Source organism: Neolamprologus brichardi, chromosome 3, assembly GCF_056152115.1.
Source record: "Neolamprologus brichardi isolate AB-2024 chromosome 3, ASM5615211v1, whole genome shotgun sequence".
In the NCBI taxonomy this organism is placed as follows: domain Eukaryota; kingdom Metazoa; phylum Chordata; class Actinopteri; order Cichliformes; family Cichlidae; genus Neolamprologus; species Neolamprologus brichardi.
The window spans coordinates 49891042-50179399 of NC_142106.1; the positions used below are offsets into that span (position 1 = coordinate 49891042).

The following is a 288358-nucleotide window of genomic DNA, read 5'->3' on the forward strand; positions in this document are numbered from 1 at the left end:
CTAAAAACAGTACATATGTTCAACACCAAAGTAGAAGAACGGAGAACAATACTAGACCATCTCACCAAATTCTCAGACTGGAGAAGAGCGGTTAAAGCTATTGCTTGTCTACAGAAATTTGTGAAGGATTTTAAAGGACTCACCCAAACAAAAGGTGAAAACACAAGTGTTGAGGACAGACAAAAGGCAGAACTGTTCATAATAAAACTTGCACAAGAAAACACATTCAGCAAAGAAATCAAGGACTTAACTAGAGGAAAGGACATTCAACTGAAGGATAAGACACACAAGCTGTACAGCCTAAGTCCATTTGTTGATGAGCAGGGAGTGCTCAGGGTGGGAGGACGTTTAACAAGAGCAACTCTGCACCCATATATCAAACATCCTGCCATTATTCCCAAGTCAAGTCATGTGTCGTCTTTACTTATTAAACACTACCACGAAAAGGTGCAGCATCAAGGAAGAGGAATAACTGTCAACGAGCTGCGCTCCAATGGACTATGGATCACAGGATGCAGCAATGCAGTTGCTTCTCACATCTACAAGTGCACAACCTGCAGAAAGTACAGGAGACATACTCAAGATCAACGGATGTCCGATCTACCAGAGGATAGAATGGAAGCAACACCCCCATTCTCCTACTGTGGCATTGACTGTTTTGGACCTTTTTATGTAAAAGAGGGTCGAAAAGAACTTAAAAGGTATGGTCTTCTTTTTACATGTATGTGTTCTAGGGCAATACATATTGAAATGTTGGATGACCTTACCACTGATGCCTTTATGAATGCATTACGTTGTTTTATTTCTATTCGTGGAGAGTAAGACAAATTAGGTGTGACCAAGGTACTAATTTTGTCAGTGCTAAGGGAGAGTTTTTGAATGCACTAAAGGATTTGGACAAAGAACAGTTGAAACAATATGGATGTGAGTTTGTTCTGAACACCCTGTCTTCAAGTCACATGGGAGGTGTTTGGGAGAGGCAAATTAGAACTATTAGAAGTGTTTTAACTTCTATTTTGGATCACACTTCTAAGAGACTTGACAGTTCCTCACTCAGAACATTTCTTTATGAAGTCATGGCTATTGTGAATAGCAGGCCATTAACAGTAGAGAACCTAAATGATCCAAATTTAGAGCCTCTTACACCGAATCATATTCTCATGATGAAGTCCAGTGTTATTCTACCTCCTCCTGGTGAATTTGTGAGCCAGGACCTGTACCTAGGAAGGAGATGGCGCCAAGTTCAGTTTTTGGCCAATGAATTCTGGACAAGGTGGAAAACGGAATACCTTCTCAATCTTCAACAGAGACAAATCTGGCAAAGAGATAAAAGGAATGCAAAGGTGAATGACATTGTTATTCTCCAAGAGGACAATTCTCCAAGGAACAAGTGGAAATTGGCAAGAATTAGAATTAGAAGAATTAGAAAGGTTAAGCTTTTGCTCAGTGATTCAACCTTGGATAAGGATGGGAAAAGGACTGTCAAACCAGTGTACCTTGATAGGCCAGTACACAAAACTGTGTTATTGCTAGAAGCAGAATAAATGCTAAAATGTAAACATGTTCCTATTATAATGTGTTTAAGTAGAAATCACAATAGTTTTGTGATTTGGTGGGCATTTTACTGCCTTACTTTCAGTTAATGTATTTTGTTTTGCACTATGCATATTTCATATGCCATTAGGTCATTTATTGTGAAAATTCTCATGTGGGAACTATTGTACTGCATGTTGGTTCAAGTGGTGCACCTGAGGGAGATGCACGCCCATGGCAAGTTGAAGCAAGAGAAGCCAATTTAATTCAGAGAAAGTTGTTTCTTAAAAGTATCTGTAAAGTGCTCATTTCTGCCTCAAAGCATGGGTCAGCCAGCGAGGTATGTTTGTATGTTATATACAACCCCAAAACCTTACAGCTAACATTAAAGCCAACTTCATGCCATCAGTAAAATAACTCTTTATCGACTTTAAGAAGAGGTAGAAGTGATAGTTATTGTTATTAGGGAAAACATTTGAGAGTAACATGCCAAATGTTCAGCACTTTGGCTTTAGCTTAAGAAATCCTCATTTTTATGTCATCAGTTATAGTTGCATGTATTCATTATCATAATTTAACCTTTAATATTGATGTCTTAAATTGATTTTACGTAAACTATCAATAATTTTATGGTTGTATTAAATAAATACATCACTAATGAATTAATTATTTCAGTAATTAATTTAAAAATATACATAATCAATTAAATAAATATAATAATAATGAATTATCCATTAATTTAATTTAAAATGTGTCATTATTTGTTTCTATACAATTCAAATGAGTTAATTACATATTTAATCAATTATTGGTTTGTTTTCTATTTTAATTATTTTACTGACACATTTAATGAATTACTTAATGATGTATTTATTTAATTCACGTTGCTACTCCTGGCCCTACATCGCTGTTCATAAATACATTTTATTTGTCAGCTTCACCCATCAAAGTCAAGGGGCGGGGTTAATGCTGATCAAGTCAAAACCATTGCTTTGTCTGGTGGGCGTTCTTTTAGTGGGCTTTTCTGTCACGGCCTGCGTGGCAGACTATGATGAGGGGAAGGAGGACCCAAATGCTGGACTCTTTGATGAGGTCAGTGCATTTATTTACAGTGATGCAAAATAATCCAAACAACAATAAATCCCCACTGCGTTCCCGACTCTGACATGTCCTCTTGCCAGTGTTAGTGTTCTTTGTCTCCGCTCCTCAGTGTCTGAGCACCCCGTGCTCGCTGCCCTCTCGTCTCCACACTCCTCCTGGGGAATAACAAAGAGGCAGCCATCAGCAACGCCACAATGTGGCAGACTAACCTTAACCAAGAGACTAACGTGAAGTTACGCAATGATCCAGCATCGGAGAGAGCTCCACCACACTCCTGAGTAGGTCCTCTGACGAGGCTTGATCAGCTGCAGGTGTGGCCAGGCTCCTGGCTGACACACACACACACCTAGATACACAAACATGGAAACAGGAGACAGCAGCACCAAAAACACACACGTCCATAGCTTCTTACAGGCCCTGGGTCACCCAGACCCCGGTCCCATGACAATTTCTCAAAATTAAGTAGGCCCACACACCAGGGTTTGGACATGTGTGGACCCAAACTATACTTAAACTTTACCCTTTTTTGTGTGTCACCAAATTCAATTCAATTCAATTCAATTTTATTTATATAGTGCCAAATCACAACAAATGTCGCCTCAAGGCGCTTCATAGATACAGAGAAAAGCCCAACAATCATATGACCCCCTATGAGCAAGCACTTTGGCGACAGTGGGAAGGAAAAACTCCCTTTTAACAGGAAGAAACCTCCGGCAGAACCAGGCTCAGGGAGGGGCGGCCATCTGCTGCGACCGGTTGGGGTGAGAGAAGGAAGACAGGATAAAGACATGCTGTGGAAGAGAGACAGAGATTAATAACAGATACGATTCAATACAGAGAGGTCTGTTAATACATAGTGAGTGAGAAAGGTGACTGGAAAGGAAAAACTCAATGCATCATGGGAATCCCCCGGCAGCCTACATCTATTGCAGCATAACTAAGGGAGGATTCAGGGTCACCTGGTCCAGCCCTAACTATATGCTTTAGCAAAAAGGAAAGTTTTAAGCCTAATCTTAAAAGTAGAGATAGTGTCTGTCTCCCGAATCCAAAATAAACTAAACTTTAATATCTTCTAGACAAGAATGTAGTGGCATAATCTTTAACCTCCTAAGACCCGAACTCCTCCGTGGCATTCATTTTTAATTTCTCTTTGATATTTGGGCTGATTGGGACCTGATGAATGTAAAAACAAAGAATTACCAGATTTAAAAAAATTTTTTTACCAAATTTTTGTTTCTGAGAAAAATGAGAGCCACATATGAGGATATTGGTCTAAAATTTTGATAGCACAGTGGCAGTATAACATCCTCGTAAGTGGATATCAGGCCCTTGTAGAGCAAAATGTAGTATTTTGGTCTAAACAACCCAAAATGTGATGTCCACATATGAGGACGCCAGGTCCTAGGAGGTTAAATATGTGCTCACTTTGTCAAAATGAACCTAATCATCTCTGATGAATTCAGTGATGTCAGCCAGCTCACCTTGCAAGTGGTCGAGCTTATACCGCCGACAACGCGGCACACAACTTGTAAACCCCCTGCTGACTATCACCTCTTGAGTTATTTATTTATGTTTGTTTCAACTATTCCTGCAAAAAGTAAGCACGTGTTACTGATAAAAAGTCTAATAGAAGTAAAGTCTAAACTTTGAAAACAAAAAACAAAAACCTGTCTGATTCAGATCTGATCTTTGGGGGGTTTCAATAAGCAGTGTGACCCGTGTATATGCATCAGGGGTGGGTTTTGATTATCGATTTATCGATTAAAATCGCTTCTGGCTTGGATAACGTGATATCGATTCATTCAAATCCTGAATCGATTTTTTAATATAAATTTATTTTGGCCAAAACGCCAGAATCTCAGGTTAAACCTCCCAAAATTTCAACAACCACCAAACAGCTAAAACAGTCAATGAGAGCAGGAACACGGATTCTGCACAAAGACGTAAACACAAAGCGCGGAGCCGCTGACGCATCAGAATCAGTGAGATGTGACTTTCTCACCTGACTGCACGGACACGAGCTGAAAGCCGACAGCTCGCTGATTCTGATGTTTCGGCGCTTTGTGTTTTACGGCCTTTTTGCGCTGATTCTGAAGCTGCAGGTTTTTATCTCTCTCCAAACAATATTGAGTAAACCAGCAGCAAAAGAAGATCCAAACTACGCTTCACATAAACCTCGTCATGAATTCCCTCTGATTGTTTTGCTGCCACCACGATAAAATCACACTTCATGCACAGCTCTCTCTCTCTCTCTCTCTCTCTCTCTCTGTACTTCAAGAACAGATTCCCGTCTAAAAATCTGTTTTCTGCATTATTCGCTTGCTTGTTATGCACAAGTCTACCGTTCTTACAGCCTGTCGGACGCTGTTTTTCTTTTCTTTTACTTACTTCCGAAAACAAAGCCTAATTTCTGCCGTTCAATACTGAACAAATTTAAACTTTTTAAAATGATGCAAAATTGCAAAATGCTCAGCTGTGTCTGTAATAAAACCTCTGTAACTTTGCTCTGTTTCACGTAAGCAGCATCAGGTAATCTTCATATGTTCATTAATGGTTTTCTTTCGTTTTTGATCTACTGCAGAATATTTGTGTAAAATCCCAGGCCAGGAAAACCTTCATGTTTTTTCTGTGTTTTATCCTCAGCTACTTTGACACAAAGGCATCTGCTGTGATGCTCACACCTTTGACAAAGTATGGCAAGTGTCAGATTTCTTTTTATAGATATAAAAATATAGAAATGTACTGATGCATGACCTGAATTATAATATTTCTGACTGTCTGAGGCAAAATTTCCCCGATTCAAATTGAATCAAATTGAATGGAATCGAATCGATTCTAGAAATGAGTGACGATACCAGCCCTAATATGCATGTTTTAATAAAAGAGATAATGTTCGTGTTTCAGTCATGTAGTAACTGTTAGCTTTAACTGTACAAGGCTTGTTAGATATAATGAAACACATCGTGCAGATTTCTGGATGTTAGACTATAATTTTTATTATGATTATTAATCTTGAGTCTAAAAAGTCAGTCAAGTATATCCAGGATATCTTTCTGTTAACTGGATTCACTGATCCTAACACTGGGACCAGGATAAGCGGTTGCATGAAGCTGGTTATCAGCTGACAATCTTATTATTTAATTAATTTAATTAAGTTATTTAATTTTTCTAATTTTTCCTCTACATTTTCCCTGAAATGAAGGGATTGTGTTAAACATGTTTTGGTTCCTCACATTTTTCTGCAATCTCTTTGTTCAACCCCCTGAATTAAAGCTGAAAGTCTGCACTTCAAACACATCTGAGTTGTTTCATTTAAAATTGATTTTAGTGTATGTACAGAACCAAAATTAGAAATTAAGTTCTCTCTGTCCAGATATTTATGGTATATAATCTATACAGCACGTAAAAAATGCTGTAAATAAAGAAGTCTGTGAAAATGTGGCGCTTCCAGGTCAATTTAAACTGAAGTGATATAATCTTCTCCCCACAGTTTGAGTTTGTATTGTCTCAGCTGCAGACAGACTATCATATAAATCTGGAGGTGCCAACCACTATTAATATTATTAGTTATAAAGGACACCTTCCTGCCTTTAGTCTTATTCATGATGATTATTAGTTGTCTTCTAATGTCCACAAGTCTGTATGATGTGTTTCATAGTTTCTAACAAGCCTTTTAAACTTAAGTTACTGCATTGCTGAAACACCAACATCTGCTTATTGAACAAAACAAAAACAACCAAAAGACCACACATCTGATTTTAGTTTTATTTTAATAGACTTCCAAAAATTATACCAGATAACTGTCACTCAGAATATAATTGAATAAACATTTTAAAAAATGATAACCTAATCCTGTCTTGACAGGCTGAGCTCTTCAGTATCCACCAACAACATCGTCATGCTGAGTCAGACGTTTCTGCTCCTGGTGGAAATACTCTTCCTCTTTCCACATTGTACCAAATGTTTTTAAATGTTAGTTTCAATTTAAAATTAACGATTAAAAAAGTGTAACACATGATGCAAATGTAAACAAAAGCCCCTCTGCAGTATCAAGTCTGCATGGCAAAGTGACACACTTTAGGCGATCTTCATCCTCGGGAAAAGTGCTCTCAGCTATTTCCCAGTCACCTGGCGTCTGTGCTGTTCACAGAATCACAATTCCATTGCTAAACTTCCTCTCTGCACCGTCGATTAGAGGTTGGCGCGCTCCCTTCATCCTTCTGCTTCTGTTCCAACGCCGCTGAAGAATTAGGGCAGAGCACATCGTACACCCTAGTTGTCATCCTCAACGTCAACGTTGAATCTCTTTCACTCCTTCTGGTTGTTTGCTGTTCAAAGTCTCCTCTCGACAATCTTCTGGAAGCTCAGTAGCACAGCTCACTGTGGGATGTTTGCTGTGCTGAAGGTGATCTCTGCTCCTCTATGATCCTCCTGAAGCCTCTCTCCAGGCCTCAGCTTCCATCTTGTGGACGATCTCCTTCAGTCACTCCTTCTCAGGGCACGTCACGACACCTGCAAGTTAAAAATTGACACTCCTCTTTTGCCACACGGCTCTCGCCATGTGTCAACTCCACACAATGAGACATACACAAGAATGTTGCACATTCTCTCTGAAAAATTCTCCAGGGTTTCTCTTGGAGCAGCTTTACTCCAAACCTGTAACCCTGTGTCAAAGAAACATTTGTCAGTGGTTAAATGTTAAGTTTGTTCAACTCCCAGCTCCACCCGGAGCCTGTATCCTTGCCTGTAGACAAAACACTGTAAGTTAAAACAAACTTCACATTAGCAAACAACTGTAGCTCATAAGAGTAATAAAGTATTCAGCATCACAGAGACAAGTATCATTGCAGGTTTATCTGCTTTTTTGCCATAATTTGCTCCAAATCATCGATCATCTCAACTTCATCCCACATTGTAATCAGTGACTTTTCTTAAGTTTGTCACTCACTTATTTCATCACTATGAACTCAATAGTGGTCAGATAATGAGCCCCATTTTATCTATTCTATAACCCTGCACATCTGCTCAGTTGTCACTTTTCTGTCTGTGCTGAATTCTTTACAAGCACTCTTGGAGAAACATTAGAATCAGAATCAGAATTTATTTGTCACATACAGGTTGCCCCGCAGTAAAATGAGACCCCCCCCCCCCCCCCCCCCCCCCGACCTTACACACATAACACAGACATTACATGGGGGTTACAAGTCGGAGATCGGCAGTTACGGAAAAAAACACTGAAATGTACACACAATGGGAAGGTACAAGAGGAAAAAAAGAGACCTCTACTCATGCTGTGCTTCCATGGTAGGACAGCATGAGAACAGGAAACAAAAAAAAACTCCTCTGCACAAAAAAACACATGAATGTTCACAGCACAACATTATGAAGACATAACAAGCCACAGGGTTGGGTAGGGGATGAGGAGTAATCCCAGGCAACACAGCAGACATCCTGCCACTGCGCCAACTCGCCAGCGCGGGCCCAGACCCGCCTCGTGTTCCCAGGAGGTAACAAGCATCGAAGGCGTTGGAAAAGGAAGGGGAGATGAGTGAGTGCTTATCAGTGTAAGTGTGTGTGTGTGCGTGTCCATAGTTCAGCTGAGACCGTGTCCTTCGCCCTATCAGGCTAGGTAAACAGTCCTCCAGCCAATCCAGGTGGCCTTGCATGGGATGGGGAGAATAGTCATCACACAGTCGTTATCAGGGAGTGTTTGTCCGGCTTCAGCCTTGGGCCTGTGCATCTGGCGCCGTGGTGGTGTCTGCATTTTGATCCCGAATTTGTTGATTTTGTTGATTTTCTTTCCATACGAGCAGCTCACGAGAATTTTCAAAGCTGATCTTTAACACTCTGATGCTGGTCTCTCGATCTCCCGTTGGAGAGCCGCGAGCCTCCCCATGATGGTATCAAACTTCTGATCCGTGGTGTTATCATTCTTTTGATTCTGAGACCTCACAACTGCAGTGATCCGTTCTGTGATGTGATCCAACTTTCGCTCAAGGTTGTCATTTTGAGCAGGGCCCTCTCTGATGTATCCCACCATATGCTCAATGGTGTTGTTTTGAGCCTTCACAGCAGTTGTAAGTGTCTCCAAGGTGTTAACCATGCTGCGTTCGTTGTGAGAGGTCGCGACTCGTCCCGTCGCTTCGATTCCAGCGGGCAGCCTTGGGGGGGTTTGAACAGCCGGTTCCGCTCTCTCAATTCTCCGATAAGTCAGGGCCATGCCAGCTCCGATCAGCAAGAACCCTGTTATCATGGTTCCGAATAGGTAGATATCTTCAGCGTCCTCGATCGACAGTCCCGCCAGGCACATGACTCTCCAGTTCTGCCACCCGTCCATCGTGTATCCGGCAGGGAAAGTCCCTCCAGGGCACTCGGGCTCTCCCAAGCCCAGACTTCTCGTTGAGAATAGGGTGTCAATAGCATTCAGAGACCAGTTGATCAAATCCATAATTCTCTTTTAGGTTTTAGAGAACGACAGTGAGAGACTGTTCCAGGGAAAAAGTAATGCACTTGAGACAGAGAAGGACACAGAGGCTAAGCAGGGAAGATAAGGGTAAGGAGGAGAGGAGAAAAGTGCGACCGCCTTCGCTGAGAGCCAAACGAGAAAGGATTAGCATCCTAGGTCAGGCCTGGGTCACCAGATTCCAGAGGTGCTGTAAAAGGTCATAAAGTTAACACTCTGCTGTAAAAGACGTTACACTGGTTTCAACACAGTATGTCTCTCACACTGTATTCACATTTCCACTGTAATATTCACATTTCTCACAGTGTAATTTCATCACCAACATACAGCCTGTAAACGTAGTTTCCTTCACACAAAAACTCAGTAATCCTGTGGTAGAAAAACATTATTAAGTTGTGTCCTGCTATAAATCACATGATCAAATCACATGATTAACCCTCTGCTGTAGAAAAGTAATGTAAATGTTAGCGCTGCGCAGATGTATACACACTTTCTCACAGTGACGTCTGCATTGTGAGTAATACAGGATCATGAATAACACACTGCTGGTAAATTCACCCAGAAAATTTACAGCTAAAAGCTTAAATTTGCAGAGTTCACACAGTCATGTGACCCAAAGTTTCCTCCTCTGATCTCCTCCTGCTCCTGCAACAAAAGACACACACAGAGATACATCCACCCCTTTGTCACATCTGGGTCGGGGTTAACCTTTGCATAGTGGTGTTAAGTCAGTCAAGTCAGTCAACTCTTGTCAGCTTTCAGCAGTCCAGTCAGTTCCCCATTTTTTTCACTCATTGTTTATTAATTTATTCATTCAGTGCTGATAGTGGAATCTATCGTCGCATTTCGTTTCCACCCTCAGCAATATGACGCCATTTCAAATAAAGAAAAAGAATTTAGACTGGATTACCGCTGAATCCGTTTAGACAGGGACTCGCTTCCTAATTGTCCCAATAAGTGGCTTTCTCCTGAACCCATTTTAATTTTGGAGAAACTCACTTTGCAACCATTCCCGACAACATGTTGTGTAGTTCTTCCTGTTCAAATGTTCAGATGTGCTTTAAATGAAAGAGATTTAGCAACAAACTTCCAGTGCACTATGAAAGTAACAAAATAAAAAGGAAAAAAGAAAGAAAGGCCTTGTTAAGTCACGACATGTGTTCTTCATCCCAGGAGGGGAAATCATACCAAACCCAACTGGCAGGTTCAACTTTGTAACAAAAGACAAATCATCAGCCAGATTAATCTCAAACATTCATCCACTCAGCCACACACCTCACACCACACAACATAACCGTGTTGTCTCATCACATAATGAATTTCTTCTCATGTAACCAAATGTGTGCCATGTTAAAACTTCTTCACACACCAGAAACTCAACAATCAGCTCACTCATTCAAGACCCCTCATCAGCATTCTGTTTACTCCTCTATGATGCAACCATCTTTCTTCCAAAATCATCATTGTCACTGATGAGGCCAATCACCGTGGTGTCATCTGCAAACTTAATGATGGTGTTGGAACCATCAGCAGGTCTGCAGTCGTGGGTGAAGAGGGAGTAGAGGAAAGGGCTCATCACACAGCCTTGTGGTACACCGGTGTTCATTGTGATTGTAGATGAGCAGTGGTTATCCAGCCGAACATGTTGAGGGGCAGTTGGTCAGGAAGTCCAGTAACCATTTGCAGATGAGGGAACTGATGCCCAGGTCTGTCAGTTTCCTGATGAGTTGTGAGGGTCGGATTGTATTGAATGCTGAACTGAAGTCTATAAACAGTATTCTGGCGTAGGTGTTGTTGTTGTCCAGGTGTGAGAGGACAGAGTGCAGTGTTCTGGTGGTATGCGAATTGGTGGGGGTCCAGGGTGGGGGGCAGAGGGGGTGAGGGCTACTGGGCGGTAGTCTTTGAGGCTAGATGGGTTGGAGTTTTTGGGTATCGGGACGATGGAGGTGAATTTGAAGCAGGCTGGCCTTCTGTACTCACTGTTCGTGTTGTTTCGTTCACGGGAAAAGTCTCTGGATCCCGTCAATCACTATCCAACCCGAGGGGAGTTCAGACGCAAACTCGCCAGCCTGGTGACAAAGTTAAGCACCAGGTCTTTCATCAGGCATCGCAGACGTCTCGCTGCTAGCAGACTTCGGCGACGTCATCTCCCTCTCCCTTGGTGGACGCAATGTGTTGGGTTCCGGCTCGGAAGGACCAAATAAATGTTGAGTCTGTGCTTCCACAGGCTCTGCTAGTTTAGAAACCTATTCTCGTGAAGGACAAAAACAAGACAGAACATCTTCAAACGGTCTTTTACTCGCTAGAGAGGGAAGGCTGCTCGTGGAGCTTAACGCTCCTCACCTGTCTCCAGCCCAGCTCCTTCAAAGAGCAGCCCTCCTCGTAGCCTTTTATTGACAAACTGTTACAATACACAACACAAGCACCTCCCACTGTAAAACCCCCCTTGGTTACAAAGACAAGGCACTATGTGTGTGTATGTGAAAACACCTGTATGCTTGTGTATGCATGTGCAAGAGTGTGTGTGTGTGTGTGTGTGTGTGTGTGTGTGTGTGTGTGTGTGTGTTGTGTGTGTGTATGTTTGGGGGTGCGTTTGTGTGATCTCCTGCTCACCAACAGGGTCATAAAAGCAGGAAGCTTACCACACAAGAAACAGATCTTTCAGAGAGGATGTGCTTACAATAAAACCTCCCCCAGCACCAGAGTAGCTGTGAGGTGGTCAGAGACAAAGGGATGTCTTTGATCACACAGTTTGAAACAATGTAGAGACGGTAAGCATAAAAATGACAACATTAAACAATTCACTTTAACAATGTGTGTCAAATATAAACAAGGACATACCAGAAAAAGCTGCGAGTTTCTTCTATTTAGAGTCAAGTTAGTGTTTTGTGTCTTTGTTTTAGGCCTAATGTCAAGCAGAGGTGTGTGTAACTGGACTGGTCTGTTATATGTGTGAAATGTGTGCTTCTCTTCAGTATCATCTTTGTCACTGCTGATTCCTTTGTTTCGTCATGTGTTGAGAAGAAAGAACAGTTATAACGGAGGAGCAAAAGGAAGCCCTGAAATCTGCATCCAACAAGGAATGACAAGTGTTGGCTCACCAGTGATCCCAGCAGAGGCCACTGGTTTGGCTTCAGTTGTTATAGATCTAAGATTCAATGATGTTGTTCCTACAACATACATGTTAGCATCTTTATTGTAGTAAAGTATTGTAATGTGAAGATAGAAACAAGGCAGAAAACAGCTCCATGATCTGATCTTAATGATGTTGTTTTGGTTTATTTCTGTCTTTCAGAACTGGATTGGAAACTATCAAAGGTCTAAAAACAGCCTCAACCCTCCCAAAGAGCAAACTTTACACACGTCATCTTTCAGCTACAATCTTTGTTGCAGGGATCTTCTGCCAAACAAGGCTGAGAGAAGATTTCTTATAGCTGTCATGTTGATGCTGTTTCAATCTTTGGGCAAACACACTCATATATTAGGGTTGATATCAGGGCTGCACAAGTTCTTTGTGTTTGTGATCATGAATAATATAAGTGAGCCTGTTGAAGATCATGTTTGCTACATGATTATATGTCATGTTATTGTTCTTTATTATATTCAGCTTTCACCATCCTTTCCCAGCCCCCTGTTACACCATCCATACAAAGCCAACCTAAATGTGGCCCAATGTGTTTGATAGTTTGTGTTGGATGAATAGATTTGACAGACTTGGTTCTCTCACGCTCTGTTTTGCGAAACTATTTTTAAATCCCTGTAGAACTGGAACCACGTAAGCTAGCACAATAATTTTTTTGCACATGAAACCGGAGGAGTTGTACTTACATTTTATGCCATCAGCTTGTCCTAACTCATGGTTTCTTTCCACATATAGCTTTGCAAAAACAGCATAAAAAGCACTTGCATAAACAAAAACACAATATTCCAGAAACAGGCTTTGCTGATCCGATCAGCTGTTTGTAACACTTCCTACGTTGGAATAGACATCAGCACGAACTATCGCGTGTCCACTATTACCTGGCCAAAATCGGAAGTGACTTTTTTTTCTTTTTACCTTCGGGGCCTTATAAGCCTGTACTGGTGTTTTTAAAAGTCATGTTTGACTTCATACTTTTCTGAATAGTTTCTGGGATGCTTAGAACTCATATTGCACTGCTGAAAATAGTTGATTTTGATGCACATGCTGATTTTGTTTTGCAAATTTGCATTATAATATTTATTTTCATTTTTCCAGCAGTATATAAAAATTGGTGCATCTCAAAAATAAAACTATAAAGACACTCAAAATAAATTTCCTGTTGTTAGAAACTATTTTGTGCAACTTTTTTGTATTTACAGTTTTGAGGAACAAACTTCTTAAATTTCTCTAACTAGAAATATATGTTAAAAAAAAAAACGATTTTCAATTTTTTGTAGTTTATTGCACTTTTTTGTAATTTATGTAGTTATTATAGACTTAATGTCATAAATAGGAGGAACTGTTAATATCATAGAATGAAGGATGCTTGTCAGCTGGATGAAGAAGGTTATTTAATGGCAAACGTTCACATTGAAGTCAAATTGTTGTCGTGTTGAACAGATTCATGTACTGATTGTCTCCAGAATGTTAGAAGAGCTTCAATGAATCATTAGAAACAACTTACAGCTGCACAGTTGTGTCAAACCAATCTTTGTGTCATTGTGGGATTTTTTTGTTTCTACATGTGACACACGTCTAAAACGTGCACACAATTTGAACACAAACAGGGACTCATTTGTTACCACAGCCAGATGCTGAGATCCATTTACTTGTAGTCCTGTGTCTATATATATGTACCATTAGATGTTATTGGAATGAAATGATTGTCAGCTTTGATAGTTTCATGTATGTTTAGCTGGATGGCTGTTTGATCCTCGACATGTTTAAAGGTGTCCAGTCCTGAGACACTGGGGGTGGAAGCAGCTGTGATGTCATTGGACTGTCACAAAGACAGAAGTGCATGAAGTGAGCAGCCAAGGAGCCGCTGATGTTTTGGATTCAACAGTTTAGCATTTGAAAGGTTGACACGGACACATTTGCACATAGAAAGCTGAATTTGTCATATGCCACAGTTAACTCACTGTTCAGTGTTTTCAGGAAGCTTCTTAACTGCCTCTGCTGCCAAACAAGCAGCTGATGTCCTTGAGAAGAAGCTGAAGAAGTCTTCAACAACAAATACAGGAAGTGGACTTTCAAATACTAGATTCCCTTTAGACTCACACAAGAAATTACTAAACTAGCTGTGTTTGATTGACTCCTTTGACTATATGAAAGGTCAGTGTGTGTCTGTACACAGACTGTTGTGTTGTACTGTTATTCAGTTGTCTGCTGTGTGCTGAATGTTTTCACATGTCTGCATCTTAGTGTAGATGAGGCTGGGGGTCATGGGAGGCCAGCATAGCAGTCTCTTCAAAATCATGACATCATCATAAATGCTACTGGACTGTCTGATGGGCTGACGGTGAAAAAGCCGTCGGCCTCTGGAAGGAAACAGAAGACATTTCAGAGGCTGCAGGCAGATTTCTTTGATTTGGGGCCTTTTTCAGCTTTATTGGACAGAGCAGTGAAGATAAGTGACAGCAACGCAGAGGGAGAGAGAGAAAGGGGACGTGGCCCAGGTCAGAATCAAACCCAGGCCAGCTGCTCTCCACCTTGTGGCACATGGTCACCTGCTCATCCTAGTGAGCTCCACCAGCAGTGCTTTCACACAGTTTACACTGTCAAACACTGTGTGTGGACCTCAGCTAAAAATAGGCTACATTTAAGTCTGGACTACATGCTTTTATATTGAGGCAGATTTTTCACTGTTTTTATTCCATCAGCAGCTCAACATCATGAGCAGCTTTGACATAAAGACATCAAACTCAAGCTGACTTTAAACTGGATCTACTTTTAATACAGGGGATCAAAAACAACTAACATCTTTATTATATATCAGGACAGAAAGTAATTTCATCTCAAATGGAAAACAGCTTTATTTGGAATAATCAGCACTATCAACTGGTTTGGGATCTCCACCAGTTTCATGTCTTTACAGCTTCTCCAACAAAGTTCCTGTAAAATCAGCATGTTTGTCTTTATTGGTTTGATAGTGATTGATTATTCAGTCCCAATCTGCTGTCATCTAACAAAATGATGTTTCTATCAGTCAAAAAGCTCCAGATGTTGTCGGGTTCACAAAGAAAACAAAGATTAGGAACTTAAACACAAAGTGTTTGGAGCCAAAATGTTACCAAGCTGCTCTTTTTGAAATGGCAGAGGTACAGTGGTGTCTAACAGCACACTGTGGAAGGCAAACATGTTATTGTTGGATGAACATTTATGAATCCTTTGTAGATTTGAGCTTTTGGAGCCTTTCTTTTCTCTTCAGGTGTACAGATGCTGAGGAGGCAGGTGAAACAGGTGGAGCTGTTGTAATGCTGGCAGAGGGTGTGTCTTAGTAACTCTGTGAGGTAGAACTGGATCCAACATTGTGGATGTGTTGATGTTGGAGCCATTAAGATTCTCTGGCCACACTGTAGGATTTCCCTTTGATTCACTGCGGGGGCATTTTGGAGTCTGTCAATGAAACTCTTCATATTTGTGTTTGACACCAGTTTATAGAAACAGAGAAATTTGTCATGCTTTTATTCGGCCTCCACAAATATACACATTTGTTCATTGGTTGGACTTTTTGTAAGGAGACACATTGAAAACCATGTTAATAAGATCTTGTTGTTTCCTGTGGATCCAACACAGAGAGTGGACTTCAGACAGAAACCGTGGAAGAGATTTTAGAGGCTGTGTGTGGCAACAGGAAGTTTCTGTATGTTTGCTGATCTTACGTGTGGAAAACAACACGTGATGTTTCTGAAGTTCTACAATGATTGCAGCTGCCGTCATAGGCAACTCTCGCATTTAAGTTCATTTTATTAAAAAGTTAAGTTTGAAACAATAAGTAGTTGAAATATTAAGAAATAATACATAAGAAATAAATAGAAATTCATGTTTGTTGATTAGATTTATATGTTTAAATGTGTTATTTGTGCTAATTGTGCAATTAGATAGGAACCTTTTCTAAAGTTGTGTTGTGGCTATAAGGGCATTTTTTGGCTGTCACACTCAGCAAGCTAATGAAGAGACGAGCCACAAGGTTTGCACGTCTGCAGAAAGATAAATAAAGAGTGCCTTTTTTGGACGTCCCCACCACGTAAAAATGAAAGTTTATTCCCTTTGAGTGCGGCCAATGAGGTAAATGTTTTATTTATTATCGTTGTATGTAAATACGCGAGTGTTGCATGATATTCAAGTGCAATACCCACAGTGTGAAGTGTAATGTGTACTTTATTGATCATTTTGTTGGAATGTTTCGTTGTATATAATGCTTAAGGACTTTAGTAAGAATATTCATTTAAGTTTGTATTTCCTTTTAGTTCTGATGGCATTGTATCGGCTGTGGTTGGACATCATTACATGTTAAGACATATGGAAGTATCCTCCTGTCTGAAATAAATGTCAGTTTAAAAACAAAGAACAAGATGAGCTTCATTAAGACTCGAGAGGAGTAACAATGATCATTGTTCTGACAGCATTTTGAGAAAGTTATTTACTGATTGAAACAAGCTGAATGTTTCTGTGCACGATGAAGAAGAAGATCAGCAGCAGCAGCTCAGCTGATCAATGAATTGACATCTATCAGTCGTTTCATGAGATGAAGTCAGCAGCAGACATTTGTTCTAACTGTGTGATAAATCGCTGCCATTAGGAACTAGGTTTTCATATCACAGCCTACAAATCACACAGGACCATTTCTGCAAGTGAAAAGTCATAATTGGAGGAAAATAATTGTATAGTTTGTGCGACTGTTGTTTGTAAAGGAAGAATTGTCCCAACTACATGTGCTGCTGATGTTTGACCTTTTCTTTAGGTGCACAGAGGAGTCTGTGGAAACATCCAGAACTGAGGCAGTGCTACAGATGTCTTCAAATAAAGTGGTGTATTATCCATGGATGCGTTCCATTCCTGTTTAGACCTGCTCGCTGTCAATGGCCATTTCAGACTGCCGGTGGTCGGCTGTAATCTAAACTCAACATGGCTCCTGTGTTAGAAGAGCCTCTGATTTTAAAATATGCACATTGAATAGTTTCTGTCCAACACTATGGAGCTACCAGCCCAGGATATGTAGCCCACAGTAGATGGAGTTATCAAGCTGGACTGACAAACATCATGACTCATGTAATCCCTACATGTGGACCTTTCACAGATGGATCCAAGTGCAGATTCAACTCTGCATTACATTTGACTTCAGCTGTTACACACTTTCATTTTCTAGCTGTGTCACTTCCTGCTTTTTGGATCAGATAGTTTATCCATGTCCACAAATGTTTGGCTGCATATTTGTATCATCTATATTTTCCAGTCTTCATACAGCCGATATTTCATGTGAACTCCAATCTGCCACCTGCCATCACGTTTTCAGGGTTAGTTCAGTGTTGGAAATGTAGGACAAACAGCAGCACATGTTCTCTAAATGTTTGCAGTCATTTTTAAATGAAGCTGATACTACATGAGACATTTTCCACATTTATTGTCTTTGAACAGAGAATAATAAATCCATCAAACATATACAGGCTTGTGCAAATACAAACTTCTGTGGTGCATTTGATGACCTGCAGAGGAGAACAAGTCGGGCTTTTCAGCCCTAACACAACCTCTTTGTTCTCAATACTACAAAACCTTAAAAGGCTGATATGCAAGTTTGCATGAATCACCAACACAGTTGTATTTGTTTCTAGTATAGTTATAAATAAGGTGATCAAATATCTGCTGACTCATTAGATCCAGTATCTATTACAGATGAACTGGATATCACAGCATGTTGTTAATCCGTCATATCAAACTAAACAGTGTTGCTGGTGTAAATAACCTCCAATAAAGTCAGATGGGCTGAGGGCTGCTGTTGCCAGGTAACGATGATGTCACACTGGATCTTCCGATCTTTAGCATCGTAGCGCTCGGAGTCTGATGTTGGCTCATGTGTTGTCATTAAGGATGCACCGATACCACTTTTTTGGAAACGAGTGCGAGTACGAGTACGAGTACTTGCATTTCAGTACTCGCCGATACCAAGTACTTAATAAAAACATGATTTAAATTTACAGGTAACAGCTTTAGTCCTATAATTTAACAAAAAAACAACAACAAGGGACTAGTTTGGAATTAAGAACATTTATTTAAAATGAAAAGCATGTTGTGTGCAACATATTACAGAATAAATAATTATGAAAAAAAAATTTAAACTGTCAGTGCAACTCAAGTATTTTTTTCAGTTTATTGTAAACTCTGCCGCTTTGGACAACACAAGGGGCATTAATAAACATCTTTGCCATTTAGTGCACAATATTTGAATAAACTAACAACATCCACTGACATAGATTTGTGGCAGTCAGTGCAACTAAGGTAGGTATTAACATCAAGTCTAAGATGACTCACTTAATGGAGAGAAAAAGTGAGTGGCAGGGGTTTTTTTTAAGAAAAGTAGCTTTTCTGCATTATCAGCAGTCAGACTGTTTCTGTTTTCATCTATAATGTGTGACACTGAGCTAAAAAGCCTTTCACTTTCCACACTGCTACATGGGGCTGAGAGGTATTTACTCGTCTGTTTCTCTGTTTAGAAGTCTCACTAGCACAGTCACAGCTGGGATGACATCAGAGGCTAGTGCGTCGTAGCTGCTCACTTTTTTAGTTAGTTCCTCAAATGGGGCGAGGATGGCAAAAGTCGTCTCCATAAGAGCCCATTGGTGAGCGGTGAGATAGTCAGGGAGTTCATGCTCGGACACGCCCAGCACTCGCTTTTGCTCAATGAGGGACTGGAGCATGTAATACGTGCTGTTCCAGCGCGTCTGTACGTCCTGCTGCAGTCTCTTTATTGGCTGGTTGAGCTGTCCCTGAATGTCCTCGAGGCGGGAGTAGGCTAAGGCGGAATGTTTAAAATGCCCAACTATTTTCTGTCCCACTGCTATAGCATCAGCTATGCTCCTCTGTGCTAATAAGCATGGGTAAATAAGCGTGGGTAAACTCTTTGTACTCGTTGTCGTGTTGGGATTTTGGTGCTTGATTAAATTACTTGTGTTAAATGCGCTGCCTTTTGAGCCTCCTCTGAACAATTTCGCTGAGCACAATTTGCAGTCCGCCTTTGTTTTCGCGTCTTCGTTCACTTTGAAATAGTTCCACACGGCTGACTTGTCTCACCTGCCCTTCTCTCAGCTCTGAGCTGCAGCCGGGGCCTGGGGACGGGCACTCGGGGCCTGGGGGCGGGCACTCGGCGCCTGTGATTAACCCCTTACATGCCGCTCAAACATAGACAGGTCTCAGACCGTAGTATTGGTCCCCGGTATCGGGGGACTTTTAACGAGTACGAGTACTTTAAAAAATGTGGTATCGAGGCCGATACCCGATACCGGTATCGGTGCATCCCTAGTTGTCATACACCAACATGACGTTCTACTAGTCAAGGCCTCACCTTAACCCACTGATGCTGATAACACAGACCCACTAATAGAACTGTTTTATCAGGTTTTATGCAGCATCACCATTAATGTCACATTTAATCAGACCACATTTACATTACAAGCCCACTACAACCATTATCAACATTTTAAATTACATTATACATCTGCAGTGATTTAAAGGACCACTATTTTAACCTGATTCATTTCTCCACCTTAACAGTTCATTCCTCAAATGAAGCAAAAAAGTGTACCAACAAATAATTTAATATTTATTTTCCAACTTTTACAAGTGAAATCAAACAAGTGTATTTAACAATGAAAACCAGAGTGGAAGCTGCTCATATAGAGTCCAACCCAGGCTAAAAGTAAGTTGAGTAGACCAGCATCATCAAAGTGTCGGTTCTCTGAACATGGTGCAAGATTGCCATCTGCTGGACAAAACTAGTTTTTCTTGCCCTCCTCGTCAACGTCAAGATGACGTCATCATACAACAAAACATGCAGATCAGGTGACATGACTGTCTAAGAGGTGGAGTTAAACTGTGGCAGGTAAGCATGTGGAGGAGGAGCAACAACTGCAGCATGACGCTGGAACATCATCATTGCATTATACAGTTTCCTCTCTAACTGGATGCAGCTGTGAACAAGAACAGCTGTGGAACCATTGGCCATTTCCCATAGTGTAGCTGAGTCAAAACAGCCCAAGTGCTGAGAGGGAAAACATAATGATTTATGTAAAGTCATAACTGGCTGCAGCAGCTGAGCTTTGACCTGTGAGCTGCAGCTTAAGTTTCTTTTATGGTTCAGTGTTTAATGTTTAAACTGTTTATGGCTGCACACACTGCTGCGGGTTAATTATTGATCAAACAATATCACACAAGGTGCAGCAGCTGACCATTGAGCTGTGAGCTTCAGACTCTTTGGTGGTGTGAAGTGTTTAATGTGACTTCAGCCTGCAGACACAGAGATCTGATGAAGCAGAAGATTGTCTCTGTTTCTACACAGACCTGGTCCAGACAGCAGAGCTGCAGAGTGAAGACGTTCATGGGAAGAAGCTAAGTAAGTGCAACGTCCTCTTTGAATCCTGGATCAGGAAGTGAAGCCAGTGAATATTTGGTGTTTAAATAAGGTTTCTGTCTCTGACTCAGTCTGCTGTCACTTTGTTTCAGAGAGAAAAAGAGATTTCAGATTAACTGCATTATATGCTGAGTAACTAAATGCTGCTAGTCTGTGGTGTCACTCCCAGCAGCATCGCGTCATTTCTTTACCCTGACCTTTAACATCAGTTAACTTAGCTAGCAGAGCAGCTAGCAGTTAGAGTATGAACTCTGTGTCAGCAGTCAGCTTGGTCCTGGTGGTCACCTGGTTTCATGTTTGCTGATGATCCAGATGTGTCCACATAATTATTTATTTCTGTAAATGTAAAGACTTTACAGATAAACAACAGCAGCCCTCTGGCTGGACTCTAACCTGTGAGTTTCCTGTGACTGAAACCACAAGCTGTGATTGGTGAATTGTGAGCAGCAGAAAGGAGGAAAGCACAAATGCTGGCACAAGGGGCCACAAGCCAGTGTACTCCAAGTGCCAGCCTGGGTAAATGGGGAGTCTTGCATTAGTAAGGGCATTCTGAACTAAAGCTTTACCAAATAAAATGCGTGGATCATAATGAATAAGACTGTCATGCTACTGATGGCTGAAAGAAAAGGAAGAGGAGAGGAGGAAGGAGGCATGTTAGGAGTAGGGATGGGTATTGTTTAGGTTTTATCCGATACCGGTGCCAAACCGGTACTTTTGAAACAGTACCGGTGCTCAATCGGTACTCGAATCACTGCTTAAAGAATGGAGAACACAAATTTTGTCCTAAAGCCTCTCATGTTTAGCTGAAAGATAACAATGTTAGCCTTTTTTGCAGCTATAGGACATATATGGTTTCACTCTATCAAACAAGAAGACAGCCGCATGTAACTACGACGGTGTTTGCTAGTTTACCTTACATGCATTAATGTAATAACGTGGTTAGCCTACTCAACGTAAATTACACACGAACAACATTAAGCTATTCACGTAGAGAAGAATGGCTGGTGCTGCCATCATCATCCGTCATCATTTCTGTTACACTGGCAGGGCTAGGGGCCAGGACTCTCCTCTTCGGGTTCTTGGGGGATGTTGCTAACTCCGGGTCCGATAACAGGTACCACACCCGCAGTAGATGTGCTCGATGTGAGGTCTTGCAGCACGCTATCAAATACGGAGCATTTCTCGGCTTTTACAAAAAACGCTATGTGTCACCGAGTACTCAAAGTGCTCTATACAACATGCCATATTCACCCAATCACACCCATTCTCACAAGCACTTTATCTACACTCAGTGCTTTCTAAGTACATTCACACACATTCACACTCCGATGGATGCATCAGAGAGCAAGTTGGGGTTATTTGCCCAAGGATATGTGACACACAGACTGGAGGAGCCTGTGATCGAACCATCAACCTTCTGATCAGTTGGTGACCAGCTCTACCCCCTTAGCTACAGCCTCCCTGCTTCATCAGTTACCTCCTTTGCACAGTATCACCTTAAAGCACTTGTTGCTGGCTGCTGAGTTTGCATCTTTTGCTGTGAAGTACAGCCAGACTTTGACCGCTTAGCCTTGGGCATTTTTAATCTGTAGCTCTGCTCTAAAAGAACATACGTACCTGGGCCCGCCTACTATCCTTGGAAAGGTAAAATGATTGGCTAGAATCCAAAGTGTATGACATCTCAGGAAAAAAAGCACCGAAAAAAGCACCGAAATGTGCGCTGCTTTTCAGTCTGGTTACTTACGTTTATGTCAGAACCGGTGCCATAATGGCATCGGATACCGGTACCCATCCCTGGTTAGGAGGCAATGGTAGAGAAGGAAAGACAGGAGAGTGGAGGTGATGTATCTAAATGCATCTGAACAAACCAGAAGTACACACCAAACTCAACAGATAGTCAAATGTAGAATCACAGAACAGAACTGCAGGCTGAGTTTGGATGTTTGACTTTGTCTTTCACACCTCTCTGTGTCTCACACACACAGTGACGTCAGACATATTCACACTCACTGTTCCATCTGCTTTGTGCACAAATTCATTACTTTCTTCCTTCAATGATCTACATACTACGTGCTGCCCAGTAAATACTTTGCAATGTATTTCATCCCCTTTCAAGGCAGAATTACTCAGTTTATTCCCCATTACAAGACAACAATCAGCCACACTCACACAGACCACGTCTGGCCTGCACTCGCTCACACACGCGTTCACACACAAAATAGGCACCAATGAGAGCTCTATCCTCCTTACATATTGGTGGAGAAACCAAACACTCAACGCCCTCAGCGGAGGAGGAAAAACCTCCTTTCAGTGGAGAAACCATCCTTAACCCTGCTTGAAACTGGCGGGGAAACCAGACCTCCTTATGTATGTGTGTGTATATGCATGTGCTTGAATGTGTGTATGTGTGTGTGTGTGTGTGTGTGTGTGTGTGTGTGTTTGGGGGTGCGTTTGTGTGACCTCCTGGGTCATAAAAGTAGGAAGCTTATTAACCAAGAAAACAGAACCTTCAGATAGGATGTCCCTATAATAAAACACTACAGCAAGCCTATTCAAATGGCGGCCAGCGGGCCAAATGCGGCCCAGAAGCAACCTGCGAGTGGCCCTGCCTGTGGTCCTGGCAGAAACACAGAGAAAACGCAAAAAATTAATTCATTAATTAATTTTTTAAAAATTAAAAAACTAAAAATTCCTACAGCGTAGTGTAGACTATGAATGCAACACTTCAGTAGCCTAGCAATATTTAACCCACATTTCACTGTGATGTAAACATATTAAACAATCATCGTAATATATGATGCGACAACAGCACGTCTTTCTCAGTCCAAAAGCGCAAAATTGACAATGAACCCTGCCTGGACTGACAAATACTTATTCATTTTACCGCCAAATCCAAATGCCAAACCAATGTGTTTAATTTGCAGTGAGTGTGTTGCTGTACTTACGAAGGCACCACAATGACAAACACCAGACTTTCTACATAAACTTTCCAGAGCAATCTCAGGAGAGGGCTGCAAAAGTACAGTTTAACTGCGAGTTTAATAATCTTACAACCGGAGTTGTACTACCATGGTGAGGGTCCTGTACAGTCCAAGAGAGAGTTGCAGCAGCTTCCCTTCGTGTTTGCTTCTTGGTGAAGAAGAAAAGGCCTTTCACAGATTCTGAAACAGTGAAATACTGCATGCTGGCCGTGGTGGATGCAGTGATAAGTGACGAAAAAATTAAAGTAAGTGTGACATCTGCTATTAAAAACGTACCCCTGTCAGACAGTTCGTAGAGTTGAAGTTCTGGCGTCAGACGAGTTTGAAATGCTGTTAGATGACCTGAGGAAAACTGATGTAATATCTATAGCAGGAGATGGGTTCACAGACAGAACTGATAATGTCATGGTCCTGGGTCGGTGACCCAGCGCTTTGAGTTTGTTATTAGTATTTTCTAGTTTATTCTGTTTTGTATTGGTGGTTGGGGTTTGGTTGTGTTTATCTTCCCTACCTGCGTCTCCCTCGGTGCTCTGTTCATGTCCTCGTGTTGTTATGTAAAACAGTCTGTGTGTTTCCTGTTTTACTTTGTAGGGTTGTGTCTCGTTATGTCCATTGGTTCCAGCTGTGTCCCCGCCTGTCTGCCATTACCCGTTTACCGTGTGTGTGTATATATAGTGGGTGTCGGTCTGTGTTCATTGTCGGCTCGTCTGTGTTTCATGGTGTCTGTTCCTCGTCTGCGTCTCTCTGCCACTCACCCCGTTCGTATGATCTCCGGTTTGTTGTTTAGCTCACCCAGTTTAGGTTTATGTTCTGTCCTGCCCTCAGTTGTGTTATTTGTGCACTGTAAATAAAACCCTCACTCATATCATCATATCGGCTGTCTGCATTTTGGGTCCTCCTTTTCCTCCACACCACACGGCTCACCCCGCCAGCCGTGACAGTACGAGCCGACCAAACATGGACCCAGCAGCATCCGCACCCTCCCAGGAGTTTCGGGAGGAATTGATTGACTCCGTGTCAAGGTTAGTTAACCTGTGGCTTGAGCATGAGGGGGAGGAATTTCACCGCGCTGTAGAAGCCAGGCTACAGCAGCTAATCTTTGCTCACTCCTGGCTACTGGACTCACTTCACCCGCTCGCACAGAACTTCATTCTGAACGAGCTCCGTCTTCACCCCCCGGCTGCTACCACCCACCCTGCAACTCATGCGTCACTTCCGACAGAGGATGTTCTGCCCGGCCCGTCAACCCAGCCTTCAAGGGGGAAACGGCGCTCACTCTGCCGACGCTCCTCGCCACAGTCGGACCTGGGGATTTCTGAGCGGCCGGCTGTGGTGAGTGGACAAGACACTCTTTTGGTTTCACCAGAACTAGTGACGGTTTATACCGGGGCTGTGTTTTTTGAGCCTGCTGCAAAGCCGCAAGCTCGTTTAGCTGCACAGCCGCAAGCTCGTTTAGCTGCACAGCCGCAAGCTCGTTTAGCTGCACAGCCGCAAGCTCGTTTAGCTGCACAGCCGCAAGCTCGTTTAGCTGCACAGCCGCAAGCTCGTTTAGCTGCACAGCCGCAAGCTCGTTTAGCTGCACAGCCGCAAGCTCGTTTAGCTGCACAGCAGCATTCAGCTCGGCCCCCGGTATCCCCACTAGCCCAGTCATCTATGCCATCTTCACCGACTCCCTCTGTACAGGAGGCTGTGTCTCTGCCTCCCGTTTTGGACTCTTTTTCTAGTACGTATTTTTTGCAGAGAGACCAACATGTTAAAAAGGCAAACGTTCCTCAAGAGCTGGCCAGTTCTGAGACTGAGACGCACTCCAGGGCCTCCCCAGAGGCTGGGTTTCAGCCCCCAGCAGACTCTGGACCCCTGGAGGTAAAGAAGCCAGCTGAGGACTGCACCCGGCTGTCGCTGCCTGAGCTGAGTCAATGCTCGGTGCAGCTGCAGTCAGCCTTGTGTTTGCCAGAGGCCACCGTGCCTGCTGGTTCTGATCTGTTCCTGCCAGAGGCCCGTGCACCTGCTGGTTCTGATCTGTTCCTGCCAGAGGCCCGTGCGCCTGCTGGTTCTGATCCGTTCCTGCCAGAGGCCCGTGCGCCTGCTGGTTCTGATCCGTTCCTGCCAGAGGCCCATGCGCCTGCTGGTTCTGATCTGTTCCTGCCAGAGGCCCGTGCGCCTGCTGGTTCTGTTCTGCGCCCGCCAGAGGTCCCCGCGCCTGCTGGTTCTGTTCTGCGCCCGCCAGAGGTCCCCGCGCCTGCTGGTTCTGTTCTGCGCCCGCCAGAGGTCCCCGCGCCTGCTGGTTCTGTTCTGCGCCCGCCAGGGGCCCCTGTGCCCGCTGGTCCTGAGACTGGTCCTGAGGAGCCCGTCCAGCCCCAAGACTCGTCCGCTGGAGGGCCCGAGGAGCCCGTCCAGCCCCAAGACTTGTCCGCTGGAGGGCCCGAGGAGCCCGTCCAGCCCCAAGACTCGTCCGCTGGAGGGCCCGAGGAGCCCGTCCAGCCCCAAGACTCGTCCGCTGGAGGGCCCGAGGAGCCCGTCCAGCCCCAAGACTCGTCCGCTGGAGGGCCCGAGGAGCCCGTCCAGCCCCAAGACTCGTCCGCTGGAGGGCCCGAGGAGCCCGTCCAGCCCCAAGACTTGTCCGCTGGAGGGCCCGAGGAGCCCGTCCAGCCCCAAGACTCGTCAGCTGGAGGTTCAGGAGAACCCAGCCAGCTTCCTGCCTCGTCAGCTGGAGGGCCCGAGGAGCCCGTCCAGTCTTCTGCCTCGTCAGCTGGAGGGCCCGAGGAGCCCGTCCAGTCTTCTGCCTCGTCAGCTGGAGGGCCCGAGGAGCCCGTCCAGTCTTCTGCCTCGTCAGCTGGAGGGCCCGAGGAGCCCGTCCAGTCTTCTGCCTCGTCAGCTGGAGGGCCCGAGGAGCCCGTCCAGTCTTCTGCCTCGTCAGCTGGAGGGCCCGAGGAGCCCGTCCAGCCGCCAGCTGCAGCCTCAACGTCCCCGCCGGCTGCCACTCCATCCACGCCGCCGGCAGCAACAGCAGCTTCATCCACGCCGCCGGCAGCAGCCGTGTCTTCATCCTCGCCAGCTGCAGCAGCCGTGTCTTCATCCTCGCCAGCTGCAGCAGCCGTGTCTTCATCCTCGCCAGCTGCAGCAGCCGTGTCTTCATCCTCGCCAGCTGCAGCAGCCGTGTCTTCATCCTCTCCAGCTGCAGCCGTGTCTTCATCCTCTCCAGCTGCAGCCGTGTCTTCATCCTCGCCAGCTGCAGCCTCAGCTTCACCCACGCCGTCGCCTGGTCCAGCTCCGGCGTCGCCGTCGCCTGGTCCAGCTCCGGCTTCATCGTCGCCTGGTCCAGCTCCGGCTTCATCGTCGCCTGGTCCAGCTCCGGCTTCATCGTCGCCTGGTCCAGCTCCGGCTTCATCGTCGCCTGGTCCAGCCTCTGCATCCGCCTCGCCTGGTCCAGCCTCTGCATCCGCCTCGCCTGGTCCAGCCTCTGCATCCGCCTCGCCTGGTCCAGCCTCTGCATCCGCCTCGCCTGGTCCAGCCTCAGCTTCCGCCTCGCCTGGTCCAGCCTCTGCATCCGCCTCGCCTGGTCCAGCCTCTGCATCCGCCTCGCCTGGTCCAGCCTCTGCATCCGCCTCGCCTGGTCCAGCCTCTGCATCCGCCTCGCCTGGTCCAGCCTCTGCATCCGCCTCGCCTGGTCCAGCCTCTGCATCCGCCTCGCCTGGTCCAGCCTCAGCTTCCGCCTCGCCTGGTCCAGCCTCAGCTTCCGCCTCGCCTGGTCCAGCCTCAGCTTCCGCCTCGCCTGGTCCAGCCTCAGCTTCCGCCTCGCCTGGTCCAGCCTCAGCTTCCGCCTCGCCTGGTCCAGCCTCAGCTTCCGCCTCGCCTGGTCCAGCCTCAGCTTCCGCCTCGCCTGGTCCAGCCTCAGCTTCCGCCTCGCCTGGTCCAGCCTCAGCTTCCGCCTCGTCTGGTGCTGCAGGGGCCACGCCACCTTCAGGTCCCAAACTGCCGCCTCGACATCGGCGGTCATCTGCCAGGCCGCTTTTTGGGCGTCATCGTCGATATGGACGACCTCCCACAGGCCGCCGCTACCTTCCGCGGGGCCGGCCTCCGGACTTGTGTCGTCGCCGCCGTTGCCGTCCGCACGGTCGGCCGCCTGACCTGTTTCCCCGTCGCCGCCGTTGCCGTCCGCACGGTCGGCCGCCTGACCTGTTTCCCCGTCGCCGCCCGCACGGTCGGCCGCCTGACCTGTTTCCCCGTCGCCGCCCGCACGGTCGGCCGCCTGACCTGTTTCCCCGTCGCCGCCCGCACGGTCGGCCGCCTGAACTGTTTCCCCGTCGTCGCCGCTGTCGTGTGCATGGCCGGCCTCCTGAACTATGTTGGGACCCTGTTTGGGAACTCCAGTGTGTGATGTGTTTTGGACAATTCGTTTGGCCCACTGGAGCTTGTTTTTTGTTTGGTTGTGGTCCCTCCGTCCTGGACCCACCGCCGCCCGCCCTGGGTTGGTTGTCTGTTTTTGTTTTGGGCTGTCTGGAGCCAGCCCTTGGAGGGGGGGTACTGTCATGGTCCTGGGTCGGTGACCCAGCGCTTTGAGTTTGTTATTAGTATTTTCTAGTTTATTCTGTTTTGTATTGGTGGTTGGGGTTTGGTTGTGTTTATCTTCCCTACCTGCGTCTCCCTCGGTGCTCTGTTCATGTCCTCGTGTTGTTATGTAAAACAGTCTGTGTTTTTCCTGTTTTACTTTGTAGGGTTGTGTCTCGTTATGTCCATTGGTTCCAGCTGTGTCCCCGCCTGTCTGCCATTACCCGTTTACCGTGTGTGTGTATATATAGTGGGTGTCGGTCTGTGTTCATTGTCGGCTCGTCTGTGTTTCATGGTGTCTGTTCCTCGTCTGCGTCTCTCTGCCACTCACCCCGTTCGTATGATCTCCGGTTTGTTGTTTAGCTCACCCAGTTTAGGTTTATGTTCTGTCCTGCCCTCAGTTGTGTTATTTGTGCACTGTAAATAAAACCCTCACTCATATCATCATATCGGCTGTCTGCATTTTGGGTCCTCCTTTTCCTCCACACCACACGGCTCACCCCGCCAGCCGTGACAGATAATGCACAGTTGTGCATATATGTCTGTTTTTTTGGATGGGAAATTGCTCGGCTTGCTACCGTTAGAGGGACACACAGCTGGCGAAATAATGTTTGAGAAGATTTCAGCTCTTTTTGAGGAAAATGATCTGGATATGAAGCGTGTCTGTATACTTGTGATGGATGGGGCTCCATCCATGGCAGGAAAAGTGAGTGGTCAGCAAAATATTTATTTTAATTTGAAAGGGAATTATCAAAATGTTTTTTTTATTATTATTATTTCAAATGTGCAAAAAAATAGTTTAGTTATAGTTCCCCTTTTTTAAATGGACCTTTTGGTGTGCATTTGTGAGAGGTCACCAGATTTACAGGGGAAAAAGGAATTTAAAAAAAATTACTTTTTTTTTCAATACAGTTGTGTGGGTTTGAAATTGATCATGATCTGCTGCTTACTGGCTGCAAAAAAACATCTGGCCCAGATAAATTCCTCGGTTTGAAAATCTGGCCCAACTAACTTCTTAGTTGAATAGCCATGCACTACAGCCTCCCCCACCAACAGACTGGTTGGAGAGGTGGTCAGAGACAAAGGAATGTCTTTGATCCTGCTGCTTGAACTAAGACTTACACATTTAAGTAACACAATGACATTTAACAATTTGACTCCAACAGCTGCCAGCTGAAATTGAAATGTTATTTAAATGAAGGATTCAAGGTTATTGGGTTTTTGAACGTAGAGATCACATGAACGTATATGAATTGTATGATATGTCTCTTCTATGTTTCTATTATCATATTTTGATGTTGATTGTGATTGGTTTTATTTGTTTCTTCAGTGGTTGTAGTGTTTTAATATTTAGTAATTTTTTCCATTTTGTAATTGTGTATGAAGTTTAATTTGAATGAAAGTTACACTCAAATGCTTCAGGGTCTTCAGTCAGTGTGTGATCAGTTTTATACATGGCAATGGTCTTACGTACGCCGGTGTTGGATATGGCTGATAACGGTATGTTAAAATCTGAAACAGCCTGTAAAAACTCTGTCCAGCCAATAGGTCTGAAGGTGTGTGTGTGGTTGTGACGGCTTTAATCAGGTCGTAAATGTGTGAACCCGGGATGGTGTGTTTATCAACAACAATTTCGCCTTTGTCATTGTAAGAAATCAAGTCTGGCCAACGAGAGAATGAGTTCTGCATTCCTCCTTCTCCTTTTAGGTATGTGTGTCAAAACATTCTCTGCAATAAAATCCTTCACCCCAGCATCACCATAAACAGGTTGGGTGTCCGCAGGCTGGGTTTGCACATCCATGTTAAATTGTTCTGGTAGGGATAAAGACAATATATTCTTTTCACGGGCACCTTGTCTCACAAGTGTGAGGTATCTTTGGAGAATATCACCATATTTTTTAGCTTTCTCATACACATCTATGTCTGATTCTTGTAACACTTGAAGCATCTCCTTGTCCAAGTCTTTCTGAGCCTGTTGTCTGATGTTGCCTGTGTACTGCTGCGGTTGCTTCAATAAGTCTAACTGATGTTGGGGCACCAAAAACATCTTCTGCACATGTTCCATTTTCACCTGTTTGCTATCAGACTGGTTATGAAAGGGATTGCAGACCCTAATAAGGGTAGTAAAAACCCGCCAGATTGGTTGATTGTCTTTCTCTTTTTCAAAGTTTTGATCTTTTCTTCAGCAATCAGTCTGATTAAATCTTTTTTTTTAGCTGTTTGTACTTCTGATTTGTCAGTGGAATGTTACCTTGCAATACGTTAAAGGCTATCTCACACAATGCATTGATGAAACCCAAGTTTGCATTGCTAATAATAACTCTGGTAGAGCCGGGGGAGACTTGTATATCAACTCCAACAGAGACAGATTCCTCCGCATGCGTGATGACATCCTTTCACCTCTTCACTGTTTTTTGTTTTGGGATATAAACAACCGGACGTTCTGACAGTAAATTTGTTCTGAGTCTTAAATAGTCCGGGGTCTTAGCTTTATAGTATATTAAAACATACCCGTATGTTGTGGATGTGGCATCATTAAACGCTTCTATAATATATTTAGTATTACCAGGAAAGATTTGCCTACCTAAAAGCATGACTTGATATTTATCTCTTGGATTTTTAAACAATATTAGTTGGTGTATTTCAAAAATAAAAATATGAAGACACGCAAAATAAATTTCCTGTGGTGGGAAACTATTTTGTGCAACTTTTTTGTATTTACAGTTTTGGGGGATAAGCCTCTTAAATTTCTCTAACTAGGAATATATGTTAAAAAAACAAAAACGATTTTCATTTTTTTGGTAGTTCTTTGCACTTTTTTGCAATTTATGTAATGACTATGCACTTAATGCATACATATTATTAAAACTTGGGCTATAATGGTTGTATTGATGTATATCAACTTGAAATGCTCCCAAAAATGTCACTACAACATGTAAAAATATAATATAAGCTCTGGCAGACTTGGTTCTATGGTAGGTCTTAAAGGGTTAACAAATTGTTCTTGTCTGCAGGAAGAAGGGTGTCATCAGCAAGAGCTTAGGGTATACCGTTAACAAAGTTTATGTCTCTTATCTTAAGAAGCTGGTCATATAGTGGCTGCCAGCATGAGTATATATACACAATGTTATCAATGCTGTGTGATATAATCCTGGAAGAATTTTCAATGACGCTTTTAACAAAAAACATCTTGCCACAGTTACTGGAACCGCTGGCCACCATGCTGAACGGGTGCTGTAACCTGGCGTCAAACCCCTGATCTAATTTAAAATCCATAAGGCAGGGTTGTATAGTCTGGGAGCACACGGCGCTTATTGTAGACAACCTTAAGCTTCTTCACAATGGTTTCATTCTTCAAATGAAGCTTCTTTTTATCACGTCTGATATTATCAGAGATGGCGACTAGGTGTGCGTCTGATGTCTGATTGGCTACAAACTTGTGGACTAAACCTTTCAAGGATTCGTGGGTGACAACTTTTCAGTTTAGTGCTTTTAGTGTTACGCCTTTACATTTGACCTGGGTCTTGTGTGATATGTGTAGCATTTTGGCCCACCGGAAACAAATTCTACTATGTGATCCTCCACACCTCCCTCTCCAGAATCTAATTCGCTGGTGAGATCCCCCAGAAATGGGCCTAGAGGAGGCATCCAGTCACCAGGGCATGCCGTGAAAATGATGCTGTCTGTATCACAATACAGCACGCACTGCTGCAAGTTGTCTAACAAATCATACAGCATGAGTCTGGCATGTGCAGCGGTCCCCCACAAAGAGATTAACGTCCTTCATGCGGGATGCTCTACCATCAGAGTGGCGCCATTGCACCATGGCGACATCGTCAGAGATGAAACAAAACTGCCACACGTCATCCTGGTCGCTAAACATTAGCTGGCTAAACCTGGAAGGGTCTGTGATGAACTCAGATGACGCCATATTCGACGTCATACTGAAACCACCCCATAACGAGTTTAGCAACAGCTTGTTACAGTTTCGAACAGCTTTATTTACGGACGGATCTAGCATTATTCCCTCCTTCTCATAATACTCATCTATGTACTTCTGCTGCTCGTCAGGTGTTTTCACATGTTCTGGATACGCCGAGGCCTCCTGTTTAAGTTTTAGAAAGGCTTTAACATAGTCTTTAAACAATGTGTCAGTCTTGTTGGGGAAGTGCCACACCTCATCAATAGAAACAATTCTGTATCCTTTGTCAACAGCTTTTTCAAGCTCAAATGAGACCCATGTGCCATTCAACACCCGCTCACTGTCACTGTGCCCAGATGCTGTGTGCTGCTTCTGGTCTTCAGTGCACAAGCTGCAGAGCGGAAACATCAGTTTGCCGCGGCACCTGTAGGGAAGGACGGGGTGAAAAAGACCTCTTGGCGGCAGTACTGAGCATTTAACAAAGCCAAAATAATTTTATAGGCTGTCAAGTTTCTGCAAATTATTTGAGGGTGTCCTACAGGATAATCTTTTTTAGATTGCACTGTGGGATAGAGACTGGTGAAGTCATAATAAAATATTTTTTCATCACATGCAACCTTCTTCTACAGTTTTAGAGCATTTGTGAAAAACCCAACAGTCATATGACCCCCTATGAGCAAGCACTTTGGCGACAGTGGGAAGGAAAAACCAGGCTCAGGAAGGGGCGGGGCCATCTCCTGCGACCAGTTGGGGTGAGAAAAGGAAGACAGGATAAAGACATGCTGTGGAAGAGAGACAGAGATTAATAACAGGTATGATTCAACGCAGAGAGGTCTATTAACACATATACTGTGTAAGAAAGGTGACTGAAAAGGAAAAACTCAAGGCATCATGGGAATCCCCCAGCATCCTACGTCTATTTAATAATTTATTTATATAGCACATTTCAAACAGCCGATGTTGCACAAAGTGCTTAACAATATAAAAATGGTATTGAAAAGCAACAATGTAATACAATAATAACAGTAAAAAAACAATAATAGGACAGTAAAAGAATTAAAACAATAACTAAACTAATTCAAGTAAGACCAAAATGCTTGTGTCATAGTGTGTTAAAAGCCAGGGCATAGAAATGTGTCTTTAGTAATGATTTAAATTGCTCAAGTGTTTGTGCAGATCTAATATTTAAGGGGAGACTATTCCAAAGTCTGGGACCTGCCACAGACAAGGATCTATCACCACAGGATTTGAGGTTAGTCCGTGGGATGGACAGCATTAGTTTTGAGCTAGACCTCGTGGTTTTTCCTGGAGCATAGGCAGAGAGGAGCTCAGACAGGTAAGGAGGGGCTCGGGCATTAAGTGACTTAAAAACAAAAAGTAGAAGTTTAAATTGGATCCTGTAGGAGACAGGAAGCCAGTGTAGAGAGGCTAAAACTGGGGTTATATGCTCTCTCCATTTGGTACCAGTTAGCAGGCGAGCAGCTGCATTTTGAACCATCTGAAGACGATGGATGGTGGCCTGATCTAGACCATAATACAATGAATTGCAGTAGTCTAATCTGCAAGTAAGAAAAAGGTGAATAACACGCTCAAAGACGTTAGCCGGGAGGTATGGCTTTACCTTGGCCAGCTGTCTTAACTGAAAGAAGCAGGACTGAACTACTGCACTCACCTGCTTATTCAATTTTAAAGAACCATCAATGTAGACGCCGAGGTTTTTTACATGTGTTTTACAATACGAGGAAAGGGCGCCCAGAGTGCTGTCGATATGATTAAAGTTGCCAAAAATGACAACCTCAGTTTTATTTTCATTTAGCTTTAAAAAATGTAATGAGAACCACTGTTTGACATCATCAAGGCAGCGTAATAAGAGCTGCGGATGGTCTGACCCTGCTTTTAAAGGTAGATAAATCTGCAAATCATCAGCAAAACAGTGAAATGAAATGCTGTACCGTGAGAAGATGGAGCCCAATGGCAACAAATAGAGTGCGAACAGGGCAGGACCCAAAATAGAGCCTTGAGGTACACCGTATTTAAGAGGGGCTATTTTGGAGTTGTGGGGGCCCATATTGACATAAAAAAAACCTTTCTGACAAATAGGAACGAAACCACTGTAGGGCAGATCCTTTTAGGCCAGCATGAAATTCTAGCCGTGATAACAGGATGTCATGGTCGACCGTGTCAAAAGCTGCTCACAAGTTCAACAATAAAAAGGCAGCAGGGCTGCCAGAGTCCAGAGTTAAAAGAATATCGTTAAAGATCCTTAAAAGTGCCGTCCCAGTGCTATGTAGTGATTTAAAACCAGATTGAAATTTTTCAGAGATCATATTAAAATCAAGGTGTGCCTGCAACGGTAGGTAGACCACTTTCTCCAAGACTTTAGATGGAAAAGGAAGCTTTGAGATATTCCTGTAGTTGGACAGAACAGTTGGGTCCAGGTTTTGTTTTTTAAGAAGAGGCTGAACTACAGCTTGTTTAAAGCATGATGGGACGCAGCCTGTAGCAAGGGACGTATTAATTAATCTCAGGATAAAAGGCCCAACAGTATTAAAAGTGCTTTTAAGCAAGCTCAGGGGGAGACAATCAGAGGGGCAGTGTGATGATCTTAGGTTACTAACTACCATGGTCAAGTCCTTAAGGGAGACGGGATCAAACTGCTCTAAGACAGCTGAGCACACAGGAGAAGGACTCTGATCTGAGGCAGCAGACAACGAGACAAGGGCCCTAATCGATAGGATCTTGTCATTAAAAAATGCTAAAAAATCATCGCACTTGGTGAAGAAGTGACTCCAGAATTATCACATAAACTAAGAAACCGATTAAGAACATTAAAAAGTACCTGAAGCCTGTGACTGTTTACTGACACTACGTTTGAGACAAACTGTGTCTTTGCAGTTTTTACAGATTCTCGGTAAGCAGAAAGACGAGTCCTTAAAATCTGTAGGGAAACATGCAATCTGTCCTATTTCCATCTCCTTTCAGCATGTCTGTAGTCACGTCTGAGGGAGAGCGTATGTTCATTCAACCACGACTCTGATAAATGCTTAGCGCGCAGAGTCCTGAGCGGATTCAGGGTCACCTGGTCCAGCCCTAACTATATGCTTTAGCAAAAAGGAAAGTTTTAAGCCTAATCTTGAAAGTAGAGATAGTGTCTGTCTCCTGAATCCAAACTGGAAGCTGGTTCCACAGAAGAGGGGCCTGAAAACCGAAGGCTCTGCCTCCCATTCTACTTTTAAATACTCTAGGAACAACAAGTAGGCCTGCAGAGCGGGAGCGAAGTGCTCTAATAGGGTGATATGGTACTACAAGGTCATTAAGATAAGATGGGGCCTGATTATTTAAGACCTTGTATGTGAGGAGCAGGATTTTGAATTCTGGATTTAACAGGAAGCCAATGAAGGGAAGAAAAAACAAGAGAAATCTGCTCTCTCTTTCTAGTCCCTGTCAGGACTCTTGCTGCAGCATTTTGGATTAACTGAAGGCTTTTCAGCGAGTTTTATCTGATGTTTGGGTTTTTGTTCAATAATCAGCGTGACCTGATAAACTCATAAAAGAAATAACGTTGGTGTTTCCGTCATGTAGTAACTGTTAGCTTTAACTGTACAAAGGTTGTTCGACACTATGAAACACATACAGACTTCATGATGTTCGCCTCATTTTTTTATTGTGAATATTAATCATGAGGGTAAACGGCCCTGTACACCACGGAGCGAGGTCAGCATGTCCACAATATCTTCAGCTCTCTGAGTTAACCCATCAAACTAATCTAATGCTCATCTACGAATAATTCACGGGTCATATCAATATTTTTTTTACATAAAATCATCCTTATTGCTGCCAACTATTCCAAATATCATCAAATGTTAAAGGAAAATATCAGGATGAGTGTCTGTGAGCTGAGAAGCACGTGAAGCGAGCAGTTTATCCCAGAGCTGAAGCTGCTCTGTGTGCAGAGATGAGCTCAGATTCCTGCTGTGATTGATCAACAGTCACAGAAATGTAGACTTGTAGTTATTACTGCAGTATGGTCACAGAAGATACTGATAAACATGTATTATGAGGATGGATGATCAAGTTTCTCACTCTCTCCTTTAAATCTCAGTTTTTTTCTTCTTCACAGTTTATCTGTTAATTTATTAATGAATAACACTGAAAGAGTTTCTGTTATATTTCCCCTTGAACATCACCTTATTAGGGCGGCATTAGAAAATAGCCCCCCTCCAAAGAATGAATAAATGAATGATGATAATAATAAAATGATTAAAAAGCAGAGCTCAGAGTGGTAGAATGGTCAAACATGGATCCACGGGTGGTTCAACTGCATTTGGTGATTTGACTAAAGCGAATCTTTAAAATAATCCCACCATCAACGGGATGTTGTCTCCTTTACTACAGTTACTTTACTTGGTCACCGTGTGAATTTCTTTGAAATGAACCAAATTCTTTTATTTGTTGGTTGTTGCATATTTAACCTCTACAGTCAGGAAAGGAGGAGATGACGCCTCAACAATGTTGGGTTGTAGCTGTGGTTCAGGTTAGAGTGAGTGTCCATGGAATAAATGTAAGTCAGTGAACTGGAAACATGACTGTGTTCAAACTTTTTTCCTTTTTATAATGAGTCTAATCAAAGGTGTACAGAAGTATCTCCACTTTAACTTTTCTGTGTCACCATCAGAGCTTCTGCACAGTGTATTTCTGGGGCAGATAACATTGCAGCATTATGGAGACATTATGGAGACAAAAAGAAAAGCATCTGGATTTCTTTAAGTTAAACTTAAAGAAATCCAGACGCTTTTCTTGGACTGTTGGTTTCAGTGTTTAGTCTCATTCACACACTCCGTCAGACTCTTCACACACACTGATTTGCTGACATAAACACACTCCTGCGTGCTTTCTTGGCTTCACACACACACTGAGGACCATCTACAGACTGTGAGCTCCGTCTTCTTTGTCTTTGGAGCCGAACTCCGACAAAGTTAGGAACAAAACTTTCTCCAGCATGTGAACTTTCCTCCTAGACTCAGTCTGAGCAGTCAGACCACATATTTCTAAAGCAGCACATGAAGATGTGGCTCACACACACACAGGTGAAGGAAACAGCTGCAGTATTAAAAACTGCTTCACTGTCTACAAATATATGAACTGAATGTTTCTTTCAGGCTGTAAAAACCTTATTTATCCTCCATTACAGTCCTACATTCAGAGTATTACTTCTGTTATATTAGTACATGTATTTTATTCTGATGAACACATGAAACTCTAAACACACTGAGTGTGTCCTGAGCTCGGCCGCTGTTCCACAGTAACTGCTGTCAGAGTCACTGTTACTGAGTTAGCTTAGCTAGCAGAGCAGCTAGCAGTTAGAGTATGAACTCTGTAAGCAGTCAGCTCGGTCCTGGACATTGTTACTGACATAAAGCTGCTCTCTGCAGCCATGTTTGACCTGCTGCTTTGTAGGACTACAGTAATGGAGGATTTGGAGGCTGAACTCGGCTCTGTGACACTTTTTGTAGTGAACTGATGAAAGCTGCGTCTCAGATGGATGTTAGTCCAACACATCAGACACGACCTCTGCAGCTCTCAGTTGATGTGCACATGAATGATTTGTGTTTCCTCTGCAGGTGAAGGTAGAAAGTGTGTGTGAGCTGATGTGAATTGAGCAGCATGGATCAGTGTGAGGACAGAGAGGAGGGAGTCCCTCCCTCTAAAACCACTCTGTGTGGGGAACATGAGAGCCAGACCAAAGCTCAGAGGTGAGATGACCATCTCTAACTGTCCATGACTCTTCTCCATGTCACAGCTCAGCACTCACATCACTGCTCCATCATTATTCACACTCATACCTCTGTGTGTGTTGTTTTTAAGCCCAGAGCTGTGGGGCGTACCAGGCTCAGCTGGACATAACCCTAAAACTAATCCAGAACCTGGACCTGAACCCAGCTGTGTTTCCTTAAAGAGCAACGAGTCAAAGGATTGGGGTGTAGACTTTAAAGGATGTTCTTCTGCTGCTGAGAGGTAATGTGTGTCTAGATGTTGTTCCTGACTCTGTATTTTTGAATAAATCCTCATGTTTAATATCAACTCAGCTCTTTTTCACACACATTTCTATGTTGGTATGTGAAGCGGTGTGTGTTGGAGTGTTTCCACAAACACAGCAGTCAGAGTGGAAAGAGTGGATGTTGTAGGAGGTGTTTGTGTAGTGAAGAGGCTGAGTGTCTGTAGGACTCCAGCTGCTCCAGCAGGTGTCTCCTTTGTGCTTTGCTTCAAACACAGTGTAGGGAGGAGCTTCCACTCAGGTGTTTCAGGTGTTGCTGGATGGAGGAGGACAAATAGTTTTTCCCTTCAGTGACACTTCAGCAGCTCAATGTTCTGGGGAGATGTTTGTCTTTATGAAGGTTTATGGATTATTGTTCTTCCTTTATTAAACTGAGCAATACATTTTCCATTTAACATTTAAAGTAAATTTCCAGGTGAAAAAAAAGATCTGCAGCTGCAGCCTCTGTGATGTTTCACAGTCTGAAAGTAACAAATTCAACCCAAATTTGGCTGCCTTTTATTTTATATTGGCCTTTTTAAAGCCCTTCAAATGCTCCCACATTCACACAGAGCCTTTAATACCAAACTCCTTTACAGTCCTTCTCCTCTCACACACGATCACACGACTGATTTGTCTGCAGCAGCTGTGTTACTGCCAGTGTTGGGGAGTAACGGAATACATGTACCGCCGTTACGTATTTAAAATACAAAATATGAGTAACTGTATTCCGTTACAGTTACCGTTTAAAAAGGTGGTATTTAGAATACAGTTACTTTGTTGAAATAAATGGATTAGACGGCGGTACTTTCCTGTTTCATATTGTGGCGGGTCAGGACTGTTTGGGTTTTGTTTGACAGCTATGTCCTGTTGTTCCAGGCAGCAGCGTTATGGTTGCCATGGTTACAGGGTGACGCTCTCTCTCTGCGTGTTTCCTGGGTGAGAGAGCGTCTGTTGTTGTTGTGCTAAGCTAATAGGCAGAATGCTACCGGTATAGCTCTAAAGAATGTAGCATCATAGGCAGTGTAGTCCGTGCTGCAGGGAGAATGGACTGCTGTACCCGTTATGTGTCTGTGAGCGAGGGAGGGAGAAAAAGGAAAAGTACGAGCTGTCATGAGCAGAAACGGGAGCTGGAAGCATGTAAATATAATTATAAGCACTGCAGCCAATAAGAGTGCCTGACGAGCCCAGTTGTAAGTAAGCTATTAAGACTCGACTGTACGCTGTGTTCGTGTTTTCCTCCAAAAACAATAAGTTCAGTTGGAGCAGCCTTTCAGCGCCTCTCTCTGTCTCTCGCTAGCAAAGTTGACCCAGACAACAAAGTAAAGCTAGTTTTCGGCTACGAGCCGGACACAGAACCCACCGTATTAGCCAGAGGTCCCTTTACTACGTACTACGGTTCGGAGCCGCGGACCTTCAGTTACAGTAATAAATCACAGCAATAGCACATTCATGTAGTTGTAAACAGCATGATAATATATTAAGTAATCCAAAGTATTTAGAATACGTTACTCTCATTGAGTAACGGAATACGTTACAGAATACATTTTGGGGCATGTATTCTGTAATCTGTAATGGAATACATTTTAAAAGTAACCTTCCCAACACTGGTTACTGCTAGTATTTTATTATGTGTGTAATCTCCTCATATTATTCCTATGGTTTAGTTTGACTTCCTTCTGCAAACTCAGCTGCTCTGTTGCTGATACACGTCTCCATGAATATGATTGATCAGATGCTGCCAACACCATGTGTTTCATGTGAACGCTCAGCTGAAACCCTGGGTTGACTTATCGAGTTAATAACAAGCTTCACGTGACTGTGAATGCTAAAGTGAATCCAGATAAAGGAAAGAGACCCTGCTAATGTTGGACTCACTTCTTAGTATAGATCCCAGGAGGAAGTTCAACATAGCCAGCCATTCTTTGTGCTAGCTCGACCAAACCTGAGACCACAGTGCAGGATGATGATTATCATCTGTCTCTTTCAAGGACATTTAAAATCCACAAATAACAAAAATAATTATATTTGATCATTAAAAATATGTTTTCACTTAAAAAAGCATGAGCACACTGGTGGATTACAGAAACATGAAAACTCGTTAACAGTAAAGTTAATTTAGGCGTAAACAAAGTGTCAAACATACTTAAGTAGAAGGACTGATGTTTGTGTTAAAATACCCTCTTAAAGCTGAAAGACTGATTCAACTTCTTTACTCAAGTAAAGGTAAAAGAGTACAGGCTCTGAAATGTACTCACAGTATTAAAGTAAAAACTCCATCTTTGAAGGAAATTTCTGCCAGTTTTTGTGCAAAGTTACCTGAATTTCTACCTCCAACATTAATATGAGAAAATTATCTGAACTTTTATTCTAATGAATTTAATCAGCTTGAACATTTTGTAGCGCAAAAGTAGAAAAACCCCAAAGGGAATAAAAAATAGCTCCATTTGCTGTTGCCTGCATTGTAGATGGGTGGCTTTGCCTCAACACCTAAACAGGAAAATGAGATTAGTCAAGTATTAAAGTGGGATTGAAGAGGTCAGGAAACCAGAGATCAGGTGTTGTGGTGCAGCATGGTCACAAGAATCATTTAGAAATGGGTCAAAATATTTTCTCTTCTGGATTTTTTGCGCACAGTCTGATGTGCTGCTGCTCTGAGGTTTACTGCTCTCTGTGTACTTAGAAAACTGTGAGGTACAAGTAGATTTGACACAAGTTATAATGGCTGATTTCCATATAACAGTGGAATACAGGGACTTAATCGTTAAGTAAGAAGAAAGTTTGAAGTCTAATCTTGAAAGTAGAGATAGTGTCTGTCTCCTGAATCCAAACTGGAAGCTGGTTCCACAGAAGAGGGGCCTGAAAACTGAAGGCTCTGCCTCCCATTCTACTTTTAAATACTCTAGGAACAACAAGTAAGCCTGCAGTGTGAGAGCGAAGTGCTCTAATAGGGTGATATGGTACTACAAGGTCATTAAAATAAGATGGGGCCTGATTATTTAAGACCTTGTATGTGAGGAGCAGGATTTTGAATTCTGGATTTAACAGGAAGCCAATGAAGGGAAGCCAAAACAGGAGAAATCTGCTCTCTCTTTCTAGTCCCTGTCAGGACTCTTGCTGCAGCATTTTGGATTAACTGAAGGCTTTTCAGGGAGTTTTTTGGACATCATGATAATAATGAATTACAGTCGTCCAGCCTGGAAGTAATAAATGCATGAACTAGTTTCATGCATTTGACACATCTGAGACAGGATATTTCTAACTTTAGAGATGTTGCACAAATGAAAGAAAGCAATATTACATATTTGTTTAATATGTGCATTGAAGGACATGTCCTGGTCAAAAATGACTCTTAACTTGACCCAGTGGGTTACTGGTCCCATGCATGAAAAAGGTCACACACTGGACTTTGAGCTTTCCCACGGGCTGGATGTGTGCATCACTGAAATATCTGAGTTGGGCATCTCCAATCATTTTCCTGTGTTGTTCACTCTAACGCTGCGCTGCTCGGTAGATAAGCCGTGCGCCTTAGCGCGTAAAAAGCGAGCGCTTAATGCTCTAACAGCGCCGCTTTTTCTGCTGCCTTTATGGACTCTGGAATAATGAATTCCAGCTGTTAAAGTGTTGAGGACCTTTCGGACATTCTTGTACTGTGTCCGTTCAGGACTCTGCGCGCTAAGCATTTATCAGAGCTGTGGTTGAATGAACATACGCGCTCCCTTAGACATGACTGTAGACGCGCCGAAAGGAGATGGAAAAAGGACAGATTGTATGTTTCTCTACAGATTTTAAGGACTTTCTGTCTTTCTGCTCACCAAGAAGCTGTAAAAACTGCAGACACAGTTTGTCTTAAACTTAGTGTCAGTAAACAGTCACAGGCCTCAGGTACTTTTTAATGTCCTCAATCGTTTTCTTCATTCACGTGATAATGTCGGAGTCATTTCTTCACCAAGTATTTGTGATGATTTTTTAGCATTTTTTAACAACAAGGTTCTATCTATTAGGGCTCTTGTCTTGCCGACTGCTGCCTCAGAACCGAGTCTTTCTCCTGTGTGCTCAGCTGTCTTAGAGAGGTTTGATCCCGTCTCCCTTAATGACTTGACTGTGGTAGTTTGTAACCTAAGATCATCACACTGCCCCTCTGATTGTCTCCCCCCAACTACTCTTTCAAGGATTGTCAGGTTGGAGATTGTTCATAATTAGCTAAGACAGCTGGGTCTAGGGATGCTTTTTAAGTAAAGGTTTAACTACAGCCAGCTAGGGATGGGTACCGTTTAGATTTGAAAACCTGCTAAATCAGAATCAGTTGCTGATGATGGCTTTTTTCTTTTACATTAATCACGTATAATCTTAACTCAAAGTGAACATAGACTTGATTGAAGTAACTCAGATCAGCCAATTCAAAATGCTAATTCAATCAACTCTGAGTTTATGGATAGACTCAGTTTGTTGGCCCTGCACCTTAAAACTATTCCCTGTTTGTCCCTCATGTTTTTTGGATATTGTTTTCACATCTTATGTCACGGCTAGCGGGACGAGCCATGTTGAATTTAATAAAGGACCCAAGATGCGGACACTGCTGTGAAGTGAGTGAGCTTTATTGAAACGGTGAAGTGCAGTGGAGACGGCCTGTGCAGAAGTTAAGATAACCTCTACTGAAAAAAATAAAAAAACTAACCTGAAACCTTAAACGGAGACACGGAGAGATAACACAGACAAACCAACAACAAGCAGGAGAAAATAAAGGGCTCATATACACAAAAGAGCAATCAGGGAATGAGAAAAGGGAGGGACACACAGCAGGATTAATTGGACATAACCGGACAAGGGGAAGGACAAGTAGACACACTAACATAGGACATGGCACTGTCAAAATAAAACAGGAAGTGAACACAGAGATACAATACTAACACAGTACAGAGGGAACACATAAACCAAAACCTCAGAACTAGAAAATCTTAATCAGAATGTAATTGTGACAAAAGACAATAACAATCAAAACAAAACCACTGAGTCCACAGACTTGGGACATACATTGGCTCAAACTGTGGTCATAAATATTTTGTACTGTGAACTGAGTTTTGTAACAAATTGTAATGTAAAAAATGTAAAAAATGTAAGAAACATTAGAATTACTTTTGCTGACACAAAGTTTGACGAGCACTGCAAGTTGTCACTTTAAACCAGTCACTGATGTAAAGAGAGCACCTTGTACCAGGGCATCTGAGCATGGAGGGAAAGCTTTATGCAGGAGATGGTAAGAGCTGTTGGGACTAAAGAAACTGAGCAGAAAACTACAGACATCTGGAAACTGAGTTGTTAATTCTCAGTGGGATCACCAGGACTAGCAAAGCTTCACGTCATCTGATTGACTGAACCCATCCAAACATCACTTCAGCTTGTGTCTGTGTGTGGACAGACATAACATGAGGTAATTATACATTACTCCTCCACAGAGTGGACCAGGAGAGAGCAGAGGTTTCCACTGGTCAGTCTGCACAGCAACATCAAACACACCTGGACTCTGTGGTTATGGTTTGTAGTACTATGTTTACATTTGTTCTTTTCAGTCACCTCTATGCTGCACTTTGTGGACCAGAGGATTGTCAGTGTGTCCAACATAAATCAGAGTTTGGGCTCCATGATTTCAGTCAGATTGGGGTGACTGTAGCTCAGGAGGTGAGCAGGTCAGCTACTAGTCAGAAGGTTTGTGAATCAAACCCTGGCTGGCAAATGTACTGAACGTAACATACTAAACCCAAGCTGCCCTCTGATGCATCCATCAGAGTGTGAAAGAAAGTATTTAAGCATAGAACAATGTGCTTGGTTGAATGAGGCATGTTGTATAAAATGCTTTGTGTGCACAGAGTATCAAAGAGAGCTACATAAGAACCAGTCCATTTACCACTGGGTAATTCAGTCTTCTTTTCCAGCGGCTGGAGGAAAACATCACCATGTTTGTGAAGAACGAGCTGAAGAAGATCCAGAAGGTTCTGAGTCCAGATCACCCAGAAATTTTAAAGAGCCAGATGGAGGACGAGGAGATGTTTGAAGGTGAGGATGAAGATGAAAGAAAGAGCTGCAGAGAAGCATTTCTGAAGATCACACTCCACTTCTTGAGGAGACTTAAGCAGCATGCGATGGCTGACCATCTGCAGAGCAGTAAGAGAATTTCTCTAAAGACTGAATATTGATCTTTCCTAATAGCTCAAGAAATGGACCAATAGACATTCATCCTTTCAGGGTACTGAAAGGCTATGATATTTATTGTATAATATTTTTTTCTGAATTTCTTATTTTCAGAAATATTTGCTTCACTCCGTAAACGTGAACTTAAAGCCCAACTGAAGAAGAAGTTCCAGTGTGTGTTTGAGGGGATCGCTAAAGCAGGAAACCCAACCCTTCTGAATCAGATCTACACAGAGCTCTACATCACAGAGGGAGGGACTGCAGAGGTCAATGATGAACATGAGGTCAGACAGATTGAAACAGCATCCAGGAAACCAGACAGACCAGAAACAACAATCAGACAAGAATACATCTTTAAAGCCTCACCTGGAAGAGACGAACCAATCAGAACAGTGCTGACAAAGGGAGTGGCTGGCATTGGGAAAACGGTCTTAACACAGAAATACAGCCTGGACTGGGCTGAAGACAAAGCCAACCAGGACATCCAGTTCATATTTCCATTCACTTTCAGAGAGCTGAATGTGCTGAAAGAGGAAAAGTTCAGCTTGGTGGAACTTGTTCATCACTTCTTTAATCAAACTAACGAATCAGGAATCTGCAGGCTTGAAGACTTCCAGGTTGTGTTCATACTTGATGGTCTGGATGAGTGTCGACTTAATTTGGACTTCAAAAAAACTAAAATCCTGACTGAAACAAGAAAGTCCACCTCATTGGATGAGCTGCTGACAAACCTCATCAGAGGGAACCTGCTCCCTTCTGCTCGCCTTTGGATAACAACACGACCTGCAGCAGCCAATCAGATCCCTCCTCAGTGTGTCGACATGGTGACAGAGGTCAGAGGGTTCACTGACCCACAGAAGGAGGAGTACTTCAGGAAGAGATTCAGAGATGAGGAGCAGGCCAGCAGGATCATCTCCCACATCAAGAAAGCTCGAAGCCTCCACATCATGTGTCACATCCCAGTCTTCTGCTGGATCACTGCTAGAGTTCTGGAGGATGTGCTGAAAACCAGAGAGGGAGGAGAGCTGCCCAAGACCCTGACTGAGATGTACATCCACTTCCTGGTGGTTCAGGCCAAAGTCAAGAGGATCAAATATGATGGAGGAGCTGAGCCAGATCCACACTGGAGTCCAGAGAGCAGGAAGATGATTAAGTCACTGGGAAAACTGGCTTTTGATCAGCTGCAGAAAGGAAACCTGATCTTCTATGAATCAGACCTGACAGAGTGTGGCATCGATATCAGAGCAGCCTCAGTGTACTCAGGAGTGTTCACACAGATCTTTAAAGAGGAGAAACAACTGTACCAGGACAAGGTGTTCTGCTTTGTTCATCTCAGTGTTCAGGAGTTTCTGGCTGCTCTTCATGTCCACCTGACCTTCATCAACTCTGGACTCAATCTGCTGGAAGAACAACAAACAACTTGGAAGGTGTTTCAAACAAGAAAATCTTCAGAGAAATACTTCTACCAGTGTGCTGTGGACAAGGCCTTACAGAGCCCCAATGGACACCTGGACTTGTTCCTTCGTTTTCTCTTGGGTCTGAAGACTAATCAAACTCGTTTGCAAGGCCTGATGACACAAACAGGAAGTAGCTCACAGACCAATCAAGAAGCAGTTCAGTACATCAAGAAGAAGCTCAGTGAGAATCTGTCTGCAGAGAAAAGCATCAATCTGTTTCACTGTCTGAATGAACTGAATGATCGTTCTCTAGTGGAGGAGATCCAACAGTCCCTGAGATCAGGACGTCTCTCCACAGATAAACTGTCTCCTGCTCAGTGGTCAGCTCTGGTCTTCATCTTACTGTCATCAGAAAAAGATCTGGATGTGTTTGACCTGCAGAAATACTGTGCTTCAGAGGAGGCTCTTCTGAGGCTGCTGCCAGTGGTCAAAGCCTCTAAAAAAGCTCTGTAAGTTATAAAGTTTTTAATATTTAATTTCGTTGGTATGTTATGGAAAAACACACTGCCATCAACTTCTGTTTCGTTTTTGTCAAAATCACTGTAATATAATCACTGTACCTTTATATACACGTGACTTGTATAAATGCTGCTGCCCTCTTGTGGCTAAAGTGTAATTATGTTATTGTTATTAGGGAGGATTTGAGAGTAACATGCCAAGTGAGTCAGCACCTTCGCTTTAGCTTAAAAAATCCAAATTCTTATGTCATCAGTTATAGTTGCATGTATTCATTATCATATTTTAACCTTTAATATTGATGTCTTAAATTTATTTTGAGTAAACTAGCAATAATTTTATGGTTGTATTAAATAAATACATCACTAATGAATTATTTATTTCAGTAATTAATAAGAAATGTACATAATTAATTAAAAAAATATATTGATAATGAATTATCAGTTAATTTCATTTAAAATAATTCATTATTTATTTATGTAGAATTCTAATTAGTTAATTACATATTTAATCAATTATTGGTTTGTTTTCTATTTTAATTATTTTACTGACACATTTAATGAATTATTTAATGATGTATTTATTTAATTCACGTTGCTACTCCTGGCCCTGCATCGGTGTTCATAAATACATTTTATTTGTCAGCTTCACCCATCAAAGTCAGGGGGCGGGGTTAATGCTGATCAAGTCAAAACCATTGCTTTGGTCTGGTGGGCGTTCTTTTAGTGGGCTTTTCTCAATACTAAGTAGGCCTACACACCAGGGTTTGGACATGTGTGGACCCAAACTATACTTAAACTTTACCCTTTTTTGTGTATCACCAAATACACTTTTAATATTTTCTAGACAAGAATGTAGTGGCATAATTTTTAACCTCTTTTGGCTCCAAATAGAAGTGACAGACTTGAGCAGGGTTCCTTTAAAGGCTGACAGAAGTGGAGTGGTGACGGGGAGATGTTTGACAGGACAGTGTTTCAGCCTCCACAGGTTCATGTTGTGCTCCATCAGTCAGTGAAGATGAAGTCAGTGGTGATGAGGCTGTAGAGTGTGTGAGGGATGTGAATGAGGATGATGAAGCTCTGATGATAGCAGATAAAAACAGGCAGCAGAGACTTTGAGCCATACAGGACATACAGAACAGCTGAAATCATTATTGAGGCCTCACTGGAATATGGAAGCATCACAGTACAGCTTCAGTGAAGCATTAAAGTCTCTGATATGAGATGAGAAATGAAGCAGCCAGAGCTTTTTCATGAGTGGAAATCCACTGTGACTGTGAGCTGCTGCTACAGCCTCCAGATTAGCTAGCAGCTCATCCTGCTCAACATTTAATCACCAACTTTAATGGAAGTGTGATGTTTTCATGTTTTCAGCTGGAGTGATGGTCAGGGTGGCCTCCCTCTCCTCTTCTTCTCCTCTTCCTCTTTCATTTGTAAAGCCACTTCTGCTGCTTTCATTCATTTGGAAGTCCTGTAGCTGAGTTTGGGTGAGACTAACAGCCTCGGCAGCAGAGGGGAGAAAGGCTGTAACACCACCACTTTACTCTGTTCTACCTGTCACATCATTTTATCAGGAAACAAATATGCTCATGTTTTTACTATGTTTGTCTTGAAGATGTAAGAAGATCACATGGTGCTTTTTATTATTGTGTTGGTTTGTTTCCTGTCTCTTGGATGGAGCCCAGCTGTGCGTGGCCCCTGGGCCTGTGGTCAGAGTGTGTGCTGGATAATCCGGCCCAGGATGAGGCCAAACTGACATGGGATGAAATGTCTGTCACATAATTGAGCTTAGTGTAGTTTCATTTCTGCACAATTTAAAAACAACCAAAACTTTGTTCTGTCTTTTCTATGTTATACTGTAGACTTTCTTTGATACTGTGTCCAAAAGGAGCAGCTTTTACTTTGAAGGGGAGCCATCTCTGTTTCCTCTTCAGGTTGGATGATGGAAGCAAATTAGTAGCTGTGTCCCAAAACGTCGGCTGCATCCTCCGGAGGCCGCATTTGAAGACCGATTACGTCACAGCCAGGCGACGAAGGCTGTCCGTATTTGTCGACTCCTTCAAATGCGGCCAACAAATGCGTCCTTCATTTCCCCGAATTTAAAGGATGGGTCTGGTGTGTCCTTCGTGGCCCACCATATCCCAGACTTAGTGGCGGCTGCTACTAAGTTTTAAAATAACTCTTATTAATCTTTCTGGGTCACAAAATAAACTTTTAACATATTTTCAGGCGAGAAAGTAGCTGTGTAAATAACAAATATCTGCTTGGTTTCTCAAGACATCCCATATTTGCAAAAGTGTTCCGACGTTTTCCGAGACGTCTGTTCCCCACCCGCACAATAGCAAGCCAGGGGGTTCAATAGTCCTTCCAGCCGGCGAGAGCAGCGGACTCCAGGCTTCATCGTTTTCAGAACCCCGCTCTTTCGCTACTCAGGTTTAGGGATGGGTATCGTTTAGGTTTCATCCGATACCGGTGCCAAACCGGTACTTTTGAAATGGTGCTGGTGCTTAAATGGTGCTCAAACCGGTGCTTAAAGAATGGAGAACACAAAATTGGTCCAAAAACCTCTTATGTTCAGCTGTTTTTTGTAAAAAGAAAACAATGTTAGCCTTTTCTGCAGCTATGGGGCATATATGGTATCACTCTTGGCTGGAAGCAGTGCTTAAACAATGGAAAAAACAAACTTTGTCCAAAAACCTCTCATGTTTAGCTGTTTTCCACTTTTTCTTTGGTCATTTTAGCCTTTTTGGCCAGGGTGAAGGGAGTATCTGCCATCAAACAAGAAGACAGCCACATGTAACTACGACGGTGTTTGCTAGTTCACCTTACATTAGTGATGGGTCGTTCGCGAACGAAATGGCTCTTAGAGTCGGCTCTTTGAAGTGAACGACGCGAGCCGGCTCCTTATTGGGAGCCGTGAGGTTTTTTTTTTCTTTCTCTCACCCTCTCTCTCGCCCTTTTTTCCGCTAAACTCCGCACGCGAGGCCTGTACTTTGCGCTGGGCAGAGGGGGGAGGGGCGTTAGTTACACTCACAGTAGCACAGGAACAGAGCCAGAGAGAAAGAGAGCCAGGGACAACAACGTCACATTAGAAAGGTATAGTAATCATCTACTATTTTCAGTTGCAGATGATAAAGGATTCAGAAATCATGCAGGCCCATATGACAGAGAATGTGCATCTTGTTTTTGTGTTAATATTTTAATTTATATTTAATTGTGTTGTGGTTTGCAGTGTTTTGTGTTGTTTCACATTAAATTTGTTTAAAAGGAAAAAGCTGAAAATTTAAATAGTTAAAAGTTTAAAATGTAAATAGTTGTTTTTTGTATTATATGATTTATTTATTTCATTTTATGTGGAGTGAATAAATAAAGTATATTTATGGTGGCCCTTAGAGACAAAGCACGTACAAACTCCAAAACACGTAAAAACTCAGAAGCACGTACAAACTCCAAAACACGTAAAAACTCCGAAGCACGTACAAACTTTAAAACATGTAAAAACTCAGAAGCACGTACAAACTCCAAAACACGTAAAAACTCAGAAGCACATACAAACTTCAAAACATGTAAAAACTCAGAAGCACGTACAAACTCCAAAACACGTAAAAACTCAGAAGCACGTATAAAAGACAACAGAAGTGCTCCAGGATGCTAGGGCGCAGTGTTGAGCTTTTGTTACCTAGTGGTTACACAAGCCAGGAAGTATCAACAACTGGATTTGGTGTGTGGTAGTAACAGGTAAATGAACTTTTTTTTAAATTATTTGAATAAATATGAGTGCTTGTCTATAAATACACAAACAATACACACATACTTTCAATTGTGTAATTTAAGTGATCTGGGTAGCTCTGTTTTGGAGTTTGTTCGTGCTTTTTGGAGTTTGTATATGCTTTAGAGTTTGTACGTGCTTTGTCTCTAGGGGCCATATACATACATATATAAATAAAACCACTTTTTTTTACATTAGTAATTCCTTTTGTGCATAATTTTATATTATTGTTAATGATAAATTAATTAAAGCAACAAAACAACCTGAAGAGCCGGTTCGGAGCCGAAAGAGCCGGCTCTTTTTAGTGAGCCGAGCCGAAAGAGCCGGAAATCCCATCACTACCTTACATGCATTAATGTAATAACGTGGTTAGCCTACTCAACGTAAATTACACACGAACAACATTAAGCTACTTACGCAGAGAAGAACGGCTGCTGCTGCCATCATCATCCATCATCATTTCTGCTACGCTGGCAGGGCTAGGGGCCAGGACTCTCCTCTTCGGGTTTTTGGGGGATGTCGCTAACTCCGGGTCCGATAACAGGCACCACACCCGCAGTAGATGTGCTCGGTGTGAGGTCTCACAGCAAGTTATCAAATACGGCGCATTTTTCGGCTTTTAAAAAAAACGCTATGCGTCGCCAGGTGTTTCATCAGATTCGAGGTGTTACCTCCTTTGACAGTATCAGTTTAAAGCACTTGTTGCAGGCTGCTGAGTTTGCATATTTTGCTGTGAAGTACAGCCAGACTTTTGACCGCTTCACCTTGGGCATTTTTAGTCTGTAGCTCTGCTCTAAAAGAATGTACGTACCTGGACCCGCCTACTATCCTCGGAAACGTAAAATGATTGGCTAGAATCTAAAGTGTATCACAGCTCAGGAAAAAAAGCACCGAAATAAAGCACCGAAATGTGCGCTGCTTTTCGGTCTGGTTACTACCGTTTATGTCAGAACCGGTGCCATCATGGCACCGGATACCGGTACCCATCCCTACTCAGGTTAAACATGACATATAAGTCACTCGGATAACTTAAAAATGTAATTGTTTGCCTTTGTTCGGTGTTTTATTTCTTTCCGGAGTAAATCGGTTTGGCTGAGATCAAAGTTATTAGATTAAATAAAACTTTATTAATCCATCGGGTGGGTTCCTCCGGGATTTTCACACAGCTGAATAAACGGTAAACAGAAAACTGATTAAACAGAAGTGTGAGACAGTCGAGAATTTACGCCAGTGTCCTGTTATATTTTAGATAGCAAGGAGCAGACGGGCGAGTTTATTAAACTCCATCGAGATAGCGGTGACGCGAATCTGAAGGCTAGACCGTACCGTTTCACAGCCTCGCACTTCCAGCCTTTTCAGTCTGGCCCACGTAGACCGCCAAGACCGGGTCCTCCGAAGGATGCAGCCGACGTTTTGGGAAACAGCTAGTGTGTGATGTTCTTTCAGTGTTGCACTTTGTAGACGGTCCCTGAGCACTGGTCTCACAGCCAGCTGCACATAGAGACCAGTGTTGTTAGTCCAGGTCAGAAGATGACTTGTTGGAATGAAAATGAGCTTGTAGTTTGTCTGCTTTAATAATGTGACTGGAAAAAGGTGTTGGACTTCAAATATGTCCATTTCTTTCACACTTCACCTTTAAAAGTGAAGCCTTGTGGTTCCTGGAAGGAAAAACACAACTTTTTCAAGTCTTTGTCCTGTTTTTATGATAAATGTACGACTTTAATCAGGGCTCGCAAAATTTCAAAATCCCTGGTAGCCCTTCGGGCAGGGACTCTTCAGTTTTTGGAAGCCCAAAATAAATTTAAGTAGCCCGAATAAAAAAGAGAGCAAATTTTTTGATTGATGTTTTGTTTCCTTTACAATATTATACTTTAATGTATAATATTGTAAAGGAAACAAAACATTAATCAAAAAATTGTTGAAACACAAATTACAACATTGTATAAAAATTACAATCATCAACTCAAATACTTGGTTCTAATTGAACAGAAATTTCTATGAACTTGTAAGAACTGTGTAGAACATGAATCAGTCTGTGTCAGATCCTCAATCTGAAATTTCCACTGAAGTCACGGGTAAGAGGCAAGTGGAACCAAGATCTAGGCCATTTGCTTTTTGAAGTTTGCAAAGACTGCTAAATTGTGCCAGTGGTAGTTCACTCTTTGCAACATAGTATGCTGTTCTAAACAGATTTTCAGGTTTATTTTTAGTATGTTATTTGCAATTGGTGTTTGTTCTGGGAAAGATATTGCGGACTGAGCAGTAATGCATTTCTTGCATTTCTCATGGGTTCTAATGGGGGCCTTTCTTAAAATTACTGGTCCCAGTAACAAAGGCGCGTTTCGACTCAGAAATCGAGGGAAAACCAACAACACAGCCGGCAGAACATTATGTTATTTACACTGGTGCACATAAGTGGTCCGCATGTGCGCATTCGTTGTCAAAATAAAAGACGCGCACCAGATAAGAAGTTGCAACGCGCGTTTGCGTCCATATAAAAGGCAGTGTTTTTGTCCGCTAGAGTGGGATTTTCACGGCACATTCTGCACCACATCTCTGTGCGTTCATCATTTGTTTGAAGCCAGCTCACCTCCTGCAACCACTTTTCCGAGAATACGTGCTTCTTTTGTGGTTCGGACTCCTTCTGACATTTCTTTGGAGGTGGAGGAACACTTAAGTAATTGCTTAAAGGAGCTTCTTCGACATCTTTAAGAGTTCTAAACAAATGTCTGTCCTCCTCCAGAAAATCTTATGTACGCAAACACGCGTTGCAACTTCTTATCTTGTGCGCGTTTTTTATTTTGACAGCAAATGCGCACCTGCGGACCACTTATGTGCAGCCCTGGTTATTTAGCTCGTCATATTGCAGCCACAGAAATTCTTTTGTCCATGAAACCATAAAGCTGCACTTTCTTTTTGCCTTATAGTCTGATTTGTCATAACTTTTCCGTTTTGTGGTAAGCGTTTCTTTGGCTGTCACTTCTTCACGCTGACCTGTCTTGTTTGGCTCAGCAGAACTAAAATATATATCCTGCTGCTTTTACACACGCACTCACATAACGCTCAGCGATTCTCTGCGCGATCAACCTCTCACATGTTTAAGCTTGCTGCGGGAGATTTCACTTGTCATGTTTGCATAGTAAGCTAACGATTGATAAGACGATGTCAGAGGAATTGGTGCGCAAATTATCATCACTCACCAATCAGTGCTGTCGCTCTCTATACACAGTTCGCGCGATTGCAAAGTGAAAGCAAAAAACAAGCGCAAATTCAAACGCGATTTCAATATGTCACATATTGACAGTGGCTCACCGATGCCAATGACATAATTACCCAGCTACATTTCCGAAAGAATGCAAAAGCATTGACATATATTTTTCCTTCCTACAATAGCCCGACGGGCAGGGCAGAGATAGATTTTGGTAGCCCGACTGGAAAAATCGCTAGCCCCGGGACGTCGGGCTAGCGATTTTGCGAGTCCTGTTAATGTGAAACATTCAGAGTTTTTTTCTCTTTTTGTGTTTGTTTGAAGCTGCTTCCTGTTGGCTTCAGCTGTTTGGAGTTTCCATTTTCTAAACTTCTACATTCTGAACCTTCTTCAGCTCTGAACAGATGATGAAACACTGAATGTTTTCGAGCTCACACTTTGTCTAATAAACTTACATCTTTCATTCTTTATACAGATTGAGGGACTGTGGTTTGTCAAAGATCAGCTGTGATTATCTGGCAGCAGCGCTGAAGTCCAACCCCTCCCATCTGAGAGAGCTGGACCTGAGCTACAACAAGATGCAGGATTCAGGAGTGAAGCATCTGTGTGGTTTCTTGGAGATTCCAGGATGTGGACTTGAAACTCTGAGGTCAGTCAGCATGTTTTAGTTGTGCTGAGATGAATATGATGTGAAAGTTGTGCTGACACTAAACTGCAGACATCAGGCTGATATTATACATGATCCACACTGAGGATCTTCATGGTAAAGTCTGTTTTCTTCTTCTCTGGTTTAGTCCATTGACTGCAGCAGAATAATGTTCATATTTCAAACAGTGATACTCAACGTATGGCCCGCGGCCCACACGCGGCCTTCCCACCTTTCCTGATTCAGAGAGAGGGGACCCTGATTAACTGTGTAGTGTTCTTCCTCACAGTTCTAAGTATCACACACAACAATGAATAATCCACAGCTGACTGTCTTTAGCAGGTCAAAGGTCACGGCACACAGCAGACAGTGGGAAATATTATAATTCTGATCATTTATCAGCACATATCCATATGTATAAAAACAAAGCTGACACTGTGAGACTTGATCACAGGTGTGATCATCACAGCAGAGGCCTTTGTGTCAAAGTCACTGAGGATCAAACAGAAACACATGAAGCAGATTTTCCTGTTCTGGCTTTTTATAGCAGATAACCTTCAAAATATTCTGCAGTCGATCAAAAACTGAAGAAAACCATGAATCAACATGTGAACATGACCTGATGCTGCTGAAGTGAAGCAAAGTTACAGAGGTTTGATTACAGACACAGCTGAGAGTTTGTAATCTGTCATCATTTTAAAAGGTTTAAACTTCTTCAGTATTGAACAGCAGAAATGAGGCTTTGTTTTCTGAGGCCGACAGCAGTGAACACAACAGCAGACTGGTGTGTAATAAGCAGTGAATAATGCAGAAAACAGATTTTTGAAGGTAAACTGTTCTTGAAGTACACTGAGAGAGAGAGAGCTGTGCAGGAAGTAAACGTCAAAGTCAGAGAGAATTCATGACGATGTTCATCAAACGTAAAGCGTAGTTTGGATCTTCTTTTGCTGCTGGTTCAGTCAGTTTTGGTTGGAGACAGATGAAACCTGCAGCTTCAGGATCTGTGAGCTGTCCACTTTCAGCCCCGACGACGTGTCCGTGTACGTGCCGTCGAGTGAACAATCCACGCTCTGTGTTTCCATCTTTGTGTGTTTAGCCGCTCTCATTTTCTGTTTTATCTGTGTAGTGGCAATTCCTTTTGTTTGACAAACCAAACATCCCACAATTAAAGGTCCACAAGCCACTGCTGCACTGAGATACTATTTTATACGCAGGGAAAAGAAGTCCACTGTCCAACTTGAAAGTTTCATTTTTATGGTTTATTTATCCAGTTTGGCAAGCAATAACAAAATCCATTTTTTTGTTACTCCCTGCTGCTTCTCCTGCTCTGGTAAAAAACCATAGGCCCACCCCAGTTCATGCTGGTCCTATACCAGTCTCTTTATTTATAGAAACAAAATGGCCCTACAGCTCTTACTGACTAATTTAACAAAGTAACATCAAACAAACATTGAAACAAAATGTTAACCGACAAATAAACTTGTAAAAAAAACCCAAAATATAAGTAAACTAACAACAAACTGTAACTAATTTCAAAACAATAAAAAATAAGAACAAATAGCTCCAACACTCCGGCCCCTAATTGTGCATAAATCACAATTACTTTAAAGTCCCAAAAGGAGGAACTATTCCCTTAAGCAGGTCCTTAATCTTTGTTAATGATCTTCTTCACGATGAGGCTTCCAGTAGCAAAATAAGTTTTGTCACTGGCCTTTCCAAAACACTGGTCTTTGTTTGTAGTCTCACAGAACGCACCAAGCCTTTTGCACCCTGGTTTACACTTAAGACTTTTGCCATCATCCACGATCCTCTTGGAGCTGTAGCGTCTGCAATTAAAACAACATCTCCAGGTATAAGACATCTTTTAGTCCTCATCCATTTTTGTCTTTCTTGCATCAGAGGTAGGTACTCAGAAAGCCATCTCTTCCAGAACAACTCTGCCATGTACTGTACCTGTTTCCACCTTTTTCTGACATGCAGATCACTTGGATCAAACAGTCCTGGTGGTAAAACTGGTTTATTTTTCAGCAACAACAAGTGATTGGGTGTCAGTGCTTCAAGATCATTTGAGTCATCTGAAACTCTGGTAATGGGTCTGTCGTTCAATATAGCTTCAACCTCACAGAAGACTGTTTGGAGTCCTTCATCATCCAAAACTTGTTCTTTGAGAACTGAGGCTAAAATACTCTTTATTGAATGAATAAGGCGCTCCCACACACCGCCTGGGTGAGAAGCTGCTGGGATGTTAAAGTTCCATTTCATGCCATCCTGAACAAAAGCCTTTTGAATTTTAGCATGGTTCAGCTCAGTCAAACTTTCTTTCAACTCTCGATTCGCCCCAACAAAATTTGTAGCATTATCAGATCTGATGGTCGAAACTGGGCCTCGTCTACAGATGAACCTCCGCACAGCATTTATACAGGAGTCTGTATCAAGTGTACATGCAATCTCCAGATGTACTGCACGACTGGTGAAACAAGTAAAAAGAACTCCATACCTTTTAAGGAGACTTCGTCCTCTTTTAACACTTATAGGTCCAAAATAGTCCACTCCAACATTTGTGAATGGAGCTGTGTCTGGCAGGACTCTCTCTTCAGCCAGATCCGCCATCTTTTGTTCAACAAACTTTCCTCTGTTGCGTCTACACGTGATACAAGCGATACAACAAGAGATGATTTTCCTGGCAGCAGAATTTGCATTTAATATCCAGTATTTTTGTCTTAGTTTTGACAGCATGTGTGCTCTTCCTGCATGTCCCAACCTTTGATGGATATGGCGTAAAATCAGTGTTGACACGTGCATATCTTTTGTCAAAATTGCAGGATGCTTTACTTCCATAGGCATGGCTGTTTTATTCAATCGGCCACCCACTCTGAGGATTCCTGAATCCAACACTGGATCAAGTTTGTAAAGACAACTTCCCTTGGAGACTCCTTTGAGGCCATTGCTGATTAAAGCCATTTCGTTGTTGTGCATATTGAATAATAGCTTGTTCTGCCTTTGCTAAATCTTCTGAAGTCAGATTTCCTTTCTTCAAAGTGGTCCTAAATCTTCCCATTCTTATCTCCACTTCTTTCTGACTTTCCAGATCATTCTTATTCAAACCTGCAGCAAGCAACTCTGTCCTCTTCTGCGCCAGCAACACCAAGGCCTCTTTCAGCTTTAAAAGCCAGGCTACAGAGATTTTAAGTTTTGCCCAAGACGAGAAGTAATGGATAAGATAGTTGGTAGGATTTTGTAATTCCTTCACAATGACATTCATTGTCAGGTCCTTTTTGACCTCTGGGTCATCTGCAGAAATTACACTGTACTCCACATCCAGTTTAGGCCATTCCTTTTCTGACTTATAGAGAAATTCTGGCCCTTTTATCCATCTTCTACATTTGAGGAAATCCCCAGCACTCATTCCTCTGGATGCATCATCTGCAGGATTCTCCTTGGAAGAAACATATCTCCACTGATTCACATCTGTTGCTTCTTGAATGACAGCAATTCTGTTTGCAACAAAAGTATTAAATCTTCTGGTTTCATTGGAAATGTATTTCAGTACTGTTGTACTATCAGTCCAAAAAACTGATTTTTCCAACCTTACCTGCAGCTCTTTTTGCAGAAGCATATTCACTCAAACTGCAAGAACTGCAGTCGTCAATTCCAGCCTGGGAATTGTAGTTTGCTTGAGAGGAGCAACTCTAGCCTTCCCCAGGATAAAAGCAACATGTTTGATGTTATTCTTTTCCAACTTTAAATATGACACTGTTCCATAACCATCTTGACTTGCATCAGAAAAATGATGAAGTTGTGCCTTATCTGGTCTTCCAAAGCAACTTGGTTTAATGCAACGTTCCACTTTGAACTTTGAAATCAGCTGGAGATCCTCCAGCCAATCACGCCACCGCTGGGAAAGTGAGTGGGGAGTAACTTCATCCCACTTCAAATTTTGTCGGCAAAGCTCTTGTAACAACAGTTTAGCTGGCATACTGAAGGGAGACAAGATTCCCAAAGGATCATACAGTAAGCAGACCACAGACAAAATGCCCCTTCTGGTTGTTGGACGGTCCTGCAAGGAGGTTCTGAACCAGAACTTGTCTGTTTCTATGCACCACTGTAAACCCAGTGCTCTCTCAACTGGAAGTTGATCTGCATCCAAATCCAGAGCCTTAATTTCCTTTGCTCTTCTTTCCTCTGGGATTGAGCACTGAGCACTGTGCGACTGTTGCTGATCCATTTTGAAAGCTTAAAACCTCCTTTAGCGCAGATATCTGTCAGCCTCTTCACCATGTGCACTGCCTCCTCTTCTGAAGCAACAGATTTCAAACCATCATCCACATAAAAGTTTCTTTTGACTGTATCAACCACTTCAGCTGGAAACTGTTGTGCATTATCATCTGCAGTTCTCTGTAGAGCATAATTTGCACAGCTTGGCGAAGAAACAAATGCACCTTCATCCGGTATTCCTGTGCAGACCTTGTAGTGTCGCCTTGTTGCCACCACAGGAAACGGAGAAAGTTGACGTGTTTTTCTGAGACGTGAACTTGGTGAAACATGGAATCAATGTCTGCCATTAATGCAACAGGCTCTTGTCTAAATCTGATCAGAACTCCAACCAGCGAGCTTGTGAGATCAGGTCCCTGTAGAAGCTGGCTGTTCAATGATGCTCCTTTGTAAGCTGTTCCACAGTCAAATACAACTCTTAACTTGCCCTTTGTGGGATGATACACTCCGTGATGAGTGATGAGGGATGTACCACACCTTTCCATCATCTTTGTTCAACTCATCTGCAGACACAAGCTCGGCATATCCTTGTTCAAGCATGTTGTTTACACATTCAGTGTATTCATCCTTATAATGAGCATCCTTTTCAAATCTCTGTCTGAGACTCTGGAGACGCTGCTCTGCGACACAGAGGTTATTTGGCAAGCTGGGACCTTCTCTCCTGAAAGGCAAATCAATGTGATAATGATTTTCAATAGGTTTTATTGAACTACTAACAATATCCATGAAACACATATCCTCTCTGGACATTTCAGTCTGCTCCTCTGAGGATCTTTCATTAAAATCAAGATTGTACTGTTTAATCAACATTTCTTCAAGACGCTCAACAGAAATCCTATTGGCTGTTACAGCAGTGCGGTTGTTTTTATTTCCACTGTTACTTCCAGTGCACAAGGGACCATTTATGACCCAGCCAACTTTTGTTTTTACAGCATAAGGTCCACCCTCCACACTGTTTATCACCTTCCATGGCTCTAAAACATTGGAAGCATCAGTGCCTATCAGTAGCTCCACCTCTGCATCAATGTTGTGAAGTTTAACAGGTTTAAGATGAGGCCACTGATTGATGTCGCCTTGCTGGGGAATATTGACTGTAGAAACTGGCATGGTCTTTTGAGTCAAAACATCTGGCAACGGCATGAAATCGTTTGCTTCAAAACCAGACAGAACTTGTGCACTAACAATCCTATCTTGACTCATTGTTCTCAAAAGGATATTGGTCTTTTTACCTTTTAGATTCAGTCTTTTTGCCAGGGTTTCTGTACAGAATGTACCAGAACTTCCAGGATCAAAAAACGCATAGGTTTGCACGATTTTATTGCTCTTTTGGCTCTTAACTTGAAATGGAACTATAGGAAAAACTGCATCAACTTCATGACCGGTCCCAATATGCCCACATGTCTGAATGGTTGCCGTTGAAAAGTTGACATTAGAGCTTTTCATCTGTTGAGCTTGTTTTGAGGGTGCACCTGGATCTTTTCGCTCTATATGAAGAACCCCTGGGTGCTTTTGGTGACACACGTTGCAATCCAAACGACTCCTACAGTCTTTGCTTGTGTGACCAACTTTTAAACAACCAAAACAAATTCCCTTTTCCTTGATAAAAGTCAACTTATCCCGATGCATTTTAGCTTTAAACTGCTTACAATTCTCTAGTAAATGATTGCTGTGTGAACAAAACAAACAACTATGCAGAACAGTGGAATTTGTTCTGCTTCCAGTTGATTGAGCTTTGACTCCTGAAACTGTACTGACATTAGTGGCAAAACTACTTCCCTTATTTCTTTGCTTGGTGGAACTTGAAACTTTAAAGCTGCTTCCAGATTGTGAGTCTTGGATGTTGCCAAACACTGGATCTGATGCTACTTTCACCTGTTTTATTATGAAGGCAACCAGATCAGTGAACACTGCTCTGTGACCATTTTGTTCCTGTAGTTCATAGGCAACAACTCTCCATTTTTCCCTCAATTTGTATGGAAGTTTCATAACAATCATTCTCATATTTGGGGGCAAATCCAACTCCTTCATATAAACAACTTGCTGTGTTAGATTCAAACATCCTTGAAGAAAAAGAGAGAATGACTGTAGACCTTTCACATCCTCACTTTTAATAGGTGCCCAACTCACAATCCTCTCCATATATGCAGAGGCAATTTTATTTTCGTTCCCAAAATGTTCTTCAAGAAGATATTTGGCTGTGGAATAGCCCTGCTCAGGAGGTAAATGCTGACAACTATGCACCAAGACTTTAGGCTGCCCCCTAGTGAACTGCTCTAAAAAATGCAAACAGTCGCTCCAGTTATCAGTTTTAGCTTCCACTCCATTTTCAAAGGCATTCATAAATGATCTGTACTGTAAAGGGTCTCCATCAAACATAGGGATGTTTCTGGCTGGGAGGACAGAAGATAAATTTTGTTTTACAAGCAAAGTAGTGATGTCATTTAGTTTTTGCATAATATTGACAATCTCCTTCGTGCTATTCTCAGTCAAAGTAGGAGACTGAGGCTGTGTTTGCTGCGTCACTTGAGCTGAATCATCCACCTGATGTTGGTTTTGACTTTGTCTAGGTATGATTACTTGTGATTCAGATGCAGAATTTGTACCAGAGTAATCTCTTTCTGCCGGAACAAATGCATCAGCACAAGGATTTAAACTAGGCGCTTCTTGTACGTGCCCTCTTTCAAAATAAGAGTTCATTCCATCAGAACGCTCAGAGCTACAAACTGAGTTTATTTTTAAGACACGAAGCTTTGCATTGGTTGCTGCCAGCTCTGTTTCCAAGGATAATTTCTCCTTTTCTTTTCTCAGTTTTTCCTCTTGCGCTTCAGTAGAATGTTTTTTCTTTAATGCAGCGAGTCGCTCCATGAGCGCTGCTTTGTCAGCCGCAGCTTTAATGCGTGCGGAAGATGTTGATGAAATTCGACTTTGCTGTGACAAGGTTTTTGAAGGTGGCTTTACACTTGAGATATTAGAGACACTGTCTTCAGGATTTATTTCATCCAAACTTTCAACAGCTTGATCATTAAGAACAGTATTGCTTTGTTCAATATACGGCTCGCCGGTTTCCTGCAACCAAACCTTTACTTTGTCCATAAAAACAGAGAATGCTGTCACCTAAGACTAAAAATGTGCGCTTTGCCTTTTCACTTCATCTTCTGGCAGTGGCAAACTTAAAAAGGATTCTTGCAAAGCGTTTGCATCTTGATAGCATTTAATAAAGTTCCCAAATTCAGAAGACACTTCCTTAACGTTCTCATGTGAAGTCATTAAAGCGGAAATATACTTAGATGCTTGCTTACACATTGAACTCCGCTTTTCTTGGCATGTCTTTATATACAAATCCAAACCTTTTGGTGTAAATTTGATGCTTCTTTTCTCTGCTTGCATCTGAGTGTCATCCTCTTGTTTACTCTTAATATCCGACATTTTTATTGTCCTCTTGGATTATTTCAAACATTATAAAGATGCACAGCACACTGAGAATCCATAGCATAGAGCACAAACATGACATCCATTTACCTGCTGATTGCAGCGAACAAACATTTCCACAGAGGGGGTTGGCATGTTTCAATTAGTGATCCAATTATGCACAAATTTAGTACATCAAAACACAGTTCATCAATCCTTGTAGTGAAATAATGTCTTTAAACTCCAATAGCTTCACCGTTTTCCTTTACGGCTTAAACAATATTATCACTCACCAGTTTGAAATCTTTGAAATCCATATATCCAACATATCCATTAATGAAGGATTATTCCTTTGTCCACGGGCGGGCTTTTTACTTTATGTAGTGGCAATTCCTTTTGTTTGACTAACCAAACATCCAACAATTAAAGATCCACAAGCCATTGCTGCACTGAGATACTATTTTGTACGCAGGCAAAAGAAGTCCACTGCCCAAATTTGAAAGTTGCGTTTTTATGGTTTATTTATCCAGTTTGGCAATAACAAGATCCATTTTTTTGTTACTTTCTGCTGCTTCTCCTGCTCTGGTAAAAAACCATAGGCCCATCCCAGTGCATGCTGGTCCTATACCAGTCTCTTTATTTATAGAAACAAAATGGCCCTACAGCTCTTACTGACTAATTTAACAAAGTAACATCAAACAAACATTGAAACAAAATGTTAACCGACAAATAAACTTGTAAATAAACCCCAAAATATAAGTAAACTAACAACAAACTTTAACTAATTTCAAAATAACAAAAAATAAGAACAAATAGCTCCAACAATCTGTTTGGTTGTTGTTGAAATACTTTTGGGAGCTTTAACCTGAGATTCTGGCAAAATACATTTATATTAAAAATCGATTCAGGATTGAATGAATCAACATCGCTTTATTCAAATTAAAACCATTTAAATAGGAAAATCCATTTTTTTACACCAGCCTCTAATGCTGGGTAATGTCAGCTGATCCATGTGCAGCTCGCTGTGAGGCTCAGGGAGCGTCTACAAAGTGCAACACTGAAAGAACATCATCCATAAATATTGAGTATTAACTGGACTCTCATACAGTGACACTCAAATGCTTTTAAACATCAGCTTATCCTGCTGATCCAAGTCCAACACTGAGTTTGTAAAAACGTGTCTGTCAATCATTTTGTTTGGTTTCTGAGGAAAATGATTCAATAACTTGTTGCTAATACACAACATTTCATCATATTTCCTCATAACCCTCTTTTGTTTGAACATTTGAATCCCATTTGAATTTGCAATAAAGGATCCACAGAGTTTGGTGACAATAATGACAGTAGATGTTTGTGTGAAAGTGTTGGAAGCAAATTAGTGTGTGATGTTCTTTCAGTGTTGCACTTTGTAGACGGTCCCTGAGCACTGGTCTCACAGCCAGCTGCACATAGAGACCAGTGTTGTTAGTCCAGGTCAGAAGATGACTTGTTGGAATGAAAATGAGCTTGTAGTTTGTCTGCTTTAATAATGTGACTGGAAAAAGGTGTTGGACTTCAAATATGTCCATTTCTTTCACACTTCACCTTTAAAAGTAATGGTAAATGGTAAATGGCCTGCATTTGTATAGCGCTTTTCTAGTCCTTAAGGACCCCAAAGCGCTTTACACTACATTCAGTCATTCACCCACTCACACACGCATTCACACACTGGTGATGGCAAGCTACATTGTAGCCACAGCTGCCCTGGGGCGCACTGACAGAGGCGAGGCTGCCGGACACAGGCGCCACCGGGCCCTCTGACCACCACCAGTAGGCAAATATGGGGTTAGTATCTTGCCCAAGGATATTTGGCATGTAGCCAGGAGGCAGCCTGGGATCGAACCACAGACCTTCTGATTAGTGGCTGACCTGCTCTGCCACCTGAGAAAAGTGAAGCCTTGTGGTCTTTTTCCTGTTTTTATGATAAATGTACGACTTTAATGTGAAACGTTCAGAGTTTTTTCTCTTGTTGTGTTTGTTTGAAGCTGCTTCCCGTTGGCTTCAGCTGTTTGGAGTTTCCATTTTCTAAACTTCTACATTCTGAAACTTCTTCAGCTCTGAAAAGATGATGAAACACTAAATGATTTCAAGCTCACACTTTGTCTAATAAACTTACATCTTTCATTCTTTATACAGATTGAAGGACTGTGGTTTGTCAGAGATCAGCTGTGATTATCTGGCAGCAGCACTGAAGTCCAACCCCTCCCATCTGAGAGAGCTGGAGCTGAGCTACAACTACAACCTGCAGGATTCAAGAGTGAAGCATCTGTGTGGTTTTCTGGAGAGTCCAGGATGTGGACTTGAAACTCTGGGGTCAGTCAGCATGTTTTAGTTGTGCTGAGATGAATATGATGTGAAAGTTGTGCTGATACTAAACTGCAGACATCAGGCTGATATTATACTGATCCACACTGAGGATCTTCATGGTAAAGTCTGTTTTCTTCTTCTCTGGTTTAGTCCATTGACTACAGCAGAGAAATGTTCACACATCAAACAGTGATACTCAACGTATGGCCCACGGCCCACACGCGGCCTGCCCACCTTTCCTGATTCAGAGAGAGGGGACCCTGATTAACTGTGTAGTGTTCTTCCTCACAGTTCTAAGTATCACACACAACAATGAATAATCCACAGCTGACTGTCTTTAGCAGGTCAAAGGTCACGGCACACAGCAGACAGTGGGAAATATTATAATTCTGATCATTTATCAGCACATATCCATATGTATAAAAACAAAGCTGACACTGTGAGACTTGATCAGAGGTGTGATCATCACAGCAGAGGCCTTTGTGTCAAAGTCACTGAGGATCAAACAGAAACACATGAAGCAGATTTTCCTCTTCTGGCTTTTTATACCAGATAACCTTCAAAATATTCTGCAGTCGATCAAAAACTGAAGAAAACCATGAATCAACATGTGAACATGACCTGATGCTGCTGAAGTGAAGCAAAGTTACAGAGGTTTGATTACAGACACAGCTGAGAGTTTGTAATCTGTCATCATTTTAAAAGGTTTAAATTTCTTCAGTATTGAACAGCAGAAATGAGGCTTTGTTTTCGGAGGCCGACAGCAGTGAACACAACAGCAGACTGGTGCGTAATAAGCAGTGAATAATGCAGAAAACAGATTTTTGAAGGTAAACTGTTCTTGAAGTACACTGAGAGAGAGAGAGCTGTGCAGGAAGTAAACGTCAAAGTCAGAGAGAATTCATGATGATGTTCATCAAACGTAAAGCGTAGTTTGGATCTTCTTTTGCTGCTGGTTCAGTCAGTTTTGGTTGGAGACAGATGAAACCTGCAGCTTCAGGATCTGTGAGCTGTCCACTTTCAGCCCCGACAGCGTGTCCGTGTACGTGCCGTCGAGTGAACGATCCACGCTCTGTGTTTCTATTTTTGTGTGTTTAGCTGCTCTCATTTACTGTTTTATCTGTTTGGTTGTTGTTGAAATACTTTTGGGAGCTTTAACCTGAGATTCTGGCAAAATACATTTATATTAAAAATTAATTCAAGATTGAATGAATCAACATTGCTTTATTCAAATTAAAACCATTTAAATAGGAAAATTCATTTTTTTACACCCGCCTCTAATGCTGGGTAATGTCAGCTGGTCCATGTGTAGCTGGCTGTGAGGCTCAGGGAGCGTCTACAAAGTGCAACACTGAAAGAACATCATCCATAAATATTGAGTAATAACTGGACTCTCATACAGCAACACTCAAATGCCTTTAAACATCAGCTTATCCTGCTGATCCAAGTCCAACACTGAGTTTTTAAAAACATGTTTGTCAATCATTTTGTTTGGTTTCTGAGGAAAATGATTCAATAACTTGTTGCTAATACACAACATTTCATCATATTTCCTCATAACCCTCTTTTGTCTGACCATTTGATCCCATTTGAATTTGCAATAAAGGATCCACAGAGTTTGGTGACAATAATGACAGTAGATGTTTGTGTGAAAGTGTCAGGAGTGTCGTGTGTGGAGGCGAGGAAGTGACCCAAACGCAGGACTCGTGGATAGTGACGAACTGAAGATGGTTTATTATGAATCATGGACGAACAGGGAAGGAACAAAGGACTGACTGGCTGGCTGGCTGGCTGGCTGGCTGAAAGACTGGATGGATGGCTGACTGACTGAATTGAACATACGTACGAGAGACGACATTAACATCAATGACACGACCGAGAACTGGTGAAACCGAGGAACTTAAATACACAGGTTGAATGATGACAATGATTGGAAACAGGTGAGTACAGGGCTGAACATAATCTGACTAATGACACAAGCTGACACGGGGAAAAAACAGGAAGTGAAAACATTGATGTGGCAACATAACCTAAATGTGACGAAACTGAAAACACTGGGTCACCGACCCAGGAACCCTGACAGAAAGTGCGGGAAGCAAATTAGTGTGTGATGTTCTTTCAGTGTGTCACTTTGTAGACGGTCCCTCAGCACTGCTCTCACAGCCAGCTGCACATAGACACCAGTGTTGTTAGTCCAGGTCAGAAGATGACTTGTTGGAATGAAAATGAGCTTGTAGTTTGTCTGCTTTAATAATGTGACTGGAAAAAGGTGTTGGACTTCAAATATGTCCATTTCTTTCACACTTCACCTTTAAAAGTGAAGCTATATGATTCCTGGAAGGAAAAACACGACTTTTTCGAAGTCTTTTTCCTGTTTTTATGATAAATGTACGACTTTAATGTGAAACATTCAGAGTTTTTTCTCTTGTTGTGTTTGTTTGAAGCTGCTTCCCGTTGGCTTCAGCTGTTTGGAGTTTCCATTTTCTAAACTTCTACATTCTGAACCTTCTTCAGCTCTGAACAGATGATGAAACACTAAATGATTTCAAGCTCACACTTTGTCTAATAAACTTACATCTTTCATTCTTTATAAAGATTGGAGTGCTGTGGTTTGTCAGAGATCAGCTGTGATTATCTGGCAGCAGCACTGAAGTCCAACCCCTCCCATCTGAGAGAGCTGGACCTGAGCTACAACAACACCGTTCAGGATTCAGGAGTGAAGCATCTGTGTGGTTTTCTGGAGAGTCCAGGATGTGGACTTGAAACTCTGAGGTCAGTCAGCATGTTTTAGTTGTGCTGAGATGAATATGATGTGAAAGTTGTGCTGACACTAAACTGCAGACATCAGGCTGATATTATACTGATCCACACTGAGGATCTTCATGGTAAAGTCTGTTTTCTTCTTCTCTGGTTTAGTCCATTGACTACAGCAGAGAAATGTTCACACATCAAACAGTGATACTCAACGTATGGCCCACGGCCCACATGCGGCCTGCCCACCTTTCCTGATTCAGAGAGAGGGGACCCTGATTAACTGTGTAGTGTTCTTCCTCACAGTTCTAAGTATCAGACACAACAATGAATAATCCACAGCTGACTGTCTTTAGCAGGTCAAAGGTCACGGCACACAGCAGACAGTGGGAAATATTATAATTCTGATCATTTATCAGCACATATCCATATGTATAAAAACAAAGCTGACACTGTGAGACTTGATCAGAGGTGTGATCATCACAGCAGAGGCCTTTGTGTCAAAGTCACTGAGGATCAAACAGAAACACATGAAGCAGATTTTCCTCTTCTGGCTTTTTATGGCAGATAACCTTCAAAATATTCTGCAGTCGATCAAAAACTGAAGAAAACCATGAATCAACATGTGAACATGACCTGATGCTGCTGAAGTGAAGCAAAGTTACAGAGGTTTGATTACAGACACAGCTGAGAGTTTGTAATCTGTCATCATTTTAAAAGGTTTAAATTTCTTCAGTATTGAACAGCAGAAATGAGGCTTTGTTTTCGGAGGCCGACAGCAGTGAACACAACAGCAGACTGGTGTGTAATAAACAGTGAATAATGCAGAAAACAGATTTTTGAAGGTAAACTGTTCTTGAAGTACACTGAGAGAGATAGAGCTGTGCAGGAAGTAAACGTCAAAGTCAGAGAGAATTCAGAGGACTTCCGGTTGAGCTTTGATGGAGTAGGATGCGAGTCTGGGAGCTCCCGCCGACTTCGATTAAATTGTTATTTATTTGCGCTTTTAGGCCATATTTCCAGTCCTGTTTTGGTTTGTGGATTTTTTTGTTGAGAAATTTTACTCGGGCCAGCGTAAAATGCCAGCAAAAAATGTTAAAACCCGCAGTACTATTCAAACACAGCTGAGGCCTAGTTTGCAAACCGCGACCACACCCTCGAGTGAGCCGTCGTCTCCTGCAAAGCCCCCCACATGTCAAGCTAATCCTGATATTGAGGCTCTCAAGGTCGAGTTGCTGGCTTTGCTGAGGAAAGATTTCGCCGACATCTTTAAAAAGGAACTTCAGGATACTCTGGGTGTTGCTTTGTCTACCATTAAGTTCGACCTGCAGGTGGTGAAGACGCAGCTGGCGATCGTTAAAGCTGCTAATGACGCTACCATGTCTGAGCTAAAAGGTACGGTGAAGGAGATGGAGCACGCACTCACTGTCTGCTCTGATGATATAGCTGAGATGAAAAACACTATCAAGGGCCTCACAGCTCATGTAGCCAAGCTGGAAAGTAAGTTTGAAGATTTGGAGTCCAGGTCGCAGCGCAACAATGTTAGGATAGTGGGAGTACCGGAGGGCCCTGACACGTGCACCACTGCTGCCATAGCTTCCTTGCTAAAAGAAGCATTTGATCTGGGGAAGGAGCTGCTTTTGGATCGTTCGCACAGGACCCTCCAGCCCGCACCTAAGCCTGGCGACCGTCCACGAGCCATTGTATGCAGGTTTCATTACCACACTGACTGTGTTGACATTTTACGACGTGCTAGAGAACGCCGACAGATTAAGGTCGGAGATCGGACAATCTCAGTCTTCCCCGACTACACCGCCAGGGTGGCACGGGCTCGTGTTGCATTCAACACGGTCAGGCAGCAACTCCGTGGCATTGAAGGTGTTCGGTATGGCCTGCTTCATCCAGCGCGACTCCGCATCACATATAAGGGTGTCGAGAAGGACTTTGTTTCAACAGAGGAGGCCAGTGATTATGTCAAAACTTTGATCTCTGGGTGAGCCTCAATAGCCCCTCAGTTTGATGCTGTAATGCTGCTAAGGGTTCACGCTCACCACCTGTGCATTGTTTTCTTAGGCCGTTGTGCTAGTTATTGTACTGTTGGTGTGCTGGTTCCTTTTATTTTCATTGTTATTTATAGAAACTGAATCATATAATATACTCTTGAATTTCGGACCAGTCCGGCACAATCTTCTCCAAGCTTGCTGCATTGATTTGCATAGGACTGGGTTGTTTTTTGTTTCTGTTAAATTTTTATTTATTTGGTTGTTTTTGTTTTAATTGTTTATCTATTTAATTATGTATTTATTTTTTTTACTTTTATGCACTTTCGGTGATTTGTTGGAAAGTTCTCCTTCTGAGGACGTCATATTTTGTACTGTGAGATCTTTTTTGGTTGGTTGGTTGGTTTCCTCTTTTTTTTTTCCCTTTTTAAAAAAAACATGTTTACTGTTACGCGCACACTGTTATACTGTAGAGAAGTTGGCGAGAGGTTGTTTTTCCCTCTCTCACTTTTATTTTTATTTAGACTCCAATTAGTCCAGTCACTTTGGTGAATCATTTTTGCTACTTTGGGGGTACACTGCTGTCTCCTTTGTTCTGTTCTGTGGAGACTTGGGGTGTATTTGTGTGTTCAGGGTTGGGGGGGGGCTGTCCCATTTCGGCACTTCATGGCCACTGGCACTTTCTTTTTATGAATGGTTAATGGCAATATGTCTATATTGGCATTCCTGACCCAGCATTGCTGGGTCAGGCATGCCTCTTAGATTCACTAGTTGGAATATCAGAGGTATGGGTAACCCTGTTAAGAGATCTAAGGTTTTTACTCACTTGAAACGTCTAAATTCTGACATAGCATTTTTACAGGAGACTCATCTTCGCATTAAGGATCATTATAGGTTATATTGCCCTTGGGTAGGTCAGGTCTTTCACTCAAATTTTAATTCGAAAGCTAGAGGAGTGGCCATTCTCATTAATAAGAAAGTTCAATTCTCTTCGACCAGTGTTATCGCTGATAGGAATGGTAGATACATCATTGTTGCTGGTACCCTAATGCAGAAAAAGGTTTTGTTGGTAAATGTATATGCCCCGAATTTTGATGATGCTAAATTCGCTAATAGATTGCTGAGTAATATCCCCTTTCTGAATACACATTTGCTTATCCTTGGTGGTGATCTGAATTGTGTTTTTGATCCAATTTTGGATCGATCTAGTCCTCGTAATTTGACTACATCATCTATGTCTAAAACATTCTCAGATTTTATGAAACAGAATGATGTTGTTGATCCATGGAGATTTCGCAACCCTTCAATCAAAAAATTTTCGTTTTTCTCTCAGGTCCACCAGTCTTATTCCAGGATTGATTATTTTTTTATCGACAGAACTCTTAATTCATGCGTTAATTCTTCCGACTATTCTGGTATTGTAATATCTGATCACTCTCCTCTGCTATTGGATGTTCAGCTTTCTACCCATAAACGTAGTCCTCCACTTTGGATATTTAACTCTCTCCTTCTGGCAGATAAAGAATTTTGTGAATTTATTTCAAGCTCTATTGAGGAGTTCTTGTCCTTCAATCAGGATGATTCTGTTTCATATTCTCTGCTATGGGAGACTCTTAAATGCTACCTGAGAGGTCAAATTATTTCTTACTCTGTCTGTGCTAATAAAAAGATTAATGCCAGGCTTAAAGAACTTATAGCTGCAATTAGTAACCTTGATCAAAGTTGTACACTGAACCCTTCTCCAGAATTACTGAAGCAGCGCCTTGATTTGCAAGCAGAATTTGATCTTATGTCAACCAAAGAGGCTGAGCACTTATTACTACGCAGTCGTGGCTCATATTACGAATATGGTGACAAGGCTAGTCGCTTGTTGGCACATCAGTTACGACGTCAGGCCTCCTTGCGTGTGATACCCACTATTAAAAACTCTTATGACAATATCACTACAGATCCCTTGGAAATTAATTCTACCTTTAAAACATTTTACTCTTTGTTGTACAAGTCCGAATTTCCCACAGATAAAGCTAAAATGAATGCATTTCTTCATAATCTTTCAAACCCTGTTATTGGTGCTAATGATGCGGGGCAATTGGACTCCCCATTATCTGTTGAAGAAGTATTAAAAGCTATTACAGTTATGCAGTCTAATAAAGCCCCGGGCCCAGATGGGTTTCCAATTGAATTTTATAAAACATTTATTGGTAAATTGGCTCCATTGCTTTTGTCTGTGTTTAACGAATCCTTGGAAACGGGTTCATTACCACCTACTTTCACACAAGCAACCACAGCGCTCCTTCTCAAAAATGACAAGGACCCAACCTCCTGTGGTTCCTACAGGCCATTATCTCTGCTTAATGCCGATGCAAAGGTATTGGCTAAAGTAATTGCATCTCGCCTTGAGGATGTGCTTCCTCGAATTATATCTGAAGAGCAGAATGGCTTTATAAAGGGACGGCAATTGTTTTTTAACACCCGTACACTCTTTAATGTTATTTACTCAAAGCGTCTATCTGAACTTCCTGAACTTGTGATTTCTTTAGATGTTGAAAAGGCTTTCGATAGGGTGGAGTGGGAGTACTTGTTTGCAGTACTAGAGAAATTTGGTTTTGGCGATAAATTTATTTCCTGGATTCGGCTTCTTTATTCGTCCCCTAAAGCCAGTGTTCATACTAATGATGTTTACTCTGATTATTTTGCGCTGGGTCGTGGTTGTCGTCAAGGTTGCCCTTTGTCTCCCTTACTCTTTGCCATTGCCATCGAGCCTCTGTCTATTACATTGAGATCTTCTTCTGTATTCAGGGGAATCATCCGTAATGGAATTACACATAAAGTATCATTGTATGCGGATGACTTGTTATTATATGTGACTGACCCTGCATGCTCCATCCCTGCTGTTTTAAGTATTCTGGAGAACTTCAGTTTGTTCTCAGGTTATAAATTAAATTTGGGGAAAAGTGAGTGTTTTCCTGTTAATACGGCAGCACGTCAACTTCAACAGTCTGATCTACCCCTTTGTCTCAGTCCATCTGGGTTTAAGTACTTAGGGATTAACGTGACTCGCTCTCTAGCTGGCCTTAAATCAGCAAATTTGTCTCCTCGTATATCAAGGATCACATCTGATATTCAAAGATGGGGTAATCTCCCCCTTTCTTTAATCGGTAAGATTAATGTTGTTAAAATGAACATCTTACCAAAATTTTTATTTTTATTTCAGTCAATTCCCTTATTTTTGCCGAAACATTTTTTTGTTTCACTGGACAAGATTATTGGTTCTTTCATTTGGGGAGGGAAGCCACCTAGGGTTTCTAAAACTTTGCTGCAGCGATGCAGATTTAGTGGAGGACTTGCATTACCTAATTTTTTAGCCTACTACTGGGCCGCTCACATCCATAAACTTTGCTACTGGCTAAAATCTTCTGGTTCCTCGTGGTGTAAATTGGAGCTATCATCATGTAAGGGCTCTTCTTTACTGGCTTTGCTCTATTCCTCTTTACCCATAAAACCCTCTCTGTACACTGATAATCAGGTGGTTCTTAACACACTCAAAATCTGGTTTCAGTTTAGAATAGAATAGAATAGAATAGAATAGCCTTTATTGTCATTGTACAAAGTACAACGAAATTGGAGTGCCACTCCCTTGGTGCAAAATGCAAAATAAATATAAATGTAAAATATAAAAAGTACAATAAAACAACCGTAGTACTCAGACAATAATAAGTACAATATATACAGGATAGCAGCATAATATAGTGACAATGGCAAGTATAGTTAAGCAGGTTTAATTGTTTTGTGCTTATTTACTACGGTGATAGCTCTGGGAAAGAAGCTATCCCTGAATCTGTTTGTCCTGGTTTTATGTGACCTGTACCGTCGGCCTGACGGTAATAGTTCAAACAGTTGATTACTGGGGTGAGAGTAGTCCTTAATGATATTGCCAGCTCTGCTGAGGTATCGGGAGTTTGCAATGGCCTCCAGACTGGGCAGAGAGCCGGCAGTGATCTTCTGGGCTGTGTTGATGACCCTCTGCAGTCCTTTCCTGTCTGCAACTGAGCACCCTGCATACCATGTTGTTATGCTGTACGTTAGGATGCTCTCTATGGTGGCTCTATAGAATGTCACCAGCAGCCTCTCCTCCAGATTGTTCCTCCTGAGCACTCTCAAAAAATGGAGACGCTGCTGGGCCTTTTTTACCACCGCCGTGGTATTTCCAGTCCAGGAGAGATCATCAGAGATCTGCACGCCCAGAAACCTCATGGAGTGTACCCTCTCCACACAGTTCCCGTGAATGTAGAGTGGGGCCGGGTCTGCTCTGCCCTTCCTGAAGTCCAAAATAAGTTCTTTGGTTTTCGTGGTGTTCAGTTGGAGGTTGTTAACTAAACACCACTCAGTCAATCTGTTAACCTCATCTCTGTAGTCCGACTCATCCCCCCTTGAGATGAGTCCAACCACTGTGGTGTCATCCGCGAACTTTATGATGCTGTTTGAGAGATGGGTAGGGGAGCAGTCGGATGTGTAGAGCGTAAACAAGAGGGGACTCAGAACACATCCTTGTGGAGACCCAGTACTGAGTGTGATGGTGCTGGACAGGTGGGGGCCGAGTCTGACAGACTGTGGTCTATTTGTCAGGAAGTCCTTGATCCAGAGACAGATGGAGGTGGAGAGTCCCAGGTGAGACAGTTTCTCGACCAGGATCTCCGGGATGATGTGATTGAATGCGGAGCTGAAGTCCAGGAAGAGCATTCTCACATAGTTTCCTCGGTGCTCCAGGTGACTCAGCGCAGTGTGGAGCGCTGTGGTGATGGCGTCCTCGGTGGATCGATTTGTCCTGTAGGCAAATTGGTGGGGGTCCAGAGTGGAAGGCAGACCGGCCCTGATGTGCTGACAGACCAGTCTCTCAAAGCACTTCATCACTACAGGCGTAAGTGCAACAGGCCTGTAGTCATTTGGGCTGTCCACAGCCGTCTTCTTAGCGATGGGGATGATGATTGAGGTTTGGAGGCAGGGTGGGATGGTGTTTAATGACAAGGAAAGGTTGAAGATTTTAGTGAAGACTCCGGTCAGTTCGTCAGCACATGCTCTGAGAACCTTTCCAGGGCTCGCAAAATCACTAGCCCGACGTCCCGGGGCTAGCGATTTCTCCAGTCGGGCTACCAAAATCTATCTCTGCCCTGCCCGTCGGGCTATCTTATGCTGGGCTTACACTGTGCGATTTTGTCAGTCGCGCGATTCAGCTCCTGCTCAAACTGCACGATTGACTCGCAGGGGTTAAAAGTTCGTAGGTCACGATGCAGGTCTCACACTATACAGCCCGATGCTCTGATGCGACCCGAGTGCTCACACTGTGCGTCCATAAAATGAAGGTTATAACAGAAATTCTGTCGCTCGCTCTCCCTCTCTGTCTTTCACTCACACAGACACGCACACCACCGCCATCAACTTTGCTAAATTGCTAATGAAAAACATTGATCAGGCAGCTGTGATTGAGCAGCAATGTCTATCCAACTATTTTCACGGTTGTTGTGGTCGTGATAATTTTGTGAGGCCACATCGAAAAGGCTCGGATGAGCTTTCCAAAGTTCTACAAGTGCCTCCATCGCTTGTGTCCAGATCACACGCTGCACTGCCGTGCTGCGCCGTCTTTTTCGCTGACATTTGTGTTTGCGCGTGCGCAGTGTGAGAAACTGCGGCGACACCCTCACGACCAAGCGATTGATGATCGGGAGCTGGTCGTGAGGTGTTAATCGCTTCTCGTTACCCCACGTATACTACACGATGCACGACGCACGATGAAGGCCAAAATCGGGCCGATCGCCAAAACGGTCGCACGACTCAAAAATCGGCTCAAAATGGGCCAAAAATCGCACAGTGTGAGCCCGGCAATAGGAAGGAAAAAGATATGTCAATGATTTTGTATTCTTTCGGAAATGTATCTGGGTAATTATGTCATTGGCATCGGTGAGCCAGAATTTGCGCTTGTTTTTTGCTTTCACTTTGCAATCGCGCGAACTGTGTATAGAGAGCGACAGTACTGATTGGTGAGTGATGATAATTTGCGCACCAATTCCTCTGACATCGTCTTATCAATCGTTAGCTTACTATGCAAACATGACAAGTGAAATCTCCTGCAGCAAGCTTAAACGTGTGAGAGTTTGATCGCGCAGAGAATCGCTGAGCGTTACGTGAGTGCGTGTGTAAAAGCAGCAGGATATATATTTTAGTTCTGCTGAGACAAATAAGACAGGTCAGGGTGAAGAAGTGACAGCCAAAGAAAAGCTTACCACAAAATGGAAAAGTTATGACAAATCAGACTATAAGGCAAAAAGAAAGTGCAGCTTTATGGTTTCATGGACAAAAGAATTTCTGTGGCTGCAATATGACAAGCTAAATAACCAGGGCTGCACATAAGTGGTCCGCAGGTGCGCATTCGCTGTCAAAATAAAAAGAGCGCACAAGTTAAGAAGTTGCAATGCGTGTTTGCGTACATAAGATTTTCTGGAGGAGGACAGACATTTGTTTAGAACTCATAAAGATGTCGAAGAAGCTCCTTTAAGCAATTACTTTGGTGTTCCTCCACCTCCAAAGAAATGTCAGAAGGAGTCCGAACCACAAAAGAAGCGCGTATTCTCGGAAAAGTGGTTGCAGGAGGTGAGCTGGCTTCAAACAAATGATGAACGCACAGAGATGTGGTGCAGAATGTGCCGTGAAAATCCCACTCTAGCGGACAAAAACAGCCTTTTATATGGACGCAAACGCGCGTTGCAACTTCTTATCTGGTGCGCGTCTTTCATTTTGACAGCGAATGCGCACATGCGGACCACTTCTGTGCACCCGTGTAAATAACATAATGTTCTGCCTGGTGTGTTGTTGGTTTTCCCTCGATTTCTGAGTCGACAAGCGCCTTTGTTACTGGGACCAGTAATTTTAAGAAAGGCCCCCATTAGAACCCATGAGAAATGCATTATTGCTCAGTCTGCAATATCTTTCCCAGAACCAACACCAATTGCAAATAAAATACTAAAAATAAACCTGAGACATCTGTTTAGATCAGCGTACTATGTTGCAAAGAGTGAACTACCACTGCCACAATTTAGCAGTCTTTGCAAACTTCAAAAAGCAAATGGCCTCGATCTTGGTTCCACTTGCCTCTTACCTGTGACTTCAGTGGAAATTTCAAATTCAGGATCTGACACAGACTGATTCATGTCCTACACAGTTATTACAAGTTCATAGAAATTTCTGTTCAATTAGAACCAAGTATTTGAGTTGATGATTGTAATTTTTATACAATGTTGTAATTTGTGTTTTTTTGATTGTTTTGTTTGTTTAAAGGAAACAAAACAGGAAACAAAGCCTCAATGAAAAAAATTGCTCTCTTTTTTATTCGGGCTACTTAAATTTATTTTGGGCTACCAAAAACTGAAGAGTCCCTGCCCCAAGGGCTACCAGGGATTTTGAAATTTTGCGAGCCCTGCTTTCCATGTATTCCATCAGGACCTGCCGCCTTCCTGAGATTCACTGACCTTAGAACACGCCTCACTTGATGCTCTCCAAATGTTAGTGTGCCGGTGCTAGAGGCGGGTGGAAGTGGTGTAACAGCTGAGGGCCTGGTCGTCTAAAAGCGGGCGAAGAAATGGTTTAGATCCTCAGCCAGCGAGGCATCAGACGGCATTAGACGTCACTTTTTTGTAATGCTGTCTTCCTCGGGTCCTCTAAGCGACAACCATTTGTTTCCCCCTTCACTTTTGGACTCGACATTCTCAGTGTGGTGTGACAAGGGTATAAAACAGTTCAAACATTTATATGTGGATGGTGTTTTCGATAGTTTTCCCAACTTGTCTTCTCGTTATAATCTCCCTATCACCCATTTGTTTCGCTATTTTCAAATTCGAAATTTTGTTGCCAAGTGTTTCCCAGATTTCCCCTCTTTACCTCAAGAACAGCAGTGGGAAACTACATTATCATTTATTCCTCATCACAGAGGAACCATTTCGAAACTCTATGATGCAATTCTGTCTTTTAGTAACCACTCTAATGTTAAGCTTAAGTGTACATGGGAAGGAGAACTAGGAACTTGAATACATGAGGAGTCTTGGCAACAGGCTATAGCGAGGGTACGACCTTCCACCTCCTGTGCTCGTCTTGGACTTATTCAATTTAAGGTCATACACAGGGTGCATTTCTCTAAGTCTAGACTTTCTGAATTGTATCCAGAAGTGGAAAATAAATGTGATAAATGGTCTTTGTTTTAGAATGCGTTGTTTTTTTTCATATATATATATATATATATATAAGTTTATTTACTTGGGAAAATGAATAAAGGTTGATTGTATTTCGGTAACTGCAAGTACTGTTGTTTTCTTTTTTCAATAAAAATATTTTCAAAAAAAAAAAAGTCAGAAAGAATTCATGACGATGTTCATCAAACGTAAAGCGTAGTTTGGATCTTCTTTTGCTGCTGGTTCAGTCAGTTTTGGTTGGAGACAGATGAAACCTGCAGCTTCAGGATCTGTGAGCTGTCCAATTTCAGCCCCGACGGCGTGTCCGTGTACGTGCCGTCGAGTGAACAATCCACGCTCTGTGTTTCCATCTTTGTGCGTTTAGCTGCTCTCATTTACTGTTTTATCTGTTTGGTTGTTGTTGAAATACTTTTGGGAGCTTTAACCTGAGATTCTGGCAAAATACATTTATATTAAAAATTGATTCAGGATTGAATGAATCAACATTGCTTTATTCAAATTAAAACCATTTAAATAGCAAAATCCATGTTTTTTACAGCCTCCTCTAATGCTGGGTAATGTCAGCTGGTCCATGTGCAGCTGGCTGTGAGGCTCAGGGAGCGTCTACAAAGTGCAACACTGAAAGAACATCATCCATAAATATTGAGTAATGACTCTAATACAGCAACACTCAAATGCCTTTAAACATCAGCTTATCCTGCTGATCCAAGTCCAACACTGAGTTTGTAAAAACATGTTTGTCAATCATTTTGTTTGGTTTCTGAGGAAAATGATTCAATTACTTGCTGCTAATACACAACATTTCATCATATTTCCTCATAACCCTCTTTTGTCTGACCATTTGAATCCCATTTGAATTTGCAATAAAGGTTCCACAGAGTTTGGTGACAATAATGACAGTAGATGTTTGTGTGAAAGTGCTGGAAGCAAATTAGTGTGTGATGTTCTTTCAGTGTTGCACTTTGTAGACGGTCCCTGAGCACTGGTCTCACAGCCAGCTGCACATAGACACCAGTGTTGTTAGTCCAGGTCAGAAGATGACTTGTTGGAATGAAAATGAGCTTATAGTTTGTCTGCTTTAATAATGTGACTGGAAAAAGGTGTTGGACTTCAAATATGTCCATTTCTTTCACACGTCACCTTTAAAAGTGAAGCCTTGTGGTTCCTGGAAGGAAAAACACAACTTTTTCAAGTCTTTGTCCTGTTTTTATAATAAATGTACGACTTTAATGTGAAACGTTCAGAGTTTTTTCTCTTGTTGTGTTTGTTTGAAGCTGCTTCCCGTTGGCTTCAGCTGTTTGGAGTTTCCATTTTCTAAACTTCTACATTCTGAAACTTCTTCAGCTCTGAACAGATGATGAAACACTGAATGATTTCAAGCTCACACTTTGTCTAATAAACTTACATTTTTCATTCTTTATACAGATTGGAGAGCTGTGGTTTGTCAGAGATCAGCTGTGATTATCTGGCAGCAGCACTGAAGTCCAACCCCTCCCATCTGAGACAGCTGGACCTGAGCTCCAACAACAAGCTGCAGGATTCAGGAGTGAAGCATCTGTGTGGTTTCCTGGAGAGTCCAGGATGTGGACTTGAAACTCTGAGGTCAGTCAGCATGTTTTAGTTGTGCTGAGATGAATATGATGTGAAAGTTGTGCTGACACTAAACTGCAGGCTGATATTATACTGATCCACACTGAGGATCTTCATGGTAAAGTCTGTTTTCTTCTTCTCTGGTTTAGTCCATTGACTGCAGCAGAACAATGTTCACATTTCAAACCTTCAAAGAAGAAGAAAAATCCTCCACTGGATAATTCACTGTGAAACTCTCCAACTCTTCATTCCACCTTAAAGTCTGTCTGACACTGAAATCCAAATCAAAATGTGCGTTTGCTTTACAGACAGCAGTCCAACACAAACATACACACATCATCCAAAACACAGTCCAACATCCAAATCTCCTTCACTGCCAGCATGAATGATGGGAAAGAGAAGGAGGAACACTCTGACATTCAGGGTTAGAATGAGTTTCATAAAGCAGACTGTGAAGATCAAATCTGCATTAGAAAGCTTACATGAATGAATGAGTTGACAGAAGTGGACAGAGATCATCTGAAGCACTTCAAAGGCTTTAAATCAATTTCTCTTTATTCTTTATCAACTCTGTTAGTTTCTCTCAGTTTTCTGTTGAATGAAGCTAACAGCAGGCTAATAAGATGCTGACCAACAGGTTTCTATTAATGGTTGTAATTTGTATATGAAAAAGTGCTTTGGCTCAGCAGGGATCAGCTTACAGGTAGAATACAGCTGCTGGATGGGATTAGCATGTCATAGCTATCTATCAAACTGCTAACTGGGGAATTTCAGGCCATCTATGGATCATTTTTGCTAACTGTTTATTCTGCTTAGGCTCACAGGGCTGGAGCCTGTGCCCTAGCTGTCATAGGGCAAGAGGCGTGGTCCACCTGCACAGGTGAGCAGTCCATCACAGGGCCAACAGAGAGAGAGACAGAGAAGCACTCTCTCACATCCACACCTACAGCCAATTTAGAAGCACCAATGAACCTAAGCAGCATTTCATTGGACTGTGGGAGAACATCCAACCTCCACAGAAAGACCAACAAGCTTCAACCTACAACCTTCTTGCTTTAACCCTTTAAAACCGGTCAGAGCGGGCACGCTCTGTTTTGCGTAACTATTTTTAAATCCCGGTAGCTCTGCAACCACGTGAGCTAGCGCAATAATTTTTTTTGCATATGAAACCTGAGGAGTTGTACTTACATCTTATGCCATCAGCTTGTCCTCGGTCACAGTTTCCTTCCACATAAAGCTTTGCAAAAACTGCATAAAAAGCACTTGCAGCAACAAAAACATAATATTCCAGAAACACGCTTTGCCGATCCGATCAGCTGTTTATAACACTTCCTACATTGGATTAGACGTCAGCGCAACCTATCGCATGTCCGCCATGACCTGCCCGAAACCGGAAGTGACGTCATTTTCGCGGAAATGTAGTTTTTTACCGTCTGGGCCTCAATGAGCCTATACTGTTGTTTTTAAAAGTTATGTTTGACTTTATGACTTTCTGTGTCGTTTCTGGGATGCTTAGAACTAATATTGTACTGCTGGAAATAGTTTATTTTGATGCATATGCTGCTTTTTTGCAAATTTGCATTATAATATTTATTTTCGTTTTTCCTGCAGTATATAAAAATTGGTGTATTTCAAAAATAAAACTATGAAGACACTCAAAATAAATTTCCTGTGGTGGGAAACTATTTTGTGCAACTTTTTTGTATTTGCAGTTTTGAGGGATAAGCCTCTTAAATTTCTCTAACTAGAAATATATGTTAAAAAAACAAACGATTTTTTTTTTTTTTGTAGTTTATTGCACTTTTTTGCAATTTATGTAATCACTATGCACTTAATTCATACATATTATTAAAATCTAGGCTGTAATGGTTGTATTGATGTATAGCAACTTGAAATGCTCCCAAAAATGGCTCCACAGCATGTAAAAATATAATATAAGCTCTGGCGGACTTGGTTCTATGGTAGGTCTTAAAGGGTTAAGGCACTAGTGCTAACCACTTTTCCCCATTTTAGCCCAAATCCTGCATCTTCCTGTTCTGACTCCAGGCCAGCTCCATTAACACTTTCTCATCAGACACTGCCACCTAGTGGAGGAAGTCTTAGTTCCATTTGAAGCTTCAGATTACAGTTAGTTCCTTTACAAAGAGGTGGAGGTGGTGGGGCCACAGCACCATCATCACTGAGTGCTAGGGATGGGTATCGTTTAGGTTTTATCTGATAACTGCCAACCCCGTACTTTTGAAATGGTGCCGGTGCTTAAAGAATGGAGAACACAAACTTCGTCCAAAAACCTCTCATGTTTAGCTGTTTTCCACTTTTTCTTTGGTCATTTTAGCCTTTTTGGCCAGGGTGAAGGGAGTATCTCTGGATGAAACTTTAACATTTAAAGTATCGTAGCTCTGTTGCTAAATTTTCTGACTCGGTGAATTGTGAGCAGCAGAAAGGAGGAAAGCACTAATGCTGGCACAAGGGGCCACAAGCCAGTGTACTCCAAGTGGCAGCCTGGGTAAATGGGGAGTCTTGCATTAGTAAGGGCATTCTGAACTAAAGCTTTACCAAATAAAATGCGTGGATCATAATGAATAAGACTGTCATGCTACTGATGGCTGAAAGAAAAGGAAGAGGAGAGGAGGAAGGAGGCATGTTAGGAGTAGGGATGGGTATCGTTTAGGTTTTATCCGATACCGGTGCCCTGTTTCAGTACCGGATAAAACCAAACTGGTACTTTTGAAACAGTACCGGTGCTTAATCGGTGCTCGAATCACTGCTTAAAGAATGAAGAACACAAATTTTGTCCTAAAACCTCTCATGTTTAGCTGTTTTTTTTTGTAAAAAGATAACAATGTCAGCCTTTTTTGCAGCTATAGGGCATATATGGTTTCACTCTATCAAACAAGAAGACAGACACATGTAACTACGACGGTGTTTGCTAGTTCACCTTACATGCAATAATGTAATAACATGGTTAGCCTACTCAACATAAATTACACACGAACAACATTAAGCTACTCACGCAGAGAAGAACGGCTGCTGCTGCCATCATCATCCGTCATCATTTCTAATACACCGGCAGGGCTAGGGGCCAGGACTCTCCTCTTCGGGTTTTTGGGGGATGTTGCTAACTCCGGGTCTGATAACAGGCACCACACCCGCAGTAGATGCGCTCGGTCTTGCAGCAAGCTATCAAATACGGTGCATTTCTCGGCTTTTAAAAAAACGCTATGCGTCGCCAGGTGTTTCATCAGATTTGAGGTGTTACCTCCTTTGCACAGTATCAGCTTAAAGCACTTGTTGCAGGCTGTTGAGTTTGCATCTTTTGCTGTGAAGTATAGCCAGACTTTGACCACTTCGCCTTGGACATTTTTAATCTGTAGCTCTGCTCTAAAATAATGTACGTGAAAAAAAGCACCAAAATGTGCACTGCTTTTCGGTCTGGTTACTATTAGAGATGGACCGATCCGATATTACGTATCGGTATCTGTCCGATACTGACGTAAATTACTGGATCGGATATCGGAGAGAAATAAAAAATGTAATCCGATCCATTAAATATCAAAAAAGCACCTCACAAAACTTGTGACACGGCATAACTCGCTTCATAACCGTAGCACGTCGCAGCAGTGTGCATCACGTGATAGAGCGGCTGTGTGTATTTGTAGCCTCGCTACCAAACCAGCATTTCATCTCCGAGGAAGTTATCCCAGAGAGAAGTAAAGCAAGTGTGTAAGTTCATCTCTGAATGTTTGTAAAGCATTCCAGCGTTAAGCTTAACAACCGATACATGAAGCGACTGCCTCTTCTCTCCCCCTCCCTCTCCTGCTGCTATTTCAATTGTGAAACTGATTAATGATCAGCTGATCGGCTTTTCTGTCGCGAGTCCGTCTCTCTTGTTTGTTTATCGCCCACTTTGCACCAGAAAGAGAAAACTAGCGGCTGAACAACAGCAGCACGTTTAAGCTTGATAATCTGTTGTTAGATTTTATTTAATATTACTTTCTACACCAGGATCCTTTTCTACAGCTGACGTAACTGTGCAGGGGCGGATCTAGCAAAGTTTAGCCAGGGGGGCCGATAGGGCATTAACAGAGAAAAGGGGGCACAAAGACATACTTTTCTTTCTTATTCTCATTTAAAATGTCTAGCTTTTAATAAATAATTATCTGAATCTTACACCCAAAGTTATAATCTGATGTAAAATGTATAGAAGTCCATTACTGTATATAGTAACTATTAAGTCTAATATACCCTAGTAAGCTATAGTACTTTTTCCTTTGGGAAGATACCATCTGTGCAGTCTGCAATTCTGTTGAAGAAAGATGTTGAATCTATTTAATTATTCTTGAAAAATAATTGATTTCTGTGCATTTTTTTTCACACTGCATCAAATTAAAGTTGATTACATCGATTAAGAATCATGAGGTGGAGGGTGGTTCCCTATTTTTTTCTTGCTGGGAGTTTGCAACCCTATTAGTTAGGTTGCTTAATATTTCTGCTAAGTACTCTTTAAAATACCAGAATAGGAAGGATGGAGTAGGTTTAAGTTTATTAAATTGATCAGTATTGCTGAACTATGAAATATTTTGGGGGCAGTGTATTTTTTACATACAGGTATAACAGAATAGCTTTAGTGTTGTTGTTTATTTAAACTTGAGTATGAACGGTATCGGCAGATATCCAAATTTATGATATAGGTATCGGACATAAAAAAAAGTGATATTGTGCCATCTCTACTTACTATTAATTTTCGTTCTTTGAATTCTTTTGGCGGCAAAGAAAGACTGGACCCAGGGTGGTCAAAGCTCAAAAAATGATCTTTATTTTACATTCCCGGGAACGGAGACCTGAACACACACGCTCAGGTCTGAAAGCAGCAGCAGCCAGCATGGTTATTTATATATTTCCGCAGCACGTCACACACTCTAAGTTTTGATCAGAACACTCTGCTTAGTTTCACTTTCTGTCTGCACCTCCAGTGCTCTGCAAAAGCATGCAGTTTCCTGTCAGTACTTTTGGCTCAGACTCTACTCAGAGCTGGCCCTCTCTTATTAAAATACATACAACAATATAATCAGCAAATAAACACTAAGAATATATATTTAAATCCCAACATTACTACCGTTTATGTCAGAACTGGTGCCATAATGGCATCGGATACCGGTACCCATATCTACTGAGTGCCATAGGACACTTAACCTTTGTTTCCATATAATGGGAACTTCCTGTTTTTTCCGAGGACTGGAAAATGTGTGAAAATCTCCCAGTCAGTTCTTCACAGCACACTTCAATCATTTCCCTCCCACAGCATCAGGACCAGGGCTTTTTCTCTCTTTGATCCCACTAAGAGATTTCCACACAAACACCTCATCAGTGGGACTCTCAGAGCTACCAGCCCTTTGCTACAATCACAAAGCTCTTCATTGAAATCAATGATATCAAAGCTGGAATCAAATGAGTCCAAGTCTTCTGCTGATTCAGCATCACATTCATCTTTGCTCCTTGTTCTGCATCCCCACCATGGACTTCATTCCTTTCCAAGCCAGCCTTGAGTGTCCTTTATTCAGCTCATCCTCTGCTTTAATTTTACACCTGATTTTTGCTGCTTTATCTCTCTTTCAACAAGTTTCTGTGCCTCAATCTTTTTCTTCTCTCCCTCATAACAAGACAGCATCTTCTGCCTGAGAACATGTTGGAGTGATTTACTAATCCAGGGCTGCTTATTGGGGAAAATACTTCCTGTTTTCAAAGTAATCTCCATTTTCCCCCAGAAAGAAATGTAAGTAGAAATCGAGAACATGAGCCTTTAAAAAGTCCCAGTGGGTTCAGTCAAAGCAGTCCCTCAGTCCCAGTATAGAGTCTTTGGTCCAGACTGGAACAACTGTGTGCCCAGTTTGAGCTCTCTTCAGTCCTGTGACCTGACAGACCCAGAGGGGCCATCACATCACATTTAGAAGCTCCCCTAATGGAGCCACAACACATGTCCAACACTTAGTCTGTCTTGTTGGACCAACTGGAAGAAATGATTCAAGGACTTAGTCACAGAACAGAGATTCAAATCTCCAAAATCCAACTGGCTGCATCAGGACATATAGTCTGAAACTCTGCACAGTTTCCTGTTTGAAGCTACTTCCTTTTGGCTTCAGCTGTTTGGAGTTTCCATTTTCTAAACTTCTACATTCTGAACCTTCTTCAGCTCTGAACAGATGATGAAACACTGAATGATTTCAAGCTCACACTTTGTCTAATAAACTTACATCTTTCATTCTTTATACAGATTGTGGACCTGTGGTTTGTCAAAGATCAGCTGTGATTATCTGGCAGCAGCACTGAAGTCCAACCCCTCCCATCTGAGAGAGCTGGAGCTGTACAGAAACAACCTGAAGGATCCAGATGTGAAGCAGCTGTCTGATCTTCAGCAGAGTCCAGACTACAGACTGGAGACTCTGAGGTCAGTAGAGTGATGGAGTGAGTGGGTGGTGGTGTCAGCAGTATTGTACTAAACACAGTCAGTATGAAACAAAGATCCAGTGTTTCCTGTAAAGCTGCAGCTTCTCAGTGAAGCTGTGAGAGGAGAATGGTGACAGGCTTCAGGATTGGACACAAACACTTCCTGTTTCTAGCCTTTTTGTCACCTTTATGGTCACCATAATAACGGCTGACACACTCTGATGAAGCACTGTCAACAGCCAATCAGCTCTCTGAACAAAGCAGCACGCAGACCAATGACTGCATTCATTTCCAAGTTTAAAGCAGTGAAGAACACAGTCTGTAGGTGAGGAAGAATTTAGTGAGAGCAGATGTTTGGATGGAATTCCTCCAGTTAACAGCTGGAACCGTCCATCTGGATTGTTGGGCTTGTTGTTTGGGTTCCTACAGAGCTCAGAGTGGACACACCAAGCTTCTTCTAATGAATGAAAGTCCAAACTCAAACTAGGAGGGAAAAACATTTTCATCAACTTCAATAAAAATCCAAAGATTAGAAAAAGTGAAGCAACAATGAGTCCTAGTACAGTCCCAGCACTGAAGTCCCTGCTGCTCTTTATACTGGATGTGCTGCATCACTGACTGACAGCTAATGAAGAGTCTCTGGAAACACTCGTTTATCTCCTCTGCTCTTCCTTCTTCTCTCTGCAGGTGGAGCTGATGATGGCAAACAGGACGGTGTGTGTGCTGAGAGAGGAGGAGCTGTGTCCTGATGATCCAGAGAGGTTGAAGCAGCAGCAGCTTGTGTGTAGAGACGCTCTGACTGGGCCATGTTACTGGGAGGTGGAGAGGAGAGCTTCATCCAGCAGTGACTGACAGAGGAATGAGAAGAAGTGCAGATGACTGTCAGTGCTGCAGAGTGAACTGCTCTGAGAACAGCTCCACTGTCAGACACAATGTAGAGTCCAGCATCATCCCTGTGTGTCCCTCTGGATCTGACAGAGGATCATCAGTGTATCTGGACTGCTCTGCTGCTGCTCTGTCCTTCTACAGTGTCTGCACAGTCTCTATCTGACTCTGGCTTCAGACCCTCCTGGATGAAACTCACCTGGAAAGACTTTCAAACATCACTCAATAGATTTGAATACAGAATATATTTGATATATGCTGTAGATGTACTGTAGAGTTGCAGTTTGTCACTTGTAAATACAGTCTGTGAGCAGCTATGAGCTGAAAGATCTTTCTAGAAACACGAAATGTTTTCACTCTTCTTTTGCTTTTTCATATATTTCCACAACATTAATATTGATCCCACCTGTCTCACCTGTTTCATGCTTTTATACATAATAACAGGACACGTGTGATCTCACCGATGGTGATTTTTTGTTTTTATGGGCCGATGATGTATTTTTATGATTATTTTTTTTGTAACGGTATAAACAATCAAAGGTGGTGGATTGGCCGGATGCTGGTCAATGTGTAAAAGTCAGTTGTTTGGTGGTGGCTATGGCGGAGCTTCCACAGAGGCAGCAGGTGGATGAGGGAAAGGGGAGGCAGGAGGAGCAGAGACCCGAGGTGGCCGCCGGTCCGAGTGTCAGGTGAACTGAACTTCAGGTAAGAAGTTATGACCTGCAGTCTATCTGGGTCAGATATAAACCAAGTTTAAGTGGAGTTTATTTTTGTTGTGCTGACTTTTTACAGTCAGTTACAATAACTCGTACTGCGTACTAGCTAGCATGACGGAGTTTCTATACAGCTGGGTGGGTGCTATGATGTTACTGATAATGAACTTTACAGGGGCTTGCAAAAGTATTCGGCCCCCTTGAACTTTCCCACATTTTGTCACATTACAGCCACAAACATGAATCAATTTTATTGGAATTCCACGTGAAAGACCAACACAAAGTGGTGTACACGTGAGAAGTGGAACAAAAATCATACATGATTCCAAACATTTTTTACAAATAAATAACTGCAAAGTGGGGTGTGCGTAATTATTCTATCATGGAAAAACACACTACCATCAACTTCTGTTTTGTTTTTGTCAAAATCACTGTAATATAATCACTGTACCTTTATATACATGTGACTTATATTAATGCTGCTGCCCTCTTGTGGCTAAAGTGTAATTATGTTATTGTTATTAGGGAAAACATTTGAGAGTAACATGCAAAATGAGTCAGCACTTTGGCTTTAGCTGAAGAAATCCTCATTTTTATGTAATCAGTTATAGTTGCATGTATTCATTATCATAATTTAACCTTTAATATTGATGTCTTAAATTTATTTTACTTAAACTAGCAATAATTTTATGGTTGTATTAAATAAAGACATCACTAATGAATTAATTATTTTAGTAATAATTAAAAATGTACATAATCAATTAAAGAAATATATTAATAATGAATTATCCAATAATTTCATTTAAAATCTTTCATTATTTGTTTATATACAATTCTAATTAGTTAATTACATATTTAATCAATTATTGGTTTGTTTTCTATTTTAATGATTTTACTGACACATTTAATGAATTATTTAATGATGTATTTATTTAATTCACGTTGCTACTCCTGGCCCTGCATCGCTGTTCATAAATACATTTTAGTTGTCAGCTTCACCCATCAAAGTCAGGGGGCGGGGTTAATGCTGATCAAGTCAAAACCATTGCTTTGGTGTGGTGAGCGTTCTTTTAGTGGGCTTTTCTGTCATGGCCTGCGTGGCAGACTATGATGAGGGGAAGGAGGACCCAAATGCTGGACTCTTTGATGAGGTCAGTACATTTATTTACAGTGATGCAAAATAACAACAATAAATCCCCAGTGCGTTCCCGACTCTGACATGTCCTCTTGCCAGTGTTAGTGTTGTTTGTCTCCGCTCCTCAGTGTCTGAGCACTCCATGCTCGCTGCCCTCTCGTCTCCACACTCCTCCTGGGGAATAACAAAGAGGCAGCCGTCAGCAACACTACAATGCGGCAGACTAACCTTAACTAACTCGCCAAGAGACTAACGTGAATTTACGTAATGATCCAGCATCGGAGAGAGCTCCACCACACTCCTAAGTAGCTCCTCTGACGAGGCTTGATCAGCTGCAGGTGTGAGTAATTCTCCTCCGCAGGTGTGGCCAGGCTCCTGGCTGACACACCCACACACACACACACACACATACACACACCTAGATACACAAACATGGAAACAGGAGACAGCAGCACCAAAAACACACATGTCCATAACTTCTTACAGGCCCTGGGTCACCCAGACCCTGGTCCCATGACAATTTCTCAAAACTAAGTAGGCCCACACACCAGGGTTTGGACATGTGTGGACCCAAACTATACTTAAACTTTACTCTTTTTTTGTGTGTCACCAAATACACTTTAATATCTTCTAGACAAGAATGTAGTGGCATAATCTTTAACCTCCTAAGACACGAACTCCTCCGTGTCATTCATTTTTAATTTCTCTTTGATATTTGGGCTGATTGGGACCTGATGAATGTAAAAACAAAGAATTACCAGATTAAAAAAAAGAATTTTACCAATTTTTTGTTTCTGAGAAAAATGAGAGCCACATATGAGGATATTGGTCTAAAATTTTGATAGCACAGTGGCAGTATAACATCCTCGTAAGTGGATATCAGGCCCTTGTAGAGCAAAATGTAGTATTTTGGTCTAAACAACCCAAAATGTGATGTCTACATATGTGGACGCCAGGTCCTAGGAGGTCAAATATCTGCTCACTTTGTCAAAATGAACCTAATCATCTCTGATGAATTCAGTGATGTCTGCCAGCTCACCTTGCAAGTGGTCGAGCTTATACCGCCGACAACGCGGCACACAACTTGTAAACCCCCTGCTGACTATCACCTCTTGAGTTATTTATTTATGTTAGTTTCAACTGTTCCTGCAAAAAGTAAGCACGTGTTACTGATAAAAAGTCCAATAGAAGCAAAGTCTAAACTTTGAAAACAAGAAACAAAAACCTGTCTGATTAAGATCTGATCTTTGGGGGGGGGGGGGGGGGTTCAATAAGCAGTGTGACCCGTGTATTTGCATCAGGGGTGGGTTTTGGTTATCAATTTGTCGATTAAAATCGATTCTCGCTTGGATTACGTGATATCGATTCATTAAAATACTGAATAGACTTTTTAATATAAATTTTGGCCAAAAAGCCAGAATCTCAGGTTAAACCTCCCAAAATTTCAACAACCACCAAACAGCTAAAACAGTAAATGAGAGCAGGAACAGGGATTCTGCACAAAGACGTAAACACAAAGCGCGGAGCCGCCGACGCATCAGAATCAGTGAGATGTGACTTTCTCTCCTGACTGCACGGACACGAGCTGAGAGCCGACAGCTCGCTGATTCTGATGTTTTGGCGGGTCCGCGCTTTGTGTTTACGCCCTTTTTGCGCTGATTCTGAAGTTGCAGGTTTTTCTCTCTCCAAACAATATTGAGTAAACCAACAGCAAAAGAAGATCCAAACTACGCTTCACATAAACATCGTCATGAATTCCCTCTGATTGTTTTGCTGCCACCACGATAAAATCACACTTCATGCACAGCTCTCTCTCTCTCTCTCTCTCTCTCTCTCTCTCTGTACTTCAAGAACAGTTTCCCGTCTAAAAATCTGTTTTCTGCATTATTCGCTTGCTTGTTATGCACAAGTCTACCGTTCTTACAGCCTTTCGGCTGCTGTTTTTTTTCTTTTACTTCGGAAAACAAAGCCTCGTTTCTGCTGTTCAATACTGAACAAATTTAAACTTTTTAAAATGATGCAAAATAGCAAAATGCTCAGTTGTGTCTGTAATCAAACCGCTGTAACTTTGCTCTGCTTCACGTCAGCAGCATCAGCTAATGTTCATATGTTCATTAATGGTTTTCTTTCGGTTTTGATGTACTGCAGAATATTTGTATAAAATCCCAGGCCAGGAAAACCTTCATGGTTTTCTGTGTTTTATCCTCAGCTACTTTGACACAAAGGCAACTGCTGTGATGCTCACACCTTTGATAAAGTCTCACAAGTGTCAGATTTCTTTTTATAGATATAAAAATATAGAAATGTACTGATGCGTGACCTGAATTATAACATTTCTGACTGTCTGAGGCAAAATTTCCCAGATTCAAATTGAATCAAATCGAATCAAATTGAATCGATTCTAGAAATGAGTGACGATACCCAGCCCTAATATGCATGTTTTAATAAAAGAGACAATGTTGGTGTTTCAGTCATGTAGTAACTGTTAGCTTTAACTGTACAAGGCTTGTTAGACATAATGAAACACATCGTACAGATTTCTGGATGTTAGACTATAATTTTTATTATGATTATTAATCTTGAGTCTAAAAAGTCAGTCAAGTATATCCAGGATATCTTTCTGTTAACTGGATTCACTGACCCTAACACTGGGACCAGGATAAGCGGTCGCATGAAGCTGGTTATCAGCTGACAAACTGAATATTTAATTAATTTAATTAAGTTATTTAATTTTTCCTCTACATTCCCCCTGAAATGAAGGGATTGTGTTAAACATGATTTAGTTCCTCACATTTTTCTACAATCTCTTTGTTCAACCTCCTGAATTAAAGCTGAAAGTCTGCACTTCAAACACATCTGAGTTGTTTCATTTAAAATTGATTTTAGTGTATGTACAGAACCAAAATTAGAAATTAAGTTCTCTCTGTCCAGATATTTATGGATCTAACTGTATAATCTATACAGCACGTAAAAAATGCTATAAATAAAGAAGTCTGTGAAAATGTGGCGCTTCCAGGTCAATTTAAACTGAAGTGATATAATCTTCTCCCCACAGTTTGAGTTTGTATTGTCTCAGCTGCAGACACACTATGATATAAATTTGGAGGTGCCAACCACTATTAATATTATTAGTTATAAAGGACACCTTCCTGCCTTTAGTCTTATTCATGATGATTATTAGTTGTCTTCTATTGCCCACAAGTCTGTATGATGTGTTTCATAGTTTCTAACAAGCCTTTTAAACTTAAGTTACTGCATTGCTGAAACACCAACATCTGCTTATTGAACAAAACAAAAACAACCAAAAGACCACACATCTGATTTTAGTTTTATTTTAATAGACTTCCAAAAATTATACCAGATAACTGGCCTCAGAATATAACTGAATAAACATTTTTAAAACGATAACCTAATCCTGTCTTGACAGGCTGAGCTCTTTAGTATCCACCAACAGCATCGTAATGCTGAGTCAGACGTTTCTGCTCCTGGTGGAAATACTCTTCCTCTTTCCACATTGTACCAAATGTTTTTAAATGTTAGTTTCAATTTAAAATTAAAGATTAAAAAAGTGTAACACATATAAACATCAGATAATTAAGACAAGCGAATGGTTCAGTTCCACATGTGCTCTGCTGACACATTAAACTTTGGTAAAAATATGCAGTTATGAAGTCAAAAGAGCTTGCAAAGAAAAGCGTCTGGACTTGCTTGAAGACGTTTCACCTGTCATCCGAGAAGCTTCTTCAGTTCTAAGGTCAAATATCGGAGAGTCCCAGATATAAACCTAGTGGGAGTGTCCCCCCACAGAGGGACAAAAGGACCCCCTGATGATCCTCTAATCGCCTGAGCCAAGGTGTGGAACTGGGTGTGGGTCCCAATCAGCCAGAGTTTCGGGTGAGTTCATTTTGAAACCTGGCCCCACCTTATCATGCGAATTCCTGAGGTCAGATGGCCCAGGATGTGAGTGGGCGTTAAGGCGTCTGGGAAGGGATCTCAAAACTGGATTATAGATGGCAGAGAGTTAATGTCGTAAACCACCGCCTCTGTTCAAAGATGGTCGCTCACAGTGGACATAGATGGCTTCTTTTACTCCTCTTTCAAACCATCTGTCCTCTCTGTCCAAAATGTGAACATTGGCATCCTCGAAAGAGTGTCCTTTATCCTTAAGATGCAGATGGACAGCTGAATCTTGTCCAGTGGAGGTGGCTCTTCTGTGTTGTGCCATGCGCTTGTGAAGTGGCTGTTTGGTCTCTCCAATGTAGAGGTCTGGGCATTCCTCGCTGCACTGTACAGCATACACCACATTGTTAAGTCTGTGTTTTGGCGTTTTGTCTTTCGGGTGAACCAGTTTTTGTCTGAGTGTGTTGCTGGGTCTGAAGTACACCGGGATGTCATGCTTGGAGAAAACTCTCCTGAGTTTCTCTGATACACTGGCTACATAGGGGATGACAATGTTGTTGCGTCTGTCCTTCGTATCCTCCCTCGCTGGTGTCTGATCTTCTTTTCTGTGCCTCTTTGCTGACTTTAAGAATGCCCATTTAGGATAGCCGCATGTTTTGAGTGCTTCCTTTACATGTGTGTGTTCCTTCTTTTTCCCTTCAGGCTTAGAGGGAACATGTTCTGCGGTGTAGGGTCCTAATTACTCCAAGTTTGTGTTCCAGAGGGTGATGGGAGTCAAACAGGAGGTACTGGTCCGTGTGTGTGGCCAAGTGTGGGCTCTTCTCTCTCCCCAGGACACAGCTGCTGCTCATTGGACTCATTTACCACCTGGGCTCAGTCAGCAATCACCTCTCTGAGGTCATATAAGCTGGGGATGAGCTGTGAGCAGTGTGGGGGTGTTCTCTGGTGTCTCTGCTTTGTGGTCTTGGTGTGTAGTTATCCTGCCTGAAGTGTGGAGCTGTGGAAACAGTATAGCTGCTTTACCTCAGTAGTGTGGGCTTGTGGGCCTTGGCAGCAGTAAAGCCAGCTGCTGTTAGTGACAGGGTGAGCTTGTGGGCCCCTGGAAGTGCCTCCTTGTGGTGTGGAGTTTTTGTTTGGTTGTTGTGTTCTTTGTTGTTGCAACCTTTTTTGCTTTTTCCAAGTGTTATTGGTGAAACGGTGTTGCCGGCTCTTTATGTTAAGATTATCTATAATAAAGACTATTTTATTTACTAAAAACACCTGTCTGTTTTCCTTTCATTCTGTTCTGGACTCATTTGTTACTGGTCCCCTCACTCGCATGCCTAGACCCCTTTGGGGGGAACGTAACATCTGTCAATAAATCTATTTCATTTAAATGCAAATAGCCCAAATCCTGATTAAAGCATCAGGTTCACTAATAAAGTATTCTGTAGTTATCTTAGTGTCCATCGCCCTTCCCAACATGGGAATAAAGCAGCTGTGAGAGAATTAAACATTAATCAATCAATGGTACGGAAGTGGAGGAAGCAAGAGCTGAGTAAAGTTTGACTTATGCAACATTTTTGTTTCGCTTAATGTGCCTTATAATCCAGTGAGCCTTATGGTCTGTAAAATATGGTACATTTTCAATACCAATGTGCACAATATTGGAACTAAATTATTTTTTATTGACAAACAGCAGCCCACATTAAACTGTGACTGTCACCAGGTAATGTGGGCGTGTTTCCTGAATAAGCAGCAGGTGTTAAACAGCTGACAGGTGAACAGGATGCATGCGGGTAAACTCGAGGGCCCTTCGAGCTGATCGGTGGTGTTGTGAGGAGAATTTCAGCTCATTATTCATGTTACAGAAACACAGAGGTACGAGACCAGTCAGAAAACTTTCTGATTATTTGTTTTTAATTAAAATAATTCCATTGTTGTCTAGTGATGGTGTGGTAAAGCTCTGTGAATGTGTCCAATTTTCCGTCTTTGTTGCTTCACCCAAAGGCAGATCACACAAAGCCTTGTTTAACTGCTTATTATGAAGAACTGACATCTGCTGGTGATTTAATGTTCAGCAGCACTGCTGTGAGAATACCTGTAGGATACATACCAGTGGATATGTAAGCACATGCACAGCTGCAGGGCTAGAAGGGCCAAAATGAATTAAATAAATAGATTCTTAAATAATTAATTAAATGTGTCATTAATTGATTAATTACATATATTTAAAAATCAATACATTTGTAATTAATTTCTTGTAAAGGTTGGAAATGAAATTACTTGGCATTAAATCAATTATGTATATATTTAATTTATTAATTATTTTGAACTTAATCCATTAATGACATTTAATTAGTTATTTAATGACTAATTGATTAATTATTGATGATTAATTAACCCTCCACATGATTTAACCTCTATAGACATGATATTTTATCTAGATCATGTTTTTTTCAAAGGTTCAGACCAGAAAGTTTAACATTATCATTTTTCTCTTTATTGTCTCTTCAGATTGAGTGTCTGTAATCTCTCAGAGGGAAGCTGTGAAACTCAGTCTTCACTACTCAGCTCCCAGCTCTCGAGTTTGAGACAGCTTGACGTGAGTAACAATGACCTGAAGGACTCTAGAGTGAAAGTTTTGTCTTCTGGACTGAAAAGTCCATATTGTGAACTGAAAGCACTCAGGTCAGCGTTCTTGAAATGTTCAGTAGATGAGGTTTAGAAGTTTAAAATCTAAGGTTTAGATTGATTAATGGCTATTTTTAACTCCTGTTTCAGTCATGCCATTTCTTAATGATTTTTGGCTGCAATTTCCTGTTTAGCCGTTTAGCTATTTTGCTATTCTCTAAGAGTATTTGTCATGTCTGCAGGCTGTCAGGCTGCCTGATCACAGAGGAAGGTTGCAAGTCTCTGGTCTCAGCTTTTAGCTCCAGGTCTTCCCATCTGAAAGAGCTGGACCTGAGCTACAATAACCCAGAAGAGGCAGCAGTGAAGATGCTTGAGCAGCTAAGACTGGACACTCTGAGGTATGTAGATGGCCGTTACAGTGTCTGATAGATGAGGAAACTGGCTCTGTCTGATTACTTAATGCTGGAAACCAGTGTTATTTGAACAATCACACATCTCTGGTCTAACATAAACAGTAGATGTCTGTATGGGGTCTCAAAGGACAAAATCTCTGTCAGCAACAACGGTGCAGCCTGTTCAAACTGATCTCTGGAAAGGAACTGACATTTTCACTCTCTTTATTTATTTTAAGTTTTATCTGTGTGCAGAAACCATGTCCAGGACATGTTTAGCCTGGCCCAGGATGAACTAGAATTAGGGGGAGTTGTTTCCCCAGCTTAGAAAAACATATTAGTAAAAGTAAATGGATTACTAGGTTACTCAACTTAACTAAAGTTGAGTAACTTAACTAAAATGGGCTGTTTTGCACTGTTAGTTTGCTGCTTCTGAGCATTTACTACTGAAACTTGTTTGTGCTAAAATATCCAATTGATCTTCTGGACTTTGTGATAATAGTAGAAAGCAACAGAAAAATAGAATGCAGTCAAAGTGGATTAACTTTGGTCGATCAACCTTGAAATTATAATTATAAAAACAAATAACCATTCCAACAGAAAGAAGAGATTAAGAAACAAAGGGATGGAGCTGGTGGAGGAAACCGGGTCACTGGTTGGGTGTTAGGCCCAGACTAGTGGGTGTTTTTGACTGTAAAGTGGATGTAGCATTAACAACCACTGGTCCTGTTACCCTGCAGCCTGCACTGCAGGATATGTGTTGCAGCACTGAGAGCTCCAGAAAGAGCCTTCATGGTGGCCCTGCAGCCAACCAGCACTTCAGTCAAATGCTGTCAAAAGTGGTCCCAGAGACACTGTTAGCTGTAACCATCTATGACCAAGAATTGTGTCATTTAATTCAGGGTTTCCCTGTATTATTGTTTGATATCATTTCTGAATAAATAAATCAAGATGAAGAGCCTTTAAATGCACTTATGTTAGTATAAATATACAAAAATAAAAGATAATTTTCCTGTTAGGAATCCTGTATATTAGCATCAACTTCACATTTAAAACTCAGTTTCCCCCCCTGTCCTTCCCTCACTGTGATCCACTCTGTGCTATAAGAAATTAAACTTAGAACAGTTATCAGTCATGTGCTTCATACAAAATCTGCGTATGTTTTAGTTTCATGTTGATCCTCTGAGTGTCATGATACTTCTTTTAATTTGACTTTATCAAATCGAACCAAAATAGGTTTGCTTTCTTTACTTTGCTCGTTTTCCTCCAGCACCACCTCGTATCACATGCCCTTTCCCTTGGACCAGTGTTTGTTATTCCATAACTGGATTTGGAATGTGACAAGTCCACCAATCCCCTATATAACTCCTACATTTTGCTTTGGTTCTATTTTCCTTCTATAAAATGTCATTGACTTCTACAGTGGCCTGCTTTGGTTAATGGTAACATCAGTAATATCAAACATTTTCTCCCCTTTAGCATTTGGCATTTTCCCAACAATATAATGTGATACCATCATCTAAACCCAGTCAATAAAAGAACATTTTCTTAAAGCAAACATCAGCAACCCAAAATTAGCCGCCCAAGGGTCGAGTCTACAGTTCCACACTCTCATGTGAACCTTTCAGTCTTCCTCTCTCTCTTGTGCTCCTGCTCCTGCCAAAAGCAAAGCAAAGCAAAGCATCCACCCTTTTCTTACCGGCGTCGTGAATTGTTTGTCAACATCTACTCATCCTAACGTTGGTCCAGTCTTTGTCTCAGTGTCAAGTCAGTCAACACTTTAGTCCACATGGTCAGTCCAGTCACAGTCCAGTCACACACATCATGCACACGCATTCACACTAGATCTTGCTGATAGTGGAGCCTCACGCGCAAAGGATCAGATTCTCCACCCTCATCAATATGAGCTCATTTATTTGTTTTTTCTTTTGTTTTTAGAAAAAGAGTTCTTTATGATCTTGGACTGGATTGACTCGCTGCAATCCTTTTAGACAGGAACTCGCAGGTTCCCACAGGTGACCTTTTCCTTAGCCCATTGTAATCTGGAAAAGCTCACCTTATATTTGCTCTCACAAAAATATTTTACAGCGCTGTTAATTCATTCTTGCAGGCCTGCTTAGAACAAAAAAGGAGAAAAAGAGAGCTGATTATTAGCTCATCAGAGCACAAAACATCATCACCAAAGGGGGCGACACCTGACAGTTTTCTCTAAGTGCACTGTTACAAAAATAATGAGCCCCTCCTCGACATGTCCATGTTTAGTAAAACTCCCTCTATTGAAATAAGAAAACAAGCCAAACCTAACTGACAGAATTAACCCATCACTAAAACAACAACCCCAAAAATCTTCATCACAGAAAAGTTTTGCTTACTAATCTAACAATATGTTGTGGGAATTAGAACTTTCCAGGCCGTAAAGCTTTTGCCCGACTCTTGGCTTAACTAATACTTACATAGTCTGAAATCAGACTTAAAATCACTCCCTCTGTTCATTTTGCAGTCACAGACTTTATTTAATTGTCCTGCGGCTGCTATCATATATTTTACCAAACAATTCTTCTCACACAGTCACAGATATATTTCTCTCAATGCAAACTTCACTCATGTCTCAGACAGGAAACTTGCGTTTTTCTTTTTTCTTTTTTTCTGTCCCCACTCATTCAACTAATTTGCATATTGAGTCATATCTCGAGAAGTTGCCCTGACAAGAGAAATGCATATTCAAAACATTGCTGCATAATTCAATTATTATTATTTTATTTTTATTTCTACAGTAGTCACTTCTTTTGCTCAATCAGCTGGAAACCACTTCTAATTCACTATTTTAAAACTGCTTTAAGCTTCTAATCACTGGTTGGTCCTCCCAGTCTCTTTTTCCTTTTCACAAAAGTCACTCTATTGTACTGCAACTTCCTGAGTTATTCCTCAACTTCAGCCTTTAAGTGTGTTAAATCTACACCATTTAGCATTTATGCCATGTATTCGCATTCATGAGTGTAAGCATGTCTTCATTGTGTGTATGTTGTGTATTCATATTAATATTGAGTGTAAGCTGGTCTTCGTTGCCTCGATGTGTTTTTACAATCAGATTTAATTCCTGCATCTTTGCACTGAACTGTGGATTCAAACTGTCTCACTTCTGATTCTCTCCAAAAATAATTTCACATGTGACAATTTCTACATGTGTGTTTTCTATTTTTCTATTCATTTATGTATTATTAGTTTATTTATTTCTTTATCTCTCTCTCTTTTTTCTTTACCTTTCTGTTGCGATGCTCTGGATGTTTCTAAACCCACAAATTCAGCCTCAATTTTCAACCCAATTTTCCTATGCTGTCACTTTAACACGTCCAGCCTTCACCTCTCACCGGTCCTCGTCCCCTCTTCTCTCAACTTCCTGTGTGGCCTCCCAAATCAAACACAGGCCCAAATCAGCTGTTTCTTCTTCTCTGTTCATTCTCTCTTCCTCTTTTCAGTGTTTTCTTGGCGCTTAACTCCCAGCATGGCAAATATGAACTCAGACAGTCCCATCCAGTGGTTTCACACAGTCATGTCACTGGTACACTTTCCAGCTTGTAATTCAGAGCGCATGTTTCCATCAACATACATGCTGCTGGACCCTTCAGTGTTTTAGGTCAGTTGCACTGTCTTTTTGCCTGCTGTTAATTCTTCAAGTCCACGGTGTTGTTCTGCCTGTCTTCTGTCATCATCAGGAGATTAACTGTCCTTTAAGCTTCTTCTCAGGATAAGGACAGGATGAGAGGTGAAGCTGTGAAATTTTAAACCAAAGCCTGGCCTGTTTTCGTCCCAATTCTGTTCATCTATCATTTTTCCGCTGTATTCTTCCAGGAGGTTGAGCAAGTCCATGGGCACCTGTATTAACACACTAAGACATTTATTTAATATCATTTTCATTACTATTACTTAGCACTTTCATTCTCTAATTCCTCTGTTTTCATTTTGAAACGTCTCTCACAAGCTCACAAGCTATATTCAGACTTCCTGCTTCACTTCCTGCCAGACACACACACACCCACACACACTCTTCACTTTGCTGGATTTTCATCCGTTTCTAATCGAGCTCTTATTTTATATTCACACTCTATATACCCTCTGTAACTCTACTAATTTTAATATAAAAAGAATGCACCCTCAGCACACACACACACACACACACACACACACATATACTAAGCTCTTTGCATTTGCAAACATCAACCAAACGACATCCTTCACATCAAAATCCTCAGCGTGGTTAGCAGAATTCTTGCACACTTGCAGCAATACACAATAATCAGACAACCCAAGTATATACAGACACAAACACCATGATCCCTACGGGGGGTTTCTGGCGTCCAACGCCTGGGTCCAACCCTTATGCCCCCTTCTGCTGATACCAGACTTTTCTTACACAATTTCGACAAATTTAAAAGCCTGTAAGCCCAGGTCCAACCTTGCTGGTCAATCAACCCGCTTCAGGAACGCCGTCACCGATAACGGTCAAATTTCTAGGCCCTATATTAATTTAAAAGCGCTCCCCGCAGCTTGACCAGAAGCTCCACTTAACCAGCGTCTCAGTATTTAACTGGCGCCTGAAGCTTTACTTAAAGCTTTACCTGTCACCCGCATTGAAATGGTCACGCCTGCGCCAAGCTCTTCGCTCAAACAGCACAGGAAAGAAGTGATCGTCGACCACTTGGTTATTAAATCCCCGCGGGACCCACCCGGGCTAACTGGACATCGCCAGGCCTGACCGCGCGTCCACGATCAGGAGTCGTTGCCACACGTTGAACACTGCGCTCCTAGGAGTCCAACACCAGTCCTAGATCAATTTAAATACATTTAGAAGCACCACTGTGGACCGTGATCGCCAGTTTATTTATCTGATGCTCAGGTCCAACCCTATAATCAATTTGGGAATTAAATGCCTTAACCAAATGTCCTAATCTAACCTCTTTTCTTGGCTGACGTAACACAATTGACACGCCCCTAACACATCAACTTTAAGCACACGTAACATCAACTTTAAAATTCACCCCAGCATTAACAACAATAAGTTTTCATCAAATATTCCCCAGACTTTTACTTTTTATTTGTCACAAATTACCCAAAATCACCTGAAATCTACTTAACAGATTTTATAATTTACTTTAATTTCACCACTACTGAGCCAATTTAATGGTGAAGATCATCAGCTCGGCTAACAGATAATTTAGAGTTCATCCAATGTGCACAATTGGCTTTTTTCTTTGAACAGGCTGTGCCTACCTTTAAATCTTTTTAGACCGGACTTCTGTTTGCCTCATATCAGATGCCACCTTAAGCCGAATTTGTCCTCTCAGCCGCAAAAGAATCCGGGTCACTGGCACCAATTATTAAATTCCGTTCTATTGAATTCTTTTGGCGACAGAGAAAGACTTCAGACTCAGAGTGGTCAAAGCTCAAAAAATGATCTTTATTTTTATATTTCCGGAAACGGAGAACTGCAGACACGAGCACGTACCCCAGTTCTAAAAGCATTGCCAGGCAAAATATGCATATATAGTTCTGCTATAGGTCACACACAGACACACACAGTTTCAATCAAAACAACTCCTTCTGGTCTGACTCGTGTGTGTGTGTGTGTGTGTGTTAGTTAGTTCCGCTTTTTCTGTCTGGTTTCCTGTATTTTATTAATATGCCTCTGCAGCTCTGGACTAAACATCCTGTTCCTTAACTTCCCCTTACTAAAGCCTCTGTTGCTAGGTGACCTGTCACCCTCTGACCTAGTTTTTTCTCACATCTGGGCTTGGTTTATAAAGGCCTCTCTTATTAAAATACATAAAACAATCTAATCAGAAAATAAGCACTAATATATATTTATCTTGTAACATTGTTTAAGTTAATGAACAATTGTGTTGAAAACTGAGATTACAATATCAATCAAGATAATTATAATTGTGGTTTTTGCTGTAATTAAACAATCATGTGGAAATGTGGCAACCACAGAACTTTAGAGGCCTTTTGGTCAATTATGTGTCGACTGTTTCTTTAGTCTCATACACAAATTGTTCTCAGTGTCTATGAGACTGATGAAATATCCATGTGTGCTGAAAGAGACTGTGCTGGTCTGACCCCCTCAACCTAGGTATTGTGGGTAATGAAAGAGCAGATAGGTTGGCTAAAGCAGCTGTTAAAAAAGTAGACATAGATGTGCAGATACCATTGTTGAAATCTGAGGGAAAAGAATAGTTTGGACACAAAGTAAGAATTTCTGGAGAATGGCATGGAACAAAAGGGAGACATGGGGTACAAAACACAATAGAAGTTAAGAGGAGTAGTGGGTTAAATAGGCAGCAGGAGAATACAAACAGGTCATTGCTTTCTGAATGGTTCACTTTTTATGATGGGGAAACATCCGACTGAGTTATGTGACGGTGTAATGCTATGGAGACGGTTGAACATGTGGTTATTAGTTTCAGGAAGTATAGAAGTCAAAGGAGAGTGTTGAGGGTGGGAACTGGTGGTGAAATGAAACTTACGTTTGAAAAAGTTGTTAATCAGTTAAGTCATGAGGAGGTGAAAGGAGTGGTTTTTCACTTTTGAGAAATACTGATGTCATCAAGAGGATCTGAGGATCTGAGGATCTGGAAGAGAAGTAAGAGTAAAAGCCAGGAGATGGCAGTAGTGCAACATCTTTGGATGCAAGCTGCTGTTAAAAATGACAGAAGAAGAAGTTTGCTTGATCATTCCTCAGCTCGTCTGTGTGAAGCTGAGTGTAAAGAGGCTTCTGCTGTTAGAGAAACACTCTGACTGTTTAACAGAGTCAGACATGTTCACACTGAATTTCAGTCAGAAACTCTGCATCACATTGATGAAGCTGCAGATTAATTGTGGTTAATTTCTGATTAATTTCTTTGCTGCCAGCTGAAATTTAAATGTAATTTAAAAGAAGGATTCAAGGTTATTGGGTTTTTTGAACCCAAAGATATCACATGAACGTATATGAATTGTATGATATGTCTTTTCTATTTTTCCATCCATCCGTTCGCTTCCACATCTCCTTTTCAGGGTCGTAGGCGGTGCTGGAGCTGTCATCTTCTTCTTCTATTTTTCTATGATCATATTTTGATGTTGATTTTGATTGGTTTTATTTGTTTCTTCGGCGGTTGTAGTGTTTTAATATTTAGACTTTTTTCCATTATTGCAATTGTGTATAAAGTTTGATTTTAATGAAATTTACACTCAAATGCTTTCAGTTTTGCTGTGTTAAGTGTTTGCATGATTAACGTTTGTATGGAAGACTGGTGGGGGAGATATAGGAGAGGTGGAGGAAGAACTCAGCCTGGGTGTCTATGTCTTGTGTAGTCTGGAGGATAAGTGGATGACAGGGTGGGTGCAGTTTTCTCTGAGTTTTCTCCGCTCCACCACAATCACCCACACATGCAGGGCCTTGGGGTAAAGGTGTGTCACCAGGGTGCAGGGGAGGCATCCCCCCCTCTGTCTCCTTCTGACTGCCTGTGCCTCAATTTTATCCCACAACTTAGACATTCACATTACTCACACTCTCATAACACATACATATAGGACCTTGGGGGTGGGCACACTACACGGCATCCAGAAGACCATCAGGGTGTACGACCTCACCCCTGGCACCGTTGCCCACCTCTCAATTTTAAATCCACGTAGACATTGAGGGCTATCAGGAGGGGCTATGCGCTTACCTGCTGCTGAGTAATTGCATATGAGAGCATGAGGGTGGGAATGGATGTTTGTATCTGTGTGCGCCTGTTTGTCTGTGTCTATATGTCAGGTTGGGTATCAGACGCCACCTCTCTGGGGACATCTCAGGCCCTCCAAGGTATGGAGGCCTATCTCCCCCCACCCATCCCCCCTGCCAGTGGCAGACGCCCTCAGACATCGGTGCATTGGTGGTTCTTTGTGTCCGGGGATGGGCGTCCAGGTACGCACCGGCTCACTCCTGGTGGCTTCTTGTCGGGGCCTGGAGCCTGGGGCTCACTCGGGCTCCTTCGGGGGTGGGGTGCCCTCTGCCTCTTGGCCTGGGGCTTGGTCACTCTGGCACAGCTGACGGAGCTCACGGACACGTCACTGCAACCCTCCCTGGCTTCTGCTCCGCGGCTGACCCCTCATCTGGGACTCTCCTCAGCTCTTTCCGGGATAGTGGCACGGTTGCGTAGTCTTTGACAACCTCCTACGAGACACGTGGAAGTAGAAGCTTCAGTGAAGAAAGATTCCTGCTCCCAGCCGTTCATTGGCTCGGCATTTTAAATCCCTAAAGGGTCACCTGGCCTGTAAATAAACAGGGCCAATAAAAAAAAATCACAAGAATAATACAAAAATTTCAGCCAGTTTAGCTTAATACATTAACTTATTCTTGTGTACACAGTAATTCATAAATAAATAATGTATATTATCAATAAAGATTAATCTAAACAGTTTAACTGCTATGTACAGATAAATGTTGCATAGCTTTAAAACATTTGCTATCCAGCAAATATCAGTCAAACTCAACAGAAAAGGTAACATAACAATCGTTCAAATTGTTTGGACCAGTGATCCAAATCAACTGGCGTTGGTCAAACAGATGTGTGGTAGACTTACTTTTAAGCAGCTGCTACCTACAAACCAGCAAATAAACACCAAATATTTCATCTGTGACATTTGTGAGGTTTCCTCAAACACACTCCGTCAGTCTTGTTGCTGTTGAACGACAAACTACTAAAAATGTCGCGGGTTTACCTGGTCCTATTCTCATTCACGGGGCGATCTCCAAAACAAAAGCCAACAATTAACACCACGCCGATGCTGTTCACAGGACAGCAAGAGTAACGATCAGGAGCATCTTGTCTTCGTTATCGTTCCCCTCGTACGTGTTATTACTGCGATTTTAGCGTTTTCGCTTCATAACTAAAGTGTGCAGTTTACTTTGTGTGCACTCAAATGGAGTCAGGTCAATTAGCGCCACCTGTGGTCAAGTGCCATAGCCTACAGCCAGATTAACTTGTGACACACATCTGAGCCACGTTTGAATTCCTGTTTCATGCACTTTGTAACTTTTGTTACATTTGTAACTTTTTATTTTTTCTGTTTTTGTGTCTTGCAAATAAACCTTTAAACTGATTGAAATGATGTTATGTATTTATTTTTGGCCTCTAGCTACGGTGGCCATGAGAGGCCAAACGGACTGCAACTTAAGAAAACACCAGCAATAACAACAAACGCACAAAAGCACAAAAAACACACAACTGAAATAGGAAAACCGACAGCGGAAATAGGAAAAAAGAAAACACAAATGCAAAAAACGAAAAATCAAACACAAATAGGAAAAAACAAAACGGAAGTGTTTCTGGGGAGACAATAGTAATTAGTAATAAACAGAGCTTGTGTGACTAAGTGGATCTTGTGAGAGTGAGTGGATTGAAGAAAGTGAGGGACTCAGATGTGTCAGTTGGTTTGTCTTTGTTTTTGAGTGTGGAGGAGAGTTAGATTGGGTTGGTTTTAAAGCTAAGTTAAGAATATTCTGAATTTCAATTCAATTTTATTTATATAGCACCAAATCACAACAACAGTCGCCTCAAGGCGCTTTATATTGTACAGTTTAATTTCCAAAACTTGCATATGGTCTTCAGTTTGCAGCTGGACTATCACATAGCAGCTGGAGCAGTCTCAAATGGAGGCCAGTCCACTGCTGCCACCTGTGGCCAAGTGCCATAGCCTACTACTAGATGAACTTGTGACACACATCTGCAGTAAAGGCTGAGTAGCTGCTCTTACACCTGGAGCATCCAAATCGACCCACAAACACGTTGAAAGATGCAATGCCATCAATGTGGATTGTCAAGACTGAGAGACCTCTTCCCTCTGACCCCTCCCCAAACCCTCAAACCCTCCTACCCACCTCGACATACAAACTCTGTGTGGTTTCACGTGTTCTGTTGATGTTTACATGATCGAAATAACTTGAACACAAACAAACAAAGAGGAAGACCGCACCGGAAGGAAAAAACTACAAGTCCCAGCATCCTCTGTGATTAGGGAGCAGCAGTGAAAGTGAAAGCAGGAGGAGAAAGGTGGAGCTGAGGCAGGTGAGTGTTAACATGAATATGTTTCTTCTTATGACATAAAATAATTCCACGCTGTTCGTGTCTGTGGGTGAAATGTGAGGCCGGTCGGCTCCTCTGAGCGCTGGTTTCCTGTAAGTAGAGAGGAAGTGAGTTTAGCTGAGCCTCTGTTTAGTGTGAGAGAGCAGGAGGAGAGTGAGAGCTGTGCTGAGGCAGGGTGAGTGTTAACACCGCTCTGACATTACTGTGTCTCTGTGGCGGGAACAACAGGCTCCGTCAGTGGAGGCAAAAATAATCAGACTTTGGTTTTTCAAAGGAAACAACTTTATGTCGGAAGTTCCCGCACGCTCATTGGATAACGATGTGTCAATGTCGAGCTATTAGCCAATGAGCCTGCGGATTCACAGAAAGACCCGCCTTCATCACGGGACTTTAAAAACTACAATGGCGACAGAAACTCCGTGAGTGGAGTTCAGGGTGACGTTATGAAACTGTGGCGTTTGAGCCACTTCCTGTTCTTAGTCCCAGCCTCCTGATCACTGAGGTTTCTGTTGCTCTGATATCTGATATTGATTATATTTCATTTCATTTCTTTATTTATTTCACACGTGGTTCAACAGTGTTTCGTTTCCTACATACAGATCCTCTTTCCCATTAATATAACACTGCACCCATGGGTGAAAAGGAGCAATCTAATTATTCTTAAAAGAGGGCGCCAACAAACCAAAAATCCCTCTAACATGTATCTTTATGTAGCAATGCAAAACTAAACAACACATCAGGATGAGTGTTAACACCAGGACTTTAGAGGGAAGAAGAGTCACGCTCAGCATGTTGTTGACGGGTTGTTGTTCAATCGGGGGAAGACATCTGAATCATTGCAGGGGGAATGGCTTTCACAACTTTAATGAATTTACTTTGAGTACATGATATGCCATAATTATCTAGGAATTTGTTAGATGTTAACACATTTCCGTCATTGTCTAAAAAGTGTAAAACCGTCCAAATTCCATGATCCATCCAATCCTTATAAAAGATGGATTTTCTTTCATCGTATACATCTGTTGTTCCAAATCGAATTTGTATGTGGAGAAAAAATATGCTTGTATATCATTTTCCAGTACTGGAGAACCTGTTTGTGAAAATTGGATAATTTAATTTGGAAATTTGGAAATTTCAAAGTCGCACTTTAAAAGAAATTCAGTGCTTCTCGAAAATTACTTTGGAGAAATAAAACCAAAATACCGTTTGAATTATTGTTTCATTGTCGTTGCAAACATTTCCTTACTAATGATTTCACTAATAGTTTTAAAGAAAAATTATTTTATTTCTTTCCAGAAGAATTTATAAAAGATTGCAGTCAAGCCGTCCTGACTAGGAGCTTTGTCCATTTTCAGTTTGTTTAAGGCTTGATCTCAGTCATCCAGTGATATATCAGAATCACAAATTTCTCTGAATACAGAATCGATTTTTGGAGTATAAGCTTCAATCTGATCAAAAAAACGTAATGAATCAGTAATTAAATATTTTGAGGAGTATAAATTTGAGTACAATTTATGTTTTTCTTCTGCTATAGTCTTATGATTTGTGCATTCTTCCCCATTTACGATTAATGTATTAATAGATTTCTTTTCTTGCCTCCGTTTCTCCAAATTGTAGAAATATGAAGCACTTTTTCACCTTCTTCTATCCATTTTGCACGAGCTCTAATGTAAGCTCCATCAGCCTTTTTCTTGTATAGATCATCTAATTGAGCCTGTAAAGACAACAGGGATTTCTTATCAGCCTCTAACATAAAATGTCTATTACAATAGTTATTTATATTGTAAAGTAATTTACTTTCAAATTCCTTCTGTTGTCTACTTTTCATTTTACTAAACGTAATTGAAAATTCTCTAACTTTAAATTAAAAAAATTCCCATCTATGTATGTAATTGCCAATTGTTACATTGTTGTAAATGATATGGAGGAGCTCTTTAACTATCTTAACATACCCATCATCAATTAACAGATCTGCATTAAATTTCCAGTAATCTTTTTTAAATTGCGTTTTATTTTCAGGGTTTAGTTTAAAAGTAATAATACTGTGATCTGTCAATGGGGCTGCTAAGATGGAAACATGTGTAACATATCTATATAGTAAAGTCGACCCAACCACAGTATGGAACGCCAGGAGTGCCATAATGAATTAATTAAATGCACCATTAAATAATAAATTAAAGGTAACAATAATAAATTTAAATTTGAAATATTTAATTAAAATGGGAAGTAAATAATTAAATAAATATATTTTGACACATTTAATTAATTAATTATTTATTTCACATTTTAATTAATTATTGCCACATTTAAGTAATTATTTAATGGTGTATTTAATTCATTCATTTTGGCACAGTTGACTCCTTCAGGTCTCACCATAAATTTATTTTATCTGTCAACCTTACTCATCGAACCCAGGGGGCGGGGTTAACGCTGATCGAGTCAAAACCATTGCTTTGGCCTGGTGGCCATTGTTTTTAGAAGGCGTTACTGCACACCAACAACTGCCATGTGGAAACTAACAGAACTGAACTTTGAAAAAACCTGTTTGTGTGTCACCAAATACTGTTTTAATATTTTTTAGCCGAGAATGTAGCAGTTTAATCTTCAGATGTCTGGTCGGTTTGTCAAGATACAGCTTCTTTGCAAAAGTGCTTCGATGATTTTGGAGATGTCTGCCCAGCCCAGTCTCACAGCAAAGCGTGGGACAGACCTGCTCGCCTCGCAAGCAATCGAGCTGTTATTACCACCGACAAAGCGCAGGCCCCGGTACACAGCTGTAATAACCCCACTGTACACTGACTTCATTTACTGAGGTTATATTTATCGAGTTTTTATTTCCTGATGTTCGTATGTGTCATACGTGTTCCAGTCGCCAATTCTGAATTATAGCTAACATTAAAAACATGTTTAAGGAGGAGAGAGAGCAAAAAAATTTGACTAACATCTGATGTTTGGGTTTTGTTCAATAATCAGCGTGACCTGATAAACGCATAAAAGAAATAACGTTGGTGTTTCCGTCATGTAGTAACTGTTAGGTTTAACTGTACAAAGGTGGTTCGACACTATGAAACACATACAGACTTCATGATGTTCGCCTCATTTTTTTTTTGTGAATATTAATCATGAGGGTAAACGGCCCTGTACACCACGGAGCGAGGTCAGCATGTCCACGATATCTTCAGCTCTCTGAGTTAACCCATCAAACTAATCTAACGGTCATCTACGAATAATTCACGGGTCATATCAATATTATTTTACAGAAAATCATCCTTATTACTGCCAACTATTCCAGATACCATCAAATTTTAAAATATCAGGATGAGTGTCTGTGAGCTGAGAAGGACGTGAAGCGAGCAGTTTATCCCAGAGCTGAAGCTGCTCTGTGTGCAGAGATGAGCTCAGATTCCTGCTGTGATTGATCAACAGTCACAGAAATGTAGACTTGTAGTTATTACTGCAGTGTGGTCACAGCAGATACTGATAAACATGCATTATGAGGATGGATGATCAAGTTTCTCACTCTCTCCTTTAAATCTCAGTTTTTTTCTTCTTCACAGTTTATCTGTTAATTTATTAATGAATAACACTGAAAGAGTTTCTGTTATATTTCCCCTTGAACATCACCTTATTAGGGCGGCATTAAGAAATAGCCCCCCTCCAAAGAATGAATAAATGGATGATGATAATAATAAAATGATTAAAAAGCACAGCTCAGAGTGGTAGAATGGTCAAACATGGATCCACGGGTGGTTCAACTGCATTTGGTGACGTGACTAAAGCAAATCTTTCAAATAATCCCACCATCAACGGGATGTTGTCTCCTTTACTACGGTTACTTTACTTGGTCACCGTGTGAATTTCTTTGAAATGAACCAAATTCTTTTATTTGTTGGTTGTTGCATATTTAACCTCTACAGTCAGGAAAGGAGGAGATGAGGCCTCAACAATGTTGGGTTGTAGCTGTGGTTCAGGTTAGAGTGAGTGTCCATGGAATAAATGTAAGTCAGTGAACTGGAAACATGACTGTGTTCAAACTTTTTTTTCCTTTTTATAATGAGTCTAATCAAAGGTGTACAGAAGTATCTCCACTTTGACTTTTCTGTGTCACCATCAGAGCTTCTGCACAGTGTGTTTCTGGGGCAGATAACATTGCAGCATTATGGAGACATTATGGAGACAAAAAGAAAAGCGTCTGGATTTCTTTAAGTTAAACTTAAAGAAATCCAGACGCTTTTCTTGGACTGTTGGTTTCAGTGTTTAGTCTCATTCACACACTCCCTCAGACTCTTCACACACACTGATTTGCTGACATAAACACACTCCTGTGTGCTTTCTTGGCTTCACACACACACTGAGGACCATCTACAGACTGTAAGCTCCGTCTTCTTTGTCTTTGGAGCCGAACTCTGACAAAGTTAGGAACAAAACTTTCTCCAGCGTGTGAACTTTCCTCCTAGACTCAGTCTGAGCAGTCAGACCACATATTTCTAAAGCAGCACATGAAGGTGTGGCTCTCACACACACAGGTGAAGGAAACAGCTGCAGTATTAAAAACTGCTTCACTGTCTACAAATATATGAACTGAATGTTTCTTTCAGGCTTATTTATCCTCCATTACAGTCCTGCATTCAGAGTATTACTTCTGTTATATTAGTACATGTATTTTATTCTGATGAACACATGAAACTCTGAGCTGGATTGAATCCATTGAATCAGAGTCCAGGACTCAGACTAAACACACTGAATGTGTCCTGAGCTCGGCCGCTGTTCCACAGTAACTGCTGTCAGAGTCACTGTTACTGAGTTAGCTTAGCTAGCAGAGCCGCTAGCAGTTAGAGTATGAACTCTGTAAGCAGTCAGCTCGGTTCTGGACATTGTTACTGACATAAAGCTGCTCTCTGCAGCCATGTTTGACCTGCTGCTTTGTAGGACTACAGTAATGGAGGATTTGGAGGCTGAACTCGGCTCTGTGACACTTTTTGTAGTGAACTGATGAAAGCTGCATCTCAGATGGATGTTAGTCCAGCACACGACCTCTGCAGCTCTCTGTTGATGTGCACATAATGATTTGTGTTTCCTCTGCAGGTGAAGGTAGAAAGTGTGTGTGAGCTGATGTGAATAGAGCAGCATGGATCAGTGTGAGGACAGAGAGGAGGGAGTCCCTCCCTCTAAAACCACTCTGTGTGGGGAACATGAGAGCCAGACCAAAGCTCAGAGGTGAGATGACCATCTCTAACTGTCCATGACTCTTCTCCATGTCACAGCTCAGCACTCACATCACTGCTCCATCATTATTCACAGGAACCAGCCTGGACCTCCACCCAGAAGTGTGTCCTCTAAGAGCAAACGGGTGAAGGATTTCTTTCGTATTTTAGGGCGAAAAAAGTCATCTGACGAAAAGTAAGTTCATGTCAGTATTAAAATGTATAAAATTTTAATCAGCTTTTTACTATTTAACGATTTAAATAATATACTATTTACATACTTTATTTATACTTTTTATGTAATGTATTGGACACATTGGATGTGACACATGTTTCATGTTCACTTATTTTTAGCGTCAATCAGAAACCATCCAGCTCTGTGTCCTTAAAGAGTGACTGGTCCAATCATCGATTCATTGATTTTAAATCCCAGACTGTGTCCGCTGCAGAGAGGTGAGCTGTTAGTAACATGAACTCTCTGATTTAAATGATTTTGATGTTTCCTGGTTTCTAAAATGCATCTCTGTACTAGAGCAGTGTCTCCAAGGACACACAGGCTCAGCTGTAACTGTCAGTTTATCTGGTTTTAAGACACATTTGGACTCAATTGGCTGTTTTTAACTATTTATTTTAATCAGAGGTATAAATTTAGACCTCGCACATCTGGATCCTAAACTATGATAGAAACAGCTGCTAGCAGTGGGTAGTTTGAGTTTGATACGCTGCTCTAGAAAGCAAACAAAGGTTTGTGCAGCTCCTCTTCAGAAAAGTGTTCAGAGAGCAGCTGCTGTATTAGACAAAGGCTCGTCGTGTGAGCCCAGATGTGTGTAACAGCTGGATGAAGGAGAACCATCACAGTCACGTCTCCATCCCGCCTTTATTAATGAACTTCCTGTTGCTTGCAGATGACAGGAACACAAAGTGTTTGTGCCATGTGATGCTGCAGGATTTGTTAACATGTCCATGATAGTAACATCTCCTTGTCTAACTGCAAACACATGAGCGCTCCTAACGGCAGCTATCACAGCCACACAGGCAGACTGTGTCCACTGTTGCATTCAGGGACATTTGTTTTCCTGTAAAAAGCTGAACTCTAATCTAAGAGGACTGTTACTGACAGGAAACAGCTGCATTATCTGCAGTCTGTGTGATCACAGCTGCTTCAACCACTTTATCAGAGAATTGATCATTGAATAAAACATGTTTGTGTCTGCAGAGGTCAGAGGTCACAGTCTGCAGGATCCAGCTGTCCGTCTGTGAGGAGTGATGAGTCCAAAGAGCACCCTCCAAACTTCAGTGGTGAACCTGAACCAATGAGGTCAGAGAACTGTGATGACTCCTTTACATGTTTGTGTTTTCCTGGATAAACATGACCAAAGATTCATTAAAAAGATAAAAATATTAGACTTTGTCCTGTAGCGCTGTGTGGCAGGCAGGATTGGCCCCAAACACAACAGGATGAAGTCAAAGAGGCAGCTTTATTTCAGCTGTGAATATGCAAACACCAAAACCAAGAAAACATAACTGTAGGTTTGCAGTGAATGAAGCCTCAGCTCGACGCTCCACTTTGTCCCTCTTTTCCTTCTCCAAACAGCCACATCAGGAGTCTTTGATGGAGTTTTAAAATATTTAATTACAAATGTCCAAAGATGGGTTCAGGATACCTGAATCCACAATTATTAAAGCTAAAACAGTTCACAGGGTTTGGACTTTGTTAGGTGACAAGAGAACATCAAAGTGTTTTTTTTATCTTTAAACAGTATTTTTATCACTTCAGTTGCTCTCACAGCCCTGTTTGTTATTTTACCAGAGCTCTTATGTTTCACTCAGTGCTCCCACCAAACACCTTGGAGGACACATTAGTGTGATTTAGATTTCATTGGTGTAAACACCAGTCACACAAGCTAACCCATGGAGGCAGCAGCAGGCTTTGTGTTTGGTAAAGTCTGTTGGCTTAAACTAAGAGAGTTTAGTTTGTTAGCACAAAGAGCTGTCAGCTAAAGCCCCGAATGCACTTTGAATACAGATGAACTGAGAAAAACACTTTAAATACAGCAAACAGTCAAACTGACAACATCTTTTTCTGCTGATCATCCACAGCAGTACATTTAGCATTCATGCTAGCAGCAGGCTATGACTGTCCACTCGGCATCAACACAGGTAGGAGTGAGCAGTGATGAAGCAGGACTGTGGGCAAGTTTGAGCTACAATCCTATTGGCTTCTCAGTTTCTCCAAAGAAAAGGGGAAAAATTCTTGGTGTTGTGAAGATGTGAGTTGGTCTTGTTGTTGAGGGGCTGGAAGGATGCTGGCAGTGAGAGGCTTTTCATACAGTGTTCAGTAACAGAATGAGAAGAAAGCCACTGCACATGAAACAAGGTGCTCGTAGTGTTTGTTTACTGTGTTTCAGATTCAGATTCAGATTCAGATTTTATTTGTCACATACAGGTTGCCCCGCAGTGAAATGAGACCCCCCCCCCCCCCCCCCCCCCGACCTTACACACATAACACAGACATTACATGGGGGTTACAAGTCGGAGATCGGCAGTTACGGAAAAAACACTGAAATGTACACACAATGGGAAGGTACAAGAGGAAAAAAAGAGACCCCTACTCATGCTGTGCTTCCATGGTAGGACAGCACGAGAACAGGAAACAAAAAAACTCCTCTGCACAAAAAAAAGCACATGAATATTCACAGCACAACATTATGAAGACATAACAAGCCACAGGGTGGGAGTAGGGGGATGAGGAGTAATCCCAGGCAACACAGCAGACATCCTGCCACTGCGCCGACTCGCCAGCGCGGGCCCAGACCCGCCTCGTGTTCCCAGGAGGTAACAAGCATCAAAGGCGTTGGAAAGGGAAGGGGAGATGAGTGAGTGCTTATCAGTGTAAGTGTGTGTGTATGCATGTCCATAGTTCAGCTGAGACAGTGTCCTTCGCCCTATCAGGCTAAGTAAACAGTCCTCCAGCCAATCCAGGTGGCCTTGCATGGGATGGGGAGAATAGTCATCACACAGTTGTTATCAGGGAGTGTTTGTCCGGCTTCAGCCTTGGGCCTGTGCAGCTGGCGCCGTGGTGGTGTCTGCATTTTGATCCCGAATTTGTTGATTTATTGAGATTTTTCAAAGCTGATCTTTAACACTCTGATGCTGGTCTCTCTATCTCCCGTTGGAGAGCCGCGAGCCTCCCCATGATGGTATCAAACTTCTGATCCGTGGTGTTATCATTCTTTTGATTCTGAGACCTCACAACTGCAGTGATCCGTTCTGTGATGTGATCCAACTTTCGCTCAAGGTTCTCATTTTGAGCAGGGCCCTCTCTGATGTATCCCACCATACGCTCAATGGTGTTGTTTTGAGCCTTCACAGAAGCCGTAAGCGTCTCCAAGGTGTTAACCATGCTGCGTTCGTTGTGAGAGGTCGCGACTCGTCCCGTCGCTTCAATTCCAGCGGGCAGCTTTGGGGGGGTTTGAACAGCTGGTTCCGCTCCCTTATTTATCTGATAAGTCAGGGCCATGCCAGCTCCGATCAGCAAGAACCCTGTTATCATGGTTCCGAATAGGTAAATATCTTCAGCGTCCTCGATCGACAGTCCCGCCAGGCACACGAGCCTCAGTTTCTGCCACCCGTCCATTGTGTAACCGGCAGGGAAAGTCCCTCCGAGGCACTCGGGCTCTCCCGAGCCCAGACTTCTCGTTGAGAAGAGGGTGTCAATAGCATTCAGAGACCAGTTGATCAAATCCATAATTCTCTTTTAGGTTTTAGAGAACGACAGTGAGAGACTGTTCCAGGGAAAAGTAATGCACATGAGACAGACAAGGACAGAGAGGCTAAGCAGGGAAGATAAGGGTAAGGAGGAGAGGAGAAAAGTGCGACCGCCTCCGCTGAGAGCCAAACGAGAAGTTTGTGCCACAATGTCAGATCAGTTGTAGATTCACATGCAGACTTGTCCAGTGAAACCAATGCAAGTACTGCAGTACAGAGCAAAGACTAAGCAAACCAGGAGAGCTCTCCAACTTTCTGAAAGTATCAGGATATTTGAGTGATAAGAAAAAGTGGATCATGCAACAATGTCCCTCAGCACACAAAACAATCAAAGCAGAAAGCAATGTTTTAGAAAGACCGATCAAACACTTACAGGGACCTGAAGAGAGAGAACCAACAAAATGTCATGGCTAACAGAGGAACTCAAGCACAGACTGAGTTCTGACAAACAAAAAAGTGACAGTTTATTTACCAAAGGGGTGAACCACAGTGCTCTATATATGTACAGTGAGTTGGGGAGGGGGTCCAGGGCTCCAGGGAAAAGAGGGAAGGGAGTCAACACTCACTCCTCTTCAGTCACTCTTGTCCTGCTCTCCACTCACACAGCCACACACGGGAAGCATCTGTAACCAGGTCCGGGGAAATATATACTCAAAGTATACTCAAAGTTAACCCAAGTGGTGAATTTAGAGAGAGATTTCTTAGCAAGGAGCTGAGATCATGAACACAGGAGGGTCAATGTCCCAGCGACAAACTGCTCCATACCGCAGCGTTAAATGGTTACCGGTAAGCCCAGGTGAATCAGCAACAGGTGGTGTAATCATCATAACTGTGTGGACCAAGAGCGAGAGGCCATTAAAAGCTCCACCCAGGCAGGTAAAACGCTAGCAGGAGAGAGCAAAACATAAAACCTGAAAAGCTATCATGAGCCAGCCAGACAGACACAGAGTTTTATACTAGAAGAGAAACCTGCTCATCGTCATCATGTTTGTTTAAATAGAGAAAATCAGAAGTCTCTGTGTGTCAGACCACGGCTCTACACGGACACTTCTAAGCTGCTTCAGAGTGAACTGACCCAGATAATCTGCACACAGCGGCTGTAAAACAGTCATAACTGTATCTCTCTGATGGAAAGCTTTTATTGTGAAGTCAGGAAGTCTGCAGGAAGTGTTGAGTTTGTATTCATCACTCAGTGTTTAATGAGACAGGCAGACAGGAAGAGCAGCTCATTAGTGTTGATGAAATCAAAGGAACTGTGAGGAACTGCAGTTTGGTCAAATCTGGATGTTTTTCACTGACAGTAAATGTTTTTAGTGATAAAGAAAATGTGTTCACAGAGAGAGGAAGAGGAGTGGTGTTTGTGAGGAGGAGCAGCCGTCCTGCTGTGCTTTGTGTCAGGACGTCCTGAAGGATCCAGTCTCTACCAGCTGTGGACACTGGTTCTGCAGACAGTGCATCTCCTCATACTGGGACCAGTCTGCTTCATCAGGAGACTCCTCCTGTCCCCAGTGTGGAGAAAGATCCAGAAGCAGAGCTGGACTGCAGACAGCCAGTCAGAGCAGCTGTGTACAAAGTAAGACTGAACATCTGTCTGCTGATGGACTCATTTCGGAAAACTGGACTTCTTGTGTTGTTCAGACATTGAAGAGTTTTCTTTCTCTTTAGTCTCATTGTTTTTCTTTCTTTCAGCAGATGTTGGTCTGCAGAAGGTTTTAGATGAACATAAGATAAGTCTGAGGAGGAGATGTGAACGTGTGACTGAAGGAAGTGATGAAACAGGAAGTAGAACCCTCCTCAACAGGATCTACACTGAGCTCTACATCACAGAGGGACAGAGTGAAGAGGTTCATACCCAACATGAGGTGAGGCAGCTGGAGACAGCTTCCAAGATGGACGCCCTCAAAGATGCTCCAATCAGGTGCCAGGACATCTTTAAAGCCTTACCTGACCAACAGAGACCCATCAGAGTGGTTCTGACCAACGGCGTGGCTGGTGTTGGAAAAACCTTCTCAGTGCAGAAGTTCACTCTGGACTGGGCAGAGGGTTTGGAGAACCAACATGTCAGTGTGGTGGTTCTGCTTTCATTCAGGGAGCTGAACCTGATCAGAGATGAGCAGCACAGTCTTCTGGAGCTGCTCCATGTTTTTCATCCAACATTACAGAAGGTCACAGCAGAGAAGCTGGCTGTCTCTCAGCTTTTGTTCATCTTTGACGGCCTGGATGAAAGCAGACTTTCATTGGATTTCACCAACAGGAAGCTGCTGTCTGATGTCACACAGAAGTCATCAGTCAGCCAGCTGCTGACAAACCTCATCCAGGGGAATCTGCTTCCCTCGGCTCTCGTCTGGATAACTTCCCGACCTGCAGCAGCCAATCAGATCCCTCCTACATGTGTTGACAGGCTAACAGAAGTACGAGGCTTCACTGACGCCCAGAAGGAGGAGTACTTCAGGAGGAGATTCAGTGATGAAGAGCTGTCCAGCAGAATCATCTCCCACATGAAGACATCCAGGAGCCTCCACATCATGTGTAGTATCCCAGTCTTCTGCTGGATCACTGCTACAGTTCTGGAGCACATGTTGACTACAGAGCAGAGAGGAGAGCTGCCCAAGACCCTGACTGACATGTACTCACACTTCCTGCTGGTTCAGACAAAGAGGAAGAAGAACAAGTACCATGAGGGACATGAGACGAGTCCACAGGAGCTGACGAAGGCTGAGAGGGAAGTTCTTCTGAAGCTGGGGAGGCTGGCGTTTGAACATCTGGAGAAAGGAAACATCATGTTCTACCAAGAAGACCTGGAGCAGTGTGGTCTGGATGTGACAGAGGCCTCGGTGTACTCAGGAGTTTGTACAGAGATCTTCAAAAGAGAGTGTGTGATCTTCCAGAAACCAGTCTACTGCTTTGTTCATCTGAGCATTCAGGAGTTTCTGGCTGCAGTCTACATGTTCCACTGTCACACCAACAGGAAGACAAAGGTGCTGAAGATGTTTCTAAAACCAAAATCGTTGACCGAGATGATTTCCAGTGTTTTTGATAACACAGATCTCCAATCACTTGATGTGTTTCTGAGGAGAGCCATGGAGAAATCCCTCCAGAGTAAAAATGGCCACCTGGACCTGCTTGTTCGCTTCCTTCATGGTCTCTGTCTGGAGTCCAACCAGAGACTCTTAGTAGGTCTGCTGGGTCAGACAGAAAACAGTCCAGAAACCATTCAGAGAGTCATCAACAACCTGAAGAAGATGAACAGTTATGAAATCTCTCCTGACAGAAGCATCAACATCTTCCACTGTCTGATGGAGATGAACGACCTCTCAGTACATCAGGAGATCCAAGAGTTCCTGAAGTCAGAGAACAGATCAAAGAAGAGACTCTCTGAGATCCAGTGCTCAGCTCTGGCCTTCATGCTGCAGATGTCAGAGGAGGTTCTGGATGAGTTGGACCTGCAGAAGTACAAAACATCAGACTGGGGACGACAGAGACTGATTCCAGCTGTGAGGAATTGCAGAAAGGCTCGGTGAGTCCAGATGTGATCATTAACAGCATTGATCAGTGTAGGTTAGTAGTTTAATTTTGAAAATTAAATCACATTGTAACCACAAAGTGTTTGTGTCCGTATGCTGCAACCTTCCACACCATTCCTTTATTGTACAGACTCAGCAGCAGCTCCATGGATCCCAAATCCAAGAGTGGAGAACAGATTTGAAGTGTGTCACATCCATGCAGTCACAGCTGTTTCCACCATGTTTCCACTGATATTAATCCTGTTCAATTACACGTTTCATATCAGTGAATATGTTCTTTAGGACGTCCACTGACATGTTTAAGTGTCCTGCTGGAAATCACTCAAATCATCCATGAATTCCATGAAAAATCCTTTTAGTGTTTCTAACTTCACCCTCTGTCCTCTCTCTCTCTCCATCCTCCTCACTGCTTCTTTCACTGATAATCACACAAACATCGTATTCAGCTACAAAATAACACAATAATATCATCTGATGATCATTATTATGAGAGCAGGATCCATATTTGATATCAGAGTAACACACTGCTTGGTTATGTGCAGTCATCATCAGTGACTGTGGGTCAAACAGAAGCTCTCTGATTGGTTGCTGACCTTGGTCACCTGTCCACTCTCACCTGTTTGTGTTTGCTCTCTCTTTGCTGTCTCCATCCTCTCTCTCCTTTCTCTCCCTCTCTGTCTTTGTACCGTCACTCAGGTCCAATGGAAATAATGACATTTACAAACCAATCAAAGACAAACTGATCCATGTCAGGTTATAACAATATTCAAAGTGAATACAGGCTGCTGCTGGACACAGACAGGTAACATCATTTTGACTTGCTGTCACCTGGATCTGGACTCATAAACACTGAAGCCCTGAACAGGAATACAACTCATTTTCTGCCAACTAGCGACACACCAGCAGATAATGGCTCAGAAAGCTAAAATGAGCCAATCATTTCTGTGTTTAGTTCCCCTGAAATCAGATCTGATATCAGCAGCTCTGAAATCATTCATCCTTATTGTCCAGTGATGAGATTTCTGCTCCGTTTGGTAACAGTCAGCAGGTTTTTCCTGCATGTGGACGTGAACAGTCGTACCTGACAGCACGTAGCAAACAGAGATCATCTTTCCAGCTGGAACGCTTCACTGAGCTGAACTCATTCAAAATGTTCTGGAGTCAAAACAGGAATCAGTCCAAATGTGTTTCTTCACTCTGACTCTGGATCAGATCTCAGTGACAGACTGTGGACATTATGGAAGCCTAAATGTGACACCATCTTCCTCCTTCATCTGCAGATTAAAGCCAAACAAAGATTCTCATTAAAAGTCTACAGGTCTGAGATAGACTCAATTGTTGTGTCATGTCAAACACAGTAAGAGGAGCTGAAGCACAGATGTGAAGAGCAGATTCATCAGATTATGACCTCACTCTGTTTTGTCTTCATATACATTCAGTCTGTGTTTATAATGCAGATTTTCTGCTTTTATAAAAACACATTTTATATTTTCTATCATCACAGACTGATAAACTGTGGACTCTCAGAGTCTCACTGTGAAGTTCTGGCCTTAGCTCTGAAGTCCAACCCCTCCCATCTGACAGAGCTGGACATGAGTCTGAACAAGCTTCAGAATTCAGCAGTGAAGCTTCTGTGTGCTGGACTGGAGAGTCCAAACTGTCAACTGGAGACTCTGAGGTGAGTTCACTGACTGCGGCTGTTGTAGTTTTTCTATATTTCAGGTCTTTGATTGATGTTTGAAACTTTCTTTAGTTCCTAAATGTTTAGGATGTGTCTGAAGACAAATGTGAAGAAGTTTGAGTGCTTTCAGAAATGTTGTCTTTCCAAACGACTGAACAACAGTTTTTCCTTTTGGCTCCAAACAGAAGTGACAGACTTGAGCAGGGTTCATTTAAAGCAGACCTTCCCGAAGTGTGGGGCCCGCCCCCTAGGGGGGGCGCAGAGCCATTGTAGGGGGGGCGTGGCATGAAAAGGGGAAAAAAAAAAACCAAAACGCTTGGACACTGCTAGCACGGGGCGCCCACACAAACGCAAAGAAGGAGATGAAGCATCGCTGAATATGTTTCCAAATCAACTTCATTCTAAGCCAAAGACTAGAAAATATGGTGAAGCAAATCTTCCCTTTGGCTTCACCTGCACAAGTGCCGAGGTAGGTCTACCCTGCAAAATTGGTTTTCCCTTCGTAGGAAGCACCGCTGGGCTCACCTCAGGCTGATCCTGCAAGGATTTGTTCCCCCCTGGGCTCTCCAAATCACAGACAAACAGTATCCCACATTCTTGATTTTTTGTTCACAAACACTTGTTGCAATAACTAACTACTCCTGACATTTTGGAGATGTTTGCTCTTTATACAGTAAAGTTACAGCGGGATACAAATAATATTAGGCTGATCCTGCCATGATTTGTTCCCCCTGTCTAAATCACGGACAAACAGTATCCCACAGCTGTTTATGTTTTTAAACCCATTTTGAACAGAGAGGCATTTTTTTTGAAAAATGTATTGATAGCAATGTTGAATATTATTACACAGGAAAAAAACAACTATATGTAAAAGAATTAAACCGTGAGGCCTCTGCCTTTCTAAATAGAAGGACAGTAACTGCTTGTGTGTATGTAAGCGTGTAAAACCTGAAGATAGAGACAAAATACTGTTTATCTGCCATTCTGCAATTCCTCTCATATAAGCAATAACGTGGTGCACAGCTGACGTGAAAAAAGGCACATACCTTTGCGTGACGAACTCTGTATTTCTTGTCCACACGTAAACGCAAAAAATTAGTTTTAAAAAATCTCTGTTTTCTGTGATTCTAAACGCCGTTTACATGTGGACGAAACATCTGCGTTTTCAAAAATACCCGTGTAGGTGCGGACGTAGCGTAAAAGAGTTAGTAGTTTATTTTATTACTACCTGCAGATTACTTGTATTTGCTTAATTGTTTAAATGTTTGAGGTGTGAAATAAACGGCAATTGAGCAAAATATGTGTGTGTGTGGTTGGAGGATGTGTTAGTGTGTGCGTGCGTGTGTGTGTGCGCGCGCGTGATGGGGGGGGCGCGAACATTTTTCTGTAAAACAAAGGGGGGCCCAGCGAAAAAAGTTTGGGAACCACTGATTTAAAGGCTGACAGAAGTGGAGTGGTGACGGGGAGATGTTTACCAGGACAGTGTTTCAGCCTCCACAGGTTCATGTTGTGCTCCATCAGTCACTGAAGATGAAGTCAGTGCTGATGAGGCTGTAGAGTGTGTGAGGGATGTGAATGAGGATGATGAAGATCTGATGATAGCAGATATAAACAGGCTGCAGAGACTTTGAGCCATACAGGGCACACAGTGTGTGTACAGAACAGCTGAAATCATTATTGAGGCCTCACTGGAATATGGAAGCATCACAGTACAGCTTCAGTGAAGCATTAAAGTCTCTGATATGAGATGAGAAATGAAGCAGCCAGAGCTTTTTCATGAGTGGAAATCCACTGTGACTGTAAGCTGCTGCTACAGCCTCCAGATTAGCCAGCAGCTCATCCTGCTCAACATTTTCTCACCAACGTTAATGGAAGTGTGATGTTTTCAGCTGGAGTGATGGTCAGGGTGGCCTCCCTCTCCTCTTCTTCTCCTCTTCCTCTTTCATTTGTAAAGCCACTTCTTCTGCTTTCATTCATTTGGAAGTCCTGTAGCTGAGTTTGGGAGAGACTAACAGCCTCGGCAGCAGAGGGGAGAAAGGCTGTAACACCACCACTTTACTCTGTTCTACCTGTCACATCATTTTATCGGGAAACAAATATGCTCATGTTTTTACTATGTTTGTCTTGAAGATGTAAGAAGATCACATGGTGCTTTTTATTATTGTGTTGGTTTGTTTCCTGTCTCTTGGATGGAGCACAGCTGTGTGTGGCCCCTGGGACTGTGGTCACAGTGTGTGCTGGATAATCCGGCCCAGGATGAGGCCAAACTGACATGGGATGAAATGTCTGTCACATAATTGAGCTTAGTGTAGTTTCATTTCTGCACAATTTAAAAACTACCAAAACTTTGTTCTGTCTTTTCTATGTTATACTGTAGACTTTCTTTGATACTGTGTCCAAAACGAGCAGCTTTTTCTTTGAAGGGGAGGCGTCTCTGTTTCCTCTTCAGGTTGGATGATGGAAGCAAATTAGTGTGTGATGTTCTTTCAGTGTTGCACTTTGTAGACGGTCCCTGAGCACTGGTCTCACAGCACAGCTGCACATAGAGACCAGTGTTGTTAGTCCAGGTCAGACGATGACTTGTTGGAATGAAAATGAGCTTGTAGTTTGTCTGCTTTAATAATGTGATTGGAAAAAAGTGTTGGACTTCAAATATGTCCATTTCTTTCACACTTCACCTTTAAAAGTGAAGCCTTGTGGTTCCTGGAAGGAAAAACTGAATTTTTCAAGTCTTTGTCCTGTTTTTATGATAAATGTACGACTTTAATGTGAAACGTTCAGAGTTTTTTCTCTTATTGTGTTTGTTTGAAGCTGCTTCCTGTTGGCTTCAGCTGTTTGGAGTTTCCATTTTCTAAACTTCTACATTCTGAACCTTCTTCAGCTCTGAACAGATGATGAAACACTGAATAATTTCAAGCTCACACTTTGTCTAATAAACTTACATCTTTCATTCTTTATACAGATTGGAGAGCTGTGGTTTGTCAAAGATTCGCTGTGATTATCTGGCAGCAGCACTGAAGTCCAACCCCTCCCATCTGAGAGAGCTGGACCTGAGCTTCAACAACAAGCTGCAGGATTCAGGAGTGAAGCATCTGTGTGGTTTCCTGGAGAGTCCAGGATGTGGACTTGAAACTCTGGGGTCAGTCAGCATGTTTTAGTTGTGCTGAGATGAATATGATGTGAAAGTTGTGCTGACACTAAACTGCAGACATCAGGCTGATATTATACTGATCCACACTGAGGATCTTTATGGTAAAGTCTGTTTTCTTCTTCTCTGGTTTAGTCCATTGACTGCAGCAGAACAATGTTCACATTTCAAACAGAGATACTCAACGTATGGTCTGCGGCCCACACGCGGCCTGCCCATCTTTCCTGATTTAGAGAGAGAGGACCCTGATTAACTCTGTAGTGTTCTTCCTCACAGTTCTAAGTATCAGACACAACAATGAATAATCCACAGCTGACTGTCTTCAGCAGGTCAAAGGTCACGGCACACAGCAGACAGTGGGAAATATTATAATTCTGATCATTTATCAGCACATATCCATATGTATAAAAAGAAAGCTGACACTGTGAGACTTGATCAGAGTTGTGATCATCACAGCAGAGGCCATAGGCTGTATCCCAATTCAGGGTCTGCAGCCTTAAAGTACGGAGCCTTAACGGTCCACAAGGGCCGCGTACTCAAAGACCGCTAAGGCCGAAAGTGCAAGGCTTGTGAAATGGGACGGTCTAGCCTCCGTCGCGCTGCCCAGGTTGCCTAGCAACCATGATTCTAACAGCTGGAAACGTTTCATACAGCTTTGTTTGACAGAAATGAAGGAGAAAATCTTTTGTTCATTTATTTGTTTGTTTCTACATGAGCTTTGATCATTCTCTGTAAGATTAAGGTCAGCTATTAAACGGCGTATATTCTAAAGTAAAAGCTTTAAAACCAAGTTAGTACAAACGTGATTAATGTCACATAAGTTTGCCGACATGGGGCCAAAAGTAATGTTTTAATGTTCTTCGTTATTAAACATTTGCACATAAATAAGTGACATAATATTCAGTACTTAGTTTACTAAGTTACTCTTCGGGCCCTCATCCGCCGTTGTTTTTATTATAAATTATCCACACCCACCACCGCGCTATGCATTCTGGGATATGTTGGGCCACGAAGTCTACACCGCCACATCCTTAAAATTCAGGGAAATGAAGGAGGCATTTGAAGGCCGCATTTTGAGCAGCCTTTGAATTGGGACAGACTTTGTCGCGTCGCTGTGACGTAATCGGCCTTAAAATGCGGCCTTTAAGGCTGCAGACACTGAATTGGGATACAGCCACAGCCAGCTGCACATAGAGACCAGTGTTGTTAGTCCAGGTCAGAAGATGACTTGTTGGAATGAAAATGAGCTTGTAGTTTGTCTGCTTTAATAATGTGATTGGAAAAAGGTGTTGGACTTCAAATATGTCCATTTCTTTCACACTTCTCCTTTAAAAGTGAAGCCTTGTGGTTCCTGCAAGGAAAAACACGAATTTTTCCAAGTCTTTGTCCTGTTTTTATGATAAATGTACGACTTTAATGTGAAACATTCAGAGTTTTTTCTCTTGTTGTGTTTGTTTGAAGCTGCTTCCTGTTGGCTTCAGCTGTTTGGAGTTTCCATTTTCTAAACTTCTACATTCTGAACCTTCTTCAGCTCTGAACAGATGATGAAACACTGAATGATTTCAAGCTCACACTTTGTCTAATAAACTTACATCTTTCATTCTTTATACAGATTGATGAACTGTGATTTGTCAGAGATCAGCTGTGATTATCTGGCAGCAGCACTGAAGTCCAACCCCTCCCATCTGAGACAGCTGGAGCTGAGTACGTACTACGGGTCTTTGACCAACAACAACAAGCTGCAGGATTCAGGGGTGAAGCATCTGTGTGGTTTCCTGGAGAGTCCAGGATGTGGACTTGAAACTCTGAGGTCAGTCAGCATGTTTTAGTTGTGCTGAGATGAATATGATGTGAAAGTTGTGCTGACACTAAACTGTAGACATCGCGCTGATATTATACTGATCCACACTGAGGATCTTTATGGTAAAGTCTGTTTTCTTCTTCTCTGGTTTAGTCCATTGACTGCAGCAGAACAATGTTCACATTTCAAACAGTGATACTCAGCGTATGGCCCGCGGCCCACACGCGGCCTGCCCACTTTTCCTGATTCAGTGAGAGGGGACCCTGATTAACTGTGTAGTGTTCTTCCTCACAGTTCTAAGTATCAGACACAACAATGAATGATCCACAACCGACTGTCTTCAGCAGGTCAAAGGTCACGGCACACAGCAGACAGTGGGAAATATTATAATTCTGATCATTTATCAGCACATATCCATGTGTATAAAAACAAAGCTGACACTGTGAGACTTGATCAGAGGTGTGATCATCACAGCAGAGGCCTTTGTGTCAAAGTCACTGAGGATCAAACAGAAACACATGAAGCAGATTTTCCTGTTCTGGCTTTTTATAGCAGATAACCTTCAAAATATTCTGCAGTCGATCAAAAACTGAAGCAAACCATGAATCAACATGTGAACATGACCTGATGCTGCTGAAGTGAAGCAAAGTTACAGAGGTTTGATTACAGACACAGCTGAGAGTTTGTAATCTGTCATCATTTTAAAAGGTTTAAATTTCTTCAATATTGAACAGCAGAAATGAGGCTTTGTTTTCGGAGGCCGACAGCAGTGAACACAACAGCAGACTGGTGCGTAATAAGCAGTGAATAATGCAGAAAACATATTTTTGAAGGTAAACTGTTCTTGAAGTACACTGAGAGAGAGAGAGCTGTGCAGGAAGTAAACGTCAAAGTCAGGGAGAATTCATGACGATGTTCATCAAACGTAAAGCTTAGTTTGGATCTTCTTTTGCTGCTGGTTCAGTCAGTTTTGGTTGGAGACAGATGAAACCTGCAGCTTCAGGATCTGTGAGCTGTCCACTTTCAGCCCCGACGGCGTGTCCGTGTACGTGCCGTCGAGTGAACGATCCACGCTGTGTTTCCATCTTTGTGTGTTTAGCTGCTCTCATTTACTGTTTTATCTGTTTGGTTGTTGTTGAAATACTTTTGGGAGCTTTAACCTGAGATTCTGGCAAAATACATTTATATTAAAAATCGATTCAGGATTGAATGAATCAACATCGCTTTATTCAAATTAAAACCATTTAAATAGTAAAATCCATTTTTTTACACCCGCCTCTAATGCTGGGTAATGTCAGCTGGTCCATGTGCAGCTGGCTGTGAGGCTCAGGGAGTGTCTACAAAGTGCAACACTGAAAGAACATCATCCATAAATATTGAGTAATAACTGGACTCTCATACAGCGAGACTCAAATGCCTTTAAACATCAGCTTATCCTGCTGATCCAAGTCCAACACTGAGTTTGTAAAAACATGTTTGTCAATCATTTTGTTTGGTTTCTGAGGAAAATGATTCAATAACCTGCTGCTAATACACAACATTTCATCATATTTCCTCATAACCCTCTTTTGTCTGACCATTTGAATCCCATTTGAATTTGCAATAAAGGATCCACAGAGTTTGGTGACAATAATGACAGTAGAAGTTTGTGTGAAAGTGCTGGAAGCAAATTAGTGTGTGATGTTTTTTCAGTGTTGCACGTTGTAGACGGTCCCTCAGCACTGGTCTCACAGCCAGCTGCACATAGAGACCAGTGTTGTTAGTCCAGGTCAGAAGATGACTTGTTGGAATGAAAATGAGCTTGTAGTTTGTCTGCTTTAATAATGTGACTGGAAAAAGGTGTTGGACTTCAAATATGTCCATTTCTTTCACACTTCACCTTTAAAAGTGAAGCCTTGTGGTTCCTGGAAGGAAAAACACGACTTTTTCAAGTCTTTTTCCTGTTTTTATGATAAATGTACGACTTTAATGTGAAACGTTCAGAGTTTTTTCTCTTGTTGTGTTTGTTTGAAGCTGCTTCCTGTTGGCTTCAGCTGTTTGGAGTTTCCATTTTCTAAACTTCTACATTCTGAACCTTCTTCAGCTCTGAACAGATGATGAAACACTGAATGATTTCAAGCTCACACTTTGTCTAATAAACTTACATCTTTCATTCTTTATACAGATTGAGGAGCTGTGGTTTGTCAAAGATCAGCTGTGATTATCTGGCAGCAGCACTGAAGTCCAACCCCTCCCATCTGAGACAGCTGGACCTGAGTAATGACTCCTGGTCATCGACTAAGAACAAGCTGCAGGATTCAGGAGTGAAGCATCTGTGTGGTTTCCTGGAGAGTCCAGGATGTGGACTTGAAACTCTGAGGTCAGTCAGCATGTTTTAGTTGTGCTGAGATGAATATGATGTGAAAGTTGTGCTGACACTAAACTGCAGACATCAGGCTGATATTATACTGATCCACACTGAGGATCTTCATGGTAAAGTCTGTTTTCTTCTTCTCTGGTTTAGTCTATTGACTGCAGCAGAAAAATGTTCACATTTCAATCCTTCAAATCAGCACATTTTTCTTTATTCTTTATCAACTCTGTTAGTTTCTCTCAGTTTTCTGTGGAATGAAGCTAACAGCAGGCTAATAAGATGCTGACCAATCGGTTTCTATTAAAGGTTGTAATTTGTAGATGAAAAAGTGCTTTGGCTCAGCAGGGATCAGCTTACAGGTAGAATACAGCTGCTGGATGGGATTAGCATGTCATAGCTATCTACCAAACTGCTAACTGGGGGATTTCAGGCGATCTATGAATCATTTTTGCTAACTTTTTATTCAGCTTAGGCTCACAGGGCTGCAACCTGTGCCCTAGCTGTCATAGGGCAAGAGGCGTGGTCCACCTGCACAGGTGAGCAGTCCATCACAGGGCCAACGGAGAGAGACAGAGAAGCACTCTCTCACATCCACACCTACAGCAAATTTAGAAGCACCAATGAACCTAAGCAGCATTTCATTGGACTGTGGGAGAACATCCAACCTCCACAGAAAGGCCAACAAGCTTCAACCTACAACCTTCTTGCTTTAAGGCACTAGTGCTAACCACTTTTCCCCATTTCAGCCCAAATCCTGCATCTTCCTGTTTCTGACTCCAGGCCAGCTCCACTAACACTTTCTCATCAGACACTGCCACCTAGTGGAGGAAGTCTTAGTTCCATTTGAAGCTTCAGATGACAGTTAGTTCCTTTACAAAGAGGTGGAGGTGGTGGGGCCACAGCACCATCATCACTGAGTGCTAGGGATGGTTATCGTTTAGGTTTTATCTGATAACTGCCAACCCCGTACTTTTGAAACGGTGCCGGTGCTTAAAGAATGAAGAACACAAACTTTGTCCAAAAACCTCTCATGTTTAGCTTTTTTCCACTTTTTCTTTGGTCATTTTAGCCTTTTTGGCCAGGGTGAAGGGAGTATCTGCCATCAAACAAGAAGACAGCTGCATGTAACTACGACGGTGTTTGCTGCTGCTGCCATCATCATCCATCATCATTTCTGCTACACTGGCAGGGCTAGGGGCCAGGACTCTCCTCTTTGGGTTTTTGGGGGATGTTGCTAACTCCGGGTCTGATAACAGACACCGCACCCGCAGTAGATGCGCTCGGTCTTGCAGCAAGCTATCAAATACGGTGCATTTCTCGACTTTTAAAAAAACGCTATGCGTCGCCAGGTGTTTCATCAGATTCAAGGTGTTACCTCCTTTGCACAGTATCACCTTAAAGCACTTGTTGCAGGCTGCTGAGTTTGCATCTTTTGCTGTGAAGTACAGCCAGACTTTGACCGCTTCGCCTTGGGCATTTTTAATCTGTAGCTCTGCTCTAAAAGAACATACGTACCTGGGCCCGCCTACTATCCTTGGAAAGGTAAAATGATTGGCTAGAATCTAAAGTAAACACTCTGCTTTGTTTCATTTTCTGTCTGCAAAAGCATGCAGTTTCCTGTCAGTACTTTTGGCTCAGACTCTACTCAGAGCTGACTCTCTCTTATTAAAATACATAAAACAATATAATCAGCAAATAAGCACTAAGGATATATATTTAAATCCCAACATTACTACCGTTTATGTCAGAACTGGTGCCATAATGGCACCGCATACCGGTACCCATACCTACTGAGTGCCATAGGACACTTAACCTTTTTTTCCATCTCCAGAGATGCACCGGACTCAGTAGTTATTTTCACAAAAACTTTATTCATCTTCATTTAAGCATGCATCTTCTAGAAGGGAATACTTGCCTTTGTCTGTGAAACACAGTTTTATAGGAGCGACCCTATCATAAAACCCCCCATGGTGTGCTGAAAACTCTGAGTGTCTGTGTGTATGCACGAGTACGTGAGTGCCTGTGAGTGCACGTGAGTGAGTGTGCGTGTGGATGTGTGAGTGTAACAGTTTAAGCACTTTGTGTGTCTCTGCGTACGTGACTTTCTGGGGGTCATAAAAGTAACCTCACCCAAGCTACACCAAATTCCTTGAGACCACATACAAAACAGAGTTAAGATATTACAAATATTGAGACCACCACTCTGCATCCACTGGGTCGTTGGCCTCTTGTTGTCTTACATTTACAGATCAGGTGGAGAGTCTCCTACAAACCTACTTCTAAGTTATAACAATTAGGAGTTTTTATTAAAGGTACAAGCATCAGCATCAACAACCCCCATCTGTAGCTTCCTGACTCCTTTTATTTATGACACCAGTCCCCCAGTGTCCTTTCTCTCTAAACAATTAAACACACTCTCAGGCCAACGCTAAACCAAACTGAAACACAGACCAATCCTTCCTTATTACCATGATCTAAACAAATTTAACACATTACATTCTAATAATTATTTTCTTGTACTCACAGTGAGAACATCAGCCTTTAAAAAGTCCCAGTGGGTGCAGTCAAAGCAGTCCCTCAGTCCCAGTATAGAGTCTTTGGTCCAGACTGGAACAACTGTGTGCCCAGTTTGAGCTCTCTTCAATCCTGTGACCTGACAGACCCAGAGGGGCCATCACATCACATTTAGAAGCTGCCCTAATGGAGCCACAACACATGTCCAATACATAGTCTGTCTTGTTGGACCAACTGGAAGAAATGATTCAAGGACTTAGTCACAGAACAGAGATTCAAATCTCCAAAATCCAACTGGCTGCATCAGGACATATAGTCTGAAACTCTGCACAGTTTCCTGTTTGAAGCTGCTTCCTGTTGGCTTCAGCTGTTTGGAGTTTCCATTTTCTAAACTTCTACATTCTGAACCTTCTTCAGCTCTGAACAGATGATGAAACACTGAATGATTTCAAGCTCACACTTTGTCTAATAAACTTACATCTTTCATTCTTTATACAGATTGAGGAGCTGTGGTTTGTCAGAGATCAGCTGTGATTATCTGGCAGCAGCACTGAAGTCCAACCCCTCCCATCTGAGAGAGCTGGAGCTGTCGAGAAACAACCTGAAGGATCCAGATGTGAAGCAGCTGTCTGATCTTCAGCAGAGTCCAGACTACAGACTGAAGATTCTGTGGTCAGTAGAGTGATGGAGTGAGTGGGTGGTGCTGTCAGCAGTATTGTACTAAACACAGTCAGTATGAAGCAAAGATCCAGTGTTTCCTGTAAAGCTGCAGCTTCTCAGTGAAGCTGTGAGAGGAGAATGGTGACAGGCTTCAGGATTGGACACAAACACTTCCTGTTTCTGACCTTTATGGTCACCATAGTAACGGCTGACACGCTCTGATCAAACACTGTCAACAGCCAATCAGCTCTCTGAACAAATCAGCATGCAGACCAATGACTGCATTCATTTCAAGTTTAAAGCAGTGAAGAACACAGTCTGTAGGTGAGGAAGAATTTAGTGAGAGCAGATGTTTGGATGGAATTCCTCCAGTTAACAGCTGGAACCGTCCATCTGGATTGTTGGGCTTGTTGTTGGGGGTCCTACAGAGCTCAGAGTGGACACACCAAGGTTCTTCTAATGAATGAAAGTCCAAACTCAAACTAGGAGGGAAAAACATTTTCATCAACTTCAATAAAAATCCAAAGATTAGAAAAAGTGAAGCAACAATGAGTCCTAGTACAGTCCCAGCACTGAAGTCCCTGCTGCTCTTTATACTGGATGTGCTGCATCACTGACAGCTGATGAAGAGTCTCTGGAAACACTCGTTTATCTCCTCTGCTCTTCCTCCTTCTCTCTGCAGGTTGAGGCCATGATGGTAAACAGGACGGTGTGTGTGCTGAGAGAGGAGGAGCTGTGTCCTGATGATCCAGGGAGGTTGAAGCAGCAGCAGCTTGTGTGTAGAGACGCTCTGACTGGGCCATGTTACTGGGAGGTGGAGAGGAGAGCTTCATCCAGCAGTGACTGACAGAGGAATGAGAAGAAGTGCAGATGACTGTCAGTGCTGCAGAGTGAACTGCTCTGAGAACAGCTCCACTGTCAGACACAATGTAGAGTCCAGCATCATCCCTGTGTGTCCCTCTGGATCTGACAGAGGATCATCAGTGTATCTGGACTGCTCTGCTGCTGCTCTGTCCTTCTACAGTCTCTGCACAGTCTCTGTCTGACTCTGGCTTCAGACCCTCCCGGATCAAACTCACCTGGAAAGACTTTCAAACATCACTCAATAGATTTGAATACAGAATATATTTGATATATACTGTAGATGTACTGTAGAGTTGCAGTTTGTCACTTGTAAATACAGTCTGTGAGCAGCTATGAGCTGAAAGATCTTTCTAGAAACACGAAATGTTTTCACTCTTCTAATGCTTTTATACATAATAACAGGACACGTTTGATCTGAGCGCTGCTGTGGTTGCTGTGCTGCACGTCTTCATTTAAATAACAGAGACATCTAGTGGTTCAGAGGGAGAACTGCAGGAGGTAGAGCTGTGTTTTAGCATAGAAAACTTTTTTATTTTTATCTTTTAGGCTCATATACAAATATGACAAGTATCAGTGTAAGATACAAAAGGTCAAATCAGTTAGCAGAGGGAACAGTGTACGTAAATTAATAATAATAATCAATTAAAGAAATGTTTTAATATTGAATTATCCATTTATTTCATTTAAAATGTTTCATTATTTGTTTATATACAATTCTAATTAGTTAATTACATATTTAATCAATTATTGGTTTGTTTTCTATTTTAATTATTTTACTGACACATTTAATGAATTATTTAATGATGTATTTATTTAATTCACGTTGCTACTCCTGGCCCTACATCGGTGTTCATAAATACATTTTATTTGTCAGCTTCACCCATCAAAGTCAGGGGGCGAGGTTAATGCTGATCAATTCAAAACCATTGCTTTGGTCTGGTGGGCGTTCTTTTAGTGGGCTTTTCTGTCACGGCCTGCGTGGCAGACTACGATGAGGGGAAGGAGGACCCAAATGCTGGACTCTTTGATGAGGTCAGTGCATTTATTTACAATGATACAAAATAATCCAAACAACAATAAATCCCCAGTGCGTTCCCGACTCTGACATGTCCTCTTGCCAGTGTTGGTGATCTTTGTCTCCGCTCCTCAGTGTCTGAGCACCCCGTGCTCGCTGACCTCTCGTCTCCACACTCCTCCTGGGGAATAACAAAGAGGCAGCCGTCAGCAACACCACAATGTGGCAGACTAACCTTAACTACCTCGCCAAGAGACTAACGTGAAGTTACGCAATGATCCAGCATCGGAGAGAGCTCCACCACACTCCTAAGTAGCTCCTCTGACGAGGCTTGATCAGCTGCAGGTGTGAGTAATTCTCCGCAGGTGTGGCCAGGCTCCTGGCTGACACACCCACACACACACCTAGATACACAAACATTGAAACAGGAGACAGCAGCAACAAAAACACACATGTCCATAACTTCTTACAGGCCCTGGGTCACCCAGAACCCGGTCCCATGACAATTTCTCAAAACTAAGTAGGCCTACACACCAGGGTTTGGACATGTGTGGACCCAAACTATACTTAAACTTTACCCTTTTTTGTGTGTCACCAAATACACTTTAATATCTTCTAGACAAGAACGTAGTGGCATAATCTTTAACCTCCTAAGACCCGAACTCCTCCGTGGCATTCATTTTTAATTTCTCTTTGATATTTGGGCTTATTGGGACCTGATGAATGTAAAAACAAAGAATTACCAGATTTTTTTTTACCAAATTTTTGTTTCTGAGGAAAATGATAGCCACATATGAGGATATTTATCTAAACTTTCGATAGCACAGTGGCAGTATAACATCCTCGTAAGTGGATATCAGGCCCTTGTAGAGCAAAATTGAGTATTTTGGTCTAAACAACCCAAAATGTGATGTCCACATTTGTGGACGCCAGGTCCTAGGAGGTTAAATATCTGCTCACTTTGTCAAAATGAACCTAATCATCTCTGATGAATTCAGTGATGTCAGCCAGCTCACCTTGCAAGTGGTCGAGCTTATACCGCCGACAACGCAGCAAACAACTTGTAAACCCCCTGCTGACTATCACCTCTTGAGTTATTTATTTATGTTTGTTTCAACTGTTCCTGCAAAAAGTAAGCACGTGTTACTGATAAAAAGTCCAATAGAAGCAAAGTCTAAACTTTGAAAACAAAAAACAAAAACCTGTCTGATTAAGATCTGATCTTTTTTTTTTGGGGGGGGGGGGTTTCAATAAGCAGTGTGACCCGTGTATATGCATCAGAGGTGGGTTTTGATTATCAATTTATCGATTAAAATGGATTCTCGCTTGGACTACGTGACATCGATTCATTAAAATACTGAATGGACTTTTTAATATAAATTTATTTTGGCTGAAACACCAGAATCTCAGGTTAAACCTCCCAAAATTTCAGCAACCACCAAACAGCTAAAACATTCAATGAGAGCAGGAACACGGATTCTGCACAAAGATGTAAACACAAAGCGAGGAGCCGCCGACGCATCAGAATCAGTGAGATGTGACTTTCTCACCTGACTGCACGGACGCGAGCTGAAAGCCGACAGCTCGCTGAAAGCCGACAGCTCGCTGATTCTGATGTTTCGGCGGGTCCGCGCTTTGTGTTTACGCCCTTTTTGCGCTGATTCTGAAGCTGCAGGTTTGATCTCTCTCCAAACAATATTGAGTAAACCAGTAGCAAAAGAAGATCCAAACTACGCTTCACATAAACATCGTCATGAATTCCCTCTGATTGTTTTGCTGCCACCACGATAAAATCCCACTTCATGCACAGCTCTCTCTCTCTCTATCTCTCTCTCTCTCTGTGTACTTCAAGAACAGTTTCCCGTCTAAAAATCTGTTTTCTGCATTATTCGCTTGCTTGTTATGCACAAGTCTACCGTTCTTACAGCCTGTCGGCCGCTGTTTTTTTTTTCTTTTACTTACTTCCGAAAAGAAAACCTCATTTCTGCCGTTCAATACTGAACAAATGTAAACTTTTTAAAATGATGCAAAATTGCAAAATACTCAGCTGTGTCGGTAATAAAACCTCTGTAACTTTGCTCTGCTTCACGTCAGCAGCATCAGGTAATGTTCATATGTTCATTAATGGTTTTCTTTTGTTTTTGATCTACTGGAGAATATTTTTATAAAATCCCAGGCCAGGAAAACCTTCATGTTTTTCTGTTTTATCCTCAGCTACTTTGACACAAGGGCATCTGCAGTGATGCTCACACCTTTGATAAAGTCTCACAAGTGTCAGATTTCTTTTTATAGATATAAAAAATATAGAAATGTACTGATGCATGACCTGAATTATAATATTTCTGACTGTCTGAGGCAAAATTTCCCCGATTCAAATTGAATCAAATTGAATGGAATCGAATCGATTGTAGAAATGAGTGACGATACCAGCCCTAATATGCATGTTTTAATAAAATAGATAATGTTGGTGTTTCAGTCATGTAGTAACTGTTAGCTTTAACTGTACAAGGCTTGTTAGACATAATGAAACACGTCGTACAGATTTCTGGATGTTAGACTATAATTTTTATTATGATTATTAATCTTGAGTCTAAAAAGTCAGTCAAGTATATCCAGGATATCTTTCTGTTAACTGCATTCACTGACCCTAACACTGGGACCAGGATAAGTGGTCGCATCAAGCTGGTTAACAGCTGACAATCTTATGATTTAATTAATTTAATTAAGTTATTTAATTTTTCTAATTTTTCCTCTACATTTCTCCTGAAATGAAGGGATTGTGTTAAACATGCTTTAGTTCCTAACATTTCTCTGCAATCTCTTTGTTCAACCCCCTGAATTAAAGCTGAAAGTCTGCACTTCAAACACATCTGAGTTGTTTCATTTAAAATTGATTTTAGTGTATGTACAGAACCAAAATTAGAAATTAAGTTCTCTCTGTCCAGATATTTATGGATCTAACTGTATAATCTATACAGCACTTAAAAAATGCTGTAAAGAAAGAAGTCTGTGAAAATGTGGCGCTTCCAGGTCAATTTAAACTGAAGTGATATAATCTTCTCCCCACAGTTTGAGTTTGTATTGTCTCAGCTGCAGACACACTATGAATTAAATGTGGAGGTGCCAACCACTATTAATATTATTAGTTATAAAGGACACCTTCCTGCCTTTAGTCTTATTCATGATGATTATTAGTTGTCTTCTATTGCCCACAAGTCTGTATGATGTGTTTCATAGTTTCTAACAAGCCTTTTAAACTTAAGTTACTGCATTGCTGAAACACCAACATCTGCTTATTGAACAAAACAAAAACAACCAAAAGACCACACATCTGATTTTAGTTTTATTTTAATAGACTTCCAAAAATTATACCAGATAACTGGCCTCAGAATATAACTGAATAAACATTTTTAAAAACGATAACCTAATCCTGTCTGGAAAGGCTGAGCTCTTTAGTATCCACCAACAGCATCGTCATGCTGAGTCAGACGTTTCTGCTCCTGGTGGAAATACTCTTCCTCTTTCCACATTGTACCAAATGTTTTTAAATGTTAGTTTCAATTTAAAATTAAAGATTAAAAAAGTGTAACACATATAAAAACATCAGATATTAAGACAAGCGAATGGTTCAGTTCCACATGTGCTCCGCTGACACATTAAACTTCAGTAAAATTATGCAGTTATGAAACAACTTTAATCTAAAACAAACTGATTTGCTCAGGAGCAAAAACAGTGAAGTAAGTGACTGTAAGTGAGTAAGGTGTGCTGGTGACTGGATATCAGATTTCCAGTCATTTGACCAGATAAGTGGCAGAACTATATTACTGAGGTACAAGTTTACTTATTTAATTGATGTCTGTCAATAAATCTATTTAATTTAAATGCAAATAGCCCAAATCCTTATTAAAGCATCAGGTAAACCCAGATCGGTCACTTTGAGGGTAAACACAAGCTCCAGCAACTGTGCGCAGAAGAAACTTAACAAACCTAAAGTCCTTTAATTTTCTCAAAAATCAACTTTGCGCCTTATAATCTGTAATATCTGTAATATAATCTATAATCAAATCCTTATCAAAGCAACAGGTTCATCAGTGCATTTGCAATAACAATGTGTACGGAAGTGGAGGAATCAAGAAGAATGAGCTGAGTAAAGTTTAACTTATGCGACATTTTTGTTTCGCTTAATGCGCCTTATAATCCAGTGAGCCTTATGGTCTGTAAAATATGGTGCATTTGCAAATTGTGTGCACAATATTATAACTAAATTATTTTATATTGACAAACAGCGGCCCACATTAAACTGTGACTGTCACCAGGTAATGTGGGCGTGTTTCCTGAATAAGCAGCAGGTGGTAAACAGCTGACAGGTGAACAGGATGCATGCAGGTAAACTCAAGGGCCCTTCGAGCTGATCGGTGGTGTCGTGAGGAGAATTTCAGCTCATTATTCATGTTACAGAAACACAGAGGTACGAGACCAGTCAGAAGACTTTCTGATTATTTGTTTTTAATTAAAATAATTCCATTGTTGTCTAGTGATGGTGTGGTAAAGCTCTGTGAATGTGTCTTTGTCTTTGTTGCTTCACCCAAAGGCAGATCACACAAAGCCTCGTTTAACTGCTTATTATGAAGAACTGAAATCTGCTGGTCATTTAATGTTCAGCAGCACTGCTGTGAGAATACCTGTAGGATACATACCAGTGGATATGTAAGCACATGCACAGCTGCAGGGCTAGAAGGGCCAAAATGAATTAAATAAATAGATTCTTAAATAATTAAATAAATGTGTCAGTAAGTGATTAATTAAATATATTTAAAAATCATTAAATGTGTAATTAATTTATTGGAAATTACATGGAATTAAATCAGTAATGTATATATTTAATTTATTAAGTATTTTGAACTTAATTCATTAATGACATTTAATAAATTATTTAATGATGACTAATTGATTAATTATTGATGATTAATTAACCCTCCACATGATGTAACCTCATCTATAGAGATATAGAACTATAGAGATGATACTTTAACTAGATCATGTTTTTTCAAAGGTTCAAACCAGAAAGTTTAACATTATTATTTTTCTCATTATTGTCTCTTCAGATTTAGTGTCTGTAAACTCTCAGAGGGAAGCTGTGAAACTCAGTCTTCACTACTCAGCTCCCAGCCCTCTAGTTTGAGACAGCTTGACCTGAGTAACAATGACCTGAAGGACTCTGGAGTTAAAGTTTTGTCTTCTGGACTGAAAAGTCCATATTGTGAACTGGAAACACTCAGGTCAGCACTCTTGAAATGTTCAATAGATGAGGTTTAGAGGTTTACAATCAAAGGTTTAGATTGACTAATGGCTATTTTAAACTCGTTTCAGTCATGTCATTTCTTAATGATTTTTGGCTGCAATTTCCTGTTAGCATTGAGCTATTTTGCTATTCCCTGAGAGTATTTGTCATGTCTGCAGGGTGGCAGGCTGCCTGATCACAGAGGAAGGTTGCAAGTCTCTGGTCTCAGCTTTTAGCTCCAGTTCTTTCCATCTGAAAGAGCTGGACCTGAGCTACAATAACCCAGGAGAAGCAGCAGTGAAGATGCTTGAGCAGCTACGACTGGACACTCTGAGGTATGTAGATGGCCGTTACAGCCACAAACAGTGTCTGATAGATGAGGAAACTGGCTCTGTCTGATTACTTAATGCTGGAAACCAGTGTTATTTGAACAATCACACATATAGGAACAGTTTTCGCATTTCTGGTCAAACATAAACAGTAGATGTCTTTATGGGGTCTCATAGGACAAAATCTCTGTCAACAACAACGGTGCAGCCTGTTCAAACCGATCTCTGGAAAGGAACTGACATTTTCACTCTCTTTATTTATTTTAAGTTTTCTCTGTGCACAGAGACCATGTCCAGGACATGTTTAGCCTGGCCCAGCATACACTAGAATTAGGGGGGAGTTGTTTCCCCAGCTTAGAAAAACATATTAGTAAAAGTAAATGGATTACTAGGTCACTCAACTTAACTGGCCGCCTACTAAAATGGGCTATTTTGCACTGCTAGTTTGCTGCTTCTCAGCGTTTACTACTGAAACTTGTTTGTGTTAAAATATCAAATTGATCTTCTGGACTTTGTGATAATAGTTAGTAGAAAGTAACAGAAAAATAGAATGCAGTCAAAGTGAATTAACTTTGGTCGATCAAACTTAAAATTCAAATTATAATAAGAAATAATCATTCCAACAGAAAGAAGAGATCAAGAAACAAAGGGATGGAGCTGGTGGAGGAAACCGGGTCACTGGTTGGGTGTTTTTGACTGTAAAGTGGATGTAGCATTAACAACCACTGATCCTGTTACCCTGCAGCCTGCACTGCAGGATATGTGTTGCAGCACTGAGAGCTCCAGAAAGAGCCTTCATGGTGGCCCTGCAGCCAACCAGCACTTCAGTCAAATGCTGTCAAAAGTGGTCCCAGAGACACTGTTAGCTGTAACCATCAATGACCAAGAATTGTGTCATTTAATTCAGGGTTTCCCTGTATTATTGTTTGATATAATTTCTGAATAAATAAATCAAGATGACGACCCTTTAAATGCACTTATGTTAGTATAAATATACAAAAATAAAATATAATTTCCCTGTTAGGAGAATAAGAAATAAATATATTCATCACATGCATCAAATCACAACCTCCTCCTGCAAGAGTGCAGCATTGTGATTGGTTGATGCTTTTTCCATCATTTACAGTGGGGCAAAAAAGTATTTAGTCAGCCACCGATTGTGCAAGTTCCCCCACTTAAAATGATGACAGAGGTCAGTAATTTGCACCAGAGGTACACTTCAACTGTGAGAGACAGAATGTGAAAAAAAAATCCATGAATTCACATGGTAGGATTTGTAAAGAATTTATTCGTAAATCAGGGTGGAAAATAAGTATTTGGTCACCTCAAACAAGGAAAATCCCTGGCTCTCACAGACCTGTAACGTCTTCTGTAAGAAGCTTTTCTGTCCCCCACTCGTTACGTGTATGAATGGCACCTGTTTGACCTCATCATCTGTATAAAAGACACATGTCCACAGCCTCAACCAGTCAGACTCCAAACTCCGCCATGGCCAAGACCAAAGAGCTTTCGAAGGACACCAGGAAAAGAATTGTAGACCTGCACCAGACTGGGAAGAGTGAATCTACAATAGGCAAGCAGCTTGGTGTGAAAAAATCAACTGTGGGAGCAATCATCAGAAAATGGAAGACATACAAGACCACTGATAATCTCCCTCGATCTGGGGCTCCACGCAAGATCTCATCCCGTGGGGTCAAAATGATCATGAGAACGGTGAGCAAAGATCCCAGAACCACACGGGGGGACCTGGTGAACGACCTGCAGAGAGCTGGGACCAAAGTAACAAAGGTCACCATCAGTAACACACTACAACGGCAGGGAATCAAATCCCGCAGTGCCAGACGTGTTCCGCTGCTGAAGCCAGTGCATGTCCAGGCCCGTCTGAAGTTTGCCAGAGAGCACATGGATGATACAGCAGAGGATTGGGAGAATGTCATGTGGTCAGATGAAACCAAAGTAGAACTTTTTGGTATAAACTCAACTCGTCGTGTTTGGAGGAAGAAGAATACTGAGTTGCATCCCAAGAACACCATACCTACTGTGAAGCATGGGGGTGGAAACATCATGCTATGGGGCTGTTTTTCTGCCAAGGGGACAGGACGACTGATCCGTGTTAAGGACAGAATGAATGGGGCCAAGTATCGTGAGATTTTGAGCCAAAACCTCCTTCCATCAGTGAGAACTTTGAAGATGAAACGAGGCTGGGTCTTCCAACATGACAATGATCCAAAACACACCGCCCGGGCAACAAAGGAGTGGCTCCGTAAGAAGCATTTGAAAGTCCTGGAGTGGCCTAGCCAGTCTCCAGACCTCAACCCCATAGAAAATCTGTGGCGGGAGTTGAAAGTCCGTGTTGCTCGGCGACAGCCCCAAAACATCACTGCTCTTGAGAAGATCTGCATGGAGGAATGGGCCAAAATACCAGCTACTGTGTGTGCAAACCTGGTAAAGACCTATAGTAAACGTTTGACCTCTGTTAGTGCCAACAAAGGTTATGTTACAAAGTATTGAGTTGTATTTTTGTTATTGACCAAATACTTATTTTCCACCCTGATTTACGAATAAATTCTTAACAAATCCTACCATGTGAATTCATGGATTTTTTTTCACATTCTGTCTCTCACAGTTGAAGTGTACCTCTGGTGCAAATTACTGACCTCTGTCATCATTTTAAGTGGGGGAACTTGCACAATCGGTGGCTGACTAAATACTTTTTTGCCCCACTGTATGTTTGTTTACCTTGAACAAATTTGCTCTACAGAGCATTTAATAATTAGAAGGATTATTAATAAGCATCTTTTTCTGCTGCTTTTGGTGGAGTGAAACAATAACTCCTATCTCCAGAGGTACACAGGTCCACTGGCACCTGGTCCTAACTTCACCCATGTCTGCACCCTCAGACATCCCACTGTGGAGGCATCCTCGCCTGGACCAGTGGCTGCCCTTGTGAGACAGACTTTATGGTCACAAACAGCCCTAATCTGAGAATGAAGGCTCCTTTACATAGAAAGCAGTATGTGGTGTGATGACCACTGCATTAGCTCCAAATATGTGATGCACTGGCTGCTGCACTCTACCTGTACTGAATCAGTTTTTGTACCCAGTCCCAGTCTTTACATTTAATATGCACCCACTCCCTGACAGCATGAATGTCACAGTGTGTTGAACCTTGACTGTGGCACATGTCAATGCTCCCTGGACATCGTGAAGTTTAAACATTTATGTGTCAAAATGTTGGACTGTTCCATTATCAGTGTGTAACAGTGTGTGTATGAGAGCCATATAATGTCCACGTGTGCATGCTGACTGTGCTGCTCTGACCCCCCTCCTCCTTTCAGGGTGGAGCCTGCTGGAGTCCGATGGTTGAGACCAGGTCTGAGGAAGTGTAAGTGTGTTTTTAATGGGATTCATGAAAGCAAAGCAGCACACATTCAACCATCTTCATCATTCTGATGTCAGGAGTCATCATCAAAGGGTCAATCAATGAACAGATGATGGATCAATAACTGCAGCTGGATTGTGTTTATTCTCTCCATCAGATTCCTGTCAACTCACAATCGACACAAACACAGTGAACACAAAGCTCCAACTGTCTGACAACAACAGGAAGGTGACACATGTGGAGGAGGTTCAGTCATATCCTGATCATCCAGACAGATTTGATGTTTGTGAACAGCTGCTGTGTAGAGATGGTCTGACTGGTCGCTGTTACTGGGAGGTCGAGTGGACGAGAAGGGCTTGGATATCAGTGAGTTACAGAGGAATGAAAAGGAAAGGAAGGAGTGATGTTTGGTGGAAATGATCAGTCCTGGAGTCTTTTCTGCTCTGATCATTATTCCTCTGTGTGGCACAATAACAGAGAAACACCCATCTCCTCCTCCTCCTCTGTCTCTAACAAAGTAGCAGTGTATGTGGACTGTCCTGCTGGCACTCTGTCCTTCTACAGAGTCTCCTCTGACTCTCTGATCCACCTCCACACCTTCCACACCACATTCACTGAACCTCTTTATGCTGGGTTTGGGTTCCAGGATCCATCGGATGATTTCATAATGGGTTTCAGCATAAATAAACTATTATTTTGCTCTTGGTCAGTGACTCTGTGTAGTTAGTGTTACCTGTTAGAGAAACAGTTCAGTCTGTACATGTCTGTGTCTTTCACTCTGAAAAACATGATGAGATTCATGGATTCAGTCAGCTGATGTTTTAAACTAAATGATTCACAAATTATTATTCAACACAAGTTTGGTGAGCAGCAGGGCTCATCCTGATTTTTATTTTTGTGAATTATAATGATGAAATAACTTTGTCATGTCTGTGGTGGCCTTTGGAGAATTAAACCATCCTTTAGAAACTAGATATAAATGTCATATTTTCCAACATTGATATTTTTCTGTGTTTGAGACGACAATGAAAAGATAAAGAACAGTCTGTAAATCATAAGTTATGAATTCAAATGATTATTAAAGCCACAAGAGAAGCTTCCTGTTATTTGTACCACTCACCTGGTCCAGCTTTGCAGCCAATCATAACTGACATCACTTTCTACTTTGATATTTCCATGGTGAATGGACTGATTCTTGTTTAACACGTTCATACTCTGATGGATGCATCGGAGAGGGTTAGTGTCTTGCTCAAGGATACTTTGTGCACCAGCTGGAGCAGTCAGGGATTGAACCACCAACCTTCTGATAATTAGTTGCCTTGCTCTATCTCCTGAGCTAAAGCCATCATCAAAGCTCTTTCTTAAATCCTCTCTGAGAGGAGCTCAAACACGAGGAAGAGACGAAAGTGAGGGAAGAGAGCGGACTCATTAGTAAAATGAAAAACAGCCAGCGTTGATGTTTAATACAAGTGAGGCAACAGAAATACTATATATGGCAGCTGTCACCATGGCAACATCAATGTCGGTTGCTGTGTATTGTACTGATCCTGATCTGTGAGCCTCATATCAGGATATGCTGTTGTTTGTATTTGTTTTCATTTTTACCATTTTTGTGTCTTTTTTAACAAACTACTTTTATCTTGCCATCGTTTGTCAGAGAGTCAAACTAAATTTGGTTCATCTTTCTACAATAAAAACATATCTTCATCGTAATTATTGTATGTGCAGAGTTGTAGTTACTCACAGTGACCACTGGAGGCATGTAATCCTGATAGTTTCCCTGGAACCGTCCAGTTCATCCACATTAATGAAGCTGTTGGTGATTAACGCTCATCTGTACAACTTTAACAACAATATTAAACATTTAATCGCTCTACAAACAGTTTGTCTGATGTATAAACTGTGTCTTAAAGCATCAAAGTAAATGTCACATTGAAAGCAGATTTCACTGTAATGTACTCTGTTTTAAATATTCCAAATATAATCTGGCTTGGTAATGATTTACTCATATATTGTCCACGCAGACTAAAGCAGTAGGAGATGAGATGGCAAAACAATTAGAAGAATCTTCACTCTTTAATGTCACAAATTCCTGTTCCTCTTTGTATGTAACATAACAACATACATGATACAGCTGCAGCAACTGAGGCGAGGAGAGAGGCAGCAACAAGAAAACTGGAAGAAAGGAGACCAACAACACCACCTGTGGAAATCTTTAACCAATCAAGCGTAATCATATCAGCATTTCATCAAAAGCACACATGCTCCGACCTGACAATGCAGAGGTGTGGCAAAATCATTGAAATCATTTATTAAACAAATGAGTGCATCAAAAATAAGAGTGGAGCTGCAATGAAAGAGAAGTGAACGTTCTTCAGTTAACACAAAGTTTTCCCTAACAGGTGACATTTAATTAAAGTGACTTTATTACCACACACACATTCAGAGGCAGTCTACAGGAGCAGAGCTGCCAGCTATTCAGCAAATGTCTCCCTGCAATCCTCACTGCAATACCTACATTTGAAAATGAAACCACCTCTACTGTTCACACATGAAAAGTCGTGTGAATAACCAGTTTTCCTCAGATCTCTGTTTTAGTAACTCTGAAGTATGAACTTTTGATTTTTGCATTCTGTTTGTACTGATAACTGTCAGCGGATTATTTTGATCCCAAAGAAATCTTTAACACACATGTAGTGATGGGACGTGTGCACTGAAACAATGGTTAGGAAACAGAAATTGCATGAGAATCTGCTCATGTTTAAGATTTCTTCTTTACAAACATTTTCTATGGCTGTTCCCAGTATGACCAGTGATACAAAGCATGGAAAATGGGGATTAGTTCATTCAGACAAATACACTTTTTAAAATGTAAAAATAAAGAAATGAATCAATAAAATAAAAAGTAAAAGAAATAAAAAATAAGGGTCTGAGGCGTCTGTCTCACTGTATCCATGGCAACAATTTACTTTCTGTTCCTTCATATCAGAACCACATCTTTGAAATCAAAAACATTTAAGATTCAAATTCAACCACAGATGTGTTCAATTAAATATTAAATGAAGCAGTGCAATGTTTTTATCACTATCCAAATTTGAACTCTAAGTAGAAGATTTAAAAAAGCAACACACACACACACACACACACACACACACACACCTACACACACACACACACACACACACACACACACACAGTATGCAGACATGATTTAGCTGATGATAATATAACGACTGCACATACCCGTGGGATGATTCATGTCCTTTTTCTTACTCTATGCAATGATGAACTTCTTGCTTCAGGACCTTCTTGATGAATTTGTTTTCTAATCCACAGTTTTCTACCTGATCTGTGTTTTTGAAGTAAAATGTGTTACTTCAAATGTAAAAGTTAAACACACAGAAAGCATCAACATGGACTTCAATCAATGTTTTGTGTTCATACAGGTCAGCTGTTGCACACAGAGCTCCTGGATTTACACTGTGCCCTGGTTCCTGTGTTTCTGTATGTAGTTTAGTCTAAAGTGGATCCTCCTCATGTACAGACTGAATTATCTGTTCAACAATCAGCATTTCTGATTCATGGATTTCATTTGTTTTTACTTGCTAGTTTTGACTGAGATTTCAACATATCTGTGGTGGCATCTGTTCAGTGTTATGGAAGTTTTACAGCACTAATCTCACTTCACTCTGTAACATAACAGTGAACAATATTACTATTAGAAAGATTATTAGAGAAGCCACAATCAGATGATCCCCTATGAGGTGTCCTTGGTTATAGTGTGAAGTCATCTGAGGGGAGAGAGAAGAAAGAAACACTTCAGTGTTAATGAAAAAGTCATCAGTCTTCTTATGGGAAGAGACCTCCACCAGACCAAGACAGGTAACCATCCAACACGTTCTCATCCCAAAAACTAACATACCGATGCCATGTGACAAATCGATGCTATGTGACTATTAAATTCCCTTCTTTTGAATTCTTTTGGCGACAGAGAAAGACTTCCGACTCAGAGTGGTCAAGTTCAAAAAATGATCTTTATTGTACATTTCCGGAAACGGAGACCTGTACCCACTAACACACGCTCAGGTCTGAAAGCATTAGAAGCCAGAATGGGTATACATAGTTCTGCTATAGGTCACACACAGACACACACAGTTTCCATCAAAACAACTCCTTCTGCTCTGAGTAATGTGTGTGTGTGTGTTACTTAGTTCTGCTTTTTCTGTCTGGTTTCCTGTATTTTATTAATATGCCTCTGCAGCTCTGCACTAAACTTCCTGTTTTTTAACCTCCCCTTACTAAAGCCTCTGTTGCTAGGCGACCTGTCACCCTCTGACCTCTCTCACAGACTTTATTACAAAGTGCAAAAAAAAACAATATAATCAGAAAATAAGCACTAAGAATATATATTTATTTCGTAACAGTCCCCCCCTTTTGAACTCATTTTATGAGTTAACCTAATTAACTGACTCCCTCAATAACTACTGTGAACTAAAAACAGATATAATTAACTTTGTCCTGGTAAAAAGGTCCAACATTACTTTTGTCAGTCTATGGAAATGATCTCTACACAGTTAACCCGTTTCCTCTTTTAAACATTTACTCCTGGTTTCTAAGCACACACTTACAGTTCACTTCATTTGTCCCTTCGCCCCCTTTAACGGGTGGAGCATATCCGGTCTGAACACTGTGTTTGGGCAATTGACATAAAAATCATACAAACTATTACTAAAGCTAATCCTCCCATTACCCTTCATTACTTTGTGCTCACATTATAACCTCTGTCTAACAAGCTTTTAATCTTCTTTTCAATCTAAACAACACATTTTCTGAGAGGTTTCTCTGTGCTCTGTGCTTCTTTTGGGTGCCCCTCCTCTTGGGTCCTGGATTCTCACCAACCCCTTCGTGGTTTTGCTGTGGTTCTGGAATCTTCTCCTGTAAAGGACAGAAAAGGAAAACACCTCTCTCTGCTACACCTCAATAATCTAATATGTTCATCAATTCTTCTCTTGATTATTTAAAGTTGGTTCAAAATATCACATTCGGGACTCTCTAATCAAAAGGATTAGCCTAGTTATTATTTATGTGTGTAAGCATGTTTGCATTCACCCCTAAGCACTCTAAGTCCTTTTCCTACCATATTTCAATCCAGACAGTCACGCTGAACGAAGCTTATGACCGTCACAAGACTGAGTGGCAACTCCTATCAGTGCAATGTGTGTATGAAAAATGATTATAAGCACTTATTCTAGTAAAAGAAATCATAAAGAAAACAAACATTTTCAATCAGTTAAGCTTAAGCATAAAAGCAATTACTTATGCCCAAGTTTTACCGTAGCTAAATGATCAAACACACAAAAAGTCATACACTGATCATATAATCATTGTTTCAAATTAGACCTAAAACTCCTGTGAATACATGAAAAATAATAATTAGAATGTCATGTGTTAAATTTGCTTAGATGAGCGGGTCCAGCAGTAGATCAGATGAATAGAAAAGGATTTGTCTGTGTGTTTCAGTTTGGCTTAGCTGTAGCCTGAGAGTGTGTGTAATTGTTTAGAGAGAAAGGAATTTATGGACACTGGGGGTCTGGTGTCATAAAAGGAGTGAGGAAGCTACAGTTGGGGGTTGCTGATGCTGATGCTTGTACCTTTAATAAAAGTTCATTATTGTTATAACTTGGAAGTAGGTTAAAAAATTTTTACTTTAACTTTATTTATTTAACTTTATGCATCAAGCAAAAATTTAATTATATGCAACATTCTCTGACTGGAAGAAATTTGTTTAATATTTAAACCTATTTTCTGCACATTCCAGCACATAAAATATTTTTTTTTGTGTGTTTACACTCAGTCTGTCAAATAGATGCAAGTAAAACACAGCAGAAAATAAATAAAGTCAAAGACTAGCGGTCCTTTTGCTCTATTTTCACCTATAAAGCAGGAGTAGGGTGCAGGTGTGCTGCAGCGGTCAGTGGAAGAATCCGCGAGTTTCTCTGTGAGTTTCCCATTACGTCGTAGCGCACTCGGTGCTTGCTTGGAAGTTTAGCGGACACTAATGTTTTTGTCACTTTTTATGGAATCAAACTCAAAGTAAGGTCAGTACTTCCACGCTTTAAACACTGCACGCTCATACTCTCTCCCGCACTCGATATATGATCCATTGTTGATCTGCACACAGCTGTTGTCACGAACGTTGCACTTGCTTAAGTCACTGTCATGAGACATTCTCGCAAAAAAATCACGGTTTTAGTAACGCAGTAACACAGCGTTCCTACGGGAAGGTAACGTTAATCTAATTACCGTTTTTGCAATAGTAATCCCTTACTTTACTCATTACTTGAAAAAAGTAATCGGATTACAGTAACGCGTTACTGCCCATCTCTGGCTCTGACACGTGTGCCCAGGGTTGCCGACCCCTGCTCTACATGTTTAAAGGTGTCCAGTCCTGAGACACTGGGGGTGGAAACAGCTGTGATGTCATTGGACTGTCACAAAGACAGAAGTGCATGAAGTGAGCAGCCAAGGAGCCGCTGATGTTTTGGATTCAACAGTTTAGCATTTGAAAGGCTGACACAGACACATTTGCACATTTCTTTGATTTGGGGCCTTTTTCAGCTTTATTGGACAGAGCAGTGAAGATAAGTGACAGCAAGGCAGAGGGAGAGAGAAAGGGGACGTGGCCCGGGTCAGAATCAAACCCAGGCCAGCTGCTCTCCACCTCGTGGCACATGGTCACCTGCTCATCCTAGTGAGCTCCACCAGCAGCCCTTTCACACAGTTTACACTGTCAAACACTGTGTGTGGACCTCAGCTAACAAAAGGCTACATTTAAGTCTGGACTACATGCTTTTATATTGAGGCAGATTTTTCACTGTTTTTATTCCATCAGCAGCTCAACATCATGAGCAGCTTTGACATAAAGAAATCAAACTCAAGCTGACTTTAAACTGGATCTACTTTTAATACAGGGGATCAAAAACAACTAACATCTTTATTATATATCAGGACAGAAAGTCATTTCATCTCAAATGGAAAACAGCTTTATCTGGAATAATAAGCACTATAAACTGGTTTGGGATCTCCACCAGTTTCATGTCTTTACAGCTTCTCCAACAAAGTTCCTGTAAAATCAGCATTTTTGTCTTTATTGGTTTGATAGTGATTGATTATTCAGTCCCAATCTGCTGTCATCTAAAGAACAAAATGATGTTTCTATGAGTCAAAAAGCTCCAGATGTTGTTCACAACATGTCACAACATTTTCTTTGTGGTTCACAAAGAAAACAAAGATTAGGAACTTAAACACAAAGCAAAAAAACCAAACCAAAACAGTTCATTAATCCTTACAAGCCATCCAAATGTTACCAAGCTGCTCTTTTTGAAATGGCAGAGGTACAGTGGTGTCTAACAGCACACTGTGGAAGGCAAACATGTTATTGTTGGATGAAACTTCATAAATCCTTTGTAGATTTGAGCTTTTGGAGCCTTTCTTTTCTCTTCAGGTGTACAGATGTTGAGGAGGCAGGTGAAACAGGTGGAGCTGTTGTAATGCTGGCAGAGGGTGTGTCTTAGTAACTCTGTGAGGTAGAACTGGATCCAACATTGTGGATGTGTTGATGTTCGAGCCATTAAGATTCTCTGGCCACACTGTAGGATTTCCCTTTGATTCACTGCGGGGGCAGTTTGGAGTCTGTCAATGAAACTCTTCATATTTGTGTTTGACACCAGTTTATAGAAACAGAGAAATGTGTCATGCTTTTGTTCGGCCTCCACAAATATACACATTTGTTCATTGGTTGGACTTTTTGTAAGGAGACACATTGAAAACCATGTTAATAAGATCTTGTTGTTTCCTGTGGATCCGACACAGAAAGTGGACTTCAGACAGAAACCGTGGAAGAGATTTTAGAGGCCGTGTGTGGCAACAGGAAGTTTCTGTATGTTTGCTGATCTTACATATGGAAAACAACACGTGATGTTTGTGAAGTTCTACAATGATCATTGTTCTAACAGCATTTTGAGTGGGAACAGTTCAAACTGAGAGTAGTGGGAGTTATTTACTGATTGAAACAAGCTGAATGTTTCTGTGCACGATGAAGAAGAAGATCAGCAGCAGCAGCTCAGCTGGTCAGTGAATTGACATCTATCATTCATTCAATGAGATAAAGTCATCAGCAGACATTTGTTCTAACTGTGTGATAAATGTCAGAACGTCAGGGCTCTGCTTCAGTCACTACTTGATGATCTTTGCCTCATTAGCTGTGTCCCAATTCAGGGTCTGCACGCTTGAAGTACGCGCACTACGCGTACTACGTACGGTGCGTACTATAAGTACGAGAAGTGCGGAAGTGAGAGGCTTGTGAAATGGGACGGTATATGCTTCGTCGCGCTGTTCAGGTTGCCTAGCAACCATGATACTAACCGCGAGACACGTTACATACAGCTTTGTCTGACAGAAATGGAGAAAAAATGTTTTTTTGTTCGTTCATTTTTGTCATGACATCACTTTGATTAGATGAGTATCTGAGGCTGAGACCACAGGACTGTAAAACATGATTGTTGGGCTTCATTTCTGTATTGAGCAGTCATTTCAATGTTGTTCATGAGATTAAAATCATCTCACTGTTGTAATGTAAATATAATAGGGCCAATATTATATGTATTCTCAGATTATTATGATATATATATATATATATATATATATATATATATATATATATATATATATATATATATATATATATATATATATATATATTCAGCCCTAACACAACCTCTTTGTTCTCAATACTACAAAACCTTAAAAGGCTGATATGCAAGTTTGCATGAATCACCAACACAGTTGTATTTTTTTCTAGTATAGTTATAAATAAGGTGATCAAATATCTGCTGACTGATTAGATCCAGTATCTATTAAAGAGGAACTGGATATCACAGCATGTTGTTAATCCGTCATATCAAACTAAACAGTGTTGCTGGTGTAAATATCCTCCAGTAAAGTCAGATGGGCTGAGGGCTTCTGTTGCCAGGTAACGCTTGATGTCACACTGGATCTTCTGATCTTTAGCATCGTAGCGCTCGGAGTCTGATGTTGGCTCATGTGTTGTCATACACCAACATGACGTTCTACTAGTCAAGGCCTCACCTTAACCCACTGATGCTGATCACACAGACCCACTAATAGAACTGTTTTATCAGGTTTATGCAGCGTCACCATTAATGTCACATTTAATCAGACCACATTTACATTACAAGCCCACTACAACCATTATCAACATTTTAAATTACATTATACATCTGCAGTGATTTAAAGGACCACTATTTTAACCTGATTCATTTCTCCACCTTAACAGTTCATTCCTCAAATCAAACAAGATATTTGACCCTCAAAAAAATGTACCAACAAATAATTTAATATTTATTTTCCAACTTTTACAAGTGAAATCAAACAAGTGTATTTAACAGTGAAAACCAGAGTGGAAGCAGCTCATATAGAGTCCAACCCAGGCTAAAAGTTGAGTAGACCAGCATCATCAAAGTGTCGGCTCTCTGAACACGGTGCAAGATCGCCATCTGCAGGAAAAAAACTAGTTTTTCTTGCCCTCCTCGTCAACGTCAAGATGACGTCATCGTACAACAAAACATGCAGATCAGGTGACATGACTGTTTAAGAAGCGGAGTTAAACTGTGGCAGGTAAGCATGTGGAGGAGGAGCAACAACTGCAGCATGACGCTGGAACATCATCATTGCATTATACAGTTTCCTCTCTAACTGGATGATGCTGTGAACAAGAACAGCTGTGGAACCATTGGCCATTTCCCATAGTGTAGCTGAGTCAAAACAGCCCAAGTGCTGAGAGGGAAAACATAATGATTTATGTAAAGTCATAACTGGGTGCAGCTGAGTAACTAAATGCTGCTAGTCTGTGGTGTCACTCCCAGCAGCATTACGTCATTTCTTTACTCTGACCTTTAACATCAGTTAACTTAGCTAGCAGAGCAGCTAGCAGTTAGAGTATGAACTCTGTGTCAGCAGTCAGCTTGGTCCTGGTGGTCACCTGGTTTCATGTTTGCTGATGATCCAGATGTGTCCACATAATTATTTATTTCTGTAAATGTAAAGACTTTACAGATAAACAACAGCAGCCCTCTGGCTGGACTCTAACCTGTGAGTTTCCTGTGATTGAAACCACAAGCTGACATTTTCCTTCCGAAGCAGCTGAATGGATGTTTGAGTTTACCTGCATACATGGGGCAAATAAACCCGCTTTGGATGGTTAGGAGGCGGAGCCCAAACCAGGACAGGATTCTAATGTGATTGGTCACTTTGATGAGGTGGCTGTAACTCAGGAGGTCGAGCAGGTCACCTGCTAACCAGAAGGTTGGTGGTTTAATGCCAGACTGCATGATGTCCTTGGGCACTAACCCCATGTTGACATCCATGGGGTTAATGACATCCTTTCACCTCTTCACTGTTTTTTGTTTTGGGATATAAACAACCGGACGGTCTGACAGTAAATTTCTTCGGAGTCTTAAATAGTCTGGGGTCTTAGCTTTATAGTCTTTTAAAACGTACCCGTATGTTGTGGATATGGGATCATTAAACGCTTCTATAAAATATTTAGTATTACCAGGAAAGATTTGCCTACCTAAAAGCATGACTTGATATTTATCTCTTGGATTTTTAAACAATATTAGTTGGTGTATTTCAAAAATAAAAATATGAAGACACTCAAAATAAATTTCCTGTGGTGGGAAACTATTTTGTGCAACTTTTTTGTATTTACAGTTTTGAGGGATAAGCCTCTTAAATTTCTCTAACTAGAAATATATGTTAAAAAAAAACAAAAACGATTTTCATTTTTTTGGTAGTTTATTGCACTTTTTTTCAATTTATGTAATTACTATGCACTTAATGCATACATATTATTAAAACTTGGGCTATAATGGTTGAATTGATGTATATCAACTTGAAATGCTCCCAAAAATGTCACTACAACATGTAAAAATATAATATTAGCTGTGGCGGACTTGGTTCTATGGTAGGTCTTAAAGGGTTAACAAATTGTTCTTGTCTGCAAGAAGAAGGGTGTCATCAGCAAGAGATTCGGGTATACCGTTAACAAAGTTTATGTCTCTTATCTTAAGAAGCTGGTCATATAGTGGCTGCCAGCATGAGTATATATACACAATGTTATCAATGCTGTGTGATATAATCCTGGAAGAATTTTCAATGACGCTTTTAACAAAAAACGTCTTGCCACAGTTACTGGAACCGCTGGCCACCATGCTGAACGGGTGCTGTAACCTGGCGTCAAACCCCTGATCTAATTTAAAATCCATAAGGTAGGGTTGTATAGTCTGGGAGCACACGGCGCTTATTGTAGACAACCTTAAGCTTCTTCACAATGGTTTCATTCTTCAAATGAAGCTTCTTTTTATCACGTCTGATATTATCAGAGATGGCGACTAGGTGTGCATCTGATTGGCTACAAACTTGTGGACTAAACCTTTCAAGGATTCGTGGGTGACAACTTTTGAGTTTAGTGCGTTCAGTGTTACGCCTTTACATTTGACCTGGGTCTTGCCCAGCGATGTGTGATATGTGTAGCATTTTGGCCCACCGGAAACAAATTCTACTATGTGATCCTCCACACCTCCCTCTCCAGAATCTAATTCGCTGGTGAGCTCCCCCAGAAATGGGCCTAGAGGAGGCATCCAGTCGCCAGGGCGTGCCATGAAAATGATGCTGTCTGTATCACAATACAGCACGCAGCAAGTTGTCTAACAAATCATACAGCATGAGTCTGGCATGTGCAGCGGTCCCCCACAAAGACATTAACGTCCTTCATGCGGGATGCTCTACCATCAGAGTGGCGCCATTGCACCATGGCGACGTCGTCAGAGATGAAACAAAACTGCCACACGTCATCCAGTTCGCTAAACATTAGCTGGCTAAACCTGGAAGGGTCTGTGATGAACTCAGATGATGCCATATTCGACCTCATACTGAAACCACCCCATAACGAGTTTAGCAACAGCTTGTTACAGTTTCGAACAGCTTTATTTACGGATGGATCTAGCATTATTCCCTCCTTCTCATAATACTCATCTATGTACTTCTGCTGCTCGTCAGGTGTTTTCACATGTTCTGGATACGCCGAGGCCTCCTGTTTAAGTTTTAGAAAGGCTTTCACATAGTCTTTAAACAATGTGTCAGTCTTGTTGGGGAAGTGCCACACCTCATCAATAGAAACAATTCTGTATCCTTTCTCAACAGCTTTTTCAAGCTCAAATGAGACCCATGTGCCATTCAACACCCGCTCACTGTCACTGTGCCCAGATGCTGTGTGCTGCTTCTGGTCTTCAGCGCACAAGCTGCAGAGCAGAAACATCAGTTTGCCGGCACCTGTAGGGAAGGACGGGGTGAAAAAGACCTCTTGGCAGCAGTACTGAGCATTTAACAAAGCCGAAATAATTTTATAGGCTGTCAAAGTTTCTGTAAATTATTTGAGGGTGTCCTACAGGATAATCTTTTTTAGATTGCACTGTGGGATAGAGACTGGGGAAGTCATAGTAAAATATTTTTTCATCACATGCAACCTTCTTCTACAGTTTTAGAGCATTTGTGAAAAACCCAACAATCATATGACCCCCTATGAGCAAGCACTTTGGCGACAGTGGGAAGGAAAAACCAGGCTCAGGGAGGGGCGGGGCCATCTCCTGCGACCAGTTGGGGTGAGAAAAGGAAGACAGGATAAAGACATGCTGTGGAAGAGAGACAGAGATTAATAACAGGTATGATTCAATGCAGAGAGCACTATTGCAGCATAACTAAGGGAGGATTCAAGGTCAAGGTCAAGGTCAAATTTATTTATATAGCACATTTCAAACAGCCGATGCTGCACAAAGTGCTTAACAATATAAAAATGGTATTAAAAAGCAACAATGTAATACAATAATAACAGTAAAAAAAACAATAATAGGACAGTAAAAGAATTAAAACAATAACTACACTAATTCAAATAAGACCAAAATGCTTGGGTCATAGTGTGTTAAAAGCCAGGGCATAGAAATGTGTCTTTAGTAATGATTTAAATTGCTCAAGTGTTTGTGCAGATCTAATATTTAAGGGGAGACTATTCCAAAGTCTGGGATCTGCCACAGAGAAGGATCTATCACCACAGGATTTGAGGTTAGTCCGTGGGATGGACAGCATTAGTTTTGATCTAGACCTCGTGGTTTTTCCTGGAGCATAGGCAGAGAGGAGCTCAGACAGGTAAGGAGGGGCTCGGGCATTAAGTGACTTAAAAACAAAAAGTAGAAGTTTAAATTGGATCCTGTAGGAGACAGGAAGACAGTGTAAAGAAGCTAAAACTGGGGTTATATGCTCTCTCCGTTTGGTACCAGTTAGCAGGCGAGCAGCTGCATTTTGAACCATCTGAAGACGATGGATGGTGGCCTGATCTAGACCATAATACAATGAATTACAGTAGTCTAATCTGCAAGCAAGAAAAAGGTGAATAACACGCTCAAAGACGTTAGCCGGGAGGTATGGCTTTACCTTGGCCAGCTGTCTTAACTGAAAGAAGCAGGACTGAACTACTGCACTCACCTGCTTATTCAATTTAAAAGAGCCATCAATGTAGACACCAAGGTTTTTTACATGTGTTTTACAATACGAGGAAAGGGCGCCCAGAGTGCTGTCGATATGATTAAAGTTGCCAAAAATGACAACCTCAGTTTTATTTTCATTTAGCTTTAAAAAATTTAATGACAACCACTGTTTGACATCATCAAGGCAGCGTAATAAGAGCTGCGGATGGTCTGACCCTGCTTTTAAAGGTAGATAAATCTGCAAATCATCAGCAAAACAGTGAAATGAAATGCTGTACCGTGAGAAGATGGAGCCCAATGGCAACAAATAGAGTGCGAACAGGGCAGGACCCAAAATAGAGCCTTGAGGTACACCGTATTTAAGAGGGGCTATTTTGGAGTTGTGGGGGCCCATATTGACATAAAAAAATTTTTCTGACAAATAGGAACGAAACCACTGTAGGGCAGATCCTTTTAGGCCAGCATGAAATTCTAGCCATGATAACAGGATGTCATGGTCGACCGTGTCAAAAGTTGCTGACAAGTCCAACAATAAAAGGGCAGCAGGGCTGCCAGAGTCCAGAGTTAAAAGAATATCGTTAAAGATCCTTAAAAGTGCCGTCTCAGTGCTATGTAGTGATTTAAAACCAGATTGAAAATTTTCAGAGATCATATTAAAATCAAGGTGTGCCTGCAACGGTAGGTAGACCACTTTCTCCAAGACTTTAGATAGAAAAGGAAGCTTTGAGATACGCCTGTAGTTGGACAGAACAGTTGGGTCCAGGTTTTGTTTTTTAAGAAGAGGCTGAACTACAGCTTGTTTAAAGCATGATGGGACGCAGCCTGTAGCAAGGGACGTATTAATTAATCTCAGGATAAAAGGCCCAACAGTATTAAAAGTGCTTTTAAGCAAGCTCAGGGGGGAGACAATCAGAGGGGCAGTGTGATGATCTTAGGTTACTAACTACCGCGGTCAAGTCCTTAAGGGAGACGGGATCAAACTGCTCTAAGACAGCTGAGCACACAGGAGAAGGACTCTGATCTGAGGCAGACAACGAGACAAGGGCCCTAATCGATAGGATCTTGTCATTAAAAAATGCTAAAAAATCATTGCACATACTTGGTGAAGAAGTGACTCCAGAATTATCACATAAACTAAGAAACCGATTAAGAACATTAAAAAGTACCTGAAGCCTGTGACTGTTTACTGACACTAAGTTTGAGACAAACTGTGTCTTTGCAGTTTTTACAGCTTCTTGGTAAGCAGAAAGACGAGTCCTTAAAATCTGTAGGGAAACATGCAATCTGTCCTTTTTCCATCTCCTTTCAGCGCGTCTGTAGTCACGTCTGAGGGAGCGCGTATGTTCATTCAACCATGGCTCTGATAAATGCTTAGCGCGCACAGTCCTGAGCGGATTCAGGGTCACCTGGTCCAGCCCTAACTATATGCTTTAGCAAAAAGGAAAGTTTGAAGCCTAATCTTGAAAGTAGAGATAGTGTCTGTCTCCTGAATCCAAACTGGAAGCTGGTTCCACAGAAGAGGGGCCTGAAAACTGAAGGCTCTGCCTCCCATTCTACTTTTAAATACTCTAGGAACAACAAGTAGGCCTGCAGAGCAAGAGCGAAGTGCTCTAATAGGGTGATATGGTACTACAAGGTCATTAAGATAAGATGGGGCCTGATTATTTAAGACCTTGTATGTGAGGAGCACGATTTTGAATTCTGGATTTAACAGGAAGCCAATGAAGGGAATCCAGGAGAAATCTGCTCTCTCTTTCTAGTCCCTGTCAGTACTCTTGCTGCAGCATTTTGGATTAGCTGAAGGCTTTTCAGCGAGTTTTTAGGACATCCTGATAATAATGAATTACAGTCGTCCAGCCTAGAAGTAATAAATGCATGAACTAGTTTTTCAGCATCACTCTGAGACAGGATATTTCTAACTTTAGAGATGTTGTGCAAATGGAAGAAAGCAGTCTTACATATTTGTTTAATATGTGCGTTGAAGGACATGTCCTGGTCAAAAATGACTCCAAGGTTCCTCACAGTGTTACTGGAGGCCAAGGTAATGCCATCCAGAGTAAGAATCTGCTTAGATACCATATTTCTAAGATTTTCAGGGCCGAGTACAATAACCTAAGTTTGATCTGAATTAAGAAGCAGAAAGTTAGCGGCCATCCAGGTCTTTATGTCTTTAAGACATTCCTGCAGTTTAACTAATTGGTGTGTGTTATCTGGCTTCATGGACAGATAGAGCTGGGTGTCATCTGCATAGCAGTGAAAATTTATGCTATGTCTTCTAAAAAATTAGAAATAATTAATTAAAATGGGAAATAATTAATTAAATAAATACTTTTTTGACACATTTCATTAATTAATTAATTATATATTTATTTCATGTTTTAATTAATTATTGCCACATTTAAATAATTATTTAATAGTGTATTTAATTAATTCATTTTGGCACAGTTGACTCCTTCAGGTCTCACCATAAATTTATTTTATCTGTCAACCTCACCCATCAAACCCAGGGGGCGGGGTTAACGCTGATCGAGTCAGAACCATTGCTTTGGCCTGGTGGCCATTGTTTTTAGAAGGCATTACTGCACACCAACAAGTGCCATGTGGAAACTAACAAAACTGAACTTTGAAAAACCTGTTTGTGTGTCACCAAATACCGTTTTAATATTTTTTTAGCCGAGAATGTAGCGGTTTAATCTTCAGATGTCTGGTCGGTTTGTCAAAATGCAGCTTCTTTGCAAAAGTGCTTCGATGATTTTGGAGATGTCTGCCCAGCCCAGTCTCACGGCAAAGCGTGGGACAGACCCGCTCGCCTCGCAAGCAATCGAGCTGTTATTACCACCGACAAAGCGCAGGCCCCGGTACACAGCTGTAATAACCCTGCTGTACACTGACTTCATTTACTGAGGTTATATTTATCGAGTTTTTATTTCCTGATGTTCGTATGTGTCATACGTGTTCCAGTCGCCAATTCTGAATTATAACTGACATTAAAAACATGTTTAAGGAGGAGAGAGAGCAAAAAAATTCGATTAACATCTGATGTTTGGGTTTTTGTTCAATAATCAGCGTGACCTGATAAACGCATAAAAGAAATAACGTTGGAGTTTCCGTCATGTAGTAACTGTTAGCTTTAACTGTACAAAGGTGGTTCGACACTATGAAACACATACAGACTTCATGATGTTAGCCTCAACTTTTTATTGTGAATATTAATCATGAGGGTAAACGGCCCTGTACACCACGGAGCGAGGTCAGCATGTCCACGATATCTTCAGCTCTCTGAGTTAACCCATCAAACTAATCTAACGCTCATCTACGAATAATTCACGGCTCATATCAATATGATTTTACAGAAAATCATCCTTATTACTGCCAACTATTCCAGATACCATCAAATGTTAAAGGAAAATATCAGGATGAGTGTCTGTGAGCTGAGAAGGACGTGAAGCGAGCAGTTTATCCCAGAGCTGAAGCTGCTCTGTGTGCAGAGATGAGCTCAGATTCCTGCTGTGATTGATCAACAGTCACAGAAATGTAGACTTGTAGTTATTACTGCAGTATGGTCACAGCAGATACTGATATACATGTATTATGAGGATGGATGATCAAGTTTCTCACTCTCTCCTTTAAATCTCAGTTTTTTTCTTCTTCACAGTTTATCTGTTAATTTATTAATGAATAACACTGAAAGAGTTTCTGTTATATTTCCACTTGAACATCACCTTATTAGGGCGGCATTAGGAAATAGCCCCCCTCCAAAGAATGAATAAATGAATGATGATAATAATAAAATGATTAAAAAGCAGAGCTCAGAGTGGTAGAATGGTCAAACATGGATCCACGGGTGGTTCAACTGCATTTGGTGACGTGACTGAAGCAAATCTTTCAAATAATCCCACCATCAACGGGATGTTGTCTCCTTTACTACGGTTACTTTACTTGGTCACCGTGTGAATTTCTTTGAAATGAACCAAATTCTTTTATTTGTTGGTTGTTGCATATTTAACCTCTACAGTCAGGAAAGGAGGAGATGAGGCCTCAACAATGTTGGGTTGTAGCTGTGGTTCAGGTTAGAGTGAGTGTCCATGGAATAAATGTAAGTCAGTGAACTGGAAACATGACTGTGTTAAACCTTTTTTTCCTTTTTATAATGAGTCTAATCAAAGGTGTACAGAAGTATCTCCACTTTGACTTTTCTGTGTCACCATCAGAGCTTCTGCACAGTGTGTTTCTGGGGCAGATAACATTGCAGCATTATGGAGACATTATGGAGACAAAAAGAAAAGCGTCTGGATTTCTTTAAGTTTAACTTAAAGAAACTTAGATTTCTTTAAGTTTAACTTAAAGAAATCTAGACGCTTTTCTTGGACTGTTGGTTTCAGTGTTTAGTCTCATTCACACACTCCCTCAGACTCTTCACACACACTGATTTGCTGACAGAAACACACTCCTGTGTGCTTTCTTGGCTTCACACACACCCACTGAGGACCATCTACAGACTGTGAGCTCCGTCTTCTTTGTCTTTGGAGCCGAACTCTAACAAAGTTAGGAACAAAACTTTCTCCAGCATGTGAACTTTCCTCCTAGACTCAGTCTGAGCAGTCAGACCACATATTTCTAAAGCAGCACATGAAGGTGTGGCTCACACACACACAGGTGAAGGAAACAGCTGCAGTATTAAAAACTGCTTCACTGTCTACAAATATATGAACTGAATGTTTCTTTCAGGCTGTAAAAACCTTATTTATACTCCATTACAGTCCTGCATTCAGAGTATTACTTCTGTTATATTAGTACATGTATTTTATTCTGATGAACACATGAAACTCTGAGCTGGATTGAATCCATTGAATCAGAGTCCAGGACTCAGACTAAACACACTGAATGTGTCCTGAGCTCGGCCGCTGTTCCACAGTAACTGCTGTCAGAGTCACTGTTACTGAGTTAGCTTAGCTAGCAGAGCAGCTAGCAGTTAGAGCATGAACTCTGTAAGCAGTCAGCTCGGTCCTGGACATTGTTGCTGACATAAAGCTGCTCTCTGCAGCCATGTTTGACCTGCTGCTTTGTAGGACTACAGTAATGGAGGATTTGGAGGCTGAACTCGGCTCATTGACACTTTTTGTGGTGAACTGATGAAAGCTGTGTCTCAGATGGATGTTAGTCCAACTAGGGATGCACCGATACTGATACCGGTATCGGGTATCGGCCTCGATACCACGTTTTCTAAAGTACTCGTACTCGTTAAAAGTCCCCCGTTACCGAGGACCGATACCACGGTCTGAGACCTGTCTATGTTTGAGCGGCATGTAAGGGGTTAATCACAGGCCCGAGTGCCCGTCCACAGGCCCCGGCTGCAGCTCAGAGCTGAGAGAAGGGCAGGCGAGACAAGTCAGCGCAAGTCAGTGGAACTATTTCAAAGTGAACGAAGACGCGAAAACAAAGGCGGACTCCAAATTGTGCTCAGCGAAATTGTCCAGAGGAGGCTCAAAAGGCAGCGCATTTAACACAAGTAATTTAATCAAGCACCAAAATCCCAACACGACAACGAGTACAAAGAGTTTACCCACGCTTATTTACCCATGCTTATTAGCACAGAGGAGCATAGCTGATGCTATAGCAGTGGGACAGAAAATAGTTGGGCATTTTAAACATTCCGCCTTAGCCTACTCCCGCCTCGAGGACATTCAGGGACAGCTCAACCAGCCAATAAAGAGACTGCAACAGGACGTACAGACGCGCTGGAACAGCACGTATTACATGCTCCAGTCCCTCATTGAGCAAAAGCGAGTGCTGGGGGTGTCCGAGCATGAACTCCCTGACTATCTCACCGCTCACCAATGGGCTCTTATGGAGACGACTGTTGCCATCCTCGCCCCCTTTGAGGAACTAACTAAAAAAAGTGAGCAGCTACGACGCACTAGCCTCTGATGTCATCCCAGCTGTGACTGTGCTTGTGAGACGTCTAAACAGAGAAACAGACGAGTAAATACCTCTCAGCCCCATGTAGCAGTGTGGAAAGTGACAGGCTTTTTATAGCTCAGTGTCACACATTATAGATGAAAACAGAAACAGTCTGACTGCTGATAATGCAGAAAAACTACTTTTCTTAAAAAAAACCCTGCCACTCACCTTTTCTCTCCATTAAGTGAGTCATCTTAGACTTGATGTTAATACCTACCTCAGTTGCACTGACTGCCACAGTTCTATGTCGGTGGATGTTGTTAGTTTATTCAAATATTGTGCACTAAATAGCAAAGATGTTTATTAATGCCCCTTGTGTTGTCCAAAGCGGCAGAGTTTACAATAAACCGAAAACAATACTTGAGTTGCACTGTCACTGTTTAAAAAAAATTTTCATAATTATTTATTCTGTAATATGTTGCATACAACATGCTTTTCATTTTAAATAAATGTTCTTAATTCCAAACCACTCCCTTGTTTTTTGTTTGTTTTTTTGTTAAATTATAGGACTACAGCTGTTATCTGTAAATTTAAATCATGTTTTTATTAAGTACTCGGTATCAGTATCGGCGAGTACTGAAATGCAAGTACTCGTACTCGTACTCGTTTCCAAAAAAGTGGTATCGGTGCATCCCTAAGTCCAACATATCAGACACGACCTCTGCAGCTCTCAGTTGATGTGCACATGAATGATTTATGTTTCCTCTGCAGGTGAAGGTAGAAAGTGTGTGTGAGCTGATGTGAATAGAGCAGCATGGATCAGTGTGAGGACAGAGAGGAGGGAGTCCCTCCCTCTAAAAGCACTCTGTGTGGGGAACATGAGAGCCAGACCAAAGCTCAGAGGTGAGATGACCATCTCTAACTGTCCACGACTCTTCTCCATGTCACAGCTCAGCACTCACATCACTGCTCCATCATTATTCACAGGAACCAGCCTGGACCTCCACCGAGCTCTGTGTCCTCTAAGAGCAAACAGGTGAAGGATTTCTTTCGTAATGTAGGGCGAAAAAAGTCATCTGACGAAAAGTAAGTTCATGTCAGTATTAAAATGTTTGAAATTTTAATCAGCTTTGTACTATTTAACGATTGAAATAATATACTATTTACATACTTCATTTATACTTTTTATGTAATGTATTGGACACATTGGATGTGACACATGTTTCATGTTCACTTATTTTTAGCATCAATCAGAAACCATCCAGCTCTGAGTCCTTAAAGAGTGACTGGTCCAATCATCGAGGCATTAATTTTAAATCCCAGCCTGTGTCTGCTGCAGAGAGGTGAGCTGTTAGTAACAAGTACTCTCTGATTTAAATGATTTTGATATTTCCTGGTTTCTAAAATGCATCTCTGTAGCAGAGCAGTGTCTCCAAGGACACACAGGCTCAGCTGTAACTGTCAGTTTATCTGGTTTAAGACACATTTGGACACAATTGGCTGTTTTTAACTATTTATTTTAATCAGAGGTGTAAATCTAGACCTCACACATCTGAATCCTCAACTATGATAGAAACAGCTGCTAGCAGTGGGTAGTTTGACTTTGATATGCTGCTCTAGAAAGCAAACAAAGGTTTGTGCAGCTCCTCTTCAGAAAAGTGTTCAGAGAGCAGCTGCTGTATTAGACAAAGGCTCGTCGTGTGAGCCCAGATGTGTGTAACAGCTGGATGAAGGAGAACCATCACAGTCACGTCTGCATCCCACCTTTATTGATGAACTTCCTGTTGCTTGCAAATGACAGGAACACAAAGTGTTTGTGCCACGTGATGCTGCAGGATTTGTTAATGTGTCCATGATGGTAACGTCTCCTCATGTAACTGCAAACACATGAGCGCTCCTAACGGCAGCTATCACAGCCACACAGGCAGACTGTGTCTCACTGTTGCAATCAGGGACATTTGTTTTCCTGTAAAACGCTGAACTCTAATCTAAGAGGACTGTTACTGACAGGAAACAGCTGCATTATCTGCAGTCTGTGTGATCACAGCTGCTTCAATCACTTCATCAGAGAATTGATCATTGAATAAAACATTTTTGTGTCTGCAGAGGTCAGAGGTCACAGTCTGCAAGATCCAGCTGTCCGTCTGTGAGGAGTGATTGGTCCAAAGATTACCCTCCACACTTCAGTGATGAACCTGAACCAACGAGGTCAGAGAACTGTGATGACTCCTTTACATGTTTGTGTTTTCCTGGATAAATATGACCAAAGATTCATTAAAAAGATAAAAATATTAGACTTTGTCCTGTAGCGCTGTGTGGCAGGCAGGATTGGACCCAAACACAACAGGATGAAGTCAAGGAGGCAACTTTATTTCAGCTGTGAACATGCAAACACCAGAAATAAAAAAACATAACTGTAGGTTTGCAGTGAATGAAGCCTCAGCTCGACACTCCACTTTGTCCGTCTTTTCCTTCTCCAAACAGCCACATCAGGAGTCTCTGATGGAGTTTTAAAATATTTAATTACAAATGTCCAAAGATGGGTTCAGGATACCTGAACCCACAATTATTAAAGCTAAAATAGAAATAAGAAAAAGTGGATCATACAACAATGTCCCTCAGCACACAAAACAACCAAAGCAGAATAAATATAATGTTTTAGAAAGGCCGATCAAACACTTACAGGGACCTGAAGAGAGAGAACCAACAAAATGTCATGGCTAACAGAGGAACTCAAGCACAGATTGAGTTCTGACAAACAAAAAGGTGACAGTTTATTTACCAAAGGGGTGAACCACAGTGCTCTATATATGTACAATAAGTTGGGGAGGGGGTCCAGGGCTCCAGGGAAAAGAGGGAAGGGAGTCCACACTCACTCCTCTTCAGTCACTCTTGTCCTGCTCTCCACTCACACAGCCACACACGGGAGTCACAGGTAAGCATCTGTAACCAGGTCCGGGGAAATATATACTCAAAGTATACACAAAGTTAACCCAACTGGTGAATTTAGAGAGATTTCTCAACAAGGAGCTGAGATCATGAACACAGGAGGGTCAATGTCCCAGCGACGAACTGCTCCATGCCGCAGCGTTAAATGGTTACCGGTAAGCCCAGGTGAATCAGCAACAGGTGGTGTAATCATCATAACTGTGTGGACCAAGAGCAAGAGGCCATTACAAGCTCCACCCAGGCAGGCAAAACGCTAGCAGGAGAGAGCAAAACATAAACAAAACCTGAAAAGCCATCAAGAGCCAGCCAGAGAGACACAGAGTTTTATACTAGAAGAGAAACCTGCTCATCTTCATCATGTTTATTTAAATAGAGAAAATCAGAAGTCTCTGTGTGTCAGACCACGGCTCTAAACGGACACTTCTAAGCTGCTTCAGAGTGAACTGACCCAGATAATCTGCACACAGCGGCTGTAAAACAGTGAAAGTCATAACTGTGTCTCTCTGATGGAAAGCTTTTATTGTGAAGTCAGGAAGTCTGCAGGAAGTGTTGAGTTTGTATTCATCACTCAGTGTTTAATAAGACAGGCAGACAGGAAAAGCAGCTCATTAGTGTTGATGAAATCAAAGGAACTGTGAGGAACTGCAGTTTGGTCAAATCTGGATGTTTTTCACTGACAGTAAATGTTTTTAGTGATGAAGAAATGTGTTCACAGAGAGAGGAAGAGGAGTGGTGTTTGTGAGGAGGAGCAGCCGTCCTGCTGTGCTTTGTGTCAGGACGTCCTGAAGGATCCAGTCTCTACCAGCTGTGGACACTGGTTCTGCAGACAGTGCATCTCCTCATACTGGGACCAGTCTGCTTCATCAGGAGACTCCTCCTGTCCCCAGTGTGGAGAAAGACCCAGAAGCAGAGCTGGACTGCAGACAGCCAGTCAGAGCAACTGTGTACAAAGTAAGACTGAACATCTGTCTGCTGATGGACTCATTTCTGAAAACTGGACTTCTTGTGTTGTTCAGACATTGAAGAGTTTTCTTTCTCTTTAGTCTCATTGTTTTTCTTTCTTTCAGCAGATGTTGGTCTGCAGGAGGTTTTAGATGAACATAAGATAAGTCTGAGGAGGAGATGTGAACGTGTGACTGAAGGAAGTGATGAAACAGGAAGCAGAACCCTCCTCAACAGGATCTACACTGAGCTCTACATCACAGAGGGACAGAGTGACGAGGTTCATACCCAACATGAGGTGAGGCAGCTGGAGACAGCTTCCAAGATGGACGCCCTCCATGACGCTCCAATCAGGTGCCAGGACATCTTTAAAGCCTTACCTGACCAACAGAGACCCATCAGAGTGGTTCTGACCAACGGCGTGGCTGGTGTTGGAAAAACCTTCTCAGTGCAGAAGTTCACTCTGGACTGGGCAGAGGGCTTGGAGAACCAACATGTCAGTGTGGTGGTTCTGCTTTCATTCAGGGAGCTGAACCTGATCAGAGATGAGCAGTACAGTCTTCTGGAGCTGCTCCATGTTTTCCATCTAACATTACAGAAGGTCACAGCAGAGAAGCTGGCTGTCTGTCAGCCTTTGTTCATCTTTGACGGCCTGGATGAAAGCAGACTTTCATTGGATTTCACCAACAGAAAGCTGCTGTCTGATGTCACACAGAAGTCATCAGTCAGCCAGCTGCTGACAAACCTCATCCAGGGGAATCTGCTTCCCTCGGCTCTCGTCTGGATAACTTCCCGACCTGCAGCAGCCAATCAGATCCCTCCTACATGTGTTGACAGGCTAACAGAAGTACGAGGCTTCACTGACGCCCAGAAGGAGGAGTACTTCAGGAGGAGATTCAGTGATGAAGAGCTGTCCAGCAGAATCATCTCCCACATGAAGACATCCAGGAGCCTCCACATCATGTGTAGTATCCCAGTCTTCTGCTGGATCACTGCTACAGTTCTGGAGCACATGTTGACTACAGAGCAGAGAGGAGAGCTGCCCAAGACCCTGACTGACATGTACTCACACTTCCTGCTGGTTCAGACAAAGAGGAAGAAGAACAAGTACCATGAGGGACATGAGACGAGTCCACAGGAGCTGACGGAGGCTGACAGGGAAGTTCTTCTGAAGCTGGGGAGGCTGGCGTTTGAACATCTGGAGAAAGGAAACATCATGTTCTACCAAGATGACCTGGAGCAGTGTGGTCTGGATGTGACAGAGGCCTCGGTGTACTCAGGAGTTTGTACAGAGATCTTCAAAAGAGAGTGTGTGATCTTCCAGAAACCAGTCTACTGCTTTGTTCATCTGAGCATTCAGGAGTTTCTGGCTGCAGTCTACATGTTCCACTGTTTCACCAACAGGAAGACTGGGGTGCTGGAGGACTTTTTGGGAAAAAAATACAACGAGTCCTCTCTGGATGTGTTTCTCAAGAGAGTCATGAGAAAATCCCTCCAGAGTAAAAATGGCCACCTGGACCTGTTTGTTCGCTTCCTTCATGGCCTCTGTCTGGAGTCCAACCAGAGACTCTTAGTAGGTCTGCTGGGTCAGACAGAGATCAGTCCAGGAACCATCCAGAGAGTCATCAACAAGCTGAAGGAGATGAACAGATATGAAATCTCTCCTGACAGAAGCATCAACATCTTCCACTGTCTGATGGAGATGAACCACCTCTCATTGTTTCAGGAGATCCAAGAGTTCCTGAAGTCAGAGAACAGATCAGAGAAGGAACTCTCTGAGATCCAGTGCTCAGCTCTGGCCTTCATGCTGCAGATGTCAGAGGAGGTTCTGGATGAGTTGGACCTGCAGAAGTAAAAAACATTTGAGCTGGGACGACAGAGACTGATTCCAGCTGTGAGGAACTGCAGAAAGGCTGGGTGAGTCCAGATGTGATCATTAACATCATTGACCAGTGTAGGTTAGTAGTTTAATTTTGAAAATAAAATCAGATTGTAACCACAAATTGTTTGTGTCCGTACGCTGCAACCTTCCACACCATTCCTTTATTGTGCAGACTCAGCAGCAGCTCCATGGATCCCAAATCCAAGAGTGGAGAACAGATTTGAAGTGTGTCACATCCATGCAGTCACAGCTGTTTCCACCATGTTTCCACTGATATTAATCCTGTTCAATGACACGTTTCATATCAGAGAATATGTTCTTTAGGACGTCCACTGACATGTTTAAGTGTCCTGCTGGAAATCACTCAAATCATCCATGAAATCCATGAAAAATCCTTTTAGTGTTTCTAACTTCACCCTCTGTCCTCTCTCTCTCTCCATCCTCCTCACTGCTTCTTTCACTGATAATCCCACAAACATCGTGTTCAGCTACAAAATAACACAATAATATCATCTGATGATCATTATTATAAGAGCAGGATCCATATTTGATATCAGAGTAACACACTGCTTGGTTATGTGCAGTCATCATCAGTGACTGTGGGTCAAACAGAAGCTTTCTGATTGGTTGCTGACCTTGGTCACCTGTCCACTCTCACCTGTTTGTGTTTGCTCTCTCTTTGCTGTCTCCATCCTCTCTCTCCCTCTCTGTCTTTGTACCGTCACTCAGGTCCAATGGAAACAGTGACATTTACAAACCAATCAAAGACAAACTGATCCATGTCAGGTTATAACAATATTCAATGTGAATACAGGCTGCTGCTGGACACAGACAGGTAACATCATTTTGACTTGCTGTCACCTGGATCTGGACTCATAAACACTGAAGCCCTGAACAGGAATACAAATCATTTTCTGCCAACTAGCGACACACCAGCAGATAATGGCTCAGAAAGCTAAAATGAGCCAATCATTTCTGTGTTTAGTTCCCCTGAAATCAGATGTGATATCAGCAGCTCTGAGTTCATTCATCATTATTGTCCAGTGATGAGATTTCTGCTCCGTTTGGTAACAGTCAGCAGGTTTTTCCTGCGTGTGGACGTGAACAGTCGTACCTGACAGCAGGTAGCAAACAGAGATCATGTCACGGCTGGGGCGGCAGTCATGTGGAGGGTGAGAAAGGAGGATCCAATAGCAGACAATGGCGGAGGTGCAAGTGGGTTTTATTTACAGTGCACAAAACCAAGGTGTGGGCAGAACCGAACATAAACCTAAACTGGGAAAACTAATACAAAACGGAGGACATGGAGCGAGGAGCAGAGAGACACGAAGAAACATGGAATAATGTAGACTACGCGGGAGGTTCACAGAGAAACACAGAATACCTAGAAACACAGACGACGCAGACACCAACTATAAATACACACACCAGGTAATCAGGAAATGGCACACAGGAGGGGACACAGCTGGAACTAATGGGCATAACGAGACACAGACCTACAAAGTAAAACAGGAAACACACAGACTGTTTTACAACACAAAACTCGGGGACCTGTACAGAGCACAGAGGGAGACACAGGTAGGGAAAATACACTACAACCAAACCCCAACAACCAATACTAAATCAGAATAAACTAGAAAATAATAATCACAAACTCAAAGCGCTGGGTCACCGACCCAGGGCCATGACAGATCATCTTTCCAGCTGCAACTCTTCACTGAGCTGAACTCATTCAAAATGTTCTGGAGTCAGATTCAAAATAGGAAACAGTCCAAATGTGTGTCTTCACTCTGACTCTGGATCAGATCTCAGTGACAGACTGTGGACATTATGGAAGCCTAAATGTGACACCATCTTCCTCCTTCATCTGCAGATTAAAGCCAAACAAAGATTCTCATTAAAAGTCTGCAGGTCTGAGAGAGACTCAATCGTTGTGTCATGTCAAATACAGTAAGAGGAGCTGAAGCACAGATGTGAAGAGCAGATTCATCAGATTATGACCTCACTCTGTTTTGTCTTCATATACATTCAGTCTGTGTTTATAATGCAGATTTTCTGCTTTTATAAAAACACATTTTATATTTTCTATCATCACAGACTGACTCAGTGTGGACTCTCAGAGACTCACTGTGAAGTTGTGGCCTCAGCTCTGAAGTCCAACCCCTCCCATCTGACAGAGCTGGACATGAGTAACAACTACAACCTTCGGGATTCAGGTGTGAAGCTTCTGTGTGCTGGACTGGAGAGTCCAAACTGTCGACTGGAGACTCTGAGGTGAGTTCACTGACTGCAGCTGTTGTTGTTTTTCTATATTTCAGGTCTTTGATTGATGTTTGAAACTTTCTGTAGTTCCTAAATGTTCAGGATGTGTCTGAAGACAAATGTGAAGAAGTTTGAGTGCTTTCAGAAATGTTGTCTTTCCAAACGACTGAACAACAGTTTTTCCTTTTGGCTCCAAACAGAAGTGACAGACTTGAGCAGGGTTCATTTAAAGGCTGACAGAAGTGGAGTGGTGACGGGGAGATGTTTGACAGGACAGTGTTTCAGCCTCCACAGGTTCATGTTGTGCTCCATCAGTCAGTGAAGATGAAGTCAGTGCTGATGAGGCTGTAGAGTGTGTGAGGGATGTGAATGAGGATGATGAAGATCTGATGATAGCAGATAAAAACAGGCTCCAGAGACTTTGAGCCATACAGGGCACACAGTGTGTGTACAGAACAGCTGAAATCATTATGGAGGCCTCACTGGAATATGGAAGCATCACAGTACAGCTTCAGTGAAGCTTTAAAGTCTCTGATATGAGATTAGAAATGAAGCAGCCAGAGCTTTTTCATGAGTGGAAATCCACTGTGACTGTGAGCTGCTGCTACAGCCTCCAGATTAGCCAGCAGCTCATCCTGCTCAACATTTCCTCACCAACTTTAATGGAAGTGTGATGTTTTCAGCTGGAGTGATGGTCAGGGTGGCCTCCCTCTCCTCTTCTTCTCCTCTTCCTCTTTCATTTGTAAAGCCACTTCTGCTGCTTTCATTCATTTGGAAGTCCTGTAGCTGAGTTTGGGAGAGACTAACAGCCTCGGCAGCAGAGGGGAGAAAGGCTGTAACACCACCACTTTACTCTGTTCTACCTGTCACATCATTTTATCAGGAAACAAATATGCTCATGTTTTTACTATGTTTGTCTTGAAGATGTAAGAAGATCACATGGTGCTTTTTATTATTGTGTTGGTTTGTTTCCTGTCTCTTGGATGGAGCCCAGCTGTGCGTGGCCCCTGGGCCTGTGGTCAGAGTGTGTGCTGGATAATCCGGCCCAGGATGAGGCCAAACTGACATGGGATGAAATGTCTATCAAATAATTGAGCTTAGTGTAGTTTCATTTCTGCACAATTTAAAAAAATACCAAAACTTTTTTCTATCTTTTCTGTGTTATAATGTAGACTTTCTTTGATACTGTGTCCAAAAGGAGCAGCTTTTACTTTTAAGGGGAGCCGTCTCTGTTTCCTCTTCAGGTTGGATGATGGAAGAAAATTAGTGTGTGATGTTCTTTCAGTGTTGCACTTTGTAGACGGTCCCTGAGAACTGGTCTCACAGCCAGCTGCACATAGAGACCAGTGTTGTTAGTCCAGGTCAGAAGATGACTTGTTGGAATGAAAATGAGCCTGTAGTTTGTCTGCTTTAATAATGTGACTGGAAAAAGGTGTTGGACTTCAAATATGTCCATTTCTTTCACACTTCACCTTTAAAAGTGAAGCCTCGTGGTTCCTGGAAGGAAAAACACGACTTTTTCAAGTCTTTTTCCTGTTTTTATGATAAATGTACGGCTTTAATGTGAAACATTCAGAGTTTTTTCTCATGTTGTGTTTGTTTTGAAGCTGCTTCCTGTTGGCTTCAGCTGTTTGGAGCTTCCATTTTCTAAACTTCTACATTCTGAACCTTCTTCATCTCTGAACAGATGATGAAACACTGAATGATTTCAAGCTCACACTTTGTCTAATAAACTTACATCTTTCATTCTTTATACAGATTGAGAAGCTGTGGTTTGTCAGAGATCAGCTGTGATTATCTGGCAGCAGCGCTGAAGTCCAACCCCTCCCATCTGAGAGAGCTGGACCTGAGCTCCAACTACAAGTTGCAGGATCCAGGAGTGAAGCATCTGTGTGGTTTCCTGGAGAGTCCAGGATGTGGACTTGAAACTCTGAGGTCAGTCAGCATGTTTTAGTTGTGCTGAGATGAATATGAGGTGAAAGTTGTGCTGACACTAAACTGCAGACATCAGGCTGATATTATACTGATCCACACTGAGGATCTTCATGGTAAAGTCTGTTTTCTTCTTCTCTGGTTTAGTCCATTGACTGCAGCAGAACAATGTTCACATTTCAAACAGTGATACTCAACGTATGGCCCGCGGCCAACACGCGGCCTGCCCACCTTTCCTGATTCAGAGAGAGGGGACCCTGATTAACTGTGTAGTGTTCTTCCTCACAGTTTTAAGTATCAGACACGACAATGAATAATCCACAGCTGACTGTTTTTAGCAGGTCAAAGGTCACGGCACACAGCAGACAGTGGGAAATATTCTAATTCTGATCATTTATCAGCACATATCCATATGTATAAAAACAAAGCTGACACTGTGAGACTTGATCAGAGCTGTGATCATCACAGCAGAGGCCTTTGTGTCAAAGTCACTGAGGATCAAACAGAAACACATGAAGCAGATTTTCCTGTTCTGGCTTTTTATAGCAGATAACCTTCAAAATATTCTGCAGTCGATCAAAAACTGAAGCAAACCATGAATCAACATGTGAACATGAGCTGATGCTGCTGAAGTGAAGCAAAGTTACAGAGGTTTGATTACAGACACAGCTGAGAGTTTGTAATCTGTCATCATTTTAAAAGGTTTAAATTTCTTCAGTATTGAACAGCAGAAATGAGGCTTTGTTTTCGGAGGCCGACAGCAGTGAACACAACAGCAGACTGGTGCGTAATAAGCAATGAATAATGCAGAAAACAGATTTTTGAAGGTAAACTGTTCTTGAAGTACACTGAGAGAGAGAGAGCTGTGAAGGAAGTAAACGTCAAAGTCAGAGAGAATTCATGACGATGTTCATCAAACGTAAAGCGTAGTTTGGATCTTCTTTTGCTGCTGGTTCAGTCAGTTTTGGTTGGAGACAGATGAAACCTGCAGCTTCAGGATCTGTGAGCTGTCCACTTTCAGCCCCGACGGCGTGTCCGTGTACGTGCTGTCGAGTGAACGATCCACGCTCTGTGTTTCCATCTTTGTGTGTTTAGCTGCTCTCATTTACTGTTTTATCTGTTTGGTTGTTGTTGAAATACTTTTGGGAGCTTTAACCTGAGATTCTGACAAAATACATTTATATTAAAAATCGATTCAGGATTGAATGAATCAACATCGCTTTATTCAAATTCAAACCATTTAAACAGGAAAATCAATTTTTTGACACCCGCCTCTAATGCTGGGTAATGTCAGCTGGTCCATGTGCAGCTGGCTGTGAGGCTCAGGTAGCGTCTACAAAGTGCAACGCTGAAAGAACATCATCCATAAATATGGAGTAATAACTGGATTCTCATACAGCGAGACTCAAATGCCTTTAAACATCAGCTTATCCTGCTGATCCAAGTCCAACACAGAGTTTGTAAAAACATGTTTGTCAATCATTTTGTTTGGTTTCTGAGGAAAATGATTCAATAACTTGCTGCTAATACACAACATTTCATCATATTTCCTCATAACCCTCTTTTGTCTGACCATTTGTGGATCCTTTATTGCAAATTTAAATGGGATCAGAGTTTGGTGACAATAATGACAGTAGATGTTTCTGTGAAAGTGCTGGAAGCAAATTAGTGTGTGATGTTCTTTCAGTGTTGCACTTTGTAGATGGTCCCTGAGCACTGGTCCACAGCCAGCTGCACATAGAGACCAGTGTTGTTAGTCCAGGTCAGAAGATGACTTGTTGGAATGAAAATGAGCTTGTAGTTTGTCTGCTTTAATAATGTGACTGGAAAAAGGTGTTGGACTTCAAATATGTCCATTTCTTTCACACTTCACCTTTAAAAGTGAAGCCTTGTGGTTCCTGGAAGGAAAAACACAACTTTTTCAAGTCTTTTTCCTGTTTTTATGATAAATGTACGGCTTTAATGTGAAACATTCAGAGGTTTTTCTCTTGTTGTGTTTGTTTGAAGCTACTTCCTGTTGGCTTCAGCTGTTTGGAGTTTCCATTTTCTAAACTTCTACATTCTGAACCTTCTTCAGCTCTGAACAGATGATGAAACACTGAATGATTTCAAGCTCACACTTTGTCTAATAAACTTTCATCTTTCCTTATTTATACAGATTGAGGAGCTGTGGTTTGTCAGAGATCAGCTGTGAATATCTGGCAGCAGCACTGAAGTCCAACCCCTCCCATCTGAGAGAGCTGGACCTGTACGACAACAAGCTGCAGAATTCAGGAGTGAAGCATCTGTGTGGTTTCCTGGAGAGTCCAGGATGTGGACTTGAAACTCTGAGGTCAGTCAGCATGTTTTAGTTGTGCTGAGATGAATATGATGTGAAAGTTGTGCTGACACTAAACTGCAGACATCAGGCTGATATTATTCTGATCCACACTGAGGATCTTCATGGTAAAGTCTGTTTTCTTCTTCTCTGGTTTAGTCCATTGACTGCAGCAGAACAATGTTCACATTTCAAACCTTCAAAGAAGAAGAAAAATCCTCCACTGGACAATTCACTGTGAAACTCTCAAACGCTTCATTCCACCTTAAAGGCTTTACAGACAGCAGTCCAACACAAACATACACACATCATCCAAAACACAGTCCAACATCCAAATCTCCTCCGCTGCCAGCATGAATGATGGGAAAGAGAAGGAGGAACACTCTGAAATTCAGGGTTAGAATGAGTTTCATAAAGCAGACTGTGAAGATCAAAGCTCTGTTAGAAAGCTTACATGAATGAATGAGTGGACAGAAGTGGACCGAGATCATCTGAAGCACTTCAAAGGCTTTACATCAGCACATTTCTCTTTATTCTTTGTCATCTCTATTAGTTTCTCTCAGTTTTCTGTGGAATGAACCTAACAGCAGGCTAATAAGATGCTGACCAATAGGTTTCTATTAAAGGTTGTAATTTGTATATGAAAAAGTGCTTTGGCTCATCAGGGATCAGCTTACAGGTAGAATACAGCTGCTGGATGGGTGTACGGTTTTTACTAAGCTAACTACCTTTAATTTAGTAAACTCACACCGTAAGGGTGTGTTTTAACTGATGAAACTGTGTCGTACTCAGGCTCGGACATCTGATTGCTGCCTTTTATAAGCTTTATTGCACAAGCATAAGCTAACACCAGTACAGTAACCGTGCCTTTACAGAACCCAGGTAATCAACTGAAATACACAAAATAAAACAACCATACAACATTAACAAAGCAACGCTATTAATGACAGTACAGTTTGGTAATAGTCATATTTGTATCTTTAACATGTTACTTAGTTAACACAGAAACTCACCAGCTTGGCTTCATCAGTCATAACAGCAATATCAATGAAAAGGAGATCCGGCAGGTAGGATCTGTGAGCGGCCGTTAACACGTACCATCCCAGACTTACATAAATCACTCCATCTTAAATAAATTTGTCATTTAAAGCAAATATGGGTCTGGCTGATAATAAATCACAACAAACAAATTGGCATGTTAGTAATATGGGAAAAAAACACACAATGGGATTAGCATGTCATAGATATCTACCAAATTGCTAACTGGGAAATTTCAGGCCATCTATGAATCATTTTTGCTAACCGTTTATTCAGCTTAGGCTCACAGGGCTGCAGCATGTGCCCTAGCTGTCATGGTCCTGGGTCGTGCGACCCAGTGTTTTGAGTTTTAGTCTATTTTGATGTTTATTGTTTGTTTAGGTTCATTAAGTTATTCTAGCTCATTTGTAATTATATTACCCTTGTCTTAAGTCTCCCTTGCCCTTCATGTGTTTATGTCTGTGTGTCTTATGTTGCCAAGTTCATGTTGTCGTTTCTGTCATCTTCCCCTGTACTCAGTCTCCCTGGTTCGTGCGTCTACCTGTCATGAGTCATGTCTGCGTGGTTATGTTTAGTTCATGTCATGTCTAATCTCCATGTTTCCGGTTTTACTTTGAAAGTCTGTATTCAATGTCAGTGTATTTAGTTTCACTTCTCCTGTCCTGTCTTTAGGTTCATGTGTGTCAGCTGTGCTCCCATGTGTGGCCACTTCCCCTGATCATCCCTCATGTGTATTTAGTCTCTGTGTTTCATGCAGTCTGTGTCGCGTTGTCTGTGTTCTCACCTCCATGTTTTCACGGTCAGTCTTTGCAGTTATCACCACAGTCTCTGAGTCTTCTTAGTTTGTCACAGTACTAGTTTTCCCAGTTTAGTTATAGTCTAGTTTAGTCTAGAGATGGCACAATACCACTTTTTTATGTCCGATACCAATATCATAAATTTGGATATCTGCCGATACCGATATGAATCCGATATTGCAGAATTCACAGATGGTTCCCAAAGGAAAAAGTACTACAGCTTACTAGGGTATATTAGACTTAACAGTTACTATATACAGTAATGGACTTCTATACATTTTACATCAGATTAAAACTTTGGGTGTAAGATTCAGATAATTATTAAATAATTAAAAGCTAGATATTTTAAATGAGAATAAGAAAGAAAAGTATGTCTTTGTTCCCCCCTTTTCCCTGTTAATGCCCTATCAGCCCCCCTGGCTAAACTTTGCTAGATCCACCCCTGCACAGTTACCAGCCGTCAGCTGCGTAGAAAAAGATCCTGATCTTGAAAGTAAATTTAAATAGATTCTAACAACAGCTGATCAAGCTTAATAGTGCTGCAGTGCTGTTGTTCAGCTGCTGGTTTCCTCTTTCTGGTGCAAAGTGGGCCAAAAACAAAGAAGAGAGACAGACTCGCGACAGAAAAGCCGATCAGCTGATAATTAAGCAGTTTCATGATTGAAGTAGCAGCAGGAGAGAAAGAGAGAGAGGCAGTTGCTCTATATATCGGTTGTTAAGCTTAACGTGGGAATGCTTTACAAACATTCAGAGATGAACTTACACACTTGCTTTACTTCTCTCTGAGATAACGTCCTTGGAGATGAAATGTTTGCTAGCAGGCTACAAATACACACAGCGCTCTATCACGTGACCACACTGCTCCGACGTGCTACGGTTATGAGCCGAGTTACGCCGTATCGCAAGTTTTGTGAGGTGCTTTTTTGATGTTTAATGGATCGGATTACATTTTTTATTTCTCTTCGATATCCAATCCAGGAATTTAGGTCAGTATCGGACCGATACCGATACGTAATATCGGATCGGTCCATCTCTAGTTTAGTCACGCTATCCCTGCTGTGTTTGTACACTTTGTCTTCAGCCATAATAAAGGCTCGCTTTCTGTTAAGTTCACTCCTGTCTACTCACTTGTGTACGCACCTGGGTCCATCACACACACCACCACACGGCCTGTCTCCACAGACCGTGACACTAGCTGTCATAGGGCAAGAGGCGTGGTCCACCTGCACAGGTGAGCAGTCCATCACAGGGCCAACGGAGAGAGACAGAGAAGCACTCTCTCACATCCACACCTACAGCCAATTTAGAAGCACCAATGAACCTAAGCAGCATTTCATTGGACTGTGGGAGAACATCCAACCTCCACAGAAAGGCCAACAAGCTTCAACCTACAACCTTCTTGCTTTAAGGCACTAGTGCTAACCACTTTTCCCCATTTCAGCCCAAATCCTGCATCTTCCTGTTTCTGACTCCAGGCCAGCTCCACTAACACTTTCTCATCAGACACTGCCACCTAGTGGAGGAATTCTTAGTTCCATTTGAAGCTTCATATTACGGTTAGTTCCTTTACAAAGAGGTGGATGTGGTGGGGCCACAGCACCATCATCGCTGAGTGCCATAAGACACTTAACCTTTGTTTCCATATGCTGGGAACTTCCTGTTGTTCCAAGGAGGACTGGAAAATGTGTGAAAATCTCCCAGTCACTTCCTCACAGCACACTTCAATCATTTCCCTCCCACAGCATCAGGGCCAGGGCTTTTTTTCTCTTTGGTCCCACTAAGAGATTTCCACACAAACACCTCATCAGTGGGACTCTCAGAGCTACCAGCCCTTTGCTACAATCACAAAGCTCTTCATTGAAATCAATGATATCAAAGTTGGAATCAAATGAGTCCAAGTCTTCTGCTGATTCAGCATCACATTCATCTTTGCTCCTTGTTCTGCATCCCCACCATGGACTTCATTCCTTTCCAAGCCAGCCTCGAGTGTCCTTTATTCAGCTCATCCTCTGCTTTACTTTTACACCTGATTTTAGCTGCTTTATCTCTCTTTCAACAAGTTTCTGTGCCTCAATCTTTTTCTTATCTCCCTCATAACAAGACAGCTTCTCCTTCCTGAGAACATGTTGGAGTGATTTACTAATCCAGGGCTGCTTATTGGGGAAAATACTTCCTGTTTTCAAAGTAATCTCCATTTTTCCCAGAAAGAAATGTCAGTAGAAATCGATGATCTAAGGGAGAACCTGCGCCTTTAAAAAGTCCCAGTGGGTGCAGTCAAAGCAGTCCCTCAGTCCCAGTATAGAGTCTTTGGTCCAGACTAGAACAACCGTGTGCCCAGTTTGAGCTCTCTTCAGTCCTGTGACCTGACAGACCCAGAGGGGCCATCAGATCACATTTAGAAGCTCCCCTAATGGAGCCACAACACATGTCCAATACTTAGTCTGTCTTGTTGGACCAACTGGAAGAAATGATTCAAGGACTTAGTCACAGAACAGAGATTCAAATCTCCAAAATCCAACTGGCTGCATCAGGACGTATAGTCTGAAACTCTGCACAGTTTCCTGTTTGAAGCTGCTTCCTGTTGGCTTCAGCTGTTTGGAGTTTCCATTTTCTAAACTTCTACATTCTGAACCTTCTTCAGCTCTGAACAGATGATGAAACACTGAATGATTTCAAGCTCAAACTTTGTCTAATAAACTTACATCTTTCATTCTTTATACAGATTGAGGTGGTGTGGTTTGTCAAAGATCAGCTGTGATTATCTGGCAGCAGCACTGAAGTCCAACCCCTCCCATCTGAGACAGCTGGTCCTGTCGGGAAACATCCTGAAGGATCCAGATGTGAAGCAGCTGTCTGATCTTCAGCAGAGTCCAGACTACAGACTGGAGACTCTGAGGTCAGTAGAGTGATGGAGTGAGTGGGTGGTGCTGTCAGCAGTATTGTACTAAACACAGTCAGTATGAAACAAAGATCCAGTGTTTCCTGTAAAGCTGCAGCTTCTCAGTGAAGCTGTGAGAGGAGAATGGTGACAGGCTTCAGGATTGGACACAAACACTTCCTGTTTCTGACCTTTATGGTCACCATAGTAACGGCTGACACGCTCTGATCAAACACTGTCAACCGCCTATCAGCTCTCTGAACAAAGCAGCACGCAGACCAATGACTGCATTCATTTCCAAGTTTGAAGCAGTGAAGAACACAGTCTGTAGGTGAGGAAGAATTTAGTGAGAGCAGATGTTTGGATGGAATTCCTCCAGTTAACAGCTGGAACCGTTGATCTGGATTGTTGGGCTTGTTGTTGGGGTTCCTACAGAGCTCAGAGTAGACACACCAAGGTCCTTCTAATGAATGAAAGTCCAAACTCAAAGTAGGAGGGAAAAACATTTTCATCAACTTCAATAAAAATTCAAAGATTAGAAAAAGTGAAGCATTGGAAACACTTGTTTATCTCCTTGTTTATCTCCTCTGCTCTTCCTTCTTCTCTCTGCAGGTGGTGATGATGGTAAACAGGACGGTGTGTGTGCTGAGAGAGGAGGAGCTGTGTCCTGATGATCCAGACAGGTTGAAGCAGCAGCAGCTTGTGTGTAGAGACGCTCTGACTGGGCCATGTTACTGGGAGGTGGAGAGGAGAGCTTCATCCAGCAGTGACTGACAGAGGAATGAGAAGAAGTGCAGATGACTGTCAGCGCTGCAGAGTGAATCTGACAGAGGATCATCAGTGTATCTGGACTGCTCTGCTGCTGCTCTGTCCTTCTACAGTCTCTGCACAGTCTCTGTCTGACTCTGGCTTCAGACCCTCCTGGATCAAACTCACCTGGAAAGACTTTCAAATTCAAATTTTATTTGTCACACACATAACCATACCCAGTATGACATGAGGTGAAATGCTTGTAGCTGTGCAATGCCCGACCATTAAATGACAGTGGTTTTACAGTAATTTCAATTTACAGGTTATTACAAAATGTACAGATTTAACTTAGAAATTTACAGTAAAAATGTGCAAATAGCAGAAAGAGATTATAAGGAAGTGTACATAAAGAAAAACCAGAGTGCGTGTGGTGATGTGTGTGAGAGTCCAGTCTTATAGTGATGTGATGTGTGTGGGAGAGTTCAGTCCTACACCTGGTTCACGCCGCAATGTATTGCGCCATTTTCCGGGTCTACAAATCAAAACAAACGCACCGTGTTGGAACGACAACGACAAGAAACATGCTTAAAAGCAGCTAAAAAGAAAACGGACGGTATAGAGACCGATTGCATCCAGAGGCGAAGCAGCAGCACTTGAAAAAGTTAGAGTGCATCGCAAATCTGGACCCATATGAAATATCATTGGAGTAAAGACCCAGATGACTTACCGCCACTGTCCTACCATGATATCTTCACGTATCTTGTTTGTGGAGTAAACGCTTTTTACAATTACAAGTCACTGGAGGCGCACATCTAATTTACAAATGGCTGGGTGCAAGATTTGCATTTTTCAAGCCGCCAAACTGTGAGTACGTCATCATTCAAACCAAGGTAAGTCAGCTGGAGTGCATCAAGTGCATCGAGTGAAATAGCCATTGTCCACCCCCCACCATAATTAATGTTATCATATCATGTGCCCATAATTGTAACGTAGATGCAAACTAACACGTTGATAATCAGGCAGATTATTACTTAACGCCAATTTGTGTCCTCCCTGTCTCATTTAATCTATCGTCTTTACATCAACCTTGTCCTTGTATATTCCAGGTACTGCACTCCCAAAGATTGAATGAACCTGCATTACGGCCATGGGTAATTGTAAGCACCACGGGGAAGGTCGAAGCCGCACACTGCACCTGTATGGCCGGAGACCTGCACCCATGTCGCTGCACTTCTGTTTAAAGTGGAGGCAACAGTGCGGATCCGTGGCACAAATACTGTCACAGATGAACCAGCCTACTGGGTTTTGCCGGGGAACACAACCAAGATACAGCCAGAGGTTGGCCATAACATTGACTTTACATCTTCAGCAGCACAAAAAAAGACTCTTGATGAAAATATAAACAGACCGTCTGTGGTGAAAGGCAGAAGAAGCCGTCCTTCAAAAAGAAAGATTCCTTCTGCTACGTTTGAGGAGTTGTCACCAGTGTTAGACACACTTCAAAAACACAATAAAGCAGTGTGTTTGTCTGGATTGGAGAAATACTACACATCACACACTGTACAGTCATCCACATTACCACTGTCTCTGCCATGTTTGCACAACACAGGTGCACAGTCCCTTGGCTTTACCGAGCTACAGCTGCACTGTGTAAAGTACGTAAACGCAGCAAAGGTTACTGAAGAACAGGCAGAAGCTATTGAGGTACGCACAAGACTACAACACAAGAGCCCTCAATGGTATGTGTGACGTGCCAGGAGAATCACAGCTTCAATGATGCACGCTGTGTTTGCCACCACTGTAGAAAAACCCGCCATTATTGTGATTAATCGTGTTTGCTACCCTGTTAACTCTGTCTATAATGTGCAAACAACTTGGGGACTGGAGCATGAACAGGACGCTCGACACACCTACACCCAGAAAATGTCAGCGTGTCACAAAAACCTACAGCTCCCTATGTGTGGTTTTCTTGTTAACACGGCTTTTCCTGAAGTAGGAGCATCTCCTGACGGACTAACCACGTGTGAATGTTGTGGGAAGGGGTGCCTGGAAATTAAATGTCCATTTAAATACAGATCTGACAGCTTTCAGCATTGGATGCGCATGACAAAGACTTCTGCCTCGAGTTGACAGCAAATGGACTTAACTTGAAGAAGACACACCACTTTTACTCACAAGTGCAAACACAGGTCTTTGTGGCCAACACAAAGCACTGTGACCTTGTGGTATGGACACAAAAAGACACGGCAGTTGTACGCATCTTCCCTGATGTGCACTTCTGGGAATCGCGTTTAAAGAAAGCTCAGGAGTTCTTTCAGAAGGTGTGCCTTCCTGAACTAGTAGGAAAACATTTCTCCATGCGAAATGCAGCCCCGAGTGGTCACAACGTTTTTCTTTCTGGTGTCTAGTTTTTTGTCAGAAGTGCATTGAAATATGTATAACTTGATTTCAACACTGCAGGACTTACCATGTAACAATTGTCAAAGTGTAAAATAAAGAGTCAAATGCAGTTATTTGTCGTTATCTGGCTTTTATTATAACATCATTTTAGTGAAACAAAGATAAACTGTCGATTATAGTGTACAGATACAGAAATGGTTACATAACGTAATGTCAGTGTGTTCATAAAATTACACATAAAAAAAAAGGTTTTCCTAGTACTATGTCTTCAGCGACATACTCAGTTTTCACAACCATTAATTAACAAGAACAAGTCTCATGTGTGTCTGGTTTTACTACCAGACTGGGGCACATGTTAACCAAAACACAACACACACGCACAATTTTATCAAGAAAGGTAACGTCTTCACCCTCATATGGAAGAAGAGAACAGATTGGCATGGTGATATGTAGCATTTTGAACTTGTTGCGCAAACTGCCAATTACTCGCTCGACATGGATTCTTAGGTGTGCAACGGCTCGTGTATTTTCAATGTCCTTGGCATCTAGTTGACAGAAGCCCCTTGTAAATGCTGGGATCTTAACCTCCGCACACATCATTCCCACCGCATCTCTGATGTCAAAGCCTCTGTCAGCCAAAACTACATCCCCTGGTAACAGCTTGTTAAGTATGCCACATTGCTCTGTGATGTGTTTATCTGATGCATGGCCACCCCACCCCTTAGAAATGAATGAAACTGCACCTTGTGGAGTAATCCCGATCAGGTATTTCATGGTGTGTGTACCCTTGTAGTGTGAGTACTTTTGAGCATGAGCCTTTAAATTAGATGCTCGTTCTGTACGAATTTCAAAACAGTCAACAATGATGGCTACCCGATTTCCAAAAGTTTCCGTAAATTGTGGAGGCATTGTTGCTTGCAAACAGTGCCTCTCTGGCCAGTGTACCAATACTCCTTAGCGGGCATACAAAACGTCAATTGTATCAGCAAAGACAGAAGACAAAGTTTTATGGGAGACATTGAATAGAGATGCTAAGATGCTGGACAGGAAGATCAAGTCTAAGACACATAAGTGTGAGTAAAAGCATTTGGAAATGCGACAGTTTCTTTGATGCTGGTAGGAAAGCTTTTACGTTGTCGAGCACATAAAAATAGCGAAACAAGTAAGACCAGTGTAATATTTCACTTTTTCTGTGTCACCCTTTAAAAAGTTTTCATTCATCTCTGCCTTGTCCAACAGTGATTTAAGCTTTCTGTTCTCCTTCAACAGCTGGTTTATTTCTGCTCTGCTCTGTACACAGCGCACACAATCATTTGTCGGTCTATGATCTTCTGTCTGTATCTCTCTCAGATCACCATTTTCTACATTTGCACCCACTACCTCTGCCTCTACATGTCCAACACAGGCCCTCAGCCAAAGTGACAGGGTTGTTATGGTGTTGCTCTTCTGTCGTGTCCATCTCTGGCTGCTCTTCTGCCGTAACTTCTGCTGAGGCCTCACCTTCACACTCTTCTGCTCCACTATGAAAGCCTGTCCAACGCAAAGAGTGCAAACACACAAGGGAATTTTTAAACAGTTTACACATTAAGGCCGTATGATTCCTCCAAAATGTATGTGTTGATTGCCGGACACTAAGAGCAACTTTTAAAATGAGGGATTGTGGTTGGAGGTGGGGTTGTTGTTTACCTCCAACTAGTGCTTTTTGTTGTTGCTGTGACGGTCTGAATGTGACGTTTGGATTTCGGAGTGCCCCATGTGTAACGTTGGTACCCAGTCTGGATTTGTTTGATCCATTTCATAGGCAGGCTTCCCTACAGATGTGCGACAGAATCAGCGAATCGTTACATAGCACGTATGTCTGCACAGTCACTCAATTCACTGTGGTCAAGTGAGCCCTTACTTACGAAGTCACAGTCAAGCTAGCTGCACCGCCAGCCACACCTGGCGTTGTTGCACTATTCTTACGCGAGTTACGGTACGGGTGCCGACTGGCTTAGAAATACGACTCTTCTGTATCCTGTCATTGTTATTTTACTGCTCAATCCACTTTATTTTAGAAATATCAGATATATGATAGAGAGAGATAATTGTTACACTACAAATGTTAAATTCTGTAAGAGCTGACAATATATTTCCAAAGAATTGTCTTCTCACCCTGATCTTACCCCAACTAAATAAAACTGTTGTACTGTATTTTTGATCTTCTTTTTTATTCCAATTTGGAAAAATTTTCTGAAGGTGATGAAAATATTTCACTGGATTCAGACTTTGGGAGACCCCCACTCTTCCTCCTCTGCCTTACAGCCCAAAGTACAGAACGATTTGCGAGAAAAGAAATAGTAAACTATTCCCAAATTTCTGTACTGTACTTTGAATATTCTCATATTTGAGCTCAGATTACAGGAAAACTGTAAGAGGTGACAGAGATATTTCACTGGATTCTGACTCTAGGCCAGACCTTCCCAAAGTGTGGGGCCCGCCTCCTAGGGGGGCGCAGAGCCATGGCAGGGGGGGCGCGGGTTGAAAGTGTGTGTGTGTGTGGGGGGGGAGAACGCTTGGACACTGCTAGCACGGGGTGCCTACAGAAACACAAAGCAGGAGATGAAGCATCGCTGAATATGTTTCCAAACCAACTTCATTCTAAGCCAAAGACTAGAAAATTAGGTGAAGCATATCTGCCCTTTGGTTTCACCTGCACAAGTGCCGAGGTGAGTCTCCCCTGCAGAATTGCTTTTCCCTTCGTCGGGAGCAGCGCTGGGCTCTTCAAATAACGGACAAACAGTATCCCACAGCTGTTTATGTTTTTAAACCTATTTTGCACAGAGAGGCATTTTTTGAAAAATGAAAAATGAAAAGATAGCAATGTTGAATATTATTACACGGGGGACAACAACTACACGTAAAATAATCACATCATGACGCCTCTGCCTTTGTAAACGGAGGGACAGTAACTGCGTGTGTATATGTTAGCGTGTAAAACCTGCAGATAGTCAGATTAACAGTATTTTGTCTCTATCTGCCATTCTGCACTTCATCTCATGTAAACAATAACGTGGCGCACAGCGTGACGTGAAAAAAGGCACATACCTTTGACGTTGTGTGATGAACTCTGTATTCGTTGTCCACACGTAAACGCAAAAGAGTTTTCGATGATTCAAAACGCCGTTTACGTGTGGACGAAAACAGCTACGTTTTCAAAAATACCCGTGTAGGTGCGGACGTAGCGCAAATTAGTTAGTAGTTTATTTTCTTACTACCTGTAATTTATTGCAGATTACTTGTATTTGCTTGATTGTTTACTAAATGTTTGAGGTGTGAAATAAACTGCAATGGAGCAATGTATGGGTGTGTGTGGTTGGAAGATGTGTGCATGCGTGCGCGTGCACGCGGGGGCGCGAACATTTTTCTTGTAAAACATCTTAAAAATTTATCATTTTTCCGCTGTATTCTTCCAGGAGGTTGACCAAGTCCATGGGCACCTGTATTAACACACTAAGACATTTATTTAATTTATTAACATTTTCATTACTATTATTTAGCACTTTCATTCTCTAATTCCTCTGTTTTCATTTTGAAACGTCTCTCACAAGCTCACAAGCTATATTCAGAGTTCCTGCTTCACTTCCTGCCAGACACACACACACACACACACACACACACTCTTCACTTTACTGGATTTTCATCCGTTTCTAATCAAGCTCTTATTTTATAATCACACTCTATATACCCTCTGTAACTCTACTAATTTTAATATAAAAAGAATGCACCCTCAGCACACACACACACACACACACACATATACTAAGCTCTTTGCATTTGCAAACATTAACTAAACGACATCCTTCACATCAAAATCCTCAGCGTGGTTAGCAGAATTCTTGCACACTTGCAGCAATACACAATAATCAGACAACCCAAGTACATACAGACACAAACACCATGATCCCTACGGGGTTTTTCTGGCGTCCAACGCCCGGGTCCAACCCTTATGCCCCCTTCTGCTGATACCAGACTTTTCTTACACAATTTAGACAAATTTAAAAGCCTTTAAGCCCAGGTCCAACCTTGCTGGTCAATCAACCCGCTTTGGGAATGCCGTCACCGATAACGGTCAAATTTCTAGGCCCTATATTAATTTAAAAGCGCTCCCTGCAGCTTGACCGGAAGCTCCACTTAACCAGTGTCTCAGTATTTAACTGGCGCCTGAAGCTTTACTTAAAGCTTTACCTGTCACCCACTGTAGCAGCCCTTGGCATCAAGAACGACAGAAGAGTCTCTAACGGGTGCAGCCATTTATTTCCTCACCACATCCGGCTCATTCTCTGGACATTGAGCACCGTGAAAACTATAAAATAAGAAAAAATTGATAACCGTACAGTCCTTTTGAACTATAACAATGAGTAATAACAACAATGAGCTTAAGTGAATTCAGGTAAGTTCAAACAAGTAATTCTGAGATATACAGTCACAGATTAAATAAAACAAAAAGGGTTACTTCAAACAGCATCAAGGAGTTATACAGTTCAGTTAAATAAAATATAGCAACAGATCACCTCTTATCACATACCTCAGTCCGCTTGCCAAGGGTGCAAACTCCGGTAAACACTTAACACTTTGGCCCGTTTCTCATGGGGTGCTGCTAGCTTGCATGACACACATGTCTAGCTAAAAAATAGCACATAAGTAAGTAACGTAAGTAAAGAATAAAAGGTTTTCAGATAGCTCACAATACAAACGCAGCAACATACCTTACATTAGAAACACACTTATCATACTTATCAAAGTATTATCGTAACTTACATGGACTTTGTACAATTTATTCCTGCCGCGATAGACCGCTCCATACATGTTACGGGGCATGCCTCTGAGCACATCTGTCCTTAGTGCGACTGCGCATATAGTTCCGACAACCCCCGCAAGGATGACTTATGGTACAGATCAGCGGTTCATTACACTCCCACCAATCATGCTATGAATTACAAACTAGCTAATCATACATGATTTGAACAACAACAAAATGAAACCACTTCAACCAATATACAGGTGTACAAACATCATAGAGCAGGTTCCACCTGGACTGTTACATTGTTTATGTCAGTTCCTCTCATATAATAACATAGTTGTTATTATTCTCTTTCAACAAGAACCACCAGTTTTTGAATAGGCCGCTCGATAATGGGGGGCTTGAAAGCACGGTCCTGTTTCTTGGTCTGACTTTGGACCCCTACTTGAACCTTGACCCGACGGACTAAACCATCATCGCCTTCGATAGTTTCAACGATACGCCCCAGTTGCCACTGACACCTTGGTAACATATCTTCCTTGATGATAACAATGTCATTCACTTTTAGATTACGGCGGGTTTTGTGCCACTTCTGTCTTGTGGAGACATTCATGAGGTATTCTCTTTTCCACCTACCCCAGAACTGCTCAGTTAAGTATTGTACTCTACGCCACCTCTTCGCTGCATACAAGTCTTCTCTCACAAATTTCCCAGGTGGTGGTAGAGCAACTTTGGACTTCATCAGTATAAGATGGTTCGGAGTAAGAGGTTCAGGTGCCTTTGGGTTGCAGATACTGCCCACAGTCAAGGGGCGGCTATTTACAATAGCCATGGCCTCATAAAACAAAGTTCTAAGAGAGGCATCGTCTAGTCTTCCTGCACACTGAGCGGTAGTGGCATTTAGCACATTACGAATGGTCCTAATTTGGCGTTCCCAGATGCCACCAGCATGACTTGCAGAAGGAGCATTGAAAACAAACTCACACTGTTTGTCTGCCAGGAAAGCCTCCAGTGCCTGCATGTCACATTGTTTGAGAGCCTCTCTGAACTCATTTCTGGCTCCTACAAAGTTTGTGCCTTGGTCACAGCGGAGTTGGCAAACAGCTCCTCTGAGGCTGATGAAGCATCTAAGGGCATTGATGAATGCATCTGTTGATAGGTCTTCCAGCATCTCGATATGGACAGCACGTGAAGACAGGCATGTAAAGATAAGCCCATACCTTTTGTACTCCTTACGGCCCCGCTTGGTGGAAAATGGACCAAAGCAATCCATACCAGAGTACGAGAAAGGAGCAGAGGCTTCAGTCCTTTCTTTCGGGAGCTCTGCCATGCGTTGCTCCTCGGTGGGGCGCCGAAGTTTTCGACATTGCACACATTTATGTATTAACTTGGCAACTGCTTTGCTTCCCCCAAGCACCCAAAACCCATTTGCTCTGAGTTCTGCTAGGGTTTGACTGCGACCCTGATGACAGATGGTGGCATGGTAATGAGACAGTATTAGTCTTGTAATGTGACTTTCCTTTGGAAGGATAACCGGGTGTTTTAGTTCTCGACTGAGCGTTGCCTTTGTCAGTCTTCCACCGACACGAAGTAGTCCTTCATCTAAGATGGGATCAAGACAGCTTAGGGGGCTAGAACATGGAAGAGAGTTGCCCTTCTGAAGTGTCTTTATGTCTTGCAAAAAGGCTTGTTGCTGAACCAGACCGATTACTAGCTCACAAGCTTTTCTCCTTTCCTCTACCGTCACAATGCTGCTGACACGATCTGCCTTCATGCCTAGTCTCTTAATTCTTGCAACTACTCTAATGAGCGTTGTCCAGCTGGAAAAGCGGCTTAGACGGTTCAGAATGTCATTTTGCTCATTGGCATGGGTGGCAAAGGTTTTCACCGATTTAACTTCAGGGTCACAAACTAGCAAATCTGGTGAAAAATGTAGTGTTGGGTGTATCTCAGGTTTCCATAGAAATTTAGGACCTGATAACCAGTTCGTTGACAGAATGTCCCCTGCACATAGACCTCTCGAAGCGTGGTCAGCTGGGTTTTCTGCCGTATCCACATAGTGCCACTGAGCAGGGTCTGTGGTTTCTCGGATTAGCTGAACACGATTTGCGACAAACACATGGAATCGCCGTGCCTCATTGTTGATGTAGGCCAATACAACTTGGGAATCAGTCCAAAAGAATTCCTCGTCAATCTGCATGCCGAGCTCTGTTTTTAACATGACGCTTAGCCTTGCGGAGATTACTGCAGCCGAAAGCTCCAGCCTTGGGATGCTCATGAGCTTTGTTGGTGCAACTCTTGCTTTGGCTAACACAAGGCTACAGTGTACTTCATCCTTTCCATTCTTGTATCTGAGGTAGGAACATGCACCATAACCTATGTTACTAGCATCTGAAAAGTGATGCAGTTCCACCCTCACTATGTTGCCAAAATCTGGAGGATGGTAGCATCTGGGTATCGCTATTTCCTTTAGCCTGTGTAGATCCCTTTTCCATTGCTCCCACCGTGCATGTAGGCTATCGGGGAGCTGATCATCCCAACCTATGCCCATGCGACACAGCTCCTGGAGAATACATTTACCACTCAGGATAAAGGGAGCTACAAGACCAAGAGGGTCGTAGAGGGAGGAAACTGCAGACAGGATACCACGACGAGTTGAGGGTTGATCCCTTTTGTCAATGTTGAAGCTGAAGGTGTCACTTTCTATTGACCACTGAATTCCAAGTACGTGACCCTCCGCTGTTGAATCCAGGCTAAGGTTGAGAGGTCCAGTGGTTACTGCCCTTTCTGAAGGCGCAACACCACATAGCGCCTCCACCTTGTTCGAGTTAAATTTGTGCAAGTGTAAACCACCAGTCTTACACAGCTGTTGTGCATTGATAATCAGGTCTGTAGCTTCTCTGACTGATGGGACACTAGTTAGTCCATCATCAACGTAAAAGTTCTTTTCAATGAAAGCAGCCGCCGAAGGATAATCGGCTTCGCATTGCTGTGCAAGATATTTAAGGCCGAAATTGGCACACCCTGGAGAAGAACCAGCACCGAAAAGGTGCACTGCCATTCGATACTCTTGGGGTTCTGTTTCCAGCTGACCGCCCTTCCACCATAGGAACCTCAGGTAGTTCCGCATGTTGGGTGGGACATAGAACTGATGGAACATTTTTTCAATGTCGCAGGTGATGGCTACTGCTTCCCTCCTAAAGCGGCAGAGAACTCCTACTAGAGAGTTTATCAGATCAGGGCCAGTCAATAAGGTGTCATTCAGAGAGATGCCCAGAAACTTGGCTGAACAGTCGAAGACCACCCTAAGTTTATCTGGTTTCCTAGGATGGTACACCCCATGATGTGGGATGTACCAAATTGTCTCTCCCGCCTGTGCCGGGGGGGCTGGTTCTGCAACACCTTTGCTGATGGTTTCCTCCATGAATGCTGTGTAATGGTCATGGTACTGCCTGTTGGACCTTAACTTCCTCTTGAGGTGTTGCAAACGAGCTTCAGCCAGTCGCTTGTTGTTTGGCAGCATGGGTGGAGAGCTGCCCTTGAAAGGAAGTGGCATCTCATAGTGTCCATCCTTCCTTTTTGTGATCGTGCTGCCGAGGAGTTTTACAAAATGAACATCATCTTGAGAAACATATTTATCTTGATAGTTTCTTTCACTGAAATCCATTTCTAGGACATTTAACACATCATTGACCGGAGGCAATGGCATTTCCTTTACTGCCACTCTGTGCGCAAAGCTCTGATGTTCCTTTCTATCAAGATATGGATTTGATGATCCTATGATGCTCCAGCCAAGCACGGTTCTTTGAGCGAATGGATGGTTTTCTGACCCTACAATGACTTCTAGAGGGGCCAGTGCTGATGGGCAATCATAGCCAATCAGCAATCCCACTTCACAGTCTTGAAGTGGCTGCAGCTTGTTTGCCAATTGCCTCAGATGTGGCCACTGAAGTGCGGTGTCCTTTGTAGGAATGTGAGACTTATCGACTGGGATGAAATCCCTTGTGTATGCCTGGCGTAGCTGAACATGCGACTCACTATGGAGCCCACGAACTTGCAATCCACAAGCCACTTTACTAGCTATGACTGTGTCTACTGCTGTCATTGTACTGAGCTTTAATTGCACAGGCTGAGTCTTCACGTCTAGTGCAGAGACCAGATCTCCCAAGATGAAAGTTGAATCGCTCTGTGTGTCGAGCAGAGCATATGTGAGAATCTCACTGTGGGGGTCTTCTGCCAATGACACAAAAACTGGAACAATGCTAGACGTAGCTGAGGAGTATCTTGTCAATGTGTGTGACATGACATTGCGGACTTCCTTTGTCTCATTTCCTGCAGATGGTGAGTCACTGTTTAACATTTCACTGGCTCCCTCAATTCTCTCTATGTGCAAGCAAGTTGGATGATTTCGACCACATTTAGTGCATGTGTGCCTTCTTTTGCATTCTTTACTAGTGTGACCCTTTCTTAAACAGCCGAAGCAAAGACGGTTTTCACGAATGAAAGCTCTCTTTTCATCAGGAAGCCTTGTGGCAAAGGTTGGGCACTTTGCGACACCGTGTGTTTCATCGTTGCAGACGAAGCATGGTGGTCTTGGCTTTGAAATTAAGGTCCCTGGTTTACCTGCAGAGTGCTTAGCTTGAGCACTGGTGCTGAGTGCCTTGGTTCTCTTAGGAAGCCTTTCGTCTGTTACTTTAGTGGTTAATAAGAAGGGAGAAGCAATGGGGTTGCAGGCTATTCTAGCTTCCCTTTGTAGAAATCTGGTGAAATGAGCAAATGGTGGATACTCTTGACATCTGTCTAGTTCATCCACAACAACGCGACCCCATCTGCGTACCAGCCATTCGGGCAGTTTTTTGAGAAGTTTATGATTTTCTTCGCAATCATTTAGAATTGCCAGCCCTTTAACATGAGGGATGGCCTCGGTGCAACTTTGAAGGAAATCTGAAAACTCTCTGAGGGCTACTGGGTCATTGGGAGCTATTTTTGGCCATTTCATCAGTTTATCCCTGAAAGCCTTTTGGACGACAAATGAACTTCCATACCTCTCCTGAAGAATCTCCCAGGCACCCTGATATGCATCTTCTGAGTTTCGATAGAAGAATCCTTCAACCGCTTTCCGTGCCTCACCTGCAAGATAACTTTTCAAGTACAACATTTTTTCACAGGCGGGGAGGGGTTTGTGGCCAATCAATGCCATGAAGGATATTTTCCAGTCTATAAACTTTAAAGGGTTACCAGTGAACACTGTGGGTTCAGGTGCAGGCAGACGGTTGGAGACAAACAAGCTTGCAAGCTCCTGTGTTAAGCTGACCTCCTGTTGCTTTTGCAAAATCTCAGGTGGTGCACACTGAGGTCGAAATGATTCAGCCTGTGGATTCAATGGATTCTGAGATTCAATGATTTGGCTATCAAGTTGTGATTTGTCATCTGGTTCATACTTAAGGCTTTCCAATCCGTCGTAGTTGTTGTAAGCTCTCACTCTGGCTGCTGCTACTTTTACCTCATTTTCTGCCTGTAGCTGTTGCAGTTTAGTTCTCTCTTCCTCTAGCTTTGCTGTCATTTCTGCAATCATTTGTGCTTCCTTGATTTTCCACTCATGCTCTAGGCTACTCAACTTGGCTTGCTGTTCATGTATTCGTTGCATTGCCTTCGCCTGTTCTAGTTTAGCTGCAAGGTCAGCTTCGGCATCCACACGTTTGCTAGAAGTCGTAGAGGTGGCTCTGGAGTATGAATCTGAGCCCTTTGAATGCTCTGAAATAACTGTTTCTGTTTCAGTTTTCCCAAAAACAGATCCATACTCCTCCTTACTTAATATCATCCTTACACGCTCCTTCTCGAGCCTGTCATTAAAAATCTTATCTATATCTTCTAGTCGTTTACTAATGAGATCACAAATTTCTGTTGTTAGGGCAACACATGCATCCATTTTCTTGACAACATCTGGAGTAGAAGTATGATTACGTCGGATAGGCTCATACAGTTCATGCACTAATGCTTCTTTAGCCTTAATGTCTGTTTGTGTTCTAACAAGGTCTTCGTTTGAGCAGAAACCTTTCAGCTTTGTTCTAACTCCTCTTGCTAACTCCTTCCAGGACTCATATGCCTTGCTAAATGACCTTTCATTTTTCTTGGCTTCCTGTTCATGCATCTCCTGCCCCTTTTCTGTTAGTCTTCGCTCTCTGGAGCTGGACCTGGCCTGTTGTGCCTCTGTAGATTTGTCTATTTCTTCAACGGGGGACAACATTATTATTAATTTTATTTTTTGGCTTGTTGCACCTGCCCTTTTAAGTGTATATATCTGAACTTAAATGGGTTGAGTGGTGGTTTCAGACTTATTAACACTCAACTTAGATATTTACACCTTTAACCTCACAGACTGGCAACGAAACCCAAATAATTTAACACATAATAATACTAATGATGCCCTCAAATCAGACAATTTGCCACTTAAGTTTTTACAGAAGTACAACTGATAGCATAAAGCCCAGATTCAGTCTTAGACATTCTGATGCAAGAAATGTGGGATATTCAGCATCACAAGTTTACATGCTACTGTGTTAAATACAGAAGAGGTCTTTCTTTCTTGCATTACTTTAGACTGCCATGTTGAAGATCATTTGCTCACACAGCTTACAAGATGCAGATGTGCATGACATTGTATTTATAATGTCCATATTTTGAGTCCTTTACTGATCCAGCAGTCTCTGGGTGATGCGATACATTCCTTTACTCACAGTTCGACGAAAGAATAAGACGAGTGTAGATGGCTGCAAAGCAGCGATGAGTTTTCACTGTAGCAGCCCTTGGCATCAAGAACGACAGAAGAGTCTCTAACGGGTGCAGCCATTTATTTCCTCACCACATCCGGCTCATTCTCTGGACATTGAGCACCGTGAAAACTATAAAATAAGAAAAAATTGATAACCGTACAGTCCTTTTGAACTATAACAATGAGTAATAACAACAATGAGCTTAAGTGAATTCAGGTAAGTTCAAACAAGTAATTCTGAGATATACAGTCACAGATTAAATAAAACAAAAAGGGTTACTTCAAACAGCATCAAGGAGTTATACAGTTCAGTTAAATAAAATATAGCAACAGATCACCTCTTATCACATACCTCAGTCCGCTTGCCAAGGGTGCAAACTCCGGTAAACACTTAACACTTTGGCCCGTTTCTCATGGGGTGCTGCTAGCTTGCATGACACACATGTCTAGCTAAAAAATAGCACATAAGTAAGTAACGTAAGTAAAGAATAAAAGGTTTTCAGATAGCTCACAATACAAACGCAGCAACATACCTTACATTAGAAACACACTTATCATACTTATCAAAGTATTATCGTAACTTACATGGACTTTGTACAATTTATTCCTGCCGCGATAGACCGCTCCATACATGTTACGGGGCATGCCTCTGAGCACATCTGTCCTTAGTGCGACTGCGCATATAGTTCCGACAACCCCCGCAAGGATGACTTATGGTACAGATCAGCGGTTCATTACACCCACATTGAAATGGTCATGCCTGAGCCAAGCTCTTCGCTCAAACAGCACAGGAAAGAAGTGATCGTCGACCACTTGGTTATTAACGGGAGTTCGAATCCCCGCGGGAACCACCCGGGCTAACTGGACGTCGCCAGGCCTGACCGCGCGTCCACGATCAGGAGTCGTTGCCACACGCTGAACACTGCACTCCTAGGAGTCCAACCCCAGTCCTAGATCAATTTAAATACATTTAGAAGCACCACTGTGGACTGTAATCGCCAGTTTATTTATCTGATGCTCGGGTCCAACCCTATAATCAATTTGGGAATTAAATCCCTTATTCGAATGTCCTAATCTAATCTCTTTTCTTGGCTGACGAAACACAATTGACACGCCCCTAACACATCAACTTTAAGCACACGTTACATCAACTTTAAAATTCACCCCAGCATTAACAACAATAAGTTTTCATCAAATATTCCCCAGACTTTACTTTGTATTTATCACAAATTACCCAAAATCACCATGGACATGTCACCCGAAATCTACTTAACAGATTTTATAATTTACTTTAATTTCACCACTACTGAGCCAATTTAATGGTGAAGATCATCAGCTCGGCGAACAGATAATTTAGAATTCATCCAATGTGCACAATTCACTTTTTTCTTTGAACAGGCTGTGCCTACCTTTAAATCTTTTTAGATCGGTCTTCTGTTCGCCTCATATCAGATCCCACCTTAAGCCAAATTTGTTCTCTCAGCCGCAAAAGAATCCGGGTCACTGGCACCAATTATTAAATTCCGTTCTTTTGAATTCTTTTGGCGACAGAGAAAGACTTCAGACTCAGAGTGGTCAAAGCTCAAAAAATTATCTTTATTTTTACATTTCCGGAAACGGAGAACTGCAGCCACGAGCACGTACCCCAGTTCTAAAAGCATTGCCAGGCAAAATACGCATACATAGTTCTGCTATAGGTCACACACAGACACACACAGTTTCCATCAAAACAACTCCTTCTGGTCTGACTAATGTGTGTGTGTTACTTAGTTCCGCTTTTTCTGTCTGGTTTCCTGTATTTTATTAATATGCCTCTGCAGCTCTGCACTAAACTTCCTGTTTCTTAACTTCCCCTTACTAAAGCCTCTGTTGCTAGGCAACCTGTGACCCTCTGACCTAGTTTTTTCTCACATCTGGGCTTGGTTTATAAAGGCCTCTCTTATTAAAATACATAAAACAATCTAATCAGAAAATAAGCACTAATATATATTTATCTTGTAACATTGTTTAAGTTAATGAACAATTGTGTTGAAAACTGAGATCAATCAAGATAATTATAATTATGGTTTTTGCTGTAATTAAACAGTCATGCGGAAATGTGGCAACCACAGAACTTTAGAGGCTTTTGGTCAATTATGTGTCGACTGTTTCATTAGTCTCATACACAAATTGTTCTCAGTGTCTATGAGACTGATGAAATATACATGTGTGCTGAAAGAGACTGTGCTGGTCTGACCCCCTCAACCGAGGTATTGTGGGTAATGAAAGAGCAGATAGGTTGGCTAAAGCAGCTGTTAAAAAAGTAGACATAGATGTGCAGATACCATTGTTGAAATCTGAGGGAAAAGAATAGTTTGGACACAAAGTAAGAATTTCTGGAGAATGGCATGGAACAAAAGGGAGACATGGGGTACAAAACACAATAGAAGTTAAGAGGAGTAGTGGGTTAAATAGGCAGCAGGAGAATACAAACAGGTCATTGCTTTCTAAATGGTTCTCTTTTTATGATGGGGAAACATCCGACTGGGTTATGTGATGGTGTAATGCTATGGAGACGGTTGAACGTGGTTATTAGTTGCAGGAAGTATAGAAGTCAAAGGAGAGTGTTGAGGGTGGGAACTGGTGGTGAAATGAAACTTACGTTTGAAAAAGTGGTTAATCAGTTAAGTCATGATGAGGTGAAAGGAGTGGTTTTTCATTTTTGAGAAATACTGATGTCATCAAGAGGATCTGAGGATCTGGAAGAGAAGTAAGAGTAAAAGCCAGGAGATGGCAGTAGTGCAACATCTTTGGATGCAAGCTGCTGTTAAAATGACAGAAGAAGAACTTCTCTTGCTCATTCCTCAGCTCGTGTGAGTGAAGCTGAGTGTAAAGAGGCTCCTGCTGTTAGAGAAACAGCTAACGTGTGCAGTTTACTTTGTGTGCACTCAAATGGAGTCAAGTCTATTACCGCCACCTGTGGTCAAGTGCCATAGCCTACAGCCAGATTAACTTTTGACACACATCTGAGCCACGTTTGAATTCCTGTTTCATGCACAATACATTTTTAACTTTTAATTTTTTCTGTTTTTGTGTCTTGCAAATAAACCTTTAAACTGATTGAAATGATGTTATGTATTTATTTTTGGCCTATAGCTACGGTGGCCCTGAGGGGCCAAATGGACTGCAACTTAAGAAAACACCAGCAATAAAAAAAAAAGTGAGTGGATTGAAGAAAGTGAGGGACTCAGATGTGTCAGTTGGTTTGTCTTTGTTTTTGAGTGTGGAGGAGAGTTAGATTGGGTTGGTTTTAAAGCTAAGTTAAGAATGTTCTGAATTTCAATTCAATTTTATTTATATATTTATAACAGTCGCCTCAAGGCGCTTTATATTGTACAGTTTAATTTCCAAAACTTGCATATGATCTTCAGTTTGCAGCTGAACTATCACATAGCAGCTGGAGCAGTCTCAAATGGAGGCCAGTCCACTGCTGCCACCTGTGGCCAAGTGCCATAGCCTACTACTAGATGAACTTGTGACACACATCTGCAGTAGAGGCTGAGTGGCTGCTCTTACACCTGGAGCATCCAAATCGACCCACAAACACGTTGAAAGATGCAATGCCATCAATGTGGATTGTCAAGACTGAGAGACCTCTTCCCTCTGACCCCTCCCCAAACCCTCAAACCCTCCTACCCACCTCGACATACAAACTCTGTGTGGCTTCACGTGTTCTATTGATGTTTACATGATTGAAATAACTTGAACACAAACACAAACAAACAAAGAGGAAGACCGCACCGGAAGGAAAAAACTACAAGTCCCAGCATCCTCTGTGTTTAGGGAGCGGCAGTGAAAGCCTCCGTTCAGAGCAGCAGGAGGAGGAAGGTGGAGCTGAGGTAGGTGAGTGTTAACATGAATATGTTTCTTCTTATGACATAAAATAATTCCACGCTGTTCGTGTCTGTGGGTGAAATGTGAGGCCGGTCGGCTCCTCTGAGCTGGTTTCCTGTAAGTAGAGAGGAAGTGAGTTTAGCTGAGCCTCCGTTTAGTGTGAGAGAGCAGGAGGAGAGTGAGAGCTGTGCTGAGGCAGGGTGAGTGTTAACACCGCTCTGACATTACTGTGTCTCTGTGGCGGGAACAACAGGCTCCGTCAGTGGAGGCAAAAATAATCAGACTTTGGTTTTTCAAAGGAAACAACTTTATGTCCAAAGTTCCCGCACGCTCATTGGATAACGACTTGTCAATCTCGAGCTATTAGCCAATGAGCATGCGGATTCACAGAAAGACCCGCCTTTATCACGGGACTTTTTAAAAACTACAATGGCGACAGAAACTCCGTGAGTGGAGTTCAGGGTGACGTTATGAAACTGTGACGTTTGAGCCACTTCCTGTTCTCAGTCCCAGCGTCCTGATCACCGAGGTTTCTGTTGCTCTGATATCTGATATTGATTATATTGGTAAACAGGCTGTAGCATAAACATCAGGTCTGTTCTGAAAACTGGCTTTATTTTTTCAAAGTAAGGGAATATCTGTGGTCTGATACCGCGGGCTCATGGGCTAAGGACTTGGATTGACAAGTCAAGCGCAGATGATTGTGTTGTTTCTTATAAAGGCTTGTGTGTGTGTGCCTTCCTGTGTGTGTCCTTGTGTCAGTGGAACTGAATCAGTGTGTTAGAGAAAGTGCTCCTCTGCTGTGCCGTCATCGTGTGGATGCTTCTTTTAAAGTTGGAACTCATGTTTTTATGATCTGCTTCATTTCATTGAACCTTTATTTCTAACCATGAAGTCCCTTTGAGGTTACAGCCTCCTGGTTAGGTTTAGGCTGTTATTGTGCTTCAGCCTGAAATATGAGGAGTAAGGAGTGGGGCTGGTTAGCCCTCATGACCCTCACCATAGCACATACGTCACAGGACAGTGTTTACCACAGAAACTCCATGAAATGATCAATGAGAACTTTAGAAACCCGTCAGTGTGATGCTTCCAGTACGAGAGCACCTCTGATAGTGTGTGTTTGCCTCTCAGACTAACTCCACCCTGACATCAAGAAGATGGAGGAAGAGGATGGAGCAGGATCTACAGCATCCAGCTGTGTGTCTGTGAGGAGTGACCGGTCCAAAGGAACACCTCCAGTGTTCAGTAATGAACCTGCAGCAACAATGTAAGAGAGCTGCTGACTCATTTATTCAGTGTAAATAATGATTTTTGATGCAATGGGAGAAGAAAAATGTCAAAAGCAGTTTTAAAAATAAGGATTAAAATATTACAAACTATATTTTTGAGTTTCCTGATGTAGTACAAAAATATATGAACATAACTGTATATAGGACAGATATTTTATGGTTCTTTTAGGCAGCAACAAAAAACAAAAAGACTATTTTTAAGCTGTCTGAGGTAGTGAGTCAACATGTCACACTGGGTCAAAGGTCAGGGAGTAAAGGTGTGTTTTAACCCTTTAAAGCTGGTCGGAGTGGGCACGCTCCGTTTTGCGTAACTATTTTTAAATCCCGGTAGCACTTCAACCACGTAAACTAGTGCAATAAGGTTTTTTTGCATATGAAACCGGAGGAGTTGTACTTACATCTTATGCCATCAGCTTGCCCTCGGTCACAGTTTCCTTCCACATATAGCTTTGCAAAAACTGCATAAAAAGCACTTGCAGCAACAAAAACATATTATTCCAGAAACACGCTTTGTCGATCCGATCAGCTTTTTGTAAAACTTCAGCGCAAACTATTGCATGTCTGCCATGACCTGCCCGAAACCGGAAGTGACGTTATTTTGGGGAAGTGTAGGGTTTTTTTTTTTGTTTTTTTTGTTTTTTTTACCATCAGGGCCTCATGAGCCTATACTGGTGTTTTTAAAAGTTCTTTTTGACTTTATGACTTTCTGTGTCGTTTCTGGGATGCTTAGGACTCATATTGCACTGCTGGAAATATTTTATTTTGATGCATATGCTGGGTTTTTTTTGCAAATTTACATTATAATATTTCTTTTTCATTTTTCCTGCAGTATATAAAAATTGGTGTATTTAAAAAATAAAACTATGAAGACACTTAAAATAAATTTCCTGTGGTGGGAAACTATTTTGTGCAACCTTTTTGTATTTACAGGGAGGGACAAGCCTCTTAAATTTCTCTAACTAGAAATATATATTTAAAAAACTAAAACGATTTTCAGGTTTTTTTGTAGTTTATTTCACTTTTTTGCAATTTGTGTAATTACTATGCACTTAATGCATACATATTATTAACATTTGGGCTATAATGGTTGTATTGATGTATATCAACTTGAAATGCTCCCAAAAATGGCACCACAGCATGTAAAAATATAATATAAGCTCTGGCGAACTTGGTTCTATGGTAGGTCTTAAAGAGTTAAAGGAGGTTTAAAAGCAGCGAGTGAAGGAGCCTGTCGAGGTAAATCGTTCCATAACTGATCAAATTCAGTTGGTGAACCTCTGTGTGAAATCAAGCATCTGGTTCACAGAGAGGATAACCCTCAAATGGGCTGTACAACATTATATAGTGAGACAAAAACAGAGATTATCGTAGCCATCGCTCTCTCGCATGGACGTGGCAGTCTTGCTGTCTGCTGCGAATCCTCCCCGTACCTCCGTGACCTCGTCTGGTATCTGCTCCCTCCTCTGTAAGAGACAGTAAAGGAAAACACGTCTCTGCCTAGTCTTGAAAATCTAATCTTATCATCCATTGTTCTTCTAGGGCCTCTTCTTCTCGTGGCCTCAGCTAACTGCTAATATTTAAATGGCTAACATTAACATGTGTGCCAGCCAGGTTAACATTTATGATGAACTATGATTAATTAACTGATGTTAAAACTGGAGCTTTACTGACCTCTGAAATTCCTCCTAAAGTGTTATGCAGTGTTGTGACAGTCAGCTGCTTCAGCTGCTGCTGGGATGGGCTGTGGCAAAGAGAACAGAGAAAATCAAACTCAGAGTTTTTCTCTGAATTAAAAGCAAGGAAACAACAATATATTCTACATGGTGAAAATGATGGTTTATGGTGTTTGGGTCTGTTTTTCTGTATTTATGCAGATAAAGTGTAAACTCAGATTAATTATACCATCAAATTTTAAAGGAAAATATCAGGATGAGTGTCTGTGAGCTGAGAAGGACGTGAAGCGAGCAGTTTATCCCAGAGCTGAAGCTGCTCTGTGTGCAGAGATGAGCTCAGATTCCTGCTGTGATTGATCAACAGTCACAGAAATGTAGACTTGTAGTTATTACTGCAGTATGGTCACAGCAGATACTCATAAACATGTATTATGAGGATGGATGATCAAGTTTCTCACTCTCTCCTTTAAATCTCAGTTTTTTTCTTCTTCACAGTTTATCTGTTAATTTATTAATGACTAACACTGAAAGAGTTTCTGTTATATTTCCCCTTGAACATCACCTTATTAGGGCGGCATTAGGAAATAGCCCCCCTCCAAAGAATGAATAAATGAATGATGATAATAATAAAAGGATTAAAAAGCAGAGCTCAGAGTGGTAGAATGGTCAAACATGGATCCACGGGTGGTTCAACTGCGTTTGGTGACGTGACTAAAGCAAATCTTTCAAATAATCCCACCATCAACGGGATGTTGTCTCCTTTACTACGGTTACTTTACTTGGTCACCGTGTGAATTTCTTTGAAATGAACCAAATTCTTTGATTTGTTGGTTGTTGCATATTTAACCTCTACAGTCAGGAAAGGAGGAGATGAGGCCTCAACAATGTTGGGTTGTAGCTGTGGTTCAGGTTAGAGTGAGTGTCCATGGAATAAATGTAAGTCAGTGAACTGGAAACATGACTGTGTTCAAACTTTTTTTCCTTTTTATAATGAGTCTAAACAAAGGTGTACAGAAGTATCTCCACTTTGACTTTTCTGTGTCACCATCAGAGCTTCTGCACAGTGTGGAGAAAGATCCAGAAGCAGAGCTGGACTGCAGACAGCCAGTCAGAGCAGCTGTGTACAAAGTAAGACTAAACATCTGTGTGCTGATGGACTCATTTCTGAAAACTGGACTTGTTGTGTTGTTCAGACATTGAAGAGTTTTCTTTCTCTTTAGTCTCATTGTTTTTCTTTCTTTCAGCAGATGTTGGTCTGCAGGAGGTTTTAGATGAACATAAGATCAGTCTGAGGAGGAGATGTGAATGTGTGACTGAAGGAAGTGATGAAACAGGAAGTAGAACCCTCCTCAACAGGATCTACACTGAGCTCTACATCACAGAGGGACAGAGTGAAGAGGTTCATACCCAACATGAGGTGAGGCAGCTGGAGACAGCTTCCAAGATGGACGCCCTCCATGATGCTCCAATCAGGTGCCAGGACATCTTTAAAGCCTTACCTGACCAACAGAGACCCATCAGAGTGGTTCTGACCAACGGCGTGGCTGGTGTTGGAAAAACCTTCTCAGTGCAGAAGTTCACTCTGGACTGGGCAGAAGGCTTGGAGAACCAACATGTCAGTGTGGTGGTTCTGCTTTTATTCAGGGAGCTGAACCTGATCAGAGATGAGCAGTACAGTCTTCTGGAGCTGCTCCATGTTTTCCATCCAACATTACAGAAGGTCACAGCAGAGAAGCTGGCTGTCTCTCAGCTTTTGTTCATCTTTGACGGCCTGGATGAAAGCAGACTTTCATTGGATTTCACCAACAGGAAGCTGCTGTCTGATGTCACACAGAAGTCATCAGTCAGCCAGCTGCTGACAAACCTCATCCAGGGGAATCTGCTTCCCTCGGCTCTCATCTGGATAACTTCCCAACCTGCAGCCGCCAATCAGATCCCTCCTACATGTGTTGACAGGCTAACAGAAGTACGAGGCTTCACTGACGCCCAGAAGGAGGAGTACTTCAGGAGGAGATTCAGTGATGAAGAGCTGTCCAGCAGAATCATCTCCCACATGAAGACATCCAGGAGCCTCCACATCATGTGTAGTATCCCAGTCTTCTGCTGGATCACTGCTACAGTTCTGGGGCACATGTTGGCTACAGAGCAGATAGGAGAGCTGCCCAAGACCCTGACTGACATGTACTCACACTTCCTTCTGGTTCAGACAAAGAGGAAGAAGAACAAGTACCATGAGGGACATGAGACGAGTCCACAGGAGCTGACGATGGCTGACAGGGAAGTTCTTCTGAAGCTGGGGAGGCTGGCGTTTGAACATCGGGAGAAAGGAAACATCATGTTCTACCAAGAAGACCTGGAGCAGTGTGGTCTGGATGTGACAGAGGCCTCGGTGTACTCGGGAGTTTGTACAGAGATCTTCAAAAGAGAGTGTGTGATCTTCCAGAAACCAGTCTACTGCTTTGTTCATCTGAGCATCCAGGAGTTTCTGGCTGCTGTCTACATGTTCCACTGTCACACCAACAGGAAGACAAAGGTGGTGGAGGACTTCCTGGGATACTTTTGTAATGATTATGACTTTTTTGACTATTATGATGATACTAACTTGCTTCTAGATCAGTTTCCCCACATTAAACCATCTCTGGGTGAATCTTCTGTGGATGGGTTTCTAAGGAGAGCCATGGAGAAATCCCTCCAGAGTAAAAATGGCCACCTGGACCTGTTTGTTCGCTTCCTTCATGGCCTCTGTCTGGAGTCCAACCAGAGACTCTTAGTAGGTCTGCTGGGTCAGACAGAGATCAGTCCAGGAACCATCCAGAGAGTCATCAACAACCTGAAGAAGATGAACAGTGATAAAATCTCTCCTGACAGAAGCATCAACATCTTCCACTGTCTGATGGAGATGAACGACCTCTCAGTACATCAGGAGATCCACGAGTTCCTGAAGTCAGAGAACAGATCAGAGAAGAAACTCTCTGAGATCCAGTGCTCAGCTCTGGCCTTTATGCTGCAGATGTCAGAGGAGGTTCTGGATGTGTTGGACCTGCAGGAGTACAACACATCAGAGCGGGGACGACAGAGACTGATTCCAGCTGTGAGGAACTGCAGAAAGGCTGGGTGAGTCCAGATGTGATCATTAACATCATTGATCAGTGTAGGTTAGTAGTTCAATTTTAAAAATGAAATCAGATTGTAACCACAAAGTGTTTGTGTTTGTACGCTGCAACCTTCCACACTATTCCTTTATTGTACAGACTCAGCAGCAGCTGAGGATCCCAAATCCAAGAGTGGAGAACAGATTTGAAGTGTGTCACATCCATGCAGTCACAGCTGTTTCCACCATGTTTCCACTGATATTAATCCTGTTCAATGACACGTTTCATATCAGTGAATATGTTCTTTAGGACGTCCACTGACATGTTTAAGTGTCCTGCTGGAAATCACTCAAATCATCCATGAAATCCATGAAAAATCCTTTTAGTGTTTCTAACTTCACCCTCTGTCCTCTCTCTCTCTCCATCCTCCTCACTGCTTCTTTCACTGATAATCACACAAACATCGTATTCAGCTACAAAATAACACAATAATATCATCTGATGATCATTATTAGAAGAGCGGGATCCTTGCTGTCTCCATCCTCTCTCTCCTTTCTCTCCCTCTCTGTCTTTGTACTGTCACTCAGGTCCAATGGAAACAGTGACATTTACAAACCAATCAAAGACAAACTGATCCATGTCAGGTTATAACAATATTCAAAGTGAATATAGGCTGCTGCTGGACGCAGACAGGTAACATCATTTTGACTTGCTGTCACCTGGATCTGGACTCATAAACACTGAAGCCCAGAACAGGAATACAAATCATTTTCTGCCAACTAGCGACACACCAGCAGATAATGGCTCAGAAAGCTAAAATGAGCCAATCATTTCTGTGTTTAGTTCCCCTGAAATCAGATGTGATATCAGCAGCTCTGAGTTCATTCATCATTATTGTCCAGTGATGAGATTTCTGCTCCGTTTGGTAACAGTCAGCAGGTTTTTCCTGCGTGTGGACGTGAACAGTCGTACCTGACAGCAGGTAGCAAACAGAGATCATCTTTCCAGCTGGAACTCTTCACTGAGCTGAACTCATTCAAAATGTTCTGGAGTCAGATTCAAAACAGGAAACAGTCCAAATGTGTGTCTTCACTCTGACTCAGGATCAGATCTCAGTGACAGACTGTGGACATTATGGAAGCCTAAATGTGACACCATCTTCCTCCTTCATCTGCAGATTAAAGCCAAACAAAGATTCTCATTAAAAGTCTGCAGGTCTGAGAGAGACTCAATCGTTGTGTCATGTCAAACACAGTAAGAGGAGCTGAAGCACAGATGTGAAGAGCAGATTCATCAGATTATGACCTCACTCTGTTTTGTCTTCATATACATTCAGTCTGTGTTTATAATGCAGATTTTCTGCTTTTATAATAACACATTTTATATTTTCTATCATCACAGACTGATTCAGTGTCGACTCTCAGAGTCTCACTGTGAAGTTGTGGCCTCAGCTCTGAAGTCCAACCCCTCCCATCTTACAGAGCTGGACATGAGTCTGAACAAGCTGCAGGATTCATCAGTCAATCTTCTGTGTGCTGAACTGGAGAGTCTAAACTGTCGACTGGAGACTCTGAGGTGAGTTCACTGACTGCGGCTGTTGTTGTTTTTCTATATTTCAGGTCTTTGATTGATGTTTGAAACTTTCTTTAGTTCCTAAATGTTCAGGATGTGTCTGAAGACAAATGTGAAGAAGTTTGAATGCTTTCAGAAATGTTGTGTCTTTCCAAACAACTGAACAACAGTTTTTCATTTTGGCTCCAAACAGAAGTGACAGACTTGAGCAGGGTTCATTTAAAGGCTGACAGAAGTGGAGTGGTGACGGGGAGATGTTTGACAGGACAGTGTTTCAGCCTCCACAGGTTCATGTTGTGCTCCATCAGTCAGTGAAGATGAAGTCAGTGCTGATGAGGCTGTAGAGTGTGTGAGGGATGTGAATGAGGATTATGATAGCAGATGAAAACAGGCTGCAGAGACTTTGAGCCATACAAGGTACACAGTGTGTGTACAGAACAGCTGAAATCATTATGGAGGCCTCACTGGAATATGGAAGCATCACAGTACAGCTTCAGTGAAGCATTAAAGTCTCTGATATGAAATGAGAAATGAAGCAGCCACAGCTTTTTCATGAGTGGAAATCCACGGTGACTGTGAGCTGCTGCTACAGCCTCCAGATTAGCCAGCAGCTCATCCTGCTCAACATTTCCTCACCAACTTTAATGGAAGTGTGATGTTTTCAGCTGGAGTGATGGTCAGGGTGGCCTCCCTCTCCTCTTCTTCTTCTTCTCTTCTTCTTTCATTTGTAAAGCCATTTCTGCTGCTTTCATTCATTTGGAAGTCCTGTAGCTGACTTTGGGAGAGACTAAAAGCCTCGGCAGCAGAGGGGAGAAAGGCTGTAACACCACCACTTTACTCTGTTCTACCTGTCACATCATTTTATCAGAAAACAAATATGCTCATGTTTTTACTATGTTTGTCTTGAAGATGTAAGAAGATCACATGGTGCTTTTTATTATTGTGTTGGTCTGTTTCCTGTCACATAATTGAGCTTAGTGTAGTTTCATTTCTGCACAATTTAAAAACAACCAAAACTTTTTTCTGTCTTTTCTATGTTATACTGTAGACTTTCTTTGATACCGTGTCCAAAAGGAGCAGCTTTTACTTTGAAGGGGAGGCATCTCTGTTTCCTCTTCAGGTTGGATGATGGAAGTAAATTAGTGTGTGATATTCTTTCAGTGTTGCTCTTTGTAGACGGTCCCTTCACCTTTAAAAGTGAAGCCTTGTGGTTTCTGGAAGGAAAAACACGACTTTTTCAAGTCTTTGTCCTGTTTTTATGATAAATGTATGACTTTAATGTGAAACATTCAGAGTTTTTTCTGTTGTGTTTGTTTGAAGCTGCTTCTTGTTGGCTTCAGCTGTTTGGAGTTTCCATTTTCTAAACTTCTACATTCTGAACCTTCTTCAGCTCTGAACAGATGATGAAACACTGAATGATTTCAAGCTCACACTTTTTCTAATAAACTTGCATCTTTCATTCTTTATACAGCTTGAGGGACTGTGGTTTGTCAAAGATCAGCTGTGATTATCTGGCAGCAGCACTGAAGTCCAACCCCTCCCATCTGAGAGAGCTGGACCTGAGTGTCAACAACAACCTGCAGGGTCTAGGAGTGAAGCATCTGTGTGGTTTTCTGGAGAGTTTAGGATGTGGACTTGAAAGTCTGAGGTCAGTCAGCATGTTTTAGTTGTGCTGAGATGAATATGATGTGAAAGTTGTGCTGACACTAAACTGCAGACATCAGGCTAATATTACTATTAATATTACCACTTTCAGCCCCGACGGCGCGTGCCGTCGAGTAAACGATCCACACTCTGTGTTTCCATCTTTGTGTGTTTAGCTGCTCTCATTTACTGTTTTTTCTGTTTGGTTGTTGTTGAAATACTTTTGGGAGCTTTAACCTGAGATTCTGGCAAAATACATTTATATTAAAAATCAATTCAGGATTAGAATGAATCAATATCGCTTTATTCAAATTAAAACCATTTAAATAGGAAAATCTATTTTTTTACACCCGCCTCTAATGCTGGGTAATGTCAGCTGGTCCATGTGCAGCTGGCTGTGAGGCTCAGGGAGCTTCTACAAAGTGCAACACTGAAAGAACATCATCCATAAATATTGAGTAATAACTGGACTCTCATACAGCGAGACTCAAATGCCTTTAAACATCAGCTTATCCTGCGGATCCAAGTCCAACACTGAGTTTGTAAAAACATGTTTATCAATCATTTTGTTTGGTTTCTGAGAAAAATGATTCAATAACTTGCTGCTAATACACAGCATTTCATCATATTTCCTCATAACCCTCTTTTGTCTGACCATTTAAATCCCATTTGAATTTGCAATAAAGGATCCACAGAGTTTGGTGACAATAATGACAGTAGATGTTTGTGTGAAAGTGCTGGAAGCAAATTAGTGTGTGATGTTCTTTCAGTGTTGCACTTTGTAGACAGTCCCTGAGCACTGGTCTCACAGCCAGCTGCACATAGAGACCAGTGTTGTTAGTCCAGGTCAGAAGATGACTTTTTGGAACCAAAATGAGCTTTTAGTTTGTCTGCTTTAATAATGTGACTGAAAAAAGGTGTTGGACTTCAAATATGTCCATTTCTTTCACACTTCACCTTTAAAAGTGAAGCCTTGTGGTTCCTAGAAGGAAAAACACGACTTTTTCAAGTCTTTTTCCTATTTTTATGATAAATGTACAGCTATAATGTGAAACGTTCAGAGTTTTTTCTCTTGTTGTGTTTGTTTGAAGCTGCTTCCTGTTGGCTTCAGCTGTTTGGAATTTCCATTTTCTAAACTTCTACATTCTGAACCTTCTTCAGCTCTGAACAGATGATGAAACACTGAATGATTTCAAGCTCACACTTTGTCTAATAAACTTACATCTTTCATTCTTTATACAGATTGATAGACTGTGGTTTGTCAGAGATCAGCTGTGATTATCTGGCAGCAGCGCTGAAGTCCAACCCCTCCCATCTGAGAGAGCTGGACCTGAGTAACAACAACAAGCTGCAGGATTCAGGAGTGAAGCATCTGTGTGCTATCCTGGAGAGTCCAGGATGTGGACTTGAAACTCTGGGGTCAGTCAGCATGTTTTAGTTGTGCTGAGATGAATCTGATGTGAAAGTTGTGCTGACACTAAACTGCAGACATCAGGCTGATATTATACTGATCCATACTGAGGATCTTCATGGTAAAGTCTGTTTTCTTCTTCTCTGGTTTAGTCCACAGACTGCTGCAGAACAATGTTCACATTTCAAACAGTGAGACTCAACGTATGGCCCGCGGCCCACACGTGGCCTGCCCACCTTTCCTGATTCAGAGAGAGGGGACCCTGATTAACTGTGTAGTGTTCTTCCTCACAGTTCTAAGTATCAGACACAATAATGAATAATCCACAGCTGACTGTCTTTAGCAGGTCAAAGGTCACGGCACACAGCAGACAGTGGGAAATATTATAATTCTGATCATTTATCAGCACATATCCATATGTATAAAAACAAAGCTGACACTGTGAGACTTGATCAGAGGTGTGATCATCACAGCAGATGCCTTTGTGTCAAAGTCACTGAGGATCAAACAGAAACAGATTTTCCTGTTCTGGCTTTTTATAGCAGATAACCTTCAAAATATTCTGCAGTCGATCAAAAACTGAAGCAAACCATGAATCAACATGTGAACATGACCTGATGCTGCTGAAGTGAAGCAAAGTTACAGAGGTTTGATTACAGACACAGCTGAGAGTTTGTAATCTGTCATCATTTTAAAAGGTATAAATTTCTTCAGTGTTGAACAGCAGAAATGAGGCTTTGTTTTCGGAGGCCGACAGCACTGAACACAACAGCAGACTGGTGCGTAATAAGCAGTGAATAATGCAGAAAACAGATTTTTGAAGGTAAACTGTTCTTGAAGTACACTGAGAGAGAGAGAGCTGTGCAGGAAGTAAACGTCAAAGTCAGAGAGAATTCATGACGATGTTCATCAAACGTAAAGCGTAGTTTGGATCTTCTTTTGCTGCTGGTTCAGTCAGTTTTGGTTGGAGACAGATGAAACCTGCAGCTTCAGGATCTGTGAGCCGTCCACTTTCAGCCCCGATGGCGTGTCCGTGTACGTGCCTTCGAGTGAATGATCCACACTCTGTGTTTCCATCTTTGTGTGTTTAGCTGCTCTCATTTACTGTTTTTTCTGTTTGGTTGTTGTTGAAATACTTTTGGGAGCTTTAACCTGAGATTCTGGCAAAATACATTTATATTAAAAATCGATTCAGGATTGAATGAATCAACATCGCTTTATTCAAATTAAAACCATTTAAATAGGAAAATCCATTTTTTTACACCCGCCTCTAATGCTGGGTAATGTCAGCTGGTCCATGTGCAGCTGGCTGTGAGGCTCAGGGAGCATCTACAAAGTGCAACACTGAAAGAACATCATCCATAAATATTGAGTAAGAATTGGACTCTCATAGAGTGAGATTCAAATGCCTTTAAACATCAGCTTATTCTGCTGATCCAAGTCCAACACTGAGTTTGTAAAAAAAAAAAAAAATTTTTTATCAAACCTTTATTTAACCAGGAAGATCCCATTGAGTTTAAAAACCTCTTTTTCAAGGGAGACCTGGCCAAGATAGGCAGCAGCAAGTGTCTCACAGTTACAGAAATTACTCAATCAAACACAGGCAGCAACAACACACATGCAACAATAAGTGAAAGAAAACAAATAAAATAAAATTCAATAAATTTCAAATAAAATAAAAGGTCAGTTCAAATGACAATCAATCTAATTGAAACAGTTGCATGTTATGGACTTGGCCTCAAGGATTCGTAGTTTAGATTTAAAAGCACTTAATGAAATTAATTCAGTCATTTTCCATTCCTTCTGCAATTTGTTCCAAGCCGAGGGTGCTAAATGGACAAAAGCTCTTTTACCAAGTTCAGTTCGGGCAAATGGAACAGAAAGCAACAAGTAACCATGCAGATGAAGAGAATACCGACCAGCATGTTTCATTGCTAGCAGGGAACATATATAGGAAGGCAACAACCCAAGTATCGCCTTATATATAAAACTGTATAAATGAGAGTTCCTCCGACTTACCAAAGCAGGCCATCCTACCTGAAAGTATAACTCACAGTGGTGAGTCTGAAATTTACGGTTAGTGATGAACCTCAGAGAAGCACGATACACAATATCAACCACTCGAATACAGTGAGCAGAAGCATTCATATTTAGAATATCACCATAATCCAGCACAGGCAAAAATGTTGCAGCAACAAGCCGCTTCTTTGAATTAAAAGAGAAACACAACTTATTTTGAAAATAAAATCTCAGTTTTAACTTCAGATTTTTTACAAGATTCTCTACATGTGGTTTGAAGGTGAGCGAGTCACCAATTAAGATTCCCAGATATTTATAGGTGTGAACCAACTCTATTTTATTACCTTCAAGAGTGGTTACTGATGGGATTGTTTGGGCCAAATTCCTTGATTTAGAAAACAGCATGAGCTTTGTTTTGTCTGCGTTGAGAACAAGTTTAAGCTGAAGTAATGAGTGCTGGACAGCAGAAAAGGCTTTCTGCAAGGAGTCAATGGCTTGGACAAGAGTTGAACCACAGCTGTAAATAACTGCATCATCAGCATAGAAGTGCAAGTTTGCATCTGGCACATTTAGACTAAGATTGTTTACGTAAATTATAAATAGAAGGGGACCTAATACAGAAACCTGTGGCACTCCGTTGTGCACTGTAACAAAGTCAGAACATAGACCGTCAGATTTAATGGACTGAGTCCTGTTACTGAGGTAGTTTGAGAACCATCCACTGCTCTCTCAGAGAGTCCTGACTGGAAGAGTCTAAGTTTTAAAATACAATGATCAACAGTGTCAAATGCTTTTGACAAATCAATAAAAAGGGATGCACAGTGTTGTTTTTTATCAAGTGCAATAGTAATATCATTTACCACTCTAATTGCAGCTGTGATAGTACTGTGATTCTTCCTAAAGCCTGATTGATATTCAGATAAAATGGCATTGGTGTGTAAAAACTCCTTTAACTGCTCGCACACAAGAGATTCAAGAACTCTGGCCAGCACAGATAGATTAGATATTGGTCTGTAATTAGTTAACACTGCTGGGTTGCCCCCTTTTAATAGAAGAACAACAAAAGCTGATTTCCATACTGAGGGAATTTTATTCGTATCCAGTGTGAGGTTGAAAAGTATTGTGAGAGGCTCTGCCACAAAATCAGCTGCCAGTTTCAAGAAGTAAGGATCTAGTAAGTCTGGCCCTGGAGATTTTCTAGGATCTAACAGCTTAAGAGCTTTACAGACCTCGTGCACAGAGAAAGGAACAAAGTTAAATGACGGACCAGTGTACACCGGAAGGTTTGGGCCGGATTTTACAGAGACTGGGTTCAGAGAATCAAACAAAGAGCCAGAAGATATAAAGTGCTTGTTAAAGCAATTCATCATCTCCTTCCTATCATAAACAGGAACAGAATCCTTAAAAATAAAGGTGGGTAGAGTGTGGGAGCTTTTAATCACTGAAAGAGACTTAATGATTTTCCAGAACTTCTGTGGATTATTTAGGTTCTCAGTGGTGACAGACAGATAACAGATAAAAACATGTTTGTCAATCATTTTGTTTGTTTTCTGAGGAAAATGATTCAATAACTTGCTGCTAATACACAACATTTCATCATATTTACTCATAACCCTCTTTTGTCTGACCATTTGAATCCCATTTGAATTTGCAATAAAGGATCCACAGAGTTTGGTGACAATAATGACAGTAGATGTTTGTGTGAAAGTGCTGGAAGCAAATTAGTGTGTGATGTTCTTTCAGTGTTGCACTTTGTAGACGGTCCCTGAGCACTGGTCTCACAGCCAGCTGCACATAGAGACCAGTGTTGTTAGTCCAGGTCAGAAGATAACTTGTTGTAATGAAAATGAGCTTTTAGTTTGTCTGCTTTAATAATGTGACTGGAAAAAGATGTTGGACTTCAAATATGTCCATTTCTTTCACACTTCACCTTTAAAAGTGAAGCCTTGTGGTTCCTGGAAGGAAAAACACGACTTTTTCAAGTCTTTGTGCTGTATTTATGATAAATGTATGACTTTAATGTGAAACATTCAGAGTTTTTTCTCTTGTTGTGTTTGTTTGAAGCTGCTTCCTGTTGGCTTCAGCTGTTTGGAATTTCCATTTTCTAAACTTCTACATTCTGAACCTTCTTCAGCTCTGAACAGATGATGAAACACTGAATGATTTCAAGCTCACACTTTGTCTAATAAACTTACATCTTTCATTCTTTATACAGATTGAGGGACTGTGGTTTGTCAGAGATCAGCTGTGATTATCTGGCAGCAGCACTGAAGTCCAACCCCTCCCATCTGAGAGGGCTGGACCTGAGCTCCAACAACAAGCTGCAAGATTCAGGAGTGAAGCATCTGTGTGGTTTTCTGGAGAGTCCAGGATGTGGACTTGAAACTCTGGGGTCAGTCAGCATGTTTTATTTGTGCTGTGATGAATATGATGTGAAAGTTGTGCTGACACAAAACTGCAGACATCAGGCTGATATTATACTGATCCACACTGAGGATCTTCATGGTAAAGTCTGTTTTCTTCTTCTCTGGTTTAGTCCATTGACTGCAGCAGAACAATGTTCACATTTCAAACAGTGATACTCAACGTATGGCCTGCGGCCCACACGCGGCCTTCCCACCTTTCCTGATTCAGAGAGAGGGGACCCTGATTAACTGTGTAGTGTTCTTCCTTACAGTTCTAAGTATCAGACACAACAATGAATAATCCACAGCTGACTGTCTTTAGCAGGTCAAAGGTCACGGGACACAGCAGACAGTGGGAAATATTATAATTCTGATCATTTATCAGCACATATCCATATGTATAAAAACAAAGCTGACACTGTGAGACTTGATCAGAGGTGTGATCATCACAGCAGATGCCTTTGTGTCAAAGTCACTGAGGATCAAACAGAAACACATGAAGCAGATTTTCCTGTTCTGGCTTTTTATAGCAGATAACCTTCAAAATATTCTGCAGTCGATCAAAAACTGAAGCAAACCATGAATCAACATGTGAACATGACCTGATGCTGCTGAAGTGAAGCAAAGTTACAGAGGTTTGATTACAGACACAGCTGAGAGTTTGTAATCTGTCATCATTTTAAAAGGTTTAAATTTCTTCAGTATTGAACAGCAGAAATGAGGCTTTGTTTTCGGAGGCCGACAGCACTGAACACAACAGCAGACTGGTGCGTAATAAGCAGTGAATAATGCAGAAAACAGATTTTTGAAGGTAAACTGTTCTTGAAGTACACTGAGAGAGAGAGAGCTGTGAAGGAAGTAAACGTCAAAGTCAGAGAGAATTCATGACGATGTTCATCAAACGTAAAGCGTAGTTTGGATCTTCTTTTGCTGCTGGTTCAGTCAGTTTTGGTTGGAGACAGATGAAACCTGCAGCTTCAGGATCTGTGAGCTGTCCACTTTCAGCCCCGACGGCGTGTCCGTGTACGTGCCGTCGAGTGAACGATCCATGCTCTGTGTTTCCATCTATGTGTGTTTAGCTGCTCTCATTTACTGTTTTATCTGTTTGGTTGTTGTTGAAATACTTTTGGGAGCTTTAACCTGAGATTCTGGCAAAATACATTTATATTAAAAATCGATTCAGGATTGAATGAATCAACATCGCTTTATTCAAATTAAAACCATTTAAATAGGAAAATCCATTTTTTTACACCCGCCTCTAATGCTGGGTAATGTCAGCTGGTCCATGTGCAGCTGGCTGTGAGGCTCAGGGAGCGTCTACAAAGTGCAACACTGAAAGAACATCATCCATATATATTGAGTAATAACTGGACTCTCATACAGCGAGACTCAAATGCCTTAAAAAATCAGCTTATCCTGCTGATCCAAGTCCAACACTGAGTTTGTAAAAACATGTTTGTCAATCATTTTGTTTGGTTTCTGATGAAAATGAGTCAATAACTTGCTGCTAATACACAACATTTCATCATATTTCCTCATAACCCTCTTTTGTCTGACCATTTGAATCCCATTTGAATTTGCAATATAGGATCCACAGAGTTTGGTGACAATAATGACAGTAGATGTTTGTGTGAAAGTGCTGGAAGCAAATTAGTGTGTGATGTTCTTTCAGTGTTGCACTTTGTAGACGGTCCCTGAGCACTGGTCTCACAGCCAGCTGCACATAGAGACCAGTGTTGTTAGTCCAGGTCAGAAATGACTTGTTGTAATGAAAATGAGCTTTTAGTTTGTCTGCTTTAATAATGTGACTGGAAAAAGGTGTTAGACTTCAAATATGTCCATTTCTTTCACACTTCACCTTTAAAAGTGAAGCCTTGTGGTTCCTGCAAGGAAAAACACGACTTTTTCAAGTCTTTTTCCTATTTTTATGATAAATATACGACTTTAATGTGAAACATTCAGAGTTTTTTCTCTTGTTGTGTTTGTTTGAAGCTGCTTCCTGTTGGCTTCATCTGTTTGGAGTTTACATTTTCTAAACTTCTACATTCTGAACCTTCTTCAGCTATAAACAGATGATGAAACATTGAATGATTTCAAACTCACACTTTGTCTAATAAACTTACATCTTTCATTCTTTATACAGACTGGAGAGCTGTGGTTTGTCAGAGATCAGCTGTGATTATCTGGCAGCAGCACTGAAGTCCAACCCCTCCCATCTGAGACGGCTGGAGCTGAGCTGGAACAAGCTGCAGGATCCAGGAGTGAAGCATCTGTGTGCTTTCCTGGAGAGTCCAGGATGTGGACTTGAATTTCTGGGGTCAGTCAGCATGTTTTAGTTGTGCTGAGATGAATATGTCGTGAAAGTTGTGCTGACACTAAACTGCAGACATCAGGCTGATATTATACTGATCCACACTGAGGATCTTCATGGTAAAGTCTGTTTTCATCTTCTCTGGTTTAGTCCATTGACTGTAACAGAACAATGTTCACATTTCAAACCTTCATAGAAGAAGAAAAATCCTCCACTGGATAATTCACTGTGAAACTCTCCAACTCTTCATTCCACCTAAAAGTTTTTCTGACACTGAAATCCAAAGAAAAATGTGCATTTGCTTTACAGACAGCAGTCCAACACAAACATACACACATCATCCAAAACACAGTCCAACATCCAAATCTCCTCCACTGCCAGCATGAATGATGGGAAAGAGAAGGAGGAACACTCTGACATTCAGGGTTAGAATGAGTTTCATAAAGCAGACTGTGAAGATCAAAGCTGCATTAGAAAGGTTACATGAATGAATAAGTGGACTGAAGTGGACAGAGATCATCTGAAGCACTTCAAAGGCTTTAAATCAGCACATTTCTCTTTATTCTTTATCAACTCTGTTAGTTTCTCTCAGTTTTCTGTGGAATGAAGCTAACAGCAGGCTAGGCTAATAAGATGCTGACCAATAGGTTTCTATTAAAGCTTGTAATTTGTATATGAAAAAGTGCTTTGACTCAGCAGGGATCAGCTTACAGGTAGAATACAGCTGCTGGATGGGATTAGCATGTCATAGCTATCTACCAAACTGCTAACTGGGGAATTTCAGGCCATCTATGAATGATCATTTTTGCTAACTGTTTATTCAGCTTAGGCTCACAGGGCTGGAGCCTGTGCCCTAGCTGTCATAGGGCAAGAGGCGTGGTCCACCTGCACAGGTGAGCAGTCCATCACAGGGCCAACAGAGAGAGACAGAGAAGCACTCTCTCACATCCACACCTACAGCAAATTTAGAAGCACCAATGAACCTAAGCAGCATTTCATTGGACTGTGGGAGAACATCCAACCTCCACAGAAAGGCCAACAAGCTTCAACCTACAACCTTCTTGCTTTAAGGCACTAGTGCTAACCACTTTTCCCACTTTCAGCCCAAATCCTGCATCTTCCTGTTTCTGACTCCAGGCCAGCTCCACTAACACTTTCTCATCAGACACTGCCACCTAGTGGAGGAAGTCTTAGTTCCATTTGAAGCTTCAGATGACAGTTAGTTCCTTTACAAAGAGGTGGAGGTGGTGGGGCCACAGCACCATCATCACTGAGTGCCATAGGACACTTAACCTTTGTTTCCATATGCTGGGAACTTCCTGTTGTTCCAAGGAGGACTGGAAAATGTGTGAAAATCTCCCAGTCAGTTCCTCACAGCACACTTCAATCATTTCCCTCCCACAGCATCAGGACCAGGGCTTTTTCTCTCTTTGATCCCACTAAGAGATTTCCACACAAACACCTCATCAGTGGGACTCTCAGAGCTACCAGCCCTTTGCTACAATCACAAAGCTCTTCATTAAAATCAATGATATCAAAGCTGGAATCAAATGAGTCCAAGTCTTCTGCTGATTCAGCATCACATTCATCTTTGCTCCTTGTTCACCATGGACTTCATTCCTTTCCAAGCCAGCCTTGAGTGTCCTTTATTCAGCTCATCCTCTGCTTTACTTTTACACCTGATTTTAGCTGCTTTATCTCTCTTTCAACCAGTTTCTGTGCCTCAATCTTTTTCTTCTCTCCCTCATAACAAGACAGCTTCTTCTGCCTGAGAACATGTTGGAGTGATTTATTAATCCAGGGCTGCTTATTGGGGAAAATACTTCCTGTTTTTGAAGTAATCCCCATTTTTCCCAGAAAGAAATGTAAGTAGAAATCAATGATCTAAGTGAGAACACGAGCCTTTAAAAAGTCCCAGTGGGTGCAGTCAAAGCAGTCCATCAGTCCCAGTATAGTCTTTGGTCCAGACTGGAACAACTGTGTGCCCAGTTTGAACTCTCTTCAGTCCTGTGACCTGACAGACACAGAGGGGCCATCAGATCACATTTAGAAGCTCCCCTAATTGAGCCACAACACATGTCCAATACTTAGTCTGTCTTGTTGGACCAAATGGAAGAAATGATTCAAGGACTTAGTCACAGAACAGAGATTCAAATCTCCAAAATCCAACTGGCTGCATCAGGACATATAGTCTGAAACTCTGCACAGTTTCCTATTTGAAGCTACTTCCTGTTGGCTTCAGCTGTTTGGAGTTTCCATTTTCTAAACTTCTACATTCTGAACCATCTTCAGCTCTGAACAGATGATGAAACACTGAATGATTTCAACCTCACACTTTATCTAATACACTTACATCTTTCATTCTTTATACAGATTGATGGACTGTGATTTGTCAGAGATCAGCTGTGATTATCTGGCAGCAGCACTGAAGTCCAACCCCTCCCATCTGAGAGAGCTGTTCCTGTCAGGAAACAACCTGAAGCATCCAGATGTGAAGCAGCTGTCTGATCTTCAGCAGAGTCCAGACAACAGACTGGAGACTCTGGTGTAAGTAGAGTGATGGAGTGAGTGGGTGGTGCTGTCAGCAGTATTGTACTAAACACAGTCAGTATGAAACAAAGATCCAGTGTTTCCTGTAAAGCTGCAGCTTCTCAGTGAAGCTGTGAGAGGAGAATGGTGACAGGCTTCAGGATTGGACACAAACACTTCCTGTTTCTGACCTTTATGGTCACCATAGTAACGGCTGACACGCTCTGATCAAACACTGTCAAAAGCCAATCAGCTCTCTGAACAAAGCAGCACGCAGACCAATGACTGCATTTATTTCCAAGTTTAAAGCAGTGAAGAACACAGTCTGTAGGTGAGGAAGAATTTAGTGAGAGCAGATGTTTGGATGGAATTCCTCCAGTTAACAGCTGGAACCGTCCATCTGGATTGTTGGGCTTGTTGTTGGACAGAGCTCAGAGTGGACACACCAAGGTTCTTCTAATGAATGAAAGTCCAAACTCAAACTAGGAGGGAAAAACATCTTCATCAACTTCAATAAAAATCCAAAGATTAGAAAAAGTGAAGCAACAATGAGTCCTAGTACAGTCCCAGCACTGAAGTCCCTGCTGCTCTTTATACTGGATGTGCTGCATCACTGACTGACAGCTGATGAAGAGTCTCTGGAAACACTCGTTTATCTCTTCTGCTCTTCCTTCTTCTCTCTGCAGGTGGGAACCATGGCAATAAACAGGACGGTGTGTGTGCTGAGAGAGGAGGAGCTGTGTCCTGATGATCCAGAGAGGTTGAAGCAGCAGCAGCTTGTGTGTAAAGATGCTCTGACTGGGCCATGTTACTGGGAGGTGGAGAGGAGAGCTTCATCCAGCAGTGACTGACAGAGGAATGAGAAGAAGTGCAGATGACTGTCAGTGCTGCAGAGTGAACTGCTCTGAGAACAGCTCCACTGTCAGACACAATGTAGAGTCCAGCATCATCCCTGTGTGTCCCTCTGGATCTGACAGAGGAACATCAGTGTATCTGGACTGCTCTGCTGCTGCTCTGTCCTTCTACAGTCTCTGCACAGTCTCGGTCTGACTCTGGCTTCAGATCCTCCTGGATCAAACTCACCTGGAAAGACTTTCAAACATCACTCAATAGATTTGAATACAGAATAAATTTGATATATACTGTAGATGTACTGTAGAGTTGCAGTTTGTCACTTGTAAATACAGTCTGTGAGCAGCTATGAGCTGAAAGATCTTTCTAGAAACACGAAATGTTTTCACTCTTCTGTTGCTTTTTCATATATTTCCACAAAATTAATATTGATCCCACCTGTCTCACCTGTTTCATGCTTTTATACATAATAAAAGGACATGTGTGATCTGAGCGCTGCTGTGGTTGCTGTGGTTGCTGTGCTGCACGTCTTCATTAAGATAACAGAGACATCTAGTGGTTCAGAGGGAGAACTGCAAGAGGTGGAGCTGTGTTTTAGCATGGAAAACTTTTTTATTGTTATCTTTTAGACCCAGATACAAATATGACAAGTATCAGTGTAAGATACAAAAGGTCACATCAGTCAGCAGAGGGAACAGTGATCACACAGCAATGTAAGAATAGAAACATAACAGTGAATCTGGACATGTATACAGATGGAAGCAAACCAACAGGATGTAACACTACATTAAAGCCACAAATGTGAAGAAAACAAACCCAAAGGAAAATATATTTGATCTCAGGAATCCAAATCAGATGCTTTAGAGCAGGGGTCGGCAACCCTGGGCACTCGTGTCACAGCTGGCACGTGAAAGGTTAACTGATGGCACGACCATAGCTGGACTGGCCATCGGACATACCGATGGTGATTTTTCGTTTTTATTGGCCAATGATGTTTTTTTTAAATTTTTTTGTAACGGTATAAACAATGGAAGGTGGGGGATTGGCCGGATGCTGGTCGATGTGTAAAAATAGGTCAGTTGTTTTGTGGTGCCTATGGAAGAGCTTCCACAGAGGCAACAGGTGGATGAGGGAAAGGGGAGGCAGGAGGAGCAGAGATCCGAGGCTGCCGCCGGTCCAAGTGTCAGGTGAACTGAACTTTAGGTAAGAAGTTATGACCTGCAGTCTATCTGGGTCAGATATAAACCAAGTTTGTGGTGGAGTTTATTTTCGTTGTGCTGACTTTTTACAGTCAGTTACAATAACTCGTACTGCATACTAGCTAGCATGACGGAGTTTCTATACAGCTGGGTGGGTGCTATGATGTTACTGGTAGTGAACTTTACAGTGGCTTGCAAAAGTATTCGGCCCCCTTGAACTTTCCCTCATTTTGTAACATTACAGCCACAAACATGAATCAATTTTATTGGAATTTCACGTGAAAGACCAACACCACCCAAGTGGTGAACACGTTAGAAGTGGAACGAAAATCATACATGATTCCAAACATTTTTTACAAATAAATAACTGCAAAGTGGGGTGTGCGTAATTATTCTGTCATGGAAAAACACACTGCCATCAACTTCTGTTTTGTTTATGTCAAAATCCCTGTAATATAATTACTGTACCTTGATATACATGTGACTTATATTAATGCTGCTGCCCTCTTGTGGCTAAAGTGTAATTATGTTATTTTTACTGCCTTACTTTCAGTTAATGTATTTTGTTTTGCACTATGCATATTTTATATGCCATTAGGTCATTTATTGTGAAAATTCTCATGTGGGAACTATTGTACTGCATGTTGGTTCCACTGGTGCACCTGAGGTAGATGCACGCCCATGTTCATGTGCACGCCATGGCAAGTTGAAGCAAGAGAAGCCAATTTAATTCAGAGAACGTTGTTTCTTAAAAGTATCTGTAAAGTGCTCCTTTCTGCCTCAAAGCATGGGTCAGCCAGCGAGGTATGTTTGTATGATCATTTGTATATAGATCATTTTATGTCTTTATTTCACTCGTCTTACTATTTCATTGAATTTTATGTTATGTTTTAGTTCGACGGTGGCGTAGTTTGTGATCAAGGTGAAGCTGTAACAACCCCAAGACCTTACAACTAACATTAAAGCCAACTTCATGCCATCAGTAAAAGAACTCTTTATTGACTTTAAGAAGAGGTAGAAGTGATAGTCGAACTCGGACCTGCATGATTCCTAGCCCCCTGGTGGTGACATCGTGCCAATGCACCAAGGACCAAGCTGCTGCAAATGTTAATCGACACACAAGTTCACAGTTGCTTCTTCATAAAGATGTCTAGAAGCCAGACATTAAAGTTCATGTTTGGAAAGATGACACAAGGAGGAAGAAACAATAAGGAACTGTGTTAAGCCTGACAACAACAGCATCACAAGTTAGCAAGAAGGGAATTAATGCACCCAAGTTCACAATTCATTACTCAAGTCAAGTTAAAAGGAGATTTTGCATCAACAAATAAGTGCATTACAATAAAATCAAAATGTCAGACACAAATGAGACAGAAATTGCAAGGAGAAGGTCAGTTGAGGACTTAAGAAGAGAAATTGAAAGATTGGAAAATCTGAAAGGACTCAATGCAGCACAGGCAAAACTACAAGTTTATGACGAAGACTACGTTTCAGTAAAGCAAGAAAGAGTCACTCTAAACCAGGGGTGTCAAACTCAAATACACAGTGGGCCAAAATTCAAAACTGGAACAAAGTCGCGGGCAAACGTTAACATTTATTGAAATATATTTATTCCTCCAGATATAAGAATGAATCTTTTCTTATGGGCTCAAACACGTTTTGCTGAAAAACCGAATATGGAACAAGCAAAGCTTAATACTAAACAATATATATATTAGCTGTATAATACCAGTAGGCCAGCTCTAATAGTAATTTGGTATGGCTTTGCGGGCCAAATGTAATTAGGCTGCGGGCCAAATTTGGCCCGTGGGCCAGAGTTTGACACCTATGCTCTAAACCCTGCAAACTTACAGGTAACAGAGTCCAAGAATACTGCTAATCAACCCTTACAACCACGAAGAGAGTTAAATGTCACTTGAGAGCACAGGTGAGCTTGTAAAGGTTTTGGCAGAAGCTATGTCAGCTAATAGACTGCCTATTCCAGAGCCCTCAGTATTTAGTGGGGATCCACTTAAGTTCAAGCATTGGAAGGCATCCTTTCAGACTCTAATAGAGAGAAAGAACATTCCCACTGCCGAAAAGATATTTTTTCTACAGAAGTATGTTGGTGGCTGTGTTAAGGAAGCCTTAGATGGCTATTTTCTGATTGGCTCTGAAGACTCATATGAGGCAGCATGGAATATGCTCAATGAACATTATGGAGAGCATTTTGTCATTGCTAAGGCCTTTAGAGACAAGTTACATACCTGGCCAAAGGTGACAGGAAAGAATAGTGCTAAGAGCTAAGAACGTTTGTGGACTTTTTACAAAGCTGCCAATCTGCAATGACTAATAATGAGAATCTGAACATTCTCAATGATGGCATTGAGAATCAAAGACTTGCTGCTAAACTACCAGATTGGAACCAAAAGGCTACAGAGTACCAGCTGGAGCACAAAAGATTCCCACGTTTCAGTTACTTTGTAACATTCCTGTCAATGGAGGCAAGTATCGCATGTAATCCCATTACATCATACCAAGCCATAAGACAAAGTGACTTTAACCAACCAAAGACAAAACCTCAACCTACATCCATTCCTAAGAGACAAGATACAGTGAAAATCTTCACAACTAACTCGACTGAAAGAAGCATGGTCTCTTGTGTGTTTTGTAAAAGAGCAGGACACGGCTTACACAAGTGTCGTAAGTTCACTGAGAAACCTGTCGCTGAGAGAGTCAAATTCATTCAAGGTGAAAAATTATGTTTTGGCTGTTTAAATAGTGGCCATCTCTCCAAGAACTGCAGCAACAAGATGACATGCAACACATGCTCAAAACGGCATCCTACATGCCTGCATGAAGAAAGACAAAGACAAGAGACAAAGAAAGAACCACCTAAAGAGCAACAAGTAAGTGAACTGAAGGAAACCCAGCATCAGGTAACACAGTCACAAGACACAGTCAATGAGACCACATCTAATAGAGTGACTCATGAAAGTAAAAACACACAGACATCTGCAATAGTCCCAGTCTACGTATCCACACAAAATGAGCCCAGTAAAGAAGTATTGATCTACGCTCTGCTGGACACACAGAGTGATTCTTCATTTATTCTTAATGAAGTAGCAAACAACTTGGACACAACCAAAACTCAAGTTAAGCTCAATCTATCTATAATGTCATCCAAGAAAACCACTGTACCATGCACAAAACTTGAAGCTCTGCAAATAAGAGGACTGTTTTCCAAGAAGAAACTCACTGTACCAGTTGTTTACACACGGGACTTTATACCCGCTAATCGTAGTCATATTCCTACTCCAGACACTGCAAGGGCATGGTCACATTTGGAGCATCTCGCTGAACATATTGCCCCCCCTTTGGACTGTGAAATAGGACTCCTGTTAGGGTACAACTGCACACAAGCCTTAATCCCCAGAGAAGTCGTATGTGGTGAAGAAAACCAGCCGTACACTCAGAGAACAGATTTGGGTTGGAGCATCATCAGCTACTGTGATTCATGTGATACGGGTAATGATGTAATTGGAGTAAGTCACCGCATCATTGTAAAACAAGTTATACCAGAGACTGAGTCACCCACAAAACTAAAGAATAAGGTTCATTACACCTGCAAGACACAAGTAAAGGAAGTAACATTTCCAGATGTAATCAAAGCACTTGAATCAGACTTTACAGAGAGTGCAGTGGAAGAGACAAGCATTTCGCAAGAAGATGTTCGCTTTATTACAAAGCTACAAGAAGGAATAAAGCAAAGGCTAGATGGACACTATGAAATGCCACTGCCTTTCAAAAGCGACAGACCAAATCTTCCCAATAACATGCCAGGTGCAATGCAACGTTTAAGTAGTCTCGAACGCAGATTCAAAAGGGACCAAAGGTACTACACAGACTATGCAAATTTTATGGCGAACATGATAGCATGTGGTGACGCAGAGAAAGTCCCGGAGAAAGAACTCTGTAATACCCCTGTTTGGTATATCCCCCACCATGGGGTATACCACCCTCAGAAGCCCGGCAAGATACGTGTAGTCTTTGACTGCTCTGCACAATATCAAGACACCTCACTGAACACGCACCTGCTTACAGGGCCTGACCTCACAAACACTTTGGTGGGAGTGCTCTGTAGGTTCAGGAAGGGCTCTGTTGCTGTAATGTGCGATGTGGAATGCATGTTTCACCAGTTCCATGTGACACCTCAAGACCAGGACTACTTACGCTTCCTATGGTGGGAGCATGGTGACCTAAGCGTTCCACCCTCAGTCTTTCGAATGAAGGTTCATCTCTTTGGTGCTGCTTCTTCTCCTGGCTGTGCCAACTTTGGGTTAAAACATCTAGCCACGCAAGGTGAGGGAAAGTTCACTCCAAACACTGTAAGGTTCATTCAAAGGAACTTTTATGTAGATGATGAACTTGTTAGTGTTATGTCAGAAGCAGAAGCCATAAAACTAGTCAAAGAGGCAAGAGAACTGTGTAGCACAGGTAAACTAAGATTACACAAGTTCGTATCAAACAGTGAAAATGTGATAAAGTCATTGCCGAGAGAAGAGTGTGCCGAAAGTATTAAGGATTTAGATTTGGCACTTGGAGAGCCATTAATGGAAAGGGCTCTTGGTGTTCAGTGGTGCGTTTCTGCTGATGAGTTAAAGTTCAGAATAACTGTAAAAGAGCACCCAATGACAAGAAGAGGAATCCTGCGCACAATAGCATCAGTGTATGACCCACTGGGATTTGTGGCACCGTTCATCCTAAGAGCAAAGCAAATCCTGCAACAGCTATGTCAAGAGAAAGTTGGATGGGACGAGCCTCTCTCAGATGATCTCAGCACACAGTGGGAATCCTGGCTCCTAGATCTTCAAAACCTGTCAAAGGTGAAAGTTCAAAGACATGTCTTACCTGCAAACACAGACATTGCACAGTGTGAATTACACCATTTTTCAGACGCTAGTGTGACAGGCTACGGAGAGTGTAGTTATTTAAGAACAGTAACATCAAAGGGTGATGTTCATTGTGCCCTAGTCCTGGGAAAGGCACGTGTAGCCCCAACCAAGGTCACTACTGTCCCTAGACTTGAATTAATGGCTGCAGTTGTTGCAGCAAGAACAAGTGCAATGTTAAGAAATGAACTGGAGATAAGTGATCTTGAAGAACACTTCTGGACAGATTCCAAGGTAGTGTTGGGATACGTGAATAATGATGCAAAGAGATTTCACGTGTTTGTGGCAAATAGGATTCAAAGGATACCGTCACTCACAGACCCATGACAGTGGCATCGTGTACCATCTGAAAGTAATCTCGCAGACCATGCATCAAGAGGGCTCACTGTCCAACAGCTACTCAACTCTAACTGGTTTAAAGGTCCAGAGTTTTTGTGGCAAAGCGAGCTACCCGTTGAAAATGGCAAGTTTACGGAAGTCAAGCCCAATGATCCAGAGCTAAAAACAGTACATATGTTCAACACCAAAGTAGAAGAACGGAGAACAATACTAGACCATCTCACCAAATTCTCAGACTGGAGAAGAGCGGTTAAAGCTATTGCTTGTCTACAGAAATTTGTGAAGGATTTTAAAGGACTCACCCAAACAAAAGGTGAAAACACAAGTGTTGAGGACAGACAAAAGGCAGAACTGTTCATAATAAAACTTGCACAAGAAAACACATTCAGCAAAGAAATCAAGGACTTAACTAGAGGAAAGGACATTCAACTGAAGGATAAGACACACAAGCTGTACAGCCTAAGTCCATTTGTTGATGAGCAGGGAGTGCTCAGGGTGGGAGGACGTTTAACAAGAGCAACTCTGCACCCATATATCAAACATCCTGCCATTATTCCCAAGTCAAGTCATGTGTCGTCTTTACTTATTAAACACTACCACGAAAAGGTGCAGCATCAAGGAAGAGGAATAACTGTCAACGAGCTGCGCTCCAATGGACTATGGATCACAGGATGCAGCAATGCAGTTGCTTCTCACATCTACAAGTGCACAACCTGCAGAAAGTACAGGAGACATACTCAAGATCAACGGATGTCCGATCTACCAGAGGATAGAATGGAAGCAACACCCCCATTCTCCTACTGTGGCATTGACTGTTTTGGACCTTTTTATGTAAAAGAGGGTCGAAAAGAACTTAAAAGGTATGGTCTTCTTTTTACATGTATGTGTTCTAGCGCAATACATATTGAAATGTTGGATGACCTTACCACTGATGCCTTTATGAATGCATTACGTTGTTTTATTTCTATTCGTGGAGAGTAAGACAAATTAGGTGTGACCAAGGTACTAATTTTGTCAGTGCTAAGGGAGAGTTTTTGAATGCACTAAAGGATTTGGACAAAGAACAGTTGAAACAATATGGATGTGAGTTTGTTCTGAACACCCTGTCTTCAAGTCACATGGGAGGTGTTTGGGAGAGGCAAATTAGAACTATTAGAAGTGTTTTAACTTCTATTTTGGATCACACTTCTAAGAGACTTGACAGTTCCTCACTCAGAACATTTCTTTATGAAGTCATGGCTATTGTGAATAGCAGGCCATTAACAGTAGAGAACCTAAATGATCCAAATTTAGAGCCTCTTACACCGAATCATATTCTCATGATGAAGTCCAGTGTTATTCTACCTCCTCCTGGTGAATTTGTGAGCCAGGACCTGTACCTAAGAAGGAGATGGCGCCAAGTTCAGTTTTTGGCCAATGAATTCTGGACAAGGTGGAAAACGGAATACCTTCTCAATCTTCAACAGAGACAAATCTGGCAAAGAGATAAAAGGAATGCAAAGGTGAATGACATTGTTATTCTCCAAGAGGACAATTCTCCAAGGAACAAGTGGAAATTGGCAAGAATTAGAATTGGAAGAATTAGAAAGGTTAAGCTTTTGCTCAGTGATTCAACCTTGGATAAGGATGGGAAAAGGACTGTCAAACCAGTGTACCTTGATAGGCCAGTACACAAAACTGTGTTATTGCTAGAAGCAGAATAAATGCTAAAATGTAAACATGTTCCTATTATAATGTGTTTAAGTAGAAATCACAATAGTTTTGTGATTTGGTGGGAGTTTTACTGCCTTACTTTCAGTTAATGTATTTTGTTTTGCACTATGCATATTTCATATGCCATTAGGTCATTTATTGTGAAAATTCTCATGTGGGAACTATTGTACTGCATGTTGGTTCCAGTGGTGCACCTGAGGGAGATGCACGCCCATGGCAAGTTGAAGCAAGAGAAGCCAATTTAATTCAGAGAAAGTTGTTTCTTAAAAGTATCTGTAAAGTGCTCATTTCTGCCTCAAAGCATGGGTCAGCCAGCGAGGTATGTTTGTATGTTATATACAACCCCAAAACCTTACAGCTAACATTAAAGCCAACTTCATGCCATCAGTAAAATAACTCTTTATCGACTTTAAGAAGAGGTAGAAGTGATAGTTATTGTTATTAGGGAAAACATTTGAGAGTAACATGCCAAATGTTCAGCACTTTGGCTTTAGCTTAAGAAATCCTCATTTTTATGTCATCAGTTATAGTTGCATGTATTCATTATCATAATTTAACCTTTAATATTGATGTCTTAAATTGATTTTACGTAAACTATCAATAATTTTATGGTTGTATTAAATAAATACATCACTAATGAATTAATTATTTCAGTAATTAATTTAAAAATATACATAATCAATTAAATAAATATATTAATAATGAATTATCCATTAATTTAATTTAAAATGTGTCATTATTTGTTTCTATACAATTCAAATGAGTTAATTACATATTTAATCAATTATTGGTTTGTTTTCTATTTTAATTATTTTACTGACACATTTAATGAATTACTTAATGATGTATTTATTTAATTCACGTTGCTACTCCTGGCCCTGCATCGCTGTTCATAAATACATTTTATTTGTCAGCTTCACCCATCAAAGTCAAGGGGCGGGGTTAATGCTGATCAAGTCAAAACCATTGCTTTGTCTGGTGGGCGTTCTTTTAGTGGGCTTTTCTGTCACGGCCTGCGTGGCAGACTATGATGAGGGGAAGGAGGACCCAAATGCTGGACTCTTTGATGAGGTCAGTGCATTTATTTACAGTGATGCAAAATAATCCAAACAACAATAAATCCCCAGTGCGTTCCCGACTCTGACATGTCCTCTTGCCAGTGTTAGTGTTCTTTGTCTCCGCTCCTCAGTGTCTGAGCACCCCGTGCTCGCTGCTCTCTCGTCTCCACACTCCTCCTGGGGAATAACAAAGAGGCAGCCATCAGCAACGCCACAATGTGGCAGACTAACCTTAACCAACTCGCCAAGAGACTAACGTGAAGTTACGCAATGATCCAGCATCGGAGAGAGCTCCACCACACTCCTGAGTAGGTCCTCTGACGAGGCTTGATCAGCTGCAGGTGTGGCCAGGCTCCTGGCTGACACACACACACACACACACACCTAGATACACAAACATGGAAACAGGAGACAGCAGCACCAAAAACACACACGTCCATAGCTTCTTACAGGCCCTGGGTCACCCAGACCCCGGTCCCATGACAATTTCTCAAAACTAAGTAGGCCCACACACCAGGGTTTGGACATGTGTGGACCCAAACTATACTTAAACTTTACCCTTTTTTGTGTGTCACCAAATACACTTTAATATCTTCTAGACAAGAACGTAGTGGCATAATCTTTAACCTCCTAAGACCCGAACTCCTCCGTGGCATTCATTTTTAATTTCTCTTTGATATTTGGGCTGATTGGGACCTGATGAATGTAAAAACAAAGAATTACCAGATTTAAAAAAAATTTTTTACCAAATTTTTGTTTCTGAGAAAAATGAGAGCCACATATGAGGATATTGGTCTAAAAGTTTGATAGCACAGTGGCAGTATAACATCCTCATAAGTGGATATCAGGCCCTTGTAGAGCAAAATGTAGTATTTTGGTCTAAACAACCCAAAATGTGATGTCCACATATGAGGACGCCAGGTCCTAGGAGGTTAAATATGTGCTCACTTTGTCAAAATGAACCTAATCATCTCTGATGAATTCAGTGATGTCAGCCAGCTCACCTTGCAAGTGGTCGAGCTTATACCGCCGACAACGCGGCACACAACTTGTAAACCCCCTGCTGACTATCACCTCTTGAGTTATTTATTTATGTTTGTTTCAACTATTCCTGCAAAAAGTAAGCACGTGTTACTGATAAAAAGTCTAATAGAAGTAAAGTCTAAACTTTGAAAACAAAAAACAAAAACCTGTCTGATTCAGATCTGATCTTTGGGGGGTTTCAATAAGCAGTGTGACCCGTGTATATGCATCAGGGGTGGGTTTTGATTATCGATTTATCGATTAAAATCGCTTCTGGCTTGGATAACGTGATATCGATTCATTCAAATCCTGAATCGATTTTTTAATATAAATTTATTTTGGCCAAAACGCCAGAATCTCAGGTTAAACCTCCCAAAATTTCAACAACCACCAAACAGCTAAAACAGTCAATGAGAGCAGGAACACGGATTCTGCACAAAGACGTAAACACAAAGCGCGGAGCCGCTGACGCATCAGAATCAGTGAGATGTGACTTTCTCACCTGACTGCACGGACACGAGCTGAAAGCCGACAGCTCGCTGATTCTGATGTTTCGGCGCTTTGTGTTTACGGCCTTTTTGCACTGATTCTGAAGCTGCAGGTTTTTATCTCTCTCCAAACAATATTGAGTAAACCAGCAGCAAAAGAAGATCCAAACTACGCTTCACATAAACCTCGTCATGAATTCCCTCTGATTGTTTTGCTGCCACCACGATAAAATCACACTTCATGCACAGCTCTCTCTCTCTCTCTCTCTCTCTCTCTGTACTTCAAGAACAGATTCCCGTCTAAAAATCTGTTTTCTGCATTATTCGCTTGCTTGTTATGCACAAGTCTACCGTTCTTACAGCCTGTCGGACGCTGTTTTTCTTTTCTTTTACTTACTTCCGAAAACAAAGCCTAATTTCTGCCGTTCAATACTGAACAAATTTAAACTTTTTAAAATGATGCAAAATTGCAAAATGCTCAGCTGTGTCTGTAATAAAACCTCTGTAACTTTGCTCTGTTTCACGTCAGCAGCATCAGGTAATCTTCATATGTTCATTAATGGTTTTCTTTCGTTTTTGATCTACTGCAGAATATTTGTGTAAAATCCCAGGCCAGGAAAACCTTCATGTTTTTTTTGTGTTTTATCCTCAGCTACTTTGACACAAAGGCATCTGCTGTGATGCTCACACCTTTGACAAAGTATGGCAAGTGTCAGATTTCTTTTTATAGATATAAAAATATAGAAATGTACTGATGCATGACCTGAATTATAATATTTCTGACTGTCTGAGGCAAAATTTCCCCGATTCAAATTGAATCAAATTGAATGGAATCGAATCGATTCTAGAAATGAGTGACGATACCAGCCCTAATATGCATGTTTTAATAAAAGAGATAATGTTCGTGTTTCAGTCATGTAGTAACTGTTAGCTTTAACTGTACAAGGCTTGTTAGATATAATGAAACACATCGTGCAGATTTCTGGATGTTAGACTATAATTTTTATTATGATTATTAATCTTGAGTCTAAAAAGTCAGTCAAGTATATCCAGGATATCTTTCTGTTAACTGGATTCACTGATCCTAACACTGGGACCAGGATAAGCGGTTGCATGAAGCTGGTTATCAGCTGACAATCTTATTATTTAATTAATTTAATTAAGTTATTTAATTTTTCTAATTTTTCCTCTACATTTTCCCTGAAATGAAGGGATTGTGTTAAACATGTTTTGGTTCCTCACATTTTTCTGCAATCTCTTTGTTCAACCCCCTGAATTAAAGCTGAAAATCTGCACTTCAAACACATCTGAGTTGTTTCATTTAAAATTGATTTTAGTGTATGTACAGAACCAAAATTAGAAATTAAGTTCTCTCTGTCCAGATATTTATGGACCTAACTGTATAATCTATACAGCACGTAAAAAATGCTGTAAATAAAGAAGTCTGTGAAAATGTGGCGCTTCCAGGTCAATTTAAACTGAAGTGATATAATCTTCTCCCCACAGTTTGAGTTTGTATTGTCTCAGCTGCAGACAGACTATGATATCAATTTGGAGGTGCCAACCACTATTAATATTATTAGTTATAAAGAACACCTTCCTGCCTTTAGTCTTATTCATGATGATTATTAGTTGTCTTCTAATGTCCACAAGTCTGTATGATGTGTTTCATAGTTTCTAACAAGCCTTTTAAACTTAAGTTACTGCATTGCTGAAACACCAACATCTGCTTATTGAACAAAACAAAAACAACCAAAAGACCACACATCTGATTTTAGTTTTATTTTAATAGACTTCCAAAAATTATACCAGATAACTGTCACTCAGAATATAATTGAATAAACATTTTAAAAAATGATAACCTAATCCTGTCTTGACAGGCTGAGCTCTTCAGTATCCACCAACAACATCGTCATGCTGAGTCAGACGTTTCTGCTCCTGGTGGAAATACTCTTCCTCTTTCCACATTGTACCAAATGTTTTTAAATGTTAGTTTCAATTTAAAATTAACGATTAAAAAAGTGTAACACATGATGCAAATGTAAACAAAAGCCCCTCTGCAGTATCAAGTCTGCATGGCAAAGTGACACACTTTAGGCAATCTTCATCCTCTGGAAAAGTGCTCTCAGCTATTTCCCAGTCACCTGGCGTCTGTGCTGTTCACAGAATCACAATTCCATTGCTAAACTTCCTCTCTGCACCGTCGATTAGAGGTTGGCGCGCTCCCTTCATCCTTCTGCTTCTGTTCCAACGCCGCTGAAGAATTAGGGCAGAGCACATCGTACACCCTAGTTGTCATCCTCAACGTCAACGTTGAATCTCTTTCACTCCTTCTGGTTGTTTGCTGTTCAAAGTCTCCTCTCGACAATCTTCTGGAAGCTCAGTAGCACAGCTCACTGTGGGATGTTTGCTGTGCTGAAGGTGATCTCTGCTCCTCTATGATCCTCCTGAAGCCTCTCTCCAGGCCTCAGCTTCCATCTTGTGGACGATCTCCTTCAGTCACTCCTTCTCAGGGCACGTCACGACACCTGCAAGTTAAAAATTGACACTCCTCTTTTGCCACACGGCTCTCGCCATGTGTCAACTCCACACAATGAGACATACACAAGAATGTTGCACATTCTCTCTGAAAAATTCTCCAGGGTTTCTCTTGGAGCAGCTTTACTCCAAACCTGTAACCCTGTGTCAAAGAAACATTTGTCAGTGGATAAATGTTAAGATTGTTCAACTCCCAGCTCCACCAGGAGCCTGTATCCTTGCCTGTAGACAAAACACTGTAAGTTAAAACAAACTTCACATTAGCAAACAACTGTAGCTCATAACAGTAATAAAGTATTCAGCATCACAGAGACAAGTATCATTGCAGGTTTATCATTAAACCTCTGCTTTTTTGCCATAATTTGCTCCAAATCATCGATCATCTCAACTTCATCCCACATTGTAATCAGTGACTTTTCTTAAGTTTGTCACTCACTTATTTCATCACTATGAACTCAATAGTGGTCAGATAATGAGCCCCATTTTATCTATTCTATAACCCTGCACATCTGCTCAGTTGTCACTTTTCTGTCTGTGCTGAATTCTTTACAAGCACTCTTAGAGAAACATTAGAATCAGAATCAGAATTTATTTGTCACATACAGGTTGCCCCGCAGTAAAATGAGACACACACCCCCCCCCCCCCCCCCCCCCCGACCTTACACACATAACACAGACATTACATGGGGGTTACAAGTCGGAGATCGGCAGTTACGGAAAAAAACACTGAAATGTACACACAATGGGAAGGTACAAGAGGAAAAAAAGAGACCTCTACTCATGCTGTGCTTCCATGGTAGGACAGCACGAGAACAGGAAACAAAAAAAAACTCCTCTGCACAAAAAAAGCACATGAATGTTCACAGCACAACATTATGAAGACATAACAAAAAAACTTAGTAATCCCAGGCAACACAGCAGACATCCTGCCACTGCGCCGACTCGCCAGCGCGGGCCCAGACCCGCCTCGTGTTCCCAGGAGGTAACAAGCATCGAAGGCGTTGGAAAAGGAAGGGGAGATGAGTGAGTGCTTATCAGTGTAAGTGTGTGTGTGTGTGTGTCCATAGTTCAGCTGAGACCGTGTCCTTCGCCCTATCAGGCTAGGTAAACAGTCCTCCAGCCAATCCAGGTGGCCTTGCATGGGATGGGGAGAATAGTCATCACACAGTCGTTATCAGGGAGTGTTTGTCCGGCTTCAGCCTTGGGCCTGTGCATCTGGCGCCGTGGTGGTGTCTGCATTTTGATCCCGAGTTTGTTGATTTTGTTGATTTTCTTTCCATACGAGCAGCTCACGAGAATTTTCAAAGCTGATCTTTAACACTCTGATGCTGGTCTCTCGATCTCCCGTTGGAGAGCTGCGAGCCTCCCCATGATGGTATCAAACTTCTGATCCGTGGTGTTATCATTCAAGGTTGTCATTTTGAGCAGGGCCCTCTCTGATGTATCCCACCATATGCTCAATGGTGTTGTTTTGAGCCTTCACAGAAGCCGTAAGCGTCTCCAAGGTGTTAACCATGCTGCGTTCGTTGTGAGAGGTTGCGACTCGTCCCGTTGCTTCGATTCCAGCGGGCAGCCTTGGGGGGGTTTGAACAGCCGGTTCCGCTCTCTCAATTCTCCGATAAGTCAGGGCCATGCCAGCTCCGATCAGCAAGAACCCTGTTATCATGGTTCCGAATAGGTAGATATCTTCAGCGTCCTCGATCGACAGTCCCGCCAGGCACATGACTCTCCAGTTCTGCCACCCGTCCATCGTGTATCCGGCAGGGAAAGTCCCTCCAGGGCACTCGGGCTCTCCCAAGCCCAGACTTCTCGTTGAGAATAGGGTGTCAATAGCATTCAGAGACCAGTTGATCAAATCCATAATTCTCTTTTAGGTTTTAGAGAATGACAGTGAGAGACTGTTCCAGGGAAAAAGTAATGCATATGAGACAGACAAGGACACAGAGGCTAAGCAGGGAAGATAAGGGTAAGGAGGAGAGGAGAAAAGTGCGACCGCCTTCGCTGAGAGCCAAACGAGAAAGGATTAGCATCCTAGGTCAGGCCTGGGTCACCAGATTCCAGAGGTGCTGTAAAAGGTCATAAAGTTAACACTCTGCTGTAAAAGACGTTACACTGGTTTCAACACAGTATGTCTCTCACACTGTATTCACATTTCCACTGTAATATTCACATTTCTCACAGTGTAATTTCATCACCAACATACAGCCTGTAAACGTAGTTTCCTTCACACAAAAACTCAGTAATCCTGTGGTAGAAAAACATTATTAAGTTGTGTCCTGCTATAAATCACATGATCAAATCACATAATTAACCCTCTGCTGTAGAAAAGTAATGTAAATGTTAGCGCTGCGCAGATGTATACACACTTTCTCACAGTGACGTCTGCATTGTGAGTAATACAGGATCATGAATAACACACTGCTGGTAAATTCCCCCAGAAAATTTACAGCTAAAAGCTTAAATTTGCAGAGTTCACACAGTCATGTGACCCAAAGTTTCCTCCTCTGATCTCCTCCTGCTCCTGCAACAAAAGACACACACAGAGATACATCCACCCCTTTGTCACATCTGGGTCGGGGTTAACCTTTGCATAGTGGTGTTAAGTCAGTCAAGTCAGTCAACTCTTGTCAGTTTTCAGCAGTCCAGTCAGTTCCCCATTTTTTTCACTCATTGTTTATTAATTTATTCATTCAGTGCTGATAGTGGAATCTATCGTCGCATTTCATTTCCACCCTCAGCAATATGACGCCATTTCAAATAAAGAAAAAGAATTTAGACTGGATTACCGCTGAATCCGTTTAGACAGGGACTCGCTTCCTAATTGTCCCAATAAGTGGCTTTCTCCTGAACCCATTTTAATTTTGGAGAAACTCACTTTGCAACCATTCCCGACAACATGTTGTGTAGTTCTTCCTGTTCAAATGTTCAGATGTGCTTTAAATGAAAGAGATTTAGCAACAAACTTCCAGTGCACTATGAAAGTAACAAAATAAAAAGGAAAAAAGAAAGAAAGGCCTTGTTAAGTCACGACATGTGTTCTTCATCCCAGGAGGGGAAATCATACCAAACCCAACTGGCAGGTTCAACTTTGTAACAAAAGACAAATCATCAGCCAGATTAATCTCAAACATTCATCCACTCAGCCACACACCTCACACCACACAACATAACCCTGTTGTCTCATCACATAATGAATTTCTTCTCATGTAACCAAATGTGTGCCATGTTAAAACTTCTTCACACACCAGAAACTCAACAATCAGCTCACTCATTCAAGACCCCTCATCAGCATTCTGTTTACTCCTCTATGATGCAACCATCTTTCCTCCAAAATCATCATTGTCACTGATGAGGCCAATCACCGTGGTGTCATCTGCAAACTTAATGATGGTGTTGGAACCATCAGCAGGTCTGCAGTCGTGGGTGAAGAGGGAGTAGAGGAAAGGGCTCATCACACAGCCTTGTGGTACACCGGTGTTCATTGTGATTGTAGATGAGCAGTGGTTATCCAGCCGAACATGTTGAGGGGCAGTTGGTCAGGAAGTCCAGTAACCATTTGCAGATGAGGGAACTGATGCCCAGGTCTGTCAGTTTCCTGATGAGTTGTGAGGGTCGGATTGTATTGAATGCTGAACTGAAGTCTATAAACAGTATTCTGGCGTAGGTGTTGTTGTTGTCCAGGTGTGAGAGGACAGAGTGCAGTGTTCTGGTGGTATGCGAATTGGTGGGGGTCCAGGGTGGGGGGCAGAGGGGGTGAGGGCTACTGGGCGGTAGTCTTTGAGGCTAGATGGGTTGGAGTTTTTGGGTATCGGGACGATGGAGGTGAATTTGAAGCAGGCTGGCCTTCTGTACTCACTGTTCGTGTTGTTTCGTTCACGGGAAAAGTCTCTGGATCCCGTCAATCACTATCCAACCCGAGGGGAGTTCAGACGCAAACTCGCCAGCCTGGTGACAAAGTTAAGCACCAGGTCTTTCATCAGGCATCGCAGACGTCTCGCTGCTAGCAGACTTCGGCGACGTCATCTCCCTCTCCCTTGGTGGACGCAATGTGTTGGGTTCCGGCTCGGAAGGACCAAATAAATGTTGAGTCTGTGCTTCCACAGGCTCTGCTAGTTTAGAAACCTATTCTCGTGAAGGACAAAAACAAGACAGAACATCTTCAAACGGTCTTTTACTCGCTAGAGAGGGAAGGCTGCTCGTGGAGCTTAACGCTCCTCACCTGTCTCCAGCCCAGCTCCTTCAAAGAGCAGCCCTCCTCGTAGCCTTTTATTGACAAACTGTTACAATACACAACACAAGCACCTCCCACTGTAAAACCCCCCTTGGTTACAAAGACAAGGCACTATGTGTGTGTATGTGAAAACACCTGTATGCTTGTGTATGCATGTGCAAGAGTGTGTGTGTGTGTGTGTGTGTGTGTGTGTGTGTGTGTGTGTGTGTGTGTGTGTGTGTGTGTGTGTGTGTGTTGTGTGTGTGTATGTTTGGGGGTGCATTTGTGTGATCTCCTGCTCACCAACAGGGTCATAAAAGCAGGAAGCTTACCACACAAGAAACAGATCTTTCAGAGAGGATGTGCTTACAATAAAACCTCCCCCAGCACCAGAGTAGCTGTGAGGTGGTCAGAGACAAAGGGATGTCTTTGATCACACAGTTTGAAACAATGTAGAGACGGTAAGCATAAAAATGACAACATTAAACAATTCACTTTAACAATGTGTGTCAAATATAAACAAGGACATACCAGAAAAAGCTGCGAGTTTCTTCTATTTAGAGTCAAGTTAGTGTTTTGTGTCTTTGTTTTAGGCCTAATGTCAAGCAGAGGTGTGTGTAACTGGACTGGTCTGTTATATGTGTGAAATGTGTGCTTCTCTTCAGTATCATCTTTGTCACTGCTGATTCCTTTGTTTCATCATGTGTTGAGAAGAAAGAACAGTTATAACGGAGGAGCAAAAGGAAGCCCTGAAATCTGCATCCAACAAGGAATGACAAGTGTTGGCTCACCAGTGATCCCAGCAGAGGCCACTGGTTTGGCTTCAGTTGTTATAGATCTAAGATTCAATGATGTTGTTCCTACAACATACATGTTAGCATCTTTATTGTAGTAAAGTATTGTAATGTGAAGATAGAAACAAGGCAGAAAACAGCTCCATGATCTGATCTTAATGATGTTGTTTTGGTTTATTTCTGTCTTTCAGAACTGGATTGGAAACTATCAAAGGTCTAAAAACAGCCTCAACCCTCCCAAAGAGCAAACTTTACACACGTCATCTTTCAGCTACAATCTTTGTTGCAGGGATCTTCTGCCAAACAAGGCTGAGAGAAGATTTCTTATAGCTGTCATGTTGATGCTGTTTCAATCTTTGGGCAAACACACTCATATATTAGGGTTGATATCAGGGCTGCACAAGTTCTTTGTGTTTGTGATCATGAATAATATAAGTGAGCCTGTTGAAGATCATGTTTGCTACATGATTATATGTCATGTTATTGTTCTTTATTATATTCAGCTTTCACCATCCTTTCCCAGCCCCCTGTTACACCATCCATACAAAGCCAACCTAAATGTGGCCCAATGTGTTTGATAGTTTGTGTTGGATGAATAGATTTGACAGACTTGGTTCTCTCACGCTCTGTTTTGCGAAACTATTTTTAAATCCCTGTAGAACTGGAACCACGTAAGCTAGCACAATAATTTTTTTGCACATGAAACCGGAGGAGTTGTACTTACATTTTATGCCATCAGCTTGTCCTAACTCATGGTTTCTTTCCACATATAGCTTTGCAAAAACAGCATAAAAAGCACTTGCATAAACAAAAACACAATATTCCAGAAACAGGCTTTGCTGATCCGATCAGCTGTTTGTAACACTTCCTACGTTGGAATAGACATCAGCACGAACTATCGCGTGTCCACTATTACCTGGCCAAAATCGGAAGTGACTTTTTTTTCTTTTTACCTTCGGGGCCTTATAAGCCTGTACTGGTGTTTTTAAAAGTCATGTTTGACTTCATACTTTTCTGAATAGTTTCTGGGATGCTTAGAACTCATATTGCACTGCTGAAAATAGTTGATTTTGATGCACATGCTGATTTTTTTTTGCAAATTTGCATTATAATATTTATTTTCATTTTTCCAGCAGTATATAAAAATTGGTGCATCTCAAAAATAAAACTATAAAGACACTCAAAATAAATTTCCTGTTGTTAGAAACTATTTTGTGCAACTTTTTTGTATTTACAGTTTTGAGGAACAAACTTCTTAAATTTCTCTAACTAGAAATACAGTGGGGCAAAAAAGTATTTAGTCAGCCACCGATTGTGCAAGTTCCCCCACTTAAAATGATGACAGAGGTCAGTAATTTGCACCAGAGGTACACTTCAACTGTGAGGGACAGAATGTGAAAAAAAAATCCATGAATTCACATGGTAGGATTTGTAAAGAATTTATTCGTAAATCAGGGTGGAAAATAAGTATTTGGTCAATAACAAAAATACAACTCAATACTTTGTAACATAACCTTTCTTGGCAATAACAGAGGTCAAACGTTTACTATAGGTCTTTACCAGGTTTGCACACACAGTAGCTGGTATTTTGGCCCATTCCTCCATGCAGATCTTCTCAAGAGCAGTGATGTTTTGGGGCTGTCGCCGAGCAACACGGACTTTCAACTCCCGCCACAGATTTTCTATGGGGTTGAGGTCTGGAGACTGGCTAGGCCACTCCAGGACTTTCAAATGCTTCTTACGGAGCCACTCCTTTGTTGCCCGGGCGGTGTGTTTTGGATCATTGTCATGTTGGAAGACCCAGCCTCGTTTCATCTTCAAAGTTCTCACTGATGGAAGGAGGTTTTGGCTCAAAATCTCACGATACTTGGCCCCATTCATTCTGTCCTTAACACGGATCAGTCGTCCTGTCCCCTTGGCAGAAAAACAGCCCCATAGCATGATGTTTCCACCCCCATGCTTCACAGTAGGTATGGTGTTCTTGGGATGCAACTCAGTATTCTTCTTCCTCCAAACACGACGAGTTGAGTTTATACCAAAAAGTTCTACTTTGGTTTCATCTGACCACATGACATTCTCCCAATCCTCTGCTGTATCATCCATGTGCTCTCTGGCAAACTTCAGACGGGCCTGGACATGCACTGGCTTCAGCAGCGGAACACGTCTGGCACTGCGGGATTTGATTCCCTGCCGTTGTAGTGTGTTACTGATGGTGACCTTTGTTACTTTGGTCCCAGCTCTCTGCAGGTCATTCACCAGGTCCCCCCGTGTGGTTCTGGGATCTTTGCTCACCGTTCTCATGATCATTTTGACCCCACGGGATGAGATCTTGCGTGGAGCCCCAGATCGAGGGAGATTATCAGTGGTCTTGTATGTCTTCCATTTTCTGATGATTGCTCCCACAGTTGATTTTTTCACACCAAGCTGCTTGCCTATTGTAGATTCACTCTTCCAAGTCTGGTGCAGGTCTACAATTCTTTTCCTGGTGTCCTTCGAAAGCTCTTTGGTCTTGGCCATGGCGGAGTTTGGAGTCTGACTGGTTGAGGCTGTGGACAGGTGTCTTTTATACAGATGATGAGGTCAAACAGGTGCCATTCATACAGGTAACGAGTGGGGGACAGAAAAGCTTCTTACAGAAGACGTTACAGGTCTGTGAGAGCCAGGGATTTTCCTTGTTTGAGGTGACCAAATACTTATTTTCCACCCTGATTTACGAATAAATTCTTTACAAATCCTACCATGTGAATTCATGGATTTTTTTTTCACATTCTGTCTCTCACAGTTGAAGTGTACCTCTGGTGCAAATTACTGACCTCTGTCATCATTTTAAGTGGGGGAACTTGCACAATCGGTGGCTGACTAAATACTTTTTTGCCCCACTGTATATGTTAAAAAAAAAAAAGATTTTCAATTTTTTGTAGTTTATTGCACTTTTTTGTAATTTATGTAGTTATTATAGACTTAATGTCATAAATAGGAGGAACTGTTAATATCATAGAATGAAGGATGCTTGTCAGCTGGATGAAGAAGGTTATTTAATGGCAAACGTTCACATTGAAGTCAAATTGTTGTCGTGTTGAACAGATTCATGTACTGATTGTCTCCAGAATGTTAGAAGAGCTTCAATGAATCATTAGAAACAACTTACAGCTGCACAGTTGTGTCAAACCAATCTTTGTGTCATTGTGGGATTTTTTTGTTTCTACATGTGACACACGTCTAAAACGTGCACACAATTTGAACACAAACAGGGACTCATTTGTTACCACAGCCAGATGCTGAGAGCCATTTACTTGTAGTCCTGTGTCTATATATATGTACCATTAGATGTTATTGGAATGAAATGATTGTCAGCTTTGATAGTTTCATGTATGTTTAGCTGGATGGCTGTTTGATCCTCGACATGTTTAAACGTGTCCAGTCCTGAGACACTGGGGGTGGAAGCAGCTGTGATGTCATTGGACTGTCACAAAGACAGAAGTGCATGAAGTGAGCAGCCAAGGAGCCGCTGATGTTTTGGATTCAACAGTTTAGCATTTGAAAGGTTGACACGGACACATTTGCACATAGAAAGCTGAATTTGTCATATGCCACAGTTAACTCACTGTTCAGTGTTTTCAGGAAGCTTCTTAACTGCCTCTGCTGCCAAACAAGCAGCTGATGTCCTTGAGAAGAAGCTGAAGAAGTCTTCAACAACAAATACAGGAAGTGGACTTTCAAATACTAGATTCCCTTTAGACTCACACAAGAAATTACTAAACTAGCTGTGTTTGATTGACTCCTTTGACTATATGAAAGGTCAGTGTGTGTCTGTACACAGACTGTTGTGTTGTACTGTTATTCAGTTGTCTGCTGTGTGCTGAATGTTTTCACATGTCTGCATCTCAGTGTAGATGAGGCTGGGGGTCATGGGAGGCCAGCATAGCAGTCTCTTCAAAATCATGACATCATCATAAATGCTGCTGGACTGTCTGATGGGCTGACGGTGAAAAAGCCGTCGGCCTCTGGAAGGAAACAGAAGACATTTCAGAGGCTGCAGGCAGATTTCTTTGATTTGGGGCCTTTTTCAGCTTTATTGGACAGAGCAGTGAAGATAAGTGACAGCAACGCAGAGGGAGAGAGAGAAAGGGGACGTGGCCCAGGTCAGAATCAAACCCAGGCCAGCTGCTCTCCACCTTGTGGCACATGGTCACCTGCTCATCCTAGTGAGCTCCACCAGCAGTGCTTTCACACAGTTTACACTGTCAAACACTGTGTGTGGACCTCAGCTAAAAATAGGCTACATTTAAGTCTGGACTACATGCTTTTATATTGAGGCAGATTTTTCACTGTTTTTATTCCATCAGCAGCTCAACATCATGAGCAGCTTTGACATAAAGACATCAAACTCAAGCTGACTTTAAACTGGATCTACTTTTAATACAGGGGATCAAAAACAACTAACATCTTTATTATATATCAGGACAGAAAGTAATTTCATCTCAAATGGAAAACAGCTTTATTTGGAATAATCAGCACTATCAACTGGTTTGGGATCTCCACCAGTTTCATGTCTTTACAGCTTCTCCAACAAAGTTCCTGTAAAATCAGCATGTTTGTCTTTATTGGTTTGATAGTGATTGATTATTCAGTCCCAATCTGCTGTCATCTAACAAAATGATGTTTCTATCAGTCAAAAAGCTCCAGATGTTGTCGGGTTCACAAAGAAAACAAAGATTAGGAACTTAAACACAAAGTGTTTGGAGCCAAAATGTTACCAAGCTGCTCTTTTTGAAATGGCAGAGGTACAGTGGTGTCTAACAGCACACTGTGGAAGGCAAACATGTTATTGTTGGATGAACATTTATGAATCCTTTGTAGATTTGAGCTTTTGGAGCCTTTCTTTTCTCTTCAGGTGTACAGATGCTGAGGAGGCAGGTGAAACAGGTGGAGCTGTTGTAATGCTGGCAGAGGGTGTGTCTTAGTAACTCTGTGAGGTAGAACTGGATCCAACATTGTGGATGTGTTGATGTTGGAGCCATTAAGATTCTCTGGCCACACTGTAGGATTTCCCTTTGATTCACTGCGGGGGCATTTTGGAGTCTGTCAATGAAACTCTTCATATTTGTGTTTGACACCAGTTTATAGAAACAGAGAAATTTGTCATGCTTTTATTCGGCCTCCACAAATATACACATTTGTTCATTGGTTGGACTTTTTGTAAGGAGACACATTGAAAACCATGTTAATAAGATCTTGTTGTTTCCTGTGGATCCAACACAGAGAGTGGACTTCAGACAAAACCGTGGAAGAGATTTTAGAGGCTGTGTGTGGCAACAGGAAGTTTCTGTATGTTTGCTGATCTTACGTGTGGAAAACAACACGTGATGTTTCTGAAGTTCTACAATGATTGCAGCTGCCGTCATAGGCAACTCTCGCATTTAAGTTCATTTTATTAAAAAGTTAAGTTTGAAACAATAAGTAGTTGAAATATTAAGAAATAATACATAAGAAATAAATAGTAATTCATGTTTGTTGATTAGATTTATATGTTTAAATGTGTTATTTGTGCTAATTGTGCAATTAGATAGGAACCTTTTCTAAAGTTGTGTTGTGGCTATAAGGGCATTTTTTGGCTGTCACACTCAGCAAGCTAATTAAGAGACGAGCCACAAGGTTTGCACGTCTGCAGAAAGATAAATAAAGAGTGCCTTTTTTGGACCTCCCCACCACGTAAAAATGAAAGTTTATTCCCTTTGAGTGCGGCCAATGAGGTAAATGTTTTATTTATTATCGTTGTATGTAAATACGCGAGTGTTGCGTGATATTCAAGTGCAATACCCACAGTGTGAAGTGTAATGTGTACTTTATTGATCATTTTGTTGGAATGTTTCGTTGTATATAATGCTTAAGGACTTTAGTAAGAATATTCATTTAAGTTTGTATTTCCTTTTAGTTCTGATGGCATTGTATCGGCTGTGGTTGGACATCATTACATGTTAAGACATGTGGAAGTATCCTCCTGTCTGAAATAAATGTCAGTTTAAACACAAAGAACAAGATGAGCTTCATTAAGACTCGAGAGGAGTAACAATGATCATTGTTCTGACAGCATTTTGAGAAAGTTATTTACTGATTGAAACAAGCTGAATGTTTCTGTGCACGATGAAGAAGAAGATCAGCAGCAGCAGCTCAGCTGATCAATGAATTGACATCTATCAGTCGTTTCATGAGATGAAGTCAGCAGCAGACATTTGTTCTAACTGTGTGATAAATCGCTGCCATTAGGAACTAGTTTTTCATATCACAGCCTACAAATCACACAGGACCATTTCTGCAAGTGAAAAGTCATAATTGGAGGAAAATAATTGTATAGTTTGTGCGACTGTTGTTTGTAAAGGAAGAATTGTCCCAACTACATGTGCTGCTGATGTTTGACCTTTTCTTTAGGTGCACAGAGGAGTCTGTGGAAACATCCAGAACTGAGGCAGTGCTACAGATGTCTTCAAATAAAGTGGTGTATTATCCATGGATGCGTTCCATTCCTGTTTAGACCTGCTCGCTGTCAATGGCCATTTCAGACTGCCGGTGGTCGGCTGTAATCTAAACTCAACATGGCTCCTGTGTTAGAAGAGCCTCTGATTTTAAAATATGCACATTGAATAGTTTCTGTCCAACACTATGGAGCTACCAGCCCAGGATATGTAGCCCACAGTAGATGGAGTTATCAAGCTGGACTGACAAACATCATGACTCATGTAATCCCTACATGTGGACCTTTCACAGATGGATCCAAGTGCAGATTCAACTCTGCATTACATTTGACTTCAGCTGTTACACACTTTCATTTTCTAGCTGTGTCACTTCCTGCTTTTTGGATCAGATAGTTTATCCATGTCCACAAATGTTTGGCTGCATATTTGTATCATCTATATTTTCCAGTCTTCATACAGCCGATATTTCATGTGAACTCCAATCTGCCACCTGCCATCACGTTTTCAGGGTTAGTTCAGTGTTGGAAATGTAGGACAAACAGCAGCACATGTTCTCTAAATGTTTGCAGTCATTTTTAAATGAAGCTGATACTACATGAGACATTTTCCACATTTATTGTCTTTGAACAGAGAATAATAAATCCATCAAACATATACAGGCTTGTGCAAATACAAACTTCTGTGGTGCATTTGATGACCTGCAGAGGAGAACAAGTCGGGCTTTTCAGCCCTAACACAACCTCTTTGTTCTCAATACTACAAAACCTTAAAAGGCTGATATGCAAGTTTGCATGAATCACCAACACAGTTGTATTTGTTTCTAGTATAGTTATAAATAAGGTGATCAAATATCTGCTGACTGATTAGATCCAGTATCTATTACAGATGAACTGGATATCACAGCATGTTGTTAATCCGTCATATCAAACTAAACAGTGTTGCTGGTGTAAATAACCTCCAATAAAGTCAGATGGGCTGAGGGCTGCTGTTGCCAGGTAACGATGATGTCACACTGGATCTTCCGATCTTTAGCATCGTAGCGCTCGGAGTCTGATGTTGGCTCATGTGTTGTCATTAGGGATGCACCGATACCACTTTTTTGGAAACGAGTGCGAGTACGAGTACGAGTACTTGCATTTCAGTACTCGCCGATACCAAGTACTTAATAAAAACATGATTTAAATTTACAGGTAACAGCTTTAGTCCTATAATTTAACAAAAAAACAACAACAAGGGACTAGTTTGGAATTAAGAACATTTATTTAAAATGAAAAGCATGTTGTGTGCAACATATTACAGAATAAATAATTATGAAAAAAAAATTTAAACTGTCAGTGCAACTCAAGTATTTTTTTCAGTTTATTGTAAACTCTGCCGCTTTGGACAACACAAGGGGCATTAATAAACATCTTTGCCATTTAGTGCACAATATTTGAATAAACTAACAACATCCACTGACATAGAACTGTGGCAGTCAGTGCAACTAAGGTAGGTATTAACATCAAGTCTAAGATGACTCACTTAATGGAGAGAAAAAGTGAGTGGCAGGGTTTTTTTTTAAGAAAAGTAGCTTTTCTGCATTATCAGCAGTCAGACTGTTTCTGTTTTCATCTATAATGTGTGACACTGAGCTAAAAAGCCTTTCACTTTCCACACTGCTACATGGGGCTGAGAGGTATTTACTCGTCTGTTTCTCTGTTTAGAAGTCTCACTAGCACAGTCACAGCTGGGATGACATCAGAGGCTAGTGCGTCGTAGCTGCTCACTTTTTTAGTTAGTTCCTCAAATGGGGCGAGGATGGCAAAAGTCGTCTCCATAAGAGCCCATTGGTGAGCGGTGAGAGAGTCAGGGAGTTCGTGCTCGGACACGCCCAGCACTCGCTTTTGCTCAATGAGGGACTGGAGCATGTAATACGTGCTGTTCCAGCGCGTCTGTACGTCCTGCTGCAGTCTCTTTACTGGCTGGTTGAGCTGTCCCTGAATGTCCTCGAGGCGGGAGTAGGCTAAGGCGGAATGTTTAAAATGCCCAACTATTTTCCGTCCCACTGCTATAGCATCAGCTATGCTCCTCTGTGCTAATAAGCATGGGTAAATAAGCGTGGGTAAACTCTTTGTACTCGTTGTCGTGTTGGGATTTTGGTGCTTGATTAAATTACTTGTGTTAAATGCGCTGCCTTTTGAGCCTCCTCTGAACAATTTCGCTGAGCACAATTTGCAGTCCGCCTTTGTTTTCGCGTCTTCGTTCACTTTGAAATAGTTCCACACGGCTGACTTGTCTCACCTGCCCTTCTCTCAGCTCTGAGCTGCAGCCGGGGCCTGGGGACGGGCACTCAGGGCCTGGGGGCGGGCACTCGGCGCCTGTGATTAACCCCTTACATGCCGCTCAAACATAGACAGGTCTCAGACCGTAGTATTGGTCCCCGGTATCGGGGGACTTTTAACGAGTACGAGTACTTTAAAAAATGTGGTATCGAGGCCGATACCCGATACCGGTATCGGTGCATCCCTAGTTGTCATACACCAACATGACGTTCTACTAGTCAAGGCCTCACCTTAACCCACTGATGCTGATCACACAGACCCACTAATAGAACTGTTTTATCAGGTTTTATGCAGCATCACCATTAATGTCACATTTAATCAGACCACATTTACATTACAAGCCCACTACAACCATTATCAACATTTTAAATTACATTATACATCTGCAGTGATTTAAAGGACCACTATTTTAACCTGATTCATTTCTCCACCTTAACAGTTCATTCCTCAAATGAAGCAAAAAAGTGTACCAACAAATAATTTAATATTTATTTTCCAGCTTTTACAAGTGAAATCAAACAAGTGTATTTAACAATGAAAACCAGAGTGGAAGCTGCTCATATAGAGTCCAACCCAGGCTAAAAGTAAGTTGAGTAGACCAGCATCATCAAAGTGTCGGTTCTCTGAACATGGTGCAAGATTGCCATCTGCTGGACAAAACTAGTTTTTCTTGCCCTCCTCGTCAACGTCAAGATGACGTCATCATACAACAAAACATGCAGATCAGGTGACATGACTGTCTAAGAGGCGGAGTTAAACTGTGGCAGGTAAGCATGTGGAGGAGGAGCAACAACTGCAGCATGACGCTGGAACATCATCATTGCATTATACAGTTTCCTCTCTAACTGGATGCAGCTGTGAACAAGAACAGCTGTGGAACCATTGGCCATTTCCCATAGTGTAGCTGAGTCAAAACAGCCCAAGTGCTGAGAGGGAAAAGATAATGATTTATGTAAAGTCATAACTGGCTGCAGCAGCTGAGCTTTGACCTGTGAGCTGCAGCTTAAGTTTCTTTTATGGTTCAGTGTTTAATGTTTAAACTGTTTATGGCTGCACACACTGCTGCGGGTTAATTATTGATCAAACAATATCACACAAGGTGCAGCAGCTGACCATTGAGCTGTGAGCTTCAGACTCTTTGGTGGTGTGAAGTGTTTAATGTGACTTCAGCCTGCAGACACAGAGATCTGATGAAGCAGACGATTGTCTCTGTTTCTACACAGACCTGGTCCAGACAGCAGAGCTGCAGAGTGAAGACGTTCATGGGAAGAAGCTGAATAAGTGCAACGTCCTCTTTGAATCCTGGATCAGGAAGTGAAGCCGGTGAATATTTGGTGTTTAAATAAGGTTTCTGTCTCTGACTCAGTCTGCTGTCACTTTGTTTCAGAGAGAAAAAGAGATCACAGACTAGCTGCATTATATGCTGAGTAACTAAATGCTGCTAGTCTGTGGTGTCACTCCCAGCAGCATCGCGTCATTTCTTTACCCTGACCTTTAACATCAGTTAACTTAGCTAGCAGAGCAGCTAGCAGTTAGAGTATGAACTCTGTGTCAGCAGTCAGCTTGGTCCTGGTGGTCACCTGGTTTCATGTTTGCTGATGATCCAGATGTGTCCACATAATTATTTATTTCTGTAAATGTAAAGACTTTACAGATAAACAACAGCAGCCCTCTGGCTGGACTCTAACCTGTGAGTTTCCTGTGACTGAAACCACAAGCTGACATTTTCCTTCTGAAGCAGCTGAATGGATGTTTGAGTTAACTGCATACATGGTGCAAATAAACCCGCTGTGGATGGTTTGGAGGCAGGACTGGATTCTAATGTGATTGGTCACTTTGATAAGGTGGCTGTAACTCAGGTGGTCGAGCAGGTCACCTGCTAACCAGAAGGCTGGTGGTTTAATGCCAGTCTGCATGATGTCCTTGGGCAAGATACTAACCCCATGTTGCTCTCCGATGCATCCATTAGAGTGTGAATGTTAGACAAGAAGCACTTAGAAACATGGAAAAAGTGGTTGTGTGAATGTACAAGTTGTGTAAAGCTTGTGTTTGAAAAATAAAGGTTATTTCTTATTATTTATTTTATAATAAAGTTATTTCCTGTGCAGCAGTGGAAATACTGACAACTATAGTTGGATTATTTATTTGAACTATTTTAAACCAGAGGCTTCAGACGCAGGTTCTGCAGCCTCTGCACTGCTGTGCCATCAGTCTGTTGGACAGTATTTGATAGATTTCAGGGAAAAATGAAGGAACATGAACAACTGGTCAGAAACACTTATACTTTATACATCATGCTTTTCTTATGCAACATCCACACATGAATCATGAAACTTTAACATTTAAAGTATTGTAGCTCTGTTGCTAAATTTTCTGACTCTTGTTTTAATGGTAATAGTCAAAGTGTGATTGGTGAATTGTGAGCAGCAGAAAGGAGGAAAGCACAAATGCTGGCACAAGGGGCCACAAGCCAGTGTACTCCAAGTGGCAGCCTGGGTAAATGGGGAGTCTTGCATTAGTAAGGGCATTCTGAACTAAAGCTTTACCAAATAAAATGCGTGGATCATAATGAATAAGACTGTCATGCTACTGATGGCTGAAAGAAAAGGAAGAGGAGAGGAGGAAGGAGGCATGTTAGGAGTAGGGATGGGTATTGTTTAGGTTTTATCCGATACCGGTGCCAAACCGGTACTTTTGAAACAGTACCGGTGCTCAATCGGTGCTCGAATCACTGCTTAAAGAATGGAGAACACAAATTTTGTCCTAAAACCTCTCATGTTTAGCTGAAAGATAACAATGTTAGCCTTTTTTGCAGCTATAGGACATATATGGTTTCACTCTATCAAACAAGAAGACAGCCGCATGTAACTACGACGGTGTTTGCTAGTTTACCTTACATGCATTAATGTAATAACGTGGTTAGCCTACTCAACGTAAATTACACACGAACAACATTAAGCTACTCACGCAGAGAAGAACGGCTGGTGCTGCCATCATCATCCGTCATCATTTCTGTTACACTGGCAGGGCTAGGGGCCAGGACTCTCCTCTTCGGGTTCTTGGGGGATGTTGCTAACTCCGGGTCCGATAACAGGCACCACACCCGCAGTAGATGTGCTCGGTGTGAGGTCTTGCAGCACGCTATCAAATACGGAGCATTTCTCGGCTTTTACAAAAAACGCTATGTGTCACCGAGTACTCAAAGTGCTCTATACAACATGCCATATTCACCCAATCACACCCATTCTCACAAGCACTTTATCTACACTCAGTGCTTTCTAAGTACATTCACACACATTCACACTCCGATGGATGCATCGGAGAGCAAGTTGGGGTTATTTGCCCAAGGATATGTGACACACAGACTGGAGGAGCCTGTGATCGAACCATCAACCTTCTGATCAGTTGGTGACCAGCTCTACCCCCTTAGCTACAGCCTCCCTGCTTCATCAGTTACCTCCTTTGCACAGTATCACCTTAAAGCACTTGTTGCTGGCTGCTGAGTTTGCATCTTTTGCTGTGAAGTACAGCCAGACTTTGACCGCTTAGCCTTGGGCATTTTTAATCTGTAGCTCTGCTCTAAAAGAACATACGTACCTGGGCCCGCCTACTATCCTTGGAAAGGTAAAATGATTGGCTAGAATCCAAAGTGTATGACATCTCAGGAAAAAAAGCACCGAAAAAAGCACCGAAATGTGCGCTGCTTTTCAGTCTGGTTACTTACGTTTATGTCAGAACCGGTGCCATAATGGCATCGGATACCGGTACCCATCCCTGATTAGGAGGCAATGGTAGAGAAGGAAAGACAGGAGAGTGGAGGTGATGTATCTAAATGCATCTGAACAAACCAGAAGTACACACCAAACTCAACAGATAGTCAAATGTAGAATCACAGAACAGAACTGCAGGCTGAGTTTGGATGTTTGACTTTGTCTTTCACACCTCTCTGTGTCTCACACACACAGTGACATCAGACATATTCACACTCACTGTTCCATCTGCTTTGTGCACAAATTCATTACTTTCTTCCTTCAATGATCTACATACTACGTGCTGCCCAGTAAATACTTTGCAATGTATTTCATCCCCTTTCAAGGCAGAATTACTCAGTTTATTCCCCATTACAAGACAACAATCAGCCACACTCACACAGACCACGTCTGGCCTGCACTCGCTCACACACGCGTTCACACACAAAATAGGCACCAATGAGAGCTCTATCCTCCTTACATATTGGTGGAGAAACCAAACACTCAACGCCCTCAGCGGAGGAGGAAAAACCTCCTTTCAGTGGAGAAACCATCCTTAACCCTGCTTGAAACTGGCGGGGAAACCAGACCTCCTTATGTATGTGTGTGTATATGCATGTGCTTGAATGTGTGTATGTGTGTGTGTGTGTGTGTGTGTGTGTGTGTGTGTGTTGGGGTGCGTTTGTGTGACCTCCTGGGTCATAAAAGTAGGAAGCTTATTAACCAAGAAAACAGAACCTTCAGATAGGATGTCCCTATAATAAAACACTACAGCAAGCCTATTCAAATGGCGGCCAGCGGGCCAAATGCGGCCCAGAAGCAACCTGCGAGTGGCCCTGCCTGTGGTCCTGGCAGAAACACAGAGAAAACGCAAAAAATTAATTCATTAATTAATTTTTTAAAAATTAAAAAACTAAAAATTCCTACAGCGTAGTGTAGACTATGAATGCAACACTTCAGTAGCCTAGCAATATTTAACCCACATTTCACTGTGATGTAAACATATTAAACAATCATCATAATATATGATGCGACAACAGCACGTCTTTCTCAGTCCAAAAGCGCAAAATTGACAATGAACCCTGCCTGGACTGACAAATACTTATTCATTTTACCGCCAAATCCAAATGCCAAACCAATGTGTTTAATTTGCAGTGAGTGTGTTGCTGTACTTACGAAGGCACCACAATGACAAACACCAGACTTTCTACATAAACTTTCAAGAGCAATCTCAGGAGAGGGCTGCAAAAGTACAGTTTAACTGCGAGTTTAATAATCTTACAACCGGAGTTGTACTACCATGGTGAGGGTCCTGTACAGTCCAAGAGAGAGTTGCAGCAGCTTCCCTTCGTGTTTGCTTCTTGGCGAAGAAGAAAAGGCCTTTCACAGATTCTGAAACAGTGAAATACTGCATGCTGGCCGTGGTGGATGCAGTGATAAGTGACGAAAAAATTAAAGTAAGTGTGACATCTGCTATTAAAAACGTACCCCTGTCAGACAGTTCGTAGAGTTGAAGTTCTGGCGTCAGACGAGTTTGAAATGCTGTTAGATGACCTGAGGAAAACTGATGTAATATCTATAGCAGGAGATGGGTTCACAGACAGAACTGATAATGCACAGTTGTGCATATATGTCTGTTTTTTTGGATGGGAAATTGCTCGGCTTGCTACCGTTAGAGGGACACACAGCTGGCGAAATAATGTTTGAGAAGATTTCAGCTCTTTTTGAGGAAAATGGTCTGGATATGAAGCGTGTCTGTATACTTGTGATGGATGGGGCTCCATCCATGGCAGGAAAAGTGAGTGGTCAGCAAAATATTTATTTTAATTTGAAAGGGAATTATCAAAATGTTTTTTTTATTATTATTATTTCAAATGTGCAAAAAAATAGTTTAGTTATAGTTCCCCTTTTTTAAATGGACCTTTTGGTGTGCATTTGTGAGAGGTCACCAGATTTACAGGGGAAAAAGGAATTTAAAAAAAATTACTTTTTTTTCAATACAGTTGTGTGGGTTTGAAATTGATCATGATCTGCTGCTTACTGGCTGCAAAAAAATATCTGGCCCAGATAAATTCCTCGGTTTGAAAATCTGGCCCAACTAACTTCTTAGTTGAATAGCCATGCACTACAGCCTCCCCCACCAACAGACTGGTTGGAGAGGTGGTCAGAGACAAAGGAATGTCTTTGATCCTGCTGCTTGAACTAAGACTTACACATTTAAGTAACACAATGACATTTAACAATTTGACTCCAACAGCTGCCAGCTGAAATTGAAATGTTATTTAAATGAAGGATTCAAGGTTATTGGGTTTTTGAACGTAGAGATCACATGAACGTATATGAATTGTATGATATGTCTCTTCTATGTTTCTATTATCATATTTTGATGTTGATTGTGATTGGTTTTATTTGTTTCTTCAGTGGTTGTAGTGTTTTAATATTTAGTAATTTTTTCCATTTTGTAATTGTGTATGAAGTTTAATTTGAATGAAAGTTACACTCAAATGCTTCAGGGTCTTCAGTCAGTGTGTGATCAGTTTTATACATGGCAATGGTCTTACGTACGCCGGTGTTGGATATGGCTGATAACGGTATGTTAAAATCTGAAACAGCCTGTAAAAACTCTGTCCAGCCAATAGGTCTGAAGGTGTGTGTGTGGTTGTGATGGCTTTAATCAGGTCATAAATGTGTGAACCCGGGATGGTGTGTTTCTCAACAACAATTTCGCCTTTGTCATTGTAAGAAATCAAGTCTGGCCAACGAGAGAATGAGTTCTGCATTCCTCCTTCTCCTTTTAGGTATGTGTGTCAAAACATTCTCTGCAATAAAATCCTTCACCCCAGCATCACCATAAACAGGTTGGGTGTCCGCAGGCTGGGTTTGCACATCCATGTTAAATTGTTCTGGTAGGGATAAAGACAATATATTCTTTTCACGGGCACTCTGTCTCACAAGTGTGAGGTATCTTTGGAGAATATCACCATATTTTTTAGCTTTCTCATACACATCTATGTCTGATTCTTGTAACACTTGAAGCATCTCCTTGTCCAAGTCTTTCTGAGCCTGTTGTCTGATGTTGCCTGTGTACTGCTGCGGTTGCTTCAATAAGTCTAACTGATGTTGGGGCACCAAAAACATCTTCTGCACATGTTCCATTTTCACCTGTTTGCTATCAGACTGGTTATGAAAGGGATTGCAGACCCTAATAAGGGTAGTAAAAACCCGCCAGATTGGTTGATTGTCTTTCTCTTTTTCAAAGTTTTGATCTTTTCTTCAGCAATCAGTCTGATTAAATCTTTTTTTTTAGCTGTTTGTACTTCTGATTTGTCAGTGGAATGTTACCTTGCAATACGTTAAAGGCTATCTCACACAATGCATTGATGAAACCCAAGTTTGCATTGCTAATAATAACTCTGGTAGAGCCGGGGGAGACTTGTATATCAACTCCAACAGAGACAGATTCCTCCGCATGCGTGATGACATCCTTTCACCTCTTCACTGTTTTTTGTTTTGGGATATAAACAACCGGACGTTCTGACAGTAAATTTGTTCTGAGTCTTAAATAGTCCGGGGTCTTAGCTTTATAGTATATTAAAACATACCCGTATGTTGTGGATGTGGCATCATTAAACGCTTCTATAATATATTTAGTATTACCAGGAAAGATTTGCCTACCTAAAAGCATGACTTGATATTTATCTCTTGGATTTTTAAACAATATTAGTTGGTGTATTTCAAAAATAAAAATATGAAGACACGCAAAATAAATTTCCTGTGGTGGGAAACTATTTTGTGCAACTTTTTTGTATTTACAGTTTTGGGGGATAAGCCTCTTAAATTTCTCTAACTAGGAATATATGTTAAAAAAACAAAAACGATTTTCATTTTTTTGGTAATTCTTTGCACTTTTTTGCAATTTATGTAATGACTATGCACTTAATGCATACATATTATTAAAACTTGGGCTATAATGGTTGTATTGATGTATATCAACTTGAAATGCTCCCAAAAATGTCACTACAACATGTAAAAATATAATATAAGCTCTGGCAGACTTGGTTCTATGGTAGGTCTTAAAGGGTTAACAAATTGTTCTTGTCTGCAGGAAGAAGGGTGTCATCAGCAAGAGCTTAGGGTATACCGTTAACAAAGTTTATGTCTCTTATCTTAAGAAGCTGGTCATATAGTGGCTGCCAGCATGAGTATATATACACAATGTTATCAATGCTGTGTGATATAATCCTGGAAGAATTTTCAATGACGCTTTTAACAAAAAACATCTTGCCACAGTTACTGGAACCGCTGGCCACCATGCTGAACGGGTGCTGTAACCTGGCGTCAAACCCGTGATCTAATTTAAAATCCATAAGGCAGGGTTGTATAGTCTGGGAGCACACGGCGCTTATTGTAGACAACCTTAAGCTTCTTCACAATGGTTTCATTCTTCAAATGAAGCTTCTTTTTATCACGTCTGATATTATCAGAGATGGCGACTAGGTGTGCGTCTGATGTCTGATTGGCTACAAACTTGTGGACTAAACCTTTCAAGGATTCGTGGGTGACAACTTTTCAGTTTAGTGCTTTTAGTGTTACGCCTTTACATTTGACCTGGGTCTTGTGTGATATGTGTAGCATTTTGGCCCACCGGAAACAAATTCTACTATGTGATCCTCCACACCTCCCTCTCCAGAATCTAATTCGCTGGTGAGATCCCCCAGAAATGGGCCTAGAGGAGGCATCCAGTCACCAGGGCATGCCGTGAAAATGATGCTGTCTGTATCACAATACAGCACGCACTGCTGCAAGTTGTCTAACAAATCATACAGCATGAGTCTGGCATGTGCAGCGGTCCCCCACAAAGACATTAACGTCCTTCATGCGGGATGCTCTACCATCAGAGTGGCGCCATTGCACCATGGCGACATCGTCAGAGATGAAACAAAACTGCCACACGTCATCCTGGTCGCTAAACATTAGCTGGCTAAACCTGGAAGGGTCTGTGATGAACTCAGATGACGCCATATTCGACGTCATACTGAAACCACCCCATAACGAGTTTAGCAACAGCTTGTTACAGTTTCGAACAGCTTTATTTACGGATGGATCTAGCATTATTCCCTCCTTCTCATAATACTCATCTATGTACTTCTGCTGCTCGTCAGGTGTTTTCACATGTTCTGGATACGCCGAGGCCTCCTGTTTAAGTTTTAGAAAGGCTTTAACATAGTCTTTAAACAATGTGTCAGTCTTGTTGGGGAAGTGCCACACCTCATCAATAGAAACAATTCTGTATCCTTTGTCAACAGCTTTTTCAAGCTCAAATGAGACCCATGTGCCATTCAACACCGGCTCACTGTCACTGTGCCCAGATGCTGTGTGCTGCTTCTGGTCTTCAGCGCACAAGCTGCAGAGCGGAAACATCAGTTTGCCGCGGCACCTGTAGGGAAGGACGGGGTGAAAAAGACCTCTTGGCGGCAGTACTGAGCATTTAACAAAGCCAAAATAATTTTATAGGCTGTCAAGTTTCTGCAAATTATTTGAGGGTGTCCTACAGGATAATTTTTTTTAGATTGCACTGTGGGATAGAGACTGGTGAAGTCATAATAAAATATTTTTTCATCACATGCAACCTTCTTCTACAGTTTTAGAGCATTTGTGAAAAACCCAACAGTCATATGACCCCCTATGAGCAAGCACTTTGGCGACAGTGGGAAGGAAAAACCAGGCTCAGGAAGGGGCGGGGCCATCTCCTGCGACCAGTTGGGGTGAGAAAAGGAAGACAGGATAAAGACATGCTGTGGAAGAGAGACAGAGATTAATAACAGGTATGATTCAACGCAGAGAGGTCTATTAACACATATACTGTGTAAGAAAGGTGACTGAAAAGGAAAAACTCAAGGCATCATGGGAATCCCCCAGCATCCTACGTCTATTTAATAATTTATTTATATAGCACATTTCAAACAGCCGATGTTGCACAAAGTGCTTAACAATATAAAAATGGTATTGAAAAGCAACAATGTAATACAATAATAACAGTAAAAAAACAATAATAGGACAGTAAAAGAATTAAAACAATAACTAAACTAATTCAAGTAAGACCAAAATGCTTGTGTCATAGTGTGTTAAAAGCCAGGGCATAGAAATGTGTCTTTAGTAATGATTTAAATTGCTCAAGTGTTTGTGCAGATCTAATATTTAAGGGGAGACTATTCCAAAGTCTGGGACCTGCCACAGACAAGGATCTATCACCACAGGATTTGAGGTTAGTCCGTGGGATGGACAGCATTAGTTTTGAGCTAGACCTCGTGGTTTTTCCTGGAGCATAGGCAGAGAGGAGCTCAGACAGGTAAGGAGGGGCTCGGGCATTAAGTGACTTAAAAACAAAAAGTAGAAGTTTAAATTGGATCCTGTAGGAGACAGGAAGCCAGTGTAGAGAGGCTAAAACTGGGGTTATATGCTCTCTCCGTTTGGTACCAGTTAGCAGGCGAGCAGCTGCATTTTGAACCATTTGAAGACAATGGATGGTGGCCTGATCTAGACCATAATACAATGAATTGCAGTAGTCTAATCTGCAAGTAAGAAAAAGGTGAATAACACGCTCAAAGACGTTAGCCGGGAGGTATGGCTTTACCTTGGCCAGCTGTCTTAACTGAAAGAAGCAGGACTGAACTACTGCACTCACCTGCTTATTCAATTTTAAAGAACCATCAATGTAGACGCCGAGGTTTTTTACATGTGTTTTACAATACGAGGAAAGGGCGCCCAGAGTGCTGTCGATATGATTAAAGTTGCCAAAAATGACAACCTCAGTTTTATTTTCATTTAGCTTTAAAATATGTTATGACAACCACTGTTTGACATCATCAAGGCAGCGTAATAAGAGCTGCGGATGGTCTGACCCTGCTTTTAAAGGTAGATAAATCTGCAAATCATCAGCAAAACAGTGAAATGAAATGCTGTACCGTGAGAAGATGGAGCCCAATGGCAACAAATAGAGTGCGAACAGGGCAGGACCCAAAATAGAGCCTTGAGGTACACCGTATTTAAGAGGGGCTATTTTGGAGTTGTGGGGGCCCATATTGACATAAAAAAACCTTTCTGACAAATAGGAACGAAACCACTGTAGGGCAGATCCTTTTAGGCCAGCATGAAATTCTAGCTGTGATAACAGGATGTCATGGTCGACCGTGTCAAAAGCTGCTCACAAGTTCAACAATAAAAAGGCAGCAGGGCTGCCAGAGTCCAGAGTTAAAAGAATATCGTTAAAGATCCTTAAAAGTGCCGTCCCAGTGCTATGTAGTGATTTAAAACCAGATTGAAATTTTTCAGAGATCATATTAAAATCAAGGTGTGCCTGCAACGGTAGGTAGACCACTTTCTCCAAGACTTTAGATGGAAAAGGAAGCTTTGAGATATTCCTGTAGTTGGACAGAACAGTTGGGTCCAGGTTTTGTTTTTTAAGAAGAGGCTGAACTACAGCTTGTTTAAAGCATGATGGGACGCAGCCTGTGGCAAGGGACGTATTAATTAATCTCAGGATAAAAGGCCCAACAGTATTAAAAGTGCTTTTAAGCAAGCTCAGGGGGAGACAATCAGAGGGGCAGTGTGATGATCTTAGGTTACTAACTACCGTGGTCAAGTCCTTAAGGGAGACGGGATCAAACTGCTCTAAGACAGCTGAGCACACAGGAGAAGGACTCTGATCTGAGGCAGCAGACAACGAGACAAGGGCCCTAATCGATAGGATCTTGTCATTAAAAAATGCTAAAAAATCATCGCACTTGGTGAAGAAGTGACTCCAGAATTATCACATAAACTAAGAAACCGATTAAGAACATTAAAAAGTACCTGAAGCCTGTGACTGTTTACTGACACTAAGTTTGAGACAAACTGTGTCTTTGCAGTTTTTACAGATTCTCGGTAAGCAGAAAGACGAGTCCTTAAAATCTGTAGGGAAACATGCAATCTGTCCTATTTCCATCTCCTTTCAGCATGTCTGTAGTCACGTCTGAGGGAGAGCGTATGTTCATTCAACCACGACTCTGATAAATGCTTAGCGCACAGAGTCCTGAGCGGATTCAGGGTCACCTGGTCCAGCCCTAACTATATGCTTTAGCAAAAAGGAAAGTTTTAAGCCTAATCTTGAAAGTAGAGATAGTGTCTGTCTCCTGAATCCAAACTGGAAGCTGGTTCCACAGAAGAGGGGCCTGAAAACCGAAGGCTCTGCCTCCCATTCTACTTTTAAATACTCTAGGAACAACAAGTAGGCCTGCAGAGCGGGAGCGAAGTGCTCTAATAGGGTGATATGGTACTACAAGGTCATTAAGATAAGATGGGGCCTGATTATTTAAGACCTTGTATGTGAGGAGCAGGATTTTGAATTCTGGATTTAACAGGAAGCCAATGAAGGGAAGAAAAAACAAGAGAAATCTGCTCTCTCTTTCTAGTCCCTGTCAGGACTCTTGCTGCAGCATTTTGGATTAACTGAAGGCTTTTCAGCAAGTTTTATCTGATGTTTGGGTTTTTGTTCAATAATCAGCGTGACCTGATAAACTCATAAAAGAAATAACGTTGGTGTTTCCGTCATGTAGTAACTGTTAGCTTTAACTGTACAAAGGTTGTTCGACACTATGAAACACATACAGACTTCATGATGTTCGCCTCATTTTTTTATTGTGAATATTAATCATGAGGGTAAACGGCCCTGTACACCACGGAGCGAGGTCAGCATGTCCACAATATCTTCAGCTCTCTGAGTTAACCCATCAAACTAATCTAATGCTCATCTACGAATAATTCACGGGTCATATCAATATTTTTTTTACATAAAATCATCCTTATTGCTGCCAACTATTCCAAATACCATCAAATGTTAAAGGAAAATATCAGGATGAGTGTCTGTGAGCTGAGAAGCACGTGAAGCGAGCAGTTTATCCCAGAGCTGAAGCTGCTCTGTGTGCAGAGATGAGCTCAGATTCCTGCTGTGATTGATCAACAGTCACAGAAATGTAGACTTGTAGTTATTACTGCAGTATAGTCACAGAAGATACTGATAAACATGTATTATGAGGATGGATGATCAAGTTTCTCACTCTCTCCTTTAAATCTCAGTTTTTTTCTTCTTCACAGTTTATCTGTTAATTTATTAATGAATAACACTGAAAGAGTTTCTGTTATATTTCCCCTTGAACATCACCTTATTAGGGCGGCATTAGGAAATAGCCCTCCTCCAAAGAATGAATAAATGAATGATGATAATAATAAAATGATTAAAAAGCAGAGCTCAGAGTGGTAGAATGGTCAAACATGGATCCACGGGTGGTTCAACTGCATTTGGTGATTTGACTAAAGCGAATCATTAAAATAATCCCACCATCAACGGGATGTTGTCTCCTTTACTACGGTTACTTTACTTGGTCACCGTGTGAATTTCTTTGAAATGAACCAAATTCTTTTATTTGTTGGTTGTTGCATATTTAACCTCTACAGTCAGGAAAGGAGGAGATGACGCCTCAACAATGTTGGGTTGTAGCTGTGGTTCAGGTTAGAGTGAGTGTCCGTGGAATAAATGTAAGTCAGTGAACTGGAAACATGACTGTGTTCAAACTTTTTTCCTTTTTATAATGAGTCTAATCAAAGGTGTACAGAAGTATCTCCACTTTAACTTTTCTGTGTCACCATCAGAGCTTCTGCACAGTTTATTTCTGGGGCAGATAACATTGCAGCATTATGGAGACATTATGGAGACAAAAAGAAAAGCGTCTGGATTTCTTTAAGTTAAACTTAAAGAAATCCAGACGCTTTTCTTGGACTGTTGGTTTCAGTGTTTAGTCTCATTCACACACTCCGTCAGACTCTTCACACACACTGATTTGCTGACATAAACACACTCCTGTGTGCTTTCTTGGCTTCACACACACACTGAGGACCATCTACAGACTGTGAGCTCCGTCTTCTTTGTCTTTGGAGCCGAACTCCGACAAAGTTAGGAACAAAACTTTCTCCAGCATGTGAACTTTCCTCCTAGACTCAGTCTGAGCATTCAGACCACATATTTCTAAAGCAGCACATGAAGGTGTGGCTCACACACACACAGGTGAAGGAAACAGCTGCAGTATTAAAAACTGCTTCACTGCTTCACAAATATATGAACTGAATGTTTCTTTCAGGCTGTAAAAACCTTATTTATCCTCCATTACAGTCCTGCATTCAGAGTATTACTTCTGTTATATTAGTACATGTATTTTATTCTGATGAACACATGAAACTCTGAGCTGGATTGAATCCATTGGATCAGAGTCCAGGACTCAGACTAAACACATTGTATGTGTCCTGAGCTCGGCCGCTGTTCCACAGTAACTGCTGTCAGAGTCACTGTTACTGAGTTAGCTTAGCTAGCAGAGCAGCTAGCAGTTAGAGTATGAACTCTGTAAGCAGTCAGCTCGGTCCTGGACATTGTTACTGACATAAAGCTGCTCTCTGCAGCCATGTTTGACCTGCTGCTTTGTAGGACTACAGTAATGGAGGATTTGGAGGCTGAACTCGGCTCTGTGACACTTTTTGTAGTGAACTGATGAAAGCTGCGTCTCAGATGGATGTTAGTCCAACACATCAGACACGACCTCTGCAGCTCTCAGTTGATGTCCACATGAATGATTTGTGTTTCCTCTGCAGGTGAAGGTAGAAAGTGTGTGTGAGCTGATGTGAATTGAGCAGCATGGATCAGTGTGAGGACGGAGAGGAGGGAGTCCCTCCCTCTAAAACCACTCTGTGTGGGGAACATGAGAGCCAGACCAAAGCTCAGAGGTGAGATGACCATCTCTAACTGTCCATGACTCTTCTCCATGTCACAGCTCAGCACTCACATCACTGCTCCATCATTATTCACACTCATACCTCTGTGTGTGTTGTTTTAAAGCCCAGAGCTGTGGGGCGTACCAGGCTCAGCTGGACATAACCCTAAAACTAATCCAGAACCTGGACCTGAACCCAGCTGTGTTTCCTTAAAGAGCAACGAGTCGAAGGATTGGGGTGTAGACTTTAAAGGATGTTCTTCTGCTGCTGAGAGGTAATGTGTGTCTAGATGTTGTTCCTGACTCTGTATTTTTGAATAAATCCTCATGTTTAATATCAACTCAGCTCTTTTTCACACACATTTCTATGTTGGTATGTGAAGCGGTGTGTGTTGGAGTGTTTCCACAAACACAGCAGTCAGAGTGGAAAGAGTGGATGTTGTAGGAGGTGTTTGTGTAGTGAAGAGGCTGAGTGTCTGTAGGACTCCAGCTGCTCCAGCAGGTGTCTCCTTTGTGCTTTGCTTCAAACACAGTGTAGGGAGGAGCTTCCACTCAGGTGTTTCAGGTGTTGCTGGATGGAGGAGGTCAAATAGTTTTTCCCTTCAGTGACACTTCAGCAGCTCAATGTTCTGGGGAGATGTTTGTCTTTATGAAGGTTTATGGATTATTGTTCTTACTTTGGTTAAACTGAGCAATACATTTTCCATCTAACATTTAAAGTAAATTTCCAGGTGAAAAAAAAAGATCTGCAGCTGCAGCCTCTGTGATGTTTCACAGTCTGAAAGTAACAAATTCAACCAGAATTCAAACAAATGCTTAATATACGTGTGTATTTGATATAATGCCAACAAGTACAAATAGGTGTTCTTACAGGTCTTAATCATAGAGGTCTGATAAGTCTGGTGACTTTCACAGTCAGCAATTTTGCTGCCTTTTATTTTATTTTGGCCCTTTTAAAGCCCTTCAAATGCTCCCACATTCATACAGAGCTTTTAATAGCAAACTCCTTTACAGTCCTTCTCCTCTCACACACGATCACACGACTGATTTGTCTGCAGCAGCTGTGTTACTGCTAGTATTTTATTATGTGTGTAATCTCCTCATATTGTTCCTATGGTTTAGTTTGACTTCCTTCTGCAAACTCAGCTGCTCTGTTGCTGATACACGTCTCCATGAATATGATTGATCAGATGCTGCCAACACCATGTGTTTCATGTGAACGCTCAGCTGAAACCCTGGGTTGACTTATCGAGTTAATAACAAGCTTCACGTGACTGTGAATGCTAAAGTGAATCCAGATAAAGGAAAGAGACCCTGCTAATGTTGGACTCACTTCTTAGTGTAGATCCCAGGAGGAAGTTCAACATAGCCAGCCATTCTTTGTGCTAGCTTGACCAAACCTGAGACCACAGTGCAGGATAATGATTATCATCTGTTTCTGTCAAGGACATTTAAAATCCACAAATAACAAAAATAATTATATTTGATCATTGAAAATATGTTTTCACTTAAAAAGGCATGAGCACACTGGTGGATTACAGAAACATGAAAACTCGTTAACAGTAAAGTTAATTTAGGCGTAAACAAAGTGTCAAACATACTTAAGTAGAAGGACTGATGTTTGTGTTAAAATACCCTCTTAAAGCTGAAATACTGATTCAACTTCTTTACTCAAGTAAAGGTAAAAGAGTACAGGCTCTGAAATGTACTCACAGTATTAAAGTAAAAACTCCATCTTTGAAGGAAATTTCTGCCAGTTTTTGTGCAAAGTTACCTGAATTTCTACCTCCAACATTAATATGAGAAAATTATCTGAACTTTTGTTCTAATGAATTTAATCAGCTTGAACATTTTGTAGCACAAAAGTAGAAAAAACCCAAAGGGAATAAAAAATAGCTCTGTTTGCTGTTGCCTGCATTGTAGATGGGCGGCTTTGCCTCAACACCTAAACAGGAAAATGAGTTTAGTCAAGTATTAAAGTGGGTTTGAAGAGGTCAGGAAACCAGAGATCAGGTGTTGTGGAGCAGCATGGTCACAAGAATCATTTAGAAATGGGTCAAAATATTTTCTCTTCTGGATTTTTTGCACACAGTCTGATGTGCTGCTGCTCTGAGGTTTACTGCTCTCTGTGTACTTAGAAAACAGTGAGGTACAAGTAGATTTGACACAAGTTATAATGGCTGATTTCCATATAACAGTGGAATACAGGGACTTAATCGTTAAGTAAGAAGAAAGGCTCTGCCTCCCATTCTACTTTTAAATACTCTAGGAACAACAAGTAGGCCTGCAGTGTGAGAGCGAAGTGCTCTAATAGGGTGATATGGTACTACAAGATCATTAAGATAAGATGGGGCCTGATTATTTAAGATCTTGTATGTGAGGAGCAGGATTTTGAATTCTGGATTTAACAGGAAGCCAATGAAGGGAAGCCAAAACAGGAGAAATCTGCTCTCTCTTTCTAGTCCCTGTCAGGACTCTTGCTGCAGCATTTTGGATTAGCTGAAGGCTTTTCAGGGAGTTTTTTGGACATCCTGATAATAATAAATTACAGTCGTCCAGCCTGGAAGTAATAAATGCATGAACTAGATTCATGCATTTGAGACATCTGAGACAGGATATTTCTAACTTTAGAGATGTTGCACAAATGGAAGAAAGCAATATTACATATTTGTTTAATATGTGCATTGAAGGACATGTCCTGGTCAAAAATGACTCTTAACTTGACCCAGTGGGTTACTGGTCCCACGCATGAAAAAGGTCACACACTGGACTTTGAGCTTCCCCACGGGCTGGATGTGTGCATCACTGAAATATCTGAGTTGGGCATCTCCGATCATTTTCCTGTGTTGTTCACTGAAACGCTGCGCTGCTCGGTAGATAAGCCGTGCGCCTCAGCGCGTAAAAAGCGAGCGCTTAATGCTCTAACAGCGCCGCTTTTTCTGCTGCCTTTATGGACTCTGGAATAATGAATTCCAGCTGTTAAAGTGTTGAGGACCTTTTGGACATTCTTCTTTCTACCTGCACTGATATTTTGGACTCTATTGCTCCGTTCAGGACTCTGCACGCTCAGCATTTATCAGAGCTGTGGTTGAATGAACCTACGCGCTCCCTTAGATGTGACTGTAGACGCGCCGAAAGGAGATGGAAAAAGGACAGATTGTATGTTTCTCTACAGATTTTAAGGACTTTCTGTCTTTCTGCTCACCAAGAAGCTGTAAAAACTGCAGACACAGTTTGTCTTAAACTTAGTGTTTGTAAACAGTCACAGGCCTCAGGTACTTTTTAATGTCCTCAATCGTTTTCTTCGTTCACGTGATAATGTCGGAGTCATTTCTTCACCAAGTATTTGTGATGATTTTTTAGCATTTTTAACTACAAGGTTCTATCTATTAGGGCTCTTGTCTCGCCGACTGCTGCCTCAGATCCGAGTCCTTCTCCTGTGTGCTCAGCTGTCTTAGAGCAGTTTGATCCCGTCTCCCTTAATGACTTGACTGTGGTAGCTTGTAACCTAAGATCATCACACTGCCCCTCTGATTGTCTCCCCCCAACTACTCTTTCAAGGATTGTCAGGTTGGAGATTGGCCTATAATTAGCTAAGACAGCTGGGTCTAGAGATGCTTTTTAAGTAAAGGTTTAACTAAAGCCAGCTAGGAATGGGTACCAGATAGATTTGAAAACCTGCTAAATCAGAATCAGTTGCTGATGATGGCTTTTTTCTTTTACATTAATCACGTATAATCTCAACTCAAAGTGAAAATAGACTTGATTGAAGTAACTCAGATCAGCCAATTCAAAATGCTAATTCAATCAACTCTGAGTTTATGGCTAGACTCAGTTTGTTGGCCCTGCACCTTAAAACTATTCCCTGTTTGTCCCTCATGTTTTTTAGATATTGTTTTCACATCTTATGTCACGGCTAGCGGGACGAGCCATGTTGAATTTAATAAAGGACCCAAGATGCGGACACTGCTGTGAAGTGAGTGAGCTTTATTAAAACGGTGAAGTGCAGTGGAGACGGCCTGTGCAGAAGTTAAGATAACCTCTACTGAAAAAAATAAAAAACTAACCTGAAACCTTAAACGGAGACACGGGGAGATAACACAGACGAACCAGCAACAAGCAGGAGAAAACAAAGGGCTCATATACACAAAAGAGCAATCAGGGAATGAGAAAAGGGAGGGAGACACAGCAGGATTAATTGGACATAACCAGACAAGGGGAAGGAAAAGTAGACAAACTAACATAGGACATGGCACTGTCAAAATAAAACAGGAAGTGAACACAGAGACACAATACTAACACAGTACAGAGGAAACACAGAAACCAAAACCTCAGAACTAGAAAATCTTAATCAGAACGAAATTGTAACAAAAGACAATAACAATCAAAACAAAACCACTGAGTCCACAGACTCGGGACATACATCGGCTCAAACTGTGGTCATAAATATTTTGTACTTGTAAATCAGACTGTGTAGTTGTGAACTGAGTTTTGTAACAAATTGTAATGTAAAAAATGTAAGAAACATCAGAACTACTTTTGCTGACACAAAGTTTGGCGAGCACTGCAAGTTGTCACTTTAAACCACTCACTGATGTAAAGAGAGCACCTGGTTCCAGGGCATCTGAGCATGGAGGGAAAGCTTTATGCAGGAGATGGTAAGAGCTGTTGGGACTAAAGAAACTGAGCAGAAAACTACAGACATCTGGAAACAAAGGAGTTTTTAATTCTCAGTGGGATCACCAGGACTAGCAAAGCTTCACCATGACAGTCATCTGATTGACTGAACCCATCCAAACATCACTTCATGGACCTTTAGCTTGTGTCTGTGTGTGGACAGACATAACATGAGCTAATTATACATTACTCCTCCACAGAGTGGACCAGGAGAGAGCAGAGGTTTCCACTGGTCAGTCTGCACAGCAACATCCAACACACCTGGACTCTGTGGTTATGGTTTGTAGTACTATGTTTACATTTGTTCTTTTCAGTCACCTCTATGCTGCACTTTGTGGACCAGAGGATTGTCAATGTGTCCAACATAAATCAGAGTTTGGGCTCCATGATTTCAGTGAGATTGGGGTGACTGTAACTCAGGAGGTGAGCAGGTCAGCTACTAGTCAGAAGGTTTGTGAATCAAACCCTGGCTGGCAAATGTACTGGGTAACGTACTAAACCCAGGCTGCCCTCTGATGCATCCATCAGAGTGTGAAAGAAAGTATTTAAGCATAGAACAATGTGCTTGGTTGAATGAGGCATGTTGTATAAAATGCTTTGTGTGCACAGAGTATCAAAGAGAGCTATATAAGAACCAGTCCATTTACCACTGGGTAATTCAGTCTTCTTTTCCAGCGGCTGGAGGAAAACATCACCATGTTTGTGAAGAACGAGCTGAAGAAGATCCAGAAGGTTCTGAGTCCAGATCACCCAGAAACTTTAAACAGCCAGATGGAGGACGAGGAGATGTTTGAAGGTGAGGATGAAGATGAAAGAAAGAGCTGCAGAGAAGCATTTCTGAAGATCACACTCCACTTCTTGAGGAGACTTAAGCAGCATGAGATGGCTGACCATCTGCAGAGCAGAATTTCTCTAAAGACTGGATATTGATCTTTCCTAATAGCTCAAGAAACGGACCAATAGACATTCATCCTTTCAGGGTACTGAAAGGCTATGATATTTATTGTATAATATTTTTTTCTGAATTTCTTATTTTCAGAAATATTTGCTTCACTCCGTAAATGTGAACTTAAAGCCCAACTGAAGAAGAAGTTCCAGTGTGTGTTTGAGGGGATTGCTAAAGCAGGAAACCCAACCTTTCTGAATCAGATCTACACAGAGCTCTACATCACAGAGGGAGGGACTGCAGAGGTCAATGATGAACATGAGGTCAGACAGATTGAAACAGCATCCAGGAAACCAGACAGACCAGAAACAACAATCAGACAAGAAGACATCTTTAAAGCCTCACCTGGAAGAGATGAACCAATCAGAACAGTGCTGACAAAGGGAGTGGCTGGCATTGGGAAAACGGTCTTAACACAGAAATACAGCCTGGACTGGGCTGAAGACAAAGCCAACCAGGACATCCAGTTCATATTTCCATTCACTTTCAGAGAGCTGAATGTGCTGAAAGAGGAAAAGTTCAGCTTGGTGGAACTTGTTCATCACTTCTTTAATCAAACTAACGAATCAGGAATCTGCAGGCTTGAAGACTTCCAGGTTGTGTTCATACTTGATGGTCTGGATGAGTGTCGACTTAATTTGGACTTCAACAAAACTAAAATCCTGACTGAAACAAAAAAGTCCACCTCATTGGATGAGCTGCTGACAAACCTCATCAGAGGGAACCTGCTCCCTTCTGCTCGCCTTTGGATAACAACACGACCTGCAGCAGCCAATCAGATCCCTCCTCAGTGTGTCGACATGGTGACAGAGGTCAGAGGGTTCACTGACCCTCAGAAGGAGGAGTACTTCAGGAAGAGATTCAGAGATGAGGAGCAGGCCAGCAGGATCACCTCCCACATCAAGAAAGCTCGAAGCCTCCACATCATGTGTCACATCCCAGTCTTCTGCTGGATCACTGCTAGAGTTCTGGAGGATGTGCTGAAAACCACAGAGGGAGGAGAGCTGCCCAAGACCCTGACTGAGATGTACATCCACTTCCTGGTGGTTCAGGCCAAAGTCAAGAGGATCAAATATGATGGAGGGGCTGAGACAGATCAACACTGGAGTCCAGAGAGCAGGAAGATGATTAAGTCACTGGGAAAACTGGCTTTTGATCAGCTGCAGAAAGGAAACCTGATCTTCTATGAATCAGACCTGACAGAGTGTGGCATCGATATCAGAGCAGCGTCAGTGTACTCAGGAGTGTTCACACAGATCTTTAAAGAGGAGAAACAACTGTACCAGGACAAGGTGTTCTGCTTTGTTCATCTCAGTGTTCAGGAGTTTCTGGCTGCTCTTCATGTCCACCTGACCTTCATCAACTCTGGACTCAATCTGCTGGAAGAACAACAAACAAGTTGGAAGGTGTTTCAAACAAGAAAATCTTCAGAGAAATACTTCTACCAGTGTGCTGTGGACAAGGCCTTACAGAGCCCCAATGGACACCTGGACTTGTTCCTTCGTTTTCTCTTGGGTCTGAAGACTAATCAAACTCGTTTGCAAGGCCTGATGACACAAACAGGAAGTAGCTCACAGACCAATCAAGAAGCAGTTCAGTACATCAAGAAGAAGCTCAGTGAGAATCTGTCTGCAGAGAAAAGCATCAATCTGTTTCACTGTCTGAATGAACTGAATGATCGTTCTCTAGTGGAGGAGATCCAACAGTCCCTGAGATCAGGACGTCTCTCCACAGATAAACTGTCTCCTGCTCAGTGGTCAGCTCTGGTCTTCATCTTACTGTCATCAGAAAAAGATCTGGATGTGTTTGACCTGCAGAAATACTCTGCTTCAGAGGAGGCTCTTCTGAGGCTGCTGCCAGTGGTCAAAGCCTCTAAAAAAGCTCTGTAAGTTATAAAGTTTTTATTATTTAATTTCGTTGGTATGTTATGGAAAAACACACTGCCAAACAACTGTTTTGTTTTTGTCAAAATCACTGTAATATAATCACTGTACCTTTATATACACGTGACTTGTATTAATGCTGCTGCCCTCTTGTGGCTAAAGTGTAATTATGTTATTGTTATTAGGGAGGATTTGAGAGTAACATGCCAAGTGAGTCAGCACCTTTGCTTTAGCTTAAAAAATCCAAATACTTATGTCATCAGTTATAGTTGCATGTATTCATTATCATAATTTAACCTTTAATATTGATGTCTTAAAATTATTTTGAGTAAAATAGCAATAATTTTATGGTTGTATTAAATACATACACCACTAATGAATTATTTATTTCAGTAATTAATTAAAAATATTTTGATAATGAATTATTTAATGATGTATTTATTTAATTCACGTTGCTACTCCTGGCCCTGCATCGGTGTTCATAAATACATTTTATTTGTCAGTTTCACCCATCAAAGTCTGGGGGCGGGGTTAATGCTGATCAAGTCAAAACAATTGCTTTGGTCTGGTGGGCGTTCTTTTAGTGGGCTTTTCTCAGTACTAAGTAGGCCTACACACCAGGGTTTAAACATGTGTGGACCCAAACTATACTTAAACTTTACACTTTTTTGTGTGTCACCAAATACACTTTTAATATTTTCTAGACAAGAATGTAGTGGCATAATCTTTAAACTCTTTTGGCTCCAAACAGAAGTGACAGACTTGAGCAGGGTTCATTTAAAGGCTGACAGAAGTGGAGTGGTGACGGGGAGATGTTTGACAGGACAGTGTTTCAGCCTCCACAGGTTCATGTTGTGCTCCATCAGTCAGTAAAGATGAAGTCAGTGCTGATGAGGCTGTAGAGTGTGTGAGGGATGTGAATGAGGATGATGAAGATCTGATGATAGCAGATAAAAACAGGCTGCAGAGACTTTGAGCCATACAGGGCACACAGTGTCTGTACAGAACAGCTGAAATCATTATGGAGGCCTCACTGGAATATGGAAGCATCACAGTACAGCTTCAGTGAAGCTTTAAAGTCTCTGATATGAGATGAGAAATGAAGCAGCCAGAGCTTTTTCATGAGTGGAAATCCACGGTGACTGTGAGCTGCTGCTACAGCCTCCAGATTAGCCAGCAGCTCATCCTGCTCAACATTTTCTCACCAACTTTAATGGAAGTGTGATGTTTTCAGCTGGAGTGATGGTCAGGGTGGCCTCCCTCTCCTCTTCTTCTCCTCTTCCTCTTTCATTTGTAAAGCCACTTCTGCTGCTTTCATTCATTTGGAAGTCCTGTAGCTGAGTTTGGGAGAGACTAACAGCCTCGGCAGCAGAGGGGAGAAAGGCTGTAACACCACCACTTTACTCTGTTCTACCTGTCACATCATTTTATCAGGAAACAAATATGCTCATGTTTTTACTATGTTTGTCTTGAAGATGTAAGAAGATCACATGGTGCTTTTTATTATTGTGTTGGTTTGTTTCCTGTCTCTTGGATGGAGCCCAGCTGTGCGTGGCCCCTGGGCCTGTGGTCAGAGTGTGTGCTGGATAATCCGGCCCAGGATGAGGCCAAACTGACGTGGGATGAAATGTCTGTCACATAATTGAGCTTAGTGTAGTTTCATTTCTGCACAATTTAAAAACAACCAAAACTTTGTTTTGTCTTTTCTATGTTATACTGTAGACTTTCTTTGATACTGTGTCCAAAAGGAGCAGCTTTTACTTTGAAGGGGAGGCGTCTCTGTTTCCTCTTCAGGTTGGATGATGGAAGGAAATTAGTAGCTGTGTCCCAAAACGTCGGCTGCATCCTCCGGAGGCCGCATTTGAAGGCCGATTACGTCACAGCCAGGCGACGAAGGCTGTCCGTATTCGTCAACTCCTTCAAATGCGGCCGACAAATGTCTCCTTCATTTCCCTGAATTTGAAGGATGGGTCGGGTGTGTCCTTCGTGGCCCACCATATCCCAGAATTCATAGCGCGGCCCAGCCAAATTTCAGCTGCCAACAATTACAAATATCTGCTTGGTTTATCAAGACATCGCATATTTGCAAAAGTGTGCCGACATTTTCTGAGACGTCTGTTCCACACCCGCTTGTTAGCAATCCGGGGGATTCAATTTTCACTCCAGCCGGCGAGAGCAGTGGACTCCCGGCTTCATCGTTTTCGGACCCCCGCTCTTTCGCTACTCAGGTTAAACATGATATGTAAGTCACTCGGATAACTTAAAAATTTAATTGTTTGCCTTTTTTCGGTGTTTTATTTGTTCCGGAGTAAATCGGTTTGGCTGAGATCAAAGTTATTGGATTAAATAAAACTTTATTAATCCATTGGGTGGGCTCCTCTGGGATTTTCACACAGCTGAATAAACGTTAAAAAGAAAACTGATTAAACAGAAGTGTGAGACGGTCGAGAATTTACGCCAGTGTCCTGTTAGATTTTAGATAGCAAGGAGCAGACGGCCGAGTTTATTAAACTCCACCGACACAGTGGTGACGCAAATCTGAAGGCTAGAACGTCCCATTTAACAACCTCGCACTTCCAGCATTTTCGGTCTTTGAAGGACCCGGCCCACGTAGACTGCGAAGGCCGGGTCCTCCGAAGGATGCAGCCAACGTTTTGGGACAAAGCTAGTGTGTGATGTTCTTTCAGTGTTGCACTTTGTAGACGCTCCCTGAGCACTGGTCTCACAGCCAGCTGCACATAGAGACCAGTGTTGTTAGTCCAGGTCAGAAGATGACTTGTTGGAATGAAAATGAGCTTGTAGTTTGTCTGCTTTAATAAAGTGACTGGAAAAAGGGGTTGGACTTCAAATATGTCCATTTCTTTCACACTTCACCTTTAAAAGTGAAGCCTTGTGGTTCCTGGAAGGAAAAACACGACTTTTTCAAGTCGTTGTCCTGTTTTTATGATAAATGTACAACTTTAATGTGAAACATTCAGAGTTTTTTCTCTTGTTGTGTTTGTTTGAAGCTGCTTCCTGTTGGCTTCAGCTGTTTGGAGCTTCCATTTTCTAAACTTCTACATTCTGAACCTTCTTCAGCTCTGAACAGATGATGAAACACTGAATGATTTCAAGCTCACACTTTGTCTAATAAACTTACATCTTTCATTCTTTATACAGATTGAGGAGCTGTGGTTTGTCAGAGATCAGCTGTGATTATCTGGCAGCAGCACTGAAGTCCAACCCCTCCCATCTGAGACAGCTGGAGCTGAGCTACAACAACAAGCTGAAGGATCCAGGAGTGAAGCATCTGTGTGGTTTCCTGGAGAGTCCAGGATGTGGACTTGAAAGTCTGAGGTCAGTCAGCATGTTTTAGTTGTGCTGAGATGAATATGATGTGAAAGTTGTGCTGACACTAAACTGCAGACATCAGGCTGATATTATACTGATCCACACTGAGGATCTTCATGGTAAAGTCTGTTTTCTTCTTCTCTGGTTTAGTCCATTGACTGCAGCAGAACAATGTTCACATTTCAAACAGTGAGACTCAACGTATGGCCCGCGGCCCACACGCGGCCTGCCCACCTTTCCTGATTCAGAGAGAGGGGACCCTGATTAACTGTGTAGTGTTCTTCCTCACAGTTCTAAGTATCAGACACAACAATGAATAATCCACAGCTGACTGTCTTTAGCAGGTCAAAGGTCACGGCACACAGCAGACAGTGGGAAATATTATAATTCTGATCATTTTTCAGCACATATCCATATGTATAAAAACAAAGCTGACACTGTGAGACTTGATCAGAGGTGTGATCATCACAGCAGAGGCCTTTGTGTCAAAGTCACTGAGGATCAAACAGAAACACATGAAGCAGATTTTCCTGTTCTGGCTTTTTATATCAGATAACCTTCAAAATATTCTGCAGTCAATCAAAAACTGAAGCAAACCATGAATCAACATGTGAACATGACCTGATGCTGCTGAAGTGAAGCAAAGTTACAGAGGTTTGATTACAGACACAGCTGAGAGTTTGTAATCTGTCATCATTTTAAAAGGTTTAAATTTCTTCAGTGTTGAACAGCAGAAATGAGGCTTTCTTTTTGGAGGCCGACAGCAGTGAACACAACAGCAGACTGGTGTGTAATAAGCAGTGAATAATGCAGAAAACAGATTTTTGAAGGTAAACTGTTCTTGAAGTACACTGAGAGAGAGAGAGCTGTGCAGGAAGTAAACGTCAAAGTCGGAGAGAATTCATGACGATGTTCATCAAACGTAAAGCGTAGTTTGGATCTTCTTTTGCTGCTGGTTCAGTCAGTTTTGGTTGGAGACAGATGAAACCTGCAGCTTCAGGATCTGTGAGCTGTCCACTTTCAGCCCCGACGGCATGTCCGTGTACGTGCCGTCGAGTGAACGATCCACGCTCTGTGTTTCCATCTTTGTGTGTTTAGCTGCTCTCATTTACTGTTTTATCTGTTTGGTAGTTGTTGAAATACTTTTGGGAGCTTTAACCTGAGATTCTGGCAAAATACATTTATATTAAAAATCGATTCAGGATTGAATGAATCAACATCGCTTTATTCAAATTAAAACCATTTAAATAGGAAAATCCATTTTTTTACACCCGCCTCTAATGCTGGGTAATGTCAGCTGGTCCATGTGCAGCTGGCTGTGAGGCTCAGGGAGCGTCTACAATGTGCAACACTGAAATAACATCATCCATAAATATTGAGTAATAACTGGACTCTCCTACAGCGAGACTCAAATGCCTTTAAACATCAGCTTATCCTGCTGATCCAAGTCCAACACTGAATTTGTAAAAAGATGTTTGTCAATCATTTTGTTTGGTTTCAGAGGAAAATGATTCAATAACTTGCTGCTAGTACACAACATTTCATCATATTTCCTCATAACCCTCTTTTGTCTGACCATTTGATCCCATTTGAATTTGCAATAAAGGATCCACAGAGTTTGGTGACAATAATGACAGTAGATGTTTGTGTGAAAGTGCTGGAAGCAAATTAGTGTGTGATGTTCTTTCAGCGTTGCACTTTGTAGACCGTCCCTGTGCACTGGTCTCACAGCCAGCTGCACATAGAGACCAGTGTTGTTAGTCCAGGTCAGAAGATGACTTGTTGGAATGAAAATGAGCTTGTAGTTTGTCTGCTTTAATAATGCGACTGGAAAAAGGGGTTGGACTTCAAATATGTCAATTTCTTTCACACTTCACCTTTAAAAGTGAAGCCTTGTGGTTCCTGGAAGGAAAAACACGACTTTTTCAAGTCGTTGTCCTGTTTTTATGATAAATGTATGACTTTAATGTGAAACATTCAGAGTTTTTTCTCTTGTTGTGTTTGTTTGAAGCTGCTTCCTGTTGGCTTCAGCTGTTTGGAGTTTCCATTTTCTAAACTTCTACATTCTGAAACTTCTTCAGCTCTGAACAGCTGATGAAACACTGAATGTTTTCAAGCTCACACTTTGTCTAATAAACTTACATCTTTCATTCTTTATACAGATTGGAGCGCTGTGGTTTGTCAGAGATCAGCTGTGATTATCTGGCAGCAGCACTGAAGTCCAACCCCTCCCATCTGAGAGAGCTGGAGCTGAGTGAGAACTACAACCTGCAGGATTCAGGAGTGAAGCATCTGTGTGGTTTCCTGGAGAGTCCAGGATGTGGACTTGAAAGTCTGAGGTCAGTCAGCATGTTTTAGTTGTGCTGAGATGAATATGATGTGAAAGTTGTGCTGGCACTAAACTGCAGACATCAGGCTGATATTATACTGATCCACACTGAGGATCTTCATGGTAAAGTCTGTTTTCTTCTTCTCTGGCTTAGTCCATTGACTGCAGCAGAACAATGTTCACATTTCAAACAGTGAGACTCAACGTATGGCCCGCGGCCCACACGCGTCCTTCCCACCTTTCCTGATTCAGAGAGAGGGGACCCTGATTAACTGTGTAGTGTTCTTCCTCACAGTTCTAAGTATCAGACACAACAATGAATAATCCACAGCTGACTGTCTTTAGCAGGTCAAAGGTCACGGCACACAGCAGACAGTGGGAAATATTATAATTCTGATCATTTATCAGCACATATCCATATGTATAAAAACAAAGCTGACACTGTGAGACTTGATCAGAGGTGTGATCATCACAGCAGAGGCCTTTGTGTCAAAGTTACTGAGGATCAAACAGAAACACATGAAGCAGATTTTCCTGTTCTGGCTTTTTATAGCAGATAACCTTCAAAATATTCTGCAGTCGATCAAAAACTGAAGCAAACCATGAATCAACATGTGAACATGACCTGATGCTGCTGAAGTGAAGCAAAGTTACAGAGGTTTGATTACAGACACAGCTGAGAGTTTGTAATCTGTCATAATTTTAAAAGGTTTAAATTTCTTCAGTATTGAACAGCAGAAATGAGGCTTTGTTTTCGGTGGTCGACAGCAGTGAACACAACAGCAGACTGGTGCGTAATAAGCAATGAATAATGCAGAAAACAGATTTTTGAAGGTAAACTGTTCTTGAAGTACACTGAGAGAGAGAGAGCTGTGCAGGAAGTAAACGTCAAAGTCAGAGAGAATTCAGAGGACTTCCGGTTGAGCTTTGATGGAGTAGGACGCAAGTCTGGGAGCTCCCGCCGACTTCGATTAAATTGTTATTTATTTGCGCTTTTTGGCCATATTTCCAGTCCTGTTTTGGTTTGTGAATTGTTTTGTTGAGAAGTTTTACTCGGGCCGGCGTAAAATGGCAGCAAAAAATGTTAAAACCCGCAGTACTATTCAAACACAACTGAGGCCTAGTTTGCAAACCGCGACCACACCCTCGAGTGAGCCGTCGTCTCCTGCAAAGCCCCCCACATGTCAAGCTAATCCTGATATTGAGGCTCTCAAGGTCGAGTTGCTGGCTTCGCTGAGGAAAGATATCGCCGACATCTTTAAAAAGGAACTTCAGGATACTCTGGTTGATGCTTTGTCTACCATTAAGTTCGACCTGCAGGCGGTGAAGACGCAGCTGGTGATCGATAAAGCTTCCAATGACGCTACCATGTCTGAGCTAAAAGGTACAGTGAAGGAGATGCAGCACGCACTCACTGTCTGCTCTGATGATATAGCTGAGATGAAAAACACTATCAAGGGCCTCACAGCTCATGTAGCCAAGCTGGAAAGTAAGTGTGAAGATTTGGAGTCCAGTTCGCGGCGCAACAATGTTAGGATAGTGGGAGTACCGGAGGGCCCTGACACGTGCACCACTGCTGCCGTAGCTTCCTTGCTAAAAGAAGCATTTGATCTGGGGAAGGAGCCGCTTTTGGATCGTTCACACAGGACCCTCCAGCCCGCACCTAAGCCTGGCAACCGTCCACTAGCCATTGTATGCAGGTTTCATTACCATACTGACTGTGTTGACATTTTACGACGTGCTAGAGAACGCCGACAGATTAAGGTCGGAGATCGGACCATCTCAGTCTTCCCCGACTACACCCCCAGGGTGGCACGGGCTCGTGCTGCATTCAACACGGTCAGGCAGCAACTCCGTGGCATTGAAGGTGTTCGGTATGGCCTGCTTCATCCAGCGCGACTCCGCATCACATATAAGGGTGTCGAGAAGGACTTTGTTTCAGCAGAGGAGGCCAGTGATTATGTCAAAACTTTGATCTCTGGGTGAGCCTCAATAGCCCCTCAGTTTGATGCTGTAATGCTGCTAAGGGTTCACGCTCACCACCTGTGCATTGTTTTCTTAGGCCGTTGTGCTAGTTATTGTACTGTTGGTGTGCTGGTTCCTTTTATTTTTTATTTTATCCTGCCATTGATTAATTCTTCGATCTTATATATGATCAACCTATCTCTAATAATCGGCTATGTACCACAGGCCTTCAAGGTGGCTGCAGTTAAACCTTTAATCAAAAAGCCATCTCTAGACCCAGCAGTCTTAGCTAATTATAGGCCAATCTCCAACCTTCCTTTCATATCAAAAATCCTTGAAAGAGTAGTTGTCAAACAGCTAACAGATCATCTGCAGAGGAATGGTTTATTTGAAGAGTTTCAGTCAGGTTTCAGAGTTCATCACAGCACAGAAACAGCTTTAGTGAAGGTTACAAATGATCTTCTTATGGCCTCTGACAGTGGTCTCATCTCTGTGCTTGTCCTTCTTGACCTTAGTGCAGCATTCGATACTGTTGACCATAATATCCTATTAGAGCGATTAGAACATGCTGTAGGTATTACAGGTATTGCACTGCAGCGGTTTGTATCATATCTATCTAATAGACTCCAATTTGTGCATGTAAATGGAGAGTCCTCTTCACACACTGAGGTTAATTATGGAGATCCACAGGGTTCAGTGCTAGGACCAATCCTGTTTACATTATGCATGCTTCCCTTAGGCAGCATCATTAGAAGACATAGCATACATTTTCACTGCTATGCAGATGACACCCAGCTCTATCTGTCCATGAAGCCAGATAACACACATTAGTTAAACTGCAGGAATGTCTTAAAGACATAAAGACTTGGATGGCCACTAACTTTCTGCTTCTTAACTCAGATAAAACTGAGGTCATTGTACTCGGCGCTGAAAAGCTTAGAAATATGGTATCTAACCAGATTCTTACTCTGGATGGCATTACCTTGGCCTCCAGTAACACTGTGAGGAACCTTGGAGTCATTTTTGACCAGGATATGTCCTTCAACGCACATATTAAACAAATATGTAAGACTGTGTTCTTCCATCTGCGCAACATCTCTAAAATTAGAAATATCCTGTCTCAGAGTGACGCTGAAAAACTAGTTCATGCATTTATTACTTCCAGGCTGGACTACTGCAATTCATTATTATCAGGATGTCCAAAAAAACTCACTGAAAAGCCTTCAGCTAATCCAAAATGCTGCAGCAAGAGTGCTGACAGGGACTAGAAAGAGAGAGCATATTTCTCCTGTTTTGGCTTTCCTTCAATGGCTTCCTGTTAAATCCAGAATTGAATTCAAAATCCTGCTCCTCACATACAAGGTCGTAAATAATCAGGCCCCATCTTATCTTAATGACCTTGTAGTACCATATCACCCTATTAGAGAACTTCGCTCTCGCTCTGCAGGCCTACTTGTTGTTCCTAGAGTATCTAAATGTAGAATGGGAGGGAGAGCCTTCAGTTTTCAGGCCCCTCTTCTGTGGAACCAGCTTCCAGTTTGGATTCGGGAGACAGACACTATCTCTACTTTTAAGATTAGGCTTAAAACTTTCCTTTTTGCTAAAGCATATAGTTAGGGCTGGACCAGGTGACCCTGAATCCTCCCTTAGTTATGCTGCAATAGATGTAGGCTGCCGGGGGATTCCCATGATGCATTGAGTTTTTCCTTTCCAGTCACCTTTCTCGCTCACTATGTATTAACAGACCTCTCTGTATTGAATCATATCTGTTATTAACCTCTGTCTCTCTTCCACAGCATGTCTTTTATCCTGTCTTCCTTCTCTCACCCCAACCGGTCGCAGCAGATGGCCGCCCTTCCCTGAGCCTGGTTCTGCCGGAGGTTTCTTCCTGTTAAAAGGGAGTTTTTCCTTCCCACTGTCGCCAAAGTGCTTGCTCATAGGGGGTCATATGATTGTTGGGTTTTTCTCTGTATCTATGAAGCGCCTTGAGGCGACTTTTGTTGTGATTTGGCGCTATATAAATAAAATTGAATTGAATTGAATTGAATTGAATTTTATTTTCATTGTTATTTATTGAAACTGAATCATATAATATACTCTTGAACTTCGGACCAGTCCGGCACAATCTTCTCCAAGCTTGCTGCATTGATTTGCATAGGACTGGGTTGTTTTTTGTTTCTGTTAAATTTTTATTTATTTATTTTTTGTTTGGTTGTTTTTGTTTTAATTGTTTATCTATTTATGTATGTATTTATTTTTTTTACTTTTATGCACTTTCGGTGATTTGTTGGAAAGTTCTCCTTCTGAGGACGTCATATTTTGTACTGTGAGATCTTTTTTGGTTGGTTGGTTTCCTCTTTCTTTTTTCCCTTTTTTTAAAAAAAACATGTTTACTGTTACGCGCACACTGTTATACTGTAGAGAAGTTGGCGAGAGGTTGTTTTTCCCTCTCTCGCTTTTATTTTTATTTAGACTCCAATTAGTCCAGTCACTTTGGTGAATCATTTTTGCTACTTTGGGGGTACACTGCTGTCTCCTTTGTTCTGTTCTGTGGAGACTTGGGGTGTATTTGTGTTCAGGGTTGGGTTGGGGGGCTGTCCCATTTCGGCACTTCATGGCCACTGGCATTTTGGTTTGGTCTTTTTCTTCTTCCTTTTTATGAATGGTTAATGGCAAGTATTAAAAGCTATTACAGTTATGCAGTCTAATAAAGCCCCGGGCCCAGATGGGTTTCCAATTGAATTTTATAAAACATTTATTGGTAAATTGGCTCCATTGCTTTTGTCTGTGTTTAACGAATCCTTGGAAACGGGTTCATTACCACCTACTTTCACACAAGCAACCACAGCGCTCCTTCTCAAAAATGACAAGGACCCAACCTCCTGTGGTTCCTACAGGCCATTATCTCTGCTTAATGCCGATGCACAGGTATTGGCTAAAGTAATTGCATCTCGCCTTGAGGATGTGCTTCCTCGAATTATATCTGAAGAGCAGAATGGCTTTATATTCAATTCAATTCAATTTTATTTATATAGCGCCAAATCACAACAAATGTCGCCTCAAGGCGCTTCATAGATACAGAGAAAAGCCCAACAATCATATGACCCCCTATGAGCAAGCACTTTGGCGACAGTGGGAAGGAAAAACTCCCTTTTAACAGGAAGAAACCTCCGGCAGAACCAGGCTCAGGGAGGGGCGGCCATCTGCTGCGACCGGTTGGGGTGAGAGAAGGAAGACAGGATAAAAGACATGCTGTGGAAGAGAGACAGAGATTAATAACAGATACGATTCAATACAGAGAGGTCTGTTAACACATAGTGAGTGAGAAAGGTGACTGGAAAGGAAAAACTCAATGCATCATGGGAATCCCCCGGCAGCCTACATCTATTGCAGCATAACTAAGGGAGGATTCAGGGTCACCTGGTCCAGCCCTAACTATATGCTTTAGCAAAAAGGAAAGTTTTAAGCCTAATCTTAAAAGTAGAGATAGTGTCTGTCTCCCGAATCCAAACTGGAAGCTGGTTCCACAGAAGAGGGGCCTGAAAACTGAAGGCTCTCCCTCCCATTCTACTTTTAAATACTCTAGGAACAACAAGTAGGCCTGCAGAGCGGGAGCGAAGTGCTCTAATAGGGTGATATGGTACTACAAGGTCATTAAGATAAGATGGGGCCTGATTATTTAAGACCTTGTATGTGAGGAGAAGGATTTTGAATTCAATTCTGGATTTAACAGGAAGCCAATGAAGGGAAGCCAAAACAGGAGAAATATGCTCTCTCTTTCTAGTCCCTGTCAGTACTCTTGCTGCAGCATTTTGGATTAACTGAAGGCTTTTCAGCGAGTTTTTTGGACATCCTGATAATAATGAATTGCAGTAGTCCAGCCTGGAAGTAATAAATGCATGAACTAGTTTTTCAGCGTCACTCTGAGACAGGATATTTCTAATTTTAGAGATGTTGCGCAAATGGAAGAACGCAGTCTTACATATTTGTTTAATATGTGCGTTGAAGGACATATCCTGGTCAAAAATGACTCCAAGGTTCCTCACAGTGTTACTGGAGGCCAAGGTAATGCCATCCAGAGTAAGAATCTGGTTAGATACCATATTTCTAAGCTTTTCAGCGCCGAGTACAATGACCTCAGTTTTATCTGAGTTAAGAAGCAGAAAGTTAGTGCTCATCCAAGTCTTTATGTCTTTAAGACATTCCTGCAGTTTAACTAATTGGTGTGTGTTATCTGGCTTCATGGACAGATAGAGCTGGGTGTCATCTGCATAGCAGTGAAAATGTATGCTATGTCTTCTAATGATGCTGCCTAGGGGAAGCATGTATAATGTAAACAGAATTGGTCCTAGCACTGAACCCTGTGGAACTCCATAATTAACCTCAGTGTGTGAAGAGGACTCTCCATTTACATGCACAAATTGGAGTCTATTAGATAGATATGATACAAACCACTGCAGTGCAATACCTGTAATACCTACAGCATGTTCTAATCGCTCTAATAGGATATTATGGTCAACAGTATCGAATGCTGCACTAAGGTCAAGAAGGACAAGCACAGAGATGAGTCCACTGTCAGAGGCCATAAGAAGATCATTTGTAACCTTCACTAAAGCTGTTTCTGTGCTGTGATGAACTCTGAAACCTGACTGAAACTCTTCAAATAAACCATTCCTCTGCAGATGATCTGTTAGCTGTTTGACAACTACTCTTTCAAGGATTTTTGATATGAAAGGAAGGTTGGAGATTGGCCTATAATTAGCTAAGACTGCTGGGTCTAGAGATGGCTTTTTGAGTAAAGGTTTAACTGCAGCCACCTTGAAGGCCTGTGGTACATAGCCGATTATTAGAGATAGGTTGATCATATATAAGATCGAAGAATTAATCAATGGCAGGACTTCTTTGAGCAGTTTTGTAGGAATGGGGTCTAAAAGACACGTTGATGGTTTGGAGGAAGTAATTATTGAAGTTAACTCAAAAAGATCGATTGCAAAGAAAGAGTCTAACTTAACATCAATGGAACTAAGAGTAGCTGTAGATAATATTACATCTGTGGGATGATTATTGGTAATTTTTTCTCTAATGATAAAAATTTTATTTGTGAAGAAGTTCATGAAGTCATCACTAGTTAACGTTAAAGGGATGGTTGGCTCAAAAGAGCTCTGACTTTTTGTCAGCCTGGCTACAGTGCTGAAGAGAAACCTGGGGTTGTTCTTATTTTCTTCAATCAGTGATGAGTAGTAAGCTGTTCTGGCTTTGCGGAGGGCTTTCTTATAAAGCAACAAACTATTTCTCCAGGCTAAATGATGATCCTCTAAATTTGTGACACGCCATTTCCTCTCCAGATTACGAGTCATCTGCTTTAGGGTACGTGTTTGAGAATTATACCACGGGGTCAGGTACTTCTGATTAGAGACCTTAGTTTTCACTGGAGCTACAGTATCCAGAGTCGTACGTAGTGAGGAGGTGAAATTATTAACAAGATAATCGACCTCTGTTGGGGTAGCGTTCAGATAGCTGCTCTGCTCTGTGTTGGTACAGGGCATTGACGATGATAACAGTGGCTGGATTATATTCTTAAACTTAGTTACAGCGCTTTCAGAAAGACATCTACTTTGATAAAGTCCACTCTCCACTGCTGCGTAATCAATTATTGTAAATGTAAATGTTATCAAGAAATGATCAGACAGGAGAGGGTTTTCAGGAAACACTGTTAAATGTTCAGTTTCTATGCCATATGTTAAAACAAGATCTAGAGTGTGATTAAAGTGGTGGGTGGGTTCTTTTACATTTTGAGAGAAACCAATTGAGTCTAACAACAGATTAAATGCCATGTTGAGGCTGTCATTTTTAGCATCAACATGGATGTTAAAATCACCCACAATAATTATTTTATCTGAGCTCAGAACTAAATTAGATATAAAGTCTGAGAAATCAGACAGAAACTCTGTGTAAGGCCCAGGTGGACGATAGATGATAACAAGTAAGACTGGTTTCTGAGTTTCACAGCTGGGTTGGACAATGCTAAGCATCAGGCTTTCAAATGAATTAACAGTCTGTCTTGGTCTTTCATTAATTAATAGACTGGTGTGAAAAATTGCTGCCACACCACCCCCTCGACCTGTGCTTCGAGATTTCTGGTAGTTAAAATGACTCGGGGGTGTTGATTCATTTAAACTAACATAATCATCCTGCTGCAACCAGGTTTCTGTAAGGCAGAGTAAATCAATTTGTTGATCAATTATTAAGTCATGTACTAACAGAGACTTGGAGGAGAGAGACCTAATATTTAATAATCCACATTTCACTGTTTTACTCTTTGGTTCAGATGTAGATACTGTATTGTTCTTTCTTTGTAAATGTTTAAGTTGTTTGTTGCTGGTTTTTAGTTTGTTTTTTGTCTTTTTGGAAGCAGACACAGTCTCTATGGAGATGGGTTTTTGGGGGGGTAGCAGGAGGAGAGAAGCTGCAGAGAGGCGTGTAAGACTGCAACTCTGCTTCCTGGTCCCAACTCTGGATAGTCATGTTTTGAGGGGTTTAATAAATTTGTCGATATTTCTAGAAATGAGAGCTGCTCCATCCAAAGTGGGATGGATGCCATCTCTCCTAACAAGACCAGGTTTCCTCCAGAAGGTTTGCCAATTATCTATGAAGCCCACATCGTTTCTGGGACACCACTCAGACAGCCAGCAATTTAAGGAGAACGTGCGGCTAAACATGTCACTCCTGGTCTGATTGGGGAGGGGACCAGAGAAAACTACAGAGTCCGACATTGTTTTGGCAAAGTTGCACACCGATTCAATATTGATTTTAGTGACCTCCGATTGGCGTAACCGGGTGTCATTACTGCCGACGTGAATTATGATTTTACTGAATTTACGTTTACCCTTAGCCAGCAGTTTTAAATTTCCTTCAATGTCGCCTGCTCTGGCCCCTGGAAGACAATTGACTATGGTTGCCGGTGTCTCTAGCTTCACATGTCTGAGAACAGAATCACCAATTACCAGAGTTTGACCCCCAGCGGGTGTGTCACCGAGTGGGGAAAAACGGTTAGACACATGAACGGGTTGGTGGTGTACCTGGGGCTTCTGTTTAGGACTACGCTTCCTCCTCACCGTTACCCAGCCGTCTTTCCCCAGCTGCTTGGGATCTGCCGGGGAACAGCTAGCGGGGCTTACGCTATCTTCGGCTGCACCAGCTACAGGGGCCTGGCTAGCTAAGGGTGAGAGCAGGGTGCAAAGCCGAGTCTCCAGTTCAGTAATCCTGGCCTCCAGAGCTGCAAATATGCTACATTTGTTACAGATATCATTACTGCTAAAGGAGGCCGAGGAATAGCTAAACATCTGACACAATGAGCAAGAAAGTGCAGAAGGGACAGGTGAAGTAGCCATGGTGCTAACGGGTCGGCTACGAGCTAAGCTAGCGAAACAGTACAGAGACAGTGAGTGAATACTTTGGCTATAAATTAGGTAGTGAGTACACAGAAAGTGTGCTTCGGATGAAGCACGTGAAGATTATACTGTGAAAAAAGAATGTATTTAAAAGTTGTTAATTAAACTGCTAAGCAAATAAGCTACTCAGAAACACCACTGTGTTTGAGCAGGAACAGGAAGCGATACTATACCACAGAGCGAGCGAACACCAAGTGACAGCGCCACCGACAGGACAGCAATGTTCTTTATAAAGAACTAGCAAAATAAGATATAAAGGGTTGCCACTTGTGAAAAAAATTGGCTGTGTAACCTCTCAACATATATTTAATTTTTTCAAGTTTTAAAAAAAAAACATGACATCTTTAAGTCTCCGGGAAATAGTAGGATACTTAACAGACTTCCAATGCAACAATATTAGACGTCTCGCTAATAGACGTATTAGACGTCCCTTTATAAAGGGACAATTGCCGTCCCTTTATAAAGGGACGGCAATTGTTTTTTAATACCCGTACACTCTTTAATGTTATTTACTCAAAGCGTCTATCTGAACTTCCTGAACTTGTGATTTCTTTAGATGCTGAAAAGGCTTTCGATAGGGTGGAGTGGGAGTACTTGTTTGCAGTTTTAGAGAAATTTGGTTTTGGCGATAAATTTATTTCCTGGATTCGGCTTCTTTATTCGTCCCCTAAAGCCAGTGTTCATACTAATGATGTTTACTCTGATTATTTTGCGCTGGGTCGTGGTTGTCGTCAAGGTTGCCCTTTGTCTCCCTTACTCTTTGCCATTGCCATCAAGCCTCTGTCTATTACATTGAGATCTTCTACTGTATTCAGGGGAATCATCCATAATGGAATTACACATAAAGTATCATTGTATGCGGATGACTTGTTATTATATGTGACTGACCCTGCATGCTCCATCCCTGCTGTTTTAAGTATTCTGGAGAACTTCAGTTCGTTCTCAGGTTATAAATTAAATTTGGGGAAAAGTGAGTGTTTTCCTGTTAATACGGCAGCACATCAACTTCAACAGTCTGATCTACCCTTTCGTCTCGGTCCATCTGGGTTTAAGTACTTAGGGATTAACGTGACTCGCTCTCTAGCTGGCCTTAAATCAGCAAATTTGTCTCCTCTTATATCAAGGATCACATCTGATATTCAAAGATGGGGTAATCTCCCCCTTTCTTTAATCAGTAAGATTAATGTTGTTAAAATGAACATCTTACCCAATTTTTTATTTTTATTTCAGTCAATTCCCTTATTTTTGCCGAAACCTTTTTTTTTTTCACTGGACAAGATTATTGGTTCTTGCATTTGGGGAAGGAAGCCACCTAGGGTTTCTAAAACTTTGCTGCAGCGATGCAGATTTAGTGGAGGACTTGCATTACCTGATTTTTTAGCCTACTACTGGGCCGCTCACATCCATAAACTTTGCTACTGGCTAAACTCTTCTGGTTCCTCGTGGTGTAAATTGGAGCTATAATCATGTAAGGGCTCTTCTTTACCGGCTTTGCTCTATTCCTCTTTACCCGTAAAACCCTCTCTGTACACTGATAATCAGGTGGTTCTTAACACACTCAAAATCTGGTTTCAGTTTACATGTCACTTTAATTTTGTAATGCCGTCTTCCTCGGGTCCTCAAAGCGACAACCATTTGTTTCCCCCTTCACTTTTGGACTCGACATTCTCAGTGTGGTGTGACAAGGGTATAAAACAGTTCAAACATTTATATGTGGATGGTGTTTTCGATATTTTCCCCAACTTGTCTTCTCGGTAAAATCTCCCTATCACCCATTTGTTTCGCTATTTTCAAATTTGAAATTTTGTTGCCAAGTGTTTCCCAGATTTCCCCTCTTTACCTCCAGAACAGCAGTGGGAAACTACGTTATCATTTATTCCTCATCACAGAGGAACCATTTCGAAACTCTATGATGCAATTCTGTCTTTTAGTAACCACTCTAATGTTAAGCTTAAGTGTACATGGGAAGGAGAACTAGGAATTCGAATACATGAGGAGTCTTGGGAACAGGCTATAGCGAGGGTACGATCTTCCACCTCCTGTGCTCGTCTTGGACTTATTCAATTTAAGGTCATACACAGGGTGCATTTCTCTAAGTCTAGACTTTCTGAATTGTATCCAGAAGTGGAAAATAAATGTGATAAATGCCATGGTTCTCCTTGTCACCTTAGCCACATGTTTTTTCTGTGTCCTGAGCTACAAAGTTTCTGGACAGGGTATTTTGCTATTATGTCAACTGTTCTTGGGGTAACTCTTCATCCTTGTCCTCTGATTGCTGTATTTGGGATTCCTGTTCGCTCACCTACACTTGATTCCACACAAAAGGATATTATAGCCTTCAAATCCCTATTAGCGAGACGTCTAATATTGTTGCATTGGAAGTCTGTTAAGTATCCTACTATTTCCCGGAGACTTAAAGATGTCATGTTTTTTTTTTTAAAACTTGAAAAAATTAAATATATGTTGAGAGGTTACACAGCCAATTTTTTTCACAAGTGGCAACCCTTTATATCTTATTTTGCTAGTCTAGAGGTATTGCCTGTTTAAATGTACTTCTGTTACTGTTATATTCCTCTAATATGTTTGATGGTTGTGTTGTTCTGTGTGGGACGGGGGAAGGGGGGGGGGGGTCTTTATTTTAGAATGCATTGTTTTTTTTCATATATATATATATATATATATATATATATATATATATGTAAGTTTATTTACTTGGGAAAATGAATAAAGGTTGATTGTATTTCGGTAACTGCAAGTACTGTTGTTTTCTTTTTTCAATAAAAATATTTTCAAAAAAAAAAAAGTCAGAGAGAATTCATGACGATGTTCATCAAATGTAAAGCGTAGTTTGGATCTTCTTTTGCTGCTGGTTCAGTCAGTTTTGGTTGGAGACAGATGAAACCTGCAGCTTCAGGATCTGTGAGCTGTCCACTTTCAGCCCCGACGGCGTGTCCGTGTCCGTGCCGTCGAGTGAACAATCCACGCTCTGTGTTTCCATCTTTGTGCGTTTAGCTGCTCTCATTTACTGTTTTATCTGTTTGGTTGTTGTTGAAATACTTTTGGGAGCTTTAACCTGAGATTCTGGCAAAATACATTTATATTAAAAATTGATTCAGGATTGAATGAATCAACATCGCTTTATTCAAATTAAATCCATTTAAATAGGAAAATCCATTTTTTACACCCGCCTCTAATGCTGGGTAATGTCAGCTGGTCCATGTGCAGCTGGCTGTGAGGCTCAGAGAGCGTCTACAAAGTGCAACACTGAAAGAACATCATCCATAAATATTGAGTAATAACTGGACTCTCATACAGCGAGACTCAAATGCCTTTAAACATCAGCTTATCCTGCTGATCCAAGTCCAACACTGAGTTTGTAAAAACATGTTTGTCAATCATTTTGTTTGGTTTCTGAGGGAAATGATTCAATAACTTGCTGCTAATACACAACATTTCATCATATTTCCTCATAACCCTGTTTTGTCTGACCATTTGAATCCCATTTGAATTTGCAATATAGGATCCACAGAGTTTGGTGACAATAATGACAGTAGATGTTTGTGTGAAAGTGCTGGAAGCAAATTAGTGTGTGATGTTCTTTCAGTGTGTCACTTTGTAGACCGTCCCTGAGCACTGGTCTCACAGCCAGCTGCACATAGAGACCAGTGTTGTTAGTCCAGGTCAGAAGATGACTTGTTGGAATGAAAATGAGCTTGTAGTTTGTCTGCTTTAATAATGTGACTGGAAAAAGGTGTTGGACTTCAAATATGTCCATTTCTTTCACACTTCACCTTTAAAAGTGAAGCCTTGTGGTTCCTGGAAGGAAAAACACGACTTTTTCAAGTCTTTGTCCTGTTTTTATAATAAATGTATGACTTTAATGTGAAACGTTCAGAGTTTTTTCTCTTGTTGTGTTTGTTTGAAGCTGCTTCCTGTTGGCTTCAGCTGTTTGGAGTTTACATTTTCTAAACTTCTACATTCTGAAACTTCTTCAGCTCTGAACAGATGATGAAACACTAAATGATTTCAAGCTCACACTTTGTCTAATAAACTTACATCTTTTATTCTTTATACAGATTGGAGAGCTGTGGTTTGTCAGAGATCAGCTGTGATTATCTGGCAGCAGCACTGAAGTCCAACCCCTCCCATCTGAGAGAGCTGGACCTGAGCTCCAACAACAAGCTGCAAGATTCAGGAGTGAAGCATCTGTATGGTTTCCTGGACAGTCCAGGATGTGGACTTGAAACTCTGAGGTCAGTCAGTATGTTTTAGTTTTGCTGACACTAAACTGCAGACATCAGGCTGAGATTATACTGATCCACACTGAGGATCTTCATGGTAAAGTCTGTTTTCTTCTTCTCTGGTTTAGTCCATTGACTGTAGCAGAACAATGTTCACATTTCAAACCTTCAAAGAAGAAGAAAAATCATCCACTGGATAATTCACTGTGAAACTCTCAAACTCTTCATTCCACAGTAAAGTCTGTCTGACACTGAAATCCAAAGCAAAATGTGCATTTGCTTTACAGACAGCAGTCCAACACAAACATACACACATCATCCAAAACACAGTCCAACATCCAAATCTCCTCCACTGCCAGCATGAATGATGGGAAAGAGAAGGAGGAACACTCTGACATTCAGGGTTAGAATGAGTTTCATAAAGCAGACTGTGAAGATCAAAGCCGCATTAGAAAGCTTACATGAATGAATGAGTGGACAGAAGTGGACAGAGATCATCTGAAGCACTTCAAAGGCTTTAAATCAGCACATTTCTCTATATTCTTTATCAACTCTGTTAGTTTCTCTCAATCTTCTGTGGAATGAAGCTAACAGCAGGCTAATAAGATGCTGACCAATAGGTTTCTATTAAAGGTTGTAATTTGTATATGAAAAAGTGCTTTGGCTCAGCAGGGATCAGCTTACAGGTAGAATACAGCTGCTGGATGGGATTAGCATGTCATAGCTATCTACCAAACTGCTAACTGGGGAATTTCAGGCCATCTATGGATCATTTTTGCTAACTGTTTATTCAGCTTAGGCTCACAGGGCTGGAGCCTGTGCCCTAGCTGTCATAGGGCAAGAGGCGTGGTCCACCTGCACAGGTGAGCAGTCCATCACAGGGCCAACAGAGAGAGACAGAGAAGCACTCTCTCACATCCACACCTACAGCCAATTTAGAAGCACCAATGAACCTAAGCAGCATTTCATTGGACACTGGGAGAACATCCAACCTCCACAGAAAGACCAACAAGCTTCAACCTACAACCTTCTTCCTTTAAGACACTAGTGCTAACCACTTTTCCCCATTTCAGCCCAAATCCTGCATCTTCTTGTTTCTGACTCCAGGCCAGCTCCACTAACACTTTCTCATCAAACACTGCCACTTAGTGGAGGAAGTCTTAGTTCCATTTGAAGCTTCAGATTACAGTTAGTTCCTTTACAAAGAGGTAGAGGTGGTGGGGCCACAGCACCATCATCACTGAGTGCTAGGGATGGGTATCGTTTAGGTTTTATCTGATAACTGCCAACCCCGTACTTTTGAAACGGTGCCGGTGCTTAAAGAATGGAGAACACAAACTTTGTACAAAAACCTCTCATGTTTAGCTGTTTTCCACTTTTTCTTTGGTCATTTTAGCCTTTTTGGCCAGGGTGAAGGGAGTATCTGCCATCAAACAAGAAGACAGCCGCATGTAACTACGACGGTGTTTGCTAGTTCACCTTACATGCATTAATGTAATAACGTGGTTAGCCTACTCAAAGTAAATTACACACGAACAACATTAAGCTACTCACGCAGAGAAGAACAGCTGCTGCTGCCATCATCATCCGTCATCATTTCTGCTACACTGGCAAGGCTAGGGGCCAGGACTCTCCTCTTCGGGTTTTTGGGGGATGTTGCTAACTCCGGGTCTGATAACAGGCACCACACCCGTAGTAGATGCGCTCGGTCTTGCAGCAAGCTATCAAATACGGTGCATTTCTCGGCTTTTAAAAAAACGCTATGCGTTACCAGGTGTTTCATCAGATTTGAGGCGTTACCTTCTTTGCACAGTATCAGCTTAAAGCACTTGTTGCAGGCTGTTGAGTTTGCATCTTTTGCTGTGAAGTATAGCCAGACTTTGACTGCTTTGCCTTGGACATTTTTAATCTGTAGCTCTGCTCTAAAATAATGTACGTGAAAAAAAGCATAACTCGCTTCATAACCGTAGCACGTCGCAGCAGTGTGCATCACGTGATAGAGCGGCTGTGTGTATTTGTAGCCTCGCTACCAAACGAGCATTTCATCTCCGAGGAATTTATCCCAGAGAGAAGTAAAGCAAGTGTGTAAGTTCATCTCTGAATGTTTGTAAAGCATTCCCGCGTTAAGCTTAACAACCGATACATGGAGCGACTGCCTTTTCTCTCCCCCTCCCTCTCCTGCTGCTATTTCAATTGTGAAACTGATTAATGATCAGCTGATCGGCTTTTCTGTCGCGAGTCCGTCTCTCTTGTTTGTTTATCGCCCACAGTAGTAATAAGGGGGCACTAGTCCAATATGGCGGCCAACCAAACCGGTTTGACAACCGGTTTGACCGGATTTGTGCGTGTGCGTGTGCGTGTGCGTGTGCGTGTGCGTGTGCGTGTGCGCATTCAGGTGTGCTCGGCGCATGCGCGTTCATGTGTGGAAACACACAGGACGTCAGCAGGTGTGCTCGGGGGCATCTCCAGAGGAGCAGTCTTTTGTCTCTTCGAGGACTCTGGGAAGTAGCAAGGGAGTGTTAACCTTAAGGTGTGAAACAGCTGTGTACTGGCTTTGTTCCTGGAGAAGGTATTTAACTGAGAGCCGTGCTAGGCTCAGGGAGAACTCTGCATTCGCGGTTTGACCGGATTCGTGCGTGCGCGCATGCGCGTTCAGGTGTGCTCGGGGGCATGTTAGTTCATGTGTGGAAACACACAGGACGTCAGCAGGTGTGCTCGGGGGCATCTCCAGAGGAGCAGTCTTTTGTTTTCTTCGAGGACTCTGGGAAGTAGCAAGGGAGTGTGAACCTTAAGGTGTGAAACAGCTGTGTACTGGCTTTGTTCCTGGAGAAGGTATTTAACTGAGAGCCATGCTAGTTCATGTGTGGAAACACACAGGACGTCAGCAGGTGTGCTCGGGGGGCATGCTACTTCATGTATGGAAACACACAGGGCGTCAGAGGGGGTTATATGAGTTTATGTGTTTTTAACTGGGTTTTAATTTAATCAAACCATAGGGTTTTTTAATTAAACTATTTTTATCACTTAGGTGTATCTCGACATTCAGTTATGCAGACATATGTGTTCTTAAAAGCAATTCTTTGTTTTGAAGCTGAGTGGAGTGGAAGCTGTTTTGGTTCGCAGTGCGCCTTAACAAAGAGGGCGTGGTTTTTATTTACATCTAGTCAAAAGTGTTGGTAATAGTGTTTTAGTCACACTAATTTTCTAAATCTGACAATATCTCAGCTTGCTGCGATGCATGCAATTTATTTTAAAAACGGCACAAGTGGGAATTTCTTCTGAATGGGTAATGTCAGCATGTTCACAAGCGTTTTATTTAATCAATCCCCTAGTTTTAATTTAACTAGTTTTTTCACACATCTACTGGGGTTTCTTTCCAGGGTTGATGCGATCATTTTATTTAAAAATCGGGATTTCGGAATGTTGAACTAAGAATGAGACAAAGCCACCTAGACAAATGGTAGGGGGGTGTAGTAAGGATGTTGGCGGGAAACAGGAACTCCAGAGGACCAGACTTTCATCTCTTGGAGGACTCTGGGAAGTAGCAAGGGAGTGTGAACCTTAAGGTGTGAAACAGCTGTGTACTGGCTTTGTTCCTGGAGAAGGTATTTAACTGAGAGCCATGCTAGGCTCAGGGAGAACTCTGCACTCGTCGCGGACCACACCATTTCCTTTGAGATCATCAAAACTAACATCGTTCTTTATAACATGGACATCTTAAACGGTAAGTAAAACAAAACCTATTATTGTATTTTTAAAAGTGTTATGTTAACTTATTATAGGATATTCAAACTATTTTTTTCCT

General features: G+C 41.8%; 5 protein-coding genes and 2 pseudogenes across 13 annotated transcripts in view; 6 read left to right on the top strand and 1 right to left on the bottom strand.

The window, feature by feature from the left end:
• The first annotated feature begins 20549 nt into the window (after positions 1-20549).
• Positions 20550-129361, top strand: LOC148105733 (protein NLRC3-like). Of its 4 annotated transcripts, XM_087837804.1 has the most exons (14): positions 20550-20667; positions 32766-32948; positions 43627-43705; positions 44104-44332; positions 44474-46265; positions 53724-53897; positions 63750-63926; positions 66516-66692; positions 78334-78510; positions 111104-111195; positions 115142-115228; positions 115345-117172; positions 118684-118857; positions 121823-122018. In XM_087837804.1, the coding sequence occupies exons 3-14, from the start codon at positions 43703-43705 to the stop codon at positions 122016-122018; spliced, it is 5106 nt and encodes a 1701-aa protein (XP_087693930.1). In that variant the 5' UTR covers positions 20550-20667; positions 32766-32948; positions 43627-43702. The 4 variants fall into 4 exon arrangements, with proteins under 4 accessions (XP_087693930.1, XP_087693931.1, XP_087693932.1 ...); XM_087837805.1 differs by lacking the exons at positions 20550-20667; positions 32766-32948; positions 43627-43705; ... (4 more) ...; positions 66516-66692; positions 78334-78510 and adding exons at positions 109812-109900; positions 109985-110083; positions 110242-110340; positions 123621-123818; positions 125974-126187 and having other exon boundaries at positions 111104-111205; positions 114993-115228; positions 121823-121999; XM_087837806.1 differs by lacking the exons at positions 20550-20667; positions 32766-32948; positions 43627-43705; ... (5 more) ...; positions 78334-78510; positions 111104-111195 and adding exons at positions 123621-123818; positions 125974-126168; positions 129175-129361 and having other exon boundaries at positions 115000-115228; positions 121823-121999.
• On the top strand, positions 49259-216586 carry LOC148105734 (protein NLRC3-like). 5 transcript variants are annotated; one of them, XM_087837810.1, is made up of 11 exons: positions 49259-49367; positions 196434-196569; positions 199316-199392; positions 199509-201378; positions 202758-202931; positions 204400-204576; positions 205815-205991; positions 210218-210394; positions 212551-212724; positions 215092-215265; positions 215934-216586. In XM_087837810.1, exons 2-11 carry the CDS (start codon positions 196460-196462, stop codon positions 215950-215952), a joined length of 3129 nt encoding a protein of 1042 aa, XP_087693936.1. In that variant the 5' UTR covers positions 49259-49367; positions 196434-196459; the 3' UTR covers positions 215953-216586. The 5 variants fall into 5 exon arrangements, with proteins under 5 accessions (XP_087693936.1, XP_087693934.1, XP_087693937.1 ...); XM_087837808.1 differs by lacking the exon at positions 49259-49367 and adding an exon at positions 195258-195311; XM_087837811.1 differs by lacking the exon at positions 49259-49367 and adding an exon at positions 195258-195311 and having other exon boundaries at positions 199512-201378.
• Positions 136197-165473, top strand: LOC148105735 (protein NLRC3-like). The gene is made up of 8 exons (XM_087838379.1): positions 136197-136201; positions 136321-136494; positions 136676-136831; positions 160715-160813; positions 160972-161070; positions 161834-161935; positions 163392-163627; positions 163744-165473. The coding sequence occupies exons 1-8, from the start codon at positions 136197-136199 to the stop codon at positions 165471-165473; spliced, it is 2601 nt and encodes an 866-aa protein (XP_087694505.1).
• Positions 166701-179882, top strand: LOC148105736 (uncharacterized; annotated as a pseudogene).
• On the bottom strand, positions 180175-181333 carry LOC118453476 (uncharacterized; annotated as a pseudogene).
• Positions 216587-252549: 35963 nt separating the features above from the next.
• Positions 252550-265243, top strand: LOC148105737 (protein NLRC3-like). 2 transcript variants are annotated; one of them, XM_087837821.1, is made up of 5 exons: positions 257650-257744; positions 257857-258006; positions 262609-262687; positions 263084-263312; positions 263448-265243. In XM_087837821.1, the coding sequence occupies exons 1-5, from the start codon at positions 257656-257658 to the stop codon at positions 265241-265243; spliced, it is 2343 nt and encodes a 780-aa protein (XP_087693947.1). In that variant the 5' UTR covers positions 257650-257655. The 2 variants fall into 2 exon arrangements, with proteins under 2 accessions (XP_087693946.1, XP_087693947.1); XM_087837820.1 differs by lacking the exons at positions 257650-257744; positions 257857-258006 and adding an exon at positions 252550-252760 and having other exon boundaries at positions 263084-263204.
• Positions 265244-288261: 23018 nt separating this feature from the next.
• LOC148105738 (uncharacterized) overlaps positions 288262-288358 on the top strand; it is a 1750-nt gene continuing 1653 nt past the window's right edge. The window contains exon 1 of the mRNA XM_087838380.1: positions 288262-288277. Within this exon, the coding sequence (XP_087694506.1) occupies positions 288262-288277 (16 nt within the window). The remainder of the gene's footprint in view (positions 288278-288358) is intronic.

Bases quoted from the DNA above. Each gene is read 5' to 3' on its own strand.
- LOC148105733 (XM_087837804.1), top strand. The intron at 63,927-66,515 runs GTCAGTCAGCAT...TTCTTTATAAAG, and splicing joins TGTGGACTTGAAACTCTGGG to ATTGGAGTGCTGTGGTTTGT. The intron at 118,858-121,822 runs GTGAGTTCACTG...TTCTTTATACAG, and splicing joins TGTCAACTGGAGACTCTGAG to ATTGGAGAGCTGTGGTTTGT.
- LOC148105735 (XM_087838379.1), top strand. The intron at 161,071-161,833 runs GTGAGCTGTTAG...TTGTGTCTGCAG, and splicing joins CCTGTGTCTGCTGCAGAGAG to AGGTCAGAGGTCACAGTCTG. The intron at 161,936-163,391 runs GTCAGAGAACTG...ATGTGTTCACAG, and splicing joins GATGAACCTGAACCAACGAG to AGAGAGGAAGAGGAGTGGTG.
- LOC148105734 (XM_087837810.1), top strand. From the start codon at position 196,460: ATGGAGGAAGAGGATGGAGCAGGATCTACAGCATCCAGCTGTGTGTCT. The intron at 196,570-199,315 runs GTAAGAGAGCTG...TGTCACCATCAG, and splicing joins AATGAACCTGCAGCAACAAT to AGCTTCTGCACAGTGTGGAG. The intron at 202,932-204,399 runs GTGAGTTCACTG...TTCTTTATACAG, and splicing joins TGTCGACTGGAGACTCTGAG to CTTGAGGGACTGTGGTTTGT.
- LOC148105737 (XM_087837821.1), top strand. From the start codon at position 257,656: ATGGATCAGTGTGAGGACGGAGAGGAGGGAGTCCCTCCCTCTAAAACC. The intron at 258,007-262,608 runs GTAATGTGTGTC...ACTCCTCCACAG, and splicing joins TGTTCTTCTGCTGCTGAGAG to AGTGGACCAGGAGAGAGCAG. The intron at 263,313-263,447 runs GAATTTCTCTAA...TCTTATTTTCAG, and splicing joins GGCTGACCATCTGCAGAGCA to AAATATTTGCTTCACTCCGT.